Source organism: Lemur catta, chromosome 16, assembly GCF_020740605.2.
Source record: "Lemur catta isolate mLemCat1 chromosome 16, mLemCat1.pri, whole genome shotgun sequence".
NCBI classification, from domain to species: Eukaryota; Metazoa; Chordata; class Mammalia; order Primates; family Lemuridae; genus Lemur; species Lemur catta.
The window spans coordinates 44,995,187-45,283,544 of NC_059143.1; the positions used below are offsets into that span (position 1 = coordinate 44,995,187).

Here is a 288,358-nt window from a genome sequence, read left to right on the forward strand (position 1 = left end):
CCAGGGTGTCAGCTCCTCGGGAAAAGAATGAATCAAACCATCCTGAGATAGGCTTAGGTCATTTACACCATCTGCTCTAAAAATCAATATATGAAATTAAAACAGGAAATGCCATTATTTAGGTGGTAGTAGCAGGTAAAAATGGTCTTCTTGACAAACTTCAGAAATTTTCTGCTTAAAATTTTAGAAGCAAGTTTGTATTCCTTCTTGTCCATATGATGACTCTAATCGTTCAACCTGAAAAGCATTGTGCAGTAGAGGATAACAATCCTGAACAAAGTGCCGTTTTGAAAATGATCTACGCTTTCATGTTCATCAAAGTTGCTGGAGTTTTCCAAATAAGTGGGGTGTCATTGTTCCTTTGATAGCAACTGTCTAATTCTGTTTTCTTAGCTTCTGAGAATGTGGAATGGATAAGGATAAGGTTCTGAGTTTGCTTCCCAAGTAAGGAAGTTATCAGAGGAAGAAAGGCAAACAATCTTCCTTGATACCAACACTACTCCAATTCCAAAAAAGCAGCTCCACGTGCTTGTCTTTTGGATCAGTAGATCCATCAACTCTGCATATGAAAAACAGCACAGACCTTGCACAGCTATACAATGGTCACCAGCGTCCAAGGCTGCAGAGAGTTCAAATACAACACAGACCTGGACATGCCACCAGGTCAGGGCATGGAGGCTAGTGGCAACTGGTCAGAGTCTCTTCTGTGAGCTTTCCCCCTGTCTTCCTCCCATGGAGCTCTGTGTAGTCATAGAGTTTTGACAGGGACAGGACAGGGTGGGAGGAAGACACTTTGGATGAAGGAGGACTGTCCCATCTCTTGATGGCTTTATGCCACTTTTCATTTTTCTCTGCCCCCTTGGATTAACCAATCAGAGAACAGGTTGGATCACTCCCTCTCTCTTGTTTGTTCTCATACTACTGCTGGCCTTCCTCTCTACCTCCAAAGCCTGAGGAGAATGTGACGGTAAGGTCGTCATAGAGTGTCTAACCATTTCAGCTTCCCTAATCCAACCTCATAGCCGACACACAAGCATTCGAGTAAAACTTTGGGAAGGGAGATATGGAGAGAAAGGGGAAGGAAGGATGCTTGGGTAGATGGATACAAGAAAAGATGTGAAACTTCTCTTTCTTGAAGGAGACACATTTGCTCTGCTGCCAGCCGGTTGAACTGGCTCAATCTGAGAAAGCTGAATTTAATGAGGAGACCAGTGACTGCCATACCCCAGAATACAGTCAGGAGTAAGGCCAGAACTTCAAATTGCCACTCAGAAAAGCAACAACAAATGCTGGGGGTGGAGGTGAGAGGGGCGACTAGGAATGGGAACACAGAGCAGAACAGAATCCTTAGCAGAAGGTCCTGGCTTTTTATTAAACTTCATCTAATGCACAGACAGAAGTCACGTGCATCTGCAGTTCACATCAAAGCATTCATTGCACTGGGTCAGAATCACAAAGCCAGACCCAGGACTCATCAGCTTTGTTCCTGGTGTTAGTGGCCTTCTAAAGGAGCAGGTCTAAAAGCAGATAAAATAAGGGGACCCGTGAGTGAGCCTCTGGCTGCACAAGCTCAAACACAGAGACCCAGGGGATGGCTAACAGGTCCTCACCTCATTATTCTCCCGTCTCAGACTGCAGTGAGTTCGGTCAGCCTCCGAGGCTCTGGGAGCATTAAGAACAGTAGCTCCAGCCATCAAGCTGACATGAGATGAGATCTTATAAACCAGAATGTCAGTTAGCATTACATAAGACTCAGGGGCTTAACAAACGAAATGCCACTCGCAGGCTTCACTCTGAGATTCAGAGAAAGTCCTTGTTACGGTGCCAGGCCCTGTTACGGGGGCCCGTGGTAGTATGTCTAACTTACTATGCCTAATTCTGCCACAGAATTACTGAGAATGAGGCTCTTCTCAAATAAGCCCCTGAGGGTTTAAAGGACAACCAGGTTTATCACAAGCTTTTGACTTCCTGGTTTCAATTGGATCTGGATACATAAACATCAAAAATATCAAAGGGAAAAGGAAAGTCTCAGGATCTCTTTACTACTTCCAGAGAAATATGGCAGAAATGTTTCAGAAAAGCAAAACCATCAGCAATCTTGACATTAAAGAATAATTAACTCCACGTTCAAGTTTATGGGCCGATATTTTTATATTCACATTTCATGGTGAACTATAATACTCAAACTTGTGGCCCAGTAAATTGCTCGAGTTAGCCATGCAAGTGCTATGATCTGTGCTTTTAAAATGGAGGAAAAAAAGATAATGATCTTTTCATCTTTGTGTGGCACTGCATGTGCCTTGGGGGTTTCTAAGTACTAAGTTAAAAAGTGGACACGTGTTTATGGGGGCCTCATAAACCAAGACTGAGGAAACATCATGCAACAAATTTGTTTGAAACTATTAATGGGAACCTTTGGAACAGAAAGTAGAGATGAACCTCCAAGTCCACTGAGACGCATTTCAGCAGAGAGAAGTTTTCTTTGAAGGGAATTGAAAAGTGGAGTGATGCTTTGCCCCAAGGAAGAAGCATGGCTTTCCTACAGTCAGCACTAACTAACCCCAGATCCAGCCATGAGGATGAGAACATCTTACCCAAAAACGCAGGCACAACCCTGATCTTGCCTCAAAAATGAAAAATCAGAAAAAACGGGAGGAAATATTTTCTCTGTACCTTTTTTTTCTTTTCTATTTTTATGTCTCTATAACTAACCTGTTATGGTAAGGACTTGAGTGGTATGTGGCAAATGTACGAAACAAGTAGTTGATTGTTGTGTACAATTCACCTCCCAAAGGTACTTACTTCTTGTGGCTGCTGCAACAAGTTACCACAAACTGAGTGGCTTAACCAGTGGAAATTTATTCTCCCACAGTTCCAAAATCCCACATCAACGTATCAGTAGAATCAAGCTTCCTCTGGAGGATCTAGGGGAGGATTCTTCCTTGCCTCTTCCAGCTGGTCTTCCTTGAGGTGGTTCACATGAGGGACTTAAGCCCAAGGGGCTGGTGCAGAGGAACCACGTAGTAAATATTATCTGCCAATGGAATTACTATTATCTCTTTAATTACACCACAAGTTCTTCAAGGGCAGGACTGATGTCTTACACTTTATATCTCCACTCTGCCTGGCAACAAGAGGATATCAAATTATTTGTTCATTAATGCAAATGGGTTATTTTATTTAATTCATGCCACTGGCCTGCAGATTAAGGCTACTACTGTCATCATCTATGTAATTCCACTCACATGACTTTAAGTGAAGGATAAAAGTATTCAGATTTTCAAACTGCTGTCCTCTATGTGGACTATTTTTCTGGCATCTGCAAGGAAGCAATTGCATATCCCTAAGGGATTCTGCAGAGTGCGGCAGTTAAAAGGCTTGGCTTTAGAGTCAGACTGAATTAGGTCTCAGCTGACTAGCAAGTCAACTTGCTAATTGCGTGGCGAGGTGGCGGGGTGGTCTGGGAAATGCATTTAAAAACTCTTGAACTTTAGTTTTCTTATCTGGAAAATAAGGCTAATATCTATTTTGGGTTTTTTTTTTTTGTTTTTTTTTATTGCTAATATCTGTTTTTGTTGGCAGGCCTGACCACAAAGGCCCTAGGTGGACATGGGTGGAACAGCCCTGGGCCCCTGTCATGCAGGCACAGGCTCTAAGAGAAGGTCCTGGTGCAGACAGAGCAGGGACGTCAAGGCCTGGTGCAGCTGGCCCTCCTGAGCAGTGCAACAGCTGCCTCTTATGGTAATGCAAGTCATCTGGGAATGCTGCCATGGCTGGGAGCACAGAGGGCAGCAAGCTCATGCTCTGTGCTCCTCTGCCTTACTGGGCATGTCATTCTACTCAGGCTTTGAAGAGCCCCACCAATCTGTGGTGCAGACAAGGTGAGCTAGGGACACCTACAAGAGGGCCAAAAAAAACTACACATTTTTCTCTCACTATTATCTTTCCAGTGCTTATTTGTTGCTTTTACAAAAGTAAAATCAAACTTGAGCAGAATCTAAGATGTCCTTCTTAACAGACTAGAACCCAAACCAGGTTCCCCAAGGTCTGGCTTAGCACAAGCCATGACTCAATTAAATGAGATAATGAATGTAAAGCACCTGCCAGAGGGCCCGGCATATGGCAGGCTCTCCACAGTGATTATTTTTCTCCAGTAGCACCTACAAGAGAATTCTTATTTTGTTTTGGAAGAATGAATATGCAAGAGCTCTTTGCATTTCTTGGGGATAGAGGCCATGTAAAGCTAAGCTTTTTAATTACTATTTTCACTATGTAATACCAAAACAGGCCCTTAAACATTTTGTAATATTAGGCATGAAAGTAGTACTGTGAGTCAGGATGATAAAGTCTGAGATAGTTTTCAAGGAACCATTCTGCCCCTCAATTCCAACTTATAAAATAAAAAGAGCATATATAAACATAAACATTTTAAGTGGAGCTTTGGATTTGTTATAATCCACTGTGTTCTGAGAATTGCCAGTGAACTCAATCCCTCTTTTTTTTTTCTTTTTTTGGGAAGAGATTACTTACTGGAAGGTTACTGGAATATCTCACTTAATTAAACTTGACCACCAACAGCTCCTGAACTTTGCATCTTAGAAATTTCCTCTCAGTTCCAGCTTGAAAATCTTGCAAAGAACTCAGATTGGCCTGGCTTGGGTCAAATAAGCACCCCTGAACTAGTCAATTGTGGTAAGAGAATTGTCATAAAAGACACTTAGCTCCTGCCAGAAACACTGTTAGCCATGGAGGCACAGTTATCTCAAGAAGAGAGAATGCTGAGCAAAGGCACAATTGACCACTACCCAGTCCCATGATATTTATGTTAACATAAAAACTGATGGAAATTCATGAAGTAAAATGGATTACTAAAATAATTAATGGAAACGAATTCAGTAAGAAAAATCCATTTACATATTGGGCTCTAACATGGCTCAGAGAGGGGAGTCACGGGAGTAGAGCCCCACAGAGAAAACAAGGGAAGGCAGAAATAGGGAAAACAGGAAAACCAAGGAACACACAAATCATCCCTTCTACCCCCTGCTTATCTGTTATGATATCACTTATTCTTTTATGTAAAATTATTGTGTATATAGTATACTTTAAAAATACACAATTACAATTAATTTTATCTTTTTATTTTAGAATAGTTTTATAGAAAATTTGCAAAGATGATACAGAGAGTTGCCACACACACCCTCACCTGGTTTCTATTTTTTTTTTTTTTTTTGAGACAGAGTCTCACTTTTTTGCCCGGGCTAGAGTGAGTGCCGTGGCGTCAGCCTAGCTCACAGCAACCTCAAACTCCTGGGCTTAAGTGATCCTACTGCCTCAGCCTCCCGAGTAGCTGGGACTACAGGCATGCGCCACCATGTCCGGCTAATTTTTTCTATATATATTTTTAGTTGTCCAGATAATTTTTATTTCTATTTTTAGTAGAGACAGGGTCTCGCTCAGGCTGGTCTCGAACTCCTGACCTCGAGCGATCCACCCGCCTCGGCCTCCCAGAGTGCTAGGATTACAGGCGTGAGCCACCGCGCCCGGCCAGGTTTCTATTATTAATATCTTACTTTAGTAAAGTACACTTTTTCATAATTAATGAACCAATATTGATATTTTATTAACTAAAGCCCACACTTTATTCAAATTTCCTTAGTTTTAACCTAATGTCCTTTTCTGTTGTAAAATCCCATCCAGGATGCCACATTATGTTGAGTAGTCACGTCTCATAGGCTTTTCTTGGCTCGGACGGTTTCTTAGTTTTTCCTTGTTTTTTATGACCTGGACAGTCTTGAAGAGTACTCATCAGGTATTTTGTAAAATGTGCCTGTATTAAGATTTGTCTGTTTTTGTCATGATTACCCTGGGGTTAGGGGAGAAGGGCCATAGAGGATGATGCTATCTTCATCATATCATACCCAAGGTACATCCTATCAATGTAACTTATCACTGTTGATCTTAACGATGCTCACCTGGCTGAGGTGGTATGCTTTTTTTAATAAAATAGAACCAATCACAATAACATAAGAGATATGACAAGACAAGCAGAGGCATATCAGGCAAATTGGGATTTGATTTTATGGTTTCTAACTTTAAGGACATTACTTGTCATCAGCAAGGACAGAAACTTTTAATACACTGACCACTTTTCCTGGATGGTCTAGGAATATTGAGATATTCCAGGTAAAAGTTAATGGATGTCTGTAAGATTTACAGTTATCTTTGTTGGTTCCTCCAAAATCATATTAGTCAAGTCCACTGAAGATTATCTACTTACAGCAAAAAAAAAAAAAAATTACAAATTCATGGAATTGTTGATATTTGATGCAAGTGGTAGATGATACAAGTTAAGCTATTTAAATTCTTGTGTGAAAAAGAATTTATCTTTTCATGAGTTTAATCAAGAGTAGTAAGAATTTTAGATTTTAGTCCTTTAAGGTCAATTAAAGGAAATCTTGATGAGTGATACTTTCTTTTCAGAATTTTTTGTAACAAAGCATTTAAAAAAAATTAACTAGTAATCACCCTTTACAGTGTCAAATCACAAGAAAACAAGCTGATAATGTTGTGAATTTACTTTTTAGATAAAAGGTGTAAAATATAAAGTATATAGACTTAGTCCAAACTAAAATAAGGCTGTACAATGAGCTGTGTATGGATGCAATCTGCCAGTACTGAAGTTACCCACATGACAGGAGTAATTTACACAGAGTCAGGCAAAACTGTAGGTACATTTTAAAGTTTTCCCACATTAAGGGTTAAAATAAAAATGGTTTTCCAGGTCTCAGGGGAAAAAATTCAATTAAGCATACAACACCCTATTTTTAAAACTGTGAAAAATTGAGGTTTTAGTATAAAAGTATATGGAGACATTTGTAAAGTATGTTTACCAGTTGGGAGGCAGACTCTAAGGTAGGGTCTGCAATCAAGCAAGTGGAAACATTGGACGTACTGCTATCTTCCTCCCTTCTAAATGCACAAAGCAAGTTACATCCCCTCAGTACTAAAATAAATACACCTATTTAACTTTGTTTGACAGGTGTTTCTCAAGCATATTTGATCAAGGAACCCTGTTTATTATCACATATATTTGCATACCAAGGAACCAATGTTCTAAGGGCCATACTTTGAGAAATGCTGCTATGTGACAAATAGATACTACAATTCTAACTGTGGTGAGTCGAGCAACAACTGTAATCCATTTTAGCGTATCTAAGGAAATTAATAAGTGATGCATCTCAAATGTTCTTTTTATTTCTTTATAGAATGAATATTAAGTACAGAAATCCTACCCACCCTCTTTTTTTTTAATAAACCATGCTGATGCAAAAATTGGAAAATGCTACAAAGACATTACCATAGTACTGAAAGTACACAGCTTAACAATCAAAAATGCTTTAAAACATTTTAAATAGAATGAGGGGAATGTTAACATAAAAAGAACCTATGAAGAGCTGAGAAATGACCAAGTTATATCTAGTCTCTTGAAAGAGTCCTCAGAACTGGTCTGCAAGGGCTCCTCTCCAAATGACTGAGTTGAATTAGCTTCATTCTCTTTAGCTCCTGACAAGGTGGCATGTAATGTGTATATGAGAGCTCACCTGGTTCTCCCAAGGAGAGGGAAACCCTGCAGCAGCTCTGCCTGTCTCTAGGGACCACACCCAGGCAATCCTCTTCATTCCCTCTAGGCCAGCTTCATCAGAAATCATGCTTTCAATGGCACAGTTATATGTTAAAAAGGAGGAGCAGAGGTTTACCAAAAACAGGTGTGTAAAGGTGGTGGTGAGGAGGTGGGTTGACATAGATGATGCTCCTAATATCTGAGTTGGCTAAAATCTGGACTCAGTTTTTCATGAGAAATACTGATATAACTGATAATAATTCAGTTCCATCATTAATAAATAATTTTAAGGACATTATTGTAAAAATAGACCACCATTTATAACATTACTTTCCTAAAAATAAAAGCATTCTATGTTCTAATATTGCACACTAAATATAATAATATAGAGAATTAACCTTCTGGTAAATTATGGACAGGCTGCAGTTAGTTTCCTAAAGCCTTAGAGTTCACTCCAAAATTTATTCATGGCCCACGTGACATGGCATGGCTTTTCTGTTGTTCAATATTTTCCTAATTTAATATGCCCACTTTAATTCTTATAACAATTCCTAATTTAAACAATGTTAACCAGCAAATGTCTTAAGTCTTGATTCAGAAATCTTGCATGGCACAGGTAGAACAAAAAAATAAAGGCTTTAAACAGAAATACTTTTTACCTAAATCTTTTTTTCTCTGTTATTCAATATACAAATATACATTTCAAAACATTTTAAGATACCTGAGAAACAGCACAACAGAAAAGGCCTGTACCCAGGTGAGTCCAGTTACAGTGCAGCAAGGAGACCCTGTGGCTAACAGGTGTATTTCCCTCTTCCATAAACTCACACTGACCTGAAAGGACAATATTAAGAAAAAGACATGCTTTGAAGAGTAAAATAAAGATAAAGCACTGAGCACCTTTCACAATGTTGTAATAAGGTACTCATTAATTTTGCTGTATGAAAACCTGGGAATAGATGAAAGATAAAACTAGATATAAAAGGAGTTAAGCCATAAATGTTTATAAAATCCATTTTCTATGACATGTGAAAAAAAAGTAAAAAATCCTTTGAGGTAATATTAAAGTTCATGATTCTCTTTCTGCCAATGTCATCATTTGCCACTGTAGCTTCTTAGTTGTCCACTTAGATTTTATATTACAGACTGATGCATGAGGTCTTATATTAACACAAACACTTCTTTTTTAAAAATGCAAGTGGTATAATGCGTTTACGGCTGTACCATAAAGTATTATTACAAATAAATTCTAACTATATTTCATCATAAATAGAAATTAAGAAACTATATTTCTCCAAGCTAATTTTTGAGTCTTCTAAGTTGTATTTGTTCACTTATCTGCCAATTTGAACACTGTTGTAATTTGTAGAGGGCTTCCTTGTCATTAATGTGAATTAACTTAATTCAAAAGCAATGATTTTTTTAAATGGGGCACATACCAGCAAAGCTTAGCATCATCCAAAAACTACTGGCACACCATGGGCAAAAGGCCAACTCTACAGTGATATGTAAAGCTCTCTTTATGGACAATACAAACAAAAATTGCTCTCAAAATATTTTACCCATTAGAATTATTAAATAGTTTACAAATGGAAGTCTAATTTAATGAGATGATTTTAGGCCTTTGGGCTAGAATCTTACAACCAGAAGGAATAACAATTTAACACAAATTCTTGTGATATTGTCAGAAAATTTAACCACTGATTTAAAGAATCCTGTTGAAATAATACATGAAAAAGCTATAGAGGTAACAGATGTTGAGTCCACAATTAAAAACTACTCCTTTTAAATTTTTTCCTATGGACATGACACAAATACTAAGCATTTTCTACTTTTGTATTGCCAGAAATTCCATGAGAATCCAAATATGAAAAAGTGAAGGTTAAACCTGCATCTGGCTGGTTGACTATGAAAACCCTAGAAACAGCACTAAGAAGCCTAAGATAGTACTACTGCATACTGAAGAAAAATGACAAACACCTGCAAACATTTTTTCTATTGAAGCTTTGGTAAATTTGAAATAACACACCCTCACTGTCTTTCTAGCGATGCTGTTGAGTAGTTAGGACTACTACAAAACCAGCGCTGAAAGCTGATAAATATTTATGGGGCCACCTGGTGATTTCTTTAAGTTCAGCCACAGCAATGATTTTGGATGCTGCCAGTACTGCCCCCACAGGCGCATGTTCTCCTTTGGGGATATGGGAAGCCGTACGGTTGGGGACCAGATTGTTGCAGGTGCTCTGAACATCACTGAGAAGAGCTGCCAGCTAAAGCAAAAAAATAAAAATGAAGAATGTTTTCCTATGCTTTTCCACAGATAGAATCACTATCTCATGCCTGAGAAAGCATGCAAAAAAAAAAAAAAAAAAAAGGAAGCTCCTTTATTCCAGATAACCTGTAAATTCAGAATTCCAAATACACATTTTCTTTATAGGAGTAGCATATGCTGTTCATCAATATCCATCTTCTTATTGAATCCTTGATGGGATTTTAGTTTAAAAGGAGAAGGCGAAACAGGATCCATATGCTAAATGATGGCTTCGGCAACATCATATGAGATGGCTTTTGGGTTTGCCATATAGTCTGAGTTTCTTTGTTGTGAGCAGCTGTGCCAGGCCATTGAGAAACACCAGAAAGATGGTCATGGACATGACAATCACGTAGTGGCTGATGCTGCACAAGGAGAAAAAGAAACACAATACTGGTAAGGAGAACACATATGAGGAAAAGTGTAGGATTCCTATAAATAATGTTTTAATATAGATACACAAAACACATAGAATTACAAAGGGTACCAATGATTTCAAAATATAGATACCAAAATGTATTAAAAAACCAAAAGTTTGTATATAATGTGAGTTACATATTTACTTCCTTAATAATGTATTAAGAATTAATAATGCATATTACTTATGTATTAATATTAATTTTTCATCCCTAATAACACAAACTACCATTGTGCTGAAACAGTGATCAACATAATATTTTGAGATATCTGCAGCAACTGTACTATGTTATGAAAGTGTCTGTGATTGGTATTGCCAGTACCTGTGTCTTTGTCATCAGTAGAAATTAAATTTCAAAAGCTTTTAGAAAAATAAAGACAATTTTTTTTCTACAATTATATTTAAGAAACTTCCTCTTCCAATTCTTCAACCCTTTGAATTCTATCCACAGACTCCCCAAGATGTTCCCATGTTAAGTATTCTGACATTTTAGAGCATTGCCATTTCATGCTTTGAAATAAGTTAGAAGTACTTTGACAAAACTACCAGCTGTGAAAGAAAGATAAATGTTACCCAAACTCAATTTTCAGTGAAGTGAACATTTTAGTTAAGGAATTGAAACAAAGGGAAATTGGACAAATGTCTTTATTAATCTCACAATCAAAGCTACTGCCTCCCAGGCTTTTGGAAAAAGACAGAAGAATAACGAATACTATTAAAATTACTCAGTCTTAGTTTTCATCTATCAGCAATGGCAAATGTTCAGTTTTCCTTTTTAAACACAGTAATTGTACTGTCTACATAGAACATAACTTGATAAAAAATTCAGAAGTATGGGAAGAAATGTAGGATATAGATGTGACAAATGTACAACATAGCAGAGGCTTCATGTGGTGATGCTAGCACAGCCCTGCCCAAGCTGAGCTACAGCGCATGTTGGCAAGTTATTTACTTTCATTGCCTACCAGCGTTACACTTAACATTCTAACTCCATCATAGATATGCACATTTCGTATTCTTCAACAAACAGAGGGGGAAATGTTTCAGCAGGCCTATAACCAGGCTAGGGTAATGAAGGGAGATCATCTTTTCTTCCCCTTCCTTTCATCTACCCGCAGCAAATAGAAGAGGAGTCCTGTTGTTGGTTCAAGAACTCTTACCCAGGAGTGCCCCACAAAGCAAGCCCCAGGGAACAAGGCTTTGGGACATCAGGGAAGGTAACTGCTGGGTGTTGAGTCAAAAAGGCCGATCACCTGGAGGGACCTGGAGACTAAGGGGGAGAGAGATAAAAAAGGGCCTTGGATGTCTCCCTCCCACCTTCCCAATAACTCAACCCAATAGGTGAGCTGCCCCCCAAAGTCAAATTGTTGGCTCTAAGCCAGATTTAGCACATTAATCAGGTATTTGCCCATGGCCTCTGAAGGCCAGAAAAGAAAGGTCTTCTACTTTGTGTGACTTTTTTTTTTTTTGTAATGTTACAGCTTTTAAGTAAGAACCTCCAATTGTAAAGTTTTATAGTTTAATAAGATTTTCTTTGGAGAGGCACTGGTTGGGAAATTCTTATTTAAAATCCTTCTTTAGCTTCACCTTAGAAAGTAAGTTTGAAGTAGAAAAGGAAGAGTTGGCTAATTAAAAAGCAAGAATTACTGGATCCAATGGTATTTCTATTTTTAGCTCTTTGAGGTATCTACAAATTCTTTTCCACAGAGGTTGCACTAATTTGGAGTCCCACCAGAAGTGTAAGAGTGTTCCTGTCTCTCCACATCCTTGCCAGCATTTGTTGTTTTGGGATTTTTTGATAGAGGCTAATCTGCATCCGAATGTTTATTGCAGCACAATTCACTATTGCAAGGATGTGGAAACAACCCAAGTGCCCGTCAATTCATCAGTGGATTATTAAAATTTGGTATATGTATACAATGGAATATTACTCCATTATAAGAAATGACAATGATCTAGCATCTCTTATATTTTCCTGGATTGAGTGTGAGCCCATTATCCACAGTGAGGTATCACAAGATCGGAGGAATAGCCTCCACATGTACTCACCATCAAATTGGCACTAACTGATCAACACTATGGTGCTCACATAGTAGTAATATTCTCCAGGGATTAGAGGATGGGGGGGGCGTGTAAACTCCAACTAATGGGTGCGGTGAACATTGTAGAGGGGAAGGGCATGTCTCTAATCCTCACTTGGGTGAGGCAAAGACATAAAATGTAACCAAAATGTTTGTACCCTCATAATATCCTGAAATAAAATTTTTTAAAAAATAAATAAATAAATAAAAAGCAAGAATTAGAACTGCTTATGTTAAAAATCTGGCTCTGGTCTAGGCTAGACTCTTGACCTAATAAGAAAACAACAAAATCAGATCTTTATTGATAAACAAATATCAACTCTAAAGTAAGATTTTTTAACACTTTCATTTTTTTATTGTAAAAATAATATAATAGGATACTGGACATGGAATTTTTTCTACTTCAATTGTGTATGTATGTGTGGTTTTTGTTTTGCTTTTACTCTGAATATGATATGGATCTTACCTACAATCATTTAATTAAATCACTAATAATTATTTATTTAAAAATGAAAATAATGATTCTATGACTAGATTTATTTATCATCATACCAAGCCTTGTTGGGAATAAAATTATCTAGATATTTATTATTTGTGGGCCTGCCCCCACAAAAAAAGAGTGCAAACAACATATCCGGTATCACTACACACCTATCAGTGTAAGTCTCAGACTTAATACAAAAATTAACTAAAATGGATCACAGACTTAAACGTAAAATGTAAAAGTATAACATTTTAGAAAAAAAAAACAAGAGAAAATCTCTGGGATCTAGAGCTAGGCAAAAAGTTCTTAGACTTGACACCAAAAGCACAATTTAAAAAAGAAAAAATTGATAAACTGGACTTTATCAAAATAAAAAACTTTTGCTCTGTGAAAGGCCCTGTTAAGAGGGTGAGAAGACAAGTTATAGACTGGGAGAAAATATTTGCAAGCCATATACCTAACAAAGGACTAGTAATAGATTCTCAAAACTCAACAGTAAAAAAGGAACAAAAACAAACCCACAGACAACCCAATTAGAAAATGAGCAAAAGACATGAAGAGACACTTCACCAAAGAGGATATACAGATAGCATATAAACAGACTAAACAAAATGTTCAATACCACTCATACACTGCTGGTGGGAATGCAAACTAGTGCAACCCCTATGGAAAGCAATATGGAGATACCTTAAACAGATTCAAGTAGACCTACCATTTGATCCAGCAATCCCATTATTGGGCATATACCCACAAGAACAAAAGTCATTCTTTAACAAAGACACCTGTACCCGAATGTTTATAGCAGCACAATTCACAATTGCAAAGATGTGGAAACAACCCAAGTGCCCATCAATCCACAAATGGATTAGTAAACTGTGGTATATGTATACCATGGAGTACTACTCAGCTATAAGAAATAACGATGATACGACATCTCTTTGGTTCTCCTGGAGAGAGCTGGAACCCATTATGTTAAGTGAAGTATCCAAAGAATGGAAAAACAAGCATCACATGTACTCACCAGAAAACTGGCTTCCCTGATCATCACCTAAATGTACATCGGGGAAGGATACCAATTGGATATCAGACTGGGATGGGGGGTGGGGGGAGGGGATGGGTGTATGCCTACATGATGAGTGCGTTGCACACCCTCTGGGGAATGGTCATGCTTGAAGGTGCAGACCCGGGGAGGTGGGGGGGGGGGGGCGGGGGATGGAGGTATGACTACATGATGAGTGCCAGGCGCACTGTCTGGAGAATGAGAATGGATGCACTTGGGACTCTGACTCGGGGGGATGGGCGGGACATGGACAATGTATATGACCTGAACTTATGTATCCCCATGATGAGCTGAAATAAAAAAAAAAAATGTTCAATACCATTAATCACTAGGGAAATGCAAATTAAAACCAAAATGAGATATTGCTACACACATACTTGAATGGCTAAAATAATAAATACTGACAACATCAAATGCTGGCAAAGATGCAGAGAAACAGGACCACTGCTTTCTGGTTCAGCCACTCTGGAAAACAGTTTGGCAGTTTCTTACAAAACTCAACATGCAGCTAGTATAAGACTCAGTGAATATAGTTCTGGGCATTTATGCCAGAGAAATAAAAAATTATATTCACAAGAATGTTTATAGAAGCTTTGTTCATAGTAGCCCAAAACTGGAAATAATCTTGATGACTTTCAACAGGTGAATGATGAAACAAATTGTGACATTTCTATACTATGGATTTACTCACCAATAAAAAACAATTAACTATTGAAACACACAACAACCTGAATGAATCGCCAGAGAGTGAAAAAATGCTAATTCTAAAAGGTTATATACTACATGATTCCATTTATATTTATAAAATAACAAAATTATAGAAATGAAAAACAGATTACTTGTTGCTAGGGGTTAAGGAGGGGGTGTAGGTGGGAGGGAAGTGCCTGTGGCTATAAAAGTGCAATGTTAAAGATCCTTGTGTTGATAGAAATATTCTGTATCTTGAAGGTATCAGTGTGAATATCCTGGTTGTACCGTATGTTATCCTATAGTTTTGCATAAAGTTACCATTGGGAAAAACTGGGTAAAGAGTACACAAGATCTCTCTTCATTATTTCTTATAATCTCATGTGAACCTATAATTATGTCAAAATAAAATGTTTAGTTAAAATTTTTTTAGTTCACAGGCTGTACAGAAACAGGCTATATAAGAGGTAAGTTGGTGCTGGTCCGATGGTAATGGGTTATCAGAACTTATTAACATTAGTGTCACTAAACTTGGTATAAACCCCCCCCATTGCTAAATTTGACTGGCTTTAAAAAAAAAAAAAAAAACAAGAGGTGGGTTGGATTTGACTGAAGGGCCATGGGTTGCTGATCTCTGCCCTAGACTATAAGCTCTATGGAAGTAGGGAACATGATTTTTATCTGATCTCTTTCCCCGTCTTTAAAGTATAATGCAAGCCCTCACAGGCATTTAATCAATATTTGTTAAATGAATTATTAAAGAGAATAATTTATAATTAAAAAAATCATAATATCCTCTTTTTTCATTTTATATTACCCTGGCGAATTTAATCTGTACTTAAATCAGACTCTCCTAAAATAAAAGTTATAAATATAATAAAAATTAAATGCTAAAAAACCAATCAAAAATTGTTAAAGAAACAAAAAGAATTTCTATAAAAATGAAGTAAAAACTAACCTTATAAGATACTGAAACATAAAGTTATGTGTAATCCTGGCATTAGAATCAAGAGTCAGAACAATGGAAGAGAACAGATAGCCCTGTCACACAAGATACAGGAATCATCACAAAAAACAACTGTTCTGGCTGGACTCACTTTAAATTTATGAGCACAAATGAGATTTGGCTCTCATCAATGCCTCAAGCCTGACTGCACACTTGTGAATTACTTTTCTCTGTCTCTGAGCCAAACCACTTCATGTCCTGTCATCTCTCCTCAAAGTTCTGTTACCTTCCTCCCATCTCAGCAGATGACTTTGCTTATTTTATTGAGAAAATACTGACAGAGCAATCATAAGGGAAGTACCTCTTCTTTTCTCACCCAAACCCACCCATATCTGTGCCCATGTTTCCTCCTGTGCCTGCTCCTGTCTAAAACAAACCCCTTCACTTCTGTTTTGGATCCCATCCCAACTTTCCTACTAAGGAATGTTACTTTTGCCAACTATCCCATCCCCTCTTATACCACTGATTTTTCCCTCTTTTTGATGAACAAATTCTTTTCCATATAAATGTGTAATTTCTCTCATCCTAAAAACAAACTAAAAACTCTCCCAAGTTCCCATAGCTCCCTCCAGCACCATACTAATTTAAGGCTTCTTAAATTTGGTATATCCAAAAACCTGCTTTTAATCTCCCACACCTTCCGTCACCAAACTCACTCCTCCTAAAGCCCTCTTCATCTCTGGAAATGGCTTTACTATTCACTTAGTTACTCAAGACAAAAAAAATCTAGGAGTCACCCTTGATTCTTTTCTTTTCCAAGTATATCTAATCTATCAACAAATTCTATCAACCTCTCTTTCAAAATATTTTCTAAGTCTAGCCTCTTGTCACCATTTTAAACTGCTACACTAGTCTAAACTGTCATCATCTCTAGCTTAGAATATTCCAACAGCCTCTTAATCTCCCTGCTCCTCTCTTGATCCCTCCAATATGTGCTTCACACTGTGGCCAGAGTGTTGTTTCAAAAAAAGCAAATAAAATCACATCCTGCACAACAGTCTAATGCTTCACTTTACCCTTAGAATAAATTCCTAATTCCTTACAATGGCCTTCAAGGCCACAAATGATATCAAATGACTACTCTCTAAACTCTCTTCCTATCATGTTTCCCTTCTCACACTACTCTAGTTACCCTAACATTCACGTTTTCAAAAGTGCTTACAGACATGGGGAAATGGTTATTATAGAAAGCCAACTTAAAAAAAAAACGTATATGTTTGTACATAAATTAAGGCTTAAAGAACATAAATCAACATGTTGAACAGTGGTTCTCTCTGAGACAATGAATTATGAGTGACTTCTTATTTTTTTCTTAATGCTTTCAGTATTCTCTATACTAAGCTTTTGATACATTTCTTTTTATGTGATGTTTACAAATTATGCTAGATTTAGCCACAGAACTCTACAGCTGACTTCATAATTACCATAGAAATCTTCAACTCTATTCTGCTTTTGAGGCCTCAGAGGACACTTCAAAATCTGTACCAGTCCCTGAGATTAAAATCCTCAATCCAATAAACTGGATATAATGGTCACAACTTCATGTTATAAGATTCTTTATTCCCCAACCCAGGGGCTAAAGCTCGGAATCACAGGTGAGATGAGTGAGGGAATGCAAACCACCCAGCATACAGCCTGAAGATCAAATCCAGGAAAGCTCAATTTGACCTTGGTTCCATGGGGGAAACCAGGCAAGGAGGTAAGGAGCCAAGCAGATGAAGAAAAGCAATAAGAACTGTAAAATAATACACTATAGAAAGAATAAACAAAATCCATACAACGGGACATTATTCAGCAATAAAAAAGAATGAAGTACTTATACATGCTACAATATAGATGAATGCCAAAAAAAATTATACTAAATGGAAGAAGTCAGATGCAAAAGATTACATATTGTATGATTCTGTTTATATATTTGCTGGGCTCTGTGGCTCACACCTGTAGTCCCAGCTATTCAGGGGCATCAGTTGAGACCAGGAGTTCAAGACCAGCTGTGGCAACATAGCTAGACCCTCAACTCTAATTCAAGAAAAAGAAAAGAGAAGGAATGTCCACAAAAGGCAAATATGTAGAGACAGAAAGCAAATTAGTGTTTGCCTGGGACTCAGGATGAGAATGGAGATACACTGTAAATAGGCATGGGGGAATTTTTTGGGTGATGGAAATGTTCAAAAACTAGATCGTGGTGCTGGCAGCACAACTCCATAAATTTGTTAAAAATCATTGAAATGATTTATAACAAACATTTAAGTCATTTAAAACCTTAAAGTAGATCGATTTTAACCTATGTAAATCATACCTCAATAAAGTTGTAAAAATTTTAGGAAGAAAGAAAAGATTTCATGCTAGCAAGTGTTAAATTTTGCTATCACTTCTAGGTCAAAATGTGAAATCTGACTTGATCTCTAAACGAAAATGTTTTGTAAAATCAGCAGGTGATCCATCTTCAAGTTTAATGAAAAGTTTACCTGTAAAAGGTATTCCACAGATCACTTATCTCTGTTCAGTGGCCTGAAATGACTGACTCTTGGCTCATTTAAGCTGACATTACTGGCAGGAAACAGTTGTGAAGCTCATCATCCTCATGCAATTGAGCCATAGGCATCCAGCTTGTTATATTTTGCATCAATCAAGTCTTGGTGTCATCTCAGCATTAGCAGAGTTCAAGGAACATCAAATTTCAACTTGAAATGAGTTCAACTGTTCCCATTCTCTCCCATGACTATTTTGACATCATTTAAATCAGTAATTCTCAAGGTGGACGTGTGTGTGATGGTAGAAGCAGACAGTGTATGTGTGTGGAGCCACACACAGAATTGCCAGGCAGGACTTTTCAACCTGCACAATGGGTGATAAAAAGTTGATTGTGATGGGCAATAGAAGCAGGTCATGTCTGTTAGATGTACTGGGGCAGAAAAAGGTTGAGAATCATTGATTTTAATGAAGAAAGCTTGATATTTGTTGTAAGAGTACAGACATTTTATGGCACTTATTAATCACATTTAGGATATTAAAAAAATTATTAAATAGAATCATGAGTTTTCATTATATCTAAAGAGAAATGATACTTTCATTGTCATTTGTATTTTAATAAGTTATAACAACAGTGCATGTAGGAAACAATTAAAATCCAAATGAACAATGCTATCAAATCAAACTGCAGCTCAAACTGATGATCCTGACTCTATTCACCTCCCTACAAATACATTTAGAACATAAATTTAAATATATGTTTTTATAGTTATGAAAATTACCTCAAAGGAATTTTTCTTTAGTTTTAAAAATGCACTTTCAGTATGCCATATAAAAGGCAATACTCTGTAAAGTTTATGACCTGCTATAAATGAAGATAAAGTGTAAAGATCACAAGAAGAAAATACTAAATTAGCTCTGTCAGCTGTACACAATTTTATGGCCTGGGCAGGATATTTTTCACACGGCTGTTAAAAAAAACACCTGATGCCACAGGTTCTCAAGAGAAACACTAAACTTACACTAGCATCTTCAGCCGAGTATACTGACTGCAGTGTATTCTTTTCTAAGTCTCAATTTATTTTTTGTAAAATCTGCTCTGAAGATGCATTATGCATATAGAGTTCTATACCCATAAATAGATGTACTGGATATACTGCCTAATGCCCTAGTAATGCATGCAATCTTTATTGTTAAAGAAACTATTACTTATTTATTAACCTGAAACTAAAAGGTGACAAATCTCTCAAAAGAATTCTGAAAACCCACTACAGTAACCACAACAACACCATAAAGATTACAGATACACGCCAGACTACATTCATGGGGCTAGTTAGCACCCACTCCTCTCTAAAGTTCTGGGAGAGTCTCACCATTTCAGCATTCATAAAGCAGTAAAATAGTGAGGACAAAGGGACAACTTTCCATGCCTTTTATTCATAGGGATGGAATGGCTGAAGTTATTAACTACATGACTAATATGAAGGGGTTTAGAAATAAAATTTGTCACAAAGGGAAACCACTGCAGGAGCACAATTCAAATAACCCTGGTCAAATAACTCACTAAGGGAACTTTGCCAGTAAGTATATTATCAGTAACGTCTCAGCTTTTCAAATATACTTTCACTTAGGAATAATTATAAACCCAAAACTTAAAAACAACACTTTCACAACTGCTTTCACAAATAGCAGAAAAAAAATACAATAATGGGAGTTTTCATATGTGAACCCTATACTATGGTGCTTTTGTTTTGAATCTTTTTTTCTTTTTTTTTGAGATTTCCCCCACCCCCTCAGCTTGTTTTGAATATTGAAGTATATTTTTCCCCTACTATCCAGGTCATTCCTGGCAATAAATTAGATGTTTATGAAGATGCATGAACCACTCCTGCCCACTGGACCAGTACCACATGGTTCACAGAGGCAGCATATGCCATTACTGCTATAAAGGACAAAGAGAAGATCTTAGAATTCTAACTTACCAAGAGCAGCAACAATGAAGACCTCACATTACAGCATCAATCAGGGGCAATTCCATTTAGAAAGTCTAAATTCACTAACTCAGATTTCATTTTTGACTCTCCAGCCTGACCTCTCTTCCCCAATTCCCCTCCCCTCTGAAACCATCTTCCTTTCTTAATGTGGGGATCTTCCAGATTATATAAAAGACAAGACAAACAGAGCAAAGAGACATTTCAGCAGGAATAACCAGGAGAGTATGTGAGAAATTTATGTGGAGTATTTCAGTGCCCTCAGTCTGATAAATAGAAATGAGATCCATGGTTCCTTATTATGCCTGCCTTCAAGACGTTTCTCAGAGCCGGCACCCCATTTTACCTATCTTAGATCCCTGATGATGAAGCACTGAGAATAAGATAAACTATGGTTTAACATAACTTATTAACCGGCTATGCCTTTATCATCTTCCCATCCACTTTGGATTTTTAATGCTGTATAAATGGGGGTGTAATGATTATACCAGGACAACAGGCATAGACCACGACTGTCTCAGGTAAACCAGGACATGTGATCACTGTGCATATAGGGCAACTCCCATTATAAAAAATACTATTATCATAAATCTCAAATTAATCAGAGAAAATCTCAAATTCTTAATTAGTGCAATTTAATAATGTTTTTCATAAATTAATGATGCATCTTCCTGTGAAAATATATCCTTTTCATTCCTTGCCACCTTGTTAGAGCCAAACCAATGTAGATTTCTCCCATCAAAAAAGTTTCACACCAATGTTCACAGCAACATTATTCACAATAGCCAAAAGGTAGAAACAACCCAAGTATCCATTGACAAATGAATGGATAAACAAAATATGGTATATACATATAATGAAATTTTTTTCAGCCTTTAAAAGGAAGGAAATTCTGACACATGCTACAACATAAATGAACATGGAGGACATTACCCTAAGTGAAATAAGCCACTCACAAAAAGACAAAAACACTATGTGATTTCACTTATACGAGGGAGGTACCCACAGTAGTAAAATTCATAGAAACAGAAAGTAGAATGGTGGTTGCCAGTGGTTAGGGGTAGGGAGAATGGAGAGTTAGTGATTAACGGCTTCAGAGTTTCAGTTTTGCAAGATGGAAAGAATGCTGGAGACAGAAATGGTAGTGACAGTTGCACAATCATCTTAATGTACTTAATTTACTGAATGGTAGACTTAGAAATGGTTATGATGGTAAATTTTATTATGTATATTTTACCACAATTAAAAATTAAAAATCTCACATATAAAAATGGTATATTTTATCAGAATATTTTCCAAATAAATAAAGTTCTGATCTATGTCTAAAATGAAAAAAAAAATCAAATTAAAGAGAGTTATGTCAAGAATAACAGTCAATACAAGAAACACTATGAAGGATAAAAACATAGAACAGCAGAACAACAATAGTAATAGCTGACATTTATTGACACTTATTAGATGCCAGGCACTATGCTAAATGCTTTACATGAATTAATTCATTCAAAATGACTATAAGAGAAAAGGGGGCTTAAAGAGGTTAAGTTGCTCACCAATGGTCTCACAGCTAAAACGTGGCAGAAATAGAATTCAAATCCAGGTGCACTGGTCTAAAGCCAGTGACCCACTATCTGCTTGGATACTTTGGAATGAGAGAGCTGGTAAGAAGAAGGAGATATCAAAACTTCCCCTAAGCTTTCAAATTTAAGAGACAAATGAAAACAAAAATCAGTGATCTATGGAGTATTTTTTACATGCTAAGCAAATGTGGCATGCAAGAGATCCAAATGAGATCTAGAATCCGTCTCGGAATGAATTTGGGGAAAAAAAGGCAAAAGGATCAACTTTGTTTTCTTTTTTCTCAAAGAGAAGAAATTTAGCAAATTATGATGATCACTGACATTCAAATCACAATACAGAGGAAACTGACTTTCTTCAGCTTAAATTTTAAATGTTACAGGTATCGCATTTTAAAATGTTCTCATATTAAAGATTCTAAGAGGCAGATAAATGATTACATGAAATTTAAACCACCACACAAAATTCACACTGCAATTTGAGTAGCCTTATTTTCATAAACAGAGATTGACAGATTAAGAAACCACACAAGGACACTGGAGTGATCTACTTTGAAACCCCAGAGTCAAGCAATTTCTCTTACATCTTCCACTGTCCTTTAGTTCTCTCCAGACTTAACATCTATCCTCCTCCCTACAGTCTCCCAAGAAAACACTTGCTAATGTGTTAACGCCAAGAATTGAAGAGATGTGAATTGCTACTTGCTATGCCTACCTCAAAATCATAGTGATACCCTCTATACTAAGATATTTTCACTTTTTTTTTCACTGCACTCTTAAGAACTTTTATGTGTAGTATGTATAGTCATGTACCACATAACATTTAACAATGGACCACATATACAACAGTGGTCCTATAAGATTATAATAGATTAGCCAGGTGCAGTGGCACATGCCTATATCCTAACTACTTGGGAGGCTGAACAAAGAGGATCACTTGAGACCAGAAGTTCAAGGTTACAATGAGCTATGCCACTGCACCATTGCACATTAACCTTGGTGACAGAGTGAGACCCTATCTCTAAAAAGTAAAAATGTCTTCTGGGAGCTCTGTGGAAAACAAATAAAGTAAAATAAAAAGTAAAAACAAATTCTAAAAAAAAGATTATAATAAAGCTGAAAAATTCCTGTCATCTAGTGACATCATAGCCACTGTAATGTCATTTTAGTTCAATGCATTACTCATGTTTTTGGTGATGCTGGTGTAAACAAACCTGTGCTGTCAGTTATGTAAAAAATATAGCATATACAATTATATATAATACATAATACTTGATAATAAATGACTATGTTACTGGTTTCTATATTTACTATACTTTTTATCACTATTTTAGAGTGTACTCCTTTTACTTATTTAAAAAAAAGTAAGCTGGAAACCAGTCTCAGGTAGGTGCTACAGGAGGTATTCCCGAAGGCACTGTTATCACAGATGACAGCTCCATGGGTGTTGCCATTGAATACCTTCTAGTGGGACAAGATGTGGAGGTGGAAGACAACAATATTGATGATCCCGATCCTGTGTAGACCTAAGCTAATGTGTGTTTGTCTTTGTTTCTAACAAAAAAGTTTAAAAAGTGAAACAAAAAAAATTTTTAAATAGAAAAAAGCTTATAGAATAAGGATTTAAAGAAAGAAAATATTTTTATACAGCTATACAATGTGTTAGCATTTCAAGTGAAGTGTTATTACAAAAAAGTCAAAAAGCTAAATAAAATTTAAAAGTTTATAAAGTAAAAAAGTTACGGTAAGCTAACGTTAATTCATTATTGAAGAAAGAAAAAAATTTTTTTTATATATGTAGTGTAGCTAAGTGTACAGTAATGTCCTAGGTCATCACATTCACTTACCACTCTCTCACTGACTCACCCAGAGCAACTTTCTGTCCTGCAAGCTTCATCCATGGCAAGTGCCCTATGCAGGTGTACCATATTTTAAAAATCTTTTATGCTGTATTTTTACTGTACCTTTTGTATGTTTAGACATACAAGTACTTGCCATTGTGTTACAACTGCCTACAGTATTCAGTATAATAACATGCTGTACAGGTTGGTAGTCCAGGAGCAATAAGCCATACCACATAGCCTAGGTGTATAGTAGGCTACACCACTCAGGTTTGTGTATGCACACTCTATGATGTTCACATAGTGACAAAATCACCTAACGGCAGTGTTCTCAAAACATATCCCCACTGTTAACTGATGCATGACTATATATACTATACCTTGTTCCAATATCAAGCCAGCTGCCATAATCCTTGACCAAGAAGAAAAAATTCTGTAAAATAAAACAAAATATGGCTCCATTAAAAATAAAGCTAGTTAGATTCCGTCTAAAACTAAAGTTGTTTTTGGATTGTATATTACAGATTTCTAACCCTTCAGAACCACTATCTGACTGGAATCAACAAAAATATTCCCTTTACTAAATTTTTGCTCAGATTAAAATGAGCAATAGTCTAAAATCCAGAAACAGAATTATCATTCAATCAAATGGACACAAAAATGATATCTGTGAATAATTAAAGAAGAACCAGCCAACTTTTGTAAAAGACACTAAATAATAACAAAGATGTTAGTGAAAGAAGCTATATCATCCATTCATCAACAAATATTTGCTGACTGACTACTATGTGCTGAAAATTCCCCCTCACAAGACATATGATCTAGTGAATGATTCAATAAAATTATCAAGCATGTGTGTATGCATGTGTGTGCATGCGAGAGAGAGAGAGAGAGAGAGAGAACACACATGTGCGTGCAAGAGAGGAGTAAGCATTTTCATTAGAAAACACAGGCAATTATGGGAGCACAGAGGAAGGGGTACATACACTGACTGGGGTAGAAGGGAAGGCTTCCCAATGAAAGGTGAACTCTAAGTGAAAATCAGGAGTCAGATGACAGAGGAGGTTGGGGAGACAGAAGTGTCTGGCAGAGGGAATAGCTTGTATAAACATTGAGAGTCTAGATAGAGCGTGGTAGGTTCAAAGTAAAGCTGGTGTAGAGAAAACAAGGAGAAAGAGGTGAGAGATGATGCCAGTCAAGTAAGCAGAAGCTAGATCACAAATGGCTTTGCAAATTAAATTAAGCAGTCTGACCCTTTATATAACATTAATCAGAGAATTTTAATTCTCTATTCACGTCTTGCTTATTTGCCACTTTGTGAGCAAAAATTAAAGCTGCTTTGTTCTTACATTGTGTGTGGTCAATTTCAGAATATATTGGATACACAGTTCAATATAATACCAAAAATGCTCTTATCTAAATTGAGCGACTAGGAATCTGATTGGGAAGTTACCCTTATTAGTGTCTGTAGTCACTTGTAGCATGGGATGTTATACGGTAAAGGATTAACCTTACTCAAAAAGAGCTCTGGCCTTTGTTCTCAGCTCCTGAGAGGTGATTTCTTGGACCTTGGGATGTCATTCCCAGTAGAAGCTCTGCCGGGGACCTTGGCCACCAGACAGTCTTAACAATTGATTTATGATTGGGGCTTTGAGCCATGTGTATTGGTTCTACCCCTGGAAGGACTGAAGATTAAAGGTCAGCCATGTGGGCATTATGTGATCAAGCCCCGGTAAAAAGTCTAGACACCAAAGCTCAGGTGAGCCTGGCTGGCAATACTCCGTGTGTACTGTTACACATCAATACTGGGAGAGTAACGCTGTCCTGACTCCACAGTGAGAAAACAACAGATGCTCTGCATTTGGTGTCCTCCTAGATTCCGCCCTATGCGTCTCTTCCCTTGGCTGATGTTAATCTGTATCACTTCACTGTAATAAACCATAACTGTGAATGTGAATCCTTCTAGTGATTTATTGAACCTGAACCTGAGGGTGGTTCCTCGGAATCCCCAAACTTGCAGACATAAAATACATTCTTCTTTTTGTTAACGTTCCTCACTCAGAACTCATTTATTATAGCTACATGTTGATAATATCTTCCCAATTAAAAAGCTGTATTTCCTTTTTCTTCCCTTCTCTCCCTCCCTTCTTTCCTTTCTTTTCTAATCTCATAGAAGGGTTAAAAATCAAAATTTCAATCAGAAAATGAAATATTATATAAATCTAAGGTTAGTTTTTCTGTTAATTTCTTTTGAAAGGTTCATTTCAGATACAAAGCAACATGGAATGCTAGGTATAAAATGACAGATTTGAATAAATCAAGTATTAAGAATTTTGACACCTTAAGAAGAGCACTCTTACTGCATAATAACTAACATAAAAAGAAAGTCATTTATATGTGTAAATTATGCCAGCACTTAGAAAGATTTCATGTACAGAAACACATTCATATTTCTCTTGATTAGATTACTCAGCACTTAAGTTTCTCAATCTTACTCATACTGATTATCCAATAATGCCTTACCAAAGCCATAGTGTCTGATATGATGAGAACGATGAGAAAAAGGCTGGAAAAAAAATTTTTTTCATTACATATAATACAACAGGCACATTTTTCAAGCACATTAAAACCCAAATGGGAATAATCAAATAACCCAATATTCTGTTAGTATTTTTGCTTCTCAAAATATTACTTTCAACAAGAGTTCTTTTCACATGATCATGGGTGACTGTCCCTTAGATGAGCTAGAGTTAAAAAATGTATTAGAAAACTATACATCTGAAAAAGGACTAATATCCAGACTCTACAAGAAATTCAAACGAATCAGCAAGAAAGAAACAACCCTATTAAAAAGTGGGCAAAAGACATGAACAGGCATTTTTCAAAAGAAAATATATAAATGGCCAACAAACATATGAGAAAATGCTCAACATCAGTAATCATCAGGGAAATGCAAATTAAAACCACAATGAGATACCACCTTACCCCTGTCGGAATGGCCATTGTTAAAAAGTCAAAAAACAATAGCTGTTGGTGCTGATGAGGTCAAAAGGGAATGCTTATACACTGTTGGTGGGACTGTAAATTAGTACAACATCTATAGAAACCAGTATGGAGATTCCTGAAAGACCTAAAAGTAGACCTACCACTCAATCTAGCAATCCCACTACTGGGGATCTATCCAAAGGAAAAGAAGTCATTAGATCAAAAAGACACATGCATTCGTATGTTTATTGCAGTACAATTCACAATTGTTAAGATATGTAATCAACCTAAGAGCCCACCAACTAATGAATGGATAAAGAAAATGTGTGTGTGTGTGTGTTTGTATATACCACAGGGGAGCTAAATGATGGATATACATGGTCATACAAAGTGGTATAATAGACTTTAGAGACTCAGAAGTGAGGAGTGTGGCTAAGGGGGTGAGAGATCAAAAATTACCCATCAGGTACAATGTATACTATTCAGGTGATGGGTACACTAAAAGCCGTGACTTCACCACTATACAATTCATCCATGGATCAAAAGCCCACTTGTACCCCTAAATATCCTGAAATTTAAAAAAAAGTTATTCAACACTCTGAATATGTATTACAGTAGAATGAATGGGACATGAATTATGATTTTTTAAATTACACTTTGAGGAAATTGTAGTCTCACATGCAATTGCAAGAAATAATGCAGAGGGATCCATAAATTATTGATGTTTAGAAAAGTTCATTTTAAGTCATTCAAAATAAAATAATGCCAACATAGTTTTTCTACTTCACTTTTGTTCAATATATATTTTAATGAGTTGGAAGAAAAGCAGTTAGAATCTTCTCACTGGTTGTTATATTCAAATTATCTTTGGGATTATGGACCTAATAAACAAGCATTAGTATAATCCCCACCCATATCTTAACACTTAGGCCTTTAAGAGCTGTAAGAAAATGTTTAGTAACATAAATAATGAGGCTGTAAAAATGTGGGCAGAAAGAAGAGATGATACCAGTAATATTTGACAAGTGGATCTGGTAATGAGGAATGGATAGACTTTGGCTTGTATAATAGACTAAATAAAGGAAACAGGATGAGAAGCTAGTTTTCAATAGGAGGAAAAGAAATCACTGTGTTCAATGTGTGACAGATTAAGTTTAAAGAGTCAGTGTGACATGCAAGGTTTTAAAAGTTAAGAGAAGATTTTTATAAAGCCTCAATTTTGTACCTTTGCCTCAAGTTCTCTACCGTTATATTTAGTTTTTCATTGCACTAGTTTCAGGATTGAATTACTGTACACACACATACAAATATAGGGATACACACACACACACTTTGATGAGCCTTCTATTCTCATTCTACATGTCCCCAGTTCTTACTTAAACCTTAATTAAAACCTCTTTTAAAAAGATTATCCACTAACAAAGACGTAGGAAAGTACTTGTCATTCACCAGTGTTTCACAGCATCTAAATAACCATCTTTTATGTGATATTGACAAGGCATAAATGTTCTCATTATTAAATTCATGTAAATATCTTGCAAAAATATACTAAACAAAACTAGAAATGAGATTTCTACTATTTTTAAGCAGCAGCAGAAAAATTTTTTATTATGGCATATGCATAATAATATGCCAAACCCAGTTCTAGCTTAAACTCATCAAGAACAACATGCAAATTTATGTTAATATTAGTTATTTCTTTCAGCATTGAATATGCCAACTTGATTCAAGAATAACAAAATTGTTAGGAAGCTTCATATTTATATCAAGTGTTTTTCAGAGTCCCTGTGCTGATGAGGCAATTTTATTGGTTAAAAAAAGCAAATAGTTGAGTTGACAGCTTCTCTTCCATAGTCTTGATTGCTTAAGACTGACTGCTCCAGAAATTCCTCAAAACTCAGAAAGAATACTTCCCACTCTATTTGTTAAATGTGTAGACAACAAGACTGAAAAACTGTATAAATTATTGACATTTAGAAAAGTTAATTTTAAGCCATGTAAAATGAAACAAGGTTAACAGATTTGTCTAATACATATTTAAGAAATAAGCCAAAAGAAAAGTTAGAATGATATCCCCTGTTTTTTGTAAGCATAGTTATATCTATAACAAACAAGAATTAACTACAGTAATTTAACATTTATGTTTTACTGTTTTCTAAAGAGGCTCTTCACTAGCTTGAATAATTTTTTTTTTTTTTTTTTGAGACAGAGTCTCATTCTGTTGCCTGGGCTAGAGTGCAGTAGTGTCATCATACCTCACTGCAGCCTCCAACTCCTAGGCTGAAGCAATCCTCCTGCCTCAGCCTCCCAAGTAGCTGAGACAACAGACGTGTACCACCACACTTGGCTAATTTTTTTATTTTTTGTAGAGATGGGGTCTTGCTATTGCCAGGCTAGTCTAGAACTCCTGGGCTAAAGCCAACTGCCCACCTCAACCTCCAAAGTATTAGGATTGTAGACGTGAGCCACCATGCCCAGCCTTGAATATTCTAATAATATCTTATTGCTAAGAAAGCATGTTTGTTTGGTAGAAGCCCTAATCAACTAATTTCCTCTAATGAAAACTGAATTCTGACTAAAAGGGTGAAATAGTTCTCATTTTTGTAATAAACTATCTATATGAGAGTATCTTATTATAGCAATCACATAAAATATCTTTAAATGTTTACTTTCAGGCCGGGTGCGGTGGCTCACGCCTGTAGTCCTAGCACTCTGGGAGGCCGAGGCGGGTGGATCGCTCAAGGTCAGGAGTTCGAGACCAGCCTGAATGAGACCTCGTCTCTACTAAAAATAGAAAGAAATAATCTGGCCAACTAAAATATATATAGAAAAAATTAGCCAGGCATGGTGGCGCATGCCTGTAGTCCCAGCTACTCAGGAGGCTGAGGCAGAAGGATCGCTTAAGCCCAGGAGTTTGAGGTTGCTGTGAGCTAGGCTGACGCCACGGCACTCACTCTAGCCAGGGCAACAAAGCGACACTCTGTCTCAAAAAAAAAAAAAAATGTTTACTTTCATTTCCTAAAAATGCACAAATCCAATGCTTCTTAAACTAATTCATCTTACCTTTTTGATGATAACTGAGTAGTTAACTGAACCGCTTCAAAAGCGCACATAACAAGAACAAAGGGGATTAAAATCTGTTTAAAAGAACAAATGATGCCATGAGTAACTGAAGCATTTGAAACACTTTTTGAAAAAAATACTATTTCTATTTATACAAATATTTTTAATTTCTTGAGTAACACATATACTAGTATAGATCAAACACTGCAATAAAGGCATGATACCAATGACACATAAAATAGTGATGAAACTGATTTAAAACTCTACATTAATAATATGTAGTAAAAAAGACAGCAAACATCAATAAATATCTCAAATAAAAGCCTATTGCAAATTTTGTTCTATTTAACTCATTCTAATAATTAAAGAGAATGTTCAAAAGATTCCAAGAGGTTATGAAAGGTACAGAATGTCCAAATCAAATAAATTAGGTAGATTGATAATTTGTTCACAGATCCCTGAGTCACATGGTTATTTGAAACTATAACACTATAAACATAATCCAGCTGCTTTATCACAGCTTTTTGGTTTTTTAAACATATGAATTTATTTCTGATTATGAAATCCATACTCATTGTAATAAGTTTGAAAAAAATATAGAGAAAGGTATAATAAAATTTTTGTTGGCTGAAAACCCATAATCCAGAGCTAACATTGTTAATATTCTAAGGTATTACTTTCCAACGACCAATTTTTAAAAATACATTTACTTGATGTTTCAAAAAAAAGGAGGGTGATATGGAAAATAAATGATGTTTAAAACTATAAAATTCTTTTTCAAGTGAAGGACATATGAATAAAATAGAACTCAGGAGGGCCCTCATTTCTGAACGAGTAAGTCAACAAAAGTCAAGTATACTATGTCATTAAAGCTTACTGAATCATGCTGGAGATTATGGATCTTGTATTCTAATTTTGAGCTTTGTATTTCTTTCTTTTTTCTTGTTTTTAATTAAAGGCCCATGGTCTTTAATAGACTGGGAAAAGGAAAACCACAATTTTTAAAAATGTCAATGAAAATTAAGCAAATAATAACGTTTTAAAATAATTCAATAGAAAATGGGACATGAGAAAATGTTGAATCTTTTTAACATTTCTTAAACTTACAGTTGTATTAGTGTAATAACAAAAAGTAGATATTAATTCTATTAAGAGAACAAATATCTTTAACAATTATCACTTACATGATCTGAACAGAAAGTAATCAGATTTTAGGCAGGTGTCAGTTACTTTATTTAGCTAAACATATACTAACTACATGAAATGTGCCAGGCATTATGGTTAAGGGAATTTGGTAGAGGGACTAAAACAAGCATAATGACCCTAGACAGGAAGGGGAAGAACATGAATTACATTTCACTGGAGAGTCTAAATCCCTGGGAAGCTGAGGATATGTTATTGTCTTTGTCTGGTCAGCACCCGGGTGGTACTTGGCACATTATTGAACATAGCACTCAATGACATACTTGTCGAATGAATGGATCAATTCCAGGTACATGGATTAGGAGAAAAGAAAACATGTTGGCAATCTCATGGGTGGGGATCATGGGTTCTGGAAACCTTAGAATGTTGAGCAGCACTGCAGTTTTGGTCACAGCTTCCCCACAGGCTTTAGTCATATTTCCAGGACTAACATGGAATCCTTACTCTTTTGTAAGGCTCCATTTACATGCATGGGCCAGGCAGTGTTCTATTCTAAATGGGTTAAGTCACTGACTCATCACACAGCCTTGGAAGGTAGTCAAATGGGTTTAAGAGTGAAGCAAAAAAATTAACTGTATTTTGGAGTAAGGGCTCCAGTTCAGAATGGTATCAATGCCAAGTCTGAAAAGGTATCTTCTTTCTATTGCTATTTAACTGTGTCACAATGACTTTATAATATAAATGTAACACAATGTTACATAATCTTAATGTCACAATGTATTCATATAATCTTAATCAATAGCTTAATAAAAATAATAAAATAAGAAAACTAACCTTCCACATCATCAGGGCTCCCATCATAAAAGGACTAAATACAGTCAGAAAACAATAGACAGAGGCAAGGTCAAAGCTAGGGAATTATAACAAAGAAAAAGGATTTAGAATTCACGCCATTAACTTTGAATGTTCTGCTAAAAAGGATGTTTAAATTAATTCTCTTTACTTTTATTAGAACACAAGTATATCAAAAACTATTATGAAGCCACTAAAAGAAACAGGGTAGATCTGAATATGCTGATACATATAGATTTCCAAAATATATCATTCAGTATAAAGGCAAGGTACAGGACAAAAGGTATAGAAGTCCCAATTTGCATTATTTTTTGGTTACAAAATGCTCTTTTCATTTAAAATTACCTGTTAATAGAAGCTATATTTCCAGTTCCAAAAAATGCTGTTACTAAGAAAAAAACCTAAATAGAGTTAAGGAAATGGAAAAACAAGTCAGAATTCATACAAATTTCTTTTTCATTCAGAAAATATATGCTAATTCTATCATGAGGATAATTTGTTTTTTATTTGTGCACTGATCATGAAGTGTTTTAAATGAGTGTTCCATCATATCTCCTTACGAATGCATTTTGAAACAACCTTAGGAAGGTTATTTTCCTCTTCCCTAACAAGAGCAAGTTGAACTGTGTCTGTAGTTGGCTGCTAACAATTTTTTTTTTCAAAAGAAGAATGTGGACTAGTGCATACCACAGACATTTTCAGCTGAAAGACATACTTTTAGTTCATATATGTTTGCTGTGTCCCCAGTACATGTAAAACACATGCTAGACTCTGAAACACTCAAAAAGAAATAAGACATCATGTTTTAAAATAATTGAATAGAGAATGACACATGAGAAAATATTGAACATCTTTTTGACATTTCTTAAACTTACATTTGTATTAGTATAGTAATAAAAAGTAGATATTAATCCTGTTGGTGCCCAGAACTCACTACTAGTAAAGTACTTAAAATAGTGCCTGGCCCATTGAAAGAGCCCGATAAATGTTAGCTATTTTATTATTATAGACACACACACAAAAGTGGTAAAGCAACACCAGAGAGGAAGTATGAATCATGACAACTTTCAGTGAAAAGTGAAATTTGAATTGGTGAATTGAGCCTTAAATATATTCTTGGATCCATTCATTCAACCAATCCTCTAACTAACCACCATTTATTGTCTAGCACATGTTAGAGACAGAGCTAAGCACTAAGAACATAAATATAAATAAAATAGTCTCAAAATGCTCATATGGTGACTAAGATTATGACGATATGTAGAAGTAGAGGAGAGACATTTTAAGGAAAAGAAATAGTCCAAAAATAAATGACATAGCCAAGAAACAGTAAATAGGTGCGATAAGGGCTTAGAGTTTATTAAAGGATACAGTGAAAGATGAATCAAGAAACACAGATGCGGCCTCCCAGAGAGAGTGACTTTAGTGAGGAGTGGTGGTTGTTAGTCAGTTCGGGACATATATTTGGTGATGCCCAGCAGATGCCCAGCAGAAGGTTGGACATGTGGCTCTTGAAGTCAGGAGGGAAGTCAAGGCTGGAAAAATAGATCTCGGCATTGTTTGCACACAATGTCTGTCAAAGCTCTAGGAGAAGATGGCATGAACCAGGCACAGTAAGAAAAGGTTAATGACTGACCTTGGAGAAAAAAATATGGTTCAAGATTAGGCAAAGGAAGAGGTATTAGAAAAGGAGAATAGAGATGATATAAAAAGCTAAAAAGAGAACTTGGATTGTACCCTGGAAGTCAAGGGAAAAGAAAGAGGAAAATGAATAGAGTTGAATGTTATAGTGTGGTTATATAAACTGAGTGAGGAGTGGGGAACCTGTGGCCTCCAGGCTACATGTGGTCCTCCATATCCCCAAGTGAGGTCCCTCAACCAAATCCAAACTTCACAGAACAAATCCTTTTATTAAAAATATTTGTTCTGTAAAATTTGGATTCAGACAAAAAGGCTGTACTCAAGGATCCAGAAGGCCACATGTGGCCCCAAGGCCACAGGTTCCCCACCCCAAAATGGACATACATGAAATCAGTATCTTGAAGAGATATGCACACTACCCTATTCACTGCAACATTATTCACAGTAGCCAAAACATGGAAACAATCTAAATATTCACTGATGGATGGATGCATAAAGAAAATGTCTATATATATGTATATACAATGGAATACTATTCAGCATTAAAAAAAAGAAAAAAGAAAATCCTGCCATTTGCGACAAGGTGGATGAACCTGGAGGACATTATGCTAAGTGAAATAAGCCAGATACAGAAAGACCTCACTTATAAACTAAAATAGTCAAATTTAGAAACAAAGAGTAGAATGATCATTGCCAGGGGCTAGGAAGAGGAGGAAACTGAGAGATGTTGGTCAAAGGGTACAAAGTTTCAGTTATGAAAGATCAATAAGATCTGGAGATCTAATGTACAGCATGGTAACCATAGTTAATGCTATATTGTATACTTGAAATGTGCTAAGAGAGTTGATCTTAAGTGTTCTAGCCACAAACAGAAAAAAGAAAATGGTAACTATCTGAGGCAATAGATATGTTAATTAGCTTGATTACAGTGATCATTTTATAACATACATGTATATCAAAACATCAAGTGGTACACATCAAATATAAAAATACAATTTTCATTTATCAATTATACCTCAATAAAGCTGAAAAAACCAAAATAAAAATAACATAAAATAAATACTTCTCTACGAATTTCTAGCAGCTGGTCAGTCAACCTTCCCAAAGAGAGACTTTATTGTGCTATACCGTCTTTTAAACCTCTAATACTAATAACTTTCACAATATTGCTTCTGATGTGATCCAAAAACTCTTGTGAGATAGATATCATATAACGTGAAGTTAGTATAAAACACACATGAAAAATAATTCTACGGTGAGGGTAATTAGATTGGAGTTGGGAGTTGAAAGGAGGCTTTACCTTTAGCTGTAATGTTTTAATTTTTTAAAAATATATGCATATGTGACAAAATACTAATTGTTGATATTTTGAATGGTAGGAATACATACACACACTCACTTGTTATATTATTCTTTATACTTTTCTATAGTTCAACTAAATTTTTAAATGTGAACTATATGAGAAAACTACAGTTGAGAGAGAAGTTAAATGGCCTCTAAGGTAACACCACTAGTTAAGTGACAGGCAGAAAAACCTTCCATGTCTTCTTACTTCATTAAATGAGAGGTTGCAGCTCTTAAAACCAAAGTCTCAACAAAGGATACAAGGAAAAAGGCCCTACGGATGTCATCCAGATAGAGCTGCCGAAACTGAGTTATGTCAGTATTATAGGAGAATTGGATACTGGTGAGCTGTAAGATAATAATAAAAATGTTAATGCACAATAACAGCTTACTTCTATACTCAAAGGCAACCATATAATGGCTAAGTTACAATGGCTAGAAACATACCCTGTGCTGACAAAAAAAATCAACAATAAATCTTTTCCTATAGCTTAATTATATCTTAATAAAATGTGCCAAAAGGTAAAATATGTTGCTAACAATATACAGAACAGAGTTGTACTGTTGATATATGTGTAATAAAAGTAAGAACTGGGATTTTTCTTATGCTACATAAATGCTTCACTTTTAAATCCCTATATAATTCTTCCTTCTTCCTGATTTTCTTGAACCCAAGTATGGTATGATATTAAAAGGGATGGTAAAATTAAATATTTCTGTTTCTTTGTTCCTCTGTTAATTCTATTTGCAGAGAAATTATTTTCTTCCTATAAAAAAGAAAATATTCCTGTCTTCAGTAAAATAGAAAGTCGTTCAACTCCAACAAGACGGGTGCACTCTTGCTTCATTCTCCTCCCCCCAAAAAGAACACTGATAGGTGAGTCCAAAGGAAGACACTCCCCATTTTCACCCCCCATGTAATTTCTAGTAAGTTCTTGGACTGTTTTAACAGATTTTTCTAGAAAAAGATAGGCTTCATTTCTGTTAAAAAATAGAATTTAAAAAGTAACACAATGATCCTCAAAACTGCTGAAATATTTAATATTAAGGACAATCTCTGACTACTTACATGAATTTGATCAAAACTGCTTTTCATGTATTGTTTTAATGTTCTAAGGTTGAAAAAGTTAAAAACCAGTAATTATTAAATATACTTTCATAAAGTTTCTTCTTTATTGAAATTAATTGTTCTGAATTATCAATTACTCTCCTGTAAACTCAACTGGAACCCGTTAAGGAAGGATCTACCATGAAAGTATTTTTCTGCAATATCATTTTATCTTCAGTAAAACTGTAAATATTCTATCACTAATTTCTTAGAATTATCTTCAGTTCTAAATAAGACAAAAGACATCAATTCAACTCTCTATCTTAGCATGATAAAGGTATCCTCAAAATTTTGTTGGATGTTAGCCAATTCAAAGTATATCATATTGCAAAAGCAATCTAAGATCTGGATGAAGGCCACAATCATTAAGGCGACAGAATAAGTACCTTGGATCAGGATGACTAGAAAGAGAAAAACAACAATGGGAATTTAAATGTCACCTTATGATTAAATTCATAAATTGACTTGTGACAACATAAACATTATTCTGACTCAAATAAATTGGTAGAAGGAAAAATTAGATGTGCAAACAGAGGAAAATAAGATAAAGAACATTCTCTTCTCCTCTATCCCTTCATCTATATTGATGTTTTTTATATCAGTGATGCTCAAGTTATCACTAAGAAAAGCCCAACCTATGTATTGTCTGTAAAACAATAAAATTGTGCTTTTCTATGATAAGCAAAAATTTTCCTTGTAAATTAATTGTTTAATTACTATACCAAGTAAAATTTACCAAAGTTCTTTAAACACTAAAATTTTAAGTAGAAAGAATTTTTGAGGAAATAAAATTGCGACTTCTTTATAGGATAGAGAATATTTTAATATTCTCAAATAAACACAACAATGATTTTGACACACTACCTTCTGTTTACAGGAAACACCAGATAGTTGTAGGGTTTCTTGTTCCATATATATCCAAACAAACATCAAACACGACAACACTAACGGAAAGAGAGCTTCGTACCTAAGGGGTGGGGATGGGGTGAGGTGAGGGGAGTACAAATGAAAAGAAAAAACATTAAAATAAATAAATATGCATATATATACTGAGACATCTTTCTCAAAACAATTTTGATAATATCTAATACTTCTAAGTCACAATATTATTAATACATTTAAAATTTCTATGCTTTTCAGAAAAAAGTAGGAAAGTAATATAAATTTCAACTCCAACAATCACCTTTTTTGAAATGTATTCAATCTTGAGATAATTACATGTTTAAAATAGTAGAGATATTGAAAAATCATTCATAAAGTAAACAGCATATATACATAAAAGAGAAAGAAAATATTAAGACAAAGGTAAAAAGATAATTCCTGAGGTAAAATGATTAATATACATAGAAAAAACACAAGATGAACATTCCAAATTTTCTAAAAAAATGGGCAATACAGGAATACAAACATAAAAATTGACCTTATCGATAACTTATATAAAAATTAAAGCAATAGTGAGATATATTTACTTATCATATTTATAAACATTAAAAAACAGTATTGACAAGAGTGCAGTGAAAAAGGAACTCTCATACTCTATAGGAATGTAGACTTTCTGGAAGGCCATTTAATACTACTATATGTATCAAAAGTCTTAAAAATACTCATATACTATAATAATGCCATTTCTAGGAATTTACCTTAAGAAAATAATCAGACATATGTACTAAGATTTCCTCATAAAGATGTTTGTTGTAATATTGTTTACAGAAGGGAAGAAATGCTCATGAGATAAAATAGTAACAGCAGCCTTTTCTAAACCATTTCTGCTTAGTTTGGGATAAATGTTCCACCTTGGTACCCAAAATACTCTATTATAGTACTTACACTGTCTTAATCATATGTTTACTTGTATGCATCTCCTACTAGTTTATAAAATGAGTCTGTGTTTATGTGGCCACCCACCACTGCTGACCTAGGTAGGTCACAAGAAGTATTTGTTGAAGGAGTTATTTACCTAATCAGAACTTACAAAACAGAGCAAAGCAAAAGAAAACCAAATTTCCATTTTGACTCTTTCAACTACTCAACTCTATATACACCATGTAGCACTAATTTTCTAACATGAGAAAGCAAAAGAATGAAAATTCTTTAAATTCTACCACAGATCATAAAACTAAAATATTGAAGACTGGGCAGACGAAAACATTTAGGTTTGAGAAAACATACACAAATCACTTGGTATATAAGATTTAGAATGTCCAAGGATATGAACAGATACTACATACATGAGAAAATAGCATTAGTTAAACAAGTACAGAAGACTGTACAAAGCAGTACCATTTTTGGCCTATTAAAACCGCATTTGATATTCTTATTTAAACATGAAAATACCAAATACTGTTAAGGATATGATGAAATAGTACCCCTCCTACTTTCTTGGAGATATTATAAATTGGCAGTGTTCTTAAGACAATTCAGAGTTAAAAAAAAAAAAAGTTCACAGCTAATGGCCCACCTACCCTATACTGAGACGTGAACAAAGGAAAGAATCTAAACTATGTAAAAAGCTAATGAGTAAAACACTACTTAAAATATTATTTTTTAAAAAGTGGAAATAAATTTAAAAAGTAGAGAAATGACTACATCAAGGTGAATCCACATCATGAAATATTAAATACCTATTAAAATGGTAGCTAAGAGCCTATAAGCAACCTGAAAAAATGTTTCTAAAATAATGTTAAGTAGAAAGATACAAAATAGCACATGTACCGTGATTACATCTAAGTTAAAAAGACAAACACAGAGCTAAGCATGAAAGGAGACACCAGAACATCAACAGAAGAAGTAGAGTTAATAAGTGATTTTCTTTCTTACCTTTACTTTCCAAAATGTGTTGATACTACTGTTACAATGATTTAAAAAAAAAAAAAGGAAAGCAAAGATTTCAAATGCCTGTATCCTGGCCATTCTTTAAAAAGTTCAACTTCCACAAGAGTCCTTGATGGCACCAACTGAAACTCTTTCTCTAGTCATTCTTCATGTCATGCAATTCACAACTTAACTAACTCATAATAACTTAACTGTTCCATTTTGTAATTGTCTAACACTGTAAAATATAGTCCTTATTTTATAGCAGCTTATAACTCTATTGTATACTGGTAGTACACTATTTTTTTTGTATGTCTGCATAGTGCTCAGGACACTGGAGATGTGAAAGAAAAAGCAATTGTTGATTAACTGAATAAAGGTGCATACTCTGAGCAAAAGGGGACCATAATTTAAAAAATTATTTGTAGTTATATATGAAGCTATTTTTTCCTAATATATAAAAACATAAATTTCACAGTTCTGCAAACAGTGCTACAGATTTACTTTCTTTCAAAAACTATGCACTACGATCACTTTCTTTTATAAAATGTAGATGAATAAATCAGATAAACACAATCTTCCTATGGGACTCTATGTCTTAAGACAATCAATATTTTGTATAAAGTCTGCAGATCTGAATTAATAAACTGAAATACCAATGAAATGTCATCACAGTCTCAGAGAAAACATAACAAAAACCTTACCAAATTAGGATCTGCTGGTTTGGTCTCTGGGCAAATTGAACAGGGTTGACAAGGCATTTAACTTTGTATTATAGTTTGCTAAGCAAAGGGATAAGGTAAACAAAATTTCATAGGGAAATGTTTAACCATCTTTAACCAAGAGAACAAACAATTTTCACGTATTATAATAGCTTTCATTTGCATAAAAATAATTAAGTGCTGATTAAAAATGAATCTTCTTTATTCATTAAATCAAGGCTTCATTGTTAGAATTTAGGATTACCATTAATATATTTCTATAACATAATAAAATTGCATTTCTTTTAAATATCCTGTAATGCTGAACATTCACTAATTTACATAAAGAACCCTCCAGGTCATCCAAAATGATGATGGTGAACCCTAACACATGGACTATGTTTTGCAAAACTGATTTGAAACATGAAAACATGTATAAAACTGAAATGACCAGACGTGCTATTTCAAGATAATCCTTTGAGGTTTTTTTCCAAAGCTAAATATAGTTTCTGAATTGAATAATGTATCTCCTAATGCATTCATTAATAAGGTCATACTTAGCATTAATATTCTGATTTGGGATATGAATTTTCACTTTTTAGATTTTCTTAAAATAAGTTAAACATACTTGTGATAATCTGTTTTGGTATCTCTTATGACTATTAAACTGGTGATTGAAAGCACTATGATACCCCCAACACAAGTTACATGATTAACTCACTCTACATTATGAATAGTTTTTTCACTCAAAATTAAACTTTAATTATCCTTCCTTCTTTCTCTCCTTCCATTTTAATCCAGTGAACTAGATCTATTTCTAGGTTTGCTGATATGTTTTTTAAAATTATTATATAATTTTGTCTCACTAGGTTTTTTTTTTTTTTTTTGAGACAGGGTTTTGCTCTATTACCCAGGCTAGAGTGCAGTGGTGTGTCATCATAGCTCACTGCAACCTCAAACACCTGGGCTCAAGCAATTCTCCTGCCTCAGCCTCCCAAGTAGCTGGGACTACAGGCACATGCCACCATATCAGGCTAATTTTTCTATTTTTTGTGGAGACAGGGTCTTTCTCTTGCTCAGGCTAGTCTTGAACTCCTGAGCTCAAGTGATCCTCCTGCCTTGGCTTCCCAGAGTGCTAAGATTATAGGCATGAGCCACCATGCCTGGCCAGTTTGCTGGTATTTTTTAATCAATTACATATTGTTGCTTTAGAATATGAAGGTTTATAAAGAGAAGGGTTTACTGATTATTAAACGACTGTGTAGAAGTGTAGCACATATTTCTGGACCCTTTCAAACACTTATTTCCTTAAGTCAACCGCTGGGTGTGATCTCAATGAAACTCGTGCCACCTCAAAATGGTGACTTAGAATGGAAATGATTTTTATCTTTTGCTTCTTACATAAACCCAAAACTTGTACATATTCTCATTCATTTTTACTTTGATGAATTCTAATACAACAAAATTCTTCATCTTGAAGTTTCACCAATAAAGGGGGAAAGTGTGAAAGGTTTTAAACTCTCAAGGTGTTTATCACCCTTGAATAAGAACGGCTGGATGCTTATAGACTTCAAGTTTTATTTAAATCTCAGAGCAAGCCCATCTTAAGATCTTATTAGGTAGCTGGTGAAAATTTCCATAATGCTTATATTACATCTTTGTAGCTGTGGCCCACATCTGATTAGGCAGGAGAAAGGGAAACGACAGAAGGTGTAGGGAGCTTTGGTGAGAGGAGGAGGTTTAGCACTCCACTGGATTGGATCGTCTCCTATCCAGGGACTACAAGAATTCCTGGGGTCTAGGTCACTTAGGGTGTTAGAGACTACCATGAAAAGATTTTGAGAGTATCTCTCTAATCCTGAATTAGAACAACTAAGTTTCCCAAAGAGTGAACCCCAAGCCTTGGACCAAAAATGGCTTTATAGAATCATAACTGTGAATAATCTGTTGATAACACAATAGTGAAGCCCTGTGTTTAGTCTAAATTGGATCAAGATCCTATATTTGGGCCAAAATTCAAACTGTCTATGAGTGGTGTTTATTAAATTCGTCTGTTCTATTCATTGTTTGTAATAATGTGCCCATTTCTTACCCTCATAAGAATTTAAGCAAGAATAAAATTCAAAAGCAAGGAAAGAATTATTTTCTCCAAAGTAAATGGAAGGAGTCCATCACTGTACTCACTGAATTCTAGAAAATGCTTCAGGCTTCACCCTAAATCAAGCTGCGGGATTTTTTTTTTTAAAGAAAATTTCAATCTTATATAAAAATAGATTCTTTAACTTTTGGGAAAATATCCTGAAAGTTCCCTGAATCAAAGGGATATTTCAACTATGATACATGTAAGATTAAGAATAAAAACAAAATATTACGTTCAAAGAAGAATGGACAAATCAAAGCATAATTTAAATGCATGGAAGGAATGTAACAAAAAATAAAAGTCACTGAGACTTAAAATTCCTCCATAATCAATCAGAATTTTCTAACACTGTAGTCAAATGACATTTTAGCAACTTCAGGAAATAGAAAGATAAACACAACAAACAATACTATGAAAACGATAAGGAAAAGAAAACAGAAGATCATAGATCAAATCATATACAATTCTCACAGAGTAGAAAATCTTTATAATTTATCCCTCAAGATATATAAAACAATTTTCATTTCTAGAGGTTAAATACTAATAAAGAAAATGTCAATATATCATTTAAAACTTGCTGCTATAAAATTAAATTTTTAAAAAAGTTTATACCCTGTGCTTAGAAGGAGGTAGGTTGACATCAAGGAAAGAAGTATGCTAAACAATCGCTGAAAGAGAACTGGAGAACTCAGTAGTGGCACAACCAAGGAAGAGGCTGCAAGAAAGCAAAGCAAGTCATCTGTCAGTACAAGAGACAAAAAATGTTAGATTAGAAGCCCTGAATCATGTGTTATCATTTACAGCAGTTATTGTTTGTGTGACCTTTAATAAGAGGCTATATTTGCCCTAATCATTTCTGTAAGAAATCAGAAACTTTATATTTTTAATTAAAATGATATTTCACTGTTTTTAGTATATTTTTGGCTTAAATAACTCAGATTTTCTTAATTTCTATTTAGCCTAGATCACTGTAATAATGTTAACTCCTAAATGAATAATCTGCTATTTTCTAACAAAATAAAAAATATTAAAGATTCAGCAACTCTTCTTTTAATCAGGCATTTATATCTTAGTTTAAAGACAACTAACTCCTCAGAATCAGATTTTTCCTAATCCCCTCTTCCTCCACATTTTCCCACTGTAAAGTATGCACCCACCATCATAACGTGCCACTTGGAAAACTAGAAACAGGAGAGAAAGACTTCACCACGCATGAGAGTTGTAATAAGAGTAATCTTAATAAACAAAGTTATTTTTCCCCACAGGGCAATAAAAGCAACTACCTCTGTGGAGGAAGGGCACACCAAGCAGGTGGGGCAGCAAAACGTAAACTCCCTCATCTCTATTTTGGGAAGGAAAGGTGCTTAACCTCCTAATCTCCCAGTGCTCTAGAATATGGAGATAGATGACTTGGGAGGGAATCTTAGCTGAATCACATTTTTTTTTTTTTTGAGACAGAGTGTCGCTTTGTTGCCCTGGCTAGAGTGACTGCCGTGGCGTCAGCGTAGCTCACAGCAACCTCAAACTCCTGGGCTTAAGCGATCCTACTGCCTCAGCCTCCCGAGTAGCTGGGACTACAGGCATGTGCCACCATGCCCGGCTAATTTTTTCTATATATATTTTAGTTGGCCAGATAATTTCTTTCTATTTTTAGTAGAGACGGGGTCTCGCTGTTGCTCAGGCTGGTCTCGAACTCCTGACCTTGAGCGATCCACCCGCCTCGGCCTCCCAGAGTGCTAGGATTACAGGCGTGAGCCCCTGTGCCCGGCCTGAATCACATATTAACTGTTTAACTGCAGGGTAAGTTTGTGAACCCATCTAAGCAGTAATTTATCCATATGTCAAATAGAGATAACATTAAAAAGTTGTTGCAAGGTTTAAATACAATTTCACCTATAAAATATTCCCTGTGCATGGTGCCTGGCATGCTTGGTAACTGTTAGCTTCTGTTATTATTATTAGTCAACATCTTATAAGTTAAATGTAAGGACAATTTCATTTTCTGGCTGACCAACAGGACTGGCTAAAAAAAATGTTTTCTTTCATTCAAAATCAAGTCACTACAAGATTTAAGACTATGCAAGTCAAATTTATAATACCCTTAGATGAGTAGCTGACTTTTTTCAGATGTGTAGTTCCAATCATGTTATCATCATCTCATACATATGTTAATTGGAATAAATAACATTTCAATGTATCTTATTTTAAAAGTCAGTTCAAATGAAACTTCTGTAAAACCTATAAATATTTTCTGTCCTTGTTTTACTTTTGTCTAAAGGATTGATAAGGTGCTACAGGGGAATAAGAGTCCCCATTTTGAGTGACATAAGTTAGAACCAGTTTCATAACATATTACCCATTTGGGGATCATATTAGCAAAAATGCTTGTTGGACCTAGACCATGGTATATCTGTGCCTGAAGGAGATCTTTGGAGATACTGAAGACTTACCTATGAATCAATTATTGCATGCCTCACACCATTTGGTAAGTATCCTTTAGTATCTAGTTCTACCAATCCTGAGGAGGAAATAATCTTGTTTAAAATGCATGCCCAGAGGAACATGTATGTGTTCGGCAAACAACAGCAGTAAACTGATCTGAACTTCATTCTCAACCTTCCAAAACTATAGTATAATAAAATCAATAAGGACAATAAATAAAACGTATAAGATACTCCAAATAGAGAAAGAAGCATAGGAAATATTATATAATATACAAGTATGCTCTTCTGCAACATAAGATTTGACAGAATAAAGAAGCTTAAGAGTCATGTCAGACACACAAATGGACTCAAGATCTTAATTAGAAGAAAAATATTTTCAACTTGGCATATAAAGCAAAACCTAACTCTATGCTGAATACAGGAGTCAAACTTAAAATACAGTGATTCAAAAAGGTTAAAAATAAAGGAATGGACTAGGCAAATGGAAACAGTGAAAAACCCAGAGTTTCAATCCTGATACCAGACCAAGTACACTCCAGGCCCCAAACAATCAATAAGGCAAAGAACACCTTATGATGTTAAAAGCAACATTTCACAACGATGTGTAACAGGTGTAAGTAATTTGCTCCAAATGACAAACCACCTATATAAAACAAAAATTATGACCTTCACAAAAATAGAAAAATGATACTAAAATTCACATGGAAACACAAAGGACCCTCAATGGCCAAGGCGATCCTGAGCACAAAGAACAAAGCTGCAGGCATCACACTACTTGCCTTCAGAATATACTTCAAAGCTATAGTAACCAAAACAGCATGGTACTGACATAAAAACAGACACATGAACTAACTGGAATAGAATAGAGAATCCAGAAATATACCCATGCATTTACAGCCAACTCATTTCAACAAAGGCACCAAGAACATATACTGAGGAAAGGACAGTCTCTTCAATAATTAGTACTGGAAAAACTGGATATCCATATGCAGAAGAATGAAACCAGACTTCTATCTCTCACCACATAAAAAAACCAATTCAAAATGGATTAAAGATTTAAATGTAAGATGTGAAACTATGAAACTACTGGAAGAAAACACTGGGGAAATGCTTTAGGACATTGGTCTGGGCAAGGATTTTCTTGGGTAAGACCTCAAAAGCACAGGCAACAAAAGCAAAATAGATAAATCATATTATATCAAGCTAAAAAGTTTCTACACAGTAAAGGAAATGAAGGAGTGAAGGAGTGAAGACAGAACCTATAGAATGGGAGAAAATATTTGCAAACTATCCATCTGGCAAGGGATTAATAACCAGAACATATTTAAAAACCTCAAACAGCAGCAAAAATTAATCCAATTTAAAAATGGGCAAATGATACAAACAGACATTTTCAACAGAAGACATACACATGGCCAATAGGTATGTGAAAAAATGCTCAACATCACTAATCATCAGGCAAATGCAAATTAAAACAATGAGATCATCTTACCTCAATTAGAATGCCTATTATCAAAAAGACAAAAAAATAATGGATGCAGCAAGGATGCAGAGAAAAGGTAACTCTTATACACTGTTGGTGGGAATGTAAATTAGTATAACCACTATGGAAAACAGTATAGAGATTCTCAAAACACTAAAAATAAAACTATCATATGATCTAGCAATCCCACTACTAGGTATCCAAAGGAAAAAAATCTCTATATGAAAGGGATATCTGCACTCCTACTCTGGGAGGCCGAGGCGGGTGGACTGTTTGAGCTCAGGAGTTTGAGACCAGCCTGAGCAACAGCGAGATGCTGTCTCTACTAAAATTAGAAAGAAATTACCTGGACAGCTTAAAATATATATAGAAAAATTAGCCGGGCATGGTGGCGCATGCCTGTAGTCCCAGCTACTCGGGAGGTGAGGCAGTTGGATCGCTTGAGCCCAGGAGTTTGAGGTTGCTGTGAGCTAGGCTGACGCCATGGCACTCTAGCCTGGGCAACAGAGTGAGACCCAGTCTCAAAAAAAAAAAAAAAAAAGAATGGTAAAAGAGATAAAAAATATTGAATCAATAATGTGTTAAAAAATTTTACATATACACATACACACACTTATACATACAGATAAGGGACAAGCACAGAAGTAAAGGCTAGCTTTCTGCAATTCTTGTTAAGATGCTATTTCTTGACCTTTTCAGAAGTTTTAGAAGTTTAAAGATAAAATACAATGATATGTGGAAAAAGTCTATTTGCTTTTCTTCTTCATTGTGGTTTATTCCAAGGTAGATAAGAAAACTAAGTTGAGTTAGGCTACACTACAAAGAAATAAGCTTATGTGTTGAGCAAGAGTTGGGCTGCTTCTTAGGCACACTTGATCTCCTATTTATTATTTGTCATATATTATCTATCTGCTAGTGTGTTGTACATAACTGCATATTTGTGAAGTTATGCAGTATAACAGAAAGGCTTCATAATTTGGGGGTTTTCTGTGGACTTGAAAACATGTCATGTGAGAGATCATTGTATATAGTCACCTCACTAGAACATTAGCTCCTCCGTCCCTGCATAATATAAGCTCCAGGAGGGTAGGGTCTTGGTTCGTATTTATTAATCTAAGAAAACAGAGCAGAAGCAGAACCTAGTACACACTGAACATGATTTTTTAATATGAGGGAGTAGTCATGACATTGTTCATGATGAATGCATGTAAATAGTAATTTTATTAATCAAGATAATTCACAAGAATAGGTGGCCTGCAGAATACCCATAAAGAAATGGAGCTTATATAGTGAAAATGAAATGTATGCATATTTTATATAAAAAGAGAGCAGTTATAGTCCAAGAATAACATCCACTTAAACACTGATCAAGGAGTTTGGAAAATGAGCAAATCAAAATTTTAAGAGATACATGTCTGGTTCCTGTTGTTATAGATATATTTTTTGAGATGGAGTCTCATCATATTTCCCAGGCTGGTCTCAAATTCCTAACTTCAATAGATCCTTCCATATCCCCTGTTATATTTTTAAGCCTCTGCTTGGGTTTTCAGAGGAATCCATGGGAAAACACTCCTATTTCTTAATCCTCTTTTTAAGGTGAAGGTCCATTCAAAGATCTATTCCTTTTGTAATGATGAACAACAGAAATTATTTTAAAAAAGGGGGGGGGGCTAAACTGTATGTCATTCACAGCCATTACAAAGTTTTTTTTTTTTGTAATGCATGAGAAACCTGGGCTTAAAGCTTGCTCTTCTCTTCCAATTGGAAGGTATACCTACGTCCTTAAATTAACATATGTTTGCTTCACACATACATTCCAATATTCCTAATTAAGAATTCTACACACAGGAATATGCTTTGAAATGATTCACTAGCTTAAAATGTGTATTGTGTACTAATTAATGTTATTTTCAGGAAGGGAGACACAGATAAAATTTAACTGTTTCTTAGTCCCTGTGTAAGAACGAAGAATTTATGAATTGACAAGAAAATTAAGCATATGATCCTCTTCCCAAAACTCTCTTCTCTTTTGGAATCGCTCAGTAGAATGTTATCAGATTTTAGTCAATATGCAGCTTTGTTATCAGGTCACAAATATTCTATCAAGTAACTCTTACTAATACATATATGATCACAGGAGTTCTAATTTTCTTTATCAAATTCCAGCAAGAGATAGATATAATAGCTTGTTATTACTATTTTGTGGCAACAAAATTGTTTCTTTCAATAACAATAATACAGACATAAATGGATCATTTTAAGACAACTAAGTTGATGGAAAGTTACCTCATTTGGTTTGCACAGCCTCTTACCTAAGGTTGCCCAGCTAACTATTTGATTCATAAGAGGCACTCCTTGTTTCTTGAGTAGATTGCTATGAGTGCTATGTACAACATACATGGAAAGCACTGTGCTCAGCATCTGAAAACAAAGACAAAACAGATTTAAAAAAAAGAGAAAGAGAAGATGATGAAGGATTATACACTAGAAAGAATGCTCAGAAAAGTGCTGGAAACAACTGGAATCTGGACAAAATACTACTGAAATCGGACCAGCTAACCTTTTTGTGGCCAAGGCTAAGAGCTAGGACCCTCGTACCAATCAAAGGTCCTCTTTTACAATCATGAAATGAGGCATTTCATACTTTCAAGAGTGTGTTGGCATATATCATCACTCTGTTTCTATTTAGAAGTATTCATTATAAACACTGAAGGTTTCTTAAATCACAAAAATGAAGAGGAGCAATGTACACAGTTTAGTGCCTCCACTTCTGGCCCTCCTCCACGGTAATATCCATTTATTCATTCAACATATTTTTGTGGCTTATTTATCTGGCACTGGGAATACAAGGAGTATAAATACTCTTCAGAGAATATTTATAAACTACTGCAGAAGTTGGCAAACTACAGTTTGTATGCTGGTGGCCTGTTTTTATAAATACTGTTTTACTGGAACTTAGTTACTCCCATTAATTTACGTGCTGTCTACCTTTGCACTACAATGGTAGAGTTACAAATCTGCAGCAGACTCCATATGACCCACCAGCCTAAAATATTTACCATCTGGCTCTTTCAGAGAAATGTGCTAAATTATGACTGTGAACAAAGTAACCTCTCTTAGAGATCAGGTTAGCAGTCTCATTACCAAATCCTACGGATATATTTAATTTAATCATATTTTCAGTGAATTAAGAAGCAAAAATGCTGTCAATAAAGTTATAACACTATCCTAGGATCATTTGAATTGTAAGACAGTTTTATTTCAGAGATGTTAAAATGTGAAAAAAAATGTATATTTTGGAACCAATGAAATATGGTGGGCAGTACAGGAATTAATAATGTAAATTATTAATAATAAAGCTAATGCAAAAAAGAATTTTGTAACAGAGTTGCCTAATACTCAGGGATATGTCTAACGAAGCAAATAAGAATTTTAGCATGATATTCTTTGCTCCTCTAGTATGAGATTCAGCAACATTCACTTGTGTCAAAGTACTCAGATAAAATCTGTCAAAGCTACTATGGCTTTAGTGTAAAGTCACTCAGTATACCATTTAAAATAAAACATATGTTCCAATGGTTTGACAGGATCTTTGACAAAATATTTCTTCTCTTTTCATAAGTTCTGTTACTATCCAAGAACGAATTTAACTTGTGATATCTTTTAAATGTTGCACATTTTTATTTCAGAGTGTTCTTATAAGTACTTTCTATTACCCCACATTTGTTCTGAGGAAATTTTTTGGGAAGACTCACATGATTTTGCTTTTTGTTGTGTTCTATATGTGGTTAATTGCTTATTTATCTATTTATAAGGAAAAAATGGTTTCCATCCTTATCTATAAAAAAAGTTATTTTACAGAACATTATATAATCATTAATTTTCACAACGCTTTTAGATATTATCTCTACAGATTAAAACCAAACTGAAGTGAAATTACTGAAAATCACACATCTAATATGCAGCATAACTGAGAATTGACTCAGTTTTGAACCATCAAATTCAACGTTCTTTTTACCACACCAAAGCCACCAACCAAGCTGAAGTCTATTTTCTCCTAGGACATCATCTGAAGTCTTAAACTGGCTATTTTTAATATAAACATACCCCAGGCTGCTTTCACTTCAAAGAAGCTTGTCTTTTTTTGACCCAAATGAGGACAGTATAGAATCTCAGTCCAGAGAAAGCCCTTTTTAGCTCAACTTTTTGGTCAGTACAGATGCCTGTTAAATCTCCTTAATCTCTGCTCTTTAGGCATCTTTGGGCTGCCTCTTGTTGACCTTTTTTCTATTTCATACCTTTCAGAGAACGTATTTCCATGTAATATCTTAAAGAGAAAATTTTCTTCTCAGCTGGCAGATACTGAGTGACATAAACACAATGGCATCTTAAGAACATAATTAAATATAACCATAAGATACATTTTGGTATATCATTAAGTATAACATAGTATTGAAAATATGTAACTGACCTGTAATCCATGTACCCATAGCTCTTCCTTTATAAAACTAGCTTTTTTTTTCATGAGAGATGTTACAACAAACAGGGACAGCAGAAGCACCAGCAAGCCTGCACCCATTCTGTTTTAAAATACAATTCACAATATAAAATTGTCTTAAGATATTTACTGAACACAATTATGTAGAAATATGAGACATTTTACCCTAATGTAGAACTTCTCAGTCATTTGGTTTAATCAAGATGAAGTAGCAAAATGGATACACAGTTATAATTGGAATAAAAATCTTAGGATAAAGATGCTATAGGGATGGGGTTATTTGTAACTTCTCCCCACAATTTTTTAATTATCTTTACCTTATTTCTATAATTTCATTTTCAAAAATTTTATGCATACCAACTACTACAATTCTTAGTCTGAGTTGGGGAAATTTACAAAAAACAATGTAAAAAATAGCTAAGTAAATATTTTATTAGCATCTGCAACATACAATTTGTGACTATGAGCGCTTATGCAAAAAGGATCTACATTTATAATCCATATTACATCCAAATAGCTCCTTTCTGTCATTGACCTTGGTGCTTTCCTCAGCTGTCCTGGCTAAGGAAGGGTAAGACAGCTACCCCAGTGGTGACAGAGCAGCGCACAGCTATGAAACAACAAATTATACTTTTCAAGAACACCAGGTTCCTGAAGTCAAAGGTGATTGATATCAAGGAAGTGAAGTCGTGCACTATTGTTGAGCTCTATTTCTCACCTCTTAAAAATATGAATAACATAGGGCAACTGAAATTATGTTGAGGACAAAATCTGCAACCCAAATACAACAGAACTAAGAGAAAAGGAATTGGTTTAATAGAAATAAGAAAGAGCAAAAGGCAGAGCTAGACACCTAAGAAGAATGCAAAACAGGAATTCCCAGGAAAGTGCTTGGTTTCTGTTTGGTTTTGATTCTTCAAATACACTCTTTGAGAATCATAAGAAAAAAAAATAGTTAAATATTCAACATGGATTATCATTAAAACTTAGGGGAAAAAAAGCAATGTATTAATATGATCAAGATTCTTTTTTCTTTTTCTTCTTTTAATTCTTAAAAATAATTTGGCAAATATGTTTTTACCTTAAAGCACTGGAGTAAAAGAGACATTATAGCTATACTGTGTACATTTTTGTTTTTTCCTTTGATTTTATCCGTAAATGTTTCAGAAGATTACACCTTTGTAATTTTCTAAAGAAAGGAGATGATGTGAGAGATCAAATGGAGACTAGAAATTTCTCTGTGAACCAGGAATCAAAATAAAGAAGTTGCAAATATAGCTAGTAGGAAACCAACATAAACTTAAAATCACTGAGCAATCTGAATTAAGTATAGAGGGAAACAATGTAATTTTTAAAAATACCAAATTAGATTTCTCATATTTTAACAAGTTTGTTTCCACCATTCATCTTTAATAGAATATGCAAGTGGCAAATTTTAATGAAGGCCATTTATATAATTTCCTTTCCTTTTAGTATATAGTAAATTCTGCTCAACTATGTCAATACTACTTGAGCAGGACTGATAGGCAGGAATTGATGAAAGGATGGAAAGGGGCTTTATAGAAACAATAGAAAAGCTTACAGAGCAATCTGAGGCCAAGAAATAAATGAAAATATTTGAATTCATTTTCACACATACTATTTATAGTTTATGACAGTTGCAAAATATTTTGACTTAGTAGCATTCTAATAAAGTACAGCTTAGATAGTATGTTCTTGGAATTCAATACAATTACTTTGGGTTTTGCTAATAAATTGACTTCCTGGGATAATTCCTGATCTTCTTGGCATTCTTGCACAAAGGAGAGAAAATGTATAGAACCTGATAAATCAGCACATACTTTTAAAAAATACTGTTTAGTTAATCTTTCTTCAGTTAAAAAAGATATACCTTCATCTGTTAAAGATTTGGTTAAAATGTTGAAAAATGGTTATAGAGTTTAGAAGAAAGTAACAAAGATGATTACATGATTAGAAAATAAGAGAAAATGTTAAATGAAATAATGATTATTTAGTTTGCCAAACACACACACACAAATAGCCAGTGGGTTACTTGACAATAATTTAAAAGTGCAATTAAAAGCAAAGAAAACCAATTATTTTATAGATTTATCTGGATCATATTGAAGAGAAATAAATAAGAGAGAAGAATGGGGAATTCAGGTAAGGGTACATACAGAAGAATTTTTGAACAATTTCAGTGATTAAACATGGGAAAGTTGCTAAGGTAAATATTGTTTTCTCCCATGGAGATCTTTACCTTCATTTTAGAATAGGAGAAAATTTCATTTTTCTAAGACATTTTAGTGGGAATATGATTGAAGAGAAAGATGGGGATAACACAATGGCTTTTAGACCCTTTTGTTTTGTCAACATAATATTTATTCATAGGAAACTAAAATTTTTACTGATTTCCACAATGTACAAAAAAAAGAAAACCTTTTAGAGTATTGGGGGGGTGGTATTTTAAGTTATTATTGTTTGATACAATTTCACTGTTTTTGAAGGCCCAGAAGCATTTCCAAGGAGGCTTACTGACTCTCAGAGCCTAGACCAAAATCATGACTAATGGTTTGATAGTAGTATTTTAACTTCCAGTTTGTTCACATGATTTTTAACACATTGACTGCCACACTAGAAAAAAATTTTTTTTCCTTGGGGCCACAGTGTTTTATTACGAAAATAGAATAAAAACTTTGAAAACAAAACAATCTTTTCTAATTTAATGAAAAATTTGTTATTTTTTTTTTGTTTTCTGTGTGTGAGTTATATGCACCTTGAAAAATAGTTCACGCAGGTCCCAAGGTAAAGAGATGTGTGAGTTACATATGCTTCATGAGGCCCTTGGCTCAAAACTAGCGTGAGTTAAATACAACTCACACGGCAGTTAATGTGTTAAACTCATGACCAAATTTCACAGTGTTAATTGAGAAAAAAATTACACTGAAAAGAAAATAAATTAAAATATTATTCATACACTAGAGAGATATTTGGCTTTCGACCTACAACCGGCATCAGTGGGAACACTGCCAGGAGCAAAGAGAAGACCGTCCAACTCAGCGAGGTGATCTAAAATAAAAAAAAAGTTATCTTTAGACAATATGGTATAGAAAACTATCATCAGTTTTTCAGACTATATGACCATGAAACTAAAAGGAAAATGCAAAATTTTACAGTTGTTTAGTTTAAAAGTAATAGAGTTACTATTTGTGAAGGACCTGTTGCATAGTAGTTATTATATTCAATATAATAGGAACACTATCTCATTTAATTCTCACAGTAACCTCAAGAGGCAGCTTTTATTGTTTACGATATTTCAGATGAGGAAACTGAGCTCAGAGAAGTTAAAATATAAGTAGTACAAGGTCCACAACTACTAAATGAAACATATAGGATTTAAACCTGGGTCTGATTATTTTAAAGCAAATGCTTTGTTCAATTGATATTAGACCATATATTGATAATGATATCTATAAAAAAACTGGTTTGTGATAATAATCAAACAATGGAGCCCACAAGGAAAAGAAGTAACAATACTTTTATAATTAGATTAAGATCAGAAAAAGATCATCAATCCCATTAATTAGAGATTTTTATAAATTCTCATATGGTAGAAAGAAGATACTTCATTCTTTCTGCTTCCTCCATCAAAAAGTATTAAAGTGGAAACATGCAAGTATTCTTTGTAGAAGCACATTGTAATTCTCTACCTAGCTAAAGGAAGAAAATCAAGAGTATATTTTATATTTAAAAATCATCTGTATTGAATACATACTTCTCAAAAAAAAAAAATTAGTGGTTCAGGGCAAGGAAGGAGGTGACTCCTCTGACTCAAGTTCAGAGTGCAGGCCCCTAAGCCACTGTGCTACTCTGAGCAATTCCTCCCCTGCTCCATCATCTAGGTATTTGAAGCTAAAGGATTCCAGGAACTGTTTCAGAGATGGACATATCAGCTCTGCTTCTATGGCATTTCAATTACCACATAACTGGCTCAATTCATTATGAAAGTCTAAGTGAATCACCAAAACCTTAAAGGTATTGTCAATCCTCCTACCAAAAAGCCCAGGCTCTTTTATGTAATGATACATTCTATCCTTTTTTTAAAAAAAAAAAAACAAAAACAAGCAAACAATTCCTTGAATTAAACACATATCAAAACAAAGTAGTTACCAATTTGTCCTATGTCAAAACGAATACTTATACCTTTGCTCGCGTCCACAGCTGTGTGAGAAATGGCCAACCCGCAAATGCAATAAGTCCAGCTGTTAACATATAGCGGTAGAAAAAACTGAGAACCTAGCAATGCATTCCAAAGAAGAAATGAAAAATGAGGTCATTTAATAGCAGTTACAAATATATAAAAGAAATCTGAAAATGTTGTCATCTGGTAAATTACTTACTAATATTTCAATTCCGAGGGTAAAGACTAACAGGTATCCAACAAAATGGCTCAGAGGAAAGGACAACAGTGATGCAACAAGGTCTTGAATAACTTGAAATCTGTTTCAAAAGATTATTTATTAAAAGACTACTTATATTCTATACTGAATTTAAAAAATTAAAAAATAAAAACTTTCAACACAGCTAAAAATCAGGGAGTTTTCCACTTATAGATTATTCAAAAACTAAGATAAACACTAACAGACTTGTTTCAATGGCTTTACTTACCTAAATTTTTTGTTTCTGAAATCCAGAATTATTTTAGGGAAAATGTAATTTCTGAATTAACTTGAAAATGATCACAAAGGTTTGCTTGGTTTTTATAAACATTAAGGACAATAAATGAATCTTACCTGATCTTAGTTTAAGCACGGATACATACAATTATAGATACAGTATCAGATATAAAATACTATGAACCCAAATGCATAAAAACTGAAAATTAAAAAAAATTCATCTGGGTAATCTTATATTAAAATCTCAACTGTCTTAATAAAATAAAGGTAAGTTTTCCTAATCTAGATAGGGGAAATCTTAATAACACTTTTTAAACTGAGCTAAATAACCTTTTGCAAACTCAGTTTAAGACATCACTAATTGTATACTAATTGTAATTAAATGTGAATCCATAACCATTAAAAATGTATTTCACATTTGAATACTTTTTACATTCCATCACTCGGAAAAAAAAAAACTTCCACATTTGTAGTACATTAAGTAGGTAATTATAAAAGGTCAGCATCATTTGGTTTATGGCCTCTTTGTGATTGAAAATAATGGCTACAGAATGTTATCAAAACTATTAAGGTACCATGGAGGAAAGAAAAGCTAACACCAGTTGAAAGGAGAATATTCCTTTTGTTCTCAAAAATGAAAAAGCACAGAAGAACCAGAGATAATTTTGTAAAATCATTTAGGAGATTTTTTTTCTCAAAGAAAAAATGAGTTTTGTTTTATTTTCTATGTAATCTATCAAAAAGATAAAGATAGAATACAATGTACTTTCAAAATCATGCTTTCCCTTAAGATTTGAATATATATTAATGTGTTGTCTTCATAATTAGGACATTTAATAATTCAAGAGGGGTTCTGTAGCAGAATAGAATTTTCTGCAAAAACCTGTCATTCTAAAAGTTTTAAAACTAGAGTAAATGACATTTTATTAATAAAAAATCTGAATTAAATATGCATATCCAACAACCTTATTCTTTTAAAATGGAGAAGTAACAGTATGTTCTTTGATCAGTGTCTTTTTGCCTCATATTTTAAAATAGTTAATATTTTACACATCTTGATATTAATTATTTTTGATATTTTTAATATTTAAATATTTTTAATACTTCATGTTTTAAAGGATGGAAGATGTGGCCAAAGCTGCAGTTCACAAAAATCAGAATGGAAGTATACATAGCATCATGATGCACATGTTAGTCAACCTGGAGGATACCCTTACTCTGGCTCTCATTCCCGGATCTGCTTTAGGGGTCTGGTTTTCTCAGAGGATACTCTGATGTCCAAAACTAAATTTAAATTCTAGATTTCTGGTGCAAACACAGAAATCAACAAGATCTCCAGCATGACTCTGGGTGTCTGTGAACATGAACCAGTAGTAAATTTAGTGATATTATTTAAAAAGTGCTTGAAACTCGCTGAAAAGCCTTACTTCTGACATTTGCTACAATGGTAAGAATCCATTTGAAGTCCAATTTGTGAGGAAGTAGTTAAAGGTAAAACCCTAGCACATGTGAATAATAACGGCTCATCTCATGGTATATATACATTACTGTATTAGATTTAATTACAAACTTTCATTTATCTAGGTTTACATGATGGCTAGGAAAGCAGGGGCAAAAATGTTTGAAAACATAATGCAAATCTCTGTAAAACATGAAGATATATTGGAATCTAAGATGATGAGACAAGTTCAAAATATAAGTTACTCTAGGCACAGTATAATACAATCAATATTAATTATGTTATTTTTATTCCAGATTTTTCTCATAAAATATACACAAAGAAGGGATCAAGGTCACTGCTACTTCAGGGCAATAAAGACGAAGTAAAAAGGTAAAATAAAAAGGATGTTTATATGCAACATTTATGCAGTTATAAATGAAGTAAGAGGACTTAGATCTTTGATGACTTAGGTACAGAAATCTAATGCATTTTAAATACAGATTTAACTGTCAATGAAGTGAAAAACAAGGCAGCAAAATGCATTACTTACTCTCTTAGAACCGCATACCATATTGGCACTGGCAGCAGACAATATACATAATAAGTCCAGGGACAGGCTTGAATCAGCAGGAAAAATGCTACTAAAAAGCCAATAGCTACAAAACTACATGGCAGGAGATGGCTTGGTTCCTGAAAACCAAACAAAACATTGAAACATTTCCAAGTCCATGGTGATTGATAGATTTTTAAGAGAGATTTTATAAAGTGAAGAAAACATTACTTTCTTTAAATGGTTCTACAACTAGATGATTAATCAAAGAGTTTTGTATTAAAGAAAAACTATCATTTGAGGAGCATTTTACAGAAGAAAAAGCTGGATAGCCTGGAATTACTATTACTAAGTAATTCACAACTTAAAAGTGACTATGATTCTAAAATTTGTTTGCAAGTAACTCGTTCAGAACTCTGAACATATTTCCTCTTAGGACCAATTTTATAATGTTGTTTTGAGTTCTCTGGCTAGCTCACAAAGCCCATTTAACCAAAAATAAAGTATGGGACTTAATCTTCATTTGGAAAAATGTCTGTCTTTACTCAAGCTCCAACTTGACATGCTTCCCAAGTTGCTCTCTCCATTGCCCAACCACAGTAGGGTCATTCAGTCATACCTACTCTGCCCAACCACCAGCCAAACAAGAAGGGATTCCTCACTGCAAGTGACTAGGTATAGCCTCTATGTGCTCTGGGCCAGGTGTAATGGTGCAAGGACTTTAAGCACAGGTGATTATCCCAGATCACTGGGTGAGCCTGATTCAATCAGTTGAAAAGCATTAAGTGTAGAACTGAGGCTTCCCTGAAGAAGAAATTATACATGTTGAGTGCAGCTTTGACTCCATCCTGCAAGTTCAGTCTGCCCTTCCTGATGGCTTGATCTTTGGGTTTGGGACTTATCTACAATAACTAGCACCCATAATAACCTAAGCCAATTCCTTACACTAAATCTCTTAATATATAGCTGCTACTGGCTCTGTTTCTTTCATTTAATATTCACTGATACAGCAACTCTTCACTAAATAAAATGAAAATGCTATAGTCCAGCATTTTAGACTTTTGATTACTTTGGTCTCATCTATATTGTCAGTAGTAGTATCTCGTATCCATCCCTTTAACAAACCTCCCACATTCCACCAAAATTATATTTGTTTTGAAGGCAGCATGGCATAGAAAGAGAAAGAATTGAAGTGTTAGAAAACATGAGTTCTGTCATTGAAAACCAGCGTGTCCTTGAGGAAAATATGTAATCTCTCTGAGCCTAAATTCCCCTGCCCATATTATGAGAATTAAAATCACCAAATTTAGGGCAGTGTTAAGCCTAACTGAATAACATATGTAAAGCACCCAGGACAGTCCTGGAACAGTGGGGGCCCAATACATATTATTTATTACTATTATCCCAGCATAATAGTGCATTTTCCCAAATCTGCCTCTGAACAGATTTGCATCATTCAATTTGCTTTAATTCTCATCCTCTCCCTACAGTCTGACTGTTAAACATGCACCAAGACTTACTTTTTCCTATTATCATCACCCTATTCAAACTGAACTCTCCTTTATTTAAAATATGATAGTCTTTCTATCACCTCAAACATTTAACACATAGTAAAGTTGTCTTCTGTAGTACAGTATAGCTGTAGTGACCTATATCTGGTAAGGTGGCTATGTGTGTACATCTCTTATGTACTTTATTTAATTCTAAGCTCCTCAAGGGCAGAATCTGAATCTTACATTTCTCTGTACAGCCTATGCAGCATCTAGAATCATACTGTACACTCAATTAAATATTGGCTACATTATCAGATTAATGAATATAGAAGATCGACTATGAAATCTTGATGATGTATCATCAATCTAAAAACATCATATCCTTTCTCAATAACCTGAACATCAGGATAAACATGAAAAGGCAATCTTAGGCACAAGACTGCTCTGGATTCAAATCTCAGTCCTTCATATGCTAGCTGAGTGGCCTTTAGCAAGTTATTTAATCACTCTCAGCTTCGGTTTCCTCTTTTGTAAACGGAAATTATAATGCCTACTTCCAGCACTGTTATGAGTCTAAGACAGCAGAAAATATTTCAGGTATTCAGCAGAGGCATAGATATATTCATTACTAAAGCACTGCCGTTTCTGTTTCTTTTCTCACCATGTAGGAAATTATTCCCATTCTAGCCAACTTCACATACATTCAAATAATTAAAATTACTTGGAAGAAATTATTTAAGATGTATGAAAGTATTATAAAAAAGTGGAATAAACACTAATGTTCTTCCTTCCATTACAGAAAAATACAATATAAAACAGGAAAAGTTACCACTGGGAATGTTTGCAGACCATTATTATTACAAATACACCATCAGGATCTATTACTTTTTAGAGGATTTGGACATGGTTAATAATTATTAGAGAGAACAAAACAAAGGAAACAGAAGTGGTATATTTTCCCTGGTAAATGATAGTTAGTGATATATTTTAAAAAAGTGTTTCAATATAGTAAAAACATATATGCAGTTATATTTTCTCAGTAATATGAAGTATCAATAAAGAGATTTTTTTTTAATTGAAAGCACAGTAAAGTAGGGATGAATTCTTAAAATAGGGATAAAAAGAAAGTTCTGGAAATTTGTATTTTGAGAAATTTCACAAGTTGAAAGAAGGTAAGAATAATTCAAGAAAAATATATACATTATGGTATGTTATATTGCTTTGAAGTAGTTTTCTGACCATTTGTACTAAAAAGATATGGAATACTTGTAACATGCTAAGTAATTATTTAAAAAAGAACAGAAAGTCAACACTATTAATACCATAGGAGAATTTAAATTATTTATACAACTACCTTTATAACCCTCTCAAGTTAGAGGGCTATTATTATCCATACATCTTTTTTCTAACTGAAGAAATAAAGATGAATTGAAAAAAGATCCAACACAACAAAAGCAAATGAAAAATAAATAAGAGTTAGCTTAGAACAATGACTAGCACATTCTATGAACTCATTACACATGACTTGATTCAATTTCTTTCTTCAGTCCTAGTGATTTTACACCATCATGTAAATCTTCATTATGTTTTCTGAACCTACCTTAACTTCTTTACTAACACCTCTTGTGAGATTGGAGTGCGACTTGATGATCAACAAAGAAGCATAAGATGTCCATCCAACAAAACCAGTAACAACACTGATGCCCAAAAAGAATCTGTCATATGTGTGATAATAGGACAGTCCTTTCAATGCAAGATGGATTAGCTCCTTGCATAGGGAGACCTGCAAAGAAAGAAAAATACAACTTGAACGTGGAAAAAATAAGAACACCTAAATTTCAAAGAAAGAAAATTTGTAACAGCCAAACCTTTATATTAAAATTAGTGAGCAACTGTAGATGATGGATTAAGAATAGATTTTAATTGTTCAAGGCTCTTCTTGCAAAGTATGAGAAAAATCCAAAGTAAAATGAACTTTTTAATCTTGATTAAAAAAGGCATTGTAAATGGAAACTCTCTATGATATATGTAGTGTTTAAAAATGATTCATTTTGTGGAAATAACGCAGACGATGCATGAAAGAAAGAAATGAAGGTCTGTAATATAGTTCCCCAAATAATGGAGATGATCATATTTATATCACTTTTTACTTTCTCATACCAGATTACCCAAATAAGTTATAAAGCATCATTAAAATAGCTTAATATTTTAAAGGAGAAGTATAGCTTACCATTTTAAAACTACAACAAAAATAAGCATGGATTAGCAATTATTTAGGCAATTTTAGAAACTGAAAATAGAATTCTTTTCTACTTTAAAATTTTATGACCATTTAACAAAGAAAAAAATCAATGAAAACAATCTGAAGTAGGGGTTGGGAAGAGTCAAAGCTTCAATATGAATCATTAGACTTCTGATAGTGGATAGGTAATTCCAATTGACAACATGTAGCATTCTAAAATATTATACATAAGTAGGGTGACTGCAACTTGTAATATATTTTCTCATTTTAAAAAATGGTAATAGTTTGAACTCAATCCTCTGCTAAAAAAAAAAAAGGAAAAAATGGTAATAGTTCATTTCTAACATTAACCTAGAAAAATTTACCATAATATTATCTGAAATAAAAGAACTATGTCCATGGCTAAAGCAACTACTCAGGAAATTCAACTGTTCCCTGAGGGCTCAGGAAAGCTCCCTTTCCTGCTTAACTTTGTTATCCATCACCCTACATTTCCCCTCTCTATCCCCCAAAATGATGATCAGCTATTTACATTTACAAGGCCTGTATACTTACTACTTCATCAAACTTTTTCTGTTTTATATAAGATCTTGCTTTTCTTAAAATGTTGAGCTGTTTGGAATCAGAAAGCAACCTACAAAAGGGAAAAAAAAAAGAATAGGTTTGAAGTGTTTCCTCATTCCAATTGTATTTTTTTTTTCTTAATTGAAAAAAAAGGATAGCGAAAATTAAGAAACAAAACAAAACAAAAATGAAAGAAATAAACCTTGAGCTATATTGTATTGTTGCTGGTTAACTAAACTCTTCCAAGAACTAGCTTTTGGTCAAATTTGGTTTTATTGAAACTTTGAGTCAAGAAAGAGACAAAAATTGGCATTCAGTAACCACCAGAGAGGAAAGGTTTTAGATAACATAACAAGGTCTCAACTGGGATCCCTGGGAGTCTACACCTAAAAACAGAGACAAACCAGAGGTCAAATGAGATGTAAAATTGCAACACAGCTTTGAGTTAGCCACCACTCCTTGTGCCTGTTAGAGGATACGGTAAAACCTCTCCAGAGAAAAATGAGATAACCCAGAGTTTAATGTATAGTGATAAGCATGTTTTAAAACTACCAGAATTAACAAACAGGACCAATTGAAAAAATACAATAGAAACAAACTCATAAATGATTCATTTATTGGTATTATGAGGTGCAGATGCTAAAATAATCATTGTTAATATATTCAATAATAGAGGACAAGATAGAAGATTGTACCAAAGAACTGGAATCTATTGTTTAAAAGAATCAAAATGGAAATTCTAGAATTAAAGAAATATAATAAAACTGAAATTAAGAACTCAGTAATAGCAATCTGGACACAGCAGAAGAGAGATTTGGTGTAAGGGAAGATAGGTTCACTAGGAAATATCTTGCCTGAAGCTTGAAGAGCAAAAAGACTGGAAAATACAGAAAGGACCATAAAAATATATATACCAGTCATTATGAACAGGTCTAGTATGAATATATTAATACTAGGAATCCCAGAGAGGGAAGGGAGAGAAAGAATTTGGCAGAAGCAATATTTGATGAGATAAAGGCCAAGAATTTTACAAAACTGATGAAAGACACTAATGCATAGATTTAAGAATATCTATAAACACCAAGCAGAATACAAAGAAAACTACACATGCACATGATAGTAAAATTGCTGAAAACCAGACAAACAGAAAAAATGATAGAAGCCAGAAAACAATGAAATGACATCCTTAAATTGCTGAAAGAAAATAATTCATAACCTAGAATTCTACACCCATTTAAAAGATATTTCAAAAGTGAAGGTAAAACAAGGACATTTTGGGGGCTTGTACTTTTTGTGTTGTAGCTAAGAAACCACTGCCTAACCTAATGTCATAAAGATTTATTCCTATGTTTTCTTGTAAGAGTTTTATAGTTTTAGCTCATACACTTGGGTCTATGATCCATTTTGAGTTAATTTTTACATAAGGTGTGAGGTAGGAGCCCAACATCATTCTTTTGCATACGGATATCTAGTAGTTCAGAACCATTGTTGAACAATATCACTTTCAATAGCCTGTGAGCCTAGCTTTCAGGAATCCCACAAAAAACAGGCCCAGCTAAAACATTGCATCATGCTCACAGATATGGATTCCCACTAGGAATTTATAGTTTATTCACAGTCCTCCCAGTCCAGATACTATTTATAAATCTTGGATGATTGTTACTGTAAGGTGACACTCCATTTTTATCAGGTTCCTACAGAAATAGAATTAACTTGTGAATCCAAGTTTAATTCCCATGTAGGAGAATGGGTTTTGTTTGCCTGTTACTCACATCTTTATCGCCTTTAAAAAACCTGAACAAAAAACTGTATTTAAAAACTTTCCCACAAAGAAAACACTTTGTCCCAGATGGCTTCAATTGGGATTTATTCCAACCATTGTAAGGATAAAATAACACCAATATTACACAAATTCTTCAAATAAAAACACAACTTGTTTTATGAGGTCAATGTAACTTTGACATCGAAACTGGATAACATTATAAGAAAGGAAAATGACAGGCATTATCTCTCATGAACGTAGATGGAGAAATCCTAAACAAAATTTCAGCAAGTTAAATCTAGTAATATAGAAAAGGATAATATATCACAACCTACTTGGATTAATTCCAGAGGTGTAAGATTGTTTTAACATTCAAAAAGTCAATGTAACTTACAACATTAACAGACTATGGGAGAAAAAGCACATGATCATTTCAATAGCTCATTAAATAGCAGTAGATGTAATTTAAAGTCCATTTATGATTTAAAAAAAACACTCAGGAAAATAGGTATTAAATGGAATTTCTATATCCAGTTAAATGGTATCTAAAACCATTTATGTGTGTATGTGTGTTTACTCTGATTTGATTATATGAATGTATTGTATACCTAAAACATGTACATCTATTATGTATTGATAAAAAAAGAAAATTTTCAACCTAAAATTCCTAGATTATTCATATAAGCTAAATTTCTACTAACTTATTTAATATTCTACATTATTTTTATTTCAACTAATATTTCTTTTATAATACTCTTAGAATGCAATAGATTTTTATCATTTTCCTCCTAATGAATGCATCTGCTCAGCACTTCTTTGCTGCTAGGTTTATGGCACAAAACAGTGACAAGGCAATTTGGAGTGAATTCAGAATAGTAGCAAAATCAATTAAAGGATTGAAAATTAAGGGAAGGCTGAAGAAACTACATAATTTAATATGGCAAAGAGAAGACTTCATGAATAAAATTATGTTCTCAGATGCCAATAAAGAAAGCCCTGATTGGCTGATCTCCACAAATCAAAGATGATTAATAAATTCTACCTCCATATAAATATAATTGTATAACAGAATAGTGGACTAGTGCTTATAAGTGCTCCCTAGTGAGATATTAATTTGTTGTGAATATACTTGAGAAATCAGTGCTTTCATGATATCATACATAACTCACAAAGAATAATTTAGAAAACTTTAAAAATAATTCTGAAATATAATAAAGTTACAAAAGTTTGATGACTTAGTAGTTGATGATTACTAAAATCCATCAAGGATTATATTTAACAGTTTACAATTAAAATAGCATGAGAAAAAAAATCTCAAAACAAGAATCTCTATCTGGATTAGTCACTATATTTGTTTTTTGCCTATACAATTTCAATTTTTATTAACAAAAGCACTTTCAAAAATACTATGACATATATCACGAAATACCATAAGACTTTACCTATTTGTCCTAAGAAGATTCTTTCAACATATATGGAATTTAAATGATTAATTTATCATACTTTGTATTGATCAATGCATTTTTCTACATTCTCCCAAATATACCAAACATTGATGCTATGAATTCATTGTAAACACTGTACATTTTTGTCATTTTCCTAAAATTCTACCACAGAAAATGTCATTTTATATTACAGATTCTGAGTGATTTATTAACCTGGGACAAAAGAACTAGTGTAAACTATGATCAAAATCTTTAATTATAATGTGAGGATAAAGCAATAACTTAAAGGCATTTCAAGAATGGATTCTGTAAAGTAAGGTGATATACGTAGTAACTGAAGACCCAATTCAAATGTCCAATTAGAGAATATTCTTTCCCTGAGACCCTTGCCTTTCCTATGCTTTTGTTCATAAAATAGTGGAATTGCTTCCTGAATCCTGTATTATTATCTGAAGTCCAATCTTTTTCTTTACCTGCCATACTACCTTATATCCCACTTTTTTACCCACCTCAGACCCACTACAGCCCACGGCAATTAGTGTAAAGTTAATGAGAGCAGGTATAGATAGTGGCTACTACTACTGCAGTATCCTGGCTACTACTACTGCAGAAGTGTGCCGTGCGTCTCCATCTCAATTGCCGTCTGAGGTAGCAACAACAAATACAATAGCCCTCTTCTCAACAGTCTTCACTGAAATTGTCTTTGCTAACTTCCCTAGTTCCTATAAATCTGCATCTCTCATCTGTGGGTTTGGTGCTCTTCAAGTGTCCTTATAAAAACAAATTGTCACTCATACTCCATTGAACTATCCCTTTATCACACCGTATTGTAATTTTTGCTATATTCTCCATATGTTCCCATTAGACTTTGAGTCCGACAAGGACAGGCACTCTGTCTTATTTTCCAAAACCCACTACCTCTAAGAAAACAATAAACATTGGTTAAGCAAGTGAATCGATGAAGCATTAGAGATAATTTCTCTGCAATGGCTAAAATGATGACAAATGTGAACTATATTACCTTATGCTGAGAGTTAAACTGTGTGCCCCAAAAAGACATATTGAAGTCCTAATCCCTGGTACCTGTGAATGTGACCTTATTTTGAAATAGTGTCTTTGCAGATATAATCAAGGCAAAATGAATTAATACTGGATGAGGGTGGACCTTCCATCCAATGACTGGGGTCTTCAAGAGAAGCAGGAGATCTGGAGACGGAAACACAGGGAAGAAGGCCATGTGATGACAGAGATAGAGATTGGAATGATATGGCTACAAGCCAAGGAACACAAAGGATTGCAGGCAGCCACCAGAAGCTAGGTAGAGGCAAGGAAGGATTCTTCTCTAGAGCTTTTGCAGGAGGGAACATGGTCCTAATGACACCTTGATTTTGGACTTCTAGCTTCCAGAACTGTGAAAAAATAAATTTCTGCTGTGTTAAGCCACCCAGGTTGTGGCTGTTTGCTACGGCAACCCTAGAAAACTAATACATCTTCCTATCACCTGCCAAAATTTAGGTTACCCAAGAGGAAAAGTGACATTTTTTCCATTGTTAGTTTTCCTCTGAATCTATGCATGGTTACAGATATGAATAAACTAATAGAGTACTAACTTGAAAGGCAACATCCTTGAAATACAATATTTTACAAAGTAATTAGTGAGGAAAAACTTTCTTTATTGACTAAATCTTTTTTATTGAAAACATCAAGTTTGAAAAGAATCTATAATTAACATGTTATGTTTAAGTAAAAAGAAAAGTATTGTCTTAAACTGTGCACATTTCTTTGCTGTAATGGTTACTATACCTTTTTTTTTCATGGTTAACTAAATATAGAAGAAAGAAAATCACATTTTAAGATTATCAAGAATCTTATCAATTATTCAGGATGACCTAGTGTTTGAAGGACAAGATCTCCTTTGAAGTATTCTATCTTTCTTACTATGATTTTTGCTTAAAAAAAAAAAATTCATTCACATCTACACATGGCTTAATATAATAGTGATACCTTTTGGATTAAAGGAAAAAATAATTCAGGACAACAAAAACAGAGAAAGCAGAAGAAAAAATTATTTCTAAAACAATTTGCATTCCTTTTGCTTGATCAATGATATAGAATCATATCATCTTTCATGCCGTAAGTGAATAAAAGAATAATATTTTCTTATGTATGTATGTGATACATAGAAGCTTTTTCCAAAAAGGTGAATTTCAGTTTTGAAGCAGAAAATTACATTTCTTATAAATAATTAGCAAATCAGGTAGGTAAAGTGGTAGAAAGGTTCACATAAAACTAATATTTAAATTTGGTCTAAAGGAGGAACTTTTATCAGCTAAAAGAAATAAATGAATTAAAAGGAACCAAATATCTGTTGCCATTTTAGTAGAAAATACACTTTGTTGTTAAAATTTCTTTCAATTTACTGAATTTACATAATGATTTTCAAATAAAAGATAACATACGTTTTGGCTTCTATCGCCAAGCTATATATCTCCTTCCCAGTTCCATCTTTCCCCCTAAAATATCTCTTAAAAGACGTTTTTAGAGGTTTCTTTCCCTCATTTCATGGCATTTTTTTCTTTTAAATTATTTCTTGTCTTACTTTGGCCTCTATACTATATACTCTATACTATATAATTTAATACACACTTTTAGATGTTAAATATTTTTCCCCCTTCTTAAGGTACTTTCACCTGTAGTGAAACCTTTTCTGCTTCTCCTAGTCATGTAGCACCACCTGCTGGTCATACCTTGGCATACCATCAGGGTCCACTGGACCCAATTTTAGCTTTTCCTTTCTTTTTTGAGCACTTCTATTTGTCAGAATGAATATTTCATGACTTTTATTCTTTTTAGAGGTCTTTAAAATATCAAAGGGAATATTTACTTATTTTTGTAAAAAACAGGATATCATAGGATATGCAATTACCATACAGACCCACTGGATTCTTTGACAAGTCTAGGATATAGAATTGTAGTGATCTTATTTTTTCTATGTCTTGAAACATTTGCAATTTCATCACCCTAGGAATTATTTTATTATTCATCAATTACTCATAACTATGCTAGAAAAGATTAAAGAAGACAATAGAAGAATGGTGAGGATACTACTGAACTAAAATCTAATGATGCTGGTGAAATTAATCACATAAGTCAAATCTCAAGACTATGAATTTTCAGATGTCAGTGTCCTAGATGAATTTTGTCAAACTTAAGAAAGGACAGGTGAACAATGTATTTCTAAGAATAAAAAGGAAGTATGATATTCATTCGATATGGAAAACTCCAACACACAATTTGTGACAAGAACCTAAAGATGTATGACAATAGCATTCTTTCATCTTTTCTGTTTATGGGCCAATATTCGTTAATAATTAATATAGTTTCCAAGAAAACAATGCTGATATTATGCACATATGTATAAAGGTGATTAAAAAGAAACAGATGATGTAGAAATGAAAGGTGATTAAAAAGAAATAGACGAGGTAGAAAGGAAAAAAATTCACTGGATTAGAGAAATAAAAATAAAAGTGTCCATCGACTCAGATGGTAAATAGTGATTGTTCCTCCTGGTATACTGAACATTAAAGAGTTCGGATATAGAGCTAACATTTAGTTAATGCCCTCAAATATATCTGTTTCAAAATACCTCAAAAGAGGAATGAATTTTTTTAACAGGTAAAAGTAAGTGCTCTTTTAAAAATCATTTAAAACATACTTTAAGCCAGTAACATCTCCCTAAATGATAGAAAAATCATTTTCAATTCAGTATTCCACCTGGCTCTGGTATCTTCTCCAATTTTATATAATTTAATACATAATGAATAAATTCTTATTACAGTGCTAGCTAATAACCTCATTAAAGCACTCTTATCAGTTAGGTATGTTGTACTTCCATACCCTTCCTATGCAGTCATACGTGTACCAGTCGTATTAGTCTGTATTTTTTAAATGAACAACATCATAATATATTATAGTTATATAATTAACCTTTCCCACTCAACAATCCATCTTACAAATTTTCCCATATAAGCATGTATAAAACTACCTCATTCTTCTTAAACTGCCATATACTATTTTCCAGTATGGATACTACCAGTGTTAATTTTACCATTTCTCTTACTGATAGACATTTGTTTCCAGTTTTCACTATAAAAATGATACTGTGCAAATCCAAGTAATTCTCTGAGAATAGACTTTGAGAAGTGGATTTTCTTAGGCATATAGTTTGAGTATTCTTTTAAGAGATACTGCAAAACTATGTTGCAAAGTGGTTGTTGCAGTTAAAAATGTACCAGACTCTGAAGTCAGACTGCCCGGTTTCAAGTTGTGGCTCTGCTACTTACAGGTGAAAAATCTCAGGAAAATTACTTAAATTCTTTGTGGCTTAGTTTCCTTATTTGTAAAATGAGGAAAATAATAGTAACCATTCCACAGGATTGAGGAAAAATTTATTTAATACATGTGAAGCACATAAAACAGTACCTTGTGAATAGTAAATGTGCAGTAAATGTGAGGCAGATCTTATTTTCATAATTTAGGGACCATTTGGATGTTCTTCTTTGTGAATTTTCAGTTATCCTTTGTCCATTTTCAATAAGGTCATTGTTTTTTTTCTTACTGAAGAAAAAAATTCTTTCTATAAGATTCTTTATAGAGTCTATAAATGACAACACTTGTAACATATTTTACAAATATTTTCTCCTAATCTGAAATTTAACTTTTCATATTAATTTATTGAATAGAAGCATTAAATTTTAATATAATCAAATTATCCATTTTCTCCATATGAGTATTACATTTTATGTCTTATTTATAGGCCTCACACTTTTACTTATTTTAAAATATTTTGTTTTTTAATCAATGTGGAATTTGGTTTTATGAATGAAATGAAGTACAGGGTCTAGGCTTATTTTTTCCAAATAAACAGCTAATTTTCCTAGAACAATTCTTTCCTCTACTGATTTGAAATGCCACCTTTTATCAAAACCAAACCCCATATCCATATGATCCCCCAACTTCTCATAGTTTGACTCAGGATTTTTCAACTTTACATTAGTGTGAGAGCAATACTCATTTAGTAGCAACTGTACTTCAAGTACCAATACAACTACTCTGTTTTGTATTCAATAAATTACATGAGATATTCAACACTTTATTATAAAATAGGCCTTGTGTTAGATGATTTTGTCTGGCTGTAAGCTAATGTAAGTGTTCTGTGCACATTTAAGGTAGGCGAGGCTAAGCTATGATGTTCAGTAAGTTAGAGGTATTCAATGCATTTTGACTTAGGGTATTTTCAGCTTACAATGAAAAGGATGTAACTCTACTGTAAGTTGGGGCTCATCTGTAGGTACTAGTCTCTATGTACTCTCTAATCAATTTCACTGATGTGTATGTTTAGCCTGCCACCAATATCACACTTGTTATAAATAGCTTTAGAATGTGTTTTGCTATCCAGTAAAACAAATCTCTTATCTTGTTCTTTCTCAATAATAGTTAAGCTATTCCTGAGAATTTATTTTTCAAATACATTTTAAAATCATCTCCTTGAGTTATATTAAAAATCCTTTTGTCATTACACTGTATTTAGTAAGTAATTTGGAGAGGAACTGACATTTTTACAGTACTGAACAGTACTATTCAGCATTTGTTTATATAGTCTTGTTATGTCCTTATGCAAAATTTGATAGTTTTCACCACAATATACATTTCTCAGTATTTTATTCCTGGGTATTTTATTTCTATTATGAATAGTATTTTTTTCCTAATACATATTCTATTTGATTTTTGTCAAATAGAATATCTAATTAGATTAGAATATCTAATTTTTCTTTTTTAAAACATATTTTATCAAAGCAATATATACATATAATTTTTAAAAATCAAACAGTACAAAAGGGTATAATGACAACCAATAAATCCCTGCTCCACCCTTCTCATTTCTCAGTTAACCAACCTAGACCAAAAACTTTCACGTGTTGATTTTAAGTTATTCTGGTAGTTACCTCCATTTTTCTTAATATGTTTTTCTTACTATTTCTTGACCTAATGACCTGAAGCACTTTCTGTTGACTGCAATGCTGATATTGGCTTTCCTCCTTGTCAATACGGCTATATCACTAGTTTTGCCTTCTCTATTGGCTACCTTGGTTACTCTAATAATCTAATACCTAAACCTCTGACTTACTCTCTCAACTACAGACAGAATTCTCCATATTCTATTTTATGTGGGCAACAGCACCACTACTATTCCATGTACATTTCCTTTCCTCTCTGCTTTCCAACCTGTTAACCGTACTGTACATTGTCAAGGTTGGTAACATTTGCATTCTGTTCTGTAATCATATTAATTCTTCCCTGCTTTGCCTAAAGCTCACTCTAAAGCTGAAAAACAATATTTACATTATTATGACTATTTAAATACTGTTCACTGGATAACAAAGTTTTGTGCTATGATTAGATTTTCCTATCTATTTCTTTAAAGCCTAGATCTATGTGACAATGTTCAAATGAATTCCCTTTCTCACACGCCCAACAACACTTCAAATCATGCCACATCTGAAGTTGCTTCGTATTTGAAGCATGCTTTCTCATAAATTTGGAAATGTTTCCTTTTCCACTCAGTTTCTGATTGTCATTGCTTTTTTGGTGAAGGATGAAGAAATGTATGCTTTCTATGTATGCCATCATGTTCTTAATTTCCTCCAGCTTCTTATTCAATCCCTCTATTACTTAAAATTCATTTCATTTAGCTGGAGGTCTACTCACTTCCTATCCTAATTTGGAGGATTTGCCTCCCATTTGAACAATTCTTGTACAATTTTTCTGTCTTTAAGTTTATAGCTGCATTTCCTTTCCTTATTGTTTTTAATGCATTCTGTATCCTTTCTCATTTTGTAAAGTTCATGCTGGTTTTATTTCATGAATGAAAAAGTTTCTTAAATATTTCTGAGGATTTTAATATTTTTAGGTTCTGTTCTGTTTCTTGAATTATATATTTCCTCATGAGTCAATTCTCATTTTATCTTAGGCCTTTTTGGTCATATTGCAGGCTTTCATCTAGTGGTGATTTTTAGCCAGACAAGTCTATAGGCAAGGCTGGTCATTTTTCTCCAGGTTAGGTAAGCCAGTGAGTGGAAATGAGCCATCCTGCCAGGCCCCAGGTGACACAAAGTTAGCAGTGGCTCTAAATATGTACGTGCAGTCAGACACTGAACATCAAATTATGGAAAGTTTATGGTCAGTTAACAGGCCATGTGGAAGAAGGAGGGCAGTGTGTGCCTGAACCCTTGCTGAAGAGTCCTTCCCTGACCAGCCTTTCTAAAGTGACTGGTCCTAAGTAACTCTCATTTATTCTCACTCTCAACAACCTTCATACAAGGAATTGATAATGTATTTCTTTGTTTACTTGTTTATTTTGTTACAGTCAGTCTGTACCACTATAATGTAAATAAACTCTACACATACAAAGACTTTGTCTATACGGTTCACTGCTATATTCACAATACACATAGTAGTCAATCAATAAATATCTCTTGAAAGAAGGCCAAACATCTGCATATTCCTCAGATCCAATTCCATTAACAAATCTCAACTCTACTATAATGCAATAAAAAGGAAATTAGAATTAGCATAAGAAATATATATGATATAATATCCTAATGATATATTTAGGGTAATGAATTTTATATGATGGCTTATAAAATTCTAATTTTGTTTTATTTTTATTAGACACCCATACATACACACACACACACACACACACACACGAACTCAGGCATACAACCACATTATTCAGAGGGCAATACAATATTTAAGCCTTTCTAGTTTATGAATACCACCCTAGTGCTACATAAATTATCTAAAATAATTCCAATGAAGGCCAAGGTATGGTGGCTCATGCCTATAATCCCAGCATTTTGGGGGGCCAAAGTGGGAGAATCGCTTAAGCCCAGGAGTTTGAGACCAGCCTGGGCAACATAGTCACACACTGTCTCTACAAAAAATTAAAAAATTAGCTAGACGTGGTGGTGCACACCTATAGTCCTAGCTACCTGGGAGGCTGAGGTAGAAGGATTGCTTGACCCCAAGTGTTCAAGGTTACAGTGAGCTACGATCTAGCCACTGTACTACTGTTTGGGCAACAAAGTGAGATTCCATCTCTAAAGTAAATAAATAAATAAAATGATTCCAATGAAGTCATTAATCACATCCCTAAGACTCATAGATGAAACAATTTATATTCATTTTGGCCAATAGCCAAATCCTTGCTAATTGAATGTGAACCTCAAAATAGGTTGAGTAAACATGCCCAAGCCCACAAACACAGTCAGTATTGCAAAGCCAGGTCTGTGACTCAGATTTCCCTTTCCTGATTTGAGGAAAACACTACTTCCTGGGATCTGGGACAGCAAAATCTGCTGCCCACCAAAGTTGGCTCTCTTCTTTGCCCACCCAATAGGAGTCAATGTTTCTCAGAATCGATCCTTGGCCTTTACTTGTCCCTTTCTTCATTCTTCCTAGAGGCTCTTACATGTGTAACAATTTCCACCATCATCTGTATTCTGATGGTCCCCAAATCTTCATAACCAACACACATCTCCTGAGATCCAAACCCCTATTTCTAATTAATTAATATCTTCATCCTTGTCTCTAAAATCAATTCTTCTTTCTATAAGCCATAATGGTACCAGCATCTTCTTAATTAACCAAGCCAAGAGCCAGGGAGTCACAGTCTTCCTCTTCCTTATTGCTCTTACACCCTCCTAGCCAACCAGCCAAGCCCTGTTGAATTCATCTCCTTAGTATTTCTCACATATCTCTCCACCTCTCTATCCCCTCTTCCAGCCATTCAAAGGTATCTTAGCATTTGGCTCATTATTTAACAAAAGTAAAGAGAAGAATATTTCAATTTGTACACAAAAAGACAAAGTTTTTAAGTAAGCTAAATTATTCTATCAGCATCAATTCACAAATTCTTTCCTTCAAGTTAATAAAGAAATATAAGGGACTTACTTAAATGGTGTGAACAAAAATGATAAAGTAACTTCTTTTTTCTGAATCATTTTTACCTGGGAACCAAGCATGAAAATACTATATTATAAATGAGAAAAAAATTAATGAATTTCATTTTGAAATACAAATATCCATTAAAGTGATTCTTCAAGGATGGTTAACTATAATACTTTGAAAACAAATGGAGTTTTGTTTATTATATTGTTTCATAAATATTTGAAGAAAAATTTAACATTTTCTTACTATCTCAATAAGCAGAGAATTAAATCTATCAATCCTACAAAATAACATTACTGAAATATACTTAAAACTCATTCCTTAACTAGTTGAAAACAAAATAAGCCAAACTGCTTATTAACAGTGTTAAGAATAACAGAAAGTTTTAGTCAAAGGGTCAACTCTTTAAGTTGTTCATTTAATAATGTACAAGGAATGTCAAGAAATGTTACAATCTCTAATACTACTTCTGTGGGGCAAATTCCAATAGGTAATGACTTGACTGTAGTCTTTATGAGCATATATGGCACATTTAGGGACACTTCTCAAAGGCAATTTAGGGACACTCCTCAAAGGCAATTCTATACCTTCAAACTGAGTCATGGAACTTACACCCCAGAAATGTGAAATGCTTATCAAATACACAAAATGTAAAGATAATAAATTATAGAAAAGCATTTATTAAAACACAAAATCAAATATTTTCACTTTACATATTTGATTTTACAATTGTAGTTTTGTCATTTTTTTTCACCTCAAACTGTTCAAGAATCTGCACTGCATTCGTAAACATGCTCTCTGCTTTGAAAAGATCGGTGTTGTTAAGATAATCCACAGGAAGGATTCCCTGCAAATAATAAACACTGGCTTAGCGTTAGTATTAACAAAGCTCAGGCTATTCTTATAACACAAAACAGACTTGAAAGGAACAGAATAAAGATAAGGCATAGGGACAAAAAAATAACTGAAATTGTTAAATGAAAAATCGTTTTTAAAACCATAACTGAAAGAGGTCCTATTATTTTTCTCACAAAGTAAATATAATAAAGTAAAGCAAAAAAGATGAATTAAATTCAATAAAACTAGCATTGACTGAGAGAGTACTATCTGCTAGGCAGTGAACTAAGTGCTTCATACACAAAAAACAATCACTATAGTGGGCCACAGCCAGTATACTTTAAAAAAAAAGACATAAGACATATGAGAGTGTACAGTACATAGGAAGAGTAAAGACTATTTTGTGAAACTTTTGTTTCAGTTACACACATACACACACACTTATGATTGCTGGGGTCATATTACTCAGCATTCTGAGTTAGATAACTTTTTTTTTTTTAAAGTAAGTTTGATTTTGAAGAGTGAATAAGAGTGGCTGGTTGGAATAGATAGGTTTTTTTTGGTTTGTTTTTTGGCATTTCAGCATCGAGGACCATTCTTAACAGCATGACCATTTCCTGTTGAGAAATCTTCTCCACTGAATATAACATGGTAGGCTTATAATCAGGGTAGACAAATAACCCAAGCTAGATGATCTGGAATTTGACTCTTGAGAGTCAACAGACAGACACTAAACATGCATAATTCTTCTCTGCCCTAGTGTCAGTGCACCGAGCAGAATGGCCCTGCCATGGGATCATGGTTGTGGCTCCTTCTTCCAAGTCTCCAGAGCTCTCTTGGTTCCTGGTCATTTCAAAGCCTGGTTTTCAAGCACCCCTTGGATTCAGTAAAGCACCAATATCTTTTCAATAATTTCCCTTTAAACATACTTAGTTTCTGGGGCTTGTATTCAAAAAGTTATCTATACATTGTCATCACTTATAACTAGAATACAAAGATATAAATCATACACAGGTTAGAAAATAAAAAATTTTAAAGAAAAGCTATCGGGCTTGTGCTCCATGATATAAATTATAATACACACGCAGTTTTGAGGTATTACATATTTAGAAATAAATATACAGGAATATACAGTTTTAAATGTAATCAAAGATTACATGAAAACATAAAAAAGGGTAAATTTTACTATGCAACATTTTTTTAATACTGAGAGTTGATCATTTTATTCCTTACCACTGAATTAAGGGGAAAGGGAACTCCAATAAGGGAAGCCATCAGTGGTGCAATATCAGCCTACAAATAGAAAAAGTTCGATTATAAGAAGTCTACAGATATCAACAATGAAATTAAATAATGTAATGCAACTATATTTTGGAATATAACCATGGTATTTATTATAATCAATTACCTTCAAATATTTATTTAATAAACAGAAGACATTAATCTTTAAAAATGTCATTTGCTAGAGGTGCAGGAACTTATGAAAAAATAAATTTTAAAAGAAACCATTAACGAAAAAATTATTTATCCTGACAGCTAACAACCTGGCCATTTTAAGTAACAGGTTTTCACTATATGCAAAGGATCCCTTAACTACACAGAAAATAAATATTGAGAGAAGATTTTAACTGGATAAATGGATATATTAACTAAAGAAACAAGAATCTATCAGAAGGAGGTTTCGCCAGCCAGTGAAATCCAGGAAAGATATAAAACAGAGAAGAGACTCTTTAGTTAAAAGATTCCAAATACCACTTTGGATATCATCCCTTCAAGTCCAGCTCCTCGGAAGAGTTGTTCACGCTTTCTGTCTTGATTTCCTCATCTTCCCATCATTCCTCTGCCTACTCTAACTTGTTTTGACCCTTTATCATTCCATAGACTGTTCTTTCTAAGAGAGCTAGAAAACTCCATTTTTTCTAAATCTAATTGACCGTGCCCTTATACCCGGTTTCGAGTCCTTGCTTGAATGTCTGAGATCTCGGCAGGTTATTATACCTTTCGAATGCATCAATTCCCTTATCAGTTAAAAAATATATATATATCTCTCTCTATATATAGATAGAGATATATATATATAAGTTTCTCCCTTACAGAGTTATGGCATGATTAAATGAGATAAAACTTATAAAGTACCTGGCACATAATAAGCCTGCAATAATGGTAGCTACAACTGTTGCTGTTGCTGTCATTGTTACTACCAGACCACTCAACAGCATGGCTTAGACTGCTCCTTTCTTGGCCTTTGTTAACCCCGCACAGCTGACTTTCTTCAGTCTCACTGGCTGCTCCTTTCAGATACCTTCACTAGTCCCTCATTTAAAGTTGAGGTTTTGTCAGGTTTGGTCTCAGGCTCTCAATCCTTCTCACTTGTTACCATTTGAGCTGTCTGTACTAAGTACCATCCCCAAGAAAAATGAGAATTTCTGAAGTCCTCCTAATCACCTTTTCCCTCTCCCCAGAACCCACTGCTGGCCTCCTCTAATCTCTTCCCCATGCTGCAGCCAGGGCAATTCTTTCACAATAAACTGTGTTACACTCCAGGCTTCAAACACTTCAAGGGCTCCCCAAGTTTAGGATTAAGCCCACAAGGCCCGTAAGGCCCTGCAGGGTCTGTGCCTCCTTTCTTCTGCCTCCCATCACCCCACAGTCTCTGCTGCTCTGTCCACCAGCTTTCTCCAGGACCCTTTAATACAACCACATTCCCTCTTCCCAGAGCTCTGTGTACATGCTGCTCCCTCTGCTGGGAAAGCCCTCCTCCTACTGCCTTGGCCTGGTAATTCCTGTTTATTTTTCAATCTCAGCTCGATCCTCAACTTCTCAGGAAACTTTTGCTGACCACAGTCTACTAGACAACATCCACTCTGTACTCTCATGTCTTCACCCTCCTCTGTGGTACTTTTCACAGATATAATTCTACATTTATTTGTATACAAGTTCAGTTAGTATCCGTTCTTGCTCTTAAAGTCTAAGGTTCCCAGGGCAGGGGGATCATGTCTTTTACTCACCATTACATCATTTATACTTAGCACAAAGTTTAAACACACGGCAGACACTTAACAGTGTTGGCGAAAAGAATGAATAAATAAAGAGATTCTCATCTGATGCAGATCTAAAACAGGAGTAGTAGCTGACAGACTCTGAGAAACAAACAATAGCCAAATAGTTTGTATTCACAAACAATAGCCAAAACTACGTTCAGTTTCTGATTATGATCTGGTCTGGCTATGAGAAAAAGATATTCTTTTCGTGGTCTTCAAGTCATTCCTGTGCCTTTGGCAATGATTTTTTTATTATAAATTAATAAATTGTTATTATGCATTTTCATTTACTTGGGTAATATGGATCTACCCTGGAAGAAAAGATTATTTTTATTATGCTGAGAAGAAACAGGTTTCTGTAGCCACAGGCCTGAAAGTGAGACCTTAGACCTGGCTTGTCCAGCACCATAAGGAATGTCAGCTTGTGTGGTGACCTGGAAGGCAAGATACTCCTGCTACTTTGGAAGCCATATCCCAGTGATGCTACATACCTTCTACAAATAGTGAAGATGGCTATGAAAGTAGCATATTTTTAACAATGATGATTCTGTACTTCATATTTATAGATAATGCTACTAGTGTAACTTTATTAGGTTTGCCACACGTTTTCCTGCACCAGAAGGTTTTTAGATGAGTAATTTATACTCTTGTTACTTTTTCCCATTGCATTTGTAAGGATGCTGGTTAGAATTAAAGGTAAAATATGTGTTAATAAAGAAGAAACGGTAACTGACATACTATTGGAGAGAAAACTACAACAGGAGCTTTATTAGATCTGTGCTTAAAGTAAGCAATGCAACCACAAGAAGAAATCACAGAAATTTAACAGTCATGCAAATTTCAATTTACATAAATAATTATCCAGTGTTGTTTGGAGGGAGTCTTCTTTTATTTTCACTTTTTTTTTTTTATTTTGCCACAAGAGAAATTAGTTGGGCTGAAATATTTGCCATGAAAGTATTCCCCTTAGTAACTGAAATGTTTTGAAAAAGACTTTGTCAATATTATTAATATACTTATTTTTTCATATTTTTTGTCTAAACTTCTTGTAGGAGATGACATTAAATTTGAATGTGATTAAATTGAAACAGACCTGATTGACATCTCGCCTCTTCCAGTTCTCCAGTCTCCATTCTGAAAAACACAACCAGCCACGAGACCTAGTGTTAAGATTTTAAAAAGAATATATCATTTGATTTTTAGGAGTGGTCAATACTTAATGGAAAACATAAGTAAGGGAAACATCTATTTTAAGCCAAGTATTAATAAAAAGGATGCTTTAAAAAGTAGAGGTATATCTTTTTTAAAAAAGAATTTAAAAGAATAACTGAAAAGTAAATATCTGATGTTTTATGTGATGATTTATTAAGCTTTTTAAAATGCTTTAATAAGCTAATGAAGTTTAAAAGTATGTTGCTGCTTCTACTAGTCAGCTACCAAAAATTCACATTAGTCATCTGTGTGAGGAAAAAATACACATTCCCTGTCTCTATAACTTACGATATTTAATTTTCATATAGGAAAAAATATATTCCTTCTGTGATGATTCTTAAAGTCATGTGATTCTTGGATGTGAGGGCGACCTGGCTATGACATCTGTCTCCCCCTATTGTTCTCCAGGGTGGATTCAGCTGATCTGGCTGGCTAGGCGGGTATCCCCTTCCTCCCTCACTGCTCCATGTGCATCCCTCCTGAAGCTGCACGCTGGGTCGAACAGGATGACCTTCCCCAATAGAGGAGGACCATTCTTCTGTCAAAGGTATATGAGTAGTTGAACTGCCCTGCTAAAAGCTACAAACAAGCTCTGAAGTCATGTGATTCTAAAACATCAATTCACTGAGAAATCAAATACTAAAATAAAGTTAAATCTCCTAAGTACAAACATACTATTCACCCATGCTATTCATACTATTCTATTTAGACCCAGTCCAATCCATTTATCACAGAGCAGCCAGAAAGGTAGCTGCTACAATAAACTGGAACCTTGGCAGTGCTCTACTTAACATGCTTTAATGATACAGCAACACACTCAGAACTCACTTCGTGTTCCCTACCCACGGCCTTTCATGTCTCAAATGACCTACCTCCTGCTTACCCCTCCAGCCTCTCAACTCACTGTACTCTCCTTCTAGCTGACAGTGCTCAAGCCACATCAGCCTTCCTGCGCCTCAAACAAGCTAAGCTCTTTCCATTTTATGCCTCCACATTTGCTAACCTCTCTTGCCTAGAACACTCCTGCCCTCACCTTTGAGTGAATGGCTCCCTCTTAACCTTAATGTGAACAGCTCTACTATTAGCCCACTCTACAAAAAGTATCCTACTCCATAAGGGAAAACTTCTTAGGTACTACAAATGTTGTATATGTGATCTGAGTGGTGATGACATGGTGCACATACACATGTAAAATTCATCAAGCTATACATTTAAGATTAATGCACTTTACCTACTTTACAAAATATCTCAATAAAAATGTGAGGGGCAGGGAGGAAAGGAGCCCAGCCCTACTTCCTGTTATCTGTTTTATTATAGTGCCCTAATTTCCTTCATAGCAGTTATAATCTATAAATTTTGTTTACAATTATTTTAACTCTCTTACTAGAATACTAAGTTCTTGAAAGCAAGGACTATCCCAAAGATAGGTAGTAGATGAAAAAAGAGTCCTTTAGATTTTTTCTCATTTTTATACTAAAATAAGTCTGGAAATATCATGACAGTGCACTGGCTGCATCATGCTGGCACTCTGTCAAATGCCTCCTCTGTAGGCCTGTGTTTGGAATGGTACTCTCCACTGGCAAACGCACCATTACTTACGGAAGACATACTGTTGGGTACATTGCTCATCTTGCCCTCCTGTCTTCATTAGGGCCCAGGGTAGATGTAGCTTGGTATCGTATCTAGCTTTTTATCTAATATCTTATAGATACTATGATTTTGTAACTAACAGCATGTTTTTAATTAATATTTGGTTTGCAAAACTGCTATCAAATTTATGATTTACCTCCAAGAAACTTCAGATTTCTTCTTATTTAATCTTTATTTACTTCACATTCAAATTAATTAATAAATTATTTTAATAAAAGAAGATTGAAAATTCCATTTACCAAATGCTTGTAAAGTTCTGAATAGTTATTAGCAGTGGTATGCCAGGAAACATTCAACAAATGGCTCTGAGAGAAGAGAAAGAACAAACCAAACCCCTTGGTCTGTACTGTATGCAGAGAAATAGTAATGGTACAAATATCAAAATGAGGAATTTAAAACTATAATTTGAAAAGTGTTTTTTTTAAAGTAAACCTTTGTTTTATTTTAAAATGCTGTCTGTATAAAAACAATAAAGATAAATGTTCATACCTTTCAAAAACGCATCATCAAATTGTTGAGCTGATACTTTTTGAGGATACTTGATTCCAGCTCCCCAAGCGATGAAAGGAGTTAAAGTCTCTGAAGGATGACCAGCCCCATGGGAACCTATAAATCAGATACCAAGAGTAATAAGACAAGTGGAGAAGAACTTACAGCTAATTTTTTTTTTAAAATACTTCATTTTAAAGAGTTGATCTACATATATTTAATTCTAGCCAGCACATTCCCAAATGCTTAAAACTTTTTATAACAATTATTTTTAAAATATTCCCATAGTACAAGTCAGAGCATCAACAACAAACAGGTAAAAACTAAAACAAAAAATTGGAATGTCTGCTGAATAACCTGTTGAAAGAAGAATAAAAACAGTGAGACAGAAAGATGTTGCCACTGCCAGAGTAGCACCAAAGACAGAAAGAACAGGGACGGCTACTTTGGGCAGCAATCACCCAAGCTTGGGGCATGCAGTGTCGGCTAGGTCCATTCTGGAGAGGACAAGGTCTCTGGGTTTTCTTCCAGGCTACTCTGGCTGATGTAGCCAAAAGAAGCCCTTTATAAAGTGGGAATGCAGCTCACTAGAATTCTCTATTGTGGTGTGAGGACCCAAACTTCATTTTTGTCTTATTTCATTCCCCACTCGCATACTGTGTTTGCCTTGGGAATCTCAAAGAGGGCACAGGCTTATCTAGAACAGAATTTCAGCAGTACTAGGTCCTTCATTAATGCCATCTTAGCATCACCCCCTTTGCCATCTCATACAGTTAATTCCATGTAGATAAATAATACGTACTTTTTATTTTCTTCTCCACACTTATCTCTAGTTTCTCATTTGTAAATGAATATTCTTTTTATAGTTAGAAAAAAGATTCTTTATATAAGATCAGTTATTTTTTACACTAACATTTTAAGAATACAGTTATTATGTGCTAGACACTTTGCACATATTAAGGTATTTAATCCTCCCAATATTATAAAATATTTGTAAGCTACATTTACCACTACTTTAATTGTAAGGCGCATATCAATTAAAGACAGACTAACCCCAGTCTGTCATTCCATGGTCAGAGGTAAAGATAAATGTCGTTTTCCCATCATTTCCATAAAAATGTTTAAACATGGACACAATTTCCTTTACTCCATCATCAACTTTTTTAATATTGTCCTTATAGTCCCTGTTTATAAAGAAAATGAACAAATAAAATTAATTTGGAGAAATCAAATTTATTCAACATGAACTCATTACATTCAATGTCAGTAATTCCTGAAATGCTTTTAGATTTTATCTTCAATATTTTAAAATCAGAGCTCTTTAGATTATTAAAAATATTTTTCTTCTTTTATTAAAGCAAAAGAACCTAAAGTAGTTTTCAGAGATTTTTTAAAAGGAGAGTATTAATTATCAAGTGCATTTTAATGAACACTTTTAAGATCTCAAATGAGATAATTATGACTTTCAAGTTCAAGTCTCATAATGTACACTATACTGCTCTGGCCACATTAATAGATAAGTATCACTGTTTCAAGTATAAAATTTTTTCACCCCTAATATTTGAATATGAAATAGAATAACAGAATGTGATTTGAACAAATTATATTTAAGCTTTACATACAGTTGAACAAGGTTGGTTTGGTATGAAGATTCCATTAACTAAAACAGTGCATCAGGTTAAAGAAGGGGAATGTGAGGAATTCATTACTGGCAGCTAACCTGATAGGTTTTATGGTTACAGTTAGGGTAATCTAAACCAAATTCAAAATAAAGAATAAAAGTAAAATATAGTTTCTTTCTTTTTCTTATGGTCTGCAAAAGTGAGAAAAATATTTGCTGTGAAATAAGCAGTGGTACCTTATTATTGTATACAAATATTATTGCATACATATTATTGTATACAAAACTTTATATAATAATTTGCTAGATACAACAGTGATTAGATGGAATACACAATGAATAGCTAATTACATCTTTTTTGTGATATAAAAATTAACATAAAATGCTTTTTGTTACAAGATTCAATGAAAATGTTACTAAAATATACAGACATTTTAGATAAAATATTTTTTCTCTGCTTTGATAAATGAAGAATATGGAATATATGTACAGGATAAATTTCACTTACACTAATGTGCAGTCTGGCCACAGCACATGTGATTTTAACCACTGTATGATACTACATCTCATGTAATTGAAAACTTACTGTATATTACAGTGGCTATTTAAAATATTAGTTCTATTGTTATAATTACAAATAAAACAACATAGTACTTTAAAAGTTCAAACAGAATAGCTGTTTCCCTCAAAATAAATCAAATTGAACTAAGAATTAAATTACCTTGATGATGGTCGATGAGCATGTCCATTTGTATCTAGTCCTAATAAATGTAAGAAAAAAACTATTTTCTCTTCATTTATTTTAGAAAACAAAGACTGGTTGTTTCTGGCAGCATGAAAGAAGTCCTACATGTAACAAATCAGTTAAAACATTTAGTTCACTTTAATACTGATAACATTTAACTAAATTTATATATAACTATTAGTACAAAATTAAATTATCTTATATTGTTTAAATTTGTCCTCAAGACCTTTCAACACAGTCTTTGCTATCAGTTCAGACATCTATGTTTGAATAATGAGTGAGCTATTTTCTTTGTTTTAATTAGGCCAAAAAAAGATTATAGAAAGGGGATCTTGACTGCATAAAGATCTCATAATATTGTTCATCCCATAATTTAATTTAGTAAAATAAGGCAGATGGAAGAAATATTTTGGCAAGAGCCAAAAATAAAACAGTAATAATGGTAATAGTTTAAGAATGATTTATTATTTTAAATATATTCGGTGAGATCACTTCTCAGCAAGACCTGTCTACTACCACTCTAGTTTAACCATAATCTCTCGTTTAGAACACTGCAAAGAGCCTCCTCATTACTTCCTTTACCCTAGATAGAATCTGTTTTTTACACTGTGTGACAGAAAAACATCTAGTTAATAAAATACAGTTTAAAAATTATTATATCAATTTCACAATGATAAACTGGATTCATAAATCTCTTCTAAGACAAATGATTCACCTTGTACTCACATAAACATGAACATGTATGCAAGTACCTATGAAGAGTACTTTTAAATTATTTAAAATAAGTTCAACAAGCTATTCTAAGATATCTTTGTTGTTTATGTAAATGTCTATAATTATAGTAGATGTTAGCTTTTAATAGCAAGAGATGTTTAACTTTTCCACAAAAGTCTGAAACATTTCAGTATTTTTCAAATAATTCTTATTATAAATGTTAAAAAAAAATACAAATGGTACCATTAGAGAAACTAGCTCTTCAAGAATAGAAATCAATTTTTTAAAATAACATGAAAAAAACTGAGCAACTGACGAGTTAAGGTCAGAATTTGTTCTATGACTAGTAAAAAATATTCTGCTATGAGGCCGGCCTGGCTCACGCCTGTAATCCTAGCCCTCTGGGAGGCCGAGGCGGTGGATCGCTCGAGGTCAGGAGTTCAAGACCAGCCTGAGCAAGACCCCGTCTCTACTAAAAATAGAAATAAAAAAAAATTATCTGGACAACTAAAAATATATATAGAAAAAATTAGCCGGGCATGGTGGCACATGCCTGTAGTCCCAGCTACTCGGGAGGCTGAGGCAGTAGGATCGCTTAAGTCCAGGAGTTTGAGGTTGCTGTGAGCTAGGCTGACGCCACGGCACTCACTCTAGCCCAGGCAACAAAGTGAGACTGTGTCTCAAAAAAAAAAAAAAAAAAATTCTGCTATGTAAAAAGTGCTATTTTTTCATATATGGACATACAATCTAGGAAGCTATAAAATACTAATCTTGCAGAGATCAATCTCTCATTGTTAGATTCTCATTTTTAAAAGATGATCTTCTGGATATAAGAGGTGAAATATACTCCTAGTTTCTTTTCCTCTAATGCTCAGTATACTTATGCCTACCAGCTCCCACTTTTTCACAGTCTCTTTGCTTTCAAACAACTCATTCATTTCTGTACCCAACTAATATTTCTTATGTATCATCGGAGACTGCTAAATGCATTCTTCTCTTTTCCCTTAGCAAAAACCTTTGATCTTATGGGACATGGCAATACTCAAAACCTACACATTTCCCATCCTTTCTTGAAGCTAGACATGCCTTTATGGTTGTAGCCAATGAGCTTTAAGTCAAACATTTCAATCAAAAAGCTATGTGGACCTAAGGCTCTTTGAAATAAATGTAATTCAGTAAGAGAGAAGGTCCTTTTTGATTCCACATACTGTTGGCTTAAAACACTGAAATGATGGCTGGAAATCTAGCATTATCTTGGATCATGAGATAACCTTGAAAATAAATCTCATGCTCCGAGGATAGAGGAGAACTTTAGGAGACTGGGTCTTGACATTGTAGAACCACTATAGCATCCAGAACTGCATCAGTCCCTGGTTGTCTATTCTGGCATTATCTTTGCTAAGATAGAAACAAACTTTTAAGCCATATTTTTTTTCTATTGCACAGAGCTGAACTTAATCAAAGTTGATACATATACCTATGTACCAAACAATTCCTTGACAGGAGTTTAGAATTAACAATGTGAAAAAGTCAGTATCTCTGCCAACAGGATATATATAGGTTTGAAGGAGAATATGCCAATGCATCAATTATAGCACAGCATAATGAAGTATTAAGGAAATATAGAGGAGGGTTATTTAAGTCGAACTGAAAGTAGGGTAAAGCAAAGGAAAGTCAAAGACCTAATGAAAGAGATGATGCAAGAACTGCATTTTTAAAAAGTGAATAGATTCAACATGCATGAATCTTTGAGGATATTATACTAAGTGAGATAAGCCAGTCACAAAAAAGACAAATAATGTATGATTCCACTTATCATGATATGAGGTACCTAAAGTAGTCAAATGCATAGGAACAGAAAGTAGAATGGTGGTTGCCAAGGGTTGTGGGGAGGGAGAATGAGGAGTTATTGTTTAATGTATACAGGGTTTCAGTTTTGCAAGTTGAAAAAGTTCTAGAGATTGGTTGCACAACATTGTGAATATACTTAACAGTACTGAATTACAGATGCTCCTTGACTTACGATGAGGTTATGTTCCAATAACCCATTCTAAGTTATATCTTAGAATATAAGATATTCTATCCTATCTATATTCTTGATATATCTTGATATTATATTGAAAATACCTGAAGTCAAAAATGGATTTAATACACCAACCTAATGAACGGCATAGCTTAGCCTATTATAATGACTATAACGTGTTTTTCCTTTTCTAATCTGCTTATCTAATTTTTCTTTAAAGGACAAAATTTTTTAAAACATTATCTACTTTGTTATTATAAATGTATTAATATTACATTTGAACAGCATTTTTCAGCAGGCTTTCGCACATTTCACATAGTCTACTACTGCAGGAGACTGGTTCTATAGTCAATGATAGATCAAAATTTACCTATGATGATTCACCAAACTAGAAATGGAATGTAGGTTTCCTAAATCCTAATCTAGTGCTACATTTACTATCAGAAACACAGAATTCTAAAAGGTTATTTTTTTAATTATTTTTTTAAAACTTCTATTAATTTATTCTAGACTACATAATTTCTTATAATTCAGTCTTTTTAAAATAGTGGGCTATAATACAGAACTTTCAAGATCATCCAAACAGAAAAAACTTAAGATACATTTACTAAGAAATCAGTTCCCAGTACTTCAGGTAAAAATATGCGTTTTTTACATTAACCATTCAATAGCACGCACCTTAACATTATCAAAAACCCAACTATCCAGTTTTGTTGCATCATGGGCACCAAAATCCTCTTTTTTTGCATCATAACTATGTGTATAAACGTGGTCTCCACTGGCACCTGAAAAGGAAATTTGGGAAACATAAATTTTTTATAAATCTTTTTTAAACTATCACAAAATATAGCCATTTAAAGATTTTTGTAAGCAACCAGAATTTTTCACAAAGCACTGTGTGTTATGACAAGGAAGTGAAAGGTGGGAGGAATAATTAACATTTATTTATTTTATGTGACATGGACCATACTATGTACTTTAATATATTCTATTGCTTTTTGTCCTCACAATAACAATCTTAATTTTACAGATACATTACATGTAAGTTTAATTAACTTGCCAAAGTCACAATTCTAATAAGCAATAAAACAAAAATAAACACCAAAGTTTGTCTCCTTTTAAGGATTAAACTATTAGGCCAGGCGTGGTGGCTCACGCCTGTAATCCTAGCACTCTGGGAGGCCGAGGCGGGTGGATCCCTCAAGGTCAGGAGTTCGAGACCAGCCTGGGCAAGAGTGAGACCCCATCTCTACTACAAATAGAAAGAAATTATCTGGACAACTAAAAATATATATAGAAAAAATTAGCCGGGCGTGGTGGCGCATGCCTGTAGTCCCAGCTACTCAGGAGGCTGAGGCAGTAGGATCACTTAAGCCCAGGAGTTTGAGGTTGCTGTGAGCTAGGCTGATGCCACCGCACTCACTCTAGCCAGGGCAATAAAGCGACACTCTGTCTCAAAAAAAAAAAAAAAAAAAGGATTAAACTATTAGAAAAAAATGTGTGCCTCTTAAGATGTTACAATCTAAAACAGATGAATTCAGAAGGGGCCATTTCTAAATAAAAAATAATAAACAAATAAAGTAGATGAAGATACGTGATATATAAACCTTCCTAAAGTAATAAGAAAATTCCAGTATGTTACTTCTCTTATTCATAGACTCTGCATATTTTTCTCAATATAAAAAAATAAATATTGCTTATTGTCAAATAGTTTGAAGGGGTCAACGAATATATCAATCTTACATATTTGCAAGATTTTATTAAAAATCTAATCCACTTAGTGAATTCCTGGGTTGGATAGCCTCTTGTAGGTAATAAGGAAGAGATATAGTAATGACAATCTCTATAACATCAATTCAGCTCTGATGACTTTATTCCACTGCTCAGCCATTCTACTACTTCTCACATCCCAAATAAAAAGATCTGAGTGGGCTTGTTGGTTACCATGAGAAATGGAACATTCCTATTACACTGTCTTCAATTCAGGCATTGGTCCTGTTCCATGAATTGCAGCCAGAAATAGGAAGGTTAGTTTGGCAAGCCATAGTAACTTAATCCATCCTCAACACACCAGCCCCTCAGAAAGCCAAAAGGCTTTCCAAAGAGGGAATATATAACAGAAAGCAGTTTGAGGTTTTGGGGCCTGCCCAGTATAATAATGTTCTATGAGCATTATATATAAAATTCTAATTATATATTTTGCTTTCTGAACACATAATAATCTTCAATGGTTCTAATTATTATAATTACACCTGCGGCTAAGTATAATGTTACAAAATCTTTCCATTAGTGAAATGATCAATCATTCTCCTCCCACCAAAAAGCATTTAATAACATGAAATACACCCAACTGATTTAAAAAATAATAATATATATAAATTTCTAATCAAGAGATGTCCTAATACCTGCAGAATCATGCACATAAACACAACAAATCCAAATGCCACATTCAATATATTAAACATCATATATTAATGTCATATATATAAATGCCAAAATACATAGCATATTCAATATATTAAAATAGGAATTATAAATATAAATTTTAACATTGAACATCATTATTATAATGAACTTATGTGATAAGCACTATGGTAAATGTTTCACGTGAATTATCTAATTTAATTCTAAAAACAAAACTATGAAATAATTATTATTACATTTACAAAAAGGAAAACTGAAGCTCAGAGAGGTTATTTAACTTTCCCAAGATTATAAAGCTGTTAAGTGGTAGAGCCTTATACCATTTCATTGAATCAAAAATATCTAACTATATGATATGCCAATATTTCAAGTACAACTGAGGAAAAAACTGCCAATTAAACTCATGTCTATCAATGTAATACACATTCCTATTTCAGAGATGTTAAAAAAAGGTAAAAATATGTGTCTCAAAATCAATAAATATAATAATATATAAAACACTACCATATTGATTTATCACCTATTTACTATCTAAGGAAATATAATCAATGACTCTTACCTTTGGCAAACATAGGCAAGATATCTGGGCTTCCCCAACTCCACGTGTACTTGCTTTCATTAAAAAGAGAATCAAATTCTACAGGATTTTCCTTCCATCCTTCAGGTTATTGAGGAAGAAAGCAAGCAATAACAATAGTAGTATTTACATGGTGAAATAAGCCAAGAACAAAGATATTAGTCAGAAGACAAATGCAAAACTATTAATAGATTTTATGTTACATGTATCACATCAATATTTTTTAAAAACTAACAATAGATAATTTACTTCTTTCTAGAATGTAGAATCACTTTTGAACTTTGAGAGTGACATCTAGGAAAAGCATGGATCCATCCAACCATACTCTTTCAATAGCATGGGATGATGAAAGGCTAAAGCTTAATTCTGGAATCAATACCAGTGTGTGTTCATGTGAGTAAAGCACACTAAAACACTTGTCAAAAGTATCTCAAAACATACTTTTCACTTTATGATATGATTCAGTAGTAAAGAAGCACTATTTATATGACAAATTTTTCATCTAATAAAATTGTCTAAATAGACAATACCTTTGGCAACTGCACTGACATCTTCATAAAACCCTGCTATCAGGGCTACGTGACCTGGCCGAGATTCTGTTGGCACACGTGTATGAGATATCCCCCAGCTGCCTTCATGCATTATGATATTCCTAAAAGATATTTAAGGCAAATAATTAGCATAGACTATGGTTAAATACTCTCATAAGGCTTTAAGAAAAAATAAGATTATTACAAAAGGAATCAAAACCAAAAAAGTGAGCCGCAACTGAAGAAGGAAAGGAATCTTTCAAATCCTAGCTGAGCCCAGTACAAGCCCCCACCAGCTGAAAGCAGTAGCATGAATGAGCCCAGGTGAGACCAACGAAGAACCACTCACCTACTGCACAAAATCATGAGACAAAATAGACCATTGTTGTTTTAAGCCACAAAGTATTGAGATGGTTTGTTACATAGAGATAACTGATACACATACAATATTATTATATTAATGTTAAATTTTAGGTGTGATGATAGTATTGTGGTTGTATGAGAGACAGTCCTTGTTCTTAAGAGATACATGCTCAAGTGGTTAGGGGTAAAGTGTCATAATCCCTTGCTTTCAAATTGTTAAAAAAAAAATAATTAAAACTAGGGGTATGCACATGTGCACAACCATGTGTGTGTGCAGGCGCATGTGTGTGTGTGTTTGTATAGTTGAAAATTTCTTAAAATATTAAGGAGAGGAGAAATGGTTACCCTCCTAATTTGGAGATAAATTCCTAAATTTGATATTAAGACAGGCAAAAAGTTTCTTTTGCTAAAATGTATCAACATTATTTAACTGGTAACAGTGATTTGCAAAATTTGGGGAATAAGGCAAACCACCAGTGATACCATTACAGGTAAAAGGCCAGCAAAGCAACAAGTTATAAAACAGTGAATGCATAAATAACATTTTTTAAGATAAACACTTGACTCTCAATATATTCTGAAGAAAAATATTCATAAGTATTGGTATATTTTCTATTAATATTGATTTACCTTATAATAGAAGCAATTTTGATAAAATATATACATAATAAGAAAATGGTTTGAAAACCATTGGACCAGATGTTAAGGAAGAAATATTCTTTAACTTCTTGAGTTATATAATGAAAACTGGACTTGAAAGGGAAGTGGTAACAAAGAAATTTGGATATTTCTATTTAAAATTGTTAGTTTATATCATATTTTCTAAAAATTAAACCTTTCAAAAACAAGTTTAGAACAAGGTATAAGATTCCTGAAATTGTAAATGTATAATGACATACAAGACAAAATATATTAACTGTTTGAGCCCTTGGCCCACAGCATTTCCTTTACTAAGACCAAAAGTGCTACCAGAAAAGCTCAAGTTTTCCTTCACAACCAGTAATTTTAAATTGAATTTTATTTCTCTCTTTTCTTTGGCAACTAGGAAATTCACTCAAATATTTTAATTATTCATAGGAATTTATGTTACACATTTTTATGTACTGTACTTAACCCTAGTTTGATCTTATTTTCCCACTAATATTTCCCTGTTGACCTGAGTTGCTCATTTATTTATTTTTATCCTTTAGTATATTATGCATTTCTATGAGCCACCATAAAAAGGAATGAAATAATGTCTCTTCATCTTATGTGAAGTATCTCAGGAATGGAAAAACAAACACCACATGTACTCTCTAATAATTGGGAGCTAGATGATGGGCACACACAGGCACAAAGAGAATGTAAAGGCCAGTGGAATCCAAGAAGTGGGGAAGGTGGAAGGGGTTGAGGGGTAAAAACCTACACATAGGTTACAACGAACACTATTCAGGTGATGGGCACACAAGAAGCCCTGACTTAAGCATTACACAAGGTATACATGTAACAAAAACATTTTTACCCCCTTAAATTTTGAAATTAAAAAAAAAAGAGAAAGGCAAATGTATAAGCACCCTACTCTCTTTCTCATCATCACCCCGGTGCCCCCTGTGAGATAAACAGTAAGATATTTTGCTGTTTACTTAAGCTCAGGATAACATTTGTAAGAGACGTCTCTGTATCTGTTGACATGTCTTACCTAATAAATGGTGCTCTAGAGTTTCCATTTTCATCTAATTCATACAATGCATCTGCTCGGAGGCCATCAGCAACAAAGAGCACTAATCTTCTTGCCGGAGGAGGCAATGGTGTAAAGTGAGGAGTCATTCCATGAACCAAAGGAGATGTAAAATAAATGTCAAAGATGGAGGCGAAGAACACAAAATGTACTAGCAGTCCCAAAGTAAAGAACAGCAGCATGTCCAGTGCAACTAATTAATCTTCCAGAAAAACTGAAAAAGAGAATAAAATTAAACTGGGGTAAATCTTAATGCAATCATATGTATTTTCACATATTTTGATGACTACATGTAGACTGAACATAAATTTTTAAATGTTATATAACTCATTTTCATTTACTGTGGTAACAATAAGCATTATTTAATAATGAGAGATAATATGAAATGAAATATGTGATGAAGTACACCCTAGCAAAAAGAAAAAGTTCAAGTATAATAAGTACTTAGGTCAAATAACTATTATAATAAATTCATGCATATATTAAGCTTATAAAAATTAACATAGAACCAAAGAACAAAGAATTAAATCAGTCCTAAAAAGAGTTAGGGTTCAGTCAAATCAAATCCTATATGAAACAGAAAATATAACCCATGTTAATCTGCTATTCTTGAAATTTTAAATTATTTAAATTACTTCTAATTATTTAAATGTCTGTGAGTTGATTTTTTATTTTTTTTACTTTAGTAATCAGCTCAGGGGTCTGCTGTCTGTCTTGACTATCACCAAACTGAGCAAGAAACATACATACTATCCACTTGGTTGAATCATATGAAGCAAGTTAAAGTTCATCTGTGCTTCAGAAAATTTGTACTCATTATGGGAACATTATCCATTCAATAAAAATGTTCTACGCACATACTAGGTATATAATTGTGTGCTGGGGTACTACAGAGAACAGCAAGAAGACATAGTCACAAATCTGATGTGCTTACAAATACTTAAAGAAGAAAACCTAGGCAATGCGAAACATTCAAATAATACTTTAACACTGTCTGCCATTAAACTGCCAAGATCAAAGTGAACATAGGAGTACTTTTCAAGCCAGTCTGTAATTTGCTTTTGTTGGTGAATCTCTGTAGATTAAGGAAAAAAAAAAAAAAGTACTGTAACTTGTCTTACTTGTAATGTAACTGCATTAGTTACATATAGTGACTCTGGGCTGAAAAACACCACAGACGAAGCAATTTTAATTACAGACACATCTTATTCTTCCTGGAGTGAAGAATCACATCAAGGAAAGAAAGAATGCAAAAATACCCTGCAAAAACAAATGAAACATTACAAAAAACACTTATCAAAGTCAAACAGATCATAAAAAATATATTTATAATAGAGCAAAAAGTCAAATTACAGGCCATTTATCTTCTGAGAGAACCAAGAGTCAACTAAATATCAAAGATATTCCACAAAGTATAAAAATTCCTTACTGAGTAAATGCTATTTTGCGATCTAAGGCAACATTCTCAGAGTTAATGTTTGCTTGCTTTCTAGTATACATGAGCTTCAACAAATACAGTTGCTTTCAAACAATTTTGTTTTAAGAGCATTTGGGGGAGGGGTGATTACTTAAAATTACCTCATAGAATATGATGGAGAATAAATGCACAAGTATTTATATTCTAAATTTACCCACCAGGTTTACCATCATCTGTTCAAAAACAGCTAGCTTTTAAGGAACAAATATATTTACATTCAAAAGTGCAAGGTCTCTGTAAGGCTACTAATTGTCTCACTTCGCCCAGGACTAAGGAGGTTCCTGGAACATAAGACTTTCCATCTGAGGGGCTTTTTAAAATTGTTATAAAATTCATATAACATTTACCATTTTAGCTATTTTTAAATATACTAAGTTCAGTAGTGTTAACTATGCTCACACTGTTGCGCAACCGATCTCCAGAACTTTTTCATCTTACAATGCTTAGATGATCATTAGCATTTTCTAGCAACAAAGTATTTTTAAATTAAGGTTTGTGCATTGTTTTTTTAAACAATGCTATTGTACACTCTTAATAGGCCGTAGTATAGTATAAACGTAACTTTTATATTCACTGGGAAACCCAAAAATTCATTGGCTTGCTTTATTGTGGTGGTCTGGATTTGAAGCTGCAATATCTCTGAAGTATGTTTGTATCTCCAAGACCCAGTTTAAATGTCCCCTCTTCAGATGGTTGTCCGACCATGCTATCAAAAAGGATCCTCACATATCTTTATCATTCAATTGCAATGCACAAATAGGTCTCCCCATATCACTCTAACCTCTCTCTCACACTTTTCTTGCTGTGTAGTCACAGTATTACTCTTTTGTTTTGCTTTTTTCAAAATGCAAATCCGAACATCTCTCTCCATCCTAATCAACACTAAAATCTTTCACGTGACTGACAAGGCCTTGCATGGGCTAGTCTCTCCCTCCTTTCCTAACCTCACAGAACTCCCCCTTGCTTTAGGTATCTCACCTTGCTTCTTTTATTTCAAGTATCCCATGCTTGTCATTGCTGTAGGACCTTCATAGGTACAATTCCTTTCCAAAGAATGCACTTCCAACCTATCCTGCCCCTCTTTTACCCTATCGTCTCCTAACATCTCCTTTCAAGCTTTACTTCCTCAGGGAATATACAGGCTAAGTCAGAAGCCAAAACTTTTACTTTGGTTTGTAATTACATAGCTACATCTTTGACTATTTGGATTAATGTCTGTCTCTGACACTTCACCATAATTCTGTGACAGCAGGACAGGGCATCTTCAGCACCAATCACAGTCCTACACACTTTGAAACTTAACATGTAAGTAAATTATTTAGGATTATCATTTCACAGGTAAATGCAATATGTACTACAGCCACTAGAGGCTGCCTTGCTACTCGTTTTGTTTCTCCGGAACAAGACCTGTAAAGATTGAAAATATTTAAAAACAAACAAACAAAAAACCACTTTTTATGCTAAAGTAACTTACTATACATAAAATTGCAGTGATTTCAAATCAACATTCACAAACTACTTATTTTACTATTGCCAAATACATGTGTATCAATCATTACTTAATATTTCTCTTTAAAGAGAATCACATTTTATTCAGATTTATTGAAAAAGAAAAGTTTGTTTGCCATAGTTGAATTGCTTGGAAACCTCCAAAATACATGCATAACTATCAAAATTTTTAAAAAATTTATCCATGCAACAAAAAAGTTATCTAGCTTATACCTGTGGAACCTTTACTACACACTGAAAAACAATAAAACATTAGATATTACTAAAGCTTCAATGTTACTTATGATTATTTTAAGACTAATAAAGCCAAAAGTAATTTTTTAAATACTAAAATGAGTGACACGCTTGGAAGAAAAGCCTTCTTTTACATTTTCATTATTAAGGTAAAAACTTTAAAGACTATCTTTATTATTCAGATGAAACATCAGCTAAAAAGGCCTAGATTAATGAAAATCTTTCTAAGTAGAAAGGAAATTTCCCAAAACTATTAATAATAAATTATGATAAGTAGAGATCAGCAATTATTAATATTCTAGAGTGTGCTACTTCTTACACATTTTTAATTGATACCAAACCTCTATGTATTGTGGAAAAGAAAAGTACCTACTGGGAAGACTGGAAAGTTGATTTGTTATGGGCTTACAAGATCACACACACACTCCATGGTTATAGGATAGAAAGTAGAAGGAAACTACAGATTTATATACGAAGTCAGTCATGGAAGAACTTCTACATCCAATTTCTTACAACTCTGTGAGGAAACATTTTAAATCTATTTTAAACTTGCATTTTAGAACTCAGACCCTAAAGTAAAGATACTGCCTTTCAGCTCTACTGACTCAATTGCTTTTTCAGGCTTTGCTAAAACAGTTGCTAAAACAGTTGATATTTGTTTTATTTTTTAAAACCTGTCAAATATTCTCAATATATAGTAATATTTCTTTAATCAATAACTGATCAGAGTAACAACAGTCACTATGTACCAAGTACCAGGGACTGGGACACAATTCTGTGACACCTTTGTCAAAATCACCTTTGACAGATGAATGCAAGTCAGGCTGAGAGAAGTTAGGTAATTTTTTCAAGGTCTCACAATAAGTAACTGGTAGAATTGGAATTTGAATGTAGGCTTTTCTGATAAGCACAATCCTCTCCAGGAACCCAAAGTGCACAAACAGTCCACTTCTAATCATGTCTTTCCCATGCCATTCATTTCTCTATTCCAGAAATTAGTTCCATTTTTAATTTCTCTGGAAAACTGAATTACATAAGGATCAGCAATCCCTTTTGCTACGAAATATGCAACAGCATATAGTATTGGTCATTCTGATACTATTTTCCTAATATTGGGGATTTTTTTTTCATGTTTTTCTTTAATATATGGCACAGAAAAACATTGACCATTAAAACATCAGGAGCTAATGTACCTTGGAAAGTACTTTAAAATTATAGTACTGACACTATTTTGAAAAAAAATTCTGCAGCAAAAACAAAATTTAAAAACTCAAAGTTTCATTCAAATGAAAATTTTAGTTTACTGAGCCTGGGTAAGCTGAAATTAAAGCCTACACTTAACCGTTGGCATACCTTTACATGGAAACCAATAACCTGAGCTAAGGATATATAAGAATGCTCTATTTTAATTTTTCCACAGAGTTAAAAGAGATACTTTACTGCTTCAATGTAATATGTCACTTACCTAATAGTCATAATTACTGCTGCCTATTGGGAGCCGTACAGTAAAAAAAGAAATCTAAAAGCTGCAAAAGTGGCAATTTGCGTGTGAAGAAAATATTATAGAAGCTATGGAGAAGAGCAGTCTAATAGTATTGACTGCAAAATATTCCCTTTACCACCTCAGAGTGTAATCAAGGAATGACATAAAAGATAAATGTTGATCTTCTAAACTTAGGAGTATACTTATTTTATGTGCTAACACCTAATAAAGGAAACCCAACTTTAAAATAGTTAAGTTCCACAATCAAACCTCGAATCTAAATGAACGAGTCAGGTTGCAAGGCATAGTGGTAAAAGAATTAGTTTTGTACACAGGAGAAATGACGTCAACTCCTTTGAATACTTACTAGTGCAGTTGATTCGGCCAGGATATTAAAACTTTCTAGGCTTAAGTTTACTATTTTTCTATTGGTGGGTCAGCATTTGACGTTTTCAAGGGTCCCTGTTGTGTAAATCCTAAGTGTTTATTGAGCACCTAATAGTGTGTTGTCCAAATCGAAGGTGTTCACAGATCCAGGTAAATCCAAACCTCTGTTTCATTTTCCGTTTAGCGTCCCCGTCTCCCACCCTTACCCTTTTACACAATTAACTCCGGGGCGGGAGGACGCGCTGAGCTGCAAGAAGTCGGTGCTGCAGCTAGGCCCCGAAGTGAGCAAGCACACGGCAGGGAAGGGAAGGAGAAGTCACATTCTAACTACTGCACTGGGCACTTGCTACACGCGCGGAGCAAATGTCACCCACTGGCAGCCGTGAGAAAAAGTGAAGCGCTCTGAGGGAGCAGGGCGTCCGCGGGCGAGAGGCCATAGTTCCCGTGCCGCCGCACCTCAGCGCACCGGTCCCTGAACTTTACCTGGGGCTTCTCCGGGTCAGGCCTGATCTCGGTAACGAGTCCTCCTCAGCGCGAAGGCAGGACCCAATGCCATTAAAGCTCTTGAGCAGGGTTCCTGTGTTCCCCTGAAACGACAGCCAGGAAGGATGTCCCTAACCCACCACCACAACTACCTCTCAACCACGGAACGCCCCTGACATCTCTCCGGCCGCAGCTACTCTCGCGATAATTCTGGGGCCAGTCCCCCATAACTCCAATCCCCGCCCTCCTCCTCTGGCCAATAATGGAGGAATTGTGGGCGGGGTTTTGCGTTTGAGCGGAGAGCGCGGCCTTCCGTCTCTGCTATCTGGAACAGAGAATGGGCGGGGCTGAGGTGGGCAGGGGCGGGGCTGAGGCGGGGAGATGGGCCGGGCACGCACCAATTCTCGCGAGAGTGGTGACCAGGAAGACGCCTGCAGAGCCCGGCTGCTGGTGCAGCAGCGGCTGAGGCGGCAGGTGCTGCTGCATCCCGACCTCCTGCCTCCGAGCCTACGCCTGATCTCTGGGGGGGGGGAAGGCGGGACGTGGTCAGGCCCAGGCTGTGGAGGTGCGCTGTGTCCACTGAGGCTTAGGAGGGAATCAGGCTGCGGCCTGTCAGAGCCAGTCAGGGAGGCGCCCACACTCCTGACAGGATAAGATGGCGGCGATGGCGCCTGGAGGTAGTGGCAGTGGTGGCGGCGGCGTGAATCCGTTCCTCAGCGATTCGGACGAGGACGAGGACGAGGTAGCGGCGACAGAGGAGCGGCGGGCAGTACTTCGTCTGAGTGCCGGGGGTGGCCTAGATCCTGGCTCTGCAGGCTCGCTATCGCCACAGGATCCTGTGGCCTTGGGAAGCGGCGCTCGGCCAGGGATCCCCGGGGAGACGTCGGCTGGTGCGGTGGCCCTGGGGAGCACCGGGGAGACCCCTGCCCGATTGTCAATTGATGCGATCGCGGCTCAGCTGTTGCGCGATCAATACTTGCTGACCGCCTTGGAGCTGCACACGGAGCTATTAGAGAGCGGCCGCGAGTTGCCTCGGCTGCGCGACTACTTCTCCAATCCAGGCAACTTCGAGAGGCAGAGTGGGACCCCGCCAGGGATCGGGGCACCAGGCGTCCCTGGAGCAGCCGGCATTGGAGGCGTTGGAGGTCGGGAACCGAGTACAGCGTCGGGCGGGGGACAGCTCAGTAAGTGGACGCAGCCTGTCACATTCCCGCAGGGTTGTTGGGATTGTAAGGAGTTACTGTGGGGCAGAGGGGTATTTCCGGGTGGGTACTGAGTATAGGGACGCTTTAGGGAGCGAGAGTTTGAGGGTGCGGGGTGTCTTTTGCGGTGGAGGCAAAAGGATCCCGCAGTGACTTCTCTCTGCCCGCCTCCAACCCTTGGCTGGGGTTGCGCTTGTTCCTGGCTCCCCTGTTGGTGTCGGTTATCTATAAAATACCTAGAGTTTCTAGTTTACTGTCTATTACCGAACTCCAGAAGGCTCCCTTGTAAACTGGTTTATTGCTTTAAGCATTTTTCCTTTTTCTCCAATTACCTGAATCACACTACCAGGAAATAGTGTTTCTTAAACTGCCCGTAGTAATTCTGAGACTCAAAGTCGAGAGAGAATAGGAAATGCTTCTCTCTCCGCAAAGTCAGATGCACTGAAGACCGTTTGTTTTGGGGACGACTTTCTCACCCCAAAATTGGGTTTTCTACTACATAAAATTTGTTCTGTTTAAATAATGTCGATGTAATTCATTTTCAATGCCTTGATTTAAGTAGTATTCAAAATTACGGGAAATCCAAGGAGCAGTGTAGGCAGGTTCTGACTGCAGTCTATGTCATTGTCCTACTACCTTACTGGCTTTTTTCTCTGCATAAGATAGTTTACTTTTTTATCTCGTTATAATCATTTTTAGCAGCATAGAATAATCGCTTACCCCATTCATCATATATTTATTAATAAGCGTTTCTTATGGCTTGAAAACTTGCTATCAAGAATGTACTGTATATAGGATTCCCAGTGTCCTCCCTTTGGGAGATATCTTATTTTCCCTTACTCATGTATGAGATGTTTTTGTGTGCTACATGAAGCCATCTAGAATTTGGCCTCATATGTTAATTCTGTATTAACATGTTAATGTAGAGTTTTATTACTGTAGCCTAATTGAATTGTGTGTGTGTGTGTGTGTGTGTGTGTCTTTACTTTTGAATGGTGTCAGAGACTTAAATTGCCAAACTTAGATGAAGTGAAGTGCAAAGAGTGCATTTTCTATCAAGGTAAATCATAAGCACATTTCCCTCTTGGATATGGTATTTTCTTAATAGGTACAAATTCCCTACTCAGTATGTAAGAGATTTTCTCATTGCTGACCTGTAATACTTATAAAATGTGACAAAGAGCAGTGTCACAAAGTTGTTTGTGATGGTTATGGCTTTTTAAAAACAGAATTCTAAATTATCAAACTATCAGATTTTCACCTGACAAGCTCTAGCTCAAGTATCACATGTGTAACTGCTTTCCACACTCTCCCAACTTAGGTAATTGCTTGTTTCTTTCCTTGTACTACTTGTTTTTTTTTTGTTTTGTTTTGTTTTGTTTTTTTTGAGACAGAGTCTTATTCTGTTGCCCCGGCTAGAGTGAGTGCTGCAGCGTCAGCCTAGCTCACAGCAACCTCAAACTCCTGGGCTCAAGCGATCCTTCTGCCTCAGCCTCCTGAGTAGCTGGGACTACAGGCATGTGCCACCATGCCCGGCTAATTTTTTCTCTACATATTTTTAGCTGTCCATATAATTTCTTTCTATTTTTTTTTATTTTAGTAGAGACGGGGTCTCGCTCTTGCTCAGGCTGGTCTCGAACTCCTGAGCTCAAACAATCCGCCCGCCTCGGCCTCCCAGAGTGCTAGGATTACAGGCGTGAGCCACCGCGCCCGGCCCCTTGTACTACTTTCAAACTGCCATCATAGCCTTTAGCCCTTTTGTATTTGCTTTGTTGACAATATAACTTTTCTCCATAGTCAGTTCTTCAGAGACATCTTTACAATAAATTCCTCAACTTTGCATAATCCCTGGCCTATTGTTGAACATAACTGAATTGTATCTGCTTATACTTTCAACCGTGTTAATTACAATGAAATGAGTTACTCCTTCATAACTTTATTCATTTAATTTTAAAGAATTTCCTTACATTTTCAGCCTGCCTTATTATGACTTTATATTACTGTTTATAGTAAAAATTTACCCTTATAAGCTTTTTATTGAAAGAATTATAATTTAGACTCATTAAATAATTTAGCATTGTTTTAGAGTAAAAATGTACTTCTAAATGCCTTTGCATTACACATTTTTTAGTTTCCTAAAATAACTTAAGTCCTGTGACCAAAAATCACAATTAAATATTCATGTGCACCTGTGCTTTTCTCTTACCCTCATTTAAGTACTGGAGAGAGATGTGTCACATTCCAGCAGGGCTATTGGGATTATAAGAAGTTACTGTGGGGCAGAGGGGCATTTCTGGGTGGGTACTGAGTATAGGGACGTTTTAGGGAGCTAGAGTTTTGGGGTGGGGGGTGTCTTTTGTGGTGGAAGCAAAAGGATCCTGCAGTGAGTTCTTTCTGCCAGCCTCCAACCTTTGGTTGGTGTTGTACTTGCTCCTGGCTCCCCTGTTGGTGTCGGTTATCTATAAAATACCTAGAGTTTCTAGTTTACTGGCTATTACAGAACTCCAGAAGGCTCCCTTGTAAACTGGTTTATTGCTTTAAGCATTTTTCCTTTTTTTCTAGTTACCTGAATCACATTACCAGGAAATGTGTGTGTGTGTGTGTGTGTGTGTGTGTGTGTGTGTGTGTGTGTGTGTGTGTGTATGAGTGTATGAAAGTTTTTGTATTTTTAGTTAATACAAAGCAAGAAAATAAGGGGAAAAACATCAAAATTATCCATAGTCCCAGCAGTGGTATTTACTTTTCCTGTCTTAAATGGTATTTCCCTTTCCTGCATTTTCTATTCATATATTTTAAAAAGCAAAAATTGGTATAAACTGTTTAACATGGTTTTATGTTATTTGACAGGCACTATACTTTTTACCGACAACTTTGAGATAAAATTTGCATACAATAAATGCACACATTTTAAGTGTACAGTTTGGTGAGTTTTGAAAAATTAATCACTACCAGTTACAATATGGAATATTTTTATTATCCCCAAAATTTCTTTACTCTTTGCACTCAATATCCTTACTCCCATCTAGATCCCCACTGATCACTTAGAACAGGATTTCTCAACCTGCATTTGGGCATTGTTGACATTTTGGGCCTGACAGTTCTTTGCCATGGCAAAAAGAACACATGATAGTTCTTTTAATATACTGCCCTGTATATTAAAGAATGTTTAACAGCATCCCTGGCCTCAACCCACTAGATGCCAGTAGCAATCACCTCCACTCCATGGCACCCCAATTGTGACAACCAAAAATGTCTCCAGCATTGTCTGGGGAGGAGGAAGAAAAATTTCCCTAGTTCAGAACCACTTCCACGAATAAGTTTTACCTGTTCTAAGATTTCATATAAATGGAAATCATGGAGCTTATATTTTTTGTGTGTCTAGCTTCTTTTGCTCAGCATGTTTTTGAATTTCATACTTTTTTTGTATATTAGTAGGTCATTCCTTTTGGTTTTTAGCCCTTCATCTGTTGTTAGACATTTGTGTTTTTTCCCAATTTGAGGTTGTTATGAATAAAGCTGCCATGAACATGTTTATACAAATTTTGCATGATGTATTTTCATTTTCATTTTCATCTTCTAAAAAGATACATACAGAAGAATCTAAACAATGATTGTTCCTGCAGAGGACTGCTGATTAGGAGATGGAAACTGGGACTTTTCATGTGTGCCCTTTTATATTTTACCACATATCATGTCTTAGGTGGTGGGACTGGGATTCCAACCCAGATCACTGACTTCAGAGTCTATGCTCTTTGCATTACACCACAACTACTTTATGTCTGCTTTAGCAAAAGTTCTCAGGTCATTTCAAAATATGATCAGGCAAAGTATCTTAATAACTCAGAGTATGTCTTACTTACTCAGTCAGAGTAGCCAGTCTTGATGCAGAAGGCAAGCCAGGTAGTATAAAATTGATCATTTAAAAAATATTCAAAGTGATAAACCATAGCACCACACTAAGGCAGAGGTGAATGATCTGCCTGAAGCATCAGTTGATTTCATCAAGGTGGCCATGCTGCACAGCATTAAACTTAAATCAAAATTAAGATATTCACATCCTACATGCAATTGTAGGATATCTGAGCTATACAGAGTCCAGGATCGACTAAACCTTACCTGAGAGCCAAATGTAGTCATCACTTATTATTCTGCATGAAATAATCTAACAAAGCCAAATTAGCTTGTACTCTTTCAATCTTGAAGGTTTGCTGTGAGATTACCCCAGAGTTTCTGGTCTACTCATGTAGTCTGACTAAGCCTGAAGGAAGAGTAGAATACATTTTCAATCATGGGTGTAGCCTTCTTCCAGATTGTCTCAAGTATTATGTCAAAAATCCTCAGCAGTCAGAAATTATGTTCAATTGTTTTTGAAACCAGCTGATCCTGTTGTAGGTGGATAAAATTGCTCAAGGTAATGTCATCAAATTTTTTGTTATTTCTAACCATCTATCAGTTGCTGCCTCAGTTCAGACCTTTAGCTCACATGTGTACCATCAGTTTTGGCCTCATCCTGTGGCTTTAATCTCTTCATCCATTCTTACTCTTTTGATTTTTAAAAGGTATTCATTCATGTCACTCCAGCCAAAACCTTTTAAATATTAATAAAATTGCTTCCTCCCGTCCAAAGCAACTTTTTCAAACCTTTTTTTAATTAGCAAAAGCTACATATTACAGAAAAAGAGAATTTATAAATTTTCTTGAACTAGGGATTTTAATTTTTTTCTATTTTTGCATAGTATATTTGTAAAAGTATTAAACTGACTAAAATATTTAATTATGGGTATGTATGATAAAGTTCTCCCTCTAATTTGGCTTCTTCCTGCCTTTTCAACCATGCTGTCCATATGTGAAAACTTTTGATCTACTCACATTGTTTCCTGGTCCTTTGAATGTGCCTTGTATTTTCTTAACCCTGTTCCTGGTACTTTTGTCCATATTATTTTTCCTTCTCTTGGAATGCCTGTCCTGTGTTCCTTCTTTTCTTTTTTCTATATCCTGTGCATTCTTAAAGGAAGGTCCTATTTATGTGCTTTCCTTTCCTTGAAGCTTCTCCAGCCAATAATGATCTCTAATTCTCTCAACCTGTAGTATTTTTTTGTCTGTTCCACTTATGGAAATTAATTATATATAGACTTGTGAATTTATATGTATTTCTAATTAGCCCTAATGGTATTATTGAAATCTTTGTGTGTTACTGTTTTAGCTGTCTAGATTTTTTTTAACATGTTAGCTCATATGTCTTATATGTCTTTGTCCTCTTTCACACCTGGCACAAATGTCAAAAGTAGACAATTTATAAATGTTTAATTAACATGAGCATAGAGAAGAGACCATGTTAATTTTTTATCAATGTACAATGTTTAATATTGTGCCAGCATACAAGCTTTCACTAAATGTTGAAGTTATGTTAAAGAAATGATCTTTAGGTAGTAGTGTCCTATAAATGTATAAGTTTGGAATATTTCCATGTGAAAATTAACCTTTTTCTTTATAGTGTATTTCCTTAAATCTGCCTAAACAAGATTAAGTCAAGGCTGCTATTTCTGAGGCCATTTACAGTGTCAAATCCAACTTACCTGGAATCTAGGAGATCAGAACCTGTTAATATACTCTTACATGTTATATTATGCAAGAGAACTACTAGTTTAGAGTACTGGCTTTCCTGTCAGATTGCATGAATTCATATTTCTTTTCCACCACTCCCTACTTACATAACTGTGCATAAGCTGTTTCCTTTACAGTAAAATGCAGATGATAATGACTCTTGTTGCACAAGGTTGTTATGAAGGTTAAATAGGGTTATCTATGTAAAGATCTGGCACAGAATAAATGGTCAAAAATAATGTTAATAATAATTACTCTTGTTATTATTAGTAGTAATCATGCTCTTTACCTAACATCCTTATATATGGCAAAATCATCTGGCATTATAGAAATTTTAACTCAAGTAAATACTTTATCAATAAAGTTTAAGTGTTTAAATCTCTTCCTAAGTTTAAATCTTTTGACTTTGAAGTTTAGCTTGTTATGAAATCTTGTGATAGAGAAAAGATATGGACTGCAGACTATTCCTAGCTTGCTCATAGATTAATTTTTTAACCTTTATCATTAAGTGATGTGATTATATTATTGTTATCTGTGTACATAATTTAATTCCAGTGGCTTATAAGCTTATTTAAGGCAAGGACAAAGTTTTGTTGAATTTTGTCTTTATTCTTCTCCTCATGGGTTAGTAAATATTAACTGAATAAAAACATAGCTTTAGTTTTTTCCTCTAAAAATGAGGAGGTTGGAGTGTCTTTCAGGTTACTTCTAGCTCTCAAATATATTGCAAATAGGGGCCAGTGAAAAATGAGCCCCAGCAATGGAGAAGAATCTAGAGGATTAGAAAATACATATATGAGTTTTTAAATGAATAGAAGTAAAAGGCTCTCTCCCACTTTTATTTATGTATATGTATTTTAGGAAAGATGTCTAGATCTTGGTATATCCAGAAATCAGCCTTTTTCCTCTGGTTTCCGTGTTTGTTCTCAAGTGTTGCAAATCCTTTCTCTCTTTATCACCAAGGTTATTGCTATATCTAGGCATTCCAAATAATTCCAAAATTGACCTTGAGTAGTAGGAAGCAGAGTACCTTTATAGTTTTACTCTGGCATTCATAAATACATTGCTCACATAAAAAAATTGTTCATTAGTGTTGAATACAATTTCATTATTTCCAAAATAGAAAATTTATAGTTAGTCTTATTCCTTTTAGCTTTCATATTTTAGAGTAGCTTTATAGGTTCTCCTTGGACATGTATCTCTGAGATCCTTAAGTGGGTAACATTAAAACGTTTATATACAACCTCAGGTTAAATATAATTTATGGTAAATTTGTTATTAGTAATATCTTTACATTTATTGATATATGTGTGTGTGTGCACGTGTGTACACACATGTTTTTTTTTTGAGAGGCAGAGTCTCACTGTGTTCCTCGGGCTGTAGTACAGTGGTATAATCATAGCTCACTGTAACCTCAAATTTACGGGCTTAAGCAATCCTCTGGCCTCAGCCTCCACATAGCTAAGACTATAGGCACATGCCACCAAGCCCAGCTAATTTTCAAAGTTTTTTGTAGAGACAGAGTCTTGCTCTGTGGCCCAGGCTAGTCTGGAACTCCTGGCCTCAAGCAATCCTCCTACCTCGGCCTCCCAAAGTGCTGGGATTATAGGCATGAGCCACCACACCTGGCCAGAATTTATATATTGTTATGTATTTCTTTCTATTTTATTTGTCTTGACAGGATTTTTTAGGTGTGGTTCAATAAGTCATCTTTACTGAAAGAATTGTAATTTTAAGCTATCTGCTGATTCCCCCCCCCCCATTTAATTGTGAATTGGGTACTTTCATGATTTTTTAATTATGAAGTACCCATATGAAAGTATATATTAAATGTATTAATAACTATGGGGAGAAAATACCAAAATTACAAACAAAAAATTTTAAACTCTACAGAGAAGAGTATATAGTGAAAAATTTACATTCTACTCCTCAGAGCCAATTACTATTAACAACTTACTGTATATGCTTACAAAAATATTTAATGCAGGTGTGAGTATGCACAAACATGTTTACATGGACTTACATATCTATGTTCTTTTAAAAAATTATACTTTGATACTTTACTATACCTTTCTGTCAGTGACTTGGTACACTAGTTGTTCAATAAATAGTAAATTGAATTAACCAATACTTTTATCAGGCAGCAGGTGGTCGATTTTTCTGATGCATTTGGTTCTTAAAATGTGATGTAATTTTCAAGGATTTGAGACTAATTTTTTTAGCTATAGTAAAAGTGCATTCTTTCATCAGTACTAAAATATTAAATAGAAATACTTATAAAATCAATCTGCATATCTTATAGTCACACTGTGCATAATGGATTTAGTTCTCAGACATGATAAAACTTATGAAGAGGTTTTACTAGTTTGCCAACTATTATGAAAGTACCAAACTATTAGTTTCTGAGTTATAAAGTGAGTTATTAAGAAGTTAAGTTACACAACAAGCATCCTGGTATTTGAAGAAATGTTCATAGTTAAAATACTTCACATTAGAATGTGGTAACTTCTTTCTTAATAAAAGGTTAATTAAATGCTTCTCTGGATATAAAAAGTGATATGTGTAGAATTTCACTTAGTTCACCTAATAGGGATACATAGGTAAGTGTTACGTTGATAATGACATGGCCCAGTTTGAAGAGTCAACCATTTAAATTATTGGCATGTACTAATTGTTTTAAAAGGAGTTGGGAGAGCCCAGTGTAGAGTTTAAATCTATAACTTGCATTGATTTGTCAGGATTGTGCTTTTTGAACACAAATAATCCATTCCCTTAGGTATATCACTAAGTATCACTAAGTACAGTATAAAGTAAAATGGTTTCATAAAAGCATTGACAAAGCCGTTAATCTGTCCCTTTTTTGCATTAGCTAGATGTGTCACCCTTAAAAAGTTCTACATGTATAAAATTTAACATAGAAGCAGATAAATTGTCCTTCCTGGTCCTTTACAACCTAGCTAGCCTCAGCAGTCATGATTTGCCTGCACCTTGGTAGTGTCTATACATTATATTAACAACTGTGCTGTTCATACACAATGTGTCTATACTTTGAATTCTTCACCCACTTATTTGTTCTTTACCTCTGCCTGGAATGCCTTTCCCCCATTTGTTGACTTAGTGGACATCTGCTTTTTAGGGGTCAGTTTAAAATGTTTTCTGGCGGGGCATGGAGGCTCCACACCTGTAATCCTAGCACTTTGGGAGGCCAAGGCAGGGAGGATCGATGAGGCTAGGAGTTCAAGACCAGCCTGGGATGTAGCAAGACCCCATCTCTACAAAATATTAAAAAATTAGCCAGGCATGGTGGCATGTGCCCATAATCCTAACTACTTAGGAGACTGAAGCAGGAGGAGCACTTGAGCCCATGAGTTTGAAATTGCAGTGAGCTAGGATTGTGCCACTGCACTCAAGTCTGGGTGACAGAGCAAGACCCTGTCTCAAAAAATAAATTAATTAAAAAAAAATGTTTTCTGATTGAAGCCTTCCCATGGCTCCCATAGAATCTGAAAGTCACTGATAGTGAACTTGGATCTAAGAAGCAAGTTTAATGACTAGTACTAAATGATCCCATAGGGATTTCTTATCCATTTAAAACAAAACTGCATCACAGGGATCTAATAAGAATTGAGATATTTTTATATAAATTAAATTTCCCTTTTTCCCTGACTTTTCTGCATAGTACTTGGTCATCTTCTGGCATACTATATTTTTGTCATTTTGAAAGGTTATTTTTCTGATACAGAATTTGGGTTGCGGTTTTCTCTCATTGCACTGTAAAGATGTTCCATTTTTAATTAATAGCATTATCAAGATAAAATTTGAATGCCTTCAAATTCACTCATTTGGAGTGTACAGTTCATTGGTTTTTAGTGTATTTACAGAATTGTGTAACCATCACCTAATCTACTTTGAAAGTATATTCATAGCTCCCCCAAAAATCTCTTACCCATTAACAGGCACCCTATTCACCCCCTATCCGCCAGCCCTAGGAAACCACTAATCTCTGTAGAGATTCCGTAGAGATAGACTTTCTATCTTTATAGATTTGCCTATTCTGTACATTTTATATAGATGCAAATCATACAATGTGTGTTTTTTTGTGACTGGCTGCTTTGCCTTAGTGTAATGTTTTCAAGGTTCATCCATTGCTACAGCACATTTCATCCATTGTTATAGCACATATCATTAGTATTTCAGTGCTTTTTATTGCTGAATAACATTCCATTGTATTGATATATATACCACATTTTATTTCTCCATTTATCAGTAGATAAACATTGGTTGTTTATACTCTTTTGCCAGTGTAAATAATGCTTCTACAAACAATCGTGTACAAGATTTTGTGTGGACGTATATTTTCATTTCTCTTGGGTAGAAATAGAATTGCTAGATCCTATCATAATTTTGTAACCTTTTAAGGAATTGTGAAACCGTTTTCCAAAGTGGCTGTACCATTTTACATCCCCACTAGTTAGATGTGAGGGTTCCAATTTCTCCACACCCTCGCCAACACTTGTGTTGTCTTTTTATTAATGTGACAAATAATTCATCTACCATAAATCACCCTTTTAAAGTGTACAATTTGGTAGTTTTCAGTGTATTTACAAAATCCGGAACTATCACCACTCTCTAATTCCAGAACATTGTCATCACCCCAGAAGAAACCCTGTACCTATTAGCAATCACTACCCATTCTCCTCTACTGCCAACTAATATTCTACTTTGTATTTCTGTAGATTTGCTTATTCTAGACATATGATGTAAATGGTCATACAACCATACACTGTGGGCTTTTGTGTCTGGCCTCTTAGCATAATGTTTTCAAGGTTCACTTATGATGTACCATGTATGAGTACTTCCTTTTCTATAGTAGAATAATATTTTATTGTATGGATATACCACATTTTATCTATTCATCATTTGATGGACGTTTGGTTTGTTTGTACTTTGTCACCACTGTGAATAAAGCTGTTAACGTTTATAAACAGTTTTTGTGTGAACATGTTTCCATTTCTCTTGGGTATATAGCTAGGAATGGAATTGCTCAGCCACATGGTAAATCTATTTTAACTTTTTGAGGAACTGCCAAACTCCCAAAGTGGCTGTTCTGTTTAACATTTGGACCAGCAATGTGTGAGGGTTTCAGTTTCTCCATTATCTCTGCAACACGTATCTTTCTGATTATAGCTGTCTGGTGGGTTTGAAGTGGTACCCCACTGTGGTTTGATTTTCATTCCTTTAATGAGTATCATTTCCCTTTGAAAATCTTTCCTTGTGCTCATTGGCTATTTCTATATCTTCTTTGGAAAAATGTCTGTTTAAATTTTTTACCCATTTTAAAGATGTACTGTCTTTTTTATTGAGATGTAAGAATTCTTTATATCTTGTAGATAGGTTCCTTATCAGATATGTGATTTGCAGACATTTCTCCCATTCTGTATATTGTGTTTTCAATACCTTGATGGTGACTTTTGAAGCAAAAAATGTTTCAATTTTGATGAAACCCAGTTTATCAATTCATTTGTTTATCATTTGTGTTAGTTTCCTATGGCTACTGTTAAAAAAATTACCAAAAATGCAGTAGCTTAAAGCAACACAAATTTATTATCTTTATGGTTCTATACTTCAGAAATCTAAAATGAGTCTCACGTTGGGCTAAATGCGCTGAAAGCAAAGCAGTGGCAGTTCTGTGGGTTTTAGGTTCTAGGGGGAAGCCATTTCCAGGTTCTAGAGGCTGCCTGAATTCCTTGGCTCACGTTTCCTCCTGAATTCCTCCTCCTTCCACATTTGCCATGTAAGGTAACAGTCATAGATTCTAAGGATTCGGATGTGGACATCTGTGAAAGGCCATTTTTCTGCCTACCACATGGCTTATTCTTTTGTATTCTAAGAAATCATTGTCTAATCCAAGGCCATGAAGATTTGCTTCTACTTTTCTTTCCTACTAAAAGTTTTATGATTTTCACTGTTACATTTGGGTCTATGACCAACTTTTGCTGTCTGGTCTAATTTCCCTTTTTTGCATGTAGATATCGAGTTGTCCCAACACAATTTGTTGAAAAAACTTCTTATCTCTGTTGAAATGTCTTGGTACTTTTTTTAAAAACCACCTGACCCTAAATGTAAGGGCTTATTGCTAGACTCTAAATTCTATTGAATTGATCTATATCCTTTTGCCAGTATTGTGCTACCTTGATTACTGTGGCTTTGTATTAAGCATCAGTCTTTCATCCTTATTCTTTTTCAAGATTATTTTGGCTATTCTGAGACTGTTTTGTTTGCTTGTTTCCATTAGTTTTAGAATCAAGTTCTAAATTTCTGCAAAGAAAAAGAGAGAAAGACAGTTTGGATTTTGATAGGGATTGCATTCAATCTAAAGATTAATTGTGGAATATTGCTATCCTGACATGGATCTTCTGATCCTTGAGCTTAGGATGTCTTTCCACTTATTTAGATCATCTTTCATTTCTTTTAACAATGCTTTGTCATTCACTGTATAATTTTTGCACTTTTTTGTTAAATTTGTTCTTAAGTATTTTTTCTTTTTAATGTTATTGGAAATGAAACTTTTCTTAATTTTAATTTTGGATTGGTCATTGCTAATGTATAAAACCCTGATTGATTTTTGTGTATTGGTTTTGTATTCTACAACCTTGAAAAACTTGCTTAATAGGTCTAGTTGATTTTTAGTGGATTCTTTAGAGTTTCTTATATAAAATCATGTCATCTGTGAATAGAAATAGTTTTGCTTCTTCCTTCCTAATCTGGATGCCTTCAGTTTCATGTTTTTTAATGAGAAAGCAGTAGTCACTCAAATCATTGTTTCCCTATATGAATGTATTGCTTTGCTTTGTCTGCTTTTAATATTTTTTCTTCATTTTTGGCTTTCAGCAATTTGATTATGATGTGCCTAAGTTTCTGTTCTCTTTATTTACCCTCTGTGGGGCTCTCCCTGTGGATCTGTATCTGCCCCACCTCTTGCCTCACCTATTGTTGATTTCAGTTTTACATTTGTTAGACCTTTTATTATTGTCTCACACAGGTCCCTGGAGCTCTGATAATTTTCTGTTCAATTTTTTCTTCTCCCTGTTCATCAGACTGAATAATTTCTATTAATCCATCTTTAAAGTTGCTGACCCTTTCCTCTGTCTTCTCCATTCTTAGACTATATAATGAATGTTTAATTTCAGATATTTATTTTTCAGTTCTAGAATTTCTATTGGCATTTTTTATATTCTATAGTTTTCTGTTATACTATCCATTCCTTTCATTCATTGTGTACATGTATGCTTTTACTTCACTGAGTATAGTTATAATAGCTGTTACAAAATCTTAGCCTAGTGATTTCAACATCTGTATTATCTGGGAGTTGGTCCCAGTTGATTGTGTTTTCTCTTGGAATGGATCACATTTTACTGGTTTTTGTGTTTCAAGTACTTTTGGACTGTATAGAGGACAATGTATGTGTCAGGTTATGAAGAGTAGATTCTGTTCTGTTTTTTTCAGAATGTTTTATTTTTTCAGTAGGCACTTAATCTTGTTCAGACTCAGTCTGCAAACTTTCTTGAATGGTAGCTCAAATTTCTGTTTTCTTTTTTTTCTTTAGCTGGGCTATTTGCAGTGTGCACTGTGTGTGCATTGTTCAGGAGCTGGCTAGAGATTTGGACAGGAAAAATTGATTATTTTCAAGTAATTTGAGTGATGTGATCATTTTTACCTTGATTTTTTATTTTAAAAGAACATTCCTAGATATTAGAATCATAATATTAACTGGAAATGATTATAGGTATTTGAATTTTAGTCCCTTATTTTGACAATTAAATAAAACCCTGCTTATTTAATTCTTTTATATTTCTCTTATAGATCGAGCTGGGAGCATCAGTACCCTTGATTCTTTAGACTTTGCAAGATATTCAGATGATGGTAACAGGGAAGCAGATGAGAGAGTGGCAGGTAAGATTGTAAAGACAGACTTGGATTCTTTGACATTCCAGAAATGATAAAATGACTTGAGAAATTCTCTTCCTTCTAAAATTTGGCATGTGAATATAATGTATATAGTTATTATACAAAGTTGTGTTACTAATTACTAATTTATTATGAGTTTGGGGATACCCCATCTTCTTCTTCTAGTGGTGCTGTGAGTCTCTGGTTATATACACCTACAGTTTGCTGAGTTATGCTTGTAGCCAGCAGTTTACAAGCAAGCAGTTGTAAAACTGGCGTAAGACAGGCTTAGGTTAGCCATGGTATAATGAGGCTTGGACCCAAGCCTCATTTTTTGATCCTCCAAACCAGGAATGAAATTCAGGTATGTATACCAGTACAACCCTATTGATTGTTAAAAATTGGTTGAAATACTTCCATGCTGGTTGGTAAATAAAACTTTGCCTTGAGTTTCCTGGGTGCTCCCCAACCATCACAGCATGTCTCCAGAAACTTCTGACTTTCCTATGATCCAGAAAATAAAAGGATTAATGTTTGGTATGGTAGGGGCCTCCAGGACCCTGCCCATTCCAATAAGAAGGACAGTATCCTTTCTGATGGCTTGGTTGCTCATTTCAGTTTCCTTCCCTTCCCATTCCCCAATCCCCTTACTCTGCCAGTCCTGCCTTCTAGGCATCACCACTGGATCTGTAGGGACTTCAGAGGACCAGTCTATACCCCATGTTCTGCCTACACCAGATAAGCCCAGTTGGAATCTGCTGGGGGTCCACCCTGGAATTCACCCTTGTGGCAGCCCTGGGTCCTTAGGTATAAATATCTGGTGCCTTTCTGGTGTCTCAAGGCTGTGGCTACCTGCCATTGAGGTCATTCTTGAGTGCCTTACAGGAATTGTAGTTTTCATAAGACTTTGGCTCTGAGGGAGACGGATAAGCAGACAGATATATCAGTTAGGTATTTTGAGTTCCATCAGAATGGTGGATACTTCTGGAACAGAGGGATGCCACATGGCACAGATGGGACCTGTTAGGGCACTATGGGGTCAGGGAACAAGAATATGGATCTACAGGAATGTGGATTCCTCTCTTGAACATCTTTGTTGAATTTTTCTTTCATTTAATGGAACAAGTTTGTTAAAACCTACCAAATGTTTACCCGTCATGGTAATTATGAATAAAAATGAGTGCTAATTCTTATATAACACTTGCTCCTTTCAGAACACTATTCTAAATATATATTAAGTCATTGATTTATGGAATTATCATCATCTTCCCCTCCCCAGGAAAGTGAGGCACTCAGAGAAATTACGTAAGACTTCAGTAGCAGAGCTAGGATTCAAATCCAGATAACACGGGAATAGAACCCACAATTAACTATACCACATGCTACCTCTTGGCATGAAAGATTAGGTTTGATCTAATTAAAAATGACATTCCAATAAATGATTTTCATTCATTACTCAAGATAGAGATAGTGTTTATTTTAAAATCTCAGTATTATATGAGTTTTTAAAAAAGTCATTGTTTTTAATTCAGACACTGAGAGAGGGGATCAGCAGTATAACCAATAGCAATATCAATTTAATAGGACAGTCACTAAAAATAGTTTAATTTGGCCCCCTATATCAAATCACAGTTTAGTCATGAGCATCATTTATTGACAACTGTAACAAAACATCAGATTATATCAGTAATATCTAAAAATTAGCAATTCAAATAGAAATTATTCAAATAATTTTAGGACTAATTTATCCTACTAATTCTATCACTTGTCAAGTAACATTGTTATATATAATTAGATATTATGTACTTTATGTTATATATTAAATATATGGTGTTTTAATTTGGAGACTATATCTAGTTTTGTATACTGTTTTATTGTACAAATTGTTGCATATTAGAAAATAACTCCTACCCAGAAATTAGCTACATAATTATGGTTTTTTTCTTTAATTTCCATTTGAAAACTTACATTTTATGTTGAGTCAAATTGAAGAGATTCATTATTTTCATCATTTGGGTATTTTAGTACTTCTAATTAGGGGAAAACATTGATGTAAAAGCAAAATGTTTAGCTTAAATTTATGATCATTAATTGTTTGGAACAATCTTTTAATTATTCATGTCAAAATAGGTAGAAGAGAAGAAGAAAAGAGAAGTTCCTTTGACCAAATATCACTGTGTATATAACATTTTCATCCCCTAACTTTTTATTAGAACTCAAAGTAAAACGGTTTATATCTCTATCTGATCTCAATGGTTTTTGAGAGACAATTAACAAAGAACAGTGGACCTGGGTAACCCACAGACTTATGCAACTAAGAGTGAAATGTATTCAGTATGTGATAGTTCTGACCTTACATTTTTAATCTGAAGAATGTACTGTTTCTAAGTTTGGAGGGATAAAGTAATTTTTAATTACTGTACTGTGCTCATATATAAGTAAATACTGTCTTTCCATCTTCACTGGAAAAGGGAGGAGGAAGGAGGAAGAACATATGTTATCCCACGAGAAAATCTTTCAGTCTTTTACTGCTCTTATACCATAGCCTGTTATTGAATCAAATATGTGAGTATGTGGATGGAACTTAATTAAAAAGCTTCAATTAATCACAACTCCCATTTCTAAAAAAATTTGACTCTTTGCTAATCACTGGTAGTAACTTAAAAGCTTATCAAAAGACCAGTAATCCAGAAAAGATATGTCATCTGTCATTGAATCACATGTAAACCTCACTAAGAATGAAGAAGCATGTAAGAAAGAAGGGAAATCTCTTTACTATTTTTCTCTACTAGTGTTGGATGGAAGCTGGTTATAGATAACACAGTAATGAGTTCGTTGCCCCACCAAGCAAATGAAGGGACTTCTCCAATCTTTAATCAGATGTTGTTTATGAGACAGATACTGCATTTGTTTTCAGCAACATTTTACCACCTTTCTCCTAAATTTAAATATTTGGTTATTTTTTCAAGTCTGTACAGATTTTCCTTCAAAGAGGAAGGGCTCTCTAAATGAACAAATATTTATTGAGCACTTACTCTGTGCGAGGTGCTTTATATAAAATATTTTATTTAATCTTATTAACAATCCTACAAAATAGGTCATGAAATCTTTGTTTTATACATTAGAAAACTGAGATTTACCATGGTTGAGAAATTTGCCCAGTAGCTTCCTTATAGCAAGGGGCAAGATCAGGATGTGTACACATAGAGTTTTTATTCCAAAGCCCACAATATGTCTTTTAGTACCAGACTATAGCTGTAAACCATCTGTATATTCCTGTGGATAGCAGAATCTTGTCTTTCCTCTATGATACTATTTCATGTAGCCATTTGCTTTTTTTTATTATTTTTAATTATTATAGGTACATTATAGTTGTATATCTTTATAGGGTACATGTAATGTTTTGATACAGGCATACAATGTGAATTAATCAAATCAGGATAATTGGGGTATCCATCACCTCAGGCGTTTACCATTTCTTTGTTTTAGGAACATTCCATTTCTACTCTTTTATTAGCTATTTTAAAGTATACCCTAACTTATTATTGATAATAGTCATTTTGTGGTGCTATCAAATATTGTTCATTCTAACTATATTTTTGCACCCATTAACCATCCCCACTTTATGCCCCCCTCCTTGCCATTTTCTTTTAAAAGAAGTAAAATTTTAAAAGGTTTTCATTTTACTTATTTTCCATTTCTCAATTTATTTTTATATAAAGTGTACATTTTCATACAAAAATGATTTAAATAGTAGCATATGCCAAACCAAAATGAGCTTAATCTAGGTGATCTTTTTTTTTCTTTTCAGTAAAAGGCATTTTATATGTTATTGGATAAAACTACTGTTACTTAGTGTATATACAATGTACCTCTTAAATTTTCAAATGTTCTTAAAGGTAATAAGAGGTTATATTTAAGGTAAAAATAAAAGTGATTTTATATTCATTAAATTTGTGTGGGTTTGGGGGTGAGGTTTTTTTGTCTTTAACGTATCCTAAAGTATCTTTCATGACAATGTTAGTTTCCTAGGGGAAAAACAAAAGTGGGAGAAAAAAAAAACAAGAAAGTTTCATGGTCAGATAAGTTTAGAATATGGTGGTTTTCTGCAGGATTTTTCAAGGCTTTTAATGTGGTACCAGGTTATTGTAATAATTTATATGTTAAGTCATAAAGGTCTGAACTATGACAATTACAGAGACAAATAGAGATGAATGGTTATTTAGGGAGTTATTAAAGGATCGTAATCAATATGGTTTGGACATTTAATTGAAGTGAGAGTAAAGCAAGGGATAAATAAAGAGTACTCTCCAGGTTTCCTGTTTGCCCAGCTGAGTAGGTAGTGGTGCCATTATTGGAGAGACTGCAGGAGGACAACCTGATTTGAGAGGAAGATATGAAATCCATTTAGATAGGATCAAATTCAAAACTTATGAGACATTCAAGTGGGCAGGTCCAGGAGATAATTGGTTAGATCTATGTGTTAAGAAAAGGATTTAAAGATTTCTGAGTCTTTAGTGTACTTCTGATAGTTAAAAACCACAGAAGTGAATATCATCCCAGTGGCTTATGAAGAGAAAAGGACTGGGGATGATACCCTGAGAAACACCAGCGTTGAAATGAGTGATAAAGGAACCCAAGCAGGAAAAACAATAGATTTTTTTTCTTTAGAGGTTGTGGGACAGAAGATGCTTTCTTCCCACTAAGATCAAAATAGAAAAAGAAATGTCTACAAACTATGGAAATTGTTTCTTGCTTTGATTCACTTATCCCTCTCTATTATTTGCCTAACTATTATTTGTATATTTCTTAAGTCTATAATAGGCAGGGAGAATTCTCTAAGTCTAGTAGGGGTGTTAATGGTACTATCTTAGGATTTTTGTATTATTTTAGGAATGGGTTTATATTCTAGCTCATATTCTTAAGAAAATTGGAAAGAATTTTTCCTTTTCCTAGAACTGTTCTTGGGATACTAAAATAACAATGATGGGGAAGTGCTATTCATATTTCAAATCACCTTATATTAAGAAAAAAATACTCTAGGAATCTCTGATTTGGAAGAAGACAGTTTGACATTACTATGAGATGGCAAAATCCTTGACTCAGACCTATTGATTTGAGCTCTTCAGTGGTGAACTGGAATGGGAATGAAAAAGTATTAATAATTGACTCAGACCAGTGTTATGGGAAAGATCATCCAAAATACAGTAATATTTTGAGTTTTATACTAAAATGAATTAAATCTCACAAGTATTTCAAGATAATATTAGTGATAAATTGAGTTGAGGCAACAAAGGATCGATCTTTTATTTCTACTTTGAAATTTCACACTTTATCTGTAGTGTCTCCATATATTTGTAAAATCTACTAAGTCATGAAGCATGATCTTTAAGCACTGAAATACCTCCGATCTACTACCAGTATTATCCAACCCATGTTAGGAAATAACTGTTTCAACTAATCTGAAGTTTCTTGTACTAAATTATTAATTATTTTGGTAATATTATAATATGTAATATTAATATGCACCTACATCTTTGCAGTTATCACTTTAGTTCTAATAAAATTGCATTAAGCACATTGGTCATTGATTTCTTCAGCGTTTTTTAAAGTCATACATATCCTCAAATATTTTTAGGAAGAATTATAATATTTGAAAAATACTTGGAAGTTTGATATAATGTGTCTTTTTACAGGATAATTAAATTTGAGATTTAATCCAGTGTTTAAATAAAGAGGAGACAAATTCATATCTGTAAATATAGCAGTGCTGTAAAGAACATTTCTTATAAAACTCACAAAATTGCAATTACTTGATCATACTATGCCATTATAGAGATGTGCTATAGCTTCAAAGATATGCCTTTGTCTTTTAAAGTCTGTATTGTATATTAAGAGAAACATGCAGCAGAGTGAATTCATTTTGATAGGCACTATCTTTTCGAAGCATTGGAAACTTCTAATGACATTTGGCAGTATATATGTAGATGTGCATAAAAATATAAATTCTTGCCGTCTGACATGGGTTTTTCTGGCTTTCTGTGCCTTAATCATTCAATGTTTTGCTCTTGGTCACCTAAACTTTCACTAATTGAATTTTGAGTTTTTCCCAGTTTGTGTTTTAACCATTTTTTTTTTCATATTTTTATCATTCTGGTATAGGGCATTTCTGATCTGCAATTGTTCTGTAATATGTCTCAGTAAATTTTAAGTGATATAAAAAACATAATATGTATATTCATTTTACTTAAGATATAGTTAAGTATTTTTAAATCAAAATCAATTACCTAGAGTTTTGGAATTTAAAAAAAAGTAAAAGAACATACAGTGTAAACCTATTCTGTACTTACTTTACACACTGAATGTGTACAGCTTTACGACTGAGTGTTAGGTATTAGGAAAAATGTTTTAACTTTGTTGCACAGAAATGTTTGCAGATCAGCATTGCTAACTACCAAAAAACATACAGTAACATACGATATCATCTGATTTTTAGTTGTGCTTCCTATGTTGCTGCAGTTAAATTCTGTGCATCAAAATAATTGGCCTTCATGTACTAGATGTGATTCAATTACATCTTAAGTTTTTATTAACAATTTGCAAACTGAGTGAATCTTAATCTTTCCATATATTTTTATAGCTTTGTTGTCTCTGATATCATCTCATTTGACATCTTTTTTCTGTTTATTAGTCAACCAGGGAAAAATTGCATCTTTAAGATAAAACTTTAAATTCCTAGTTTTTATGCAGAACTATTTAACTGCTGTAATTTCTCAAAATCCATTTGTGACAAAGATCACTTAATTTTCCCAGAGCTTTACTTCACAAAAATGTATTTTTTCCAAGTCCAAGTTTTCTTTCTCTTCAGCACAATATTTATACATTTTAAGAAAAATTCTCAGTTAAGACACATGTAATTAAATCTTGCTTGTTATGAAACATTTTAAAGAGCTTGTTAAAATATTTCCTCAGTATTCATATTTATTTTATAATCAGAGTGTGTGGTAATAAAAGAAATCTTTGAGATTCACTAATACCTCTTAAAATGAACATTATCTATTAGAAGAATTATAGGAAACTTTGAAATTTTACTTAATTTTACATGGTATCCTTAGATAACTATACTTTCAGAAATGTACACAATCATTTGCTTTAGAATTTTATTAATTAGGAATTAAAAGAGATACTACTTCTGTCCATTGGCTTCAAATGAAAACTAATATAAAGTCCTTAGAACTTTTTTTTGGACATGTGTTTAACATATCTATGCCTGTTTTTGGAAAACATATGCTTGTTTATTGAAAAATTTATAGGCATCTCAACATTTATTAAATATTTAAGCCATATTCCTTCAACATGTTAATGAAGGGATCTATTCACTAACTTTTCTATATATTGATTTATAACATTATTCTAGACAGTGCATTTTAAAATAACTTTATTTTTAAAAATCCTATGGTTTTTGTTTTTAAGGATATTTGCTTGGGCTTCATCTGACTTTTACCTTTTCCCCTAAAATTATGTCACCTGAAAACATCTCATTACATTTTTTACCTAGACTAAGTAAAGCAGAAGTACCCATATTACTAATATTTTTATTTATCTAAATGAGAGTATACCATAGATTTTTTTTTTAAATAGAGCTATGCCTTGTCAGACAGCTAGAACTTTTGAAAATAGTCCCCTGAATTCTCCTAAAACTATGGAAAACATTCACCAGTTTGCTTGCAAATCAACTCTGCTGCATGCGTTCACAAGTTTCATAAAGACTGCATGCTTTCTGTTTTTCAATACAAATTGTATTTTTTTTTCATACCCATCCTTGCTTTTTATTTTTTTATTTTTGTTTCCCTTTTCTTGGTTGGATGCCTGTGTGTGTTTATTCCAAATCCCTGTCCAGTCCTGGAATTTGAACTACGGAAAGCCAAGGAGACCATTCAGGCCCTCCGAGCCAACCTGACAAAGGCTGCAGGTGGTGTACATAAAACTTTTTTGAGACTTTTTCTACTTTGACAATGCAGAAGTAGCTGAGATATTTTAAAATGTAAAATAGTAAAATATTATTTATATTTTCTTCCACCAGAACATGAAGTTCCTTTACAGGAACGAAAAAATTACAAATCAAGTCCTGAAATTCAGGTGGGTGAATGACAGATCTAAAAGTATCTCCCACATAAAATGGTAAGACAAATACTGAAGGAGGAAAACTTATGATTTTCCATTTGTCTTTTATTTTGTTTCCAGGAACCAATCAAACCTCTTGAAAAGAGAGCTCTAAACTTCTTAGTCAATGAATTTTTATTGAAGAATAACTACAAGCTTACATCAATAACCTTTTCAGATGAAAATGATGATCAGGTAATATTTTGACTTATTAGTGCTAATGGATCAGTTTGAATCTTGCACCTTAAAAAAGTAAATGTCAGCAAGTTTATTATGTAGAAATCAGGGGGTCATTATTTTAAGTCAAGATTATTCTGTTGATCCATAAAATCTCCTATGGATCTTTTAGCAAAAATAGAAATTCTTGATTGGGTGCAGTGGCTCATGCCTGTAATCTTAGCACACCCTGGGAGACTAAGGAGCTGGAGACCAGCCTGAGCAACAGTGAGACCCCGTCTCTACAAAAAGAAGAAAAAAAAAAATAGAAAAATTATCCAGGCATGTTTTTGCGCACCTGGCATTCCAACTACGTGGGAGGCTGAGGCAGGAGGATCACTTGAGCCTAGGAATTTGAGGTTGCAGTGAGCTATGATGATGCCATTGCACTCTAGTTGGGGTGACAGTGTGATTCTATCTCCAAAAGTTCTCTAAAGGAGAAAGCAGTTCATTTACTCCCTCATTTACTGTATTTGGCAAAAATTAAATATAATCAATTTCTAGTTATTTTGTATTACCATAGCTTCATTGAACACGTACTATGTAAAAGACATTAAAGTCATATTTAACTAACAGATATCATATCATAATATTCTATGGTTATAGTTTAGATTGTGTTTTATAAATTAAAGAGTGAATAGGAAAAGTTTTGAATATATAAGAAATAGTATTGAGAGTCCGAAAAGAACACAAAAAGAGGAAAAGAAGAACAAAGGTGAAAACAAATAGCAAGATGGTAGATTTGAACCCAGTTATATCAATACTCACTTTAAAAGGTAATCGATCAATCCTTCTCAGTTAAAAGATAGAAATTATTAGAGATTTCAATAGTGGTCTTCCAGTAATTGAAAGAACAAGGCACAGAAAATCACTTAGGATGTGAGACTAAAATTTATATGGAAGGGGAAAGGAACTGGTACAGTCAAAACAACTTTAATGAAGAATAACAAAGGTGGAAGACTTAAACTATCTGACTTCAGATCTTAAAAGATATTGTAGTCAAGACAGCATGATATTGATATATAGACAAATAAATCAGTGGAACAGAATGGAGAGTGCAGACATAGACTCACACATAGATCATCTGGCAAAATGCAAAGTTAATTCCATGCAGAAAGGATAGTCTTTTTTTACAAATGGTTCTGGAACAATTTGGTATCTATATGCCGCAAAAATGAACTTCAAACTATACTTCATGCCATATATGAAGTTAACTCAAAATGGAACATAGACTTAAATGTATATCCCGAAAACCTATAAGGCTTCTAGAAAAAAACAGAAAAAAAATCTCTGAAGCCTTGAAAGGTGGCCAGAGATTGATTAGATACCAAAAGCATGTTGTTCTCTGTCAAATTTTCTCTCATCAAAATTAATAACTTCTGCTCTTTGGAAGCCACTCTTAAGTGAATGAAAATACAAGACACAGATTGAGTGAAAATATTTGCAAGTAACATATTTGATAAAGGATTTATATCCAGAATGTATAATGAACTCTCTAAACTCAATAATAAAAATCAACCCAATTTTTAAAAGAATAGACAAAAGTTTTAAATAGGTACTTCATCAAAGAAGATATATTGGATGGCAAAGAAGCTCATGAAAAAGATTCCCAACATCTTTATTCATTAGGAAAATCCAAATAAAGTCATTGAGATACCACAATGAATTTATTAGAATATCTAACTAAGACTGCATGAAATCTTGGGTAGGATATGGAGCAACTGGAAGTCTCATCATTGTTCTAAGCACAGAGTAAATATGTAATAAATTTTGGATGGATAATAGAAATATGGACATTTGAATAATATATGTAATATTTATTTAATAATTTTTTAAGCGCTAAAAGTCATTTAGTTATTGTTGTGGGCTAAGCACTGTGTTAAGTCCTTTATATACATTTAATTGTAACCCCTTATAAGAGATAATAAGTATTGCACCTATTTTACAGATGACCAGTTTAATAAAGCCTCAAATTAACTTATAACAGTAATAATTGAGACAATGTGAATTTCATACTTATGTCTTGTTTTCTCCAAAGCCCCCACTTTTAGTAATCCTATCTGCCACAGATTTAATCCTCAATAATAGTTATGCCATTATTCAAATAAACCATCAAATAATTAAGGGTATCACGTTTAGAACATTCAAATGAATATGCCATAGTTTCTCAAAGAAAGTCTTGTAAATAAGTTATATCAAATTAGTACTAAATTCTGATATGTTAGAGGAAGATAGAATGACAAGACAGTGTATTTGCATGCGATTGATTACTCTGAAACGTCATAAAGCTCTTCTAAAAATCTTTGCCTATAGAACGCTTGAGATGCTATGCCTTTTTGTACTTTTCATAAAACTGTGTTAGATTGAATTAAGAACGTTTTACTACACAACAAATCAAAGAGCAGCTATTTGTATTCTGAAAATTGCCAGAAGCATTTTTAATAATACAAGTTAGAATCATGCAACTACAGCAAGAAGACAAGCAGATTAAATTGCTTGCTTACTCACTAGAGATTACACTAAATATATAGAGGTCGGAATAATGAGGGAAGAACAAAACTAATGCCATCAATGAGTTTACTTATAATCTATAAATAATAGCTATAATTTATGAACCAAGACTATCTTAATCTAGACATATTTCATTGCTTTATGCCAATATTTGAGCATGTTTTACAAGCTTAAGAGTTAACACAAGCCTTAAAGTTGAGTTTACGTTTTTGAGAGATTTAATAAAAAAGATTGTGTAACATCTTGACATCTAAGATCATTAAACCTGTTTAGAATGTCAGGAAACTTACAAGAATAATATTGGACAGTGGAAGATACATTACAAAGTAAGTTTAAGAACAGCAATTACTCACCTGGAGCATACACTTTGACATCATGACAAAATTATGATTATGTTGCGTTTTCAAGATATTAGCAATAATAACATGCTTCCCAAAAATGCAAGATAAAATCCTCAAAGTTTTTATATATATATATTTTTTTTTCATCTTTTAGGATTTTGAATTATGGGATGATGTAGGATTAAACATTCCAAAACCTCCAGACTTATTGCAACTCTACCGTGATTTTGGAAATCATCAAGTGACTGGAAAAGATCTTGTGGATGTGGCCAGCGGGGTGGAAGAAGATGAATTAGAGGCCCTTACACCAATTTTAGGAAACCTTCCTCCACCCCTTGAAACTCCCCAGACTGCAGAGGTGAACAATATCAACTAACTAGTCAAGTCCACAAGAAAATATTTAAATTATATAAAAACATATTGTGAGATCTTGAGTTTCTGTTTTCCTCTTCTTTTGATTTTAGAACTCCATGTTAGTACAGAAATTAGAAGATAAAATTAGTTTATTAAATAGTGAGAAATGGTCATTGATGGAGCAAATCAGAAGACTTGAAAGGTTAGTACTTGATCATCATTTCTAAAAATCCTCTTAAAAGTTTTTAAAGACAATGGCAAGTTATGTAAATACATGAAACAGCATTTCAGTTGTGAGGTTTAATTTTTTTACCTTTTAATACTTCTGAGAGAAAGTTCTATAATTGCTTTATATATTTAAAATAATAATGTCTTTTTTCCCCCAAAAAAGTTATTAAATCAATGTAGTTATCTTACAATTGATTAGATCTTGGAATTAAGAAATAAGATTATCTTTACTTCCCCTTCACATTAGTATTGTACATATTTCCTGTTAATTATTTCATTTAATTCTTATGATAATCCTATGGGTATTGTTCCCATTTTGCAAATGAATAAAGAAGTTAAGTGCTAATCAAAAGCAGGGTTTATGAGGCCTTTTTTACACATTGTTGAGAGTTTGTGGCTACACTTTTAGGTATATGAAGTATCAGTGAATATTGTGTAAAAAAGGTTTATCACCTGCCAAACTGTTGCTATTGATATGTTACACTTTGAAAGCATTAAACCCATTATGAGGTTTATGCAATTGCCAAAATTTTCAAAAGTACAGTTGTTCTCTGGTAATTTCTCTTTCTTTCTACAGTGAAATGGACTTCCTCAAAAATGAACACTTTGCCATCCCAGCAGTTTGTGACTCTGTTCAACCTTCTTTGGATCAGCCTCCCCACAAAGATTCAGAAGACAGTGGACAGGGTCCAGTTGTAAATAGTTCAGACAAGGGAAAAAGCAAGGATATCCATCTTTCAGTGTCAGATGAAGCAGACTCCACTATTCCTAAAGAGAATTCCCCAAGTTCTTTGCCCAGAAGAGAAAGGGAAGGAATGCCATCTTCTTCTCTATCAAGTAAAAACACAGTTCATTTTGACAAACCCAATAGGTTAGTATGCATCCTATATTTTGAAATGCATCTTTCAGCTATTTAGTACATGTCAGACTGGAAGAGATTCAGTTCTTACTTTGAACTTCCTTTGCAGATTAGATGTATGAAGTTTTACATTTGGTGTGAACTTAACACACAACAAAATACTTGTCACAGAAAAACATGTCACAAAGTAATTAATTACTAAATTAAATTACATCAAAGAGGAATAAACCAGAGGCTAGTTTCTGTCTTAGCAAAGTACTTAAATCTGTAAATAATATGTGTGTTACTATGTGCTATGAACACTTTTACCCAATACTTTTTCGCATTTCTCTATTTTTCAGTCATTATCACTTAAAAGAACGTTTGGTGCTGCATAGTTGCCTATGTTAGAGAGGGAATAGTTTTGCTCCTAGTCCTTTTTCCTATGTCTGCTTCTACTACTAATATTGTATCATTAATTTTTTTAATTCATTTCACTTTTATTGGATTGCATTTGTTGAACTCAGGTAAAAAGTGTGGTTCCTGCCCTTTATAATGCTTTCTACTGGAGGAGACAAAATATAATTTTAAAACCTTTAGATTATAATTAAGAAAGGAATATTTAAAGAGCTCTTTTTATATGTCAGACACTGTTCTTAATGCTTTATGTATACTAATTTGTTTAATTCTTATAAATGTCCTATAGTGCATTTTTTCCACAAGGTCACGCTTCATGCTCCTATTAAAGGGAGAGTATACCCAGTATGAGGATATGATAGAAAAGCATGACTGATTTGTTTTAGACATATTAGTATGTCATTATTACTGAGAAGTATGAGATTTTTTTTTTTTTTTTTAAGAAAAGCTTTTTACTCATGAAGACAATTTTCTGTGCAACTAGAAGGGGTATGTGAGTGTGTATATATATGTTTTTCTATAGGTATTATGGGGGTTACAAAATTGAAATAGACACGGCCCAATCCTCAAAGTATTTGTTCTAACATGGATAAGATATGGTCATAAAAATCTGTATTATGATACTCAAAAAATAATTGCATTTATAATAGTCCTTAGTGGTTAGGAATACTTTCGTGTATCTCCTTTGATACTTCAAAGCTACACTATGGAGATAGATGATTATTAAATTTGTGCAACTAATTTGTTTAGCTCTTACTATGTGCCAGGCAGTGTTACAAGGAATATAATGGTAAGCAAGACATATGAGAATCCCTTCAGTCACAAACCTTATAGTATGAGAGAGACCGATAAGCAATTACACTATGATATGAAAAGTAGTAGTATGAGAAAGGTATGGCTTGCTTTGGGAACACATAATCAAGGCACCTAACCTAGCAGGAAAGGTTTTGTGGAAAAATGTCATCTAATCTCAGACTTGAAGACTAAGTAAGAGTTAATCAGGTTAAGAAGTAAGAGGAAGAGTCTTCTCACTAAGGGAGAACAGCATGTGCAAAGAGAACACAGTGCTTTGGTGGAACTAAGAAGGATTTATTAAGGCTTAAGCAAAGAATGCAAATGAAAGGAATGACAGGAGATGAGGATGGAGAATTAAGCATAAACTAAGTCATAAAAGCATGTGTTGACTCACTGCAAAGGATTGGAACATGATGGTATCTAAGTATTAGAAAGAGTCTTCTAAGGTAGAGGTAATGGAAGGTAGCAAGACTGGAGGAAAGGAGACAGGGCATATATTGGAAGAATCCAAGTAAGAAGTGATTGAAACCTGTACTATATTGGAGGATTGGCAATGGGTATGGAAAGAAGTGGATAGATTTACAAGAGAATTAGAAGTTAAAATATTGATTGGATTTGAGGTTAAAAGAAAGTGAAGAATCAAAGCTGATTTGAGGTTCCTGGCTTGGGCAAGTGAATAGATTATACCACCCTCCTCTGAGAGAATGTGGGAGGAGCATAAAAGAGCAAAAAAGCTCAAGCTTTGGCACAGCACTCTATAGTCATAGAAATCCCTGAGTGGCTCTCTGTAGTGTATACTAAATAAGCTTTATTATGTAATTTTGGGGGTTAGCCTTTTCTTTGTGGTTTGAGCACATAAAGTACAATTCATAGTCATAGTTTTATGAATACTACTAAGTAGAGACCAGTGTTATTTTAGAAATATGTTGTTTTAACCTCCTTTATTAAACATAAATAGGCTAAAATCTTCAATTGCAAAAAAAAAGTATTTTGAAAATGTACCATAAATGTTGAATGAGCCTCTCCTTCATTTATCTTTAAATTTTACTACTTTTATGTGGGTTTATATTATAATATTAAGGTTTATCATTAGTATTACCTATGTCTTCGAAACTTTAATTCCTCTCAGCAATATTCCAAGTCCACTTTTATATCTACTTTACCTTTGTTTACCTTCTGGGACCATGGAGAATCAGGGATGAGAAAAGGTCTCATTTCAGATTTTGCAAATACTTTACACAGTCATTCCTCTACTACTATATCACTTCGGGTTTGATCGAATAACATTTAGGGGCCATTCACTCACATAACATCAAGCTACTGCAAGAAGATCACCAGTTACTATTGATATTTTTTTCTCCTGCATAATTCTCCAGTGAAGTGTTCTTCAAGTCACTGGTGGCTGAGAAATCTGGTTAACATTTGTGGGGTAGAATTAATGCAGTAATAAGGATTACAATATGCAACTTACTTTCCCCTTAAATGTCAGTGGTAATTCTTTGGTATTGTCTCCTTTTCATCCGATATCTTCTAGGAAATTGTCTCCTGCCTTCCACCAAGCATTACTCTCTTTTTGTCGAATGTCAGCAGATAGTCGTTTAGGATCAGAGGTAAATTATACCTGATATTCTTACAACTTCCTTAAAACGTTCTGCTGTTTTTCTTCTTAGTGTCTCCTACAGAAGCATCTATGATAAGACTATATTTCAAATGCAAATCTATTATTTAAAGGAATGCTCTAGGAAATAGCTCTTAAAATTTTAAATTTTTAGGCCGGGCGCGGTGGCTCACGCCTGTAATCCTAGCACTCTGGGAGGCCGAGGCGGGTGGATCACTCGAGGTCAGGAGTTTGAGACCAGCCTGAGCAAGAGTGAGACCCCGTCTCTACTAAAAATAGAAAGAAATTATCTGGCCAACTAAAATATATATTGGAAAAAATTAGCCAGGCATGGTGGCGCATGCCTGTAGTCCCAGCTACTCGGGAGGCTGAGGCAGTAGGATTGCTTAAGCCCAGGAGTTTGAGGTTGCTGTGAGCTAGGCTGACGCCACAGCACTCACTCTAGCCAGGGCAACAAAGTGACACTCTGTCTCAAAAAAAAAGAAAGAAAAAAAAAAAATTTTAAATTTTTAAGGAAGGTAGTTGGCTATTTTTGTTCTTTGGATTAAAGCTTTGTTTATTAATATTAAAGTGACCTTTTGTAATCTCTATTTTTAGCATTATGTCTAATGATAGCATCTCTTGGGTATAATTCAGAAAACCAACTTAAATATACACTGTTTATATATAAGTGATTTTTAGATTACTCCATTATTTTCAGTTTATTAGGAGTGGTTGTCTTCAACACATGAATTTGTTAACTTTCATATTTGTTCTCCTCACCTATTTTGTAACTGTTGTTGTAGACTCATCTTGAAAGGGTATTTTATTATTTTTTTCTTTTGCCTTTGTTCTCACTCCTTCCTTTCTAGCTGCTTTGTTGTTGATTCCACTTGACCTCCCATGGGTATCTGTCTCATGATAGTTTAGATGTACTCTGGAAATCCTCATTTTAAAACTGGATCAGCTTCCTTAGACCACCCCTTGTGTGCAACTTTGGTGCACAAACTCTTACCTTTGGCAGTGGTTACAGATTTGTGGGCATCTTCTGTAGGACAAAAACAAACATTGAGGATGCACCAATCCTATGCTATTCCTATTTGTTCCCAGAATTGAAGCCTATTAGGCCTCCCTCTTTTCACCCTTGTTTTTTATTAGTATTTTAGATCCATTTCTGGCCCACAGAAATGTTGATGCTCTTTGGGACACTGTTATTGTTATCGTAAGTTATAATATTAGAATGTGAGTTTAGAGCAGGGGCAGCAGGGTCTAGCCTGAACTATTACATACCATCATGCACGGAAGTTCTCCACTGTCATTGTTTATTAAATCTCTCATTTTCTAGGTGTCTCGGATTGCAGACAGTGAAAAAAGCGTTATGTTAATGCTGGGACGCTGCTTGCCACATATTGTTCCTAATGTGCTATTGGCAAAGAGAGAGGTGAGACACATAAAAATATTTTCATCCTAATAATATCATCATGTTGTCCATTTTTTGTCATTTTGAAGTTTAGTGATATATTTTATTTTGTTAAAGTCTATTACTTGCAATCATATTCTTACTTTTGTGCATGCATCTCTGCTCCTAGAGAATGGTTTTACACCTCTGTCAGGTGAGTTCAGTAAAACTGCATGGGATTCATGTTTTTCCAATTTTGCTTAAAGCATTGTTAGCTTCTGCAGCACTAACTATTACTGTAGGTCCATTTATGTCTTGAACACAGCCTGGTTTTTATATTACCAGTTAACTAATTTATCTCTGCTGTTGGTGTGATATGCTTGATATGTCTACAGAAATGGACAATCTTTGTATTGAAAATTAACAGGGACTAATTATGTAACTGTTTTTAAATGTATTCCTGTAGTTGCCTATTATAAATGTTAGTTTTATTATGTTTGGCAATAAATTACACTTATAGGATAGTCATAATATTGACTATAACTTTTAAAAGTACCTTTCTAATTTTTTTTGTAATTAACCTATTATTGACAAATGCTTTAAATATCCGAAATACAGATGCAAGTATATTTAGTCCACATAGCATATGTTATGAGCCATAAACACTATAGGAAGCTATCTTTATAGTTATATTTATGTTATTATTAAATATAGTTACATTTAGCCAATGCAAGACTAATGAAACGTTATCTGTAATATCATTTAAAGGACAGTGGATGATTTATTTGCAAATAAGTTAAATTATTTATTTTAATTATTCAGTTTATGAGATAAATTTCCAGTTCACAAATTTTTTTTTTACAAAGAATAGATTAAGAATATTTTAGAATGTATCATGTAAGTTTCTACTGTCATCCTCTTAATATTTACCACTGATTTTACTCATAATTCTTGGGACCTACAGTATGATAGGTACATAATGCATTGGCAAAACCCATTTAAAGCTTATCCTGACCTTAATTATCCATTTAGCACAAGAAATTTGTACTGATCCTCAAGAAAACATGTAGAACTTTAAAAATGTTTATTCCTAGAGATATTTTTTATTAAAAAGACTATGTTTGCCTACTGGTGGTTTTATTTTTACCCAATTATTTAAAAAAATGGTTGTAAGATATTAATAAGTATGAAAAGTCTTCTATGTCTTGAAGGATCAGTGTCCAATTTCAGATTGTTTTGCAGTTCTGCCTGGCAGAATGGTGTTTGAGCTTCTTTTCCTTTTTTAGCTTGTAACATAATCCATGTAATGCATTAATGTTTGCATCCCTTTTACAGTATTTCCTCAATATGATCTTTAAAGTATCACAGAAACCTAATTATTATGAGATGCAGTTTTAGCTTTTTATTTTAATTATCCATATTATCATAAAAGACTACCACTAAAATATGATTGTACTGCATGAAATATTTAAAAGTTTGCATTATCAGTAATGAGATACATTATATATAGATATATTTACATACACACATGCACATATATATCTAATTTGTAGTATGATGCTTTTCTGGCTGATTTTAAATTTTTTATGTTTAAAAAATATATACTCATTTCATGAAGAACTGATCATTTATCTTTATTTATTTAATTATTTGTGCATTTTTCTATTTTATCAGAAAAGTTGCCATTTATAATAAAACAAAGTTGTTTTTCCTCAAAATTAAATTGGTAAATAATGAAATATATCTTAGTTTGGTTTAAAACCAATTCCTGGGCATAAAAGGACAATTTTGTTTTCATTACATCCTTGATATTGAATTATTTTTTAAATATTTCACCCCCATTCCTTAAATCTATATTTTTAAAAAGCTCTTGTGATTGAAGGGTTAATATTTTGACTTTTATTTCTCAAGTTTTATATACATTCTCTTGTCAGCATAAGCCTTTTTATTGGTATGTAAATATAATTAAAATGTTCCTTGGTAAACTGATTGGTCATAGTAATATCTTAACTGATTAAATAAATAAAGCATTAGAAGCAGGGTTTAAGGTTTTAATTAAGTAATACATTCACATGGTTTAGCATTTATATATTCTGGATATTTATTACATATATAATTTGCAAATATTTTCTTCCATCCCGTAGGTTGTCTTTTTACATTCTTGATAATATCCTTTGATGGACAAATGTTTTTCAATTTTATGATCTGATTTGTTTTTCTTTTGTTGTGTGTGCTTTTGGTGTCAAATTTAAGAATTTACTGCTAAATCCAATGTCAGGAATATATATATAAACTAAAGCTATAAAACTATTAGAAGAAAACATGGGATTATTCCAATATATTTAGGTCCTTGATCATTTTGAGTTAATTTTTATATATGGAGTGAGGTAGGGTCCAACTTTACTCTTCTCATATGGCTGTCCATTGCCTAACAACATTTATTCAAGAGAAAAATTTTCCCCTATTGAATGGTCTTGCCACTTTTATGAAAACTTAATTGGCCATAGATTGTTTGGCTTTATTTCTGGACTCTAAATTCTATTCCATTGTTCTGGTATAGCTATCCTTATGCCAGTACCACACTGTTTTGACTACTGTAGTTTCTAATAAGTTTTGAAATTGGAAAGTATGAGTCCTCCAACTTTATTTTTCTTTCCATTTTTGCAAAACAGATCATTGGAATTTTGGTAGAGATTATATCAAATCTGTAGATCCTTTTAGGAGTATTGCCAACCTAACATTGTCTTCCAATTCGTGGACATGGAATGTCTTTCCATTTATTTAGGTCTTTAACTTCTTTCAATAATATTTTGTAGTTTTCAGTGTACAATTCTTTCAATTCTTTGGTAAAATTTATTGCTAGGTATTTTATTCTTTTGGGTGGTATTGTAAATGGAGTTGTGTTTTTAATTTCCTTTTCAGGTTATTTATTCATGGTGTATAGAAACAACATACAATTTGAGATTTGTACACTGATCTTATACCTTACAACTTTGCTGAATTTATTAGTTCTAGTAGTATGTTTTATTAGATCTAGTTGTTCTGTGGAGTTCTTTTATATATATATATATATATATAGAATCACGTCATCTGCAAACAGAGATAGTTTTGCTTCTTCATTACCAATTTAGGTAGCTTTTGTTTTTTCTTCTTGCTTGATTGCTTTGGCTAGGACTTCCAATACAATGTTGAATAGCAGTGTTTTGAGAAATCAGATACCCTTGTCTTGTTTCTGATCTTAGGGGAAAGCTTTCAGTCTTTCACCATTGACTGATGTTAGCTATAGAATTTTTATAAGTAAGTGCCTTTTATCATGTGAAGGAAGTTTCCTTCTATTCCTAGTTTGCTAAGTGTTCTTAGCATGAAAATGCATGAAGTTTTGTCACATGCTTTTTCTGCATCTGTTGATATGATAATATGATTTTTTTTCCTTCATTCTATTACTGTGGTATACCTGTATTGCATTGCCTGATTTTATGTTGCACCACCCTTGCATTCCTGGATATATCCCACTTTGCCTTGGTTTGTAATCTTTTTAGTGTGCTTTTGAATGTGTTCATAGTATTTTGTTAAGCTTTTCTGTGTCCATATTCATAAGGAATACTGTTCTATAGTTTTATTGTCTTGTAGTATCTTTGTCTGGCTTTTGTATGGGGTTAAGACTGGCTCCATAGAATGTGTAGGAACTGTTTCCTCCTCTTTCATTTTTTGAATTAGTTTGAGTAGGATTGATTTTAATTCTTTAAATGTTTTTTAGAATTCAACAATGAAGCCATCTGGTCCTAGACTTTTCTTTGTTGGGAAGTCTTTGATTATTGATTCAGTCTCTTGTTTTATATCTGTTGAAATTTTCTGCTTACTGAGTTTTGGTAATTTGTGTGATCTAGGAATTAGTTCATTTCATCTTGCTTATCTGATTTGTTGACAAACAATTATTTATAGTATTCACTTATAATTCCTTTAATTTTTTAAGGTTGGTACTAACATCCCTGCTTTCATTTCTAATTCTAGTTATTCGCATCTTGTCTCTCTTTTTTAAGTCAGTCTAGCTAAAGGTTTGTCAATTTTTTTGATCTTTTCAAGAACCAACTTTTATTTTGTTAATTCTCTTTATTATTTTTTAACCTATATTTCATTTATCTCTAATCTTTATTATTTCCTTTCTTCTTCTGGCCTTGGGTTTAGTTTGGTCCTTCTGTAGTTCTGTAAGATATAAAGCAAAATTGTTGACTTGAGATCTTTCTTCTTTTTTAATGTATGCCTTTACAGCTATAAATTTCCCTCTGAATATTTCTTTTGCTGCATCTCATTAATTATGTTATGTTGTGTTTCCATTTTTAGTCACCTCAAAGTGTTTTCTAATTTTCTTAGTGATTTCTTCTTTGATCCATTGGTTATTTAAGAGTGTTTTGTTTAGTAGCTACAAATTTATGAAATTTCTATTTTTCCTTGCATTACTGATTTTTAATTTCATTCCATTGTAGTCAGAAGATACTTTGATTTTGATCTTTTTAAATTTACTAAGCACTGTCTGTGGCCTAACATACGGTCTATCCTGGAGAATGTTCCCTGTGCGTTTGAGAAGAACATATATTCTGCTGTTTTTAGGTGGAGTGTATTCTTTATATGTCTAGTTGTCTATATGTGGTCTAGTTGTTCTATAAAGTTCAGGTCATCTATTTCCTTACTGATCTTCTGTCTAGAAGTTCTATCCATTTTGCAAGTATTGAAGTCTACAGCTATTATTGTAGAATGGTATTATATTCTTTCAGAGATATTTTGTACATGTATAAACAAATTCAAATATATAATCTTTTTTCTATAATTTAAACAAATGATACTCTGTACTGTTTTCTACTTTGCTTTTTTCCACTCAACATTATGTTTTGTTTTTTTATGTGATTATATAAAGAATGTTTTTGTTCTTAAGGTGCATTATATTTCATCTTGTAAATGTTTTAAATTACTATTTTCAAACTTTATTTGATTATACCTTTAGTAAGAAAGTCATTTTATATCATGTGCCAATATATGCATACATACATAATTAAAAATTTTATAAATCAAATATTGCCTTTACTAATTACAAAAAGGTGAAATAGAAGATAAGCAATAACAAACATTTTATATTTTAGAGAAATAAAGAAAAAAATCCCTAAATAAACAAGAAAAAAATGCTCTTCATAACCCCATTCAACTGATTTTATGACCGTTTTAAAGGGAGTGGGGAAAAAGTAACGACCGCACTCAATCTTCACGTTACAGTTATAACTTTTGAAATTCAGTATACCGTATTTCAAATCTAAGATGTAATTGGTTGTAGCAATTATATACCTTTAAGAATTAAATTATGGCATGTTATCTGTTATAAGGTACATCCTAATTTCAGAGATAATAAAAAGTTTTTTTTTAATGTACATTTTAGATTCTGTGAAATAATGTGGTAGTCTATTTTTACTAACTTGTATTTAAAAAGTCTCCTTGCCTATTCATTTTGGGAAAAAATAAAATAAAATGATGGCCTAATTTTCTATATGTGGCTTATATAATAGTTCATATTAATGGGTTGGTTGAAGAAACTTGAATCTTTTGAGCCAAATTATGGAATAAATATATTTATCATTTGACATATGTATATAATAAATAGGCTAAAGAAGTTGATTTTTCACAATCTCTGCTTAAATTCATTTGAAAGGGAAATTCTGTCATTTAAAAATCAAATTTCATAAAGGATTACTTGTGAAAGCATTTTTTTATAATACTACATCAAAAGTTAACTTTCATATTCATTCTATGCCAAGGAAGTATTTGCTATCAGCTAGCTAAATTGGAAGAGCAAAGGGGAGGAGTCCAGGGCTGGGATGGAAATGGAAGTGAAGAGTGACTATTAATAGGGACAAGCTTTCCTTTTGGAATATTGCAAATGTTCTAAAATTAGATTGTGGTGATGGTTGTACCACTCTGAATATATGAAAAAAGAACACTGAACATACACTTGAAATGCATGGATTTTATGATAGATGAAGTATATATCTCACTAAAACTGTAATAAAACAGGCAAAAGAGAAAAGCAGTTCTCTAGAACTTTTTAAAGTAGTTGGTACCTCTGATGACCTGCCTGTCTTATGAGAAACCAAACTTTGATTTTATTACATTGCTGTTCATGTTTGCTTCATAGAAAATTTTTTACTTGTAAGTAATAATAGTCCCAGATAATCATAACTCTGAGATTTATACACTAATATAGTGAATAAATGTAGTAAATTAGTATACTAAAGTAGATAAGATTGGCCCATCTTCTTTACTTGTTTAATATTTGTATGTGGGTGTATATTTAATTTTGGGAGTAAATCACAGTTCTTTAGCAATATTGGGATTTAAAGTCATTTAAGTACTTTAATTAGGCTTACTAAAGATTGAGCCTCAGGAATTACAGATATTAATAATTCTAAGAATAGATATTTTAGCAGATCTTGAAATGTAGAACTTTTCCAGAGGTGAGTAATCTGGTTTTTTTCCTATATGAGTCTATGTAATGTCTGTTTGTATTTTTTTCCTTTATACATTAATAGGAACATGCTGACAAGTGTCAACTAAAATTTTAAAGCAGAGATTGTACACTGTCTATCCACAGACCAACACAGGCTCACAGATAGGTTTTGTTTGCCCTATTCATTGGTGTTAAAAATGATATGCTAGTTATTAAACTTTTAAAAATTGAGATATTTTACCTAAAAAGATAAAATTTCTAGTTTTTCTTGAAAACTCATGCGTCTGGTTGCACTGAGTTTACATTTCCAAATGATTCTTTTTAATTGGAGCTTAGTAGTTCCTATCCTCTCTAGGTGGGACATGAGATCTCTGGTTAGCCACAGTTGCTACTGTACCTTATTACTACTAGTCACTGAAGCCTGGTGTTATTTCTGTTTATCATCATGTTTGCATTATTGTTTTCCTGACACCCTTTATTTTACATATTTATATGACCTTCTTGGCCATCTTGGTCATTTGAGTATGTGAACTACAAACTATAGTTTTATAGACTTTCTCTATTCCAGGCTACTTTATTATGCATTAATTGTAGCAACCAACTTTCACTGACACTCCTTGCTTACAGAGTGCTCTTCCATTTTACCCTGAATACAACTGTTAACATAAACTCTTCCTCAAAACATTTTGGTCTTATTTTCATACTTAAAATGTAAAGAACTTACATTTTTGTTGTTCCCTATTGCTTATCCTATTAAGGCATTATGCTCCCTTTCAGATTCATCTTCAAGTTTAGCACCTCATTTATTAACTTAATTTCTGTGTTAGTATAGGTTGCCTTTCTAGCTGAAGAAATTCTCTGCATACAATTTGCTTATGTTAATATTAACTGTCTCACCTTACTATTTCCTGAGCACTTCTCAGTTGATCCACAAGTACTCTCTATGTCAAAATTTAACTTTTGCTAGATTTTCTTTGTCTTTTACTGACTACCTTTTGTTTGGGTTCTTCTGTGCTTTTTGTGCTATTTATTAAATTTTACACACTGGTATCTTGGCTTATCAGTATTCTAATTGTCAAATTATATTTGATATCACCAAGTATATCTTAGCTGCTTCAGAACAGATTTTCTTTTTTTTATTTTGCTTATTATTCTTCCTTTTTCAGTCATTTCCTCTCCCTCCCCAATTGTTACAACGTATGCTCTTGCCTTTGGATTACTCAAAAGAATTATACTGATTTCCTTAAGGATAGATCACATCATTTTCAAAACATTTTTGATTCAAAAAAGCCATTTTTAAATGAATTATGGATATTCTTATGTGATTGTAGATCTTCTCCAAACACACATCACTAAATAAGAAATGTTTCTTATATATAGCATAAGAAAATCAAATGAAGTTTAATGAAAGGTACTATCTTATAATACTGAGCTCACTTATAACAAAATTAGATTGAATTATTTCTTTTTCAAAATTTACTAAGTGAATAACAACAATATGTGGGTTTTAATTTTAAATTAGCTAAAAATGATATTATAGTTGAGGGATAAAGTAAATATAAGTAACTTGTCATTACTTGAATTTGAATAATTCATTATTGCTTAATTCTTAGCCAAAAGACTAGATAGAAATTTGAAGAGTAACAACTACCCTAAATTTTTAAATGTCATTTGAGTTCCAGGAAATTATTTTAGTGGCAAAATTAGGGAAACCTGGGAACTCTGCTTTATTGGACTAATGTGTTACCTTTCTAAGACTGTGTAGAATTTTCCTTCTTGGCCTAAAATACTCAAAACTTTACTCCTTGGCATCTGATCTAAATGTAATCTTTCCTTCTCTGTTTGGATTCCTTTCAAATCTTAAAGCCTTATCTTATCAACATTACCATGGTTTTTTTAAGGTTAAAATTTCCCCTTCTCTCATTTCCCGCTTCCATTTCTTCCCTGTACTATCTAATCATTCACTTCTTATAAGATTCTTTTTAGATGATTTTTTTCTACTTTTCTAATGTGAATAGATACTAATCTTATATTCTCAGATAGTTTTTTTTCAAGATTTAAAATCCTCAAGTGATAAAATCTTGGAAAATCAGACTATATCTAGGAGATAGTTTAGAAGTTCTCTGTAAGAGTAGGAAAGTTAAGTAAAAATATTAATAAAATCAAATGTAAATAACTTCTAAAGAGATTTACTATCTCTAAAGACATTTCTTTATCATTAGAAGTTACTTTGTTTTGCTTGTAAAATTGAAAAGACAATTACAATGCTAGAAGCCTTTCCTGTTTAATATTTTACAAAATTCCGTGAATGACCTAGGATTTGAGGAGTGGGAGCTCCTTCAAATAGAGAGAACTAGCTTGGTTATTAAAATTGTAAAATCAATATAAGTTATAGCAAATGTCATTTACTTGAATAAAGTGCAAAATGCTAATCCTTTTCTAGGAATGAATTCTAAGTCTTAGAAATTCTGCAGTAGGACCACTATACTGATTTTCTCTCTCATGGTCATAGGAATTCAGTTTTATATTTCACTTTAGTACACATTAGTGAATGCTATCCAGGTTTCCAAAGCATGTTTTAAAATATTTAAGCTTCTTGTTGCTTGAAATATGGACACGTTAACTGGGCACAGTGGTACACACCTGTAGTCCCAGCTACTTGGGAGGCTAAGGCCAGAAGGATCGCTTGAGCCCAGGAGTTAGGGGCTATAGTGCAGTATGATCAGGTCTGTGAATACCCACAGCACTCTGGCCTGGGCAACATAGTAAAAAATAATAACAAAGAAAGAAATATGAACACATAAGTTTTCTCATGTGGAGAAAAAAATTACCTTTTGGATCTAATATTACCAAAACCATATATATTTTCTTACCATGGTTGTTGTTATTATTATTATTTTAATATTACATGAGTTGTCAAATCTAGTATGCTTTTAGATATGTCTAACACTGCTCTATTCTCAATTCTTTTTTAATATTTAATATTTTAAAGATATTCTAAAAACATCATCTTGTCTTTTGATTGAAATTTGACCACCATTTTTTAAATTCTGTATTCAGAATTACCAGGAATGTTTTTAAGACTAGACTTCTTCAATCATAGAGATGATGCCAAAGGAAGAATATTGATTCAGGTCTATAGATTTATGAATAGTGTAAAAATGGTAAATATGGACTTAGTAAATCTTAGTGTGGATATGCGTGCTTCAGAGGCTTGAAAGAGATAAATATACAATAAATAAATGAGGATAAATAACACAATAGACATATACTTACAGAATTCATTATTTCAATAGTGGTACAAATAAAAGTTGTAAATAAATAAATGAATGATAGAAAAATTAGGGTATTTGGGGCAGTCTCAATCTACTGATTAAAATCCTAGTAGTGTTCTTTGCTAGCTCTTTCAGAAACAGAGCACTCTTTCTACATTTTTCTATCACTTTCTGGACATGTTCTCAGTTCTATGTTGCTGTAAGAGAAGGAAGCCATCTGGCATACTTTACACACTAAATTGTAACTGTCATAGCCATGATGTGCAAGGGTGTACCCAATTCTCCTTAGCATGCAATATCAACCAAAAATTATTGGCAGTGACTTCCCGTATATTGTTAATTTTGCCAGCAAGAAATAAATTTATTGCCATCTGGCAATATATTGCCAAATATATTGCCATCTGGCAATATAAATTATTACTAACTGTGATTAAGAAAAGCAAAAAGTATTTTTCTTCAAAGCCCTAAATTCACAGAATTTTAGAATTTAGGGGGACATGGACTGACAAATGTTTTCCCTTTAATGTGTCAATTTGATTTGATTGGTAATGGCTGCCATGTTGAGAAGTGCTTTGGTAAGCATTGTTTTGAGAAGGCTTTTTGAGGCCAACTTTTTTCTCAGAAGGAAAAATTAACAGCAATAGATAAGGAAATTGCAAAATGTATGTGAAGTATTTTTTGTTTCTGCACTAATCTTAACTCCTACAACTTTACTTGAGGAAACTAAAAGTCAGAGGAATTTGTGCCTTTCCTCAGTTTCTTTGGTACTAACGAATAAACTGAAACTGGAACTCCTCTAGCTCCCTGGCCAGTATTCTTAGTTTGACACTCTATAGCCATATTTCAGTTAAGAGAGTCTCCATATTGATGTATGCCCTCAACTTCCTCTTTGATTAAGGATCATTAAGCCTTGTGATAAAGAAAAAAAGAAAGAAAAAGACAAAATATTAAGGCATAAGGAATAAACAGCAACGTAGTTATTTTGGTATGCTTGGCATTGAGATAAAGAAGATAAAATTATACATCATATTTTATATTTGCAACTATAGCAAATATCTTACCTTTGTAACTTTATCTTCTTTTAAAAAATTATTATGAGTATATAATAGTTGTATTAATATATCTTTACAGGGTACATATGATGTTTCATTACAGGCATACAGTGTGAATTAATCAAATCAGGGTAATTGGGGTATCCACTACCTCAGGCATTTATTATTTCTATGTGTTAGGGACATTCCAGTTTCACTCTTTTGTTTATTTTAAATTATACCCTAACTTGTTGATTATAGTCACTTTGTTATGCTATCAAGTATTGTCCATTTTATCTAACTAACTGTATTTTTGCACCCATTAGCTATCCCTACTTTATCTCCCCTTCCCTGCTACCCTTCTAAGCCTCTAGTAGCTTACCCTCATTCTATTCTCTGTCTCCATGAAATCAATTGTTTTTAGTATTAAGCTCCCACACATGAGTGAGAACATGTGAGATTTGTCTTTCTGTACTTGGTTTATTTCACTTAACATAATAATGTTTTGCAGTTCCATCCATGTTGTTGCAAATGGCAGGATTTCATTCTTTTTTGTGGCTATATTATATTCCACGGTGTATATGTACAACAATTTCTTTATCCATCATTCATCCATTTATGGTCACTTAGGTTGATTCCACATCTAAGCTATTGTGAATAGTGCTGCAATAAACATGGGAGTGCAGATAGCTTTTCAATATACTGAATTCCCCTCCTTTGGATATATACCCAGCAGTGGGATTGCTGGGTCATGTGGTAGTTCTATTTTAGTTTTTGAAGGAACCTCCATACTGTCGTTCATAGTGGTTGCACTAATTTACATTCCCACCAGCAGTGTACAAGGGTTCCTTTTTCTCCACATCCTTGCCAGCATTCATTATTACCTGTCTTTTTGATAAAAGTCATTTTAACTGGGGTGAGGTGATGTCTCATAGTTTTGATTTGCATTTGATGACTATTGATGTTGAGCATTTTTTCACATGCCTATTGGCCAACTGTATGTCTTCTTTTAAGAAATGTCTATTCCTTTGACCATTTTTAATAGTATTATTTGATTTTTTTCCTATTAAGTATAACTTTATCTTTTAAGAGTAACAGACGAAAGAGAGAATGGGGGAAATATAAGAAGTAGGCATGTAGAGACAGTGGGAAAGGAGGAAGGGAGGATTAGGAGGAAGCAAGAAAACCTTTGGGAGAGAAAGATCTGACATGAAAAAAAAGTACAAATAAAATTTTTAGGGCCTTTCTTGGTTTTCAGGCGTTAGAGTAGTTTCTTTTTTTGTTAGTGCTTCCAGAGTAACTACTTTTTATTCTTAAGTTTCTATTCTCAGGAGAATACCTTGATGATGCAATGTTTTAGCCCTCTCATTAGTATCATTAGCTCTCAGCAGCCTAAATGGAATCAACTAAGGATTAGAACAGTCCTTGGTATTAACGGTCTCCTGTCATAATATTGTTATGCTTTCAAGTCAGACAGAATATTTAATATTTTATAAAACGTTGTTTATTTTCTCCTACAAAATCAGAACTAATCCATCAAGCATCATATTAAGCCTCTAGTGAATACATTAGTTAACAATCTAGGATCTATATATATACACTCTGTCTCCCGTTCCCAGTGCAAAATTGTATTTCCTAATTATTTTTTATTTATTCAGCTTTTCAGTTGTGCACTAATATGAAACCTACAGAGGTACCCAAATAGGAAGATTGAAAATGACAGAATGAATGTTTTAAGTTCTTCTTTCCTTATCAGATTTATTCCTAGCTCCTTTCATCTATAACTTTGTTCCTTCAAATTTAAGATTTATACTATATAATTATAATTTTAAAATAATATATAAAGACTAGAAATAATAGAAAGGGACTTCTAGTGCCTTTAAATGTCAGTCTCAACTCCTCTAAAAATCGTATCATCTCTTTCTAAGGAAACATTTTCCCAATGGAAAAATGCTTCTCCTACAGTATGGACTTTTTATCATGCTTTTCTTTAGGTTATATTATTATTTTCTTCAGGTTATATTATCATAGACAATACTAATCATGCATTATTACATAGTGATCAATTCCTGTTTTAAATATGTTTGCATGTTTTGGTGGGTGCTGAGGCAGAGGGGAAAAGAAATGGAGGTGATTATTCTTCAGTTACTATATCATAGTGATTTCTTTAATATGCCTATAAAATATTATCTTTATAACTTAGAGGATTTCTCTCCAAAAATATTTTATCACTTTTGTACTTTTATTCTCCTTATATTTGAAAATCCATTTCAAAATGGAAATCAATATATTTTGAATATATTTTAGTGTTAAGAATTTCATCTTAATTTAATTAGAATGTGAAACAAATATTTCCTAGGAAGAGAGAAATAAAATTTTGGCTATTTCTTACAAAATGTTGAATTTCCTCTGTATGTTGAATGTGCAACAAACACTACTGTTAAAAAGTTACATTTCCACATCAAATATTTCTGGTGATCTCTGTAGTAGTACTGAGAGGATTCAATACTGTGGATAGGGTCTTCTTTTTAATGAGCCACTGGATTAAGTGCTAAGAATACAGAATTTTTAGATTATATCTAATCTTAAGGAAGACATTATATTGTCTTTGTAGAAATAGGAAGTGTCTTTATTTTGTTATGTTTTTAAGTTTTTAAATATAGTGAATTTCTGTAAATTAGTTTAAAAACACTTCCAAAATTGATATTACAATGTCAGCTTGTCACATGATGGAATGTTATTCAGGGTAAAAGCTAGTGGACCCTTGGGAAGTACTGGATACAAAAACAAGGTTAGTTGAATCTTAAACAACTTTTATTACATTGTGATTTATACCTTCTACACAATCAGCACATAAATATCTTAATGTTTTTAGGGTTGGTTGAATTAGCAACCTTACAGAATTAAAATTAGTTCTTTTATATGTTGAGGGTTAGTTCACTATGAATGTCCATTTAAGAATATTTTGGGGGAAAAAAAGAATATTCTACAATGTATTTTTATTTTGAATTTTTCTACCCTCTTATTTCTTCAGGAGTTGATCCCCCTCATATTGTGTACAGCATGCCTACATCCTGAGCCTAAAGAGAGAGATCAGCTTCTCCACATACTTTTCAATTTGATTAAGAGGCCAGATGATGAACAAAGGTAGGTGTGACTACTTCTTTGGGAAATAAATGCATTTTTGACATTAATTTTACTAGTTAGGCATCAAGATTAGCATTTTAATCTAAATGCCTTCTTTTATTCCCAATATCTATTAGTGGTACTGGCACCTTCCACCATCATGGTATCACTCCTTCATGGTTTCAAAACCCATGAAATAGATCTCAAACTGCAGTGCTGTCATCAAGTTCCCTTTCCTCCCAACCCTCTTTTTTAAGGGGTCTTGGAATTTACTGCAACAAATAAACAGATAGTAGGGAAATTACTCTGGGAAATTTAGCCTACGGATAATAAATAAAACCTAAAACAAAAATCCTTTTAAAAGCACATACAAATCCTACTAAAATCAGAGTACTTATCATCTGCTATGATTACGACAACTCTCATTATTTAAATCTTTGAGAGGGAATTCTGTCCCTCCTTCTTCCCAAAATGTTAATAGTTTCTCAAGGTTACTAGACAGATACAGGTACTGAAGGACATTATTTAAATTATCTTGTATTTTTGAGAGACTAGCTCACATTAAAATGATATTAAATTTTAGTGGGTTTTATTTCTTTTAAAAACATAAATATTCTCTTCTGAAAATTACAGGATAGTTATTTTTGGTCTAAAAACTTATTAATACACTTTTCTGATTTCTTGTAGAATCTCCTAATAATTAGTGATTAGGTTATGACCAAACCCTCAGTATAAGGGGGAGAGAGCAAACTGTGTGAGGATATTAAAAAGGGACCTCAAGGATGGTATAGGTAAATCATATATTGGCTAGAAAGCAACTCTTCCTCTGCCTTCCAAATGCAACAACAAGGTCTAGGTAGGTGGTGTAGCAGAAAATTGGGCATACCTACTAACACCTCAGGCATTCTAATGTTCCCCAGATAAAAACATAACCTCCCTCAGGGAGAGCAGATTTTTAGAGAAGCCTGACATCATCTTGCCTACATATGTTCTCAGTGTTGTTTTTAATGAGTCCTAACACCTATGAAGACACAAAATAAAACCTTGATAGATTCTGAGCAGTAGCTCTTAAGGTTTACCTTATAGTGAGATTCTTTCAACAGAAAGCAAGTGGAGTTTTTTTTAAATCTTGTTTGTTGAGAGAGAAAACTTCTGATTCAAGGTGGTAATAGGTCAACAATTCTTCATTTTGGAATTTCCTATGAAGACATAAAAAAGGTATTAAAAAACCCCAAGATATAAACATTAAACATTTGTGGAAAACAAAGTTAACTAAAGTCAACCATGTGAAACGCCTAAGAAATTTTTCTCCTAACCTTATGTCATTGAATGAAACTAGATTAGGAAGACCAATCTAAGTCCCTTGTAGTTTTCAGTTTGAGAAAAGTATGTTTCAGTTGGCTAAAAAAGTAGATAGAATCTGCTAAGTCAGACAACCAGTACTTTTGTGTAAGGCAGTCAATTATTTCTGTCCTCATTTGGTCTCCAATGAGTGTTTCTCTTTCTTCATCCGTTTAGAGATTATTATTATTCCCAGTAAACAAGAATTAGAGGGAGATGGGCAAATGGTATCTTTTATTCTAGAATGTGTGGTCTTCTTTTGTAAAACCCTGTAAGCCAAGTAAAGACCAGAAATAGCCCTAGAAGTATGCAGGGCAGGGGCGGAGGTGTTAGTTATTCCTGTTATATTTGACTGAATAAAGCTCCAGACCACCTCAAATCTTTTACAACATAAATTCTCATCACTGTCAAGAGAACTAGACATTGAGAAAAGGAAAAACCACACCCAAATTCAGCAGAACCACATGAAACTATTATCTCTTTGATATACCTGGGATATCTCTAAGAGTGAAGCTATTAGCTGTGGCCCCTTCCTTTCTCTCAAACTGGAGCTAGATCAATTTCTTGATTAGTCCACTGAAAACCAGGAGCCCCATAAAAATTACACTACACATGAAAATAGTAATTATTCTAAAAATTCATAATAAATATCTTGAAAATTATTTTATTACAAAAACCAAAGAAACACTTAGAAACATTGTTTTGTGTCCTAAATTAGAGGCAAGAATTCATGGTTATTATAAAACAGGAGAAAGGTAGCCAAAAGAAGGAGGCTTAGAGGAAAAAGACTGTCTGGAATAAGGGAAGATATCAGAAAGAAAAAAATTAAAATATGCAATATTTTTTAATTTACATTGAACACAAGGTAATAGAATTGACACTACTAAAAATTGAATCCATGTTGTAAGTGATAAATTTCAAATATAAGTAAAGCACTGTATTCATTGGCCACCTGCAGGATTGAAGAATTGTTTGCCCAAACTTCCATAGTTTCAATAATTTCCAAAAACTCTTTAACCATAGCTCATAATACGTGGTGGTGGACAAAATGTAAATGTATATGTTCCTACAGTATTATGCCTTGACTTTTCCGTAAAATGTTTTGAAAAACCACCAGTACCTTTGTACATGGTATGAATAGTGTTATATCAACAGATTCACAGCCTTGAAAGCATTTTGGCATTAATTACTGCTTCATTGAATAGAAGTTCACAAAAATGAATGTGTAAAGGTCTTGGTTTTTCCTCAGTAAACTTTGCTACAACCCTTTAAATTTTTCCCTTCTAATGGCATTTTTATTAACTTAGCTACACATTTTATTCAAGTCATTTTATGTTTTAAAATGAGCAAGTTTATTAATGCTCAGAAAGTTGGTGCCAGTCAATACAGTTAAATCCCAGTTTCATAAAGTTATGAAAGTCTTTGAAGTTATGTATATTAATAGAGGAAACATTGCCCAAATTTTTTTTAATTAGCAGAGGGAAGAATGGCCTCATTCACAATGTTCTGCAGTATTTTCATTCTTTTTATTTCAATTACTCATGTTGAATTAGTTTTGTATTAGTTACTTTTGGACTTCTAATTCAAATATTCCTTTGCTTTATTTTTCATTCTTGATTTCTCTTAAGTATGCCCTCTTTTTCCCACAGATAAACTAGATACATTATGGCCTCTTAATGGTTGTGCTTTATAAGAAATAACATATTTAATATATTAATTTTTAGATCACTGTTATCAGTGAATCATTACCATGTGGCTAGAGGGAGACAGTATGGTGTTTGGGTTAGTCCTGAGTCAAATGCCCACAACCAAAGTTTCCTAAGTAGAGAAATTAGTTATTCCTAAGAGCAGTGAGGGGGATGGCCAAGGTCAGGGCAAACACATCAGAAGAAAGGGTAATGGATTTTGATCAAACAACAATGATAGATGTCTACCCTCAGAGAGTAAAACATTTAAATTTCAAGAGAAGTGGTACAAGTGTGGACTTGAACAAAATCATCTAGTGGCTGAGTAGGTGGAGTAAGCACCAGTTAGATTAAAAAAAGGCAGTTGAATTTTTGTGTGTTATAATTTGTATGTTACCGAAAAATGATTTTTGCTTATACTTTGCAAAACAATAGAATTGTTCTTTATGATTTGACACCAGTGGCCTCACATGCTAATCAAGTGGGAATAAGGGTAGTTAAATCACTGTATTAGTACCATTCATTGCAAACTAAAAATTTTCTAAGGACAATTTGGTGGTATAGGAAAATTAGTATATTATTTCTCCTTGAAAAATACCATTTCCTCTCTTGGTAACTTAATTAATAATTAAATACCATTTATTGTATTTTTATTTCTGGATTTGCAAGGCAAAAACCTCTTTAGTCTTAGAGCCAATTTTCATAAGCTCTGCATATAAAGCTAATAGCTGCCACCTGGTGGCCAAAAGCACCTATTAGCCTTACATCGGGTTTAAGTTACATCAGGAATTGAATATTCCTGTGCACACTTTTTTTTTTTTTTTTTTTTTGAGACAGAGTCTTGCTCACTCTGTCACCCAGGCTGCAGTGCAGTGGCGTCATCATAGGTCACTGCAACTGCAAACTCCAGGACTCAAGCAATCCTCCTGCCTCAGCCTCCCAAGTAACTGGGATGACAGATGTGCTCAACACGTGGCTAATTTTTGGACTTTTAGCAGAGACAAGGTCTCACTCTTGCTCAGGCTGCTCTCAAGCCCCTGAGTTCAAGCAGTCCTCCTGGCTCGGTCTCCCAGAGTGCCGGGATTACAGGCGTGAGCCACTGTGCCCAGCCCATGCCTGGCCCAGGTCCATACTTAAATCTACTTTCACCTTACAGAAATATAATTATTTATGAAAATAGACTGATAAATTGATTAACTGTATAATATAAATAACCAATGAAAAGAGCAAAATTTTTAAGTTAGCATAATATTTGACATATAAGCACTTGTTATTTTTCCTTACTTAATGAATTGCAGGCTTCTTTGACAGTATCCCAAGAAAAACTTAATTTTATGCTCAGTAATGGTGCTTTTCCAGTTCTTTGCTAACAACCATAATTGATACCATATTTCTACCTGTGTCATTTACTAATCAAACAATCCCTGTCCTATGATTTTCCACAAATAGGAACAACATTTATTTTTGCTATCATAGGAGCCTGTCTCCAGTGCTGTTACTACTCTGTAGGCCATCTGATCTTTTCTGTTTTGGACTACATTTCAAAGCTGTCATATTTTCTAGAATTTTGAATATTAACTCTTCTGACTAAGATGTTTGTTTTAAGGGGCCTAACATTTTATCCTATTGAAGTTTGTACATATTTAATGTAGGGACGGTGACTCATGATTTGGTCATTTCATGTGAAGTTCTGTATAAGTGCGTACCTCGAATAAGTGTTCAAAATGCTTACATTTTAAGAAAATTCAGCAAGTACAGTTATCAAACATGTATGCCCTCCTATTTTAATACCTTAGAGGGGACAAAAACAATTATCAGATACTAGGAAATTTTCATTAGGGAGCAGGCAGCTATAGTGCTGGCCATAAGCCTTGCTAATTTCTTTGTCCACATTTCTTTTATTCACCTTATTTGGCTTCCTAAAATGGAAGGAAGTAGAAAAGCAAAAGAAAAGTTGAGAAATAGACACAGAGGATGATGATAAACAAATATAAAGGAAAATCAAGTAGATAAATATTACAAGGATTTGTGGTAAATGAGAAGCTGCTACAATCAATATACAATGAAGACACGTTGGCTCACTGTTTCCCCAGTGTTGTCCAAAAGATCTTTGTCATTATTCCCCTCATATAACCTAAGAGAATATTAATAACTAATCAGACTAAACCAAATAGAAATTTGAAGTCATTTTGCAGTTAATTTAAATTTACATAAATTGAGAAATAGCAATGAGTAATGCCTAGGCTTAAAGAACTGATTTTATAATTAATATGGTTTAAATAAGCATTCTATTTTGGTTTTCTTTGAAGTTGGTTACTTTAAAACATCTATTAAAAACATAGCTATTTTTCCCATCAGGTTCTACTGCTCTAAAGTGTTAGACAATCAAAAGTGGAAGAACATAAAATTTTGCATTTTAAAGTCATTTTAAGTGGAACTTCATTCTGAAGAGTGAAAAATATTACTTAAAATTTTATACTTTTTTAAAGTCATAAATCTATCAATTCAAGTTAAAATAGTATATTAGTTATTAGTTAACTATTGTTCTATATCAAAGTACCCCAAAAGAAAGAGATTCAAAATAACACATTTTTATCTTATGATTTCTGCAGGTCCTGAATCTGTGTCCTCTGCTTTAGAATCTCTTACAAGGCTGTAGTCAAAGGGTTGGCTGGGGCTATACTCATCTCAGGGCTCAACTGGAGAAGGATTTCCTTTTAATCGCAATCATATGGTTGGTCATTGCCAGGATTCAGTTTGTCAAGGATTATTAGACTGAGGGCCTCAGTTGCTTACTGGCTTTTGACCAGAAGCCACTTTTAATTCCTTGCCATGAATCTCTCCAACATGGCAGCTTGCTTTAACAAAGCATGCCAGCTGAAAAGGCAGTAGAGTCCAGCAAGATGGACTTTTATAACGTAACCTCAAAAGTGACATCCTATCACTTTGGCCATATTCTATCTATTAGAAGCAAGTCATTAGGTCCAGTCTACACTCAGTGGGATAGGATTACACAGGGACAAGAATATGAGGAGACGGGATCATTGGGAGCCATGTCAGAAACTACCTACCATGGTTGTCTTGGGTATCATTTGGGTATCAGAAAAAAATTCTGATTTTAAAAATACCAGCTAGGCGTGGTGGCTCACACTTATAATCCTAGCACTTTGGCTGAGGCAGGAGAATCAGTTGAGGCTAGGAGTTCGAGACTAACCTAGGCAGCATAGCAAGACCCCACCTCTACTAAAAATACAAAAATTAGCCAGGGGTGGTGGTACATGATTGTAGTCCCAGCTACTTGGGAGGCTGGGGCAGGAGGATCTCTTGAGCCCAGGAGTTCAAGGTTGCATTGATCTATGATGATGCCACTATGCCCTAGCCTGGGTGACAGAATGAGACCCTGTCTCAAAAAAACACGATTCTACTAATATGGTACCATAGTTTTTAACTACAGAAAGACTAGGGGAATAATCACTGGTTGTTTTAGTGGCTAGAAACTGAAGTTGAGTAGAAACTGAAGCAATGGGAATATTGTAATCTCAGAATGTGTACGTGGGAAATTAATTTAGAAGGTTATGAGAGTCAGCTTCATACCTATACAGAAATCCTTTTACAAAGTCTTACACAAATGATGTTGCCACTGCTTGAGTGGCTGGTCTTAAGGAATTTACTCTCTTGGTGAGAGTCTAGTTCATTGTTAGAAAGGTCTAATTTGACTACAAAAACATTGTACTTTATGTGAATTACAGAGACGAGTCTTTTTAACCCTTAGTCCTAGTTGTGCTTTCTTACACAAACACAAGCCTTTATTTTTTTGTATTATTTTTCAGGCAAATGATACTGACAGGTTGTGTGGCATTTGCACGTCATGTTGGACCAACACGTGTAGAAGCTGAACTTTTACCACAGTGTTGGGAACAGGTAAATAACTGTATTGGGTTTTCCCTAGCTAGCATATTGTAATTTCTTATAAAGGCTTATATTTTCTTTTTAAAATGCTATTAGAAAATATGTGGGATATCATTTATGCTACTGTTTCTGTAGCGCAGTGCAGGGATTTAATAGTGCTTAAGAATACTCTGGGGTATTTCATTCATTCAAAAAATATTTATGAAACACTAATTCTAGTGCTGGGTGCTGGTATAGTCACTAGGGTTGCTGTGGTGAACGAAAGGTGAAGACATCCTGGTAGGAAGATAAGAGTAGACAAAGAAATGGTATGCTTTTGTAGTAACATATACTATAAAGAAAAATAAACCAGGATAAGGGTTAGAGAATGATGGAAAGGTTCTCCTACAAAGGGTGGTCAGAGAAGGAATCTCTGAGGAAGTGATGTTTAGGCAAGAATTTGAATTAAGTAGGATGCAGCAGGTACAGAGGCCCTGAGGTAGAAATGTGCTTGATGCGTTCAAGGAAGATCAGGAAGACGTGTGTGTGTGTGTGTGTGTGTGTGTGTGTGTGTGTGTGTGTGTGTGTAAATATAGCATACTTCCATATATTACATATAGTATATTAAGTGTAAACCTTGGATGTGGGAGGTTTTTGTATTTATAATTGAACTCATTATTTTACTAACAATAGTTTTGGTTTTATATTGAATGTTAATGTTGCAGTCCTATATAGAACTCAGCTCAGAATCATTGGCTTTCTAGATTTGGTATTTAGATTGTTAATCATCTTATTTTTCCAACTTAAAAAGATGAGTTTCCCACTTAGGAAGATAAATTATTTACAATAACCTAGTCACTTATGCTTAAGAAAAGTATTGGTCTCTGGAATATCACTGAAGTATGTAGTCATTTAGAGTTTTAGTCCCAACTTCTTTGTGCATTCATTTTCTTTGCTAAAACATAATGGAGTCACTGGATTCAATGGATAAAGTAAACATTATATATAGTAATATATATGAAACTTCGAATTTACAGTTTTATATAGTTATTCGTGTGCACATCTAATTTTTATAGTTCTTTCCATTTTCTATTTTTTACATGTTTTAAGTTTATTATTATGATATAATTCAAATACCATACAATTCATTCATTTAAAATGTACAATTCAATAATTTTAGTATATGCAGAGTTGTGCAGCTATCACCACAATCAATTTTAAGATATTTTTATCATCCCCAAAACAAACCTTGACTGTTCAAATTTGATTTTTCTCCTTCAAGATTATATTAGCTATTCTAGGTCCCTTTGATTTCCTTATAAATTTTAGGATCCATTTGTCAATTTCTGAAAAAAAAGCTAGCTGTGATTTTCATAAATAATGCATTGAATCTATAGATTAATCTGGAGAGATTGCCATCCTAATTAAGCCTTCCAATCTATGTATTTAGGATGTCTTTCTATACATTTAGGTCTTTTAAAATTTCTTTCAACAGTGGTTTGTAGTTTTCAGAGTAGTATAAGTTTTGCATTTCTTTTATTTGTTCCTAAGTATTTTATTCTTTTTGATGCTATTATTAATAGAATTGTTTTATTAATTTTGTTTGTTCATTTTTAATATGTAGAAATACAATTGATTTCCACATATACATTTAATTTTGAAACTTACTGAGCTAGACTAAAGAAAAGCAAATGAAAGTTTATGTACAGGATACTTTGACACTCAAACCATTCTGCTTTTGAGGTAACTCCATCTGGAGTAAATTTAATTCAGAGATGTCAGTTAAAAACATCTCTATTACCACCTCTTCTGTAAGGTGAATAAACATGGATATTAGGGATCTGTCTAGCCACCTGCCTCCAGTTTGTTGCCCAGTAGATTACTACATAATTTTTTTTCTTAATTTTAGGCATCCAATACATTAATGAATTATGTCACCTTTTCATATGGGAATATGAGAACAGATATACTTCTTTTCCAGTCAAAGAAAGATTTATATTCTATGAAGAAGACATATGGGAACAAAACCCAGTATGTGTCATTTTTTTTGTTATTTTTTGTTATGGTTCAGTGTAGTCACAATAGCAAAACCCCATTATTTTGCATATGCAAACAGCAATGGATTGAAGTCTACTTACTTTAAAAATAAAATCATATTTCTAGTAAGGGTTCTGGTTAAATCACTGATTAACTTTACTTACTAATCCCTTAGATTAAAAAAAGACCAGCACATATTGTAGACCATATCTATAAGATCCAGAAGCTAGGTTTTCCAAATTTTAAAATATATTAATATTGCTAGGGGAAGGTCCTGATTTCTCCTGACATCCTAAGGAAAGCCTAATTTTAGGCATGCCCATTATCTCTAGACACCTTGCCAAATTTTGACCTTTTGTTTTCCCTTTTTTCTTTAACAGATGACCCTTATGACTTTATGGTTTAGGCTTTCCCTGATTCCCTTATTCCTGATCCAGGTATAGTCACACAGGAATTCCCAGAAGTGGAAAAGGAAGAAGCTTTATTACATTCTTAACAGGATTTGTGGTGAAGAATAATTCTCTGTTGGAAGAAGGAAGGCTTGATTTATTTGTTTTTTACTCTAGATTAATCACAAATACCCAGAAAGACGACTACTTGTGGCAGAATCCTGTGGAGCCTTGGCACCTTATCTTCCTGTAAGAATTGTCATTTTTTTTCTTAAAAACTTTTTTCTTTTATAATAATAGAGAAACCTTTTTTCAGGGATCTTATACATTTTAATCCAATTATCCTAGGCATGCTGTCTTAATATAGGAATAAAATGAGTCAAAAAAGAAAAAACTCACTCACATTAGTACAATCTTAGCATTGCAGACAGACAGGTACATTACCATTGATTTTGCATGAGCATAAATATATTAAACTGTATCAGCAGTTCTGAGAGTGTGGCCTGAGGACTGAGGACCCAGGAGACTCTCTTGAGATCGTTTCAAAAAAATCTATGAGGTGAAAACTGTTTCCATAGTAAACATATTTTTGTCTTTTTCACTGTGTTGATATTTGCAGTGTTGATGCAAAAGCAGTGATGGACAAAAATGCTGGTATATTAGCACCAGTCAGGGCAGTGTTACCCAAATGGACTAATAATGATTGTATTCTTCACTAACGTGCATTCACAGAAAAAGCCAATTTCACTTTAAAAAGAGCTTGCTGAATAAGTAAAATTATTTTACTAAATTGTAACCCTTGAGCATGCATCTTTAATATTCTGTGAGACAAAATATAAAATATTTAAAACCTTTTTGCTGCACTCTGAAGTTTGATAGCTGTTCGTAAGAAAAGCACTTATGCAGTTGTTTGAGTTGTGAGCTTAATTGGCTGCTTTTTTTCATGGGACCACCAACTTAACGTGACAGAATCACTGATAATCAAACTATGTGTGGTTATTCAGACTCGGGTGTGTGGCAGACATTATTATGAAGTTGAATGAATTGAGCCTGTCACTTTAAGGAAAACAAGTAGACAGCATTTGTTGCCAGTGATAAAATTGGAGCTGTTAAGTGGGAACTAGAATTTTGGGAAACTTACATTCGCCACTGTGAGCTTGACAGCTTCTAAGTACATAAAGACTTTTTTGATGAGATCAGTGGATTTTTTTGATGATGTAATGAGATGTGACAATACTGAAGAAGGTCTGCATAATGCTATTGTCCAGTTTTTCCAAAATGACCAATGCATGGGTTAAAATAGAGACATTAAAAGTCTAAGATAGACCAATGGAATTTAGTGTATCAGAATTTTAGAAGTTTGTTATCAATGAACGATATTATGGTTTCAGATTTCACATTGCAACTAACCTTTAAGAAATTACCATTTGTCCAGTTTGGGTGTAAAATTAAAAAGGCTTTTTTTTATCTGAAAAGGATGTTAAAATACTCCTCCCATTTTCCAATTACATGGCTTCTGTGAGGCCAGATTTTCTTTAAATACTTCAACCAAAACAATGTATTACAACAAATTGAATGCAGAGCAGGTAAGAAAACTACTTGTCTTCTTTTAATTCAGGTATGAAAGAGATCTGTAACAAAATGTAAATCAACACCATTTTTTGCACTAATTTTTTTAGGAATCTTCCCAGAGGTCTAGCACTTAGAAGGGATAAAGGAAATGATGTGGCAACATAATTAATTTAATTTAAACAATTAGTAGTGTAAAGCAGAACTTGATGAACAATAGCCTACATACCAAATCTAGCTCACAGCCTGTTTTTGTAAATAAAATTTATTAGAATACAGCCACACCCATTGTTTTATGAATTGTCTATGGCTGATCTAATACTACAACAGAAGAGTTAAGTAATTGCAACAGAGACCTTTAAGGCCACCAAAGGCAAGAGTATATATACCATTTGGCCCTTTCCAGAAAGTTTGCTGACCCATGCATTAAAAGGTCATTTTTATAAAATGGTTCTTAAAGAAAACTACAAAAAATGTAATTGTACAACAGCACATGGGCTATTTAGTTGCAGTTACTGTTAACCTCATTCTTTAGTGAAAAGAAACTAATAGTAACACAATTGTCTTTTTAAAAAGTAAGATTTATGGTGGGTTTTTTAATTCAGAAAAATATAAAGAAAGAATTGTCCATAATCTCAGTCCCAGTTAGAATAGGTATTTATTTTTATTTTGTTGAAAATAAATTTTCATACAGTATGAAAAGAATAAAAGGAAAATCAAAGGCCCCCAGTCATTGTCTCCAAAGGTATCTACTGTTAATAGGTTTTAATTAATACTTTGAAGGAAAAAAAAATTTATACATATGCCAGCTTATATTTTAATATCCTTTGAAAAGATTTTACTCAATATTAATCATACTATATACAATATTTTATATCCCACTAGCAGTGCCTGAATGTAAGCACTATTTTTTTTTTTTAGAGATGGGGTCTTACTCTGTTGCCCAGGCTGGAGTGCAGTGTCGTGATCATAGCTCACTGCAGCCTTGAACTCCTGGGCTTAAGTGAGCCTCCCACATCAACCTCATGAGTAGCTAGGACTATAAGCATGCACCAACACACCCAGATGATTTTTTTTATTGTTTTTTGTAGAGACAAGTTCTCGCTATGTTGCCCAGGCTGGTCCCAAACTCCTGGCCTCAAGTGATCCTCCTGCCTTACCCTCCCAAAGTTCTGGGATTACAGGCTGACTACCACACTTGGCCCTGTAAACACTATTGACAGGTTCTTGTGTGCGTATCTGTTCACTTTTTAAATATCTCATACTATTATACCTCTATCTTGCTTTCAGCATTTGCATTTTTTGTTTTGACAGGGTTAAATCTCCCAGACCAAGATAGCATGGATTTGTACTCTTATTAACAGTACATTGGAGTTCTTATCTTCCCATACCTTCACCAGGAATTAGGCATGATGAAATTTTTTAATGTTTTTCTATCTCATGGGGAAAACATATCTTATTGTTGTGATAATTCATATAGATACATTGATATGAGTGAGTTTAAGCATCAAAACAGATGAGTATCACTTGCTCTCAAAGGATAAGTAAGCTGTTCCACTACTAGAATACTAAGTAATATTAATAATAGACATAATGTTTCCTCAATAGATCTGTACTTGCCTTCCACCCCACTGTTACTGGTAGCAGCAAAATCTCTGGATATGCCAGCAGTTTCTCAGTGTGATCATAACTTAAATAGAATAATGCTTCCTGACCTATGCTTCACCCCAAGGGGGTGGCATACTAAAACTTAATTGCCACAGGTAACCTCAGCCTAGATCAATGGGAAGTATTAATAAATGCCCGCCTGAAGTTTAACTTACCTCTAAACTATTGCTTTGTGTTGGTATCAACCAAGAAGCCCTTTTAAGATACTTTATGGCACTTTTAGGGCAATTTTTAACCTAAAAGGTAAATAAACATGACTGTAGCAAAAGTTATTTTCATCAACCTAAATGTGTTTAAAATTTGCTAAAATTAAATATATTTTTATTTCTAAAAAGTCAAAATGAAAATCAGGCCTTCAGAAAATGTCTGTTAAACTTTACATATCAAACCATGCTGGAAATTGATGAAAATATTCTCATCCTCTACTTTTATTTTTATTTTAGTTTAACCATTATATGTAAAAGGGACCTAAACACGTTTAGGTTTAAAAAGTTTTATAAGTTGATCAAATTACAATTATAGTACAAAGTGGAATAGAATAGACATGAATTTGAATATTGATAACTATTTATTCTAACCTCAGCTAATAATTAAGTTAAAACATTATCATAACTGGAAAAAATTCTGTGTGAAATCAAGGCACAGCAGTGGTGGACATTATATTAAATATTAGCATAATAAAATAGCAGTGCAATTTTTAAAGTACATTTAAAGTTCACTCATATTTTATTATCCTTTTTTGTATTTTTTTTTGTATTTTTTTCCTCACTTCAAAAAATTAGGAATGTTGGGATTTTATAAAGTTTCTTCACTGTACCCCAGGCAAATGTTTTAATTGCCAGAATGATGTTTGTAATCCCTCCTGTTGTTATAATTCTCAGCGTTCTTAAATGTGAACTTCGTTGATTTGCCAAAAGTGCCTGCTAGTGTGCACTGTAATGATGTGAGTGATGTTTACATATTTAATAATGTTATAAAAACATGCTGAGAGATGATTAATACCAAATTCAAAGAGTAAGGGATTTGGGGGAGAGTGATATTTTGGCTGTATCTGTAATGTTTTAAGTGTTTGAAAAGCAAAAACTTAAAGCAAATATAACAAAATATTAGTGTCCATTTAATCTGGTGTTACTATTTCCTATACTTTTGTGCTTTAGTATAAATAAATTATAAAAATATGTTTATTTTCAGAAAGAAATACGTAGCTCCTTGGTTCTTTCAATGTTGCAACAAATGTTAATGGAAGATAAGGCAGATTTGGTAAGAGAAGCTGTGATCAAGAGCCTTGGTATCATTATGGGATATATTGATGATCCAGACAAGTATCAACAGGTATTTTTTTCAGAATGAACCCCTTTGACCCCATTATAAAATTCCAAGTAATATAGTATTCCAAATCTCTGATACTTCACAATGTATAGTAGGGATGACAGGTATGTCAACTTTAGTCACTTGGGGATGGCTGCCTAATTTCAGTTTTGAAACTCAGACGAAAGAATGCTGTAATTCATTTACAATATCTACCACAGCTGTATGGCAGGAAATCAGCAACAAGTGTGCCATGTTTACCACCCCTTTGCTTTGCTTTGCTCATCAATAGATACAGGCATTTTCTTTAAAGAAAATAGGAAGACTAGGATTATGGATGGCTTTCTCTCTTGCCTAAAATATTTTCTAAATTTATTGAAGAGTATATTTATTATTTATTAAGTTTTGTTAAAAGTTTATTCTTTTAAAAATCTATATTTTCCTCTTTCTTCTTGACAGGGTTTTGAATTATTGCTGTCAGCCTTGGGTGATCCCTCAGAAAGAGTAGTTAGTGCTACACACCAAGTATTTTTACCAGCTTATGCTGCCTGGACTACAGAACTTGGAAATTTACAGTCTCATCTTATACCTACACTGCTGAACAAGATTGAAAAACTTCTCAGGGTAAGTTCTTCCTTTGTTTATATAGTTTATAGAAATTTTAAAGGTCTTTTCTAAACCATCTTAGAGGAATATTGGGCAGCAGAGATAGAAAGTACCACTTAGCCGAACATTCTAATACATTGCTAGTTAAAGATTCTGTTGGACTGGAGCAAAGAGAGAGATTCAAGGAAGCTTTGCTTTGCTGAAGTTGAAGGAGAAAGGGCATGAGCTCCATTTGTTAGCTGAAACAACACCTTTGTGGAAATAACTCCTACGTTATTCAGAAACTAGCTCTTCCTTAACCTTTCTGAGGACTTAAATATTTTGTGTAAAATATCAGCTCCAGTTCCAGAATACAGAGATAGCTATAATACGAGTCTCTAAAGCTTTCTTATTTACATGATGTCAAAATTGCTTTAACTGTTTATTCCACTGCAATAGTTGATTTCCTCACTTTTTAAAATAAACATTTTTATTCTTCCCAAGTGAAACAATTAAAGAAATGATAGAAACTTTTTGATCTAATTTTTGTACGAAAAATTTCTCTTAGAGGCTAAAAGAGAAACTATCTTTAATGCCTATTATGTGCCAAATCTGTAAAAGAGGTTAAGAAGTAAGAGAGGCAAAGTAGCAAGAGCTGCTGCTAGGTTAGCAGTTAAATATTTCTATGTGCCAATAGTGAATAATCTGAAGAAGAAATCAAGAAAGCAATCCTATTTACAATAACTACCAAATAAAATAAATTATCTAGGAATAATTTAACCAAAGAGGTGAAAGATCTCTACAGTGAAAACTATAAAACACTGATGAAAGAAATTGAAGAGGACACAAAAAAATGAAAAGATATCCATTCTTATGGATTGGAAAAATTAATATTGTTAATGTCCATACTACCCAGAGTGATCTACAGATTCAATTCAATCCCTATCAAAATACCAATGACATTCTTCATGAAAATAGAAAAAATCCTAAAATTTGTGTGGAACCACAAAAGACCCAGAATAGCCAAAGCAATCCTGAGCAAAAAGAACAAAGCTGGAGGCATCACACTACCTGACTTCAAAATATACTTCAGTGCTATAGTAACCAAAACATCTTGGTACTGGCATAAAAACAGACATATAGACCAATGAAAGAGAATAAAGAACCAAGATATAAATCCATGTATTTACAGCCAACTTATTTTTGTCAAAGGCACCAAGAATATACATTGAGGAAAGAATAATCTCTTCAATAAATTGTACTGAGTAAATTGGATATTCATATGCAGAAGAATGAAACTAGATCCCTGTCTCTCACCATATATAAAAATCAACTCAAAATGGATTAAAGACTTAAACGTAAGGCCTGAAACTATGAAACTACTAAAAGAAAATATTGGGGAAATGCTTCAGGACATTGATCTAGGCAAATATTTTTTGGATAAGACCTCAAAGTATAGGCAACAAAAGCAAAAATAGTCAAATGGGATTATAGGGAGCTGAAATGCTTCCACACAGCAAAGGAAATAATAAACAGAGTGAAGAGATATCCTACAGATTGGCAGAAAATATTTGCCACCTGTCAAGGGATTAATATATAAGAAACTCAACAGAAAAAAAAACGCAAATCCAGTTTTAAAATGGGCAAATGATGCGAATTGACATTTTAGACATTTCTCAAAAGAAGACATACAGATGACCAAAAGGTATAGTATATGAAGAAATGCTGAACTTCACTAATCATCAGGGAAATGAAAATTAAAACCACAAGATGTCATCTCTCCTGAGTTAGAATGGCTGTTATAAAAAGACAAAAAATAGCAGATACTAAGAAAGGGGAACCCTTGTTGGTGGGAATGTAAATTAGTATAGATAGCCATTATGGAAAACAGTATGGAGGTTCCTCAAAGAACTAAAAGTAGAAATACCATATGATCCAGCAATCCCACTGCTGGGTATATATCCAAAAGGAAGGAAATCAGTATGTCCAAGAGCTATCTGCATTCCTGTGTTTATTGCAGCACTATTTTCAATAGCAAAGCTATGGAATCAACCTAAGTATCCATCAACATAGGAATGGATAAAGAAAATGGGGTACGTATACACAATGGAATATTATTCAGCTATAGAAAAGAGTGAAATCCTGTCATTAGCTACAATGTAGATGAGCCCAGAGGACATTATGTTAAGTGAAATAAGCCAGGCACAGAAAGACAAGTATCGTATATATGGTACTCACACTTGGGAGCTAAAAAAGTTGATCTCAAGGAGATAAAGAGTAGAATGGTGGTTACTAGAGGTTGGGGAGGGTAGAGGAGAGGGAAGGATGTAGAGAGGTTGGTTAATGAGTACAAACATATAGTTAGATAGAAGGAATAAGTTCCAGTGTTTGATAGCACAATAGGGTGACTATAGTTAACAATAATTTATTGTATATTTCAAAAATAGCTAGAAGAGACTATTTGGAATGTTTCCAACTCAGAGGATGATAAATAAGGTGATGGATATCCCAATTACCCTGGTCTGGTCATTACACATTGTATGCATGTATCAAAATATCACTTGTACCCCATAAATATGTGCAATTATTATGTATCAGTTTTTAAAAAGAAAAAGAAAGAAAATTATTCCTGTGGCTCACTTTAATTTCTTTACCATGGCTTTAAAAATGTCAAAAGATAAGACCTCTCTGTCTGTAAAAGCTAGCTAGACCTTCTCTAAAGACAAAGAGTCTGTAAAAGATGTTTTCCACAAATGAAAATGACTGATGTTTACCCTAAAGCTTTCCACGTAAAAGATTCTACCACTTCTATAGTGCCTTAGTGCTTCTTTACATTTTCCATTTCCATTAAGAGTTATGTTTTGAGTCCAATATACAGGTCTGTAAATGTTTGATTTGCCACAGAAAGGAAGAACGTCACACATAAATCCAATTAGCGATATGATTTCAAAAGACTAAAATGAGCTTCCACCTCCTTATGTTTCAGGAAGGAGAACATGGGCTGGATGAACACAAGCTCCACATGTATCTTTCTGCCTTACAGTCATTGATCCCATCTCTCTTTGCATTAGTGCTGCAGAATGCACCTTTCTCCAGCAAAGCCAAGCTTCATGGTGAAGTGCCACAGATAGAAGGTACTGGACTTAGAAAGACGTAGAATATTATCAGCTTAGCTTCCCAAAGAATTGTTTTTGGTTAAAATTCTAAACATCACTTTATATAACAGCCTAATTGCTAAAATGTGTTATTGTATGGAATCTCATGGTCATAGATTGTATATCTAAGGTAAACTATATTGCTTCATCTGTAGTCTTTTTATAGTTTTTTGAGAGGCTGGAATAAGTGTTTCTTTCCATGAATAGATCTGAGTCAACAAAAAGATTAACTAGTGCCAATTTGGGAAGCTTGTCATTTCTGTTTTGTTTATATTTTCTTCTTCCCCAACTGTTTCATCTTATTTTCAGTGGAGGAAGGTAAATGTAATTATTTTTTCCTACTATGTCCTTGCTAGAAAGGAGTATTATAAGCAGATGGTGCAGAATTTTCTTTTTTTTCCAAAAAAGGAATGTGGCTTACTTTCAGAAGTACATGAAATTGACAGCAGATACCAGTATTTTCTTATCTCACTGTCCAGTAGCTAATAAGTGACCTTTGGTACTTGGAATGCAATTGATAACCCCATTGCACATAACCCCGGGAATAAATGGCAGTAGACAAGCTATTGCTGTGTATGAGATACCTTTGCAGCCTTTTTAGATTTGTGAAATTACTATGTTTCTTACTGGCTTCTGATGGACAAAGAATTATAATATTGAGAACATCTATAGACATTTAATTCTTTAGAATCACATTATTCATACAAAGTAATCTATGGGCTACCTACAATCTTTGGAATATGTTATAGTATGTCCAAGGATATGTAACCCATGTGATAAAAATGCTATATACTATTTTCTTGTCTGTTTTATTTGGAAAATTGAGAATGCATGGTGTAGAGTTAATTTAATATTTTTAAATGGTATTATTGAGGAGAATGAAAATTCAAACTTTTAAGATAAGACTTCATAAAGCACTCACAGCTGGCCGCTTCAGGTTCTACTCCTGTACTCATTAAGGCACTTCATCTGCCTATAGCAGGGTTCCCCAACCTATAGTGAGCTGTATAATTATTTCATTATATATTACAATGTAATAATAATAGAAATAAAGTACACAGTAAATGTAATGTGCTTGAATCATCCCAAAACCAACCCCCCTCCCCCGCTCCCAGACCTCTGGCCTAGAAATTTTCCTATCTTCCTAATTCTCTCTCTTTCTATTTGCTGTATTAGTTTACTACAGCTGCCTTAACAAAGTACCACAAACTTAGTGGCATAAGCAACAGAAATTTATCTCACAGTTCTGGAGGCCAAAAGTCTGAGATCAAGGTGTTGGCAGGGTAGGTTCCTTCTGAAAAGGAACTTTGTTTGTGAAGGAAAAGCTGTTCCATGCCTCTTCTCTAGCTTCTGGCAGTTTGCTGGCAGTCTTTGGTGTTTCTTTGCTTATAGATGCATCACCCCAATCTTGGCCTTTATCTTCACATGGTATGTTCTCTGTGTGCTTGTTTCTGTGTCCAAATTTCTGCTTTTATAAGGACATCAGTCATAATTGGATAAAGGACTACTCCAGCGTGACCTTATCTTATCTAACTACATCTTCAGCAACCCTATTTCCAAATAAGATCACTTTCTGAGATACCAGGGGGTAGAACTTGAACATAAAAATTGGAGATGGGGGCAGTTCTATCCATAATACTTGTTATTTGACAAATAATTCTTGAATGTCATCTGTTGCCAAGCATAATGCTGAAGATTAGACAGAGCAGTTTCAAAACACTTTGTGGGGCACAGGGGCTCACATCTGTAATCCCAGCACTTTGGGAGGCCGTGGTGGGAAGAATCACTCGAGGCCAAGAGTTAGAGACCAGCAACATAGGGAGACCTCATCTCTACAAAAAATAAAAAAAAAATTAGCCAGGAATGGTGACACATGCCTGTAGTCCCACCTACTCAGGAGGCTGAGCCAGGAGTTCAAAGTTGTAGTGAGCTATATTATGCCAATGCACTCTAGCCTGGGCAACAGAGCTAGACTCTGTCTCAAAAAAAAAGCAAAAAAAAAAAAACACTTTCTTTACCATCCTAAGTATATATTCCTTCTAATATTTATGTGATTTCTTGTGATTTTCTTTTATTTTCAGTTCTTATTGATTCAACTTGACTCCCTGACTTTTAACAGTAGCTATAAATATTATGTTACTATCTCCTCATTTAGGTTATAGTATATTTATTATAAATGAGGATTTATTGTACCCTCATTTAGGGTATAACCATATATCTGTGTCTATATATCTATCTATAGATACATATAATTTGGGATATAATTTATTATGAATGAAGATTTATCTGTTTTCTCATAAAGATGGTAACTATACCAATTTATTCTACAACATTAACTAATATTTATGTCAGGCACTATTTTAGACACTTGGGATACACTCATGAATAAAATAGACAAAAATTTCTGCTTATAGAGCTTATATTCTAGTGGAATGGGAAAGACATTAAAGATTCATAACAGCTGTTATTTTGCTGGATAATTATGGTTATTTTGTTGACAATAAAATGCTGATGTTTTTCCAGCCTATTAAAATGGCATTTTGGGAACTTTTCTATGTTGTTATAAGTTAGACACCCAATTTTTTAAAAAATGACAGTTAAATATAATATTTTGAGCCTCCTGAACCATTCTGATTGCTTATCCATAATCACTGAGTAATCCATCTAATAGCTTATTTCCCAATATTATTTTGCTTCTGTTGGACCTAGCTTTTAATTATTCTGTTATTTTCCAATAATTTATCAGTGTTTTTTTAAGGAATAATGTTCATTCTATCGTAGTATAGCAGACTGTGATCAATTTAGTAGAATCCTGTTTGAAATTATGTCAGATATGCTTTGACATGATACAGATATATGAAGTACAAATATCCCTCACCATCCAAATCTGTATATATATGCATGTTTTATTAGGTCATTAAATATGAAATGCCCTATTTTGAATCAAAAGTTCAGTTTATTATATCTGAACAAGAAGAAGTACAATTAATCAAAGTATGTGCCTAAACTATCAACACAGTTTTGCCATCTTAACGGTAGCTTGCTTATGCCAGCAGTGAAGAAGCCTGGAGAGGCAGTGGCTATGAAATCACAAAAGCATGTTCCACAGCTTGTTGAGAATTGAATATTTTTCCTTGCAAGAAGTGATCCCAAGCAGGGAAGAAGTGGTAGTCAGTTCCCAAGGTCTGGTGAATATGGTGGATGACAAAGAGTTGTCAAGTCCAGTTTCTGTAGTTTGAGCAGCATTGTTTTTTGTGATATGTTGTCTAGAAAGAGGATTGGCCTGTCTCTATTGACTAATCTTGGCTGCTTAATTGCAAGCATCCTCATCATTTCATCCAAGTGGTTGCAGAGATATCCACTGTAATGGATTGACCAAGTTTCATGAAGCTGTAGTGGTTAATACCAGTACTGGACCACCAAACAGACACCATTAGCTTTTTTTGATGCATATTCAGTTTTGGACTGTGTTCTGGCACTTCATCTTTATCCAACCATTGTGCTGAATGCTTGCAATTGTCAAAAAGAATCCATTTTTCATCACATGTAACAATACAGTGTAGAAATGATTTGCCTTTATGCTGTGACAGCAAAGAGGAAAGCAAGCTTCGAGACAATTTCTCTTCTGATGCTCATTTAATTCATGCAGAAGCCATCTATCCAGCTTCTTTACTTTGCCGATCGGTTTTACATGGCCCAATGTTGTTGGACTAGTAATGTCAAACCAAACACTTCATTGATATTTTAAGCTGTCTGCACTGCATTGGTTCCACAACAGGACTCACATTCAAAAATAACATAAATTTTGGACTTATCCATGTTTTCACAAAAATTGCTTTAAAAAAAATTTGAAAGATAATCACAAGCTAAAATGTGCATTTGAAAGAATAAAGATGTATGTACCTTCACAATAAAAAGAAAAAAATAAAAAGTGTCAAAATGAAATGTCAAAGATATCAGCTGTCAAACTTAGTACTTAAGGAAGTCAGACATTCCATACTTAATAACCTAATATTTATAGAATTTTAAAAGTAAGTTTTTCAGTTTCCCCCCAAAAACTTTTAAAGTATATAGCATGGGACCCTGGTTATAGTATCTGTAGTACACTTTGCCTTATCTTACTGATCACTGGCTTTAATATTTTATAATAACTTGATGTTTATCAAACTGAAATTTTTTTAAACAAAGCATTTAATATTGAGAATTAAAAACTAAAAAAACCTGTTCAGCTGAAGCTCTAATGTATTTTATATATATATATGTTTTTTTCCTGCTATTAACTTATTCCTTACTCTCTGAAGGAAACATTTTATCATATTTATTATTTCATTGCTATAAAAAGTCCAGTAGAATTACAGGTATTTCTGGTTTTTTCCAACCATTTTCAAATCTATTCAAATCTAACAGTCTTATCTTTGGGCCAATTTTAATTTAACGTAAATGAAATTTTACTATTCATTAGAAAACTATTTCATTACAGTATTCCACTTATATAGTCTCACAAAAATCTGCTTCACTTTTGAGATTTGTTGAATTTGTTCACATGTGAGAAGAATTTATTTCTTTTATTCCTAAAAAAATGATGTGATTGATATGTTTGCTTTATATTTAACATTTACAAAAAGTTAATTAAATATAAGGGGGAAGGATCTTATTTTCCTTTTAATAGAAAAGCTGTTTGCAAACTGCCATTTTCCATATGATTTATTTTGCTTCTGTTATTTATAGTAACTAGGTTTCCTCGGCCTATGTCACCTCTTCAAGATGTGTCTACTATTATTGGAAGTCGTGAGCAATTGGCAGTGCTACTACAACTTTATGATTACCAGCTGGAACACGAGGGTACAACAGGCTGGGAGAGTTTACTATGGGTTGTCAATCAATTGTAAGTTACCACCTCCACACTCATTTGGTATACCTAAATCAGTGGAATGGAAAATAGCGCACTATATTTAGCCTTGGCACTGAGGAACAAAATATAACAAAATTTTTAAAATGTAACTTGGCATCATCTATGGTAAACTTCTTTAGGACAGGAGATTCACAGCTCTGGGTATGTAGTTATTTATGAAGAAGGTGCCACTGTATTATGTCCAAAGGATCTTTCCGCTGCCTTGGTTGTCCAATAGTGGTGATTGATTTTAAACTTCATCCAGACTTCTCATTTTGGGGGCTAAAACGGATGCCATGTTAGCCAAGCTCTTGCATGAAGCATCAAATCCATAGATTTGAGTCTCATTAACTCCATACTCAGAACTCTACCTTTAAGTTTCCATGTATTTTATAACAAACTGTTAAAATTGACTTTAAAGTGTTTATACTGTAGAATGTAATATATTATGTTAAGACCTTTTCAAAGGGTTCCAAACAATTCCTTTGCTTTGCTTTCAAAGAACAAAATAGAAGAGGTTGTTAGATTTTTATTGTTTCAGAAATTGGCAAGGAAACAGTAATTTATATGTATCTCCTGCCTATTTTTCTTTCCTTTCATATTCAGGTTGCCACAACTTATAGAAATAGTTGGCAAAATTAATGTTACTTCAACTGCCTGTGTCCATGAATTCTCCAGATTTTTCTGGCGCCTTTGCCGGACGTTTGGCAAAATTTTTACAAACACTAAGGTAAAAACTTGTATTCCATGTTTCCTTATATGCAAGAGACATAGAAATGTAATATGTTAATGCTATAAGAGAGTAAATAAAAGCATGAGCCATTCCTTTATTTTTAATATCCTAGAATACTGTGATAGTAAAAAAAATTCTAATTCCTAATATTCTTTTTATTGATTTTCAGAAGATGATTTAGCTTAAACTTAGTGTATACCATATAAAATTTAATCACTGTGGCTATCCTCATAGATTTTATTTATTTATTTATTTATTTATTTTGTTTTGTTTTTTTGAGACAGAGTCTCTCTCTGTTGCCTGGGCTAGAGTGAGTGCCATGGCGTCAGCCTCGCTCACAGCAACCTCAAACTCCTGGGCTTAAGCGATCCTACTGCCTCAGCCTCCCCAGTAGCTGGAACTACAGGCATGCGCCACCATGCCCGGCTAATTTTTTATATATATTTTAGTTGTCCATATAATTTCTTTCTATTTTTAGTAGAGACGGGGTCTCGCTGTTGCTCAGGCTGGTCTCGAACTCCTGACCTCAAACGATCCACCCACCTCGGCCTCCCAGAGTGCTGGGATTACAGGCGTGAGCCACCGCGCCCGGCCCCTCATAGATTTTAAATATAGGAAGTATCAGCTAGGGAACTCAACCACAATCCTTTGAATATGCTTCTGGCACTCACTGTCTACCACAGGTTCAGGAAGCAGCTGTTTGTTCAGCATACTTTGGTAAAAACCTCAGGCGATTGTGGAACCACAGCAACTTATATATAAAACTTGCTGCAAAGATACCACCTCTTAGAATAGCATGGACACTTGAGATAAATGCTATATATTTCAGTCACTACCAAAAGTATCATTTGTCATGTTTGCCTGTACAGGTTATTTTGTCGTTTCAGATATTAAAATAATTATTTTATCCTAAGCCTCATAATTAAGAATTATTACATTTCTGACCACTTAACTCAATAGTCTATAAAGCAAAATAAATAAATAGTAGTAGTGGCGGTAGTTAACGTTTTATTTAATCAATTGGTCCATTGAACCTGAGACTTGTTGAATCTTTTCTTTGGGTTGCTTAGGTAAAACCTCAGTTCCAGGAGATTTTAAGACTGTCTGAAGAAAACATTGGTAAGTTTGTTCATTGTTATTTTTAAAAACAATGGAATCTCTTTATTCAGGAAAAATACTATATTCAGTATATATAAATTGTATAAACAAACTAGCAAGTACAATTGAGAAAGAAAATTTATATTATGGAGTTCTTGGTTTTGTAACTAATATCTAATCACATCTAATATCCTTCCCATAAGTGGTAGTGAGATTAATCCTTGTCAATTTTTTTTTTTTTTTTTTTAATTTTTTTTGAGACAGAGTCTCACTTTCTTGCCCAGGCTAGAGTGCCGTGGCGTCAGCCTAGCTCACAGCAACCTCAAACTCCTGGGCTTAAGTGGTCCTTCTACCTCAGCCTCCTAAGTAGCTGGGACTACAGGCATGTGCCACCATGCCCGGCTAATTTTTTTCTATATATATTTTTAGCTGTCCAAATCATTTTTTTCTATTTTTAGTAGAGACAGGATCTCGCTCTTGCTCAGGCTGGTCTCGAACTCCTGAGCTCAACTGATCCACCTGCCTCAGCCTCCCAGAGTGCTAGGATTACAGGCGTGAGCCACCACGCCCCGCCATTGTCAATTTGATTGTAAATATCTACCTTCATTGTAACCAGATTGACCTAAGGCTGAGCCTCTCAAATGGGGAACTTATACCCTTGGAGGTTTGAAGTAGTATATTCAAGATACAGCAACTTAAAAAATAAGCTGCATTTGATTCATAATTAGTTATTTAAAACTTTTAAAAATTAAAACAAACATAATGGACAATAAATATATGTATACATGTTTTTAAAATGAAACATGAGATTTTAAAGAAACCACAGGGTTGAATGGGCAATTCTAGCCCCTTTGTTGATAGTTTTTAGTCAGAGTCCAGTTATACCACTATTGGTCTAAGAACTTTTTTATGTGTAAATATTGTGTCCCTGTTATTTTTTTAGTTTCTAGGATAAATTGTGGACAATGTTAGAAGAAATGTATAGTACCCCCCCCATTTTTAACTTGGTTGATTTTTAATGTATAGATAATTTTTACCTAAATCGTACTTTAGTGATTTGACTTGAATGGTCTAGAAAACTCCACTTTTGGCCATTCTCAGAGGTAGTTAAAAAATGAATAAATGAATTACTTTAAATTTGAAAACATTGATGAGTTTTTTTTTGGACAAATTTCTTCTCAAAGGTTATTTTCAGTAGCCTTTTAAAGGGTTGATGTTTGGAATGCCTAAATTGTTGTTATTATCTGTTTTAGTTTATTATTAATTCTGATGATAAATTGGTGAAAAAAATTAAATACTCTAAAAACTGACAGCTTTTGTCATTATTAGTTAGCCATGAATATTATTTAGCTGTTCAAATAAGAAGTGATTATTAACTCCTGTATATACAGTCCATGTCTATGAATTCAGTTTAAACTTAGATTCCTAGTCTCAGATTTATTTCTCTACTACCATTGTCATACTCAACTGACACAATACTCCACCCAAGAAAAAGTTATTCTTACCAAGATAATAAATAAACCTCAAATACTAATTAATGTAAAAATGGACTTTTCTTTTTTTGCTAAAATTTCTTCAGAGCAGTTAGTTAAATACATCTTTTCAACTCAATTTCTTTACTACTCTTGGAAAATAATTTATAACCATATATAAAAAGAAATATAGTAACAAAAAAATTATTGAGAGCATTAACAGCAAACATAAAGCACTTAACACAGTGCCTCATGATTAATAAATAAGAGCTCTTGTTGCTGGAAATTATCATCTCTGGAACTTTTCTTTTGGAATTGTCTACAGATGCTATTTAAGAAAGTCTCATACAGTAGTTACAGGGCACACACCTATGGTTGGATGCTTTCCTGTCTCTACTTAGGCTGATTGCTTCCTCCTCCATGAAAATAATTAGGGCTCTGTCTGTGTAAAAACCCTATTGAAGGTACAGGAGGGCTCAGGAATTAGTCTAGTAGTAGAAACTAGGTAGAATCTCCTATCTGGAAACAGATTAAATAACATTCATCTAGATGCCAGCTTTTAGCTGAGTGCCTTTACATTTGAAACACTGCAGATTGAAGGCATAAAAATTTAGGAAGACCTTCCTGTGTGGGCACTTGGGAGACTCTTAAAGAAAGCTCTGATTTCTGATTATGGAAATAGGAATATAACATCTCATGTTAGTTACTAAACTTCTTTCTTATTTATCAGAAATGTCTATGCTTAATGGCTCTTCAAGAAGCATTAAGTTGTATTTTAGACCAACCAACCAGTAGAAATGAGTTTCAATCACAATATTTTTCAAAGTAATGATAATATTTATTTGTAACCTAGTAAATTGTTGTAATTTTTATTATAAATGCATTGTGACTTTTTTCTTTACACTTAAAATATACTCACATTTTTTAAATTATTTTAATGATTTTAGATTCCTCAGCAGGAAATGGGGTCCTCACTAAAGCTACAGTTCCCATTTATGCAACAGGCGTCCTTACATGTTATATTCAGGTAAGGGAAAATTTCTTATTCTCTAGTAAAAGTGCTTCCTATTTCAAAAAATACCTATATGTCTTCTGAATGTGTGTATAAGTGAAATTGTTACCCATAAAGGAAAACAAAATTTATTAATTTTATTCAATAAATAATTTATAATGGAGATTATATTTGAATAATAAAGGTCAGAGTTGAACAAATAAATTTAGAGATTGTGAGCTTTTTTATATTTTCTTAGAAGTGTTAGATTGCACTTATTTAGCAGGGTTTCTTTGTGTTTCATGATGAGGTTTTCATAAATAACAAAGCACGTGTGTTATGTAAACTAAACTATACAATGCTATAGTTTATCATCATTTTTAGCAAAGTGCTTTTTAATAATATAGGTTGAGTAGCCCTTATCTAAAATGCTTGGGACCAGAAGTATTTCAGATTTTGGAATTTTTTCAGATTTTGGAATATTTGCATATATATAATGAGGTATCTTAGGGATGGGACCCAAGTCTAAACACAAAATGTATTTGTTTCATATACACCTTATATGTGTAGCCTGAAGGTAATTTTATACAATATTTTTAATAATTCTGTGCATGAAACAAAAGTTTGTGTACATTGAACCAAAGGTGTCACTATCTCAGCCATTCATTAGCATCACATCATTATCATTTCTGACTCTGAATTTATATGCTACCAATTAATCATTTTCTTACAGTTATTCACACATAAGTACTTAACAGTAAAAAATATAGCATATCATTACTACAGTGAAAAAAAATAATGTGGTCAGGGTAACTAAACACCAGAATACCTTTAAACAACAGCCACAACGAACAACGTCAGGCTTTCACTTGTGCATCCTGGTTGGCGCTCAAAAAGTCTCAGATTTTGGAGCATTTTGGATTTTCAAATCAGGAATGCTCAACTTGTACTTTATTATTCTTAATTGCTACTGCATAACAAACTTCCCCAAAGATTGTAACTGTTTTATTTGCTCCTGATTCTGCAATCTGGGCTTCACTCAGCTTCCTCTTCTGCTGGTTGTGCTGGTGGTCTTTCCTGTTGCTGAATTAAATGGGTTGGTTGATAAGGTCTCATTTGGAATGGCTGAACTCCACTCTCCATGTACTCTCAGGAATTCTCCTCTGCACATGGCCTGTGGAGCAGCAGAGCCAGACATGGTGGCTAATGTCTCCCAAGAATGCAAAAGCCTAATCTGCTAGGCTAAGGCTTAGGCCTATAATTAGCATATTATTTCTTTTGCAGTCTTTTGGTTAAGTAAGTCCCAGACCCAGCCCAGATTCAAGAGGAGGGAACTAAGCTAGGGTGTGAACCAGCAGATGTGATCCATTGGTGACCACCAATGTAACAGATTCCCACACTCTACTTAACATTGTTTTAAGTAAAGTATATGATGTGTCTCAAGGCATACTAGTAATTTTTAAGTATGAGGCAGTTTCACCAGTAAAGTGGAAATACAAACTTAAGATAAAACATTTTTACAAATTAGAATGTGAGAATGAAGAAGGAACACCTTTTTCCAATGGTTTCCTGAATTTTTGCCTGCTAATACCTAACTTCTTTCTTTTGCCCTTTGAATTCAAAGTACAGCAATTCATATTTACTGCACTCTTCTTTCAAAACAAATTTGAGTCATCTTATAGTATTAAAATATAATTCCACAGTATAATATATTATTTTGCAGTAGAAGTTCCAATTCTGTTAAAGTAGCACAGTATTCTTTTAAATTTTACTTTTCTACACTAGTTTCTAAGACTACCTTGTAATATGGATACTGTTCTGTGTGTAAGATATTTCAAGTCATGTACATTAATAGATTGTCTCTATTGTTTTTAAATTCATGGAGATCAAGGATATTAATCCCTAACACAGTGCCAGACACAATAGTATACATACCATTCTCCTCTTTTTAATTTTGGAATCTGTTCCAGCATAAGTAGCCTTCCAATGTTTTGTTGGTATTTGTATTTTGACCATAAATAGCATTTTAAAGCATAATAAAATACTAATTACAGGCTTGGCTCATAGTAAGCCTTTATCTGTTGAATAAAGGAATAAGGACATGTCTTTTGAGTCACTATGAAGTCTAAATATGTTATTCATATCTCTAAAGAGATAAAAACATTTCAGCTTGTTACAAAATGTTTAGTACCTTGAGGTAGCAATCACAGGTTGCCAGTGTTTCTCATTTTAGGAAGCACATACCAACAGTTAATATTTCTCTCATGAAACAAAGTTTTGTTAGGATAAATCACAGTCCTATTTGCTTTAGTAAACAAAAACTATCTTCAATCAAATACACAAGCAGTATTACTTGTTTTTAAGATTTCAAAAATGAGGAATACGATTATATTAATAGTAAATTTTCAAAAATCAAAAGAATTCATGCTCATTTAGAAGTCTATTTTATAGCTCTTATTTCACTCTTTTTTTTTTATTTTTTTTTTATTTTTTATTTCAGCTCTTCATGGGGGTACAAAAGCTCAGGTTATATACATTGTCCGTGTCCCCCCCATCCCCCTGAGTCAGAGCCTCAGGCGTGTCCATTCTCCAGACAGTGTACCTGGCATTCACCATGTAGTCATACCTCCATCCCCTCCCCCCCCACCTCCCCGAGTCAGCACCTTCAAGCATGACCATTCCCCAGACGGTGCGCAACACACTCATCATGTAGGCATACATCCATCCCCTCCCCCTACCCCCCTTATTTCACTCTTAGTTGTTGTTTTTTTTCCAGATTTCCAATTCATTTCCCAATGTGATATCTGCTTTATGTTTGACATAGTAGGTAACAAATGGGTGAAGTCTCTTTTCCAACATTGTCCTGATGCTGTTTTAGCAGTGTCTATGCCTTTTTACTAAGTAGACTAAGTAAACTGCCCTGTCTTAAAACTGCTATAATCATCCTTTTTTCAGGTTAGCCATTGCTTTTGTCAATCCTTTCTCTCTGCCTCTTTCTAAACTACCCTGACTATGTAGGATAAAAAGGCAGGTGGTAATCCAGTCTTTCTCATGGATCTACTGATACATTCAAAAGCTATTTATTATTGACCTCCTATGTTCCTACTAACAACTTGAGTTTAATTTATTATATATTTATTTCCTGATGGAATGTCAGATACCCTTGCCTTATAGATTCAGATTAATTGAACATAGAAAGTTATTTTTTTAACTCTCCTAATTTATTTTTAACAGGTTTGCTTTTTCTAGCATACTTAAGATGCTATTTAAAAAGAAAGAACTATTTTCTGATTATGAAAATAATAATGGTTCATTGAAGAAAGTTTGAAAACTACAGATTTTTTTTTAATCAAGGGGTGCAACTATTTCTTTAAAGAACACAGTAGTCTGTATTTTACCAAGTGTGTGGTTTTTCACCACTAGGATATTGTAAAAATAATTTCTTGGAAATCATTTTTATACTATTAAGAGGATAACTGTTTTAGTAATTTGTATTTAACTATACAGAGCCAAAATTCATTGGAAATAAAATTGGTAAAGTAAATTTTAATAAAAGATTATACATTTTATTGTTCTAAATTAAGATCATCGAGTAAAACTTTCTGCAGTGATAAAAATAATCTGTATCTGAGTTGTCCGATAAGATAGGCACTAGTCACATATGGCTATGAAGTCTTTGAATTATAGCTAGTGCAGCTAAGAAACTGAATCTTTCATTTTACATAATTTTTTATTTAAATTTAAATATAAATAATCATATGTGGCTAGTGGCTACCATATTGGACAGCACAAGTCTAAATCAAAGAATAGAGATAATCTTTGTCTTCATACCATTCTGATCATAGATAATGCTTAGTAAGTATCTTTAATTAAAATGGCTCCAAATTAGGATATTTTCCCCTTATTTGGTAACATTTCTAATTGTAGATAGGTAGTTATGGTATTTAGTTCTACTTGATTGTTTGGAAATTCATTATCAGTATTTTTCCTCTGTAGGAAGAAGACAGAAAATTGCTAGTTGGATTCTTAGAAGATGTAATGACCCTGCTTTCATTATCTCATGCTCCTCTTGATAGCCTGAAGGCTTCTTTTGTGGAACTGGGGTAAAAAAATAACAGCTTATAGTTTTTTAAAAGGCAGCATATTGTAAAGTCTCTAAACTGGATTTATAGAGTACATATTCTAAGTCTAAAAGGATTGGCATACACACCTATTCTTCTGGTTTTGAGACTTAAGTTTTTTTGTTTTTTGGCTTGTTTTTGGTTTTGCTGATTTGTACATTCTTAATATTTTATAATCAATACATTTTAATTTTTAAAAATGGGGGAAAGGGTGCAGACATATGTTTTCTCTGAAGCAGTTGGAGAAATAAAATCAAGTACAGACTTGAAGAAAAGTTAGTTTCCCAGAACTGAAAAAGGAGCTTCCAGGGAAAGCCAGCTCGTCAGGCTCCTTTTTCTTTCTATTTGATTTGCTCAGTCCTACATAAAACCACATCATCTGGCTGCTAAAGTAGTTTTAGCTCAGTCTTTACTGAAAACAGGCTCATGCATTTATTAATAATATCACCTGAGATCTGGATAGGCTTTACAGCCAAAAATACCCTCCCATATAGATGGTTTGAGTTGACCTTATTTGATCCTATATCAGCCGTATGACATAAATAGGACATGTACTGCTTCCTCAGTTTTTATAAATGTAGAAACTAAGAGCCATAGAAGTTGTAACTTACCCATCTGACTCTTAGTCCAGTGGTATTTTTTTCTTCATACATAAATTTTATGTTTCTTTCTTTATAATGTTAACTTGCATGCTATTAAAAAGAATAAACATTTCTGTCACAACTGCAAATGCTTAGAGAAGCTGAAAGTTTGTGTTATATAAGGTTACTTCCTTAAGTAACTTTATACATCAAGTGCCCATAGACTTTCAAAGAATCTTAGCTGTGACCTGTTTAACCATACAAAGTAATTTCATGTGTTCTGTCAATATTTTTTAGCATTCATTTTATCATCCTTTTAAATATAGTTTTTCAGTATACCAGTAAGGCACTGTGGCTCTCAATTTTAACATTGATTTTTTTCTTCTAGTGCAAATCCAGCATACCATGAATTACTGTTAACGGTTTTGTGGTATGGTGTTGTCCACACTTCAGCACTTGTGAGGTGTACTGCTGCTAGAATGTTTGAGGTATGTAAACACATGCTTCTGTTTGTTCCAATTATATGATTTTTTAGAAGAGGGAGAAGGGACTATTTTTGTTTTTTTAAAGGCTTTGCATACCATATTATGTTGATATATATTTTATGGCACTGAACAGTGTCTAGTTGTGTACTGTGTGATGGGGCAGAAATTTAGCTTTGACATATTTAAGAATGTTTTCTAGCCTTACTGGTTCCTTGAATGTTATTTTTATTATCAGCACTATCTCCAAATTCTCTTTTAAATCTCATTTTAATCACTATCCTACATAAATCTTTCTGACTATACTTTTCTATTTACTAAGCTAAATGACTACTAAAATAAAACTACATGAGGTATTTTTCAAGTTATAAAATGTAGTTGGATTCATCAGTACTATCAGAAAATCAATTATTGTAATTATGGAAATATTTATTTTGTTGATTACTCCTACTTCACTGTTCCCTCACATATCATATGTAGAATAACATCCAAGTACATTAAGTGCCCATAGACATAAAAGGGAAGAGACTGTTCATATAATTTACCTAGACTTTTTTTAATTGCCACTTACCCAAGTTAAGTATGAAAATTAAAATATTTATCTTTTGTACCCATCCTATAGCAAATTATGTCATAGCCTAGTATATTTTCTGTATAGAAATATTTTTAGAACTTTATTTGAGCAATAAAATTGGTTTTCTTTTTCTTGTTGATTTTGAGTCTTGTCATAGAGCTAGGCTGTCTGGGTTCAGTTTCTATCTCTGCGACCTAGTGACTTTGTAAATTATTTGGGCAAGTTTGAACTTCTCTGTGCGTTAGTTTCCTCATCTACAAAGTGTATTTGATAATAAAAAGTATCGATCTCAAAGGATTTTTGTTAATGTTAAATGAATTAATGCTTCTAAAACCCATAAAACGGTTCTGGAACATAATAATGCTTATAATAAATAGTAACTAATATTGTCATTATTTTTTTAATCCATGGTATTATTTCACAAAATAACATAATAGTATAGGGAACATATACTTAACTAAAATTGTCCCTAATATGCATGTGATTCTTACAGTGTATTAAAGCATTTATTTCCATAAGAATTCAAATCTTCCTGAATTTCAAAATTACGCCACAATTTAAGATAAATTGCAATTGGAATGAAAGGGCACTAATGTATTTAAAATATATGCCTTCTAAAATTTTTAAATATATAAATTAGATCTGTGGACTCTAAAGAAAATTCCATTTTTGTCAGGAAGTTGAAAATCCTTTTCCATGTTCCAGTTATTATACATATGTGATCAAAAAAGCTGTAATCATAGGCTCTTTGTCAAGGTGAATGCCAAGTAATTGTTTGGTTTTATGTCTAGTCAAGTTCCTTCTGGTTATAAATAATTTGATTATTCAATATGCTGAAAAAGGGTCATTACAATGAAAGAAGAATCATTCTCCAATCCCCTCCTCCCCTACAGAAGAAAAAAAATGTCATTTTAAATAAAGAGCTATTTCTTTAATATGCTCTCTTCATAGGATTTTATTCTAAGACCATAAAAGCTATTGCTTCCGTTTGTCTCTAAAATCTATATATGCACTGGTAAAGCATACCTTAATAAATGAAAATAATTTAAGTAAACAAAATGAGGCACCCTCCCTTTTTATTTGTTTTGGTTTTCTGCCTTCTTATGTGGCTTTTGTCTGGTTTTGGTTTCTGTATTTGCTGTCAGTGCTGGTCTGGAAGCTTAAGCAGTTTTCAGTGTTCTCTCAGGTTCATTATGAACTTCTGAGTCTAGTTGGAGAGAATATTTCAATATTTTTCAAATTCATTTATGATAAAAATTTCACTGAGCATGTCAAAAAAGTTATCAGTAGAAGAAATTAAATTTTCTTTTTTGTCAATTATCCTTACTTTGAACAAAATTGTATTGAAAGAATAAATATTCTTCATAAGATTTCTTTTGCTACCAATGCTTTGTAATTTAGAATTATGCCTACTTCTCCTAAAAATGAGTTAATTCAAATTAAAAACATAGAAAGCAGGACACTTAAAATAAATTCTTTTTTAGAAAAGCAAGACCAGAAACTGTTCTTGCTTTTTAAAGTGAAGAATGCATATGCTAGGAACCTAATATAAGATACTTGAGAAATTGAATATTAAATTTAGCTTAGTTTTTAGATGGCAGGACAAAAAGGGGGGGACCCAATCAATCATATTATTCTCATTGTTAAATAAGAAGCCATATTACATTTTGAAGTAGCAAATTAATGATATTATTTTATAAGGGGAATTTGTCCTGGTGTGACATGATAAATTTCCCAAAAGATGCAGAAGAGAACTTCAAATAACTATTTTTTATATCAATCATAAGGAAATTGAGCATGTAACATTAGACCACAACTCAAAGAAGGCATGGGACTGTAAGTCAGATGAGACCAAGTTCATTTTCTAGCTCCACTACTTAGGCTTTAAAACCCTGGACATGTTACTTAACTTCTCTAAGCCTCAGTTTCTTCATCTGTTAAAATAATGATAATATTATATTTGTACTTATCACATGTAAAGATCAAATGATATATTATTTTGTATGTAATAATTGATAAGGTCTTAAATTTACTTTCTGATTCTCTAGCTTAATAAAGAAATTGAAATTAAAAACCCCAGAGCAATGAAAAATTAACTTGTCCCCTAGATTATCCTCTTTTTTAATGCTTTTGGCAGGTGCAAGATAGCAGACATTTCAATATACACTTTACTGATTCAAATCTAAGCTATCTTATTTACAAAATGGTACAGAGAAGAAAATTTTAACAGTATTTGAACTTCCTTGTCCTACTTCTTTCTTCCTGACATCTGTAATGTTTAAGGAAATAACAAAAGTTCTTTGTAATCTTATTCCTGCCTAATTATTTGTGGGCTTTTTTAAAAAAACTATTTCAGAATATTGAATTAGATTCTAAAATGAATCCCTTGGTAAATGGTAATGATTTATTGCAAAATTAAGAATCTTCACATAAAGTGAGCTGTGCTCTCTCTGATGAGTTGTATAGGAGGAATGCCTTAACATAAGCCCACAGTGGTAAATTTTTGTTAATAAAACATCCATGACATCTTTGATCTTCTGTGAGGACTAGTTCTAATTACTAGGCAAACAGATTGGTAAGCACTTAGGATGAATACGTGCTTACATTCTGAAATTGAGAAGGGGGTTGCACATCTCTATTGAACTCATAAAATTCAGTAATACATATAAAACAAAATGCATACCATTCAATATTACCCTCTTGTTTTGCAATTTAGCATTGGCCACTAAATGGTTTTTATGATTAGATTATAGAAATCTAATTCTCATCATTTTTATTTTAAAGTTTATTTGAGCTTATAGAGAAATGTAAAACAAAGAACTGTTTAGATGTTAACCACCAAAAAGTTTTTTTAACGAAATAATTTCTTTTTCCAAATATATCACAAATCATATATTCTTGGAGTGGTCAGAATAAACTCTCATTTCTTGAGTGTCTACTCTTTGTCAGGCACAGTATTTAGGCACGTTGTATGCAAATCAATAGCACAACAGTCCTTTGAGGTAGATCATAGTATCACCATTTTCAGATGAGAAAACTGAGTTAAGAGATTATATAATATATCTAAGACCACATGGATAATAAGTGGAGAATTGGAATCTGAACCCAGATCTGATTCCCAAGTGTAACACTTTCTAGTAGGCTGCATTAGATCTCTGTACTTCAAAAAGAAAGCTATATGATTTAGAAAGTTGGAAATTTTCCTGTGTGGTTTTTAAATTTACTTGCTATAGAACAATATAATAAGTGGTTTAGCAGTGGCTGCTAGCCATTTCAGTTTGGTTTAAAAACAACCCAGTTTGTACCTCATTGGTCATAATAAAACTACACCACATTTGAGTATTTTAACCATTTAACTTTACTTTATAAAAAGTAAAGTTTTCTTTTAAGTTGCATTTTAATTGACATTGAAATTGCATAGACTATTTGACCAAAAGTACAAACTGCCAATGAATTGGTAACAAAATCTGTTTTTGTGAACTGCTAGGCTATTTAAGCTTTATTTTCCTCCTAAGCATTCTCTGCCTTTGTAAAGCACTCTAGTAGCACAGTATTTGCTTAGCTTCTAATTTTGGTTTTGCTTTTGTGTTTTCTCTCTTTCTCTTGGTTGTTCCTTTCTTCTTCCCGTGGCGCACTGTTTGCTCTTTCCGTGCATCACCTGTGAATACCCCCTACGCTGACCAATCAGCTGTTGGTGAAGGGGGTGAATGAAACTCTGGTAGCTCAGAGGGTTGTTCCTGCTCTCATTACTCTCTCCAGTGACCCTGAAATGTAAGTGTCGTCCCTGCCTTTTACATTCAGCATCCCTTTCAAAATGTGCCTGTCAAGAAATAGCCATCAGCTTTTAAATTTATTGAAGACTCTTTAAAAAAATAAAATTGGGTTATGCTTATTTGATTTTAAACTTTATCGTATTACTATTCATATATCATGTTGTTTTTAAATCAATCTTCACTGTAAGCCTAATTTGGAGGCCATGTATTAAATAAACATTAGTATTAATGGTATCACTGCTCAATAAACATTTCCAAAACCTAAAACAGGATGATGGACTATTTCTTTCAAGCCAAGAAAGGATGCTCTGCTAATCTCACTAACAGGTTGTTACCAGTAAGCGTTAATAGCATGAACCAAAGGCTTAACATTTTAATGTCTCGTGTGGATGACTAAACCAAGAAAGGCCAATGAGTCTGCCTGCCCATCCTCAGTCACAGCTAACCCAGTTCTCATTCCAGTTTACCAAACCATTTTTTATTGCATGTTGACTGGTTTACAGCTGACTCTTCGAGGCATGAGTGAAGCGTTAGTTGACAAGCGGGTTGCTCCGGCCCTTGTTACCTTGTCCAGTGATCCTGAATTGTGAGTTTCACAGACTGCGACCTTAAGTTATCCTGTCTGTCTTTTTGAGCATTCTTCTTGGTCTGCTTTTTTTTTTATTTACTTTGTCATTGCTAGAGACTAATACAGTACATTTACCTTGTACTTACTTTGATATGCATTTTAATAATATTCATTTTTTATCTCAAAGTTTCAGTTTCTTTCTTTTTTAATTCTAACAGCTCTGTCAGGATTGCCACAATTCCAGCCTTTGGCACTATCATGGAAACAGTAATTCAAAGAGAGGTAGGAAATAATTGAAATTTATTTATATCTGTGTATTATTGAGGTGATGATGATGCATTACTATACATGTACCTGTTAGCAGCGGGCAGGAAGCATCATACCTTTCATTTGTTTTGTAGTTAGTTATGGGCCAGAGAAAGATCTCACTATTTGAAAACATGGTAGCCTAACCAACATATATTTCCGTATCCTAAAGAAACTCTAGTTTTTTTTCTCAATTAGAAAATTAAGTGTAAGCCAGTGCTTAGATGTTCTATTTTAAGCCTCATTACATATTGCAGTTTTGAATAATCCTTCAAATCAGGTCTAGTTTCAAGGACATCTATTATTCAGTAGACTTATCTACATAAATTCTTGATTCCCAATGTGCACAGATTTGAAGAATATTTTGCTAGATAACATTAGACACACAAATCCATCTTAGTTTTACAAATGAAGGTGAGAAAGCACCTGTATTGTGATAATTGTGTCATTGATACCAAGCTGTAAAGGCATTTAGTGGACTGGTATCATCTTGTTACAGAGTATATTACTGTGCAAACCCTCTGTCTTGCTTGTTTTAGGAGATAACGAAGGTTATTCTCCCTGAAAGTACATTTTAATTTTGAAACTGTGATTTCATTTCAAATTTTTTAGTTTCTATGTGCATCATTAACTATAAGACACATCTCAAAATTAGTATCAGAATTGTATTCTTTGTTATTATGTTGGATATGTCCATATAGAAATAAAAAACCCTGTAGATTAGAAAATAAATTATTTATGGACATATTACCTAGTCACTTAAATGGAAAACCTATTTTACCAAAAAAACAAAAATGTTAATAAAATTCCTTTATAGATTTTTTATAACAAAAATTAAACCATTTTGTTAGTTATAGAAAGAACATTTTCCCTTTTTTTTCACTTATATATTTCACTGGTGAAGCAACAGAAAAAAAAGCACATCATTTTGCAAAGCTTGCAGTCTTGGCAGAATTTCAACATGTTCTTAAATCCTAAAATAAGAATGTCTTTTAGGGAAATGTGAGTAAGATATAAGTCATTAATGACTCATTGCTTTCAGAAGGTGAATAATTGGGTAGCTTAACACTGTGATTTAAGAATTATAATTTAGATATAAAATAATCATAAACATCTATTTCTCCCTAAATATGGTAGGGGTTTTTTTCTTTTGTTTTTACAATTTGTTGGGGAATATTTGAATTTTAAAAAAACAATTAAGAATTAACAAGCATAAATGAAAATGTGAAACCTTTTCTGAGCCAAAAAATTAAATAACTATTTAACTCCAAATTTCTACCATTATGGGGATATTAATCGTTTGAATCCACTGCTGCAAGGCATGTTTAATGTGTATCTTTCACTTTAACAATGCTACCCAGTTTTTTATATTCTATAAAATGACTGTACATTATCCAATTTGAAGTTGCTGGAAAGAGTGAAAATGCAGTTGGCTTCTTTCCTGGAAGATCCTCAGTATCAAGACCAACATTCTTTGCATACAGAGATTATAAAAACATTTGGTAGAGTTGGGCCTAATGCAGAACCCAGGTTCCGAGATGAGTGTAAGTTGCATTTTTCTTCCTTTTTCTCTGAATTATAATGTAAAAATCAAAGCCAGAAACCTCTCTGAGGATTTGTTATGTTTTAAAGCCTTTCTGTGTATCTTTCATAAACTGAAAGTTGAATGTAAAACAAGTTAGTTATTATGAATTGATCAGTATTGCTATTAGTGGGTGATTTCTTATACTATGTACTGATTACTGTAAGACATGAACTCATAAACTTAATTTCAAGTTATTTTAGAAACATTTCATAATAACTGTTAATTGCAAAATGCTGTGCTGCCTTTTACTTAAGAGTTTCTTTTTTATTTTTATGGAAATTTTTGTGTGTTTCCAGACATATTCTTAGGAAAAATATGCATTTCTTCCACTTAGAATACTCAACATGACACATCGCTTGTTTTAATTCATGGTTTGTTGATCTGTTAAACAATCTGCATGATTATCTGCTAAATATTTTCTGGTTTCTACGGTATCTCTTTTACTGCCTCAACCTTTATGACAATAATTCTTTGGGTATTACCAAAGCACCCCAAAATTATTACTCCAATGTCATGTCACTGCTATAATTTAGTCCTTTTATTTTTAGCAATTTGACAATCTCTAAGGAGGGCCACAAGTTGGGACACTTCAGGCAGTTTGATTTCTAGTACAAAATTGGTTTCTTTAACAGGCTAATTATTGAAATCCAGCTTGGTATTGTCTCTTACTGTTTTTATGATAAGAGTCATCAAAAAAAAAAAAAAAAAAAGATTAAGTCAGGATTTGGACCGCAGTGGCCAAAAGATCTGTTGAGGGCATGGACACTGACCAAGCTGCACAAACACTCATGTGATTCTTTTTCACTGGGTACATGTATTTATAATTAATTAACCAACTAACAACAAAAAGTTATTTCCATATTTTAGTTAGCAATGGGGTAATTCCACATGTTGCAACATCAAATTTATAGGTAATCCCAGTGGCTGCTCTGAAGATGCCTTGACTTTGTTGAGGCTGTATGCTCTGAGGCAAGGAGAATAACTTCTTGGCTCCTGGATTAAGGGACAGATTAAATAGGCAATGGGTCTTTTGGTGTGTGCCATGTGTTGAGTTAAAACCTCCCTAGAACATGATCTAACCTTTTTATGTACATTCAAAAGAAAGATTTATGATAATCTGGGAAGAATCAGTCTGGATTCTTATAGGCTCTGCTCCAATTATTTTGTTATATCTTTGGAGTATTTTGTCCACAGTGATTGTGAGACTATAGTTATTTCTCAAATCAAATGTATCAGTGTCTTAATGTCTCTTTCTAGAGTTTTTTAAATATCTAAAAATATAGAGTAGATACCTACCTATTAAATTTATAGGAGTAGCATAAGAAGAAGAAAGGAATTTTCTTCTCATAATGGTCTCAAAATAATAAAGGTTGGCTTGGGAAAAAAAATTAGGTTAGAGATCCACACTGCTTGAATAGGTCTAGTAAACCACTATCCCTGAAGCCTTCTACAGCTTACTATAAAACCGTATGTCTTATGTCATCTTTCACATTTTGGCACAACCAGACTTTTTTTTTTTTAAGACAAAAATCAGTCTTTTCTTTCCTTTGGTATCTGTTTCCTAGTCAAGTAGCTTCTCTTTGCTTTAGAGCTTTACTCTGAGGAATTTAATGTCCTATATTAATAAAATAAATGGTAAAGTAGAACCTGTATCAAAAAGAATGCTATATTGTTAACCATCTCTATTTATAGACAATTAACTTTGGGAGTTGAGAGGAAGGACAGAGAATTTCTGGGTGGTAATGTCTCCCTTGGAATGACATTTTGTATACTTAGATATTTGCCCCTGTATCACTTAGCAAATATAAGACATTAATTCTTTCAGTGGGGCCCCTTGTTGTTTTCCGGGGGTTTTTTGGGTTGTTGTTTTTTTTGTTTTTTTTTTTTGGAGACAGAGTCTTGCTCTGTCACCCAGGCTAGAGTGCAGTAGCGTCATCATAGCTCACTGCAACCTCAAATTCCTGGGTTCAAATGATCCTCCTGCCTCAGCCTCCTGAATAGCTGGGACTACAGGCATGCGCCACCACACCCAGCTAATTTTTCTATTTTTTGTAGAGACAAGGTCTTGCTCTTGCTTAGGCTAGTCTCGAACTCCTGGCCTCAAGCCATCCTCCCTTCTCAGCCTCTCAGAGTGCTGAGATTATAGGCTTGAGGCACTGCACCTGGCCTCTTTCCCAGTTCTTAATCATCACAGCACCTTTTGGTCTTGATTTTACTTCAAGGGCCAGTTGTGTTATCTGGAACACTATACAGTCATTTTTGTTTTCAGCTAGGAATATTTTACTTTGTAAGACTCTTTGAAAATGTTTGGTCATACATTGAAGATTTTCTAATGTAGCAATTTTCCATTTCAGATTTTTTTCCCCCTAAGTTTCATATTTCAGGTCTGAGCCCATTAGATTTCCTTTACAACCATTGGATCTATCCCAGAATATTTTTTGACAGTTTTCTGAAATTTACAATTTTATAAAATTTCCTGTTGATTTATCTCTATTTTACTTGCAATTTTAAATCTTTGTCTAGTCTGCCCCAAAGAAAAAGGCTTCTGCAGTAACATTATGTTAAATATTTTCTTTTTTTCTTTGCTACTCAAGGCCAGTTTTAGAATTATGCCCATCTAAGCTGGGTGCAGTGACATACGCGTCTGTTGTCCCAGCTACTCAGGAGGTTGAGGCAGGAGCATCACTTAAGCCCAGGAGTTTGAGGCTATCGTGTGCTATGCTTATACCTGTGAATAGCTACTGCAGCCCAGCCCGGGTAACAAAGTGAGATCCTGTCTCTTTTACCCCAAAAAAAAAAAAAAAAAAGGAATTATGTCTACCTAGCTTATTATTACTAAATTTTCTCCTGGTTTTTAATCTCCTACTGCTTTTAACTGTAATATTTCTCTTCATCTGAGGTGTTTACAATTAAGAGAATTAGTTAATACAAATATGGGAGCCAAGATGATACATATGTAGTGAAATCTTGAATTCTGTAGTAAATTTCTATCTTGTCTTCCTGACAATTAGGAATATCCTTAATTATAGCCTTTAACTGCCTCTAGACTAGAGTTTAAATTAACTTCTGTAGAATTATTTTCTAGTCAAGCAATTTTAAGGGGATTTTGTACAGTGTGATTGTTGTGTTTCTGGGAAAAACACTGAGGAAAGGTCAGAGAACTCAGGAGCAGAAGGAATAAAGGGGCCATGCATAAATAGATAAAGCTCGGGGAAGCTAAGTTTCAGAAGGTTTGGCCAGAAATGAACTAGAGAGTTTTTGAGAGAGACCATCTTAGAGTCACTATTTTGTTGAAGCATCAGCATGCTGATTAATGAAGCTGACAACTGCATGTTTGGAGTTTTGGTCTCCTAATTTTTTCTAGACCTCTTCTGAAGTATATCATTAATTTTGACAAGTCAAAAAGCCCCCTAAATATGGCCATTGTTATTCTAAGTTTTTGTGGGTATTTTTGTCATTTACTAAGTTAAGCATGGAAGTTGTGATTATACAGCTTTAGTTTATTTAGCAAGCAGGAGTTTTTCCAGGAAAAGATTGTAGCTTTTATGTATACAAACTCAATGCAAACAAGAAAGAAATCACTACAGTAGGTCGGCAGTCTGTGCTTATGAATGGTTGTTTTGTGTTTCCCAACCAAGCAGAGACTAGAAAGGGGTTGTGTGATTGGTTATGTGATCAACAATTTAACAGTCACTGACCCGGAAGTCATTTCTTCAAAGAACTCTGGTTTTAGTGGGAAATTATATTCAGAAAACACAATCTTAGGCACAAGGAGTGCTCACTGCTACTGAATTGATTATTGTTTCTTGGGCCATCACTTATATTTAGCAGTAGGTTAAAATTTTACATTATTCTTTGAGGGTATTAAACTCATCGAATAACTTAAAAACTCAGCTACCAGTATTGTTTGATATTGGTCTTTGCTAAGAATTTGAGGCTGGGTATGGTGGCTCACACCTGTAATCCTAGCACTGTGGGAATCCAAGGCTGGCAGGAGGATCGCTTGAGGCCAGGAGTTCAAGACCAGCCTGAGCAACATAGCAAGACCCCCCATCTCTACAAAAAAATAGAAAATTTAGCCAGGCACAGTGGTGCATGCATGTAGTCCCAGCAACTGGGAAGGCCGAGGCAGGAGAATTGCTTGAGACAAGGAGTTTGAGGTTACAGAATGAGCTATGATGATGCCACTGCACTCTAGCCTGGTGACAGAGTGAGACCTTGTCTCCAAAAAAAAAAAAGAATTTATTTGAGAAACTAAAAAAAATACTAATAATAGTATTATAAAGAAGTGAAATAATTTGAAAAAGAAAAGTGTACTATATTTAATGGTAATATTTTATTTTTATAAATAACATAAGCAATAGGTTGTTTATATTTGTTTATTTGCCTTCATTTTTCAATTGGGAAACTGAATTACAGTGAGGCCATATGACCTGTGTACATCCTCATAATTAGGTAATAGCAACAGTGCTATAATCTGTTTCTCCCAAATCACTTTTTATTTTGAAAAACATACTTTCTTCCCTAGTAAGAAAAAACAAGCATAGGATGTGGGGTAATCTTTTGAAATCATCCACAATTAAAATGAAATTGTATAAGTTAAAATGATAAGTGATTTAAAAAGTGTATCAGGGTTTTGTATACATGTTTTGGATAAAAATGTAACCTTTTTTTTCTTTTTTCAGTTGTTATACCACATTTGCATAAATTAGCTTTGGTGAACAACTTACAAATTGTGGATTCTAAAAGACTGGATATTGCTACCCATCTTTTTGAAGCCTACAGTGCACTTTCCTGTTGTTGTATCCTTGCTTCATTAAAGTGTATCTACATTTATATAACCAATCTTACAATGAACCTTAGTTGTTAAAGATGGAGTGGAACTTTTTTTCTTCACCTTAGATAAAGATTGTAGAAAATTGAAAATTTGGTTTGCCCCACTCCTTATTATAGCCATCTCATAATGCGAAAATATAATTTTAAATCCTCCGTGCTTATATAGTTTTGAAAACATTGATGAGTTTCATAACCTGAAATTTTATTTATGTTAATCACCTATATAGTTGAGCAAGAAATGAAAGGCAGAATGAATTACAGCTGAGACTTCTATGTGCCCTAGCATTTAGGTTGTTCAGTGAATGTTTTGGACTAACTACTATGAGTATCTCTTAAAGAGATATCACGCATTGGAAAATTACTGGGCCAACTTAGCTAATCATCTCCAGTGATTATAGAACTGAGAGAAAACTTAGAGATCACGTAGGCCCATGTCAATTACTATGTCGTAAATGATTAAACTAAGGCTTACAGACACTGTGGCTTCTTCTGATTTTTATAGTGAAAAGCAAAACTGTGACTGGAACAAAGAACTTTAGCTATCCTGTTAAATGTTCTGTTTACTATCCTATGCCTGGTAAAATAAAACAAAGAAGGAAGTAAAGATAAAGATAGGCAAAGTGAACTTCAACTTCTAGGCTCTCTTATTAAAAGGCAGAAGAGTTCAAGAAAGGGGAAATAAGAGATTGAAAAAAGAGCATAAGGCTGAATATTCAAAAGTACATGCTAGACAATATGATCAGAGAATTTTAATGAGATAAATATGTTCTAAAATATCACTCACACTCATTCACATTGGATTCTTGATTGGAATGTACCAATGGAGACAACTTTTGTTCAGAATAAATCAAATAGACAAAGTAGAACACTAAAGCTATCTGTTAAAGAGTTACATATCCTTTTGAAAATATTAAAACTTAAATGGACACATAAGTTGAGAATTTCCTTTCAGTAATCTATAATACAAGTGACTTAATCATATGGATGATATAATCATGTTTTTATAATATAGGTTATAAAGTGGGCAGAGACACCATATTTTAATAATTTTGTACCGCAACTCTCCATATGTCTTCTATGAGTTTAATTCCACTAAAAGCAGAACTTATTCTTGATTTATTTTGTTGGCATTTTCAACTTAGAGAAGACAGAGGAAGCAAAAAGAGGAACTGATATTCTGAAGCAGCAAGGAAGAATTCTTGAGTAATGGAGAAGTGACAGAACCCTTGCAAGAAAGTAATAATGGCATGTCAGAGTTTGTATCTCAAAGAAAGAGAACACTGGTACATTTATTAGACTTTGTGAAAGGAGATGTTTAAAATCTAAGCAAAATGTTTTGTATAATCTTATATAGCAGAAGAGTTTCTGAAGGAATATGCCTCAAGGAAAATGGGAAAGTCAAAAGTTCAAAATTTTTAGCTCTATAAAACCAAATTTTCTAAATGGGAAAGCCAGTGGTTTCCAAAGAGCATAGAAATCTATATAGAAGGAATATTATTGTGTGTTTAGATATGCACAGAATATTACTAGAATAAATACAGTACAAAGTCTTTATATACCAGTACTGTAAGGGGAAGAACCATCTTAACAATAGTCCCTGTTCAGGTACTAAAAATGTTATTTCTACATGAGTCAGAACTTGTACTTGAGTCAACAGGGTGATCTGGCCACTAATAAAATTACATTGTCCAAATCTTTCTGCTATTCCATTACACTCTGAGCTGATCAGAACATCTTTTCAGCACTGGCATCCTGTTTTAATAGGGACATTAGAGAAACTATAGTGTATAACATTTGACATAGTAAATCAAGAAGTTGTATTTCAGAAAAGTTTGAAGGCATTTAGAAATGTTTAACCTGAAGAAAAGATGGCTTGGAGATGAAAATTTAATCTGATAATTATTTTAAAGGTTGTTAGGTAGAAGGACAGGCACATTATGTAGCTAAGATACAGACTTACTAACAAGCAGAGGTTACAGAAAGGCCAATGTTGTTTATAAGAAAAACTTTTTAATTGAGCTATCTAAAAATGCAATGATCTTCCTTATTAGACTATGAATGTCCTGCCATTGTTAATTGTCAAAGGCCTTTTGACCATCATTCACCAATGAGGTAGAGGTGACTCCTAATATTAATATCTGATAGAACTAAATACCTCAAAGTTTCCAATCCTAAAGGAAAAAGGTAGGTCCAACAGTGAGTAGAAACCGAGGAGAGTGACTTCCTGCTTCTCTCCATATATGGCCATCTTCAGCTTCTCAATCTGTGCCCCTATTTCTCTAAATCAGACTGTTAACTACTAGTCCAAAGGTCACTCACAATTATATCTTGGCAGTACCTTCCCCATATCTAGAAAACAAGACTACATAATCATTAGAATGCAGCCCTCTGATGTCTATAAGAGATTTGGTTCAAACAAATGGTATCTATATTTTTAGTACCTATTGAATTTATAAATCACTTATAGGAGCTTTGTTTATGAACAATTTTTATTTATAAATGTATTTTCTTTCTTTTTTTTTTTTTTTTTTTTGTTTAAGACAGAGTCTCACTCTGTTGCCCGGGCTAGATTGCCGTGGCGTCAGCCTAGCTCACAGCAACCTCAAACTCCTGGGCTCAAGCGATCTTCCGCCCTCATCCTCTGGAGTAGCTGGGACTACAGGCATGCACCACCATGCCTGGCTAATTTTTTCGATATATATTTTTAGCTGTCCATATAATTTCTTTCTATTTTTAGTAGAGACGGGGTCTCGCTCTTGCTCAGGCTGGTCTCGAACCCCTGAGCTCAAACGATCCACCCACCTCGGCCTCCCAGAGTGCTAGGATTACAGGCGTGAGCCACCACGCCTGGCCTATAAATGTATTTTCATACTGATTTTTTTTCCTTAATGAAATTCTTTTTTTTTTTTTTTTTTTCCAAAAACACTGATTAAATTATCTTTGTAAGGGAGCTCATTTACTGGCATTTTTCACTTTAATGTGGTATAATATTAAATAAGAGCTGTTTTTAAAAGGCTAGCAACTAGGATAAGGTCAGAATATGCCAGAATTGATGTGAATAACCAAGATGAATTGTTTTCTTGAGAAATGCTTCTGCTTTCCTGATACCTTTGAATGTCAAGATAACTCAAATGCAAAGATCACCAGGAACTATAGGTAGTACAAAACTTAACAGTAAACATTCTTATCATAGCAAAAGCTCTCTTACCTAATTCAATCAGGACTAATAGTAGGTCACTTTAACAGGATGGATAAAGCAAGAACCAGGAAAAAGGTATATATCTTAGATAACTTAAAATATGTAAATATATTGTTTTTTACCAATCTTTTGATGTAGGACTGAGACATTTCTTTTGTTTCTCAGATAAACCCACATCCACACTGCAATTATCTATGATACTCGGTTTAAGTTTCTTTAAAGAGGATCTAGAAACATTTCTGATACTGAGTATAGAATTTTTCTAGACTTTTATACTTTTCTAAATCTTTTACAGTTATTTTATACATAATAATTGAACAGCAATGTTTTAGGCAGTTTGCTTGCTTTTATCAGTTTTTTCTAAAACTTTCAACTTAGTTGTGGAAACATTAATTTTTTTACTTTTTATACTTCAAGATAACTCAAATGCAACATCTGATTTAACATGCAACATTTAAACATCTGATTAGATTACATGATTTAATTTTCTGGTACTGGCCAAGCACGATGGCTCATACCTGTAATCCTAGCACTCTGGGAAGCCAAAGTGGGAGGATTGCTTGAGGCCAGGAATTTAAGACCAGCCTAAGCAAGAGCAAGACCCCATCTCTAAGAAAAATGGAAAAATAGAAAAAATTAGCTGAGCATGGTTGTGCACGCCTGTAGTCCCAGCTACTCAGGAGGCTGAGGCAGGAGGATCGCTTGAGCCCAGGAGTTGGATGTGAGCTATGATGATGCCATTGCACTCTAGTCTGGGTGACAGAGGGAGACCTTGTCTCAAAATAAATAAATAAGTAAACAAATAACAAATAAATAAATAAAATTTTTTTAGTATTATTTCATACATTTACAGAACATGATCAAATTATAGAATGTTGCAGTGATTGATACCACTGACATAAACAGCTTTGTGTGAGTAAACACAACTGACTGTTTATAAATAACCTATTCTGCCAATGCAGAGTCATACTTGAGGGGAGCCTCTTTACTCTGAGTGGTCAGCATGCCATGGGCATCATTTAAGAGGACTTCTTTTTTTAATGTGTTAGTAACCTATATTTTGTTAGACACACCAGTTTTGTTTTGTTTTTAATTTCCTTAACTGCCTTGTCTTAAGTCATTTCAGAGGATTTAATGGTTAATCACTTTTTACCTGGTCTCAGATGTTTACGGATTGACATGGAACATCTCTCTCCAGAGCATGAGGTGAGCCACTGTGATTATCAGTACCATGTTTATGTTTTAATACTGCCTGTTCAGACTTTCATTCTTCTTTATGTGAGGCTTGATTGTGATATATTGTGCTTAATTTTTTAAAATCTAGCTCAATGTCATTTTATGAATTTATCTACTAATTGTGATATCTTGAGCAACTCCTTCAACATCTTGAGGCTTTGTTTAATTCTCTAAAGCAAGGATAATATACTCTCCTTCACTTGATATAATGAGAATTTAATAAGATAATATACATGAAATTTTTTTAACTTTACAATGTTCTCTCTGACCATCAACTTTCTTAGAAGACAAAGTTTCTATTTTCTATCTTTATTTCCTCATAATTCTTACTCTCTTTTTCTCCTGTTTCCTCCAAACCCTGTTTATCATTTATTTTCTATTCTGTATCTTTAACCTGTTTTTCATTTTACGATGTTTGACTCTCCTCTCTTAATTGAAACAAAAACTCTCCTTCATTGCTCTCCAGATCTTTTTCTTCTCAAAAGTCCACACTCTCTCAGCTTTCACACTGTCTCTTGGCACATCATATTCACTACCTCACACTATTCCAATGAAACTGCTATCCCTAAAGTCACTCATGACCAAACTGCCACAATGACAGGATTCTAGGTCTTTCTGCAGCATTTTCTGTTTCAAAACTCCTGTGGCTCTTGGAACCCCACTTCGAATCCTATTGTTTTCTGCTTCTTCCCAATCTCCTTTTTACTTCACCTTTAAATTTTTACTTTTTAATTCATTAGCATTACTCTGTGAAGAAGCTCATTTACACATTGTTTAACTTATTGTATGTTACTATCTCACAAATCTGCATCTTCTGGTCTGACCCACACTGTAGCCACAGAACTTTATTGCTCACTGCCTCATGTACATTCATCCTTTATGTCCCATAGGCATCATATCAAAATCAGCATGGCCAGTCCCCCTAGCCAAAATAACCAACCTTTTACTCTCTTTCCCTCATTTTGGATAATGACAAACTGATTTCTCTGCAAGTCTAATGCCTGATAGTCAACTTAGAATATGTCCAATTAGTTCTTTAATTTCTTAATGTCTTTCTATTCTGTTCCCTTCCTTTATATTTGTGCCACTCTGATAGTTTAATACTTAATCATATCTCATTAAGACCATCGTAGAATATCCTAATTTTTCTCCAATCTTACCTCTCTTTTATTTGATTCTCACTACAGCCAGAGTACTTTTTCTACAGTATAAATCTGTTCATGTTATTCTTCTATTTAAATCCCTTTAAAGATTTCTTGCATATAAGGCCTTTTATCATCTGGCATGTGTTCATCTTGATAGCCTCATATCTCTCTTCCTCTCTCTCTTTCTCCCTCTTCCTTTCTGCCTGCACTCACTCACTCTGCCCCAGCTGTGCCAGATCAATTCATCATCTTCACTACATACCATCTTCTTTTGCTTTCATGCTTTTGCATATTCTCATTCCTCTCAAGAGAATACTATTTCATAATATAAAGTGTAGAATATACATTCCAAGGGTATATCACATATGTGTTTGTATAAGTCAGGGTTCTCCAGAGAAACAAAACCAATAGGATATATGAAGAGATTTATTTTAAGGAACTGGCTCATGCGATTGTGGGGGCTGGCAAGTCCTAAATGTGTCAGAGAAACCAGAAGGCTGGAAACTCAGGCAGCAACTGATGTTGCTGTCTTGACTCCAAAATATAGAGGACAGGCTGGCAGTCTAAAAACTTAGACAGGATTTAAAGTAAATTCTTTCTGTAGGAAATCTTACTTTTTGTTCATAAGGCCTTCAACTGATTGGGTGAGGCCTACCCACATTATCAAGGGTAACCTCCTTTATTAATGTCACAGATACTGGTGAGGATGCAGGGAAAACGGAACCCTTCTTATACACTGTTGGTGGGAATGTAAGTTAGTACAGCCACTGTGGAAAACAATATGGAGATTTCTCAAAAAACTAAAAGTAGAACCATACAATCCAGCAATCCCACTACTGGGCATTGATTCCAAAGGAATAGAAATCAGTATATCAAAGGGATACCTGCACTCCCATAGTAATTGCAGTGCTATTCACAATAGCAAAGATAGGGAATTAAACTGTTTATCAATAGATGAGTAGATAAAGAAAATGTGGTATATATACACAGTGGAATACTATTCAGCCAATAAGAGACAATGAAATGTAATTTGCAGGCTGGGCGTGGTGGCTCACGCCTGTAATCCTAGCACTCTGGGAGGCCGAGGCAGGTGGATCGCTCAAGGTCAGGAGTTCGAGACCAACCTGAGCAAGAGCGAGACCCCATCTCTACTAAAAAAATAGAAAGAAATTATCTGGCCAACTAAAATATATATAGCAAAAATTAGCCGGGCATGGTGGCGCATGCCTGTAGTCCCAGCTACCTGGGAGGCTGAGGCAGGAGGATCGCTGAAGCCCAGGAGTTTGAGGTTGCTGTGAGCTAGGCTGATGCCATGGCACTCACTCTAGCCTGGGCAACAAAGCGAGACTCTGTCTCAAAAAAAAAAAAAAAAAAATGTAATTTGCAGCAACATGGGTAGAACTGGAGGTCATTATGTTAACTGAAATAAGCCAGGCACAGAAAGACAAATATCACATCTTCTCAGTCGTATGTGGCAACTAAAAAAGTTGATCTCATGGAGGCAGAGAGTACAATGATAGACACCAGAGATTGAGAAGGGCATGGTGGTTGGGGGGATGAAGAGAGGTTGGTTAATGGTTACAAACATACAGTTAAATAGAAGGAATAAGTTCTAATGTTTGATAGCAGAGTAGGTGACCATAATTAACAACAATGTGCTGTATATTTCAAAATAGCTAGACTTGAAATGTTCCCAACATGCAGAAATGATAAATACCCAAATATCCTGACTTGGTCATTACACATTCTATACATGTAAGAAAATACAACATGTACCCCGTAAATATGTATAAATAATATGTATCAATAAAAATAATTTCATTAATCTTTTCAAATATTGAACTTTTGGCTATGTTGATTTTCTCTATTGTTTGTTTTTTATTTTATTGATTTCTATTTTCATCTTCATTTCCTTTAGTTTTTTTTCTATTTGTAACTTTTCTTCTTTTCTGATATATGTATTTAAGGTTTTATGTACTGCTTTAGCTACATCCCATGCATTTGCTATGTTGTTCCAATTAGATTCTCATGTCCATTCTTTCTTTATTGATCCATGGGGTTTGTTTAATTTGGGGGCAGTTGGAAATTTTCTAGTGATATTTTTGTTACTGATTTCTAACTTAATTCTACTATGATCAGAGACCATACTGTGATTTCAGTCCTTTGATATTTGTTGAAGTTATCTTAGTGGCCCAGCATCTGATCAAGATGGCATTTGAAAAGAATGTGAATTCTGTCTGTTAAGTTCATTTTTTATATATTTCAATAGGATAATGGTAGTTAATTTTATGGTTCAGTTCTCCTATTGTTGTATCAATTTTTTGTTATCTGTTCTACTAACTATTAGAAGATGTGTTAAATGTTACGATTGGGGATTGTCTATTTCTCCTTTTTTTTTTTTTTTTTTCCTGTTTTGCTTTGTGTATCTCATAGATGCCCATTAGCAGGTCAAGGAAGTTCCTTTCTATTCTTAGTTTGTTGAATGTTTTTTTATCATGAAGGAATGTTAGATGTTGTCACATATTTTTTCTGCACCAATTGAAATGATCATTAAAGTTGTGATTTCTTGAAGAAAATCAAGTTTTTTCTTCTGTTGATATAGTGTATTCCATTAATTCATTTGGGGGTATTAAACCAACCTTGTATTCCTGGGAGAAATCCTACTTGATTATAGCATGTAATTCCTTTCATCTGTAGCTGGGCTCAGTTTGCTAGTGTTTTGTTAAGGATTTTTACATCCAAGATAAATGCTAAATCTAAATCTGCAATAAGAAGCAAGCCTATTTCACCACAGATCACTCTACCTCCATCAGGGTAGGGTGCGACTGAAAATAGGTTGAATAGTCTAAAGACTTTAAAGGGATCAGATTCTCAGATTAGATTCCCTTTCCAACCATAATGGAAAGCTAGATTTTTACTTTCTAGACTTGGGATATCAGGCATAGCTGAGATCAGGAGTGAGGTGCTATACTGAAAAGAGGGAAATTAAGTGAAAGCATAGTTAATGATGAGATACCTCCCTACCTTTTGAATGCTGGCAACTGAAAAGAGGGAAATTAAGTGAAAGCATAGTTAATGATGAGATACCTCCCTACCTTTTGAATGCTGGCAACCAAGATTATACCCACAGGGAGAAAAGATCAATAGTAAGGATTGTGCCAGATTCACACATTAAAGTGAAGCCTACTCATGCATGAAGAGATTCTAATCAACATTTTAGTGCCCTAGTCTTTAGTGGGCATCGTAAGATTACCAACCATTTGAGAAAAGCCATGAATACTGCAGACAGAGATGAAAACATACAAGAAAGGAGAATACTAGAGGAAACAGATAATGCAGGGAATAGAAGAAAAAGTATAAAACACTCTCCCCAAAAACAATAAAGCAAAAAAATAGCCAAGCAAACAAAATCTATAACCTGTGAGATGAGAGAACAAGAAAACAGAAAAGATTCAAAAAAGGGTTAATCTGAAGTTCCAGGATACATGTGATAAAAGTTCTATTCTCTCAGAATAATGCCCAAAGTCTTAACCGTTATCTACAATAGGCACTAGAGGATACAGCTCCCTTCTTCAGAACATCTTTAGATTTTATTTTCTACCCTCTCTCCCTTGCTCACTCTGCACCCTGTAATTCACTAAAATAATTTTTTTTATTCAGGTTATTTTAAATTCCATGATAAAAGAATGTGAACAAAAAGTAGAAAACAAGACTGTCCAAGAGCCTCAAGGGTAAGACATTAATTAGTTTTTTAAGGCTTCATGTTAACCTTAATTTCTCTATCTAAATTTGCTATTTAATGTTTCATTTTGTGTTATTTTGTAGTCACTTATGTCAACAATAAGAAAATTAAGTCAGCAGTTCTTAAATGCTGGTTCATGAATTCTCTCATCAGAATTATCTGGGGAATTTAAAATTCAGATGTCTCTACCCCATGTTCTGAGCCCTCCTCAACATTCTGTGTCAGCCTGGGGATCTGTCTGTTTAAAGGCTTCCAACAAGATTCTAGGCTGGATTGGGGACTCACTGGTCAAAACAATATCTACAAATGTGAACAATTCACTGCATGAAGGATTGTAGACTTGGAGATGTTCTAGTCACATGCTTCCAACAACACTAATTATAATACAAAAATTTGGTAAAATTAAAATATGAACATAGATGTGAAAGAGTAAAGTTGGGCATTCAGGAGAGGGAGCAATTTACAAATGGAGTGAGTGTGTGTACTCTAATTCTTACTGAAATAACCTTGAGTGATTAATCTTAAATGGACTCTGTTAGACATAAAAAGCTCAAAAGTATTTTCTTGAAGGCTGACTGCCAGGAATAAGTGTTTCATGCTTTCAGTCTGAGGACACACACACACACACACACACACACACTCCTCCCTACTCCCGTGCCCAGCACACACAGAGCCTTTTGCCTCTTTGATGTATCAAAATCCTTTCTTTAGCCTCTTCGGATAGAAGGAGCTCTACTCCATATATACCTACCATTGCATCCATGGAAGGTTAAAACAAATAGAAGCATTCAAATCATCTGTATCATTACTGATATTTTTATAGAGAATTTCAAATAAACATAAAAATAAACAGAAAATATAATGAATTCCCATGTATCTGTCACTTAGCTGCAAAAATGGTCAATTCACACAATTTTATTATATCCATTCCCTTACCTACTTTTTTCTTCCATACTCTATAGCTATCTTTAAAAGAATAAGTGTTATTTTTAGAAATATAAATACAGTATCATTATCACATCAAGATAACAATAACTCCTTAATATCATCAACTGTCTGGCCTTTGTTCAAATGTCTAATTGTTGATAAATGTCATCAATGATTTGTTGTTTATTTTTTCCTTATAGTTTGTTTCTTTGAGGCAGGATCCAAATGAGTTCTATACATAGCAATTGGTTGATATGTTAAGACTCTTTCAATGCACAGATAAAAGGTTCCCCTCTTATCACTTTTTTCTCCATATAATTTAATTATTGAAGAAACTAGATCACTTCTCCTGTAGAGTTTCCCACAGTCTGAATTTTGCTGATTGCATTTCCCTTGTGTTGTTTAACATGTTCTTGTGTATCTACTATAAATTTGTTAGTTGGGTCTAGATCTAGAGACGTTAATCAAATTCAGGGCATATTTCTTTGTTTCTTTTGGCAAGATTGCTTCATCAAAGGAAGTATGTTTCTATTATAAGGCAGATAATGTCTGCCTCATTCCTTTTTTGGTGATGTTAACAAGTTGTTAATGATTAATTCCTAGCTCCACTAATTCATTAGGTTATAAAATATAATATCCTAATTCTATCATTCCTGTGCCATTTATGATCTATAATACTTTAGAAAAGAAAAACTTAACCCCTATATACTACTGTTACCCAGTGGTATGGTTTATATAGTAAAGGCAAGATAAATGTTCTTTTTCTTTATTTACCAGTTTTCAAAATAATGAAGTAATTCATTCTCTGGTGACCAATCAGGTGGTTTTTTAAAAGTATCATTCTAAACTCATATATTTAAACATATTTTATGTAATTCGATACATTGGATTTATTATCCTGTTGATGCTCTAGCTATCCCAAGGCCAATTCTAGCCTTTTCAAATCAACACCTGAGTCCTTTAGACATGACGCTTCCTTGCAATATGGTATGATAACATTATAAACCAACTTTTTAAAAATTCCTTCTTTGGAGAGTAAAGACAAGAAAGGGAGATAGTTAAGGGATGTGATTCAGTAAATATTTTGGAGTCATCCTAATGTAAGTGGTATTTGAAGCTTTAAGAGTTAAGTTTCGTAACTGAAGAATCAACAGCCAAATACTGAACTGTATGGAGGATTATTCTGTGGGAAGAGTAAAAGCAGCAGGAGGGGAGCAGTCAGACATGACGAGAGAAACCATTGGTATACTGGCAGAAGAGCAGTGAGAAGGTTTTCAAGGTGGGAGTTGTGGCTGGGTTTTATAACTGAGTAATTCACAGTACACACCCTTAAAACTACACAGACCCAGATGTCCTTGGTGACAGCACACGCTTCAGGCTGTAGGTTCAACAGACATCTGTGGAGCACCTGCAGCTTTCTACACAATGTCCTTGACATGTTCAAAAACATCTTATTTAATCCTCAGGATATTTTACAATAGAAATTGCAAGCTGTGTTTTACAGTTGAGGAAACTGAACCATCTTGGCCAAAGCCACAAGGCAATAAGCTGGGTTCCTGAGTCTATTACAGGACAGTTGTTGGGTCACTGAAAAATTGTGCTTGATCAGTATTCTGTTCAGTAGTGTGTTAAATTAGCAATCTTTAGTCATCATTTAGATTGTTTACTTCCTACACAGCAGGTTAGTAAAAAAGAAAGAAGAAATGGATTTGAAACTGTTGATCGAAATTAATGCAACTGGCAATTCAGGACATGTTCCCCCTGCCCAAAAGAAATATATTATATCACAGAATTATTATCAGTACAGTACAAAACTTCACGGTGATTTAATTTACTCATTTGTGAAAATAGTGATAATATCTATCTTCCAGGATTGCTGTAAGAATTAAATGAAGTGATATTGATAAATAATAACTATGCTAGCAATTATAGCATGATATTAGGTGCCTAGCACTATGCTAAGTACTTTGTAATCTATAATCCTACTAGCCCTGTGAGATAGGTATTAGAATTTCTTCATTTTAAAGATTAAATAACTTGCCTTAGGTCACCCAACTGGTAAACAGAGCCAAGATTGTGTCCAGTGCCAGACTTGCTCGTAACCACTACACATATTGCTTCTTTTAATGTAAATGGTGAACATGAAAGCTCCTAATCAAGTATGGTGCATAAAAGTGCCTTCCACAAATAATTAGTTTTCATTTTGTGATGCTAATTCTGAATGTATTTCTTAATGATATGCTACTAAAGAAATGAAAAAATGATATTTTCATTTTTTTAATTGCCTTACATGAATTTGAAAATTTCTTTCCTAGCTCAATGTCAATTGCTGCAAGCTTAGTGAGTGAAGATACAAAGACCAAGTTTTTGAACAAAATGGGCCAGTTGACAACGTCAGGTGCCATGTTGGCCAATGTGTTTCAGAGAAAAAAGTAGAAGCAGGAAGGAAGCCCCCAGTAAACACTAAGATGGACCTCAAGCAGACTGGTTCCTTGTACTTGAAGTACTTGCCTTTTTTATTTCCTCAGTTTTATGTTGTTGCATTATAATTTTATCCTAACCTCCAAAGATATTTGCACTGCTTTTGATTATTGCTGTATATCTGTTGATTTTGGAGTTAACAACTGTGGTAATAGAAAATTGAGTTGATAGTCTGTACCAAGTCCCTCGTCTATGTTCTTGTGTTTCAGAATAATTTTTTATATATTATATATATATATAGTGAAGAAGTTTTTTTTAATTTTTGGATGAGATATTAGCAAATATCTGTATTATACACTAAGCTATTACAATGGTACTTAAAATATTGTAAATTTGAAGTCATTGTTATAAAGTAATAAAAGTGGAGATTACTTAAGTATTTAAATTATGAAAGAATAATGCAGACTTTTTATTGTTTCTTAACTGACTAGAAAGAGCCACCAGCATTACTCTGTGCCTTTAGGACTTCAGTTTGTGTATTCTGTAGGAATTGTGTACATTCCATTCACACAGTATTTCTTTAGGATGCTGTGATGAATTTGTTACAAATCCTACAGTAAATAGCTAATGATGAAACTTTCAACATTTCAGAGCTCTCATGAAATCCTTTAAGTGCTATTTAAACCTCCCCAGCACTTGCATGCGTATGATGGACTTACCTAAAGAAAGACAGCACATAAGCATGGGGAGTGGTAACCAAGGTGAAATTTATAAACTGGTGTGTAGTAGATTTAAATGCTCAAAAATAAATGTAACTGAGAAGACCTAATAATTGTGAAATTTTTCCCAAATTGAAATACAGAAGAAGATATAGTTTAAATCTAAAATTTAACACTTACTATATAAAACATTTTATTTAAGATATTCTCTAATGGTTTTAATTTTAGAGATTTTTTTCATTCTGTGTGTCACAGAGAAGTACTGAAAAGTTAAGGACATTTGGGGGCTGCTTTTTTCCCTCGAAAATAAAAATGACACTCGCTAAATTATTATTGGTTAATTACCATCTTATCCCTTAAAGTCGGTGACTATTCTTGTGTTTGATATGTATATTATTATACATAGAGTCTTAAGTCAGTGTACAGTTCCACTGGAATTTGACAGTTGTCTATACAGTCATGCAACTTGAAGTAGAAAAGAGTGCTGGGCATAGAAAGGGGGTGATTGGTTTTGAGGGGTTAATGTGAGGCCTTTTTGAAAAATGAATATTTTGATAAAGAGAATTCTCATTTGAGCACAGTTGATACACATAGGTGATTCTCATATTTGTTGTATAAACTGGTTTAATACACTTGAAACATAGTTGGATCACATTGACTTCCTGGGAAAGCTAGCTTACCACACATTCAAGCTTATAAAATAATTTGCCATAGGCAAAGCCATTTAAAAAGTTCATTCTGAAATTATTTCATTTACCTACAGTGAAATAATTGTTGACTAGTCTTTCTGAAAACTGTTGGATTCTAGGCATTCCTGAGAAATTGAAAGTGGCTACCTTTCATGTCAAAAAATGTTGATCTATTATAAATAAAATGTTTTTGCATATTTGTTTTTGTTTGGTTTTGGCTATGTGTTTTATTTTCTCTTTGAAACACTATGTCTTTAAGCAAAAAAAATGAGAGCATATATTCGTGAAAATGTACTAGTATTTTAGAAATATAATCTATATAAATTACCTGTTTTTACTAAAAAGGGATTGTTGCTATAAAACTAATACATTTCAGAGATAATTCAAAGAAAAATGTTTAAACTCTGATTTGCTTTGACCTATAGTAGAATATACGTATATTACCAGGAATGGATATGATGTATTTTTATTGTGAACATTTTTATTAATTAGTGAATACATGTATTTAATTGCTAATGTTTTTTTAAAAGGCAATAAGAAGCAAAATTCACAATATATTTCAAGTGAGTCTCCGTTATTGTGCTCTTAAATATCTTAATTTTGTTAAGATTTTCACTTTGTATTTTTTTAGTAAAATATGGACTCTTTACAGACAAGACAGACACTAATCATTAAGACTGAGTGTGTTATTCCAAAATGGTCCTAAAACTCCCATACTCATTCTTTTTAAACAGCAGTAAACTTATGGTATGAGTTTAAGTATTCAACTTAATGAAAAGATACATTTATAAAGTAATCAAAAGCTAATTTGAAATTATGCCTGTGTTTCCAAAGCAATCCAGAGATTAAATTTTTTCAGAAATCCAAAAGTGCCACAGTTACCAATTTAGTTGAAATCTTCCAAGGACAATGCTTGAATGGTGGCAATATCTATCTCTGTACATAGATGTCCTTGACCTTCATTTGTTTGCATCAGTTACCCCTTTTGAAAGATTATTTTGCTAAACATCAAGTTGACTTTCAATATAAATGAAATTGTAACGTAAGTCAAGCCATCCTTGGTATAGATTACTTTTAGATAATGTTAGCTACTCTACACTGTAATTTTAATGGAGGTCTCAAGATGCTATCAAATTTCTTTTTCTTGCAAAAAAAATTGATTCAAATAGTCGCTGATAAACTTTGGGGAGGTGAAATCAGTATGTTTTGAATTATCTTTTCATGATCTCATTTTTTAAGACAGCCTATTTTGGACCATTATTTGAACTTTAAGGACATAACTTTGTCTAGATACTACCTTGTTGATCTTTGAACTGCAATAGCTAACTACAGCTAACATTTTGTGCTGGTTACACTATCTACTGTTCTTTGTGAAAAGAATGTATACTTAAAGACCTTTGTAATCAGCAATTCTAATTCTTAAAATTCTCCAGATTGGCCAGGTAACAAAATTCCAACTTTAATGTTGGATGATTAACTCTCTTATAAGCAAACTATGAAGTAAATTTAGCTTTTCATATGAATAGACATGTGTTTGAAAGTTCTCTAATGTAACTTTGAAGTGTGCTTGTTTTTGATACTATTTCATTTCAGTACTTTTAAAAAATAATAGATAAAAGATAAACTCTACTAATCAAAAATAATGTATTAGGCTGGGCGTGGTGGGTAATCCTAGCACTCTGGGAGGCCAAGGCAGGAGGATCATTTGAGCTCAGGCGTTCCAGACCAGCCTGAGCAAGAGCGAGACCCCGTCTCTACTAAAAAAAAAAATATGGAAAGAAATTAGCTGGACAACTAAAAATATATAGAGAAAAAATTAGCCAGGCATGGTGGCATATGCCTGTAGTCCCAGCTACTCGGGAGGCTGAGGCAGGAGGATCACTTGAGCCCAGGAGTTTGAGGTTGCTATGAGCTAGGCTGACGCCACGGTACTCTACCCTGGGCAACTGAGTGAAACTCTGTCTCAAAAAAATAAAATAAAATAAAATAAAATAAAATAAAATAAAATAAAAAATGTATCTGGTAAATTTGTAAATATTGGCAAAATAATTGGATTTTTAGACTATTTTCATACAACATAAGGATGTTCTGCATGCATTTTAACTGTTGCATTAGCTCTCTAATCACAGTCTCAGAGTGGCACATCTCATCATTTATATTTTCCCTTCAGGGCCAACTCCAGAACACTGTTTTGATTGTCTTCTTTATGGTTTACTTTGCATATTTAAGAAAAATCTTAAAATAAAAATTCCTGTTCTCTGTAAGAACACACCAAAGTACATAACAGTTAATGTAAACTTAATAGAGCATAAAAAACTAATTTATTGTATTTTTGATGGTATATAAATAATACCTTCAATTCAGTGTTGTAAGGAATGTAAACTGCTTTTCTTCAAAGAGGATTCAAAAAATCTGGAAAATTCTGTCCAAAGTATATCTACACAAAGGACTTTATTACTATTTAAATTCCTTTTATTCTCTTAAAGACTATCCATTATATTTATTTCAATGAGTTTATTGCATGAATAAATTTCTTGAGGGACTTTAATGCAGTAAAATTTGTGTTGTTTATAAACTGGCACTTTGTGTTGTGTGTTATAGGTATTAAATTCTTTGTCAGTGATTTTTTGTAGGGTGTTATTTATTGATAGCAATCTGCCTTTTATAATTTAATTTTAACAACTGTTTTCTTACTGGAAAAGTAATCCTTTCTTGAACTGTTGGCATTTTCAACCTTAGATGTTTTTAGGATATGCATTTTCAATGAAGCTGAAAATGTTACAAATATCTCTACAGAAAATGTACATTGCTGAGTAATATAAATCTAATAATTTCTCATTGACTTTATTACTTCATAGATGCTTTATCTTCATGTCTGATCATTACTTGACAGTTCTTTAAATTCTTACCTTTCTCTGTTCATAAGCCTTCCTGTCATATATTAAATAATGAACCTTATAAGTGAATACTTTCATAATGTAAATCATTTTCTAATTTATTTTTTATATGGATTTTATAAATATGGTTACCTTTTTAACAAATTCTTTTCTTACTCCTAAAGCATAAGAATAATATGTTCTGTATTCCTCACAGGACATCATGAAAATTATATAATAGTAAACCTGAAAATGCTTTAGCACTTATAAAGTATTAGATAAAGTTCAAGATGGAATTACAATTTTTAAATCACTTAATAAAAACATGGGCAACTGTGGATAATCCCCTCCCCCAGATTTTTCTTAGATCTAGTTTTCCAGTAAGCAAATAGATTACCATGCCGGCATGATTCACATAAAATCGCAGAAGGTAGAAACAACTTTTGATTGCACTTGTGCCTAAAATCGCAGAAGGTAGAAACAACTTTTGATTGCACTTGTGCCTACTTTAACCCCTCTCAGAGTTTCTAACCTAGTGGAGACTAGCAAGGTGATTTTACTTTTTATTTACCAAAACTTGTGATTAAACTGAGTAGTCAGCCTAAAATTTTTCCATTACATAATTTATTTAGGTTTCTGAAAAAGATTTACCCTTTGTAACTTCACTCATGTCTCTTAGTATATGTTTGATTCTTATAGTAACAAGCTTCCTTTGACATTTAGTTTGAACATGTAGGCTTTCTTTAATCTCCTAGCAACTAAACTGTTCATACTAGGGGGAGAAAAATAAGAACTGACATTGCTTGAAAATAATTGACTCCTAGTGTTACCTAAAAGAAAAATAACCAGTGGCTAATAATGAAAAAAATTAGAATCCAGGTTTCAAAAGCGATCCAGGTAACCAAAACCATTTGTATCCTTAATATTTTGAAAAAACAAAGAATCGGGTTTCTTGCTGAAGCTATAAAAGTCTTCAGATCTATTTGGAGACCATTTTGTTTTCTTTGCCATACTGCTAAAAACCCTTACAGCATTATAATGTAATTTTTATCCCCAAGAAATCATGGAAAGGTGACAGAAGACTAAAGATGTAAAGAAATCCTGATTTTTAAAAAGGAGAAGCCAATAGATTTTACAAAATGTGGATTACCATTTAGTTTTCAATCTAAATAATGGCTCTTCAGGTTGGCGTTTTCTGACTACCCAATCTAACATAACCCCCTGTAATTCCCTCATATCACCCTTTTTTTTTCCATGATTACGTACTCATTTTCTTGTTTTCTATTCTCTTTTTCTCACTGGACTCAGTGCCATGAGAGGGAACTATCCTTTTCAACCAGTTTCTCTTTAATACTTGAAGAATGCCTGGGCACATGATAGGTTCTCAGCAAACATTGATTGAATGAATGAATGAATTGTCGAGCTTGATACCAGTTCCATGCAATATTGTCAATTAGATTAAAAGGATTGTTTATGGGCTATAATTAGATGTTCCCCAAAGCAGTATGAGTTTACTAAAACTACATGCCAAACAAACCTAATGTTCTTTTGATTAAGCTATTATGTGTTGATCAGGACGATGGTGTAGTATTGTGCATCTTGACATCAGCAAAGTATTCATCTCTTTCTCATAGTGTCCTTGTTTATATCCAAGGTAGAAAATGTGGGCTAAATAAGAGTGTAAATAAAGAGCTGTGCCATGTATGTGTGGGCTTATATTCAGATCTGGCTTTCTTGGCAGCACCCCTGATCAACAGACCTCACCAAGTTTACCAAGCAATTTGTAAACGTGGAGAAACAATTTTTTTCTAAAGATTATGGAGTAATTCATCATTTGTCATATATTTATGGAGTACCTATTTTGTGCTAGGCATAGGGATACAGTGAATAAGACCTACACAGAACCAACCCTCACAGAGCTTTTAGCCAGGCCAGGAAACAAACAGGTTGAGAGAGAAGGGCTAAGGGAGATTTACCTTAATTAGGGTTATCCTTATGGTTTACTTTGGAAGGCTTCTTTGAGATGACGTTTTACCTGAGAACTGGGAAGAATAGACTTTAACCACGTGAAAACAGGAAGAGAAAGCAGTAGAGCAGTATGTGCATAGGCTGTAAGGTGAGACATAGTGCTGTGTTCAAGGAACAGAAACAAAAGACCAGTATGGCTGGAGTGAGAGTATCAGAAGATGAGACTGGAGAGAGGCATATAGCCAGCTCATATAGGGCTTTATACACCACGGTTAGAAGTTAGAAAGGGAAGCCATTGAATGGTTCAAGTAGTAGAGTTACTTGATCCAATTATTGTGGCTAGATATAATTCTACTATATAAGTATGCTTTGCAGGAGGGCAAGCGTAGAGGCTGAAGGCAGAAGCTAATGCAGTAGTCCAGTCAAAAGATGGTGGCTTGCACAAAAATGGAGGGAATAGGGCAGATCTGAGATAAATTTTGAAAGTAGAATTGGCATAACAGACTGGACATGAAGAGTGATGGAAAGGGAAAAACCAAGAACATCACCTAGGATTTTAGAAAGAATAACTGAATAAATAATGAGTGATGACAATAGTGAGGAAGTGAAGAACAAGTTTAGGGAGTTAATCTAGTTTGTTTTAGATGTGCTAAATTCAAGATACCTGACAGTTGCCTGTGGAGATGTCAAATAAGAAGTTAGCCAAGACTGGATCTCAGGAGAGGTCAGGACTGACTATTATGGAGTCACAAATATTCAGATAAAACCAGGGGACTGGCTAAGACAGCTTGGGGAAAGAGTAACAGTAGAGAAGAGAATCCAAATGAACTCTGGGACACTCTCCTGTATCTGGAAATTCAGCAGAACAAAAGGAACTACTAAAGGTGTCAGAAGGAGTGGACAGTGAGGTAGGAGGGAAAACCAGGAGAGTGTAGTATCATGGAAGCAAAGATACGGGCATTCCAAGGAAGGGGTTGATTAGCTATGTCAATTGCTGCTATCAGTCAAGATGAGGATGGATCTGAAACCCACTGGAAGATTAAAGTCATTGATGACTTTGATACTAGTTTCAGTGGATTGGTGAGAAGAGAAGCCTGATTGGAATGGGTTAAGGAGAAACGAGAGATGATAGCTCTCTAAAGAAATTTTGCCAAGAAGAGGAGCATAAGCACTGATAGCTAGAAGGAAACATGGGGTCATGGGAGGGTTTTATTTAGTTTTGTTTTGTAATGGGAGAAATCAGATCATGTTCATGTGCCAATGAGAATAAACCAGTAAAGTGAGAGAGGGTGATGCAGCAGCAGCGGCAATGGGCAATAACTGAGAATGAAATCCTTGAGAAGGCAAGAGGGGGTGAGAGTCAGAGCACAAATGGAGGGTCGGGCCGCCACTGTAATGAGAGAAAGCAGAGAATAGATACACTTGCAGGTAATTGGTAGATTTAGTGGTGGGAAGATTAGGGGGTTTCCACTTAATTCCTTCTATTTTCTCAGTGAAGTATGAAGCAAAGACATTAGCTAGGCTGGCATATGGGGAAGTATTGGAGGTTTGAAGAGAAAGAAGGTTGAAATGGCTGTCTTCAAGAATGGCAGCATGAATTATGGAGGGAACTGTAGGATTGCCAAGCAATTTTGAGAGCCCATTTGAAAACAGTAATTATGAATTTAATGAAAGGCCAGTTAATACAATGGTTTTTCATTTTTCTTTTCCCCAGCCAGGATCAGCTATTCCAGAGCAGAGGCACAGATTAAAGTATAATCAGGGCTGGGTTTTTCCAGGTGTGTAATAAGGAGAATGGACAAGGACATTAAAGGTGCTTGAAAAGGAGTGAGTATAGTGATGAACCATAGGATATAAACTGGGTAAGGGAAAACGATATTGGGGCAAATGTTGGAGGAAAAAAAATAATGTGAGGAATGAGTTTCAATAAAGTAAACAAATGTGTTGTAGTGAGAATATTCAAGTAGATGAACTGGAAGGATACTGCTTTTGGAAATAGGAATAAGTAGTAACTAAGATACCTGTTCTAGCTACAGTCTCTTAAGGTACAGGGGTTTGGGAGAACAAAAATAAAAATCCTCCACTTAACACAGAGCAGGGAAGGTGGTACCAGGATTCTATTAGTATAAGATGGAAAAGAGACTCTTCAGGGAAGAGGTTGAGGATATAGGTGAGATATCTGAAGACAGAACATGGATCTCCATGGGCCCAGTGGGTGGTGGGAAGGGTTAGAGATTAAGTTACTTTAAGGACTATTTAGAGTAGCTCAGGGGTTAGAGCCCAAGTTAAAAACAAAACAAAAAAACTTCAGCTTCTAGTGAGTAAGGTAAACAGATTTGTGATGATGTGTTAGACCTGATAGTCTGAGAATCCAGGTTGTTCCTTTAAACTATTATAGAACAGTAGGCTCTGTTGGGCCTCCCTCCTGGAGATCAAAATGGTAGGGCGGCCAGCGAAGAGAGCGAAGTCTTTCTAAGATGACAATTTTGTTTCTATTTTTGTTTTTCCTTCATAAAGATCTTGGTTGTTTCTCCCTGGAAATTTTAGGATCTTCTCTTTAATCTTTGTATCAAAGTAATGTTATAGTACCAATAGGGTCCTGTTTATTCAATCTGAAACTCATTTTCATTCCTGGAAGCTATGTGCCTAGTTAAAAATTATTTGAGAAGAAACTGAATATAAATATTGGGAGGAAACTAGCAGTCTTTCAGAATGTCCCTTTTTTCTTTCATATTTCCTACTTATCTATATCATTTGTTCTGTTTTAAAGAGTTCCTGGACTTTATCTTCCAACTCTTTCATTGTGGGGCTTTTTATCCTTTTGGCATTTATGCTTATTTAGAGACCTCTTTTGTGTTTTCTGATACTTTTTCTTAGCATTATATTCTTGTTTCAAGGATACAAAAACTTCTTTAATCTCCTTGAGAATACAAATTATAATTATTTTTTTATTTTCTAGTTTATTGCTTATCTCTGTTTCCTTCAGGGTTATTTTTCTATTTGTTCATCATTTACTCTTTCATATTGGGTATTTCCTCAAACGTAGTCACCTTTCGTTTTTCCTTCACATTTAAGAGTGAAATAAGAAGCTAACTGGGATTTTTGTATATTAGATATTGGGAGAAAATTCTCTATAGGTCTCTAGTTTTTGCAGGTCTTACTGACTTGCTTTTTTCCAGCCTCTCTAAGAATGCTTGTAGAGTGGGTAGCCTTGGAAGATAGAGATAGTATTTTACTCCAGAGCAAAGAACAAGTTTGTTTTCTGTCCAGGATAATAATGCCTCCCTCTGAGGCAAAAGTCAGGCAGGCTTTCCATTGTTAAATATTCAGGTTCCCTAAGCTCAGGGTTCCTCTCCTGTCCTGCATATTCAGGCATCACATCTCTTTGCCTTGGAGTTCAAGGAACTGAAGAAAATGCTAATAATTTGGTTACTACTATTGCTATGAGTAACAAACTGTCCTTTGTCTCTGACCCAGGTACCTTGTGTTTTCTGCCAACATCCATGAAACAGGCCAACTTTTTAGCTTGCAAATAGGGTAAAATCTCAGAGCCTTCATAGTTCTTGTTAGTGGGTAGGGCTTATCTGACAAGCTTCCCTACCCAAGAGAAATCTCTGCCATGATATCCTCATGAAAATGTAGTAGGCTACTTCCTCAACAATAGCCCTATAATTACCATAGTTAAGTAGTCACTTCTTACAGTGTCCCTCATTATAAATCAAGAATACCAAAGCTGAATTCAAGAAAGGAAATCCACAAGGGACGAAGATAATGCAGTCCAAGTACACCACTCTCTGATAATTTGATTCAAGGCCAAAATTCAGATGTGTACCTCAAGGGATCCATCATCAAATAAGTTTGGAAAATGCTCCAGACTAGAGCCCCTTCTTGTCTGAGGTGCATATCAGCATATTAAAGATTCTGAGAATTTCTTCTCAGTAAAAAAAAAAAAGGATTTAAATTTGTTTAATATAGCCTTTCTCAAACTTATTTTGCCAAAGAACATTGTTTTTAAATGTCTCTTTTATTAATATCCCAACAAAGAAGTTTCCTGGGAATATACTTTGGGATACACTGATCAGATGGACTTTAAGATCTTTAAACATTATTTCCTACAACCAAATTCTTAAAAGGAGTTGAATGATAGAGTTTGAGAATATATTCTTTGTCAAGAAATGAGGAATACAAATGACCTGTGTGTTTTGAAATTTAAAGGCATTTCTCTATTTTTTTATAAGGCTGGCACTTTTTTTATGAAACTTCAGGAACCTAGTCATGATATTTAGCCTAATCTGAAAGGAATGCAACTGCTCTTTACATAAAGAGAGGTACATTTAAAGAGAAGCTAAGGTAGCAGCATCTATTATTTATTGAGTATATTTATTTGGGGGCACTTAACTTGACATATTTGTATATTATCTCTAATCCTTATATCAACCCTACTAGGTAGGTGTTATTTTTCCCCATTTTACAATGAGGAAACTAAAGTAATGTGCCTTCAGATGTAAATGGAGCTAAGATTCCTTCCCAGAAAGAAATAGGACAGAATTCTGATCCCAAATCAACACTTTCAGTTGCAACCCCAATCACTGCATAAAGAACAAGGCCAAAACAATGAGCTAGATCCAGATCTGCCACTAGAAACAGCTGTACTTTTGTTCCACCATAAAGACAAATGAGCATTTCAGCCTCAAAATCCTATGGATGCTGTAGAACGGTTGAGTAGAAAAACTGTTTCTGTAAAGGGCCAGATAGTAAATATGTTGAGCCTTTTTGGCCAATTATTCAACTCTATCACTGTAGCGCAAAAGCAACCAGATAAATATAGTAAGTAAACAAATCAGCATGGATGTGTCCAATACAACTCTATTTACAAAAGCAGGGGATAGGCCAGATTTGGCCCCTGGGCTACAGGACATGAAGGTGCTGGTTTTAGCCTGAAAAGTTTCAGAGTAGCTGTTTCTAGTCACCTGTCACAATCATGAAAAAGAAAAGAAAAGAAAACTCAACAGGAGTTGACCCAAAAAGATAATTTTCCTTTATAGATTATTTAACATCATTCTTTAACAGAATTCTCCTTCCAGCTGTGGCCAATCTGTTTGTTTCAAGTTAACCCTCCTAATGAGAACAATGGGAAAATCTAGACAAAATCTGAAAAATAGGTTAAAAAGTACCAGAGAGGTCTCAAGGCAGTAAGGACTTAGAGGTCCAAGATCCTGTAGCTAAGGGAAGGCCAGAGGCATGAAGCCAATATTTCCCCAGGAGGCGTTTGCTGATTTGAGGGGAGGATGAAAATCGGTGCAGAGCTTCCAGTCAGCTCACAAGCCTGGGGGAAACAAAAGAGAAAAGACTGGTAAACACCAAGATCTTTGTTTGGTAAGGACCTCAAAGTGTTATGCCCTAAAAATAGGGGTGAAATTAAAATAGACCACCTTTGAGTCATCTCAGTCTACTTGTGAACCACTTCAGTCCTGAGTGTGTTAATTGGATCTGCTCCTGATCCTACTTACTGCTTGCCAGAAACAAAAGCATATCTTCTCTAAAGGAAGAAAACACCATCCCAAGCCTCAATTCAAGTTTTGTACTCAGTATCTTCAATCAATGAAGAATTACCACCTACTTGAGGAGACAAAACTAGCCAAAAGCTACTAGAAGAGGGAGAAAAAAATAGAAACCAACTTGTAGGAGAGCTAGACATTAGAATTATCACATACAAACTTTAAGATAACTATGATTAGTGTGTTCAAGAAAATAATGAACAAAATGAAAAATTCAGCAGAAGGTTGGAAACTGAAAATGAATCAAATGGAAATTTTTTAAATGAAAAATATAGTGACTGAAAATTAGAATTCAACAATGGGTTTAACAGCAGATTAGATATAGTTGAAGAGTGAGTTAGTGAACTGGCAGATAGATCAGAGGAAAATAGACCAGCATAGATTTTTATAAAAATGCAAAACAGAAAAAAGTGTAAGAGTCATATAGGGCAGAAGGAGAGAAGAGAGGGAATAGGACAAACTATTTGAAGGAAGAATGGTAAAGAATTTTCTCAAACTAATGAAAGGTATAAAGAAGGGCAATGAACCATAAACAGGATAGATACAAAGAAACTAAACTTACATATGTCATAGTAAAACTGCCGAAAACCAAATACAAAGAGAAAATCTTAAAAGCAGCAACAATAAGACTGATAGTGGACTTAACAGAAAACAAAGGAATGATATTTTTAAAATGGTGAATGAAAATAACTACCACCCTAGTATTCTATAAGGGTAAGTCCCCCCACCCTTATTCACACTTTTAGTTTCTGCAGTTTCAGTTACTCGTGGTCAGCTGCAGTCTGAAAATATTAAATGGAAAATTCCAGAAATAATTCATAAGTTTTAAGTTGCACACCATTCTAAGTAGCATGAGATTTCAAGCCATCCCACCTCATCCCGCTTCATCCTATCTGGGATGTGAATCATCCCTTTGTCCAGTGTAACCACACTCTATACCCTGCTAACCCATTAGACACTTAGTAGCTGTCTCGCATCAGATTGACTGCTTGTGTTCAAGTAACCCTTATTTTACTTATCCTTCTTCAGTAAAATGATGAATAAATTGTGATGCATTCATCCAATACAATAGTATACAGTTATAACATGGATGAATCTCACAAACATAATATTAAACAAAAGCTATCCACAGAATTATACATACTACATATAGATTCCATTTATATTAAGTTGAAAAGCAGACAAAACTGATCAATGATACTATCATTCAATCTAGAAGGATGAGGGGTAATGCCTATTGTGAGCATAGATGGGCTATTGAGGTGCCGGTAATATTCTACTTCATGATTTGGGTGCTGGCTATTAGTCTGTTTTCATTTTCTGGTAAGTCATCAGGCTGCACAATTTATGTCTATTATACTTCAATATGACTATTGTTAAAAAGAAATCATTCTATCTCAATCAAGATAGCAGCATCAGTTATCTATTGAGGCCATTCTGAACCTTAGCAGTATGAAAGTAAAGCTTTGCCCTCAGCATACAAGATAACACTTGTGCTTCTGTTCATGTGTAAGGGACATACAGCCACCCCCTGCGAATGTGGTATCAAATCATCAGAGCTGAGAAAAAGGAAAATAGAGGAGATGCAAATTATATCCCTGTTTCTACTTGATACTATTTTATCTGTAACAAAATATCCAAAAAGTATGTGATACCTACTGGTTTTACTCATACAGTTTCGAATTTCATTGATTTTGAATACCAAATTTGTAGAACTAAAAAAATTCTTGTCTACCAAAGTAAGCAAGATAGGTGCCCACGTACACAGTTCAGAAGTTTTCAAATTATGTTTGGGTGTCATTATGGGATAGTACTGCACCTTGATTTATCTGAGTCAATACTGATTTATGAATAGTTTACTTTTATTTAAAAAGTGTTTTATAGGCGATACGAGAGAAAGAGCAAGACATTACAGGGTAGGTAATAAAATAAAAACATCTCTGTTTATTAGAAAGTTTTTACTGTATGCAAGATTTGTAAAGTCTTATGTTTACTTAATTACTTTAAGTCTTCAATGTATTCTCTTTAGCTCCATATCCAGTAATAAGCAACTATTTTCTTATTACCATATGAAAAAAATTACAAAAACTGATGAATTCTTATTCTTGCTGACATTTATAAGCATTTTATTTAAAAGATCGTGACTACATTTTCCAGTGCTTAAATTGAAGACCTGTTAAAATGTAACATAATACTTGCAAGCCATCCACTAGAAACAGAAATGATAGCCACATTTTTATTTTACCTTTTTAATTCTGAAAACTAAAGGGTTCATGCAGAAGTGAGGAGAAGCGGGGATTTCCAGTATGAGGTGCACATTATCCATATAAAAGAGTTTTCATATAAATCTATGATTCCTGTATATGTATGATACACTTTGTTTTTCCCCAATACAAATAAGAAAGTTCGTTGTCAGCTGATTACTTTTTAAAAATTGAAAACATTTAACTTTAATAAATATTAAAGCATCTATTGTTTAAAACATTTTTACATTTAGTACATATAACCAAAATTTAATTGTACATGTGCTTCCAAATGTGAGTTTTTAGAATCATAAGCAACATTTAAGCTAGTTTTTGCAAATGTTGATCAGCCATCTTAGCTATAATGTATGCATTCTTCAGTTGATATAGAGAAATAGTATTTGAGATAAATTTTCTCCTAATAAGCTATTATGTATAAGAAAGGTGACATCCTCAAGCTCATTTTAATGGGTTTTGTTATTAACAAATAGTATTATACATTAATGTTTATAAAAATATTTTAGTGATAGTGCTGTAAATACAGAAATAGTCTTTTTTTTTTTTTTAGACAGTCTCCCATTGTTGCTCTGGGTAGAGTGCTGTGGCTTCAAGCCTAGCTCACAGCAACCTCAAACTCCTGGGCTCAAACGATCCTTCTGCCTCAGCCTCCCAAGTAGCTGGGACTATAGACGCACCCTACAACACCCGGCTAATTTTTCTATTTTTAGCAGAGATGGGGTCTTGCTCTTTCTTGCTCAGGCTGGTCTTACACTCCTGACCTCAAGCAATCCTCCCCACTTGGCCTCCCAGAGTGCTAGGATTACATGCATGAGCCACCGTGCCCAGCCCAGAAATAGTCTTGAAGAGTATTTAATTTAAAAATTTTTTTTTAATTTTTATTTAGTATGTTAAAATGGGCATTCTACTGTTCAAAAGTGCTTCCAAAATCAGCACTCTCACCTCTGGGGCTTTCCAAGCAGAAGTTTAAGTCCCCTAATCTTTTTTGAAAATAGAAGGGGTAATATTAGAAATGTGCCAGGAATAAGGCTTGGTATTTTTCATGAAGTGCCACAGTGAAAGTACCTTCTCCCACAAGTCAGTTCTTTTTAGCAAAATCACAATCTCATACAGCCCTTCCTAACCACTGCTTTTTCCAGAAAGTCTGTCTCCTCATTCTAGATAACTACAGGCCAGATAACTCAACATCTGTACTTGAGACCATTCCTGTATTTACTTCATTTAGAGTGTTAACATCTATCTTCCAAGTTTATACAGCTGTCAGTTAAAAATGCAAAAGTACTTTTTCCTCAATGTAAATAATTTAGAAACATCAAAAACAAAATAAGTAGTTTCTCCTTTCCCTTCTACAACTTACCTGATATTAAAAATTTGGTGCTTAGCGAGGCAGGACTCCTGCTCCAGCGTCAGACAGCCAGGATTTGAATCCCAGCTCTGCCACTTTATTGGCTAGCAACCCTAAACAAGTTATTAACTGCTCCATGCCTCAGTTTCCCCATCTGTAAAATGGGAGTAATAATAGTACTCCTCACAAGGCTGTTGTGAGTATTAAATGGATCTGTAAGTGTGAGTATGTTATTAGTGTTTGCTGTTATTCTTTCCAGAAAGTTTATGGTTATTTATTATACAGACAAGGTATGATATTGCTCTGTAACTTTCTTCTTTTACTTAATATATCAAGAACATCTTTCCAAAACTACTTAATTCTCTTAATTAGCTGCATTGTATTCTAAACTATGATGGACTATAATATTTTCCACTATTTGTCTATTAACATTCACATTGTTTTATTTTGTGGTTTTACAAAAATGCTACAGTAAACATCCTGGTGTTTCTTTCTTTATGTATTCATATATTAGATTCCAAGATATGGAATTGCTTCATTGAAGGATATTTGCATTTTTAAGTTTTTTAATCAACACTCCCAGATTCCCTTCCAAAAAGCACCAAAGTGACTGGGCAATGCACCAATCAGGCTGCACAGCAGGAAGTTTATATGCCAGCCAAGTAGTATGACTACAATACACATAGCTACCTTTTTAATGTGAAGGGGAAACGGAAGTATGCTGTTGTAAAGCTCTTACATACACAGTGGCAGAATTTTATCTGAAGGTAGACTATTATTTAATATATTGATATTAGAAACCTAGCTGCCACTAAAAAAAATAAAACAAGGAGGTATATACAATAAGCTAACAATGGAAAAGAAATGGAATCCTAAAAAATACTCAAACAATTCAAAAGATTGTGGAAAAAAGGAACAAAGGTAGAACAAATAGAAAACAAATAGCAAGATGGTAGATTTAAACATCATCATATCCATAATCACATTAAATGTCAATGTTCTAAATACAGTCCAATCAAAAGGCAGAGATTGTCAAACTGGATAAAATGGAAAAAGCCAAGACCCAACTATATGCTGTCACTTTAAACAAATATAGCTAAATTAAAAGGATAGAATGAGATATGTCATATGAATGCTATTGATAATAAAGGTGACATGGCCATATAAAGTCAAAGTAGACTTCAGAATTTGAAATCGTTACCGCTGATCAAGGGGAACATATAATAATGATAAAAGGGTCAATTCATTAAGAAGATAATAATCCTAAATGTTTATGCCTTTAATCAGAGCTTTAAGAGTAAACAAATCTAGTTATTGTTGGAAATTCCCATACTTTTTCTAAGAACAAATAACAGAAAATCAGTATGGGAATTTCAACCTATTTGACCTAATTGACATTCATAAAACACTTTACCAGCAACAGCAAAATACATAGTTTTTTTCAAGTGTGCATGGAACACTGACCAGGATACACCAGCTTTGGGGATAAAAGAAAGGCAAGTAGATAATTCTGGCACTTTAGGAATTCAGAACAGAATATATTACATTGATATGGGACAAGTATCTGCATATAAGCAGTTGCTTACACAAAGGAGTGAGTATACATATGTATCCAACATTGACCCATGAACGTAAGGAAAGACACGATCCTAAGCAAGTAATATCCAACAATAAAAACAATAGGATGCTGTACCCCAGACATATGGCTAGTGCTGTATCTGAAAGGGACAGCGTGGTGGCCGGGCAAGGCTAGTGGAGCTTGGTGCCAGCCTGGAGAGCTCGGTAGGGGCCGGGCGGAGAGGGGGTGAGGAGCAGAGACAGAGGGTCTGGGGGATGAGCAAGAGGAACTGGCTGCTGGCCAGAGAATTCTGCAGGCAAGAACAGCGCTGTGTAAAGGAGTGTTTTGTGAAGCGGAGTGGACGGCGTGTCGTGTTGTTCCTGTAACTGTAGCCAATGAAATCTCCAATAAGGACCCTCCTCCCGTTAATTTTCGGTGGTTGTGCACCCACCCTCGGAAGGCCCCCCGCGGAAGGGCTGAGGCCAGCCCACAGGCCCGGGGCGCTGGCAGGCAGGGGCCAGCGGACGTGAGGACACCCCAGGGCGGGTCGCGGGCCGGCTGAGCGCAGGGGCGCCGCGGCGGGCAGCCTCCAGAGCCGGAGAGGGTAGGACCCCGCGGGCCGACTCGCGCGCCCACTGCGCCTGAGCACCTGGGCCGCCAGGGCGGGGAGCACACAAAGGAGGCGCTGAGCGCGACGAGCGCTCCCGGGCCAGCGCCCGAGGTCGCGCCGCGGAGCCGGCGGGCACCAGGCGGCGGGCGGCGCGGCCACGCCCCGCGCTCGGGCACCGCCTGGCGGGCGCGGCCGGGCCGGGCGTGCGGCGGCGCGCGGGGGCAGGTGCGGGGCGGGGCGCGGCGCGGCGGGGCGGGACGAGCGGGCCCCGACGGCTGCCGCGCGGGCCGCCCGCAGAGGCCGCAGAGGCGGCGGCGCCCGGCCAGCCTGCACCGCGCCATGGCCCCGCGCGCCCGGCGGCGCCGCCCGCTGCCCGCGCTGCTGGCGCTCTGCGCGCTGCTCGCCCCGCTGCAGGTAAGGAGCCGCGCCGCCCTGCCCTGCCCGCCCCGCGGCGGACGCCGTCCCGGGGGCTCCTCCGCCTCCCGAGAAGCCGGAGCCGAGGCTGTGGGGTGCGGGGACTGGGGGCGCCTGGGGCAGGCGGTTACGGAGTTGGATTGTGCAGCGGGGAGAGGGCAGCTGGAGGGGTATTGGGGCGCAGACGGGGCAGGTTGGCGGGACCCCAAAACCCGGACACAGGCTCTTCCAAAAGCGCCCCCTTAGTCGAGACTTTGGCGCTATCGTTTACTCTCCAAACACCGCTTGAGCACCTACTAAGTGCCTCCGCGGAGCAGCAGCCGCGGGGAGACGGCGGCGGAAGTGCAGCCCCTTCCCCCGGCCGGCGGCGTCGCGGATAGCACCCGCGTTAGACACTATTCCGGAATACGGTTTCTCGCGGGTGGTCGCCTTTCCAAATTTCCACCCAGAAAGAGATCTGATTCCCTTGATCCCCGAACCGAGGGGTTGCCTTGGGTGCAGAGCCCCTTTGGGGGCCACACACCTCTGTCCCCACACTTAGGGGCACCACCTGGCTGAGAAAGGGCTTTGGCAGGAGTTCTAGGGACCCTGGAAATGGTGTGGCTTCTCAGAAGAGATTTCTCTGCCAGACCACTCAATACAGTTATCAAGCAAGTAAAGCCAGGTCCTGATTTTCTGTCCTCCTGGCGAAGAGATGTACAGCAAACCCAGCCCAAATACCTTAACAATTGTTAATACGCACTTGAAAGTTTTTCAGAGGGAAGAGTGAGTGTCGGTGGTTTTCTTGGTTTCAGCAGTGTCAGATTTCCCTTCTCTGTTAAAATTGGCTTAGGCTGCTAACGTCACTCGGTAGCAGGGCACCGAACCCAGTGAAGACATGGGGAGGTGCGCCTGGAGAATGAAACACGTTTGGGGTGAGAAGAGACGGGAAAACCTTGACAAAAATAATGGGAGTGCACTGGAGGCTGACCCAGAAAATTCTGAAGATTCATTCTATTTCATTCCCAATTGTATGGGTCTCTTAGAATGGTTGAGGGTAAGAAGGCGGAAAAGCCTCATGGAATTTTGTCATTTTAAGCACTTCAGGTGTTGCTTAATTAAGTGTTGGACAGGTTGAACAGGGTGCTGCTACCTTGTTTGAACTAAAGGACCAGGGTTTCAGTGAACAGCTGGGCGCCTCAGGAAAACCTGCCTGACCTCACAGTTTAAAATGTATCTCACATTGCTGTTGCAAAAACTACATACGGACATGTGTGCATTGAATGCCTTAGGTTCTAATATTAACAGCGAATGCCGTGGAAACAAGTTTATTTTTCAGAGAGACCTTTCAACAAGTGCCGTTTCCCCTCCTTTTCCCTTTAAGCCATTTTAATTATGCGCCTTTTAAAACCATATCAAAACTTATGCATTGGTCAGTTCCAATTATAAGGAAGCAACAAATGGCTTCATCTAGGAACCTTCTGGTTCGTTGGCTGGGCTATGGATTAAATTGACATAAGACAGATTAACAGGAGAGAAAACATTGAATTACAGACGTAGGCACTAGAATCTCACAAAATATGAGACTTGAAGTTTACACAGCATCCTGAACTACAGAAAGGAATAGGAGCTTGGGGCTTCTGGGGATGGTGGGGACCCAAGTTATGGGGATTCAAGGGGAGGAAATGTTGAATAAAGGTTGTTTTGTTCTGCAGATGAAGTCTCTCAGGTAATAAAAGTTGTCTCAGAGGGCCCTGGGAAGAGGTAACTGTCTGGGCGGCATGTCAACCTCTAGCCCCCTCTCCTGTGATCCCAGTTTATCTTCCTTGGTGGATAAGATTTCCAGGGAGGGGATTCATGACTATCGAGTTCCTTTTGGAGGGTTTGTCTTTAGGCAGATAAGGGAGGGGAGCGCAGAGAAAGCCTCTGCCTGCACCTGCTGCTGCTCCCCAGGTGCCCTCAGTTCAAAGTAATCGACACACCAAAGCATCATATTTTGGGGTGGCATTTCCTGAACTCCTTTACAATCAGGTGAGATTGGGCTGCTTTTCTTCGTATTTCGGTTGGTGCCCAACCTCCCAATGGGAATTCATTTTCTCTGAAAGGTGGGGCTAGATGCAGTGTTAAAATATCATTTCCCAAAGATACTGTGCTTACAAGCACTCTCTGTATTCACGTGCTGCTGCTTTGGCCAGCCTGCTGTGTTAGTTCAAAAACTTAGGAATTGAATTGGCGATCCATCGATGTCATTAATGATCAAACATCGGGCAGGGCTTGAGGAACTGCTTAGCGTGGGAATTGATTTTGCAAAGTTGTTGGGGAAAAACAGCTTCTAGAAATTGCTTTATCCACCAAGTAATGTATTTAGTTTCATTTACATTAAATAGATTCAGACTTACCTGAAGACTATTAGTTTAGCCTTTTAGAACATTTCTGTGATTATATCTCTACCTGCTTGTAGTTGCAAGGGCATTTGTTCTCAAATATAATAACAGTATTTATCTACAGATGAAAACATTTGAGTTTTTACGTTGATAGTCCTGCTGTTTATTCCAAATAAAATATAGAAGCACACTATTTTCCTTAAGGTAATTGATTACACACAGCCATGTTTATCCCAGGTTATCTAAGACCTAAGGGCAGGTGCGCTCGTTCCCAGGACAACAAACATTTATGGTGTGTAGAACACTGTGCCAGTGAGGAACAAGGCGAAGGCATATGTGTCTTCGTGGGTCACAGTCTAGTAGAGAGGGCGAAGCTGTGATAATAGTAGAGTAGCATGATAAGACAGGTGCAGAGGGTGGCAAAGGAAAGAGAGGGAGTTTAAATCAGAGATGACTTCGGGAGGAAGAGGCTTCTCAAGGGGTCTTTGAAGGATGGGCAGGAAGTCAAGGGTCAGAGAAGAAATGATTCCAAGAGGTGGGTGAGAGAAAGCTTTCTAGGTCGAGAGGATGGTGTCAGTGGTTTAGGTGGAAAGGAATCTTGCCAGGAAAAAAAAACAAACACGTTTTTATGACGTTACAGATACCATAAAGCACTTAATTCAGGAAACGCCACCAAACAGATGGGGCATTGAACTTTTATAGTTCTGAGATAACTTTTGCATGGCCCTTATTGAGGTGGTAAAGTAGACTAATCAGAAGCAGAGGTCATGGGGCCCTGGAAAGTCTGTCCGGGGACCCCCCAGAGGAAATCCCCTAGGTGGGGCTCAGGGCTGTAGGATAGGTGCGTGCTCTGCACCCTCTGTCTTCCTGCCACTCCCTCCCATCCTGGAGGGTGGCTTGGATGTATATATCAATACCTCGTGTGGAGGACGCACACACACAGATCTGTGGGCTTTTACTTCATTTTGCTGATAGATGTTTCATGTGCCTCCCCTGTTATTTCCTGTCCACTGCTTCCCCCTATAATGGCAAATCTGTAATATGAACACACTCTCTGTGTTGATAAGGAAATAGGAGCTTGCTTTTTCAGTTATCTACCAGAAATTCTTATACCAGGAAAACTGAAATAATAAAAATGTGTCTTTGACGGTCAATAAATCAGTGTTTTATGAGGACATGAAAAGGGGAGTTCCAAACCAGGGCCTCCTTTGCAGAGAGTGTTGTTTTAAGAAGGTGTAGTGTGTACTTTATCTGCCTTGTCAGTATTAAAATTTCCCCCGTTGCATTTTCCTATTTTTGAAGTGCATGGAAAAAAAAATAGTGTTTTTCCCACATGATGTGTCCGATGGACTCCAGGAATGTTGCTTGAGCTATTATAATTATTATTATTTTGCTGCGATGAGTGTGCATCCCACCCTGATGGCCCTCAGCTGATGGTGCACTGCCCAGGGCATCTACCCACCAGCCAGGTGGCCATCGGCCTGTCTTACCTCTGAGCACACAGGCCCCTGACTCCGCCTCTGTCATCCCAGGACTGGCATGAGTAGGCTTCTGCCCGACAGGTGATTTTTCCTCCAAGCACCTTTCGGTTCTCTACCTGGTTTGTGCGAGGTCCTTTCTGTGTGTTTCCCTGTAGTTGCAACGTGTGGGCTTTCCTTAGTGTCCACCGCTGGAAGCATAGCTTAAGCTCAGCTCATCCCTTCTGCCCCAAAGCTCTGAGCTTGAAGAAACCAAGCAGGAGCAGTGGGGTTCAGCAAAACAGACTTGGTCCCTCTGAGGTTCTTGGTGAGCTTCTGAGGTTTAAAGCTGAGTGGGCGTTGAGCAGGATTGCGCACAGCCCCATATCTTCTGTCCTGATTCTGTGAGATGCTCTGAGTCTGTTTCCTGCCAGCCAGACCAGCCTGCCCTTGGCAGCGCTCCCCGGCAGGCTGCCTGTCTGTCTCGGTCACCAGAAGCTCATTGTCGGAGGGCTGGCTGGCGCCGCTGTTCTCACGGCATTGCGTTCCAGTTGCAGTGTGTTCTCAGACCACGGAGCCCGCAGAAGCCCCAGTCAGCAGTCGGAAGTACGTTCTCCGTGGCTGTGTGATGACTGCTTTATGCCTGTATTTGTTTTGTTGGCCACCGTGGACTCGCAGCCTTTGGTTGCTGTGGGCAGTCACATTCGATAGTGAGAAATAAACCTGAACTTGTGTTAAATGCATTCATTGATTGCAGCAAATCAGTGAATGTGGGACACTGTGAAATGGGCTAAGGAGACAGAGACCAGGGAGCACAACCCCTGTCTTCAGGAGACTCGCAGTCCAGGCGTGTGCACACGAAGTACAGCACATGGGACCAGGAGGGCCTTAACCTGAAAGCATCAGGGAGGATTTCCTCTTCTTCCTTCCCGTGTGGTTATGTGTGTCTAAAGCACTACAAAAGCACAAGAGAGCGGCATTTGGGCAGGGGGGCCAGGATGGCCAGTGCTTTGCTGGTGGTGGGAACAGCAGGTGGAGTGTTTTTAGGGAATTATAGAAAGTACAGTATTCCTGGACTCGAGGGTGTGGGGCAAGAAGGCGGCAAAAGCCAGCACTCAAGGGCTTTATGTGCAAGCAAAATAGTTCAGATTTAATCTTGTTGAACAGTGAGCCGGGGCGGGCCACGATCAGATTTGTGTGCGGTGGGGAAGAGTGGCCGGGGGTGGGGCTGGGGCCAGTGAGGAGGCCACTGCCTTGGTTCAGGGAACAGTTAGAAAAGGCTTGAATCGGGTCAGGGCAGTAGTGAGAGAAGGAGAAGCCCAAGGCAGGGGTGATTTCAGAGCCAGCAGGGCTGTGCAGGGTGCTGAAGGTGCCGGGGCAAAGGACATGGCTGGTTGCACCTATTATTTAAAAAAAAAAGGCATGGCAACTGTCCAGACAGAATGGCTGACCGCATCGATTATAATTTTCACAGTTTTTTAAGGAAATTACTGTCTGTCTTAGCCCAAGTTACAAAGTTGTTTCAGGTTCAAGTGAAGGACTTTTTTCCCAAACAAAAAAGAAAGATGAAGCTCAGACTATCGAATCTCACCTTTTTTTGGATTATCTTATTGGGAGGCAGAGATAAAGTTCCTTACACCCTGTAGAGGTAAACAAGCTAAAAGCCCCAAGGCGTTGGGCTGGGCAGGAAATTTGTGTGCTCTGGAATTTAGAGAGCCATTTCCTGGCCTGGAGGTGTCTTGGAATGAGAAGTTCAGGATAGAGGCAGAGAGCTCTAAACTCAGGCTGAAGAGAGCAGCGGTCAGAGCAGAGGCAGGTGTGACCTGACCCCCAGTTCTTCTCACACTGGCCTCAGATATGTCACCTGACCCCCAAAGAAGCAGTGTTTACGTTGGACCAATAGCTGGGCAAAAAATGTTTTGCTTGCATGATACACATTTTCCTGGCAGATCGCTGTTGCCTAAGAAGAGTTTCCCCCTTCCTCTCTGCCCTGTTAGACTTCCTCCACCCCCGAAAAATCCTAACCCAGCCGGTGACACGGAGGCCCATGTGGCACAAGCCAAGTCTGAGAACTGCCAGGTTTCCAAATGGCAGGAAGAACGGACTGCAAAAACTGCCCTTTTGGTTCATCAGAGTAATAATAACTTATTACATTTCCTGCAGAGTGTTGAGAGTACTAGAGCCACTTCCTCAAACTATCAGAAATTTGAAGACTTTCCATTAAAAATGAGGAAGAAAAACTCTCTTTAGCTTTTGGCGAATGCAGTGGCTAAACCGGGCGATGGGGAGAGGTCGTGCGGCTTGCCTGAAATCCTGTTACCACCACAGGTTGGCCGGGTTGGGGCTCTTATTCGGCAGTTGGGAAATGAACCACTTCCCCAAGGTATCGATCTTTTAAAAATATGTATTGCTTGTCTAATATAGTGAGCACCTAACTCCAAAGTGTATCACTCAGTGGCACAAACAGCTGTCAAACTCACATCCAGTTAAAGGAGATCTTTAAAGGCCCTTCCTTGTCTTCACACAACTCCGTGCTCAGCTATGCAGGCGGGATCGCACCTAAAACTTCCATGGTCTGAGAATCTGTTCCATTTTTAAAGCTTAGCAGAGATTGTTCACATCCGCCCTCGCTCACCCGTTTCATTGTTTAATAATTCCTAACGTCAGGAACTTCCCTCCAACAGACCTAAATCTAACATGTCACAATTTGACCCCATATCCTCCAATTTGTTCTTTAATAGGGATAAAGACTGGTTGGTTAATGTCTTCTTTATTTTAATATTTCTATTGTTGAAGACTGTCAGCCCACAACTTCCCCTTTTCCCGGGGTTATTCGCTCCACTTCCTTCAATCTCTTTGTAAGCTTTTCATCCTTTTAATTCAACAGATACTTATTTTATATTTACTAGCAAATAACAAAAAAATGAAAAACCAAACACCCACAAGTCATCAGTTTAGGACCTTGCAGCCTCTGACCTCCTGTCTCTGTTCCTTGGGAAGCGCCACGGGAGGAGCAGGTGGTGCTGGGGTGGAGAACGGGCAGGTGGCGTTGGACCTGCTGTGGAAGGATGGGTGTGCTTCTGGGAGGTGCAGAGCCCAGGGGTGAGGGGCGGAAGGGGCAGAGCTGGGGGCGAGCAGAGCAGACACGAGACAATCCTGTCCTGCCTGAGGTTTGGGACCAGGGAAGGATGAAGCCAGCTGGGAGGTGCTGTGGGTCTGTCACAAAGGGCTCTGCCCTGTAGACCAGGAGTTCTCAAACTCCGGTCCTGGAGCCAGCAGCAGAATCACCTGGCAACATGTCAGAAATGCACATTCTTGGGCTCGCCTCGCACCCACTGAATCAGAAACCTGGGGCTGGGGGCCAGCGGTCCATGGCTTAACAACCTCTCTGGGTTGTTCTGACGCACACTCGAGTGTGAGCACCACTGCTGTAGACCATGGGGTTCCATGCAAAGGTTTGAGCTCAGCTCTGACAGTATGATATGATTAATATGTTAAAAGTGCCTGCTACTTGCTGAATTGCTCCTCTGTGCCAGGCATGTGCTGGGTGCTTTACGTAGGATATGTCTATTGCTTAGTCTACCTTGCTAGTAAGATGAGAAAACTGAGGCACAGAGAGACTAATTAACTTGCCTGGGTTTGCACAGCTAGTCAGTGGCAGAGCTGGAACTCCTACTAGGCATCTGCTCCAGTGACTGTGGTCTTAACCCCTCAGGTAAAATGCTTGTACAGGTGACGATATGATGGCGTAGGAAAAGAGACCTCCTAGGAGGGTGGGACAGAAGCAAGCCATTTAGTATTTTGGGAACTAACATAACCAGTCTGCATTTTTGGGGGTCTGTCTTGTCTGTTTGAGGATGTACTTGATGAAGGCTTTCTACGACTAAGCAGAAATGAAAATGCTGTGTCTTTAAGGCTAATCGAGCTAGAAGACAGGCACCCAGGGTACCTTTGGCACAAGCTCTGTGTGGCAGTTGATCCCTGACTCAGGAGGAAAAGCAGTGTGACATCTTGAATCATCTCCACCACTTCCTGAAGCCAGGGCACCTCTGACTCCTCTGCCCGGCACACCAGAGCCGGCCTGTCCACACCGCGCTGCAGCCCTGCTGTGCGCCAGGCCACACGGCACGCTCTGCCCTCTGCTCGGCCAGGCTCTGTGCTGGGGCTGGGTGGTGGGGACGGGGCCTCGGAGCCCCAGGGCAGCAGCCAGTGGGAGGTTAGATGTTCACCCTCATAACTTCTGGAGGCAGTTCTGTTATATTTCTAAAGGTTTGCTATGTCTTAGTCTTACTATAATTACAGTTAATTTGCGGACTCTTCCCTTGACCCAAATGACCTGGGCTCCTATTTTGACACGTCTTTAGCGTGGCACAAATCAAAATCATTTTCCATTCCTGACATTTTTCCAATTCCTTAAAAGGCCCTCCCTAAGCAGTAGGAGAGAAGTTCAGATAAGAAAGAGTGTCAGAGCATGCATAGCCTCTGGGTCACCATCAGTCCCGAGCTTTTATCCAGAGTGAGCTTGGGAGACGCTGGCGGGGTCCGGGCGGAATGTAGCAGTGTTGCGTACTGCTGCACGGCTGCCCGAAATCTAGAAACAGACCCCCAAACCTGTGACATTGGGGTACAAGGGAGGGGCAATTACGTTCAGTGGGAACACAACTGGAATCTTTTCTTAAACCTTAACTCGTTAATTTCTAATGGTCACAAGGTTTAAAGATGGAAAAATGAAACCATAAAAAATCACCCCCTTTTAATGGGCTTAAATCTTTTATACCCCAGTTGGGGAATCCCTGTGACCAGGACACTGGAGTCTGATTTACTGTAAAATTGCAAGTGACCAAAGTGCCAGAAGGCATAACCAGTCATCTTAACTGTGTGGACCAGTCCTCTCGAGTGACGCACAAGTGACAGGCACCCGGCTCCTCTGACCTGGGGAGCGAGTCCACAGGGAGGTCACACCCAGCGCCAGGGGCTCCACGTTCCCAGGTGCCGGTGGGAGGCAGAAAGAGGCCGGGGCAGCTGTGTTGTGTTTTCTTTCCATATTGGAAAAGAGAATTCAAGCCCAAGAAGAGATTTCTAACTTGATTTTGCAACCCCCTTGCCCCAGGGTATCTCTGATTTTGCCCCAAATTGGTGGAGTCTTTCCAGGTTCATGCTTAGGAGTGTGAATTTGATTCAGAACCAGTAGGAAACTGTTACAGTCCGCTGTAAAGGGAAGTTATGACATTACAATTATCTCTCCTTTGAGGATGCAGGAAGATAAGGGAAGTCAAGTCTCCAGCGTAGTGCCTGGCACATGGTAGGTGCTTCATAAGGGCCAATTCTTCCTTTGTGTCCCATTCAAGATAAATAGTGTCTGTACTGAGTGATGGGAGAGGTGGCTTTCAGTGTCTGTTACATAGACAGAGATGACTGTACCGTGTTTGAGAATACAAGTTCTGGCTCTTGGTCTTTAATGTCATCCCCGACCTTACTACTCACGGACCAGCCTCAGCAGCACCTGAGAGTGTGTTAGGAATGCGGAATGCCGGGGCCCATTCTGACTTCCTGAATCAGAACCTGCATTTTAAAAAGTTTTCCAGGCAGTTCTGGGCGCAGGAAGAAGCCCTGGCTTTCACCCTGAGGGCCTGGGGCAGTCAAGGAAGGGAGGGTGGCAGTTAAGGAGGATAGTTCCTCCTTTAGCCACGCTGGAGGTCATGGCCTTAGCAGCTTGTGCACCCCCAGGATGGAGGTGGATCCTGGAAGGTCCTTGGCCTGCGGGCAGACCAGCACACTCTTAGATGCTGAGCACAGGGGTTGTTGGCTTTTACTACAGAAGAGAAAGCAGTTCTCATCTCAAATGACTAAAAGTTAAAAAAAAAACAAAAACCCAAGAATGACAATAAAAAAAGGCTTTCACACTGGGAGAATAAAGGGGCATTCAGGGGAGCCTGTGCAAATGTTGAGTGATCATCTAAGGACATGTCAAAGCCACCCTAATTACTGTGTTTAGGAAACAAACCTGCCTTGCACCTTGATTTTAGGAAGCCCACAGCTGCAAACTTTCTTCCCTCTTTATCTCTCTGGAAGACAAAGAAACTTGCAATTAAAGTTTTGAAATGCCAGGTTATTTCTTCATTTTCCCCTGGGCCATATGTTTTCTTTTCAGGGAGCAGATAATAATGCATTGTGAGGAAAGTGAGACAGAGGGGTGAGCAAAAATCAATGGACCTTTGATAGCTCCTGTCGGAATCTGCACAGGGCTCTCTTCCTCCTGTAAGGAGCACGCGACTGGAACCAAGGTGTTGGGGAAATGCTGGTGGGCCCAGGAGCAAGCAGCTTTGGAGACAGCGTGTAAAGTCAGTTGTTTAAAGTTTGCTAAATCAAAATGGTGACTGTGTCGAGACTCCTAGTACAATGCAGTTACTCTATGTTTTTAAGGGTTTGTTTTTCTTTTAAATCAAACCTGACCTAAGTCAGATTTTTTCCTGTACGTAATATCTATTCCAAAAAAATCTTGTGGTAGAATGGTTAAGGTGGTAAACTTTGTGTGTATTTTATCACAATTAATAATACATTTTTTAAAAATCCTGTGGCATTCCTACCTGGTAATGAAAATGGCATGAAGTGCTTATTATTTGAACCTTTATAGGGTAACAGCATGTCCACTATGATCCCAAAGTCAATACCACACAGCCCTGACCCTGTGGGTATATATTAACTCACGTCTGTGTAACTTATGTAATCAGTTGTGTAACCTTAGGTACCACCCTCCGCTCACTGCACTTAGTCACAGTCTTGCCCGTCCTTGACCAAGCCCTGCACACTCCCTGCAGGGCCTGTGCAGATGCGAAGAGAATATTTCTTCTCTCGATAGGTGCTGTCCATTTGACTTGTTCCCTCGCTTTATGCAGGTCTCCCCCCCACATATCAGCTTCTCAAGGAGGCGTCCCATAATAATTCAGTCACCTTACTTAGATTGTTCTATTTTTTTTAACAACAATTATTACAACCAGATTTCATATGTATGTTTTTTATTGTCATTCTTCTCCCTTGGATGCTCTCTGTTGAGTATCCATCCACCATATATGTCCACAGGACCTAAAATTGTCTCTGGCACATAGTATGTGTTCACTTAATAGTTAAGGAATAAATGAATATGTATTTAATTTGTCCCACTTTTAGGTTGTGATCTCACTGACCATGTCTTGCTTAAATGCTAAAACCCTAATTTATTTTCTCAAGAACCATGCAGTGATGCTGTTTAGAGCAGGAACATTTTTCTTAGAAAACTAAGGAATTCTTTCAAGATGGTGAAAATGGAGCCAAGAATCCTACGGCCCTCTGATGTCACTCATGTTCTATGTCATAGCCAGTGCTATCAATAGCTGAATCAAATCCTGCGAACAGGTCCAGGCAAAATTAAATTATCCTGTGAAAAATGGGCAAGGGACTTGAATAGACAGCTCTCCAAAGAAGATATACAAATGGCCAGTAAGAACATGAAAGGATCCTCAGCATCCTTAGTTATTAGGGAAATGGAAACCAAAACCACAATGAGATACTACTTCACACTCATCAGGGTGGCTACTACTAAAAAAAGAGAAAATTAACACGTGTTGAGGATATGGCGAAATACCATGCATTGCTGTGCTGGTGGGAATGTAAAATGATACGGCCTCTGTGTGTGGAAACCAATTTGGGGGTTCCTCCAAAAGCTAAAGAATTACTGTATGAGCCCTAGGTGTAGACTGAAAGAACTGAAAACAGGGGCTTATACAAGTATTTGTGGACCAGTGTTCTCTGCCGCATTGTTCACTGTAGCCCAAAGGTGGAAGCAACCCAAACATCCACGGACAGAGGAATGGATGAGCACAGCGTGGTGTACACGTGCAATAGGATCTTAGCCATAAAACGAGAAGTTCTGGTGCATAATACAATATGGATGAGCCCCAAAGACATTATGCTAAACAAAGGAAGCCAGACACAAGAGGACGGATACTGTATGGGTCCGCCTAAGTGGGGTGCGTAGAGTAGTCAAACTCATAGACAGGCATTAGGATGGTGGTTGCCAGAAGCTGGGGGAGGGGAAATGGAGAGTTATTTCTTAAAGCTTATAGGGATTCTGTTTGGGGTGATGAAAATGTTCTGGAAATAGTGGTGACAGTCGTACAATATTGTGAATGCACTTAGTGCTGCCGAATTGGACACTTAATGGTTAAAGTGGCAAATGTTGTGTTATATATATTTTACCATAATAAAATTTTTTAAATTACTCCAAAGTGAAAAAGGCATTGGAAGGACAGGAGTAAAAAGAGCCAACTTTGGCATTTCAGGGTGGGAGACAGCCCTTTCTCACCTCCCTGAAGTGAGCTGCCTTCTTGGCCGCCTGCGGATTTCACCTTCCCCAGTTGCTCTTTGTACCTCCACTCCCGCCTGACGTCCCAGCCCTGGCTCAGTTCTTGTCCAGGAGGAGTTTGCACCTTCTTATCGCCCTTTCTCCTCCCAGCAGTCTTTATGGTACGCTCCACAGTGCTGCTGAGTCCTTCCCCGCCCCATCTGAAGCCAAGAAGGATGGGACACTGGTGAGAGTTCAGGGCCACGTTCCCCCTCCTTCCCTGTCCCCAATCAGTGGGAGCTTTCCATGCACCGGGTCTTGGATCGCCGTGTGGAGCTCTGTCTATGACAGTTTTCTTTCTTCCCTGCATCTGTAGCCATGTCCCTTGGTACTAAAAGCTTTTACAGGGCACGGACGGGCCCTGCCTTTTGTCCTTTAGTCCTGCATCAAGCCAATACCTCGTGCAAGTGTATGAGAGCTCAGTGAAAATGACTTTGATGGTGAGATGACAGCACAGCTTTTTATTTATTTTGTTATTCTTTAAATCAAAATATTAAGTGAGTACCAATGTTTTTGTTACACATATAGCTTTGTAATGCTCGAGTCAGGGCTGTAAGTGTGCCCGTCACGGGAATAGTGTTCACTGTACCTGTTAGACAGGTTTTTGCCCCTCCTCTTCCCCCCTCCGCCCTGCTTGATTTCCAGTGGCTTTTACTTCCGTCTGTGCCCATGTGTGCCCGTCGGTTAGTTCCAGCTTATTAGAGAGTACATGTGGTGTCTGTTCTTCCATTCTTGAGATACTTCACTTAGGATAATGGTCTCCAGTTCCATCCAAATTGCTGCAAAAGATGTTAATTCATTTTTTATGGCTGAGTAGTACTCCATGTTATACATATACCACGTCTTATTAATCCACTCATGAATTGATGGGCACTTGGGATGATTCCACATCTTTGCAATTGTGAATTGTGCTACAGTAAACATTCGAGTGCAGGTTTCTTTTTTATAAACAGCAGAGCTTTTTAAAGGAAATAATAAAATTTTATCTTCTGGTCTGTATTATGTGCAAAATCATTTTTCAAGATAAAGGCAAATGACTCAGGCAAAGAAATGAGTGGCCTTACTCTATTATTTTCACAGTGAGTAAATCAACTCACAACCCCTTTTGGGGGGGACAGTATGTATGTGGGGAAGGGATTGATTCATATTTATAATTCCCAGTGAGAGAGGAGTTGACCAGCTGTGATGAATGCCTTCAAGTGGGAGTTTTCAGCGGTTTGCAACCTTTTTGGCACCAGGGACTAGTGTCATGGAAGACAGTGTTTCTACGGGGATGAGGAGCTCAGGTGATGACGCGAGCAATGGAGAGCGGCTGTAAATACAAATGAAGCTTCACTCTCGCCCACCGCTCACCTCCTGGTGTGTGGCCCAGTTCCTGAGTTTCATGGAAGACAATTTTGGGGGGTGGGAGGAGAGCTCTGAGGCCCGATTTGTAACAGGCCATGGACCGATGCTGGTCCACAGCCGGGGGGTTGGGGACTGCAGGGAGTTCTGAATACCCTTTATCACTGATCACAGATTCACAAAATGCATTTTAGAATATCCCAAATCCTTTAGTATCAGGCCAGTTATAATATTGTTTGTGATAGTTATATTTCTTCACAATCTTCTCAAATGAACGAGGCACGTTGTACTAATCACAAAATACATGAGCCTTACTTTGGGCAGCAGAATGTTTTTTTTTTTTCCAGTGCTATGTGTAGAATATATTTCTTGGAAATGAATTATATTTTCAACACTCTGGGAGTTTTCTGTTAAAACCTCTGATTCTCTGTATCCACTTCTGTTATGACTTAGGCCAGTGGCCCCCAACCTTTTTGGCATCAGGGACCAGTTTCATTGAAGACAGTTCTTCCACAGATGGGGAGGGGAAGACAGTTTTGGGATGATTCACGCACATTGCATTTATTGTGCAGTCAAACCTCTCTGCTAATGAAAATCTGTATTTTCAGCTGCTCCCCAGAGCTAGCATCCCCACCTCAGCTCCATCTCAGATCATCAGGCATTAGATTCTCATAAGGCGCCGCAACCTAGATCCCCCCTAAGCATAGTTTACAATAGGGTTTGAGCTCCTATGAGAATCTAACCCCGTTGCTGAGCTGGCAGGAGGCGGAGCTTATGCGGTGATGCAAGCGATGGGGAGTGGCTGTAAATACAGGTGAAGCTGCCCTCCCTCCCCGCTTCTCATCTCCTCCTGTGCAGCCCCGTTGCTAACAGGCCAGGGACTGGGACTGGTCCGCGGCCCAGGGGTTGGGGACTGCAGACTTAGGCCACGTACCTAGCCAGTATAACTTGGGGTTTCCAAGTTTTTAATGTGTTCCGTAGTTCACTGGTCTCCCACGTGGGGCAGACACACCCCAGAGAAGGTGCCAGGTGATCCACTGGGGTTCACGAGAATCCTAAAACATTGCCCCTTTATGTTCTTTGTCTCTTTAATTTATAACATATTATCTTCACAGGTGCCTGTGCAGTGTTGTTCTAAAGCGTGAAATGATGCTCTGCGTTATACAAAAGAAACAGGAGTGTGATATTTTCTCTGTAAATGTGTTAAGCCTGAAATTCTATCTACCAAGTTTATTTAAAATGAGAATGTCTGGACTTTTGGTCATAACTTGCTTATGTTCTGGTTAGCAGAAATCGCAGATACAATCTAGCAGCAGCTTTATCAGCAGACAGATGAGTCAGCTGTCTCTCTGCCTTCACCTAGGCGGAGCTGAACTCCCACACACGAAGCCACCACAATGACTCGGGACACTTGCCACGACTTCGCATTGATGCCTCAAGTTTCCAATCCCGTGAGAAAGCACTTCTTCATTTGAAGTCAAACATGTGTTTTCTTCCAGTTGTCCCGCTAAAATGCTCTGCTGTGCAGCTTTTGCTGGTCACAGCAGGTTGAAAGTAAGAAAGCATGATGCACTCAGGAGTACTGTTAGTCCTTCAGAATATTTCTTGGGGTGCCTAGTGCCTCTGTCCCACCTTCTTTCCCTGTTCTGGTCGTACCCTTTTCCCCTTGGGGAATGACTGGATGTCAGTTGTGCGTACTTCCTATTCTGCTCAGGTGTGCACAGAAATATCCCTCTCTGCTGAATGCAGACCACTGGGCTGAGGGCCCAGCGACCTAACTCTCCCAGCAACCTGCTAGAGAGGTCTTTAGCTTCAAAGACAGGAAGCAGAACCTTATTGCTTATGGAGTATTGGCACTTGCCAATGCCGGGTCATTGACATGAAATATTAATATTGCATCTGATTCTCAGTGCACAGAGATGGGCACAGTTATTAACCCCATCACACAGGTGAGGAGACTAAGGCTTAGAATTGGCCTTTTTTTGGTCCCAAAATTGTAGAAATGTAGATAGTTTTATTAAAGAAATGTCAGGCTTTCTTCTGTCCAGGCCCAACTGGAAGCCCAATTCTGAGAGCTGCCCTGGGTAGAAAAACCTTCCTGCTCTGAAGCCCACCCTGCCCTTGCCCATGGGGACCACCTCTTTCTACCCTCCTCACCAACACTCCAGGTACCACGTCCCCTCCTCCCACCTGAGTTCTCCCAGCCCTTACCTCTCCGCTGCTACAATTCTGTATTCTGTCATATCAGACCCTTAGTTAGTATTTAATTTTTCTTTTTTCTATAAATATCTGCCCTGTCTGACATCAGAGCTACACATGATTCCTACGTCGTTTCCACTCCCAGTGATGAACGTGAACTGCAAGCATGCGGGTGGGATGCTTTTTCTTTGCATTAATAAACACAGGACTGTGCCATAATCAAGAATAGAAAGCCAGATGAAATGGAGAAGGGCATCTGGAAGCTTCCAGGAAAGTAGCTAAGACAGAGGCACACCTGAAAGGCTGTCCCAGAATATCTCGATTTAAAGGGCCTGCGTTTCAACTCACTAATTGGACATTTGTAAATGGCAGAACTGAGACCTCCTCTCTGGCCGGCCATCTCAGCTGGCTGTCAAAAACGACATTCAGAGAAATGGACAAGAAGTAGAGCATTTGTTTGTAGGTCACTTTGATCTATTAATGCTACCCTTTGTTTATTGTTTGTTTACTTCTGAGAACAAAATGCTTCAGAGAGAAATAATTTCTTACCGTGAGACCGGCATAGTAAAGAAACTCTCTTAGTGTTCTGGGCACATAGGACACTAGTGATTTATTCGTATTCTTTCTACTTTGGGTAGGATCAGTTTCGGTAGTGACTTTCTTTAAGGATTTTTTTTTTCAAGGTCAGCAGGACTATTAAGTAAGGTGTTATTTTCACATTTAATAGTTTCTCTCTTAACAAAAACCACATCTTTCAGTTCTACTGTAATATTCAGAAATTCGATACCATCCTTACTGAAATTATAGCTAGATTCTCAAATATAGTCACAGAGGATATTTTATAAAATCTATGGAAAACCCCTCATTTGGTCTTCTGGGTGAGGTCCTTTTCCTCTTGATTTGACAGAAGGGGCCAAGCCTCTTTCTGCTTTGTTATATGTCAGCATGAATTTTCAGTAGAGCAAGAAAGTAATTTTAGTATCCATAATGACTTTCACTACAATTGGGTTAACAGCGTGAAAAATAAATATTTAACCTTCCCATTACTATTCTAAATACAGAGCCATTCATCTCTGTAGCTCCACTGGCAGAAATGTTATGTTTCTTCAGCTTATGGTTTTTCAGAATTAGACCCAACATGGCTTTGCATAGGGAAATAAATCCACATAGCCTTATAAAGAGAATTTTTATTTATTTACAATTTATTGTCTCTCCCCTCCCTTCCAAAGCCTCACCCAGATTGTGGGCATCTAATTCTAGAAGGGTCTGTCACCATTAAGATAAACACCAGCCTGTATGCTCTGAAACAAATGTACACAAGACACAAAAAGATGCAAAAAGTGAAGCAAAAGAAGTCAAATCATCTTGCTATTTTAACTCCCCCTTTTCAGACTTATCAAGGAACTTGCAGGGGGAATTTGCTATAAACAGACTCTAATATTCCTTACCAGTTCAGGAGAGATCTATTAGAAAACAAAGGTTAGTTGAGGTAAATTCTGTGGACCAAACAGAGTATTTGTAGCTTGTTGATTAAGGACTGTAGCCTGTCAATACGTGGCTGTTTTTTTTACAAGACTTCAAGTACTTTAAGTCAAATCATATTCCCCAAAACACAAGAACTGGAGACAGACCTGATCCCAGCTGGCCTCCATGGCAGCTGTTATATAGACTAGTCCCCCATTTGGATCACGAATCAGTTCTCCTTTTGCTTCCAGAAGGATGCACCCAAAAAATGACATTGGTTACCTATGGGGTGGGGGGTGACTGGGAGAGCCGTGGGAGGGAGACTTTTCCCCAAATAGGGTGTTGGACATTTTGAATTTTGTATCATGTGACTATATTCACTACTTAAAAGATGAAAAATTTTAAGTGTTTCTGCTTTATTTGCTTCATGAAGACAACTATGATTCAAAAGCTTTGACTCTGTTGTTTTAGAAGGAAACAAGTCAGTCTTAAAGGTAAGCTCAAAAAAAAAAAAATCTCAGTAACTGAAAGTTTGTGCATCTCAACTCAATTGTCAAAAGGCTTCCTTTGCTGCATCCTGGGCAAAGAGAGGCAACAGAGTAGCTGACAAACTCACCCCAGTAACCAAAAATCTGCAGCCTTAGGCCTAAATTCCCCCATTCCTTGGGAGACTACTTAAGAACACTTTAGCAGGGATATGTTTTTATCAAATTATTGCTTTGCTAGGATTGCTACCAATAATAATGGCCACCACCTTGCAACCATGGGGAGCCTGGTCTTGGAGGATGGAGACAGGCCCCAATTCTGGGCAGCGGGAAGGGAAGTCAGAGGCACGGAGAGAGGGCAGGGCAGGACCGCTGCCAGGAGGGTCTTGAGCCACCTGCGGGCTCTTGCCAGCGGCTGGTGGGCAAGACAGCCAGTGGTGAGATGGTGGGCATCAGAACTAGACATGCCGTAGGCAGAAGGACGAGTCAGACCAGGAGAGACCGAGCTGTCTGGCTGAACCACATCCATTCATTCATACACTAGAAATGACACCCAGAGGATGCACCTGACAGCCCATCCAGGTAGAGGAAGTCAGGCATAAGGAGATCCACCGCAGGCTAACAGGAAACGGAGCCCAAGCAGGTGGGACTCAGGCAGAGTCTGGGAGTCCGGAGCAAGGAGAGAGTCTGGCCTGCAGCATCGAGGAACAAGTACGTTCGACCTCAGAAGACTGGCAAAGCAAGCGAGGCTAGAGCGTCAGAAGAACTGGGTTTCCTAATAAACACAAGACTGCAATGCACAGGGCAAGCCCGGGAGCCCACTAGTGGAACTGAGGCACAGGGTTGGAGTGAGCCCAGCAAAGGCAGGTTCCACATAACGTGCAAGTACTGGGGAGCCACTCAGTCCTTTCATAAGAGGAGTCGTCCTAGAGCTGGATCTGCAGGTGGAGGGAAAGAAAGTTGGGAGCAGAGAGCGGGGAATGAAGAGGACAGGGATGGTAAAGGCATGCTTTGTCTTCTGCACGTGTGGACATCCTAAAGAGTTTTCCAGATTTTTTTCCATTTACCCCCAAACCACGTTTCCTTAAATATATGTATGTTGCCCTTTAAGTCGCATGTATATTGCCATTTTAAAGGTTTGAAGGTATACTTCAAAGTATACTATGTAAATAGAGAACAAAGTGGATTTCTGTTTAAGCTGTACCTTAAATGAGATAAAACCATTACTTTCTGCCTCACCGTAGCAGATTTTCACAGTCGCAAAATTTCTGCTGCTGCTTGAAAGATCCGTAATTCTATAGCTCTGTCAAGTCGACACATCAGTTTGGGGGTGATGAAAATGTTCTGGAATTAAATAGCAGTGATGGTTGTACAACCTTGTGAAAATACTAAAAACCACTGTATTGTTCACTTTTAAAGGTTTGATTTTATGGTATGTGAATTATATCTCAATTTTTTTAAAAAGAAGGAGGTGTGACCAGGTGAAAAATCATAGTAAGCTATAAGCTTAGGAGAGAGAAAGGGATCTTAGGGAATAATCTGAAAATCTGTTTAAGAATTAGGACATCTGGTCAATTCTGGAAGCAGTGACTTCCCCTTTTTTTTGCAAAGAGGTGCAAAGCTCCTGGGTTAGATGATGGGTGGGGTGAGTGAATCGCAGCCACACTCCTAAACATGGACATGAACTGTCCACAAATCCAGGTCACACGGTGCTCAAAAGGCACTGGGGCTTGGAGCCCAGGACACAGCCAGTGGCATCTGACAGTGCCCCTAAACAGCTGCTTCGGGGGAGCCCTTTACCAAATTCCCCTAAAAAGTACCTTTCTGTGTGTGTAACACAAGGTGTGTGCTTATCTGACAGACTGTGTCACCTTCTTATGTGTCAGAAGCAGCTGATTTTGTCATCTGAAATACAGCCCGATTACGTATTCATCCCGTTCGCCCTTGTCATTCATCAGTGTGGCAGCAGTCTTCACAAACCCTGCGGCTCAGATAAATCCTGTTTGTCAGTCTGCGTGGCCACGTGTGGTTCTACCGCTTTGCCCCAGCTCTTTCTGCTTTTCTTTCATGTATGCACATTACCCAGAGAGCCCCAGAGAGGGGCAGTGTCTGCCTCCAGGAGAGCCATTCCTAATGAAAACCAAAAGAAAAGGAGACCAGAGGAGAGAGGCGTGGTGACTTTTTTTAAAGCCATTCCTCCTCATTTCCACCAGGCTCACTGTGATGTCCCTAAGCCCTTGTCACCTGGTGGAATGTATTGGGAGCATCCTATCCATGTTAGCTGGGTCCCTGGGGAGTGTTAGCTGAGCCCCGGAAACAAGTCCAGGTATGACCCTCCTGGCACTCATCACCCCAGTAATACGCTGGGACCTTCTCACCGACCTCAGAGTCACCGTTCCTGGCCCAGCCCTCCTGGTAAGCCCTTTGCCTGGCCAGGGTGAGCTCAGAGAGGTCTGTCTTGGCTGCATCCCCCACACCCACCCAGCTAGCCTTGGGTTTCCTGGATTTGGTGTGTTCTTGATAAAACTTCCTTCCAGAATTGAGGTCTTTTGAAGATGCATGGCTGCTTCCAAGCTATGTTATTTCTGTCCCCTCCATCTGAGCTCTCTACTGTGCAGAGATGAAGCCCCCCTCTGCCTGCCTTTGTGACACTGGGCTCCAGCCAGCCTGAAGAGCTCTTATTGCCACCCCAAAGTGCCACTTCAGACCTCACTGCCTCTGACCTGTTCGCATTGTGTAAACAGTCTTCCCTGCCCCGCGCCCTGCCTCCTCCACCTGCCAGTCCCTGCTTCTTCGTCTGGCTGATTTCTGTTTATCCTGTAAGGCAGGGCTCGCTTCCAAGGTCCCCTGGGAAACCTTTCCTGGCTGTTTCTGTGTAGCAGCTACCCTGGTGCATGTTCACCACTGGACCTTAAGCCCCTTGAGGGAAAGGTTTGTAATTTTGCATCCAGGGACCCAGCCAGAACTTGACTGTTGTGTGCACGAACTGATGTCTGTTGAGCTAAACCCAGCGCTTCAGTTTCACTGTTCGGTCTCTAGCCTGCCTGCTTATCAACAGGACTGTTGTTTTCTCACTCTGAGAATGCTGATGAGGAAAAGAGCTTTCCTGCAGCAAACTGATAAGAATCTCTGGGTGATTACAGTGGCCTGCGCTGCTTTGTTTTCTTTTGTTTTACTTAGAGGGTAGATTCAGAGATTGGTATTTACTTTAGAATCATACTACTTTGAACCAGAAAGGGAACTGGAGGCTCAGAAGGCTTAGGCAGCTTGTCCAGAATCCTCAGGCAGCAGGAACCTCCTGCAACACCTCGCCTCTCCCCACTTTTTAAAAACTCTGTGCATGTGTAACATTTTAAAAAGTAAGCAGTATCAAACATTTTTTAAAACTCAGAGATAGCTCGTGACACCAAATTTGACATCCCCTGATATAATCATATTACAGAGCCTCATTCTGTTCCTATGGTTTCATGACCGAAGTGGCCTGAGTGTATACTGACCACCGCCTGACTCCGGAGTAGTGGGACCAGTTTTGTTTGTGGCTTGTGCAAAGCAGTTTTTAACTTTCTGTGTATAATTTGTAAATTTTCTTTAATACATCATATTACCATGAGCATTGCTGAAATGGTTTCAACTATTTAAATGGGTTTTCATGCTGAAACAGGTTTCAAGCCCTGTGCTAAAATGTTGGTTTTATACGTTCTTAGGGGGAGATGGGCAGGAATAGGAAAGTGACATTTTTGGAGGTGATATTACATAGAGCAGTTTCAGAACTGTTTTATGGTATTTATTTCATGCTTTATAGAAATGTAATTTGGTGATTCATTTTTTGTTTTATCCAGAAAGAACCTGTGTGTAATCGCTACCTGATGTCACTGTTCTTTTCAGGTGACCGTGCAGCTCTCTCCCCCGTGTCCCAGTGAGAGGCATTATGAGCTTCTAGGACGATGCTGCAGCAAATGTGAACCAGGTACACCTGCTTCTGGGCCACCTCCCCTGTCCCTCAAAAATGGATGAGGCTTTCATTATTTTTTTTTTTCTGTCCTGTCATTATTTTTTTTTTCTGTCCTGCCAGCTGAAAAAAGAAATCGGATAGACTTTTCATGGCAGTAGCAAGTGGTAATGTCCGTCACTACGAAGACAAAAACTTTTTTTCTCAATAAAATAAATAAAATCACTTAAAGATCAAAAGCAGTTGTAGATACTGGTACTTAATTTGTACTAAAACACAATTTTCCAAAACACGATACTATTTCTTGAGATAGCAAGAAGTTTTCTTAAAACCACATTTTAGCACTTTATGATTCAAACTCTCAAAATGTGAAATGCCACTCTTGTTTAAAATTGTTTTCCTGGAAATTTTATTTTGGAATAACCACACTGGAATTGTTGCTACTGAAAATTGCCGAAACCCAATCATACCTTCTCCCATATCCTTGCTGAGGAACAGAAGGTGGCCTGGCCACCACTTTCCCAAAGTTGCTCTGCCAGGCGTGTGGCCAGGTATTTCTGCAGCCCCAGTGAGGTCCCCAGTTCAATGGGTCCCCACTCTCTCCTTGTTCTGGGGAGGGGAGAGATGGGCCGATTACCTTATAATAAGATCTTTTGGATATTTCAGCTACACATATTTCTTGGATGTGCAGAACCAAGATCCAGTGGTTTTCTTTTTCGAGTATGTGCGTGTGTGTGAGAGAGAGACTCTTAGTCAAACCAAGTTGACCGTGAGCCCATAGTGTATGTGGGACAGAAGTAGATTGAAAGCAGAGGGGAGTTTGAAAATGGGAGGGAAGGGGGGCAATGAAGTTCCTCTTGCTTAGTCCCCCTCCAGGGAACCCCTCAAGTTTTGCATGGCCTAGTTTAAAACCATAGCTCTGCTCCTTAGCAGAGTTTTTGAGTGCAAAGAGTGGTTGGTCTTTTACTTGGAAAAACCAAGAGACTGCTACAACTGAAGCCTCTGCAACCCAGGGGAGGGGACGTAGCCAGCTGACCAGCCTAAGGAGCCCCGGTGCTGCATGCACGGTGGCCTTGTATCACACGGTCTTCGGGGGGCTTCCTGGGATCATGGGCGTGAAAGTTGATCCAATAGATTGGTGCTGTTCTTGTTGTTATTTTGCTTTGTGTTGTTTGGTTTTTGTTTCTTGATGGTATGTTTCTCCTCTTCCAATTTAAGGAAAGTACATGTCTTCTAAGTGCACTACTACCTCTGACAGTGTATGTCTGCCCTGTGGCCGGGATGAGTACTTGGCTACCTGGAATGAAGAAGATAAATGCCTGCTGCATAAAGTTTGTGACACAGGTGAGCTGGTCACACCAGTGTGTCAGTGGGAAGGGTGGAAACCCAATGTTTGTCTTTTGTCCCTCTGATCTCCTCTTCTTTTTTTTTTTTTTTTGAGACAGAGTCTTATTCTGTTGCCCTGAGTAGAGTGCTGTGGCATCAGCCTCACTCACAGCAACCTCAAACTCCTGGACTCAAGCTATCCTCTGCCTCAGCCTCCCTAGTATCTGGAACTACAGGTGCACACCACCACACCTGGCTAATTTTTCTATTTTTAGCAGAGATGGGGTCTCACTCTAGCTCAGGCTGGTCTTGAACTCCTGACTTCCAGCGATCCCCCCACCTCAGCCTCCCAGAGTACTAGGATTACAGGCGTGAGCCACTACACCAGGCCTGATCTCCTCTTCTACATAGACATTTTTAGGTACAGCCTATGCTGTTTCTTTTGGGGGGACAGAGGAAGAAGCTCTGACCACAAACCCCCCAGAAAGATGTGTTTTAGATCCCTGAAGCCTTGTGTTAAAATTCTTCATTTAGAATGTTCTGGAATGTGTTCATGTTGCAGTTTAATCATGGAACACATCTTACAGTTGACACAATGTTTCCACAATGTTCCCACATGCTTTCGTTCCCAGAACTCTGTGAGGTCGCCATAATTAACCTATTTTACAGATGGATAAACTGAGACTTAGAGAGGTTGCATGACTTCTACAAGGTTAACAGATGAGAAGCAGGACTCAAAACCGTATCTTCTGACTCTTACACCTTTTTTCTAAACTACAACTGTTTTATTAACTCTCCAGTTTCATCTCCTTACCAGACTGCCATAATTTTTTTGCCTGGAATGTTTTTATAAATTATAATTTATTCATAAGAATCAGGATCAAAATACATCTCTGAAGCTTCTTAAGTTAGAGGTTCCTTTCTCTTTTTTTCCTTTTTCCATTCAGTTTATTTGTTGAAGAACCCATGTTGTTCATCCCGTGGAGTTTCCACAGTCTGGATTTTGCCAGCTGCATTCCCTTGGTGTCATTTAACATATTCTTCTGTCCCCCATATTTCCTGTAAATTGGTTGTTAGATATAGAAAGCCAATCACATTGTGCTTTCTTTTTCTTTTGCTTTGTTTTTGGCGAAACTCCACACATAATATAGTTCTTACATATAACGTTGCAGTCATATAATAACTGCTGTCTTTCTTTATGATGTTAGCAGCTGCTAATGAGCATGGTCTAGATCCATTTTTATTAGGGGCTGCAGAAAGGTGATGTTCTCATTGTCTTATTTCTTCTTTTTTTATTAGCTGGCATGCCTTAGAAAGAGACACTTCCCCCATCAACTCTGTTACCCTGAAGTGCAGTACATATAGGAAAGGCAGAATAAATGCTTGTAACTTTATCACTTTTCAAACCAGTGCCTTACCAAGCATACTCCCAAGGATTCATATTAATATTGTGAACTCTTTAATTTAGATGTATTTGAGCTGTTTCAGTCTATTGCAGTTACTAGTTTTACTGGTGCTCAGATTGTCACACATCTTCAAGGTGGTTTCAAGTCTTCTGATACAACCTCAGGCATCTTTAAGAGCACTCCTGCTTCCAGGCCTATCCTGGACAATCCCCATCTGAAACTACAATCAGCTAAGGATTCCTAAGGATTCCTGATGACTTTTAGTGGAACATTTTATTTAGCGACCCCAGTCTGGTACTAGGGAGACTCCCTGCTACTGGAATGGTCCTTGTTTATGGATTTTTTTTTTTAATTGGACAGAGCTAGGAACTAAGTATCGTTTTTAACACCATAATTTTTCTAATGTGCTGGAGATAGCTGGCAGATTTTGGCTGGAGAAGATAACATGGAAACTCCACTGAGCAGAAGCATCTGATCAAGTCGTTTTTATTTCCCACTGCTTAGTAATGACCTTGACTCATTGCTGTCTCTTGGAAATAAAGATTCATTCTGTCTACTAAATTGATTAAAACCTGATGTGTTAAGATATTTTAAAATATGTCAAAATTACTCATCACCCCACAGGCTTATATTCACTTACATTTGCGTGGGATTCTGGGAGTGCTGAGAATTTTCCTGAAAGGTGGCATGTGTCCATGTATGTCCCCATGCGTTAGGCACATGTTTCTGCATTTTGGCCTTGGGGCTGCAAAGCCAACCTGGGCACTGAAGGGCATGGGGACATCTCCAGGTTCACCATGTGTGAGTCTAGTGGGAGTGAAAATACAAACTGTTCCTTCCCTGCTGGCTATAACTTGACACAATGAAGCCAGGAACAGATTTCTGGTTTGTTTCTTTTTCCCTTGGAACTCCTTTAAGTACTCAGGAATAGAAGGTACAAGTCCAGGTGAGATGGAGCCCTACGGAGACATCAGGTCTGTTTTAAATACATTACTGTTTTGTATTGTGTGCACGTGTGCAGTTGATTCTTGTTATTCACAGTAGTTATGCCACTGAATTAGCAAATCCTGAACGGTTGCTCCTGGGGGAAATACAGGCTTAGGTTAGGTTCCTGTCACAACATTTTCATCGACCGATCGACACATAACCTTCTTTCATGTGTGTTTCTGTTTAAAGACACCTTATTTGAAATGTGTTGTTGATTCATTAGCACTCTTGGCACTCAGGGCCAACAGCGCTGTAACTCACGCCTGGACGAAGTTTATCTAACACACGTGTTTTCTCCGTAAGGCACGTCAGAGCCTTCTTGCTCTCGGGAACACGAGAAAGCCCTTTAGCACTACTCTTGGGGGTGGTTTTAAACAGGGAAATCACCAACAAAAAGCAAAACAAAAATGAGAAAAACGTGGCACTAGATGACAGGCTGCAAAAAGGACACCTGTTTACAGTACGAGAGCTGAAACGAGAAGACAGAGTGTCACCTGGTTTGACCTCAGGGACCTGAGTGTGGAGTGACTCAAAATTTACACGGTTCTGGGCTCATCCATGAATGACTGCAAAGTGCCCCGAGTATTGATTTTGAGGTTACAAATAAATTTTATCCAGTAGGTGAACTTGCAAGTATGAGTCTGCGAATAATGAGGATTGACTCTGTGTGTGTGTGTGTATCTGTAGTTTACAACAGACCTGAAAGGGGACAGGACATTTAGAGTAAGAAGGTGAGCATTTTTGCTATGTGTTGTGCAAAAAGAGACAAACGTCCAAGTATTCGGGGAGAGTGATTCCCAAGCATGTCATCCGGCCCACTTCTGTGCTTTCCTCACTTATCTCACCACACCGTGACTCCCGTTCTCACTGGGGGACTCTTCAGGATCCCAAGATGAACCCCAAATCTCCAGAAACCCCATTCTCTTAGGTCCAATCTAGTATTGGTGTTGAGATCTATGACATTTGAATTTATTATACTGAAATTCAAGGAGCTGTGTACCATGTCTGACTATTCTGCATTAGCCAAAACTATTCTGCATTCAGTGATCATAAATTCCCTCTTCCTTATCGTCCTACTAACATGCAAATTGACTTTTTTAAAAGCCCACAGAACTCTTAATTATCAGAGAGAGAAAAAACCTACTGGGACGGGTTGGTGCCAACACAGGAAGTGCCAGGAGGAACCTGGGAGTTCCTTAAACAGCGTGTCCTCGGTGATTCATGCTGTGAGCGAGCCGGGCGGGCTGTCTGGGCTCTGGGCCGGGGTGTTGGACAGCTGGGCGACGTGGACGGTGTGCTGTGCTCCCGCCTCATCCCCGGCCGCTGACCCGTCTCTTGTCCCCCGCAGGCAAGGCCCTGGTGGCCGTGGACCCCGGCAACCGCACGGCCCCGCGGCGCTGCGCCTGCACGGGCGGCTACCACTGGAGCCAGGACTGCGAGTGCTGCCGCCGCAACACCGAGTGCGCGCCGGGCCTGGGCGCCCAGCACCCGTGTACGGTTGGGTTTGCGCGTGTGTCGGCCCTCCCCGCGCCCTGCAGCTAGGGCAGAGCGAGCTTTGAGACAGCTTTAGCAACAGCATCATCAACGCCCCAGGGCGCCACGTGGCACTGCAGGAACCCGAGGGGACCCCTTGATTTTCTCCGAGGTGTAGGCACAGGCAAGACCTGAGAATGCCTCTTCGGCCTGGATTCTTCAAAAGGCCTGGGAGCAGTCGGCACACGTGCCCTTGTCACCGCCACAGTGGCTCAGGGGTTTCTCCCTCTCTGAAACCCTGGGGTCCCCGCTTAGGAAGGAATGGGATAGTGTAGGGGTGGTCAAACTTTAAAAAAAATTGTCTACTCCCTTATTAGCATTTTGAAGAAACCATGCAGTGCCCACCCTGCCCCCAGGCACATTTTTAAGTTGACATCTACAATTTTTTATTACAAATTTAAAAAGTTGCTAAGGATTAGTTACTAGGGAATTGTAACAGCAATAACGCTTTAAAAAATATTCAGTGCAATCTAAACACCCTAGCAATTTGATACCCACCATCATTCATTGTAAAATGCACTGATCATACTTAACTGTTGGAAGTTTTACAAGTTCTCTTCTCTCCTTTGCTTTGTATCCATTCCATCTTCCCCACAGAATTCTATCTTAATATGTTTTTATGCTTCGAGGTCTTTTACAACCAGTCTTTCATACTCATTTACATCAAAAATATGCACTTATTTGAAATCTCAGTTTTTAAAAATGTACTATGACTCAAGGTTCTCAGGGCTGAAAACATTTCTTCTGGACCAAGTTGTCACAACTGGTCTAAAATAAATATATTCTATGTTATTATAAAAGTAAAAGCTTTTGAACTTTATAACAAGTGGGATTTTTTTCCAGTTCATATATTCATGGTTGATGTTACTTATTGCTAAGGAGAGACTTTTGTTATAGGAGTATCCCTCAGTTCTTTCAGTACCTTCTGACTTATGTGTCTAAGATCACCTAGTGATGTGATATCAGAAGTTATTATTAATGATCTATCAGTAGAGAACTTAACTGAGTCCTTAATTTTGTTGAAAGTAAAGACATAGAAATCCCTTTGACTCACAAAAAGTATTTCTTAGTGTCATTTGCTTTCCCGACTTCTAGGGGGTATAACAAAGCAGGTTTTTCAAGACATAACAAGTGATTATTTATAATCATTAATCGTTCGTTTAGAGGCACCTAGTTTTAACCCAATATACTTGGACAGGGTTGGGAGGATTAAAATATTATTCATTTCCATTCATATTGAGGAGCATGTCCGTGACAGAGTCTAACTGACAGTCCTTATGAAATGCATTGACTAAACCAGACATGCTTTCTCTTAGAAAAAGTCTGACTTGATTTTTTCAATTATTAAAATAAATCTCCCCATTATAGTCAACTCTCTCTGAATTCTGATTCTAAGATGGACAAGGCCCAGAGCCTTTCCTCAAGTTTGTCACCTGCATGTCACATCCAGGTTTCTGATAGATGTTCTCTCTGCCTTGCACCTTTGGAAGTGGTGCATTCTTTGACAACAGGTGGAGGATAGAAGTGAAGAGGTAGATGAATGACAGTTTCACTCCTGCCCTGCCTTGCAGTATATTTGAATTCAGGACAATTCAGCCTGGTCCTAATGCCCCATTTCTGTTTCCCTACTTTTGCCTTTAATAGATAAGGAAAAATAGAAACTATACCGGGGTGCTCTGAATGCAGGAGCTTTGCCAGTACCAATATTTCTACTTGTCATTTTGTTTGGTATCTCAGAGGTTTGGCATCATAGCAGGATTTGGGGTGGATAACAAGTGTACCTTCTTTTGTAAAGTGGGATTGTGAAAGGGAGAAGGGAGAAGAGAGCCTGCAGGGTGTTTTGGCAGGTCAGTGTTACCAAAGAGTCAAGTCAAGTGTATGGAAATTGATGCCCTGAACCCTTTGTGTGCCTTGGAGGCCCTTAGAGAGCCTTCTTTTTGAGGGCTTCTCAAAGTCTTCTAGATTGTGTTCATCTTTTACAAAGCTGTTTGAATTAATGTGAGTTATTAATAATAGATGTTAACTGAGCTTTTGTGAGTATAGTTTCAAGGCAAATTAAAATGCTAGATTAAGGTGACAGGTACCTTACTCATTGAGCCAAATTGCAGAAATCAGGAATGTACTTCCACCTGACTTTGTACAAAGAAAATTTAATTCCTTATTTTCGTGTTTTATTCAGGAAAATAAATAACAGAATTGCTACTAATTTCAGGAATAATTTGTGGTTTGGGCACCAGCCAATAGCCTGATTATAATGTTACATCATGGCCCATGTTCTCCATTGGACTCACCAAAGGGTCATCACATGCTGGCTGCAGTAGAGCCAATGGACATAGGAGACCTGGGACATCCATGTTTGATAATGTATTATAGTTTATTAGGAATGTGAGAGTTAAGCATACTAACCAGGATCAACTCCTGCTTTCAGCCCTGTGGATCAAGGCAGGCTCCAAAAATCTACCCCAGCACTTGTGTTTATAAATAGTTGTATTGGAGCACACAGCCACATTCATTTCTTTTCTTTTTTTTTTTTTTTAACATATTGTCTATGACTGCTTTCATGCTACAGGCAGTCACAGCAGAGACTCTAAGGCCTACAAAGCCTAAGATATTTACTGTATGGCTCTTTACAGAAAAAGTTTGATACCAGCTGTTGGTTTCAGAGAAAGAGACCTGCAGGGTTCTTTTTTTTTTTTTTTTCAATGAGAAAACTGTTGACACTTCAATACTCATGCTGAGAGTAAGCTCACCAGCAGGGGTCAGGACAATAAGCTTCCCTTAAAAGTAGTAATGGGGCTGCCATGCCCTGCAGATGAAGGCTCGTCTAAGCCAGGAAGGCAGACAGGGGCCCTCAGCCAGGTGCCTGGGGAAAACAGGAGGTGGACGGCAGGAGCAATGGGCACAGACTCCCACACTGGGAAACAAGGTGTGGGTGCAGGGCAGTGGCTCTGAACAGCAAAGGGTCAGGACAAGAGCTGGCCAGACCTGAACCTCAGATATGGGGGTTAGTGGCCTGGCATTGAGCCAGTTACCTTTCTGAACACAGTTCAATAACTCACCGCTGGTGCCAGAACTGGTTCACCCGCACAAGCCAGCGGGGGCTGAAGCAAGTAGACGTGGGTGTCGAGAGCAGGAATGGGGAGACGAGGAACAGAGAGGGGCAGCTCCTCATCTCTGCGCCTCTGGGATACCATCCTGGCCGATCTCTAAGTGTCCTTGTTTGTTTTTTGTTCGTTTTTTTTTTTCTGTTTGGTTTTTTTGACAGTGCAGCTCAACAAGGACACGGTGTGCAAGCCTTGCCTTGTAGGATACTTCTCAGATGCCTTTTCTTCCACGGACAGATGCAAACCCTGGACCAAGTGAGTGACAACAAAGGAGCCAAAGACTTTGCTGGTCTTAAGTAACTCAACCTCCACTGTCTCGTCTGGGTTGAAAACAGACAGATTCCATTGGGTTAGGCTTCCTCTTGAAGCATGTTCAAAATGAAAAATGTCAATTCAGCGTTGAAAAAATATACCAGTCAAACCAATTCTTCAACCCGATATGCATGATGGGAACTTTGTGTGACATTTTAGATTCAATAGTCTGTGACTTAAAGTTGCAGCTTCTTTTTTCCTTTTTCTAAACTTATTTAGTGGAAAATGATTTATGACATTTATTATCATTCAATAACCTCTCCTACTTTTCCCACCTCCCCAACATCACTGGTTTATTCATTCAGAGATCTGTGTGTGTATGTTGTATATGTGCATGTAGAAGCCTCCTGTTTATATAAATGTTTGCACACTGTAAACACCTTGGGTTTTTTTCATATAATATATCCTGAAGTGTTTTCTATATTAGTTAACCTAGACCTTTGTAGCTTTTTAGAGCTGTAGAGTATTTCATTGTAGAGATGTACCATGATTTATTAAGTTCCCTATTGATAGTCATTTACGTTGCTTCTGGTCTTTTCCAATACATAATTTTGTAATGGAGACTCTCATATGTGTACTTTTTCACTCATATGTGAGTGTATCTATAGTGGAATTCCTGGGTCCTTTCACGGCATGCTTGATGTTGAATGCTAAAAATCCATGTAATGATTTTTCCAGTTCCCAGTATATTCCATATTAAATGTTTATTTTCTGATCCACTCATGCAAGTTTTATGTTGAAGAAGATTTCTGTATTTTTCAACTTCAAAAGAACCATCATCAAAATCATCAAAAATGTATTACTTACCCATGGTTATTGAAGCTACGGGAATGTTCTTTACTGAAGACCCTGATCCACCCTCTTGTTGACCACACTCCCAAAGTAGTTCTTAGGAACATGGGCAGTGGTTGCTTTTGTTGACTCAGTTTCCCACCCTTGTGATGTGCTGCTCCTCTCGGAAGGCCCTGGGGGTGCAAAAGTCCAAGAAGACGTGGGTTCTTCTCCAGAGAGAGCTGGCAACCCAGTGCAGTCTTTCATTCCTTTGTTTTTTTCAGCAAGAATATAAAATCAAAGTACTTAACTACTTTCCCCCCCACAGCTGTACCATCCTTGGAAAGACAGTAGAACGTCCTGGGACGGAGAAATCAGATGTGGTTTGCAGTTCTTCTCTGCCATCTAGAAAGCCACCAAATGGTATGTTTTAAAAGAGCTTGTTGGTTGGCAGATGTGCCCCAGTATCGTCAGCGCGTCTGGACCTCGCCCGAACGACGTGCTGGATCTTCCCCTGCAGTTCATCTTCCCTTTTCATTTCATCCTGTCCGTGGTCAGCTCAGTATTTCATTTTTATCAGTATTTTAATTCCAGATGTTGTTTCTTTGATAATTTTCTACATTGGACTGGGGATAACTAATAACAGCTACCTATCATCATTTATGGAACGTTTTGTAGATTAAATTAATCTTAAGTACAGCTTCAAAGATTGACAAAGTCGATGGTTAACGCTGGAGGCTGGCTACTCCGAGTGAGTGAGACCATCCCCAAAGTCATCAAAAGTATATCACTTAGCTGTGGCTAAGACAAGTGGTGAGACAGTGCAGAGGTAGGTCCAGCTATTGGAAGAGATGTCGTAAGTGGCAGGAAGACTTTCTGATGTAGGCCACAGAATAACAGGGTTAACGGGCTTTGACCAAGAAAATCGGGGGTGGGATTTGACATTTTGGGAAATAGGAAGACGTTCCAGCCTTCTGGATATGGAGTTATACAGTAAGAGCACAGTTTATAAAAGACCATTTTGCAGATAACATTAAAAATAAGGGAATAATAAAAGGTTATTTTTAAAAAGAGAGGAGAGGAAAGATAGGGGTCCAGGAAACCAGAATAAGTAAACCAGGAGTTCATAATGTGAAGATTTTTCTGGCAATGAAGTGATCAGGAGGGATGAAGAAAATGGTCGAGTCCACGTTGTGTCACAGACCAAGCCGCAGGAATACATCACAGGGTGACCGTGGTTGTGTTCTCAAGACCAGCAAGACCTGGTGCCATGTTGCTGTTAGGAATGAGATGGGACAAAGGGCTCCCTTCTGCCTGCAGAGGCGTCCACCTGGGGAGGTGGAGGGGGTCTGGAGCTAAGCCAGGGTGAAGCTGGGCGGCGTGGTGAGCGCAGTTAGAGTTGTGCTAAAGTGGAAAACATCCCAGTGGCCCCGGCTGACCTTGCGCCTGGTGAAGGCAGAGTGACCCGGGCTGGGCTAAACTGTGGGTCCCACCCTCAGAGTGTGAGGCACGCTGACTAGCACAGTCGGAGCTGGGGAGCTCCCCGCTTAGCTCATTCCAGACCAAGATCCTTGATTCTGGGGTTTGATTTACAAGGTTTTGTTTTTAAGCCTAGTAAAATTAAATAATCTCTAATGCCGTATTTCTCACTTTCTTCCAATACAGAACCCCAGATTTACTTGCCCGGTTTAATTATTCTGCTTTTCTTCATATGTGTGGCAGTAGTCGCTGCTGTCATCTCTGGTGTTTACTACAGGAAAAAAGGGAAAGCACTAACAGGTATTGTGTGTGTGGTGGGTTTTGAAAATTAATCTTACAATAGATACATTTCTAGGTAAATGCTTTCGAAGATGAGGAGATTGTCCACTGGCTGCATTTGGTGATCTGCTTAAATGAGTGCCTTGAGGTGTTTGCGCTTAAACTAAAGTGAAACGCCCTTCTGTCTTATTGTTCTCTAGCGAAAACAAAAACAAAGACAAAAAAAGTCCCCAAACCCAACATTGTGTCTGTTTGCATATATGCAAACAAGAATATGCTAGCATTCAGGAAACTAACGATTTGTAAGCTGTGTGTTTAACTTGTATAGGTGATGCAGCATCAGTGATACAGGGGGGTTGCATTTATCCTATAATACACCAATTTTTAATGTACACATTTAAAATGTAGACAGAATATTCAGATGAATGGTAGGGGGAAGTTTTGATTGGGGTGTTACTTTGAAATGTGAATCTAAAATTATGATTTCAGATTTATGATATGAATCTAAAAGTATATATTTAGTAAATTTAGGTGCTTATTCTTAGAATGGACAATAAAGTATTATTTCTTGGGAATAATTTTCTCATAAAAAATTGTTGGTGATTTTAAATATCACATCATGTTTGGCATTATACTACAAAGTTAACTGTAATTTTTATGAAAGGAAACAATTCAAGGCTTTATTAGGTTTCCTAAAGATATTTCTTAATCCTTAAATATTCAAATCATTCTCTCTCTCTTTTATTTATTTATTTACTGCTTGATTGATTGAGACAGGGTCTTGCTCTGTTGCCTGAGCTAGAGTGCAGTGGCATCATCATAGCTCACTGCAACCTCAAACTCTTAGGCTCAAGCGATCGTCCCACTTCAGCTTCCCAAGTAGCTGGGACTACAGGCATGCACCACCACACCCAGCTAATTTTTTCTATTTTTTGTAGAGACGGGTCTCGCTGTGTTACTTAGGCTTATCTCAAACTCCTGGCCTCAAGTGATCCTCCTGCCTCGGCCTCCCAAAGTACTAGGATTACAGGCGTGAGCCACCGCGCCCAGCACAAATCATTCTCTTTTGAAGCACCTGTTTCACCATCCTTTTCCATTGTTAGTTGCTCCCTTGTTTATACCGTCCACCTCTCCTTTGCTGTGATTTGGTCAGTTCTCCCATATCACATCATAGACTTCATAACACCCAGCAGATCTTGCTACTTCTATTACCATTAAATGGCCTGATGTAAACTGGGCAATCAAAAGATTAATTAATCCACACGTTAATCGGCCACCAGGCACTGGACTGGCACTGAGGTCTCAATATGGAAGCATCTCGGTGGGCAGGCAGGCGCTCAGCCCACAGCATGCAGCTGAGTACGGGAGAGAAAGTGCCCAGCACTAGGTGGCAGGTGACAGAGGGTCTGCCCGGCCTTGGGGTCAGCCGGGGATTCCCAGAGGAGGAGATGGGTGAGCTGAGATCTGAAAGGCAATTGGGATTTACTGTGGTGTGCTGAGGGCATTGGAAGAGGCTACTGCAGCTGTAGCAGAAAGTCAGGGAACCAGTTGAGGTAGAAGCGGAGAGGAGGGCACGGCCAGACGAGGCAGCCCTGCAGGCCTTGGCAGAGCGCAGCGAGGACAGCCCCCAGCTCGCGCGTAGCAAACAGACTCGGTGGTGCAGGGAGAGAGGACAGGAAGGCGTTTGCAGTTATCCCGGGGAGAGATGATCATGGTAGTTATGACTGGCTATCACCTCTGTGTATAAATATTTCCTTTTAGTACCATTTGTGATTGTCTAGACTGATTCCTACAAGGAAACAGCTGCAACTGTCCTTTTGTTGGGAGTAATTTTTCTGTGACATAATTTCAAAATGATAGAAAAGAAGCAAGAATGATGATGATAGCAATAGCTAACATACATTGCATATTATCATATGCCGGCACAACTATATGCATTTTACACATACTAAGTAAATCTTCACAACAGCACCATGTGGTAGGCACCATTATTTTTCCTATTTTATGAGGAAGAAACTGAGGCTAAGAAAGGTTAAATAATCTGTGCAAGGTTACATAATAGTCTATAGCATAAACGAGATTATGTGTAGACTGTGTAGCTCAGTGCCTGGCGCACTTAAGTGCTCAGTATGTGTTAGATGTCATTAGCTATTATTATGAACTGTGATTATCTTCCCATGGAGAACTGATGACTCCTAACTTTGGTCTTTATAGTGGATACAACGTTACATATTCATTACAGGTGGGATAAAATTTTATCTTGGTATAATATAAATTCATAGATTTGACCTTTTAGATTTCATCACTTCTATTTTATAAAAGTTAATGGAGATGTACTTTGTATATGCCAAAGAACATATTCTTCTTTCTTCTGAGAAGCAACCAGGGATAGATATTGGGACCTGCTGGAATTCAGCAGGGTCTGACAGCCCTTCATGTATACCTCTATGTTATTGCACATACATTGGAGCTAGTTTACTAGAAAATCGGTCTCTTGGACATGCCCTCTTTCTTCCCTACCATGCCTAGCCTAGTCCCTCGTAATCAAAGACATCTTGCTAAGGGAATGAGAATGTCTATCGTAACAGCAGCTCTGACAGCCCCCACATGTGCCCAGAGGTATTCAGTGGATCATGCTTTGCTTTACACGGAATGGGAAGTTCTGTTGTGATAGGAGTAAGATGCTTTCAGGGCCTTTAAATCAGTTGATTCATTTTTAAATGCTTCACTCCCAGGGATGCCCACTGAAAGGCTTGCAGTGGACAATGTTGAAAGATAATATTGAACTGACATAGTGGTCAGTAATACTGAGCCTGACACAGAAAGAAAAATAGCCCATGATCTCCCTTATATGTGTAATCTTTTTTTTAAAAAAATAGAAAATAAAATAGTGGTTACCAGGGGCAGGGGGAAAGGAAATGAGGGGATGTCAAAGATACAAAGTAGCAGATCTGTGGGATGAACAAGTCTAGAGATCTAATGTACAACAGGAGCATAGTAGTTAATGATATTATATTGTATTCAGGATTTTTGCTAAATTTGTAGATTTTAGCTATCTTGCCATACACAAAAATAATAGGTAACTATGTGAGATAATGGATATGTTAATTTGCTTCACTATAGTAACCATGCAACTGTTTTTATTCCATAACCTCATGTTGTGTATCTTAAATATACACAATGAACTTTATTTTAACAAAAAGAAATAGGAAATAATAACATGAAGCCTTTGTCCTTGCTTTGTTTTTCTAGCTAATTTGTGGCACTGGATCAACGAGGCTTGTGGCCGCCTAAGTGGAAATAAGGTAAAGCTAAAAGTCTTTAGTGCCTCCATTAAGTACTTTCAACAGTTAGGCTGATCCAGCCGTATTAGTCCAGTATCGAGCCCCCTGGCCCAAGGGGCACTTCCGTGTGTGGTGATTAAACCTCAGCTCCCAGATGGATCCCCTTAGAACACCCCAAAGCCCGAGTCCATCCTCATCCTAAATGCCCGTTTTCTTGGCTTTGATTCCACTTGTCATCTCTGGGTAAGTGTGTTATTTCTTTAGTACCAATCTTGACTGTCTAGTATAGGTTTCTAGGAAGAACGAGATGCAACTTTCCTTAGTTATTTGGTAACTTTTTACTTTAACATAACTTCAAAATTACAGGAAAGTGGCAGAAAGGCCTTCCACACGCCCTATACTCAGACCCACCAGTTGTTTTCATTTCATCGCATGGCTTTATTATTTGCACTCTCTCTGTATGGTTTGGTCTGGCACCATTTGAGACTGAATGGCAGACAGTGGGTTCCTACGTCCTTCAGTACTTCATTGTGCATTTCTTAAGAACAAGGATGTCCTCGCATATAACCATAGCACATTTATCAAAATCAAGAAACTTAACGGTGGCACAATACTGTTAGCCAATCCACTTTTGTATTAAAATTTCATTAATTATCTCATTAAATCCTTTAGACCTACTTTCTTCAGTATGAAAATATATAAATTTTAAAGCATGAGCTCAAGCTGATTTCTCCAATTCCAATCCCAACACTACAGGATTCATCCTGGTCTTTCTATTTTCGTATCTTACTCTCTCCTTCCTCAGCAGTATGAAACCTAGCCCCTATTATTCTCGAAATATTTCCTCATTTGCTCAATACTAGAAGATGTACAGAGTGGTTTCAGAGTTACAGCAAAACAGAGCTACAGAATCGAGTTCAGTATTTGTTTATAGTTGCTTTTTTTTGTATTTATATTGAGAGTATATAGTCAAAATACTGTGTTCAAAATTTATGTGGGTTAGGTCTTCCCCTTGCTTAGATGTGAATATGCTATGTATTGAAATGCAGCTAGATTCATTTGTTTCTGGGTGTATATTCCATTATAGCAGCGGTCCCCAACCTTTTGCCACCAGGGACCGGTTTCATGGAAGACAATTTTTCCACCCCTCCGGGAGGGTTGGAGGAAGGCAGCAGAGCTCTATGGCCTGGTCCCTAACAGGCCACAAACTGGTACCAGTCCACAGCCCAGGCATTGGGGACCACAGCATTATAGGATTCTCTTGCACTCTGTAATTTTAAATAACATAAATAAAGTGCCATGGTGAATGTTCCACCTGTACTTGTCCTGGTGGAAATAATTAGTATAAATACCATTTTCGGCAGTGTTTAGCCAACCATGTTCTAATAACTCTGGGTATTAATGCCTCTGCCTTCTGAATTTAAATTGGCAGGAGTCCTCAGGTGACAGCTGTATCAGCACTCACACGGCAGCCTCTAGTCAGCACCAAGTGCGTGAAGGTGTCTTACTGCTGACTCTGGCGGAGAAGCCGTTTCCAGAAGACATGTGCTATCCAGACAGCAGTGGTGGCTGTGGGGGAGCGTGTGCAGGAGGTGGTCCCTACGCTCAGGGCGAAGACGTCGGGATGCTCTCCTTGGGCAGCAAGACCGAGACCGAGGGGGACCCCTTCAAGCAGATTCCCATGGAAAACGAATACATGGACAGGCCCTCCCAGCCCCCAGACTGTTTGCTGTTCCTGACTCAGCCTGGAAGCAAGTCCACACCCCCTTTCTCTGAGCCCCTAGAGGTGGGGGAAAATGACAGTTTAAGCCAGTGCTTCACAGGGACAGACAGCATGGTGGATTCAGAAAGCTGCAACTTCACTGAGCCGCCATGCAGGACTGAATGGATTCCTGTGTCCTCTGAAAAGTACTTGCAAAAAGAGGTGGAGGGTGGCAATTGCCCCCACTGGGCAGCCAGCTCCAACTCAGCAGATGGCTGCACAGGCTGCAGGAACCCTCCTAGGGAGGACCATGAACCCCTCATGGGTTCCCTGAAATGTGGACCCTTGCCCCAGTGTGCCTATGGCATGGGCCTTCCCCCTGAAGAAGCAGCCAGCGGGGCAGAGGGGGGAGGCCAGCCCCAAGACGGGGCTGATGGGAGGCCTCCAAGCTCGACGAGGGGAGGTGCTGGGTCTGGAGGCTCCCCCAGTGACCAGCCACCTGCATCCGGTAAGTAACTTTCCTGGTCTCACTTCTGAGCAAAAAGGCCTGTTCTTGGCACAGGGTTTGGGGACAGGTATTACAGGCCATTCAGGGAAGAGGAAACTAACATGGGAAAAATTCAGCTTGAGCTTTTTCTCTTAGTGAGCGTCTTCAGGCTGGTGTGGTGGCTCACACCTATAATCCCAGAATTTTGAGAGGCCAAGGGTAGAGGATTGCTTGGGGCCAGGAGTTCGAGACCAGCCTGGGCAACAAAGCAAGACCCTATTTCTACAAAAAGTTAAAAAATTAGTGGGCGTGGTGGCATGTGCCTGCAGTCCCAGCTGCTCGGGAGGCTGAGATGGGAGGATCGCTCAAGCCCAGGAGTTTGAGTTTACAATGAGCATGATCATGCCACTGCACTCTAGCCTGGGTGACAGAGTGAGACCCTGTCTCTAAAAAAATAAAATAAAAAATAAGGGTCTTTAGAAAGGATGGGTTTGGATTCAGACCACGCGTCGGATTGTAGATTGGGCCATGTGACTGCATCTTCTACCACTCAAGCTATTTCTGCGTTTGTCCCGTACCCGTCTGCATTCAGGCTTCTCATGCTAGGATTAGACCCCAACCTCAGCATCGACCCCCGAAAGACAAAGTCAACATTGACACCTCAGGACTGGCTGAATCAAAGAGTTCCCTCAGATTTCAGGTTTTTGGTTTTTGTGTTGAAAGCATCGTAGGCCTCTAAAATCTCCTCCAAGAAAGCTCTTATAAATTTTGGAGGACAAATAAAATTGTCTAGTTAATCCGTAATTAATTAATATTCATTGTGCATAGTGTGTTGCTTCTGTACCAAATTAATGATACAGTAAAACTGTCCTTTAACATTTTATATGAGAAGCCCCTTTTATAACCACTATGTATAATGTATTTAGGGAACTAGGAGGATAATTTCAACAATTTAACATCATTATAGAGATTTATCACTGCAACACTGCTTGAGCATGAACAACCCACCAATTATAATATTATAACTTTTTTTTCATGAGGGTAAAATACCATCTGCTTTATTATGTAGTCACAAAGGACTCTGCAGCTGACAGTGAGGGCTTCCTCGGGCTCTGGGAATTATTTGTCATGCGAGGGTCAGGGATCTCTTTGAGAATCTTCTGTCAGCCATAGACTCTCTCTCTCCAGAAAATGAATATATGGATATATACTATTTAAGGAGCTTTACAGCATCCTCTAGCTCTCCAAAAAAAAAAAAGCCCATCCATGGGCCACCCATTTCCAGAGATGCTTTTTCTTTTCTGCCTCTTAGACTACCCATGGCGCTAGCAGCCAGTCTGTGAATTATTCTGTAACCCTGAGGCAGCTAGACCTGTGTCTTAAACACACTGTTTTGCCTCGTGGTAAGGGTGGTTCCTAGCTTTCGTCTGTTCCCCAAGCTTTGTGGTTTTGCTGCAACTAGACAAGTTCACTGACGTATAAATTCTGTAATACCAAGTCTCCATCAAACTGAAAAGAGCAGAAAAACTGGTAGATTTTTCCTTCGGAAGACCTCAGAATTTTTTTTAAGATTTTAAGGAATTTCCATGACTAAAAATTGGGCCCTGTTGTTCCTTTGCATTGTTCTAGTTCTTCTCTAGTGGTTTATTTTCTTCCCCCTGGCTCTGCAGACACCCAGAACACTAGTTATCTGGGGGCGAGAAGGCTGAAGCTCCGTCTAGGGCAGCAGCCAGGCCTTGGCAGCACCGCCGGGGACAAACTGGTTTTTCAGTTGGTGACACCAGGAAGATGATGTTTCCTCGGGGTGGAAATCATCAGTCGTTCTTGGAGGAACAGTGGTGGCCAAATTTAAAGATTGATTGATTGATTGATGATTGCTTTTTTTTTTTTTTTAGTACCATGAAACCAAAAGCCACACGTTTGCTTTCCTGTAAAAGAGTTAAAACAGTGGTTTAGTCTGCTTTTCATTATCTTTTATTTCTCCAGCACCAAACCTCCAGGCATAGAGGAAAGGCATAAAAAGTGTGTCATCAGCTAAGTGGTGTTAATTTGCTTTTTCTGTCTTCCGTCTGGGGCTCGGCCATGCAAAACATCCGCAGAGAGCCTGCTGCGGTCGGCCCAGCGAGCAGGCCAATTTAATTTGCGCCTGAGGAGAAGCAGCAGCCAGATTGATTTCCGCGGCTGCGCTATTCTTACAATTACTGCTGCATGAACAGGCCTTCTGGTTTCTGGTCAAAATAGCACTTTCTCATTCTTGCTTTTTTTTTTTTTTAATTGTCATAATTTATGTTCTGTAAAATGTGTGAAAGAGGAGGGAGCCTGGGTGAGAAGGCGGGGCCTGATCCTGTTGGGCCTGAAGGCCCCTGTGCTCTCAGGCTGGAGGAGGTGGCCTTTTTTATTGGGGTTTTGGGTTTTTATATGTGGGTATTTGTATGTTTTTATTTACAACCAAATCAAGTGGTTTCTAGAGAAATGCCAGTGATTGGGGATATTCTCTGTAGGGAAGCATGTCTCTTTTTGTCCTAGCCTCTTTTTGGAGAAAATGATGGTTTTTCAAACAGCTCCACAAGTAGAGATAATGTTTAAAAAGAATAATAATGTTGCTAAGGATATTTTAGCAGTGTTATAACTCTTAAAATACAGTAAGAATTATTAATGAAGACCATGAAAGTGGGGGAAACATATTCTTCATTATGTTTTAAATAACCATACCTTAATTTAGGTCTTACGTTTTGCCTATCCTGATGACGTGATGGTTACCTTGGTTACAAGCCCTCTCACCTGGAGTTGGGAGCATTCTCACTGTGCCCCCGAGAACTGTTATTTTATAGGAAAGAAGTAACGACTGCTTGTGATGAGTGTGCCTGTCACTGGCCAGTGGCTTGGTTTTGGCTCCTAAAGTCATTCATTTGGTCCAACCACTGCTGAGCTGGAGAGAGTTGTTTATTTACTGGGCCCGCAGCAGTTCTTGATGAACACTGGCTACACATTTCTTTTTCTATCAAACCCTTATTGAAGGTCCACTGAACCATGGAGACTTGAAAAATCCCGGAAAACAACTAGGAGTTAATGTCAGGGAATGGACAACGTGAAAAGAATCAATCATTTGAGAAATGCAGGCCATCCACAGCCTGCCCCTCTCTGACCTGAGTCTTGGGGTCTCTCTCACCGAGGCTGGATACTTTCACAGCCTTAGCAATCAGTTCTAGGCAGCCACAATCAGTCGGTAGGAATTCTTATAATGTGATCTTTCTCCAAAGGTGGCTTAGTCATGGCATGTTAAGTGAATAGATGTTTATATGCTCATTCATTCATCCAGTCAGGAATAAATAGAGAAATAAGAAACCATCATTCCCTGTTCCTCTCCCAGGTCACTCTCAGCCTCCCACTTCTTTGGTCTTCTCTAAGGAGCTGAGGGAGAATGAGGCCACGGGAGCACTGGCATTAGCTGTCCTGGGCACACCTAGTGGCCCAGGCAGGGGAGGCAGAATTGACAGGGCTGAGGTGAGCTGGTTCATCTGAGTGGCATAGGCACGCCAAGGCACGGGAGGTTGAAGACACCTGCCTGACTCCCTGTCTCTCCCCATCCTCAGTCGTCATCCCTGGGCCGCTCTCTCTTGACATGACTGTTGTTGACCATCCACGTCCATCCTGAGACTACAGACAAAGGTTTTCCTACCCAGATGCACCTCCCCTTCCCTTGTCCAACCCCAGCAATGGACAGTCCTCTAACTTTCTTCCTGCCCCTAGCATGCCATCCACACCTTGTATTTCACTTTTAGCCAGGCATTATAAGGACAGGTAGTAGTTCACTGGCCCTGAAACATTAAGTTCAAACTGCTATTTTATAATTTGGCTATTCAGTGATAATATTCAGAATTCATTGGTGCTAAAAGTCAATGTATTATTTCAAAATAGATAAAAGATGTGGTCACTATATACTTTGCTTCATTTAGTCCTGCCCCTCCTCTTTCTGTACAAATAGGCTTCATTTTAGAAGCATTGGGTCCGTAAGACTTTCTAAGTAATTTTCTAGCATGATTCAGAATGGAACTATTAAATACTGCTTCCCTTCTCTTACCGTCATATACCCAGTTTCTTCCAAATGCCTGAAACAGAGCTTACATTTCCATAAAAAGGAAAATCACATGACAAGCATATGGGTTAAATATAAAATAAGTTTTAAAAAAAAAATTCCAAAAGAACCCAATATAGCCTGGGTAGTTTGAGTGTATTTGTGTATATTTTTAGTTCTGTTCCTTGGAAGAAAATCTACAATGACAATTTGGTGGTATTATTTGGCATAGTTCTTGTGATTTAATATTCATATGTTATGCATTTTAAACAACATAATAAGCTTTTGAGAAGAAAAGTGTGCATTATCTTGCTTTTTAAAAATGGAAATTCTGTCAGGGATTGTGTTTTTAGAACTAAAGTTGTTCTTTCTGCCTGAGAAATGCAGATTCCACGGAGCCTGCTAAATGAATTATGGACTGAGCAAAGTATAAACATCTTTCTAATTATGATGGGACTCATCGTCATTGGTGGTTTCTGTTGATTTTCATGCTGTTCCTAACACTCTTGAGTTACCTGAACGTGTCTCTAGTTAAGTCACATTAAATATTAATATTAATGCTAAGTCTACTAATCCATTTTAAGTGTTAGAAACTCTTCAAAATTCCTAACTTAATAAAAATCCCCATGTTATTCTGGCTTTTAAATCATACTTTTGGGCAGCCTTTAAATATAATTTAGTCAGTTTCATTGTATTCAGAGACCTCTAAGACTGTTTGGATATCCTGAAGGTTACGGTTTTATCAGCGATATGATAGATGTTAGTTTTGAGGTGCTGGTTAAGTGCTTGGTGTATATCATCTTCTTAGCTGCTCAAGAGAGCCTGTGGGGCAAGTTCCTCGCCGGGATCACACAGCTAGTAAGAAACGAAGCCATGATTCAGGTATTTGCTGTGAAGCTTGTACCATAAACCACCACACCATCTCCTCTTGAATCGGTGCCAGTGATAATTGATTTCATTTGTTTACTGTGCCTTGGAGAATCCTCAGTGTGACACAGACTAAGGACAAACGCAGGCCTGGAATGACAGGCTGCTCTGGCTGAGCAAGGGGCAGTGGCCAGGCCCAGAAGGTTGCACCGGAGGGACACCAGGGCCATGCAGTGGGTCATGGTTACCTGCCTTGTCATGAGACCCCTCTCTTCTGCCAGTTGTCTCTGGAAGTCACTATTTTCACTGTCACTGTTTCTTTTGTGGGAAAGCCTTTTCTTCCACGTGCCTCCTATTCCATCTTTTTTTGGAAGTGAAATAAACTTTAAAGGCCAGGGGCAGCCTTGAAGGAGAAAGCTGTCAGAAAGGCATCCTTAAGACAGGCAAGGAGGTGGCAGGCCCTTGCTTGGCTCTAAGGACTAACAGTACCTAGAAAACCTCAGGCCTTTATTATTTTTGTATAAAGACTATTTTTCAGAGCATTTTTAGGTTTACAGCAAAATTGAGGGGAAGGTTCAGAGACTTCCCATATTCCTCCAGCTCCTACACATGTACAGCCTCCCCACCCAGTGACTATTAACATCCCCCACCAGAGTGTGCTTTTGTTACAACTGATGAACCTCCATTGACACATTAGGATCCACTCTTCCTGTTGTACATTCATTCTATGGGTTTGGACAAATTTGTAATGACATGCATCCACCATTATAGTATCATACAGAATAGTTTTACCACCCTAAAAATCCTCTGTGCTCCACCTATCCATCCCTTCCTTCCTCTCCCTGAACTCCTGGCAACTACTCATCTTTTTACTGTCACCATAGTTTTGTCTTCTCTGAAATGCCGTATAGTTGGAATTGTACAGTATACAGGCCTTTTCGGATTGGCTTCTTTTACCTAGTATTATGTATTTAAATTTCTTCCATGTCTTTTCATGGCTGATGGCTCCTTTATTATATATATATATATATATTTTAGAGACAGGGTCTCACTCTGTTGCCCAGGCTGGAGTACAGTGGCCTGATCATCACAATCTTGAACTCCTGAGCTAAAGCAATCCTCCTTGACTCATTCTGCAATCACATTGTTTTCTTTTTGTTGCGTTTTAAGAGTTCTTTGCATAGTTTGGACAACGGCCCTTTATCAGATACGGCTTTTGCAAATATTTCTTCCAGTCTGTGGCTTATCTTTTCATGACTGTGCAGCTTGCTGACACAGTGCCCAGTGGATGTTGTCATCCCAGGGCCTTGCCCTCTCAGATCAGATGTGAACTCTTTATTAGACTGTAAACTCATCTGTTCTGAAATGCAGAAAACAAATTTTAAGGAATTATTGCTTTTAGCAAGGACAGTTCAGACTGAGGTGTATTCCTGGATAAGGATATTGCCAACTCATTCTAAGCCTTGATAGATACTAGTGCTATATTCAACTCATAGCTGACTTGTGTGATGAGAAATGAGACTATAGAGTTTAGTGTAGAATTATATAGATGAGTGTTCTAACCAAAGGCAGTCATGATGATTGATGATTTCAACAGAGAAAACAAAAGTTGGTTAGATTTCCAGAGAAATCTAACCTTTCAGTGTTCAAGATACATTGAGATCCTCCAACAAGACAGGGATGGAAACATAATATTACTACTCAGCGTATTTCATGACTCTTGGTGTGCTTGGGAGTTCCATGAGCACTGATATTACTTTCTGGGAGTAGGAATGCCATCATTGCTCCTGATTCTTTGCTATTTCCCAAGTGTTTGCAAATCCAACATCTTGTTTGACCCTTATTCCATCCTGCTGGATATTGATGGGATCATTTTTTCACCTATTTAACAAATACGTGTTATGCATTTGCTCTGTGCAGCCTCACCCTGCCAAGCTAGATGGCTTGATAATTGATGCAAACAGATCTGCAGAGTGTTAGGTGGCTTGTCCCAAATTCTCACCACTAGTGAGGGCCAAGCTGGGACAAGACCAGGGAGCTTTATGGACCCCTGCTGTCTCCTCTGTCCTGCCCCACGTCTGCCCCTCCTGTACTCAAGCATCCATTAGTACACCCATCCCTGCAGTCACCACTTACCTCTGCTCTTCAGGGACTAAAACACAGCCATGACATTGACACTATTAGAGTACTTTCAGGTGAGGCTGGATTATGACAAGCCATGGAAAAAGCAGGCTGTGACACAGTTTTCATCCTTGAAATGGTGTCAGTGTGTGGAGGGGAAAACAAACCAACAACCCCCTGGGATGCTCAGATGCAAAGTGCCTGTAAACTAGCATCTGTGACGCAGCCAGCTGGGCCTGGAGAGAGCACTTAGTAAATTCTGGCTGTGCAGTGTTGTTTCTGTTACTCTTGTTATTGTGGAAGCTCTTAATCTCTCCATGTAACCCACAGATTAAACCTCAGCCCCCTTTCCCTCTGTGAAGGAAGCCAGCTGAAGGCCACTGACACGCACAACCAGTGGGTCCCTCTAGAATACCTGGGCCCTTCTGCTGCCGCTGCATGGCCACGCTTACCAAAGCCCAGGGGTGCTCCCAGTTCTGTGAGTGTGAGCTGATCTTGTTGTAACTTAAAACTCTGTTATGTTAACTGTAAAAATACGAGTTTGATAATCACAAGGATTATTTCTCTGAAAACCACTGAATGCTTTGGGACAATTCAAAGAATGAATTACTAAAACGTTTTTTCTATTGAAGTTGAGGTGGATGAGACAACTGTGAAAGATGGGAGGAATAAAACCCTAGAAGGATTTTGCACCTTAGACTGCTTGGCAACTGAATTTTAGTTAAAGAAACCAAAACTAGAAATTGTAAGCAATGCATTAGAAGTATCATTGATAGAGTCAGGTAGACCCATTCTCAAAGGGACAGGCCTCAGTTTTACATCAGAAAGTTGACATTGAGGGTTTTACAGCAAGTGGCGGGTGGCTTGAACATCAGGAAAACATATCAGGATTTTGGGAGCACCAACAGATAGTTTCTACAACTCAGTGTTTCACTGAATATTTAGTTCATTGGTAGAGAAAATTTGATTGGCAAATACTTCTGCAATATTGAAACGTGTCCAACTTATAAGATGTTACCTCCAAAAACAGTGATGCTAAATTAGAGCTCAATGGGGGAAAACATAGAGCAATACTTCTAAGACTGGCAGAATAATTTGCACAGCCCAGTGAAAATGAAAATGCGAGACCCCTTGTGCAAAAATGAATAGAAATTCCAAGATGATGACAGCAGAGCATTCAACCAACCATGGGGCTCTTCAGAGCAACTGCATAGGCTACCCACCCATGAAGACCCCTCTGCCACCACTAACGAATTGCCACTTACTGTGATTGGCAAATCAGTAGAACTTTTTAAAAAAATGTTTAGTCTGTATCAGTTTACTATCTCTCACAAAATTCAGCATGGATGGACTTGATTGAAGGTTGTTTTTCACATTAATTGTACTGTTGATAAAGAAACACTTGAAGAAAAAACTTATTTGAGAATCTCCTGATCTTTCTAGGTAACTTTTCTTTACATCCTAATAGTCAGGAATTTTAAGGCCCTAGTTTTTGTCCTTCCCTATCCCCCATGGTTCTCCAAGAAAAATACTCTTGATTCAATCTATGAATCAAAGGATTCTGGTATGTTTAAATATATCACTTAGGCAAAAGGGTTTGAGTTACATTTTAGACAAAAATAGAAAACAAGAACAAATATAGGTCTTACAGGATATTTAGGATATCAGTATCAAAGATATTGTTTGCCATGGGGCAATGCCATGGAATGAACTTCTCAACATGAAAGATTTAACACAAAATCTTGATGTACAAGATGATGTCAAAAAACATCATCTTTTTACTTGGGCTCAAACTAATTGGAGGTTCTGACAAGGAAGAAATAAACAACAATGGATTCATGATGCTGATTTGTTGAAAAATAAAATTTTAAATGGTAGAGAAATCATTTATATCATGACACAAACAGATAAGTCTATGAAGAAGATAAAGAAGAAATGAGATTAAATTTAAAACCATAAACCAATCATGCAGTGGCTAGAGATGTCCCCTGTAGTTTTACATTATCTCAGCAGCTCATGATGTTGTAATAATAAAAAAGTAAAACTATCTCAAGAAAAATCATACTTCTAAGCAACTTAAGTATTTTAAAATACTTACTAAATGTATGTTTTTAATCAGAAGAGAGTGTTTATGGTAAGTCCGTATTATTTTTTCTCACTTTGTCTTTCTCTATTAACTAAGCAGTGATCCCTCAAGTAGGAAAACTTCTGTGTTGCTAAGCTCACTTACTCTGCTGCTACAGTGAGAGAAGCCCTTTTGCAGCCCTTGGTCAGTAGTAGCTGAGTTACTTGGAAAAATCATTTTACAAATTCATATCTTAAATTGTTAACTTAAACCATATAACTTATAGTCACACACTGACTATTTTTAGTGTAAGACCGTATATATTGGCTGATTTTAGTTTCCTGAGCCTTTTTCACATTCACCATGCTATCTTAATTTCCAGTTTCCATTGCTTTAGTGTGAAATGAGAAGTTACAAATGTGTGCAAAACAAATCTGAAAGCAGAAATCCTTCTGGACTTTTAATGTATCTTTTTCTTCTTCTTTTTCCTTCTTTCTCACTTTTCTATTGTCCCAGGAACAGTCTCATCATATTTGTCCAATCTGGGATATTTCTGGTGATAATCTCTGCACCATACATTTGGTTTTGGTTTTCTGTTGGCGGGAGTGGTGGTGGTGAAGCCAGCTTGGTTCTGTGCTGCCATTTTGAAACTGGAAGTCCCTCTTTTTTCTTTTTTTATAGTTTCCTTGTCCACACCACTACACCACTTCAGCAGTTTATTGCTGTTGTTTTTTTGTGTTTGTATTTTTTTTAGTCGCTTTTATTTGGGTCCTTGAAAAACATTTACTTTAGTTTGCTTAGAAACATTTCCCATTTTTTTCCACACTTACATTTCACTGCTTTGCATAGCAGATATTTAATTAAATTTCTTCGTGAGTTCATCTGGTGAAAACAGACTTGAGAAGTAACTCAGCAACTGGCGGGAACAGAAAGGCACAGAAGTCCTCGAGAGCGAGCTTAGCGTACGCTGTATGTTAGGAGCACCTGCCGGTGTATTTTAGAGGCACGGAGAACGTGCTGGTTAGTTGCTAAATGGAATTAATTACCAGCCTTCCTCATGTTGATTGGGGGTTATTAGGAACATAAATCCCTGCCACTGCCCATCTTGGAGTACAACCCGTACAACTGCTTACGGTAGAAATAGCGTGAGTCCCAAACCTCCCTTTGTGATTTTTGATTTGTTGCTCACACTTGAAATCCCTGTGTTTTCATGGACTTTTCACTGAGCCTCAGCCTCGGCTTCTCTGCAGGTACCCTGTGGGTGGGGGAAGGCTCCTGAAAGGAATTTCCTGTATGCCCATTGGTATTTTAGTCAGACCGTCCAAAACATGCCTTCCAAATGTAGGGGAAATCTCCTCATGTGGAGTGGCAACAGAAACTTCATTTTATTTGTATAAATTACCATTATGCCGAGTCACTACAGAGAAGAAAAAAGGTAAGGAAGGTGAATAGTGAGCAGGTGTTTTGCTGCTCATGTCCCCTGGTTGGACTAAAAGGCTCTGTTTGTGATGCCGAGTGTTGGGATGTTCCTAGATCTGCTTGGTTTGTGGCACTTATTTTTTGCCTGGGAAATTTCTGGAGCGTCAGTCTTTAAAATGGAAGAATAATAAGAGGCAGGAAACATCACCTTTCCTAACACTTGTGGAACTTTCTATTTGTTTTTCAAAAGGTCCATTAATTAAAGACTGGCTACATCTAGTCGCTCACAGAGAATGATGATAGAAGCCCCTGAGGACAAAACACCCTCGAGGGTTCAGAAAGGAAGAGTGACTTACAGGATTTTTTTTTTTTTGTCATTTTAATTTTGTGAATCTCTTTATTTCCAGGAGTAATTTTTTTTATGTTAAGAGAATTTATTATGTTAACCTATAATAAAAAACTGAGCCCACTCGGCCCCACGATGGGCTGTTGGGGACCTGCGTGGCAGGTGGGAGGCACCCAGGTGGCAGAGGCCTGAGATGTGAGTCCAGCTGGAGGGGAGGGTGGCCCGAGGCGGCTCGGGGACCGCAGCTGGTGGCCGGGGCGCTCGCTGCGTGCTGACCGCACGTTTGCACCGTCTGGGTCCTGCCTGTGCGTGGACGGCCCCTCTCGGCTCCGCGTCCCGCCGCCCTCCCTTCCCTGCCGACGTCTGGCCTGGCGAGGTGACGACTGCAGTGCCCGGGGGGACGACAGAGCTGCCCCGTCGCTCAGGGCCCGCCCCCTCCACCCGCGGGCAAACTGTCCCCGCACAAGACCGCGGCCTGGCCCGGAGGCGCTGACTCACCTCTCCGCGTCCTGTCTCCCTCTGCCCCGTAGGAAATGTGACTGGAAACGGCAACTCCACGTTCATCTCCAGCGGGCAAGTGATGAACTTCAAGGGCGACATCATCGTGGTCTACGTCAGCCAGACGTCGCAGGAGGGCGCGGCGGGCGCGGCGGAGCCCGTGGGCCGCCCGGTGCAGGAGGAGAGCCCGGCGCGCCGCGACTCCTTCGCCGGCAACGGCCCGCGCTTCCCGGCCCCGGGCGGCGGCGCCGGCGGGCTGCGGGGGCCCGAGAGGGCGTCGCGGCCGGTGCAGGAGCAGGGCGGGCCGGAGGCCTGAGCGCGCGGGACACACCTGCGCCCGCAGCCAGAGGCTGCCCGGGGCGGTCCCCTCCCTCCCGACACCCGCCAGGGATCGGTACATTCACGGAAAGTGCCCCGACGTCCCGTCCACATTGCGCTTCAGGGAGACACTGGCTGTTCCAAGAGCAGATCTATCCCGTCTGCTCGCTCCTCTCCGCATCCGCGAACCCGCGAACCACACAGGTGCACGCGTCCCTCTGGCCGCCCACCCTGTCCGTCCTTTTCTGGATTTTCTCCTCTCCCCTCCATCAGTAAAATGTCCCTTACGGCGTCTGTTTTTAGGACTGCCCTGTCCTGTTGAGGTCTGTGTTTTCTCCCCTATATTTGTATTTCACTGCCATACCATTTTTTGATACTTTTTTCCCCACTTTTGTTTTTAAAGCTATTTAAGCGTCTTCTTGAAAATTCTCCTTTACGTATTTTCTTTTGTGCCGCTTCGCACGGTGTTTTGGAGATGGCTTTCTCGGGGGTGTCTGTACTAACCACTTTTGGGGAAAGGCTAGAAATATGAAGCCGGATCAAGGTGCAGGGAACACGTGGAAGAGACTTTTATTTTCTGAAAAATGTTCTGTGTTCTCATTTTCCTAAGAGAAAGACAAAGGGAAATCCCACTGCTCCCCCTGGGATGTGTTTAGGTTTGTGTCCATCCTCAAAACCATTCAGCGTGTGACCTTGTTCCCAGTGCGGCTTATTTATCCACGCTAGCAGAGGCAATCAGGTACTTAGTAACTGAACCTCTAAAAATCCCAGTTGCTGCAGTTTGATGTTCTTATTCTTGAGTCTCTGGAAGAGACATAGAAAGCAGATAGGACACAGGGCTAGCTTGCACACAGAGTGGAAAGGAGGTGCCAGGCAAATTCAAGGAAGAAAGGATAAAGTTGAATTTTCATTTGCATTTTCTTTTCCTAGCTAAGAATGGGCGTAAACAGGTCCTCCTTTCTCCCTAAATCATTGTGCATCTATAACTCAGCCTTGTAGAAGTGGAAAACATTCCCACTGTTTTCCAGTGCATTTAAATTAAAAACCAAACCCTCATGTTGTAAATATAAGAAAACTTAGTCTTTAGAATAAGTGCTTTTCTCTCGGCATCAGCCCTGTTGTGAGGAAACAGTATGAGTCGGATTGAAAGGAGTCACCTGGGTTGGTTTATCTACTGTGGCCAGTGAGCCAGTGCTCACCGTTCTCAGATACTGGAGAAAAGTTAAAACACAGAAGCAAATTAAAATTAATCTTGCATATCTGGTAGGTTAGAAGAGCACTAATACTGGTCATTGTCCAGACTTTATTGGCCACAGATGCCCAGCTGAAGAGAATGACCATCAATCACCTGGTTGCAGTTCTGAAAAAAAAAAAAAAATGCTGGGATGGTAGCAGCTGATTACAATTTTCAACGGAGAAGCAGAGGACGGCTGTGTTATTTATGAGACCCCCCCCCTTAGCTGACATAAAGAACCGCAGGAAATAAACTGCACTGCCAGGTTGATCCACTGGTGGGAATTTACCGTCTGTTCTGCCCTTTTAGTTAACATCCATCCACAGAGATGTTATAAAAATGGAAGAAGCTATTATCCCTTTTGATATGGAATATATTAAACAGACAAAGTTACAGTTCACAAAGTGGAATGCTGAGCTAAAAACCCAAGTTTCTACTGTGACTGTCCTCTCACTGAGACTACTTCACCTTTCTGTGCTTTCATTTTGCCTTCCATAATAAGGCAATAGTGATAATTTGTAATAGTTTCCCTACCCAGAGACATCAAAAGGATGCTACAGTGAATATTAAAGTGCCTTGAGCTCCTTCAATCAAAGGAGCTGTAAGAATCTACGTTCAGAAAAAGGTAATATTCTTTCCCACACTGATCCCTACTAATTCCGTATTGATCCAAAGGCAACTAAATGATAGGAAATGTACAGCAAAGATAAGTTTGTGTCTGTGTATTACAGAGATGTTTGTGACAAATGTAAATGAAATGAAGGCAATAATGAAGATTATTTGGGGGACATGATAAAGAGATTAAACTTATATTTGACCATAAAATTTTTTTTCATGGCTTGTTAAAACAGGGCTCATTGTAAAATCGTAATCCAACTTATTCCTGATCTTTATGGTGTGCTGTGGGGTCAAAGGTTGGTTGGTTTTATTATATCTTAGTGGTGGTTCCTTGACAACAGAGTTGGTACAGAAAATACTTGCTTTGATGATATATCTGCTGTGGATCTCATAAGAAAGTTCTTTAAAATACACCTTGGATACCCAGTGAAAGAGCCGAATGGGAAATGGGATGTAATGTTTCCTACTCACATTTTACTCGGCTACCAGAAGAAGGAAGAATGAATTTCTCTCTCTCTACCTGCAAATGCAACGAGCAGTTTGAATGTGATGAATCTTCATTTGGCTGGGAAAAGGGGATTCTTGCTGTGTGACAAACCACCCTGAGACTTAGTGGCTTAAAATAACCACCATCTATTTAGCTCACAGTTATGTGGGTTGGATCCACTCGGGTGGTTCTTCGGGCCTGGGCCCCGCTGGGGCAGGCTTGCTCACTCATTTGCAGGGAGAGGCTGATTGGGCTCATGCCACGTGGTCCCCAACCTTTGCAGCCGGCTAGCTGGGCTTGTTCTCTTGGTGGTGTCGGGGCCCTGAGAGAACAAGCAGACTCCCACCAGGTGTCCTGAGGCCTAGGCTTGGACTAGCACCCTGTCACCCCTGCCACGTTCTGTGGGCCAAAGCAGGTCACAAGGCCAGTCCAGATTCAAGGGGTGGGGAAAGAGACCCCTCCGTGGGAAGAGTTGCAGAGCAGGCACAGGCAGCGGAAGAATGGGGGCCCTTTTGCCATGTGTCTGCCACAGGGGCAGTGACAAAAGAGGAACATTTCCTAGCCCCTAACAAGTGAGTGGCTCCTTCTCTGGTGACAGAGGTCCTTTGGTGCACAGCCCTGTGGATTCCTGCAGTGGGGAGACGCCCACATTCATATGTAAGTGCTGTATCAAAATTCCTTCCGAAGCCAAATATAGATGATTTGGAAATTGAGTCTACTACTTCTGTATTCCTTTGGTACAAAAAAAATTGAAAATTGACTACTTGTAAAATCAAGGAAACTGGTGAGATACCTTGAGCAGAGGAACCTGTTACATAAACAGATAAGAGATCTAGTGTTCACCCTTGACCCTGATTCAGCAAGCTCTTTTTATGATTATGTTCTGGCCAAAAGGGCGAACCTGAGCAACGGCATTGTCTTTGGTAGAAGAAACGTAGTTTTGAAATGTTTGCTCTTTGACGGTCTCTGATGGCAAATGACGTCCCTTGTCCATCTGCTTTGGGTCGCTATGGGGTGCTCTGGGCACAAGATGTATAACCGGCTTTGGGGAGAGGGGACAAAACCTTCAAATCCCTAAATGTTCCGTTGATGAGTTGTCATTTTTAGTGTGTTTTTAAAGCTTGGCCCTGAGCACCCTGAGAAAGGAGGTGAGGGCAGCTGCGGAGTCCGGAGTTGGGGAGACAGGACGCGGCACTCACTGCTCTGGCGCCAGAGGAGGCTGCAGGGAAGGAGTCGTCCGTGGAATTCCCAATCCCTGTGTCTGTGCTGGTGAACAGACTAACTTGCAACTGCTACAGCCTTGCTAGAGAAGAGGTGGGACCTGACGGGGCACAGGCAGGCCCAGGTGGCATCACTGAAGACATGCCTAGACGGGGGGGCATGGGGCACAGCCACAGCAGCCCTGCTAAGGAGCTACCTCCCTTGGCAACACAACCCTGTGTCCCTTAAGGTTTGAACAAGGAGGAGCACAGAATGAATTTCCAAGTGGGCAGGGACACGCCTACGTGACTGTGCCTCTCCTGACCCTCTCCGCCATGGCTTCTCAGGACTCTTGCGAGTCTGGTCTTCTCTCTTTCCACCGCCCCACTTACTCCAGTTATCCTGACCCCAGGTTGGAACTCACAAAAAAAACCTTTGATGTCTTGCACCTGTAATCCCAGCTACTTTCGAGGCTGAGGCGGGAGGATTGCTTAGGAATTCCAGGCCAGCCTGGGCAATGTAGCAAGACCCTGTCTCTTGAAAAAAAAACTTTAAAAATAAGATTACCAATAGCATAAGTGTTAAAATTACAAATTACAGGCCTCTCACAGTAACTCTGTGCTAGCCAAGGAGGGGGTGAAGGTACCCTCTCGCCCTACGTGATAGAACGTGCAGAAGTTTTGCAGTCAGACCTGGTTCACGACTCAGCCTTGCCCCTTACAGACTGACTTTGTGCAGCTGCCTCACCTCTTAGCCTTGTTTTCCACATGTGAAAACTGAAGATAAGAATATTAGTTTATAGGGCTGGTGTGAGGATGACAGGGGATAAGGTACAACCAAACACCAGCAGAGTTTCTAGAAGATACCGGTAGTAGACATCCAACTGTTCCACACCACTGTCCTTCTCTGTCTCTGACACTTGTCCATTCCTGGGCACAGAAGCCATCGCAGACATCACGTTCCCTTCCGGAGTCAGACCACATGACTATAACCGAGCTCTGACACCCACCTCAGACACCTTCCCACTCTTTGAAACTCAGTTGAAGGGGCGCACGTTTTCCACAGGCAATTGATGAGACTGCGATGGTTGAGCCAAAAATTGTCTCCTGTTGACATGACACACGAGGGAAGTAGACTTATGCAATGTAACTTCACATTGTACTGGCTCGAAAGATGACAGTTAAAATGGGCCCTGGTGGGCCTTTCTCTCCTAGACAAACATTTGGGGAGAGTGAATGAAGACTACCGATGTGTAGGTTGAAAGTTTACATGCTTTTTTCTCTTCATGTTCCTGGGCCTCTCTCAGTTTGCGAAGAATAACAAAGTGGCCACCAGCTCAGGGGAGTGGCATGGCAGGCCCGCGCCCCTTCAGGAAGGGACCAGAGTCTAGCAAAAGCTTTCACTGTAACCCAGGCTCTAGGTTTCTCACGGGCAGGTGTCACCCAGGAAACAAAGGCTGCACAGACATTAAAGTCATGAGAAAAACTACATTCTTACAAGGAGACTCGTACAGGTTGACTTCATTTAGGCAGAGGCAGTAAAACGTCTTGCCCTAAAATATAAAAGCAAATTCACTTTTGTTGGCTTTTACGGCCTCTCTATTTCTATGGCAAAGAAGCCATAAAAATGCATATTTAAAGCTCTTAGAAGAGCTTTCTCTATTTACTGTATCAGTGGAAAAATAAACAATTTCTTACATCGGCTTTAATGAGTTTGTTGTATACAGTAAAATTCACCGTTTTTAGATACACTGCTGTATGAGTTTTGACAAAAATATAGTTGTGCAACCATCACCACTGCAATCAATGTATAGAATATTTACAGCAGCCCAACGTTCTTATTTCCCTCTGTAGTCAATCCCCTCCCCTCTCCCCTCTAGCCTCTGGCATCCACTATCCGCTCTCTGTCCTTACGGTTTGTCTGCTCTATTAATAGATTGCCATGTACATGGAATCGCATGGTTCATAGCCATTTGAGTCCGGCTTCTTTCAGCATACCCACTTGAGATCCATCCAAGTTGTTGGGTACCTTGGTAGTTAGTTCCTTTTCATTGCTGAGTACTATTCCATTGCTTGGATATAGCACAGTTTATTCCCCAACATTTGGGTTCTTTCCAGTTTGGAGAGATTACAAACAAAGCCACTATAACAACTTGTGTGGACATGTGCTTTCATTTCTCTTGGGTAAATATCTAGGAGTAGAATGATAGGGTCATATAGTAAATATGTTACTTTTATAGGAGACTGCAAAACTGCCCTCCAAAGTGTCTACCATCTTGCATTTCCATCAACAGTGAATGAGAGCTGCTCCACAGCTCTCATTTGCTTATTTGCTTTGAGGTTCCCCATTCTAATAGGTGCAGAGTACATCACTGTGGCTTTAATTTGAAGTCCATGACTGAGCATCTTTTCATGTGCTCATTTTACCATCTCTATCTCTTATTTGGTGAAATGTGTTCAAGTCTTTCGCCCATTTTTTTCATTGCTTGTTTTCTTATTGAATTTTGAAAGTTCTTTATATATTTTGGATACAAAAATACATAGGTTTTTAAGGGCCTTTCTGTTTCAATGGCAAACTATGGAAAAATGCATATTTAAAGCTTTTAGAGAATTCTGTATTTACTACTATTAGCAAAAAATAAAGACATTATAAATTTTCATTTTTAAAAAAAATTAAGTCTCAGGAGATGCACACCAGTAGTGTTTATGCAGAGTAAATGGCTCCACAGTAAAACTTTTCACAGTGGGACTCCTACTGTCAGGGCCCAGACCTCTCACTCACTTTCTGGGCTACTATGTCCTGTAATTGTCCCATAAACCTTGCTGGAATGCAGCAGTCACCCTTCTAGGGGCCTGTTCTCCCACGGAAACTGTGTTTTGTAATAATCATGCTGATATAAACGTCTTCTGTTGGTTGAGGAAGCATGAAATGTCTATCGATATTTTCTGGCTTCATTATTTTATATATTTTTAATAATAATATAATAACAACGAGGGGCAGGGTGAGGGAAAAAGTAAAAATGAGTCCAAATGCCATTATCCTCTGCATCTGGAAATGGAGACAGCACGTAGCCTCAGGACAGATTTTGTTATCACAGGAAAGGTGGTTTCGTCACATCGATGTAAGGCCAGTTGGTTTCTTTCGGCCTGGGTGTGAACGGAGCTGTCGTGCCAGACAAGAATGCCTGCACTGCTGTCCCTTGGCCTGCAGAGCCTGTGCTGGGTGACAAGCAAGGCACACTGACAAGGAGCCCCTGAAAGAGTCAACAGTCGGGGGCTTCTCTGAAGGATTAAATGAGGTCCCCTGCCAGGGGAGGACACCAGGGTTCTAAAGGGGACACCTGGACAAATGGCCTGACGTGGAAGGTTGGTGGAGAGCTGGGGCAGGACAGGGGGACACTCCTACAAGCCCAGCCGCCTCTGACTCAGCTGATGGCGCCACTGCACCTCAGCCTGGGCAACGGAGCGAGACCCTGTCCCTTAAAACAATAAAAATAATTAAGCAGAACAATACCCCATTGTATGTGCGTAACATTTTTTTAACCCGTTCTTCTATCAATGGACACTTGGGTTGCTTCTCCCTTTTGGCTATTGCGACTAGTACTTCTGTGAACATGCATGTACAAATATCTCTTTGAGACTCTGCTTTCAGTTCTTTTGGATACATACCCAGAAGTGGCATTGCTGGACCATATGGTTTTTCAATTTTTAATTTTTTAAGCAACTGTCATACTCTTTTCCATAGCAGCGACACCATTCTGCGTGGGTTTTTAAATCTCATCGAAGTGCCCTTTCAACAAGTGTTTTAAAGACTGACACCTGAGTCAGCCAGGTGCCAGCTCTTCTGAGCCGGGAGGAGGAACCCTGGCACCTGCTCTTTGCGAGGCCCTGGGCTCAGATTGCTGCGTATATACTGGCAAGGCGGCTGCCTCCCACCAGGGGGCGCCGTTTGGGAGCGGAGAGTCGCGGAAACTGCCGCACAGCTGAAAAAAAGTTGGGGAAACTGAAAAAATACTTGAAAACAAGAGTCAGGTGTGTTCAGCCTAAAACATCCACCTTGTATTTAGTCAGAACCCTTGGTTGGGGCAACAGGAATTCCACTAAAACCAGATTCAGCAGAAAAGGAATTTATTGACTCATATAAATGAAAAGGGTAGGTGTTGAGGCCATTCCAGACACGGCGGGACTCGGGTTAAACCAGGTCAAGCGATTCCCCTCTCTCCTCACTTCTCAGCTGTGTCCTCATTGGCAAGACCCTCTTGTCCAGCAGTCTCTATGTGTGGTCACTGCTATCCACAGCCCAGACTGACAGCGTTTTTATAACTGTATGTACAAAATTAGGATATGCAAAATTAAGATTTTTTTTCCAGGAGAGAGTCCACACTTTCATTAGCTACTCAAAGGAGTTCACGATTCAGAGATGGTTAGGAACTACCTTCTCGTTCCGGAAGGATCCGTGGAGGGACATTACGGTTATAATTGAAGCTTGAGATTTTCATGAAGTCAAGCATTGTAAATTACATTTCTGTCTCCTCAGGAACTTCCAAGACTGTTAATCTCTAAATGTCATAGTTGCCTAGGTTGTAAAACTGGTGCTAGGCTACAAAATCTAATTATATTTTCAATTAAGCTTTGAGTGTGCAAACTACATCACCAGTATTTTTATCTTCCCAAAAGCAGTCACAGAAAATGAGCGTTGAAGGTGCTCACCATCATAAGCCGAGTAGATAATAGGTCTTCTGTTTTATGCAGTTTGAAAAAATTTGCAAAATCTCTTTTTTCCCAAATAACTTGGCACTTCCCAGTCCCACATTGCTGCCCATGATAAACATAATCTTTCTTATGATCCTGTGAAGTAGGTATTGTCGTCCTCCCCATTTTACAGATGAGGAAACTGAGGCACAGAGAGGTTAAACCCAGTGCTTCTGAGAGGCAGCTCCAGGATTGCTCCAATCGTGACACTAGACTGCAGCTCCTGGTGGAACGTAGAACAAGACAAAAGTCCACCTAAGGGTGATCGAGGTCCTGGTCTTGGTAGCCAGGCTGAGCTGAAGTCAAATCCTACTTTGGCCACTGTCTTAGTCTGTTTTTGGCTGCCATAAGAAAATATCTGAGACTGGGTAATTTATAAAGAACAGAAATCTGCTTTCTCACAGGTGAGGAGGCTGCGCGGGTGAAAGCCCGGGCAGTTTCTGTGGTCTGGGGAGGGCTGCATCCTCGCGGCAGAAGGCGAAGCTGGCCGGCGGGATGTGGTGTGCAGCCTCTTTCCTAAGGGCCTGAGTCCCACCCACAAGCGGGGAACCCTCCTGGCCCAACCTCTCCCAGGTCCCAGGTCTTAATACCACCACACTGGCCATTCCGTTTCAACACCTGAGTTTTGGAGGGGACACATTCAAACCGTACCAGCCACTTTACTAACATACTAGGGGTAAGATAAAACCTACCTCTTTCACGGAGTTCATGAACATTAAATGAGACAGTTTGTGTAAAATACTGGACAAGAGCCTTGCACACAGTAGGCATTTAAGAAACGACAGTTATGACAATTACTTGCCCAATATTGACTGTTCCCCTATAAGAGTGGAAGGTGGCAAGGCCTTCCGAAGGCACACGGGGCCACTATGGACATTTTATTTAATCTCTTTCCATGCCTGGAGACCATATTACAAAATTTCTGAATTACAGGGTTTCTCAAACTCAAGTAATATACAAAACCCCCTTGAAAGGGGAAAGAAAAGATTGTGAGTTCCAATGTTGAAGTGCTTTCATTTGAAGATATGCAAAGAGAGAAGGGCAAAATTGCAAATTAAATATAAACAAAACTGTGAAATAGAATTCACATGAACAATGTTAATTTAGTGAGAACTTACTCTTGGCTGGAATTAAATCGCCATCCACCACCCGATTGAGAATGGACGCCGGGGGCCTGGCGACTGTGACTGAGGTCATGTGGCCCCACCTGGCACAGCCCCCTCTCCGTCCCCAGCCTGCAGTGACCAGGCCGTGCTCCCACACCCCAAAGGTGACACTGGCCGACCTAACACTGGTGCCGAAGTTGCAGCACAAGCCTTGGTTAGGAAAAGAGCAACTAAAAACTCCAGAATTGGCTGATTTAAAAAAACATTGTGATAAAATACACATTACATAAAATTTGCCATCTTAATTTTGAAGTGGACAAGTAGTGTTAAGTCTATTCACATTATTGTGCAACCAATCTCCAAAACCTTCTCATCTTGCAAAAAACTGAAACTCTATCCCCTTTAAGCAATAACTCTCCACTCCCTTTTCCCCACAACCCCTGGCAACCACCCTTCCGCTTCTGTCTCTGTGAGTTTAATGACTCCAGGTACCTCACACAAGTGAAATCATACAGTATTTGTCCTTTGGTGACTGGTTTATTTCACTGACCTTGTCCCCAAGGTTCATCCATGTTGGGGCACGTGTCAGAATAGAGCTGGCTAACTTTTATTGTTGTTGTCATTATGTTACAGCAAGTGTTACAGCGGGTAGTCTCGAGGACAAACCGAGGGGCACACGGAGAGTGGGAGAATCAAGGTTTATTCGCCGGTGGGCTCAAAGTAGTCTCACCACCAAATTCTGAGCCCTGTCTACCCAATTTTTCCCACTTTTATTAAGCTGGGGTGGTCCGAGGGGTGGGCTCTCAGGTGGCTAATGCCCGCCAGGTAATAGGTTAGTTGATGTGTCAGGTAACAGGTTAGTATTATGTCGATGCACCAGGTAATAGGTTAGTATTATGTGACGTGGGTCTTCCGTGATGGGTGGGGATCTCAGGTGGCGGATGCGCCAAGTAATAGATGGGGGTTTTCCTTATCAATTAAAATGAAACAAGGTAAAATATCCTCACGCAGAACTTGTAGACACCTGAAAGTAAGTTGACAAAATTCTTATTCAGGATGACAGAACCAAGGGAAAGAGCACAGAGCCTGAGAAGAGCTTGAATTTGGCTGGAAAAGCAAAAAAAAAGGGAAAAGTTTTAGGGAAGATGAGAGTTGCTGACAAAGGAAAACTGTTTACCCTATTTTCTCGGACAGTGTACGCCGTGGGCTCCTGTCTCCGCACCAAATTGTCATGGCTGAATCTTTACTTAGGAGAAGCTAAATAAGAGGTTTAAAAATCTATTATGGATTTCATCTGTGTCTTATTGGGTGTGTTGGCTTTAAATACAACCGCAGCCACAAGCAAAGGTGCTCAACATCACTGCCATTAGGGAAATGCAACCACACTGCAAGGAGGGAACACTGCACACCTGGTGGGCTGGCAGGAGGGCTGTGGTAAAGGGGAGGAGGGATAACCAGAGAGGACCTGGAGCAATTGGAAACCTCGTGCCTTGCTGGGGGGGTGGGGGAGAGGATATAAAACGGTGTAACTGCTGTAGAAAATAGCTTTGCAGTCCCTCAAAAAGTTAACAATAGAAATCCTATATAATCCAGCAATTCCACTGCTAGGTGTGTACCCAAAAGAATTGAAACCAGGAGTCGAACAGATACTTGTACCCCAACATTCACATCAGCATGGCTCGCAACAGCCAAAAGGTGGAAACAACCCACGTGTCCATCAACAGAACAAGGGCCAAACGGAGTATGTTCTGTCTGTACCACGGAACAGAACTCAGCCGTAAAAAGAAATGCAATTCTGATCCACGCTGCAACACGGTGAACCCTGACGACATTACGGTAAGTGAAATACGCCTGACCCAAAAGGACACACGCCGTATTACTCCACGCATATGAGTTACCTAGAATCGCCAAACTCACAGCAACAGGCAGTGGAATAGCGGTGAGTGGGGAAATGGGGAGTCACAGTATAGCGCGTACAGAATTTCTGTCTGAGATGATGAAAAATTCTGGGAATGCATAGCGGTGATGGTTGCATGATATTGTAAATGTACTTAGTGCCACTGACTTGTATACTTAAAATGGTTAAAATGATAAATTTTATGTATTTTGAACTGAATTTTTTAAAATGAAAAAACAAATGCAGCAAATGTGTTGTTTTACAAAAAAATGTTAGAAGCCCCAATACCTGTTGTAGTGTGTACAGTGTTTCAGGATATTTTCACGTTTGGCCCCAGCATCCTCCCTGTGAGGTGGACTGGGAAGGTGCTAGGGCAGTCTTGCTGGGCACAGGTCCCGACACGGACCAGGGGTCACTGATGAGAACGTGTCAGCGCCAAGGACAGCTTCTCTCTGTTCCTGCTCTTCCTCGTCCTCTTCCCTCGTCCTCTCCACCTCCTGACCTCTTTTCTGGGCACCTTAGTTCCGGCGCTTTCTCCCTCTCTTCCCGTCTCTGATCTCTGCCTCCTCCCCCAGCACCCAGTCACTCCCCACTCTCCCCGACCACTCACTGCTCCTGTGTGCTCCCCGGCCTGCAGCCTCCGTCCCCTCTGCCAGTTCCCTTTCTCCCTCCTTCCAACCTCCCACTCCCTCCCCCATCTCAGGGCCCCCAGCTGCTTAGGATGCTTTGGTGACACCTTCATGCTGGAGCTAAATGGTCCATCAATCCCTCATTCAGGAGTTGGCCTTGTCCTAGGAAGGATCCTATTTGTTCCTCTTCTTCCAATGAGCATATTTTGTCCATTTCAAAACAAAGTCCAGGCCCCATCTTCCCTAGGAAGGACCCCTCAGACACCAAGGACAGGGTTTGGACTTGTATCCCACCATTTGAGCCACTGGCTGTGTGCGTGGGTCCACAGCATTGTTTTGTAAACCCTCGAGCCCTGCTCACTGGTAGTTGAAACCAATAAATATTTTTGAATGTTCGAAGTTTTGTACAAAGGTTTCAGGAACCAGACACCCCCTTGGGGAGGGATCTCAAGACATCAGGGAAAGATGACCCCAAGAATGTTGGAAGGGCAGGAATGACGTGGCTCCAGAGCTGGCCTCTCTGTTCTTCCTCCCTCTTTGTGTCCTTCCTCTCTCGGACTCACAGATTCTCTCGTCTCTCCTCTTAACTTTGCTGTGTGCATAGCATGTGATGGCCGCTTTCTTCCCAAATCTATAAAACCTTTCAGCTCTAGTGTCCACTACCCCAGCTCATTTGGATATTTGACAATTCCAAATTCCAAGGGATAGACTGTGGCAGCTCAACACAACTTTTGAATGAGGCTACCATTCATAGGCCATTTGGACCGGTCCCATCAGCCATGGTCAAGGAGGGCCTTGGGGGACAGTCAGGCCTGTGGTGGGAATTCGTCCAGAAGAGGGTGTAGGAGGGCAGTGTCCTGAGCCATGTCTAGCCCCACACTGCTTAGGTGACAAGTGCAATGGTAGGCAAGATCATTGTAGGACTTACTTTTTCCTTCTAATTTTGGCTCCATTTCTAATGTCTCAAGAAAAAATACATGTTTTCAAGTTGGAAGCCGTGACAAGAAGCAGCCATATTTTAAGTTTCTGCTCTGAGGATATTGGGGGAGAAGTGGAACTATCTAGATAAGCATTCTTTGTGTGTCCTCCTTCCTTTTTTGAAAAAGTATTTTTATTAAGCCAGAGCTAGCTATGGTTCAGAAGGTAAAGAAAGGATAGAACATCATTCCTGACAGTAAAGGAAACAACCTCAGGCCCTGCAAGCATTCAAATGTCATGGCTGGGGAGAGGTGTGGCACCAGAGCAGGGCCCTGAGCTCTGAGCCAGGATCCTCCCTGGGGCCGAGTGTCCTTTGGTGCTGAGCCTGCGCTTCCGGCACTGACAGCAGCCTCTGCTCTTGACCTTAAGTTCCCTTTGTAAATCAATCCACTGTGGCCGCCTATGGGGAAGGAGCAACAGCAGCAAACACTGACAATGACAATTCTGTTATAGGAAGAAGACAGGAATGTGGGTTTCACTCAAGATAGAGACAGTGCCTCGCTTCACAGCAGTTGACAGGTAAGCCAATCACTGCCACTTGCTGAAGCCCCCTGCTAAGTGATCTACATATGCATTATCTCACTTACTCACCACATCAAATCTCTGAGTGACTACTAGTATCTTTACAGAAGAGGAGCGAGGCTCAGAATGGCTAATGAACGTCCATAAACTCACAAAGCTAGTATGTGGGTTTTGCACCCAAGCTTCAAAGTTGACATTCCTGCCCATTGTCATAACAGCTTTGTGGGATAGAGGGTCATGTTTATAACCAGCATTTTTTGCTTCTTTTAAGGCATTCTGCTTTCAGCTGTAACAAAATGATGTACACCTGAGTTGAGCTGATTTGGTCAAGGGAGTCAATGATGGAAGTAGTTTAAAAATACCCTAGGCCTTTTCATTATAATCAGATTTAGTTTCCCAAATTAAATAGTAAGCCCTAAAACATCGCATTAAAAACTTTGGCTTATTTTATGTGTAAACTTGACTGACACACAGGATGTGCAGATATCTGGCATTTGAATCAGTAGACTGAGTAAAGAAGACCCACCCTCACCCCTGTGGGCAGGCATCCTCCAGTTCCTTAGAACCAAAAGGCAGAGGTAGGTTGAATTTTTCTTTCTGCCTGAGAGCTTGAGCTGGGACACTGATCTTCTGCCCTCAGTGGCCCCAGTTCTCAAGTATTCAGACTTAGGCTGAAATCTATACCTCCAGCCCTCTGGCCTTTGAACTACACCACCAGCTTTCCAGATGACAGATCTCCAACTTGCAGACAACAGATCATGGGACTTCTCAGCCTCCATAACTGCGTAATGCATGTCTTTGCACGTGTCCATTGCTTGTTCGTTTTTATTGCTGAGTAGTATTTTGGGGGATTTGTTTACCTATTCACCAGTTGAGCGACATTTGGGTTATTTCCAGTTTGGGGTAATTATGAACAAAACTGCCATCCACATTCACATGCAGGTTTCTGTGTGGACATTTTTCGTGGGTAAGTACCTAGGAGTGGGACTGCAGGGCGGTCTGGTGAGTGTATTGTCCCAGTCTGCTTGGGCTGCTGTAACAAAATACCATAGACTGATGGCGTATAAACAATAGAAACTTATTCTCACGGTTCCTGAGACTGGGAAATGCAAAATCAGGGTGCTGGCATGGTCACGCTGTGGTAAGGGCTCTCTCCCAGGTTGCAGACTGCCAGCTTCTCGCTGTGTCCCCACGTGGCCAAAGGACAAGGCAGTGCTCTGGGGCCTCTTTTATAAGGGCACTGACTCCATTCACAAGAGCTGCCCCAGCATGACCAATCACCTCCAAAAGTCCCCACTTTCTAATACCATCACCTTGGTGATTAAGTTTCAGCATGTGAATTTGGGGAGACACAAACATTCAGACTGTGGTGTGTGTATTTATAACGCGGCAATGTAAGAAAGATCCAGTTGTTCCACGTCCTTATCTGTACTGGGTATTGCCCACAAACCGACTCTGAAAACAGTTTAAAATAGTTGTTAATGATGGGCAGTTTGTTTTGTTTGTTTTCCTAAATGCCTGACTTCTATACGTTTTAGATCTATACGTTCAGAGAAGTTGATAATGAGATAAAATATTCTTCTGGGTAATTGAGCTCTTAAGTTATGACTTTTTCCCTCTTAGTATTTAATTAAAACTTTTACATCCAACATCCCCACTCCCCAAGCAGTAGGTAAGGTAGTAATTGGTCCTATGTTCAAGAGGTATTTTTAAACACTCAAATGAGGTTGTACTTTCATTAAAAGGAAGTTTTCCACTTCCTTAATGCTGCTTTGAAAAAAATGTGAAGATTCCTGTGCTCTGGGAAAAACCAAACCCATAATTAGAACAATGGCAACCTTGGACTGTTCTCATTTCTCTTTGAGGAAATGATTTTTTAAAGTTATTTGTCTACATGATACATATGGATTATCTACTTTCCGAATGACGCACAACCAATTTAGAATACTGAGTTGCTCCAAATTTCCCTCTAACTCCCTCATTGCCCAAGCCGGCTGATTTTGCTTTCCACATAGTTCGGGCATGCCGCAAACTAATTTTAAATAATTAGCATTGATTCAGATGGAACATAATTAGAGAATTAACTCCATTACAAAAATAATTATGTAAAACAGTATAAAAACTAACACTCACAGCATGAAGTGTTCACCATCTTTTTGGAGCATCAGTTTTGCAGCTCTTCTTCATTAACCTGGGAAATGGAAAATAAAATGAAAATGTGTTCAGCCACAGTGTGATGGGAAAAAACGCGGAGGAGGAAAGCCACCTGGGGCAGGACCCTTCCGCCCTCCCTGGCCTGTCGTCCAGCAGCAGTCCGCAAGCCAAGTAAACATAACTTGTAAAATCAGCACTTTAAGGATAAAACACAGAGGCTTCTGTGAAGATTTTAGGTAACTGTCCTTAGTAGCGTTGATGATTGTTTGAACTACCAGGTAGACCAGGGCCTGCAGGTTTCGTCTCCCTAGAATGGTTTCTAGAGGCGTCTCTTGAGGTTTTCAGCCTGAAGGCTGTGCAGGGAGTAGTGGGAAGCCCCCAGGAAGGTCCTTGACTTGGAACTACTGAAGCCCCACAGAAGATGAGAGGTGGAAGATAAAAGCTGTACAGGTGGCTATATGATTCACTGTATCCTTAAGGAGTCCAGCAAAATTGTTCCCTCAATGATTGGCACCAAATAAAAGAGAATGGTATGTGGATAGAGTGGAACTAACATTAGTTAAGCAACTACTATGTGCTGATCATTGCCCTAGAGTCAGTTTCATGAATTTTCAAATTTAATCCTATCAACCATCTTAAGAAGGAGGTATTATCTCCCACAGTTACTTATAGCTGGGGAAATTGAGGGTCAGAGAGATTAAGTAACTTGCTCGTGTTGCTATTTTAGTGATCAAACTCAAAGTCCCACCAGCCCTGTCTGACTCCAAAGCTTGTTCTCTTCCCACTACCCACAACTAACCCCTCAAAGACCTGACAGAATCCCTTAAATATCCCACCCTCGCTAGGGTTGCCAGGAAAATGCAGGATTCCCAGTTAAATTTTCAGATAAAAAGCAAATACATTTTTAGTATTTGTATGTCCCAAATATTGCATGGGAGCTACATATACACTAAAAATTATTCCTTGTTTATCTGAGATTCAAACTTAACTGGACATCCTGTATTTTTCTTCCCTAAATCTAGCAACCTAGCCCTCACTGATGCTTTCTGGCCACATGACGGAGATGTCAATATTCTGAAGTTTGCTTTGTCTTATTAATCATTCAGAAAGAATTCTTCCCATTGTATTTTTCGGGTGGTGGCACGATGAGGAAGGGTTTTACGGGAGCGGTCCGTGTGAGCACAGCCCTGCGTGGGAAAATAACGAGCACTTCCTTCTTCCAGGATCCCTGAATTGTTAATGTACTGCTGGCTGGCAGGTACCTTTCCACGGTACCCAGGTGTTTACTGAAGAACGTTCAAAGTGTGTTTTGTGGCGCCCTAGCCCATAAGCTATTTATTTGGTCCATATAACTTTGGAAAAGGCTACAAATGTCCCCCCTCCCCTTGGAGAGTCCAGGCCACATTTGATTATTAAAAGATCTGAGAAAGCCTACAGAAAAAACCACTGTTAACTCTGGAACTTAAACATCGTCAGTCTCTCTGGAGATAACGGGCGGAGCCCCTTCGGGGGGGGGGGTGACAAGAAACCCCATCCTTACTCGGTGCCCTTCGGAGACTATGTCTGAGAATCTTGGAGTCTTATTTACAGATTTTTTTTTTTTTATTTTGAAGGCCTTGGCACAGAGTTGAGTCACCAGACTTTGAGGATCCTCAGAGCAGGACCCGAACAAGACAATACAAGTCCTCCTTGCTAATATTGCTCATTAATATGTATTGTCATATTTAAACTGTCCGCCTGGCTTGGCTGTCTTTCTAAGACCCTCTCCTCCCTAAGATAGGAGGAGAAGAAAGGAAGGCTATAGGAGAGTAGCACTTTGGGAGGCTGAGGCAGGAGGATCACTTGAGGCCAGGAGTTTGAGACCAGCCTCAGCAACCTAGCAAGACCCTGTCTCTACTAAAAACAGAAAAAATTAGCCGAGCATGGTGGCACACGCCTGTAGTCCAAACTGCTTGGGGAAGCTGAGGCAGGAGGATCCCTTGAGCCTAGGAGTTTGAGGTTGCAGTGAGCTGTGATGAGACCACGGCACTCCAGCCTGGGCAACAGAGTGAGACCCTGTCTCAAAAAAAAAAAAAAAAAATGAAAAAAAAGAAAAAGATAACTGCATCCTCCCACAAACAATAGTTGGTTGAAAAAATAGTGAATGAATGAATGAATGCAGGAATGAATGATTGATCCAATGTCCATTTATCTCATACCTCGTAGGAGACTGGAGGCCTCAGTGTGAAGATTGTCCTGTCTGCTTTCCCCTCTCCTACTTCTAGCTCACACCACATTTTGCTGATTTTGGATTCTTGATATACTGAGAGATAAGCTTCGCTACTAGAGCAGTCTGTCTTCTCTTTCAGAATGCTGGAAAATGTGAAATACCCAAAACGTCAGGCTGGAAGGTTATTTCATAATTGATGTGCCAGCCGTCTCAGCATAATTTCTCCACTGTAATTGTCAAGAGCTCCACAATTGCTTCTGCTAAAATCTTTTCATTACCACACACCAGTCATATTTCTGAATACTAATTCAAATTCGTGATGCATGCTAGCCCCTTCCTGTGTAAGATGATGTGTGATAACCATTAGTTAGCTTGACTAGCATGTGTGTTAATGTCAAACCCGTGCCAGGAATACTCTGTGATCTCTCAGGGAAATTCTAAGTCCCTGAGCAAAACTTTTTAAAGAGTTTCCTCTTAAAGGAAAAAATTCTCAGACATACCCTCAGTTGGGCTCCCTTTGGGGTTGCCTGGGAGGTAACTGTGCTTCTATTTGTCTAGCCAAAATACATTTTAAGGGGGATTTAACTGACTAGTCAAAAGTAGTGTGTTAGGGGAGCAGCGTCAGCCCCCCTGAAAAGCACATGGAGAAAGAAGGTAATATCTACAGTCTGAGATGCTTTGGTAGGGGACCACCAGCCCAGGGAGAAACTGGGGGGAAAACCCCACCGTGGTCACCTGCTACTAGGACTTAGCACTTCTGACTCTAGACTAAACCCTGAAATGGGCAAGGCTCCACCAAGTACCAATTTATTTGAATATCAAGCTACAAGGACATTGAAATCAATTATGCTGGCGGTAGCAATTAAGGTGTGTCAAGTTAACTCTGGTATCTAATGACAACTCGTAACCATTGCTGTTACAACACACTTATCATAAGTGGTGCCCTCATTAATAACCAAACTCAATCCATGGCTGCCTAATGACCATCCAGGAGAGGTCAGCCCCGTCAGCACCCACACTTTCAGCAAATGCATCTCTCTTACAGCTCTCTTAAGTTTTTGGACATTTTTCTTCACACTTTGACAATTTTTCATTCATCACTATCACTGAGAAAAGGAAATATAATGCATAAAATATACAATAAAATCTGCAAAAAAAGTCAAAAGAGCAACAACTTAAGAAATGAAGTATGATATTCCACATTGTGCTGACAAAGCTCAGACTGTTGATAAGACCAGATACAGAGATGGCTTGTGTGAGATCAACAGGCCATACAACAGATTAATTTCCAAAGGTTAGAAAAGGAAGCCACTCAGCTAGGGTCCATGTAAAAAATCAGCAATATTATCAGGGATGGAGGTGCAACCTTCCAGGAGATGATGGAAATGTTCTGAAACTGTGTTGTCCAAATGGTAACCACTGGCCACATGCGGCTACCATGTGGCCAGTGCCACTGAGCAAATACATTTTCAACTTTAATTAATTTTAACTTATCAGTTTCTTCTATGCTTCAATCCACCTTCCCTTCCATTCTCAATACATTCCATTAAAGAAAATCCCAGATCGAGATCATAAAATCCTCAAGGGAGAGAGGTTTACACTTTTGGAGTGATAAGTTCTGAGAAGCTGAGTCACCTCATCCCTGGAAACCTAACTAACCATCTATGTATGGCTAAAGCAGTCTTGCGTGTAGCCTAATCTGCATATAGGCCAGAGAGCACCTCACCTACACCAGGTGCACCTTATCCATCTTAGAGTTATACAGGGCACAGAATACAGTGCACGTGGATATATAGGGTGCACTACACAGTACATCCAGATGTGAAAAAAATGCTGACTAAGCATCCTCGGACTCCAGGGTAGCACAGCCGGGTCCAAGAATATTTGTGAACTCAGTGCAGAGGGACCAGAGGGAGTTTCGGCCCAGACATCTCTAGGAGCTATGCTGACAAGCCCCTTGGGCAGCAAAAGTACTTCTTCTCCACCTGGCAATGGGAGTCAGGCATGGGTATGCATGAAAGAGCTCCCAGTTCAAATTGTTCCGTTAAGCTGTGTGTGCAGTTTTCAACTACAAAGAAAATAGATGATGGAAACCGATCTCAATCAACAAATTATTTTGCCTCTTGGTTGGTAATTTTTTTAATGAAAACACTGTTTCCTTTCAGTGTGTATAAAACAGTTTAGAAGAACTAGCAAGGAAAGATGGCTTGATCATGGGCTAATTGAATATTATAGTTCAGGGGACAAGCATATATTCAGAAGCATTAAATAATATTCTCAGTAAATCTTGTATGTTATGAAAAAGGAAAACTAGGGTTCATGACAAGTATTCATTTACTTAGGAAATTTTCAAACATACAAGAGAAGTAAGAATAATACAGTGAATGCCTATCTAGCTATCAACCAAATTCAATAATTACCAACACTTGGCCTATCTTGTTTCTTCTGCACTTCAACCCACTTTCCATTCCATCCCCAAAGAATTATTTTAAAGAAAATCCCAGACATCATATGATTTCATATTTTTAAAAAAACCCTTTGGTTTGTATCTCTAAAGATAAGGCAGTTTTAAAACATACTATTAATACAATATTATCACATCTAAAAATATTAATAATTTCTTAATATCATCAAATAAGTAGAAAGTCTAGCTGTCATCCCTGTCCCCTTCTCTCTGTTGCCTCCCTCCTTCACAGTAATATTTTTTAGTGTTGATTTGACTTTCAATTTTTATATAAGCAAATAAATATATGTGTGTATTCATTCTTTCCGTTTATAGAGAAAAAGGTAACATACACATTTTCTGCACCTGGATTGCACTTAAAAATAATTCTGACTCCATGTCCATATGTAGAGAACCTCTTCATTCTTTTTTACAGCTGCCTAGTACACTAACATGTGAATGTACTTTAGTTTATTCAATCGTTTCTCTGTTGATGGACATTTGGGCTATTTCCAGTATTTTGCTCTTACATATAGTGTTATAAGGAAAAGCCTTGTGAATATACATTTCTTTTTTTGAGAGTGTATTTTTGGAAGACATTCTTAGAAGTGGGATTGATGAGTCAAAAGGTGAAGGTATATCATTTGGCTAGCTATTGTCGAATTCTCCTCTATAAGGATTATGCCACTTAGCATTTCCACAGAAATGAGTATCTTGTCCCTCTTTTGGATTTTTGCCACTTTGAGAAATGATAAATCTTTGTCAGTGAAGTTTCTATTTTCATTTCTTTTTCTGTGATCCATATGCTAAGAACTTAATTCCAAAGAAATAAGATTCCTTTTGGACAGTAACACCTTTGGGATTATTAAAGAAGAAAATCATCTCAGACTACATTATATATTGAATAAAGAAATTTTTCTTGCAGATGGGCTTGAATTGTTAAGTTTTCATTCAGAGTAGCTCAGCCATGGGGAGTTTATGGAAATGGAATAGTCAAAATTCATAGAGCTAGAAGCCTCAAAGAGCACTTTTTACCAGCATATGCTGTTGAATACTTTTGGTAGCATTCATACCCATCAAGTAGTCCATGGACATCTTTTGAGAAGATTGAACCTAACTTAAAAATTGTAGTTTCTTGGCACAATAAAGAAAACTAATGCTTCATCCTGAAAAAGTAACCAAGGGGGGAAAAACACATTACATTCAGTCAAAACTTTATGGAACTTTAAAAAGCTCCATCCCACCCTTCCCATGCAGAAGTCACCCCCAAGGAATATTTATAGCCTATCATTTACTTTACCTGTTTGGATTTCAACACTGAATAAGGGCTTGCAAAAAAGAACTGAGTCTTTTCATTTATTTTTGATTAATTTTGGCATTTTTATTATCAAGTGAGTCTTTTAGGTGAAATACTCAGTGTCATGTGTTTACAAATAAGCATTCATGGAGGATTCATTTCTCTTGCATTTAATTTTACCAGGTGTCCACCTAGCAGGCTACCAATTTATCAAGCATTAAACATTCAGGGATGATCTTCTGTGGGCCAAGAACGGTGCTAGAAGCTGGGGATACAAAGATGATGACTCTGTGGTTCCCTGGCAGAGTGGGCTGAAAAGTGAACAGGTAAACTAATAGAACCTCTGACGTGGGACCAACCAGGGTATATTGTCTTTGTTTACATGTATTTCCACTAAAAGAGTTCACTCTTTTTTTTTTAAAAGAACAACTTTATTGAGGTAAAATTCACATTCCATATAATTCATCCATTTAAAGTGCAAAATTCAATGTTTTATTTTTGGATATTCGCAGAGT

General features: G+C 36.6%; 3 protein-coding genes across 6 annotated transcripts; 2 read left to right on the forward strand and 1 right to left on the reverse strand.

Moving 5' to 3' along the window:
- Positions 1-8,270: 8,270 nt before the first annotated feature.
- PIGN (phosphatidylinositol glycan anchor biosynthesis class N) lies at positions 8,271-96,729 on the reverse strand. The gene is made up of 30 exons (XM_045527386.1): positions 96,461-96,729; positions 92,009-92,147; positions 90,849-91,101; positions 88,808-88,929; positions 88,260-88,358; positions 85,955-86,061; positions 82,516-82,640; positions 81,227-81,357; positions 80,174-80,290; positions 77,916-77,956; positions 75,015-75,074; positions 73,699-73,791; positions 72,948-73,003; positions 60,717-60,795; positions 59,520-59,702; positions 56,427-56,566; positions 54,160-54,259; positions 53,963-54,055; positions 52,737-52,828; positions 49,733-49,841; positions 47,574-47,682; positions 41,947-42,049; positions 36,547-36,649; positions 34,836-34,922; positions 31,935-31,990; positions 31,572-31,647; positions 29,595-29,668; positions 26,070-26,112; positions 23,927-23,979; positions 8,271-10,297 (listed from the first exon to the last, which is right to left on the reverse strand). Exons 3-30 carry the CDS (start codon positions 91,067-91,069, stop codon positions 10,174-10,176), a joined length of 2,796 nt encoding a protein of 931 aa, XP_045383342.1. The 5' UTR covers positions 91,070-91,101; positions 92,009-92,147; positions 96,461-96,729; the 3' UTR covers positions 8,271-10,173.
- Positions 96,730-96,854: 125 nt separating this feature from the next.
- RELCH (RAB11 binding and LisH domain, coiled-coil and HEAT repeat containing) lies at positions 96,855-199,905 on the forward strand. 4 transcript variants are annotated; one of them, XM_045528065.1, is made up of 29 exons: positions 96,855-97,644; positions 111,130-111,219; positions 119,114-119,185; positions 119,297-119,352; positions 119,458-119,571; positions 122,599-122,802; positions 122,909-123,000; positions 123,604-123,897; positions 126,611-126,686; positions 128,019-128,114; positions 141,903-142,015; positions 148,851-148,941; positions 151,512-151,583; positions 155,763-155,903; positions 156,339-156,503; positions 159,451-159,598; positions 164,348-164,504; positions 165,117-165,240; positions 166,314-166,362; positions 168,761-168,840; positions 172,801-172,907; positions 173,895-173,994; positions 178,251-178,333; positions 179,122-179,185; positions 180,615-180,753; positions 185,480-185,596; positions 189,947-190,035; positions 194,871-194,941; positions 198,195-199,905. In XM_045528065.1, the coding sequence occupies exons 1-29, from the start codon at positions 97,116-97,118 to the stop codon at positions 198,313-198,315; spliced, it is 3,654 nt and encodes a 1,217-aa protein (XP_045384021.1). In that variant the 5' UTR covers positions 96,855-97,115; the 3' UTR covers positions 198,316-199,905. The 4 variants fall into 4 exon arrangements, with proteins under 4 accessions (XP_045384021.1, XP_045384020.1, XP_045384022.1 ...); XM_045528064.1 differs by lacking the exon at positions 178,251-178,333 and adding an exon at positions 178,839-178,921; XM_045528066.1 differs by lacking the exon at positions 119,114-119,185.
- Positions 199,906-221,116: 21,211 nt separating this feature from the next.
- On the forward strand, positions 221,117-269,334 carry TNFRSF11A (TNF receptor superfamily member 11a). The gene is made up of 16 exons (XM_045527630.1): positions 221,117-221,208; positions 222,116-222,252; positions 222,385-222,501; positions 224,157-224,334; positions 227,925-228,124; positions 229,737-229,812; positions 231,342-231,396; positions 237,876-237,957; positions 239,158-239,283; positions 243,007-243,150; positions 246,457-246,550; positions 247,707-247,801; positions 249,044-249,157; positions 252,389-252,441; positions 253,853-254,630; positions 266,033-269,334. Exons 1-16 carry the CDS (start codon positions 221,117-221,119, stop codon positions 266,314-266,316), a joined length of 2,625 nt encoding a protein of 874 aa, XP_045383586.1. The 3' UTR covers positions 266,317-269,334.
- The last annotated feature ends 19,024 nt before the right edge of the window (positions 269,335-288,358 follow it).

Bases quoted from the DNA above. Each gene is read 5' to 3' on its own strand.
- RELCH (XM_045528065.1), top strand. From the start codon at position 97,116: ATGGCGGCGATGGCGCCTGGAGGTAGTGGCAGTGGTGGCGGCGGCGTG. The intron at 123,898-126,610 runs GTTAGTATGCAT...GATATCTTCTAG, and splicing joins CATTTTGACAAACCCAATAG to GAAATTGTCTCCTGCCTTCC. The intron at 180,754-185,479 runs GTAAGTTGCATT...TTCTTTTTTCAG, and splicing joins ACCCAGGTTCCGAGATGAGT to TTGTTATACCACATTTGCAT.
- TNFRSF11A (XM_045527630.1), top strand. From the start codon at position 221,117: ATGGCCAGTGCTTTGCTGGTGGTGGGAACAGCAGGTGGAGTGTTTTTA. The intron at 246,551-247,706 runs GTGAGTGACAAC...TCCCCCCCACAG, and splicing joins AGATGCAAACCCTGGACCAA to CTGTACCATCCTTGGAAAGA. The intron at 254,631-266,032 runs GTAAGTAACTTT...TCTGCCCCGTAG, and splicing joins TGACCAGCCACCTGCATCCG to GAAATGTGACTGGAAACGGC.
- PIGN (XM_045527386.1), bottom strand. From the start codon at position 91,069: ATGCTGCTGTTCTTTACTTTGGGACTGCTAGTACATTTTGTGTTCTTC. The intron at 82,641-85,954 runs GTGCGTGCTATT...TGTTACATGTAG, and splicing joins GGGTTTTTGATAATGTTAAG to GACTTCTTTCATGCTGCCAG. The intron at 49,842-52,736 runs GTATGAATAATA...ATTTTAAAACAG, and splicing joins AAGCCAAATATCTCTCTAGT to AATGGGTGCAGGCTTGCTGG.